Consider the following 260,058-nt stretch of genomic DNA (forward strand, 5'->3'; position numbering starts at 1 on the left):
ATTTGGGGGCATTTCAAGGTCACTTGCTGTTGATATTGGGGAATTTCAGGGTCACTTCCTGTTCATATTGGGTCGCTTCCTGTTGATTTGGGGGAATTTCAGTGTCACTTCCTGTTTACATTGGCTTACTTCCTGTTGATACCAGGTCACTTCCTATTGAGTTGGGGGAACTTCAGGGTCACTTGCTGTTGATAGTGGGTTACTTCCTGTTGATTTAGGTGAATTTCAGGGTCACTTCCTGTTGGTATTGGGTGACTTCCTGTTAATTTCGAGGAAAATCAGTGTCACTTCCTGTTGATACCAGATTACGTCCTATTGATTTTGGGGGCATTTCAGGGTCACTTCCTGTTTATATGGGGTAATTTCAGGGTCACTTCCTGTTGATATTGGGTCACTTCCAGTTGATTTGGAGGCATTTCAGGGTCACTTCCTGTTCATATTGGGTTGCTTCCTGTTGATTTAAAGGCATTTTGGGGTCGCTTCCTGTTCGTATTGTTTCACTTCCTGTTAATTTGGAGGCATTTCAGGGTCACTTCCTGTTGCTATAGGGGAATTTCAGGGTCCTTTCTTGTTCATATTGGGTCACTTTCTATTGATTTGGCGGGATTTCAGGGTCCCTTCCCGTTGATATCACGTTACTTCCTATCGATTTGGGGGTTGTTAAAGGGTCACTTGCCGTTGATATTGGGTCATTTCCTGGTGATTTCTTGGAATTTTAGGGTCACTTCCTGGTGATTTTAAGGAATTTGAGTGCGTCTTGTTTATATCCCTATTGATTTGGGAGAATTCCAGGGTCACTTCCTGTTGATATTAGTGTACTTCCTAGCTATTTGGGGGAATTTGAGGGTCACCTTCTGTTGATATCAGGTTATTTCCTATTGATTCAGGGGGAATTTGGGAAACATCTCTGCTGGATGCTGGCATACGACCTGAAATGATTTAAATTCGCATTGTGCGTGTTTGACACTTAATGTGTGTGGGAGGTGAGAGAACTGAGAGTCATTCTTCTATTGAAATCAAAAGAAAATCTGAGAAATGCATTTTTAACCTGTAAAATTGCAATCAAAAGCACACTTTTCTGAAATGGATTTTCGTGCTTTGTGCTTGCATTATTGATGGACTATCTGTTTACACTGAGGACCTGACTTTTGGACAGCGCGTCGTTTTTTTTCTCTCTCTCTTGTTGTTGTTTCATACAAAAGTCACTGGCTGATTTTGACCGCACACGACGTCAAATCCATTTTGACTCGGAGGTGGCGAATGAACGTTCGTTTGTGTGCGATCTGACTGCACTCGGCTCACTTTTGTGTACGTGGTTACATTTGCTCATTCATCCCCTCCCAGATTGACGCACAATGGCACTGAGAAAAATAGGTAGTGACCCAAAAAATTGACCCCGAATTGCCCCAAATCAACAGGAAGTGACTCAATAGGAACAGGAAGTGACCCCAAAATCAACAGAAAATGACCCAATGTGAACAGGATGTGACCCAGAAATGCCTCTAAATCAACAGGAAGTGACCCAATATGAACAGGAACTGAACCTGAAATGGCCACAATTCAACAGGAAGTGACCCAATATGAACTGGAACTGAACCTGAAATGCCCCCAATTCAACAGGAAGTGACCCCGAAATACCTCCAAATCAACAAGAAGTGATGCAATATGAACAGGAAGTGAACCCGAAATGCCTCCAAATCAAGAGGAAGTGACCCAATATGAACAGGAAGTGACCACGAAATGTTCACAATTTAAAGGAAGTGACCCCTAAATGCTTCCAAATCAACAGGAAGTGACCCAATATGAACAGGAAGCGAACCCAAAATGACCCAAAATCAACAGGAAGTGACCCAATATCAACAGGAAGTGACCCCCCATGCCCCATGTCAACAGGAAGTGACCAAATATGAAGAGGAAGTGAACCCACTGTTACCCATGTAAACAGGAAGTGACCCAATATGAACATGAACTGAACCCGAAATGCCCACAATTCAAAAGGAAGTGACCCCAAAATGCCTCCAAATCAAGAGGAAGTGACCCAATATGAACAGGAACTGACCCCCAAATGCCCACAATTCAACAGGAAGTTACCCCGAAATGCCTCAAAATCAACAGAAAACTGACCCAATATGAACAGGAAGTTACCTGGATATACCCACAATTCAACAGGAAGTGACCCCTAAATGCTTCCAAATCAACAGGAAGTGACCCAATATCAACAGGAAGTGAACCCGAAATGACCCAAAATCAACAGGAAGTGACCCAATATCAACAGGAAGTGACCCCACTATGCCCCATGTCAACAGGAAGTGACCAAATATGAAGAGGAAGTAAACCCACTATTACCCTATATAAACAGGAAGTGACCCTATATGAATAGGACTGAAGGAATTTAGTCCTCTCAGCCCAAACCCCACGGGTAGGCCGGCAACAGAACGGAAATGTGCTCCGCCGCTCGACGCCCCCGAAGAGCCAGGCCAGGAGGAAGCCAAACTCCGCGCGTTCCTGTGTTAACCCTTTGCACACTGACTCCATGTTTCAAAAGCTTGAAGAACACTCGTCGAAAACAGGTTGACAATTTATTCGTCGACAATGGTAAAAAAACAAGGCAAAAACAGACGACGGAGGGACAATTCTGGATCCAAAACAAGGCTACATGTTTCCGAGCAGAAGAAATCTGTCTTATCTCAGTGTCCAGTCTTTTTGAAGTCTTTGCTGACGCGGGTCTTGTCGAAGGCGTTTCTGGGCGTTGCTTTTGGGCCGCCCCGCTGTGGCCGGTTTTGGGCGGCTTAGGTTCGTGCGCGGATTGGGACGCCCGCTATCAACTTTGCTGCCCAGGCTGGTTGTACTTGTTTTAGGACAAAGTGCTTTGTCCTTGGAGTTTGCTGGGAGAGCAGATTACCCGAGTTGGTGCGTCACTCTTGTGATAAGACGGCATTGTGTATCTCTTCTATTTCTTCTCATTAAACTATGGTGTGCTATTTATTTTATATTAGTAGTGTAGTCCTACCGTAAATATGAAAATGATACTATTTCCTGATTAATTATATTACGTGTGTTAGACTAATGCAAACAGTTAGACGGTGCCTACGAAAACCTGTACCATATGTATGTGTTAGACTATAAATGAGTTAGACTAATGCAGACAATTATATGGTGTGTGCGATGACGATATCGTTTCTCCTTCAGGAAGTAACTCCAAAATACCTCCAAATCAACAGGAAGTAACCCAATATGAACAGGAAGTGAACCCAAAATGCCCCAAAATCAACAAAAAGTGACCCAATATGAACAGGAAGGGACCATGAAATCAACAGGAAGTGACCCAATATCAACAGGAAGTGATCCCACTATGCCCCATGTCAACAGGAAGTGACCAAATATGAAGAGGAAATGAACCAACGATAACCCCATATCAACAGGAAGTGACCCGATATGAACAGGAAGTTACCCGGAAATGCCCACATTTCATCAGGAAGTGACCCAATATGAACAGGAAGTGAACCCGAATTGACCCAAAATCAACAGGAAGTGACCCAATATCATTATGAAGTGACCCCACTATGCCTCATGCCAACAGGAAGTGACCAAATGTGAAGAGGAAGTGAACCCACTATTACCCCATATAAACAGGAAGTGACTCAATATGAATAGGAAGTAACTCCAAAATCCCTCCACATCAACAGGAAGTGACCCAATTTCAACAGTATGTGACCCCGAACTGCCCCCATCAACAGGCAGTGACCCAATATGAACAGGAAGTGACCACGAAATCAACAGGAAGTGACCAAATATGAAGAGGAAGTGAACCCACTGTTACCCCATATAAACAGGAAGTGACCCAATATGAACATGAACTGAACCCGAAATGCCCAATTCAACAGGAAGTGACCCCGAAATACCTCCAAATCAACAGGAAGTGACCCAATATGAACTGGAACTGAACCCAAAATGCCCGAATAAAAAAGTGACCCAATATGAACAGGAAGTGACCCCCAAAATGCCTCCAAATCCAGAGGAAGTGACCCAATATGAGCAGGAAGTGACCCCGAAAGGCCCACAATTCAACAGGAAGTGACCCCGAATTGCTTAAAATCAACAGAAAGTGACCCAATATGAACAGGAAGTAACCTGGAAATGCCCACAACTCAACAGGAAGTGACCCAATATCAACAGGAAGTGATCCCACTATGCCCCATGTCAACAGGAAGTGACCAAATATGAAGAGGAAGTAAACCAACGATAACCCCATATCAACAGGAAGTGACCCGATATGAAGAGGAAGTTACCCGGAAATGCCCACATTTCAACAGGAAGTGATCCAATATGAACAGGAAGTGAACCCGAATTGACCCAAAATCAACAGGAAGTGACCCAATATCATTATGAAGTGACCCCACTATGCCTCATGCCAACAGGAAGTGACCAAATGTGAAGAGGAAGTGAACCCACTATTACCCCATATAAAATGGAAGTGACTCAATATGAATAGGAAGTAACTCCAAAATCCCTCCACATCAACAGGAAGTGACCCAATTTCAACAGAATGTGACCCCGAACTGCCCCCATCAACAGGCAGTGACCCAATATGAACAGGAAGTGACCACGAAATCAACAGGAAGTGACCCCTAAATGCTTCCAAATCAACAGGAAGTGCCCCAATATGAACAGGAAGTGAACCTGAAATGACCCAAAATCAATAGGAAGGGACTCGATATCAACCAGGAAGTGACCCCACTATGCCCTATGTCAACAGGAAGTGACCAAATATGAAGAGGAAGTGAACCAACGATAACCCCATATCAACAGGAAGTGACCCGATATGAACAGGAAGTTACCCGGAAATGCCCACAATTCATCAGGAAGTGACCCAATATGAACAGGAAGTGAACCCGAATTGACCCAAAATCAACAGGAAGTGACCCAATATCATTATGAAGTGACCCCACTATGCCTCATGCCAACAGGAAGTGACCAAATGTGAAGAGGAAGTGAACCCACTATTACCCCATATAAACAGGAAGTGACTCAATATGAATAGGAAGTAACTCCAAAATCCCTCCACATCAACAGGAAGTGACCCAATTTCAACAGAATGTGACCGCGAACTGCCCCCATCAACAGGCAGTGACCCAATATGAACAGGAAGTGACCACGAAATCAACAGGAAGTGACCCCTAAATGCTTCCAAATCAACAGGAAGTGCCCCAATATGAACAGGAAGTGAACCTGAAATGACCCAAAATCAATAGGAAGGGACTCGATATCAACAGGAAGTGACCCCACTATGCCCTATGTCAACAGGAAGTGACCAAATATGAAGAGGAAGTGAACCCACAATTACCCCATATAAACAGGAAGTGACCCAATGTGAATAAGAAGTAACTCCAAAATACCTCCACATCAACAGGAAGTGACCCAATTTCAACAGAATGTGACCCCGGACTGCCCCCTAATCAACCGGCAGTGACTCAATATGAACAGGAAGTGGCCCAAAAATCAACAGGAAGTGAATGCAAAATCAACTGGAAGTGATATGATGTCATTACATTATGTGAATCTACCCAACATCTGCTCAACTGTGTAAGCCATTTCATTTTTTATGAACTTTTACCTTGGATCCGTGGCAGGCAATAATGGGAAATAATGCATTGAGCTCGCAACGGAAGGTTTTACTTCCCTGCGGATGAAAAGGTCAAAACGCATTTCGGGCGACACATCAATTTTACTTTTGGCTCTTTCTTAAATGCAATAAAAAAAACAACAACCTTCTTCTTTGCATATAATTTGTTTCTCGAAGTGGGATCAGGGGAAATAAAAACTGGAGGAAGAAAACTTTTTTCCACTCAACATTATTCCTACTGAATGGTTTCCAAAAGTGTGAGTAATGCAAAATAGGAGTGTTATGCCAGTTTTGCACACTGCAAATTTGTGGGGTGTTAAAAAAACAGAGTTCATTTCTATGGTGCAGCAGGAGTGCAAAAATGAAATAAATGAATACACAACTAGATGAAATATTAAATCGTGGTTGCCGTCTCCCGCTTATCCGAATCCGGGTCGCAGGGGGCAGCAGCCTCAGCAAAGAGGCCCAGACAGCCCTCTCCCTAGCCACTTCCACCAGCTCGGCCCCGGGGTCTCCTCCCAGTTGGACACTGAAGGAATCCGGCCTTCCAGATGAATCTGGCAAACCAAATGGTGTTCCGCTGGCACCGCTCCCGCAAGTTGGCCGGCAGGGGCCAATTCCGTGCGTTCACTCCTGTGTTAACCCTTTGTACCAGTGGTCTCCAAGCTATTCCACATAGGGCCGCAGTGGGTGCAGGATTTCACACCAACAAAACAAGACCACACTTTTTCACCAATCTGGTGTTTTATAAGTGTAATCAGTTGATTGCAGTCAGGTGCTGTTGTTTTAGTAGAAACCACATTGATTAAAAGGTCTGCGCTTGATTGGTATGAACAAAAACCAGGACCCACAGCGGCCCTCGAGTACCGATTTGGAGACCACTGCTTTGTACTGACTCCATTTTGAACGGTTTAAAGAAGGCTCACCGAAAACAGGTTGACAAGTTATCTGTCGATAATGGTCAAAAACGAGGCAACACAGACGACGGAGAGACAATGCTGGGTCCAGGGTCGGCAAAACAACGGATACATCGGAATGTTCCCGAGAAGCGACAGTTGTTATTTAAATGTTCAGTCTTTTGAAAGCTCTGGTGGGGGCAGGCCGTGGTCAGGAAGAAGGAAGAAGAAGGGTGTGTGTGGGATTATTGTCTTTTGTTGATTGGACAGGAGGATTTGGGAGTTACTGTTTTCCGGGCAACGAGGATGTGGATTCTGTGGATTCAAAGGGGGCTCTTGGAGTCTTGTCAGTTGTGTTATCAGTTGGATATCGGGCGTTCTCCAATGCTACTTGTTTTAGGACAGTACGCCCTGCTCTTTGTCCTGGAGTTCCCGGGAGAACTGTATGCGAGAGTTGGTGCGTCAATCTTGCTCATGATGCATGTTGGGCTTCTGTGATAAGATGGCGTTGTGTATCTTTTATGCCCTCTATTCTGCTTCTTTTCATTAAACTATTTTAAATAAGTGCTATTTATTTTATATTAGGTGCGTTAGAGTAATACAATACAGTAATACAGTAAATATGAAAAACCATACTATTCCGTGATTGGTTATATTACAGTGTATTTAGTATTAAATAATTATTTGCCCAACTGTACTTACGTTTGATCATGGATGGGCATGTAAAAAGCTCTCCTCATACACATAGTCATGTTAGCTGCATAACAACTGCAGCCGCCCTCCTATGAGTCTCTCGCCGTTTTGCCGCTTTGCCGTGCAGAAAAGCATTATTTTGCCATATTCGTGTTAACCATTTGGCAGCTACGCACTCCTCCGACGTCGGCCGGTTTGTCCGGCGGTCATTGTCCAGCCGCTTCCCCGAAACCGAGCCCTCTGCCCTCAGCAGGGGAACGACGAGCTCTAACTCGTTCACCGCCGGGCGAGTCGCCGATCGGCGAAGACAATCGACAACCCAGTCGTCGTGTGAAATGATCCGGGCTAGTTATGTGTGATTTTCCGCTTCGAAGACTTTGAAACATCACTCGGTTCGGGTTAGCGTGTCAGCTAGCTGTCACGCCTCTTGGTTTGTTTACATTCTCCGAAGCCGGGGAAGGGAAATGACATAAGCCCGACTTAGGTGGCATAAAATATCTTTCGGGAGGTGTGACAGTAAAGGTGAAGTCGACAGTTTTGACTTATGGAGTAATTTTGCCATGTCGTCCTGAATAAATGCATTTTTATTATTTCAAATTCCATTTAGTACAAGACTTATTTGTCATGACCATGCCATTTATTTACCTATTGGGGATAAAAATACTTGGATAAAAAGAATATGCTGTAAAAATATTGGAATAGAGAGACTGAAACGATGACATTTTGCGGCTCTCTTCGTCACGTTTTCCTCGTTCTGAATGATTCCAACCTCAATGGGCTGCATACTAAATTAGATGAAATCGTGACTCCGCTGACGTCATCCACCTGTTGGGAACCCAAAAGCCCTGCAACGGTAGGCGTGGCTAACCGGCAAATTAAAAGACACATTTTCTCATCATCTGCGCTTTGCTAAATTTTTGTATCTAGTCGAATCTGTCAGGGAGTGCGGGCGGGCAAGGTGGACCCAAGCGCAGGGAAATTGAGGCGAAGCAGATAACGGTGCAAAAATGATTTAATTAAAGCCAACTAAAAACAAAGTACAAAACAAAGGTTGTGGTAATCAAAAGATAGCACTGAGGCAAACAAAACTATCACTAACAAAAGACTGCTTTTCAAAAACTTACACGGAACACGAGGGCTTGGAATAATGCTGACCAGATCATGGACGTGGACATTGACGATGACGCAACAAGGACTGAAAAGAAACTGGGAGCTTATATACACACGCAGACAAAGGGTAACGAGACAATGAGGAACAGATGGGTGACACAGGTGGACGCAGATTGGAGGATACACAAGGAGCGGTACACCTGGTGAAATCAATGGCAATTACAAGGACACACCAGGAGGGAATCAACACAAAACCTAACAGAATCGTCTCAAAATATGATTCTAATTCACATAATATTGCTATTTAAGACTTATTTTCTCCTGTCGTACGCTCTTTAACTCCATGGATTTACACCTACTCTTTTAAGGGACTAACTCTAAGAGTGTTGAATTTAACTAAAGAAGTGTTGAACACTTTGCTGTGTAGAAAGCATTGGATACCAAACTTAACGAGCAAAGCCATTGTACGCAAGCGCTAGCTCCCGATGCACCAAAACAGGTCAATTAAACACGCTCCAACTTAAGCACAAAAAAACTCTGAGTCTCCATCAGACAGTTTCCCATCACGCCTATGTCAGCAGACCCGGCTTCGCGCAAATCCGAGCGTGTCAAAGACAGACCAAGTGTTGCGAGATCTCCAGAGAGTGGAATGAGAGAGCCACAGATTAAATATTTAAACACACACCCCAATAATGAGTGCCCTAGTTTTGGAGCTCGACTACCATTTGTCTTTTGTTATTACAGCTTGCGTCGCTGTCCGTGGTGCTTAAAAAAAAATCTACTCGGAGGTTTCGCGTAATTAGCTGATGGACAAAAAAAAAGGTGCATGACTAATATAAAATTTGTATCTGGACATCCATAGCGGCGCCGCTCGCAAATCCTGTCGGTGCTTTGGGGTGAATATGAGAAAAAAAAAGAAATCCTACATCTAAAAAATCAATGCCATGCAGACTGTGGGGGAAAGTAACAAGGACTCCAGTGCCTCAATTTGTTTTTGTTTGGGCCCGAGCACCAACTGGCACGAGAACCTTATTGTAATGCAAAGGATTAGGGCCCTATATATATATTAGGGCTGTCAAACGATTAAAATTTTTAATCGAGTTAATCACAGCTTAAAAATTAATTAATCGTAATTAATCGCAATTCAAACCATCTATAAAATATGCCATATTTTTCTGTAAATTATATATATATATTCTGTAAAATAAATTGTTGGAATGGAAAGATAAGACACAAGATGGATATATACATTCAACATACGGTACATAAGGACTGTAGTGGGCATTTCACTCTACTGTCATTTAAATCTGTCTGTGCTGTCCTCACTCCGAAGCGTCTACTTTTTCCAAAGCTAGACAGCTAGTGAACGACGCCTTAATAATTAGACTTCTTCCTTTTTCATCTGATTTATTAATAAAATGACCTCAAACCATTGTCCTCTTTAGACCGTCGTAAAACTACAAAATAAAAGTACACAATTATTGCATTAGCAACAACGTTAGCTTAGCACGCTATACAGGTTCACTAAACATAAACAAAAAGTGTCTCATACAAAAAATATAACATTTCGCTTACTAACATAATATGTACATTCTTTACAACAACCATACTTACGGACAAATCTTGTCCAAGGATCATATAAGCACAACATTATCAGCCCGAGACGTCGTGCAGCCATAATGAACTGGCAAGAAAACAATAAACCATGTCGCAAAGCAACCACAAGAGTTCGCTATTGGACAGCACAAAAAGCCTTGCTGTAAAACGTACCAAAAGGCAGAATACTTTCTGAGCGGGACATGTGCGTTAATTGCGTCAAATATTTTAACGTGATTAATTAAAAAAATTAATTACTGCGCGTTAACGCGATAATTTTGACAGCCCTAATATATATATATATATATATATATATATATATATATATATATATACACACACAGTGGGGAGAACAAGTATTTGATACACTGCCAATAAACCCATTGGCAGTGTATCAAATACTTGTTCTCCCCACTGGATGTATATATATAGTATATGTAAAGTGGGGAGAACAAGTATTTGATACAGCCCTAATATATATATATATATATATATATATATATATATATATATATATATATATATATATATATATATATATATATATATATATATATATATATATATATATATATATATATATATATATATATATATATATTAGGGCTGTCAAAATTATCGCATTAACGCACAGTAATTAATTTTTTTTTTTACACTGCCGATTTTGCTGGTTTTCCCACTTGCAAAGCATGTAGAGGTCTGTAATTTGTATCATAAATTCTCTTCTACTGTGAGGGACGGAATCTAATACAAAAAAACCCCAGAAAAATCACAGTGTATGATTTTTAAATCATAAATTTGCATTTAATTGCATGAAATAAGTATTTGATACATCACAAAAATCCAACTTAATATTTGGTACAGAAACCTTTGTTTGCTATTACAGATACCAAACGTTTCCTGTAGTCCTTGACAAGGTTTGCACACACTGCAGCTGGGATTTTGGCCCACTCTTCCATGCAGATCTTCTCCAGAGCCTTCAGATTTCGGGGCCGTTGCCGGGCAACACCGACTTTCAGCTCCCTCCATAGATTTTCTGTCGGGTTCAGATCTAGTGACTGGCTAGGCCACTCCAGGATCTTAAGATGGTTCTTACGGAGCCACTCTTTAGTTGCCTTGGCTGTGTGCTTTGGGTCATTGTCATGCTGGAAGACCCAGCTTTAGGGCTCTCACTGAAGGAAAGAGGTTGTCAGCCAAGATCTGGCGATACATAGCCCCATCCATCCTCCCCTGAATCCGGTGCAGTCGTCCTGTAACCTTGGCAGAGAAGCAGCCCCAAAAAATGATGTTTCCTCCTCCATGTTGGACCTTGCGTGCGCTGTAGGATTTTTAATCCATGACGGCGTAATGTGTTTCCGATGGTTTTCCTGGAGACTGCGGTTCCAGCTCTCTTCAGGTCATTGACCAGGTCCTGCCGTGTAGTTCTGGGCTGATCCCTCACCTTCCTCATGATCAGTGATGCCCCACGAGGTGAGATCTTGCATGGAGCCCCAGAACGAGGCTGATTGACCGTCAACTTGAACTTCTTCCATTTTCTAATAATGGCTCCAACAGTTGTTACCTTCTCACCAAGCTGCTTGTTTATTTTCCTGTAGCCCATCCCAGCCTTGTGCAGGTCTATTATTTTATCCCTGATGTCCTTACACAGCTCTTTGGTCTTGGCCATTGTGGAGAGGTTGGAGTTTGTTTGTTTGAGCATGTGAACAGGTGTCTTTTATACAGGTAACAAGTTCAAACAGGTGCAGTTACTTCCGGTAATGAGTGGAGAACAGGAGGGGTTCTTAAAAAAGAACTAAGAACCGAAATATTTACTAGTTGGTAATGTATCAAATACTTATTCATGCAGTTAAATACAAATTTACTATTCAAAAATTATACAATGTGATTTTCTGGATTTTTGTATTAGATTCCGTCCCTCACAGTTGAAGAGAACTTATGATACAAATTACAGACCTCTACATGGCTTGCAAGTGGGAAAACCAGCAAAATCGGCAGTGTATCAAATGCTTGTTCTCCCCACTGTATGTATGTATGTCTGTCTGTCTGTCTGCCTGTCTGTCTGTCTGTCTGTATATATATATATATATATATATATATATATATATATATATATATATATATATATATATATATGGACTGTATATATATTTTTTAATTATTAAATTTATTAGGATCATGGAAGCTTCCACTTGGGGAAAATAAATACATACAGTATATCCTGTATATACATAATATAATAAAAACATACAGTACTGTGCAAAAGTTATAGGCAGGTGTCCTGCTAAAACGTTTGCACAGTACTATATATATATATATATATAGATATAGATAGATAGATATATTAGAGAAAAAATATTTTTTTTAAATGATTTTTTTCTTTGATTAAAAATATATATTTTTTTGATTGAAGCAACTTTTTGGGGGATTGAATGAGTTAGACACAAATGTCCTAATCATAATATGGCCCCAACACAAAAAGGATGGCTTCAATTAAAGAAATCGTCTTCAATGAAAATTTAAATGTTCAAATGCAAATTTTTCAATCTCAGATATTTTTTTTGCAATTCAAAAACTTTTTTCTATGATTGAATTTTTTTTTTTTTTTGATTGAAGTGATTTTTCTTTTTGAAAAGGAGCAACCTTATTTTATTTTTTTGGGATTGAATAATAAAGAGAAACATGTCCTAGCCAAAATGTGGCCCAAACACAACATTACTTCGATCAAAAAGTTGCTTCAATCAAAAAAATCAAAAAATGAAAATAAAAATTAATCAAAGAAAAAAAGGCTTTCACATGTTTTTTTTTTTTTAGTTTTTTGAGTTTCAAATTTATTTCTGCATTCACTTTTTTATTTTTATTTTTTTTTTTTATTGAAGTGACTCTTTTTTGGTTGAAAATACATATTTTGATTTGAACTTTTTTTTGGATTGAATAATAAAGACACAAATCTACCTCCATATGGCTCCGCCCAGGGGATACAATTTTGGACTGGGGTAACTACATTGGCACGACACAGGCGGGCGTACCAAATTCAATGGATGACGATCTTGGCGAAAAGTATTGCCTAAGCAGCCTGATTTAGAATTCCCCTCAAGAATAATGGAAGACAAAAAAAAACAAAACGCTCTTTTTCAACTTATTATTATAAATATTCTTTTAAGTTAATTTTATTGCTGACACTGCGTTTCGGGGTCATCAACATCTTCCGCCCCCCTACCCTAAAAGTCAGACTCCGCCTATGGATGAATGGTTTTTCCTTGAACCTCGTCAATGACTTGCTACGCCCCTGCTTCACTCGACAAAGAAGAGAGGCAGCAGGAGAGAGAAAGAACGTTCGAGAGAGCGAGATGGAGAACGAGAGAGAGGAGAGGAGGCGGTGTTTAGTGACAAGAGGAGGAGAAACCTCCAGCAAGTCCGCTCATCTTGTAGCCCGCAGTGTGCCAGTCGGTCTCCGACACCAGAGTAGCTCACACTGGTCACCGGAGTGCTCGCAACTTGGACTTACTGCGGATTTAAACGCCGCCGAACGTACGTAGGTGAGTGAAGCTTCTTTTATTTATGGAGTATGTACACGCGAAAGTAAACAGTCGCAATTTGTTTGACTTTAAAGCTGAGAAATAAAAGCCGAGGGGAAAGTGTTTTTGTTTTGTTCAACTCGCAAAGATGGAATATTTCAACACCGCAACTCTCCTTTGTTTGTGATTCGATTTAAAGATACATCGCACTTCAACATAAAACAGTGCTAGCTTGATTAGCTTTAATTTTCCATTGTGCCATTTGGATCAATACCTGCTACCTTATGTGCTGGAGTTCCAATGGCGCTATTAAGGGTGGACAGAGGTGGCGACGGCCCCCCGTTTTAAATATGTTAGCTAGGGTGAACAAACGTCCTCTTTTGCCCGGACAAGTCCTACTTTCACGTAGTATACTCGCTGTCCGGGCGGGTTTTATAAATTCATAAAAATGTCCGTTTTTTAATGATTTTTTTACGGGACCAATTTGAAGAGAATCCCTCCGGCCACTGGGTGGCAGCAGTTGACATGGCTCCTACTAGAAGGGAGGGAAGGAGTAGTTCATCTTGTTTTTATTGGCAGTTTACCCCTATCATGAGGCATTACAACGCCAGAAGTTTTTTTTTTTTTTTTTTTACGATAAATACGTATATAATGGCAACTAGGGTTGTTCCGATCATGCTTTTTTTGCTCCCGATCCGATCCCGATCGTTTTAGTTTGAGTATCTGCCGATCCCGATATTTCCCGATCCGATTGCTTTTTTTTGCTCCCGATTCAATTCCAATCATTCCCAATCATTTTTCCCAATCATATACATTTTGGCAATGCATTAAGAAAAAAATGAATAAAACTCGGACGAATAAATACATTCAACATACAGTACATAAGTACTGTATTTGTTTATTATGACAATAAATCGTCAAGATGGCATTTATATTATTAACTTTCTTTCTGTGAGAGGGATCCACGGATAGAAAGACTTGTAATTCTTAAAGGATAAATGTGAATTTTTATATTGTGACTAAATATTGCCATCTAGTGTATTTGTTGAGCTTTCAGTAAATGATACTGTAGCCATGCCCAAATGCATGATGGGAAGTGCAACCATGACTGTGCATATTGGCACCAGTTGATATATCTTCTCAGCGTTGGGAAATGAAATAGGGTGTTAAGTTGGGTTGTTCCAATCAAGTTTTTTTTTTTGCTCCCGATCCGATCCCGATCGTTTTAGTTTGGGTATCTGCCGATCCCGATATTTCCCGATCCGATTGTTTTTTTTTTTTTTGCTCCCGATTCAATTCCAATCATTCCCGATAATTTCTCCCGATCATATACATTTTGGCAATGCATTAAGAAAAAAATGAATAAAATTCGGCCGAATATATATATTCAACATACAGTACATAAGCACTATATTTGTTTATTATGACAATAAATCCTCAAGATGGCATTTACATTATTAACATTCTCTCTGTGAAAGGGATCAACATATAGAAAGACATGTAATTCTTAAAGGATAAATGTGACTTTGTATATCGTGACTAAATATTGCCATCTAGTGGATTTTTATGAGCTTTCAGTAAATGATACTGCAGCCATTTAACTTCTGCCCAAATGTATGATGGGAAGTGCAACCATGACTGTGTGTAATGGTACCTATTGATATATCTTCTCAGCGTTGGGAAATAAAATAGGGTGTTAAGAAAAAGATGAACTACTACATTGCTTCTCCACATTGCTTCCCACGATATTTGTAATCGTAGCGAGAGGGATTGTAAGGCTTAAACCAATTAATAAAAGGCTTCAAAGGCTGCCAAAATTCTCTCTACTCATTTTATGTTGCTTTTAGCTCTATGTATACGTAAAACGGTGCCATTTTTGACTGAACGCGACGATGCGCGAGTGGGTAGTGTCTGCGCATGCGTTCATTGCGTTATATATTTTAATGTTATTAACGCCGTTGCGCGATAAATTTGACAGCCCTACTTTAAGCCAAAACTAAAGACTCTGGATGAGTGTAAGACATTTTGTCTGTAATGTTAAATACAATTAGAAAACGATTTCATTAAAAACATTAAAAAAAAAAAAAAAAAAAATATATATATATATATATATATATATATATATATATATATATATATATATATATATATATATATATATATATATATGTATATATATATTTATTAGGGCTGTCAAACGATAAAATTTTTTAACTGAGTTAATTACAGCTTAAAAATTAATTAATCGTAATTAATCGCAATTCAAACCGTCTATAAAATATGCCATATTTTTCTGTAAATTATTGTTGGAATGGAAAGATAAGACACAAGATGGATATATACATTCAACATACGGTACATAAGGACTGTATTTGTTTATTATAACAATAAATCAACAAGATGGCATTAACATTATTAACATTCTGTTAAAGCGATCCATGGATAGAAAGACTTGTAGTTCTTAAAAGAAAAATGTTAGTACAAGTTATAGAAATTTTATGTTAAAACCCCTCTTAATGTTTTCGTTTGAATAAAATTTGTAGAATTTTCAATCAAAAAATAAACTAGTAGCCTGCCATTGTTGATGTCAATAATTCCTTACACAATGCTCATGGGTGCTGAAGCCTATAAAATCAGTCGTACCCAAGCGCCAGCAGAGGGCGGCAAAACTCCATAAAACACAATTAACAAGTGAGCGTTTCACTGTACCGTCATTACATTGTGTCTGAGCGGGGCATCTGCGTTAATTGTGTCAAATATTTTAACGTGATTAATTAAAAAAAATAATTAACGCCCGTTAACGCGATAATTTTGACAGCCCTAATCAGAGGTTGCGCTAGACTTTTTCGTTGTCTGTCATTTTGACTGACAGGGTCATAAAAATCCGGTCATAATCTATTTTTACCCGTCACTTAAATTTTTAAAATGATGATAATAACATTGTGGGGACCCTTTGTTTGGCATAATTCACCTTCCGTACTTGTGTGTCCATTTGGCCGAGCGCGTTAGCGGCTACGACACAGTCACGTGACAATTTTCATTCATTTTAAATTAATATTCTGTCCGAACAAGCTTAACAGAGAATCCACACATCAAGCAGATGAATATGTAACTTTTTCTCCGCAGTGACAAAAACAGCTGACTGTGGCCCCAGTAGGTAGGTAGCCTACCATATGTAGCATATGGAACAATGAAATTAAAAGTTCACCTGCTGTGGCCTGAACGTAGTTTTCACACCTTCCTCCTGGTGCTAATGGACTTGAATTGCGTGCCCGCTTGGGCAGTTCCTGTTTTTTCACCTCTTTTATCAACACCATCGTCGTTTTGGGGCTTTTTGAAGAAACTTCGGACCCTCAATTGCCTTGACATTTTTCAGAGTAAGGCCAACGACGTCATGCATCAAGGGAGACAATAGCTAATTAATATGCTCACTCGCCACCCTGTGGTCTGGGGTGTGAATTGCAACCTGTCAAAATGACGGATGGACTTCAGTTTATTCCGTCACCGTTTTAAAAAATCGGTCAACGACGGAAAATATTCAGTTAACGCGACCCCTGGCCCTAATATATATATAAATATATATATATTAAAAAAAGGCATGTCCGATATTTTTTTTGCCGATTCCGATACTTTCAAAATGACGTGATCGGACCCGATCGATCGGCATCGACATCTTTAATGGCAACTGTTGACTTCTGTCGGAGCTTTGACTGTAAAATCCAGTTTGGTGTCGCATCGTTGCGCTGCCGATGAATGTAAACTTTTATAGCAAAGTTTGATTTTTGCGTCAGCTAGCTAGCATTAAGCGAAACCGCGCTAGGCATTATGGGAAACGTAGTTCTGAACTGCTACGTTTGGAAACATGCTGGTTGAATAGTTTGTCAGTTTATTTCGGTTTTTGTTTGTGTGCAAATTAGAACTTAGAATGAGAATATAATTTGAACGGGAATACCAATTTGTCAAGGACAATTTTCGTGTTAGTAATTTATAAAAATGTTTAGTTGGCACATAGCCCACTGTGTGTATGCGAATTGACTGGACTACATTTCTATGGGTCTGCATGATATATTATATATTAGGAGTGGGAACCTCTTGTTACCTCACGATACGATACGATTTTCTATACAAAGCTCACGATAACGATTATCGATACATTGCTCAGGAAATCATTCTAGGATATTCCACAAACAAAGAATAAACAGAAAAACAACTTTCTACTGTGAATTGGAATGAGTTTATCACTAGTAGACGTCCAATCCGTTTGAAGTGGGAGGGATGGCAGTGAATGAACGAATGTTTCCTCCTCCATGTTTCACAGTTGGGATGGTGTTCTTGGAGTTGTACTCATCCTTCTTTTTCCTCCAAACACGACAAGCCGAGTTTAGACCAATTTTGGTCTCATCCGACCACATGACCTTCTCCCATTGCTCCTCTGGATCATCCAGATGGTCAGTGGCAAACTTCAGACGTGTCTGGACATGCACTGGCTTCAGCAGCAGGACCTTGCGTGCGCTGTAGGATTTTAATCCATGACGGCGTAATGTGTTTCCGATGGTTTTCTTGGAGACTGTGGTTCCAGCTCTCTTCAGGTCATTGACCAGGTCCTACCATGTAGTTCTGGGCTGATCCCTCACCTTCCTCATGATCAGTGAGATCTTGCATGGAGCCCCAGAACGAGGCAGACTGACCATCAACTTGAACTTCTTCCATTTTCTAATAATCGCTCCAACAGTTGTTACCTTCTCACCGAGCTGCTTGCTTATTTTCCTGTAGCCCATCCCAGCCTTATGCAGGTCTATTATTTTATCCCTGATGTCCTTACACAGCTCTTTGGTCTTGGCCATTGTGGAGAGGTTGGAGTTTGTTTGTTTGAGCATCTGTCTTTTATACAGGTAACAAGTTCAAACAAGTGCAGTTACTTCCGGTAACGAGTGGAGAACAGGAGGGGTTCTTAAAGGGATCCTCTATTTTTAAGACAAGAAATTCTTAAAAGATAAATGTTAGTATGAGTTATAATAATTTGATATTAAAACCCCTCTTAATGTTTTTGTTTTAATAAAGTTTGTAAAATGATTTTAAGCGTGTTTCGTCGCAGTGCGTGACGTCACTGGTCCCGTTGACGAAATTCCAGCGTGTCACTCGTTAGCTTTCCCAACATGTCGTCAGTTCTACCCTTCCTGTTTGAACCAGATCTGAAAAGTGAAGAGCAAGACCGCACTGTCGGTCGTTCACAAGACGAGCTTCAGGGAAAAATGTGTGCAGCAAATACCTGATAAGACAAAAGTTGGGCAAAACTGGTGATGCGAGAGAGTCCTGTTGGGAACTCCGGTTGGGAGCGAGAGTGTATGCTGTCCGGTTTTATTAGCAGATATTCAAGGTAAGCATATTGCGTTTTCAAACTTATCCCAATATAATTATGTAGATTGTTAGCATCCAGAGCTGTCGTGTGCTTTACATACAGTGCAGGCCAAAGAGCACACCGTGCGTAATCCATGTCTTGTACATTGTAACGCGTGGTAGCTAGGATATGTGTATAAAAGTACCAGAAAGGGGAGAGGCTTCCACTTATGCACATTTATTCACAAAAAATAATATTTCCACCTTGACCACTCTTCACTCGGGAGCTCAGCCCTGACTAACTCCAACATTGTTGTAAGGTCCAGTCACTGTCGTCACTGTAGCGTGCCGTAGTGCTTTAATTATTTAGTATGATTTGGGGAAAACTCCCACGAAGAATAGTCAATAAAAAAGATAGCAATAGTAATCCAAATCCGCGTTTTTTTACTCACTGGAAGATCCAGGAATTAGACCGATCCCATGGCAATGTCGTAGCTGCGATCAGGCCGTTGTCCACGAAATAGACTGATCCGAAAAGCCGCCGTGGGACCGACGAATCAAAAAAATGGACGGATCCGAAACCAATATTGCAGACGCGGTGGGACCGTCAGATCCAGAAAATAGACGGATGCCTTACTTGACTGAGGATCCAGGAAAAATGTTCGGGCGCCAGTTGTAACGCGTGGTGGGTAGGATACGTGCATACAGGGACCAAAAAGGGGGAGAAGCTTCCACCTATGCACTTTTATTCACTAAAAATAATAATTCCACCTTTGACCACTCACTTCACTCCCCTTGTTTCCATTTGACTGGAAATTGCATCCAAAAGCAGCACATCGTGGCATTTTACTTCGCGAGTTTAGGCAGCAACAAGCAATTGTTGAACACGAAAAATACAAATGACGTCATCACTGCGAGCCCGCAAACCATGGCGCCAACTATTGGTCAAAATATGGACTAAATATTATAAAATATTGCCATTGATTTCACATTTTATGTGTTTCTAACAACATATTTTAGTACAAGAGAACAATTGTGGGTTATTAGAGCCGACATGTATTTAAGTCAGTACTTCTCAAATAGTGGGGCGCGCCCCCCTGGGGGGGCGCAGAGCGATGCCAGGGGTGGCGCGTGTGACCCCGGGGAACATGTTTTTTTTTTTTTTTTTTGCCGTACTAGAATAAAGCGTACTTGCACATCCACTCAGTTGGTGGCAGTGGCGCTCTCATTTTCAAAGTGCGCACAGTATTTTTGAAGTAAGCAAGAGCACATGGAAGAGATTCATGAAGAGTTGGAGAGCTGTGCGCCGTTTTCGAAAGCCGTTTTTCGGCCGGACTCACGCAGCGATCCACTGTCTTCTCCGGTTCTCACGTGACTGCCCGAGAAGTACCATTTTCGGCTTGGGATCGTCACGACGACCGCCCTCACCTACGGTTCTCCCTCGGCCGCCGAGAATGCGCTTTTTTCGGGCCGTTTGCCTTTTGGCTTTGAATTTTAATACAGTGGTAGACGAGGAAAGACCACTGTTTACTGTGTCTAAAAATGATTATTGCGGACAGCCGAAAGCCAAATCAAGTAAGACGCCACTTAAAGACATTAGACCCCAATCTCATTAATAAGCCGCTTGGCTGTTTTTCAGCGAAAACGTGCCGAATATTGCCAACAATCGTCCCGCTTTGTCAGTGTTATATCAGTAAACCAGTGAGCACTGTTAGCATGCTCGGTGCAATATAACCCCACATCATTGCAAACTGGAGGTGACACTGGGAGCAGCGAAAATAAAAACTGTTCTTCTGTCCAATGACACTTTTTTTCTTCTTCTTCTATTCAGCTTGTTTTTTCGGTCAAATTTTTTGGCATATTGTCCTCATGAGTTAATGTTTCTAATCAATTTGAATTTGTTATTATTTACTGATTTTATTTTTCAGTATCAAATGGTCAAAAATGTACCTTGAGTATATTTTTACAGTTTGGATGTGACTTTTTTTTTTGTTTTTTTTTTGTTTTTTTTAATTCAGGCAAATTGATGCGCGTTGTCTTTTCTGTTACAAACAAAACAATGTTAATAAAGTTATACTTTATAAGTTGATCTGTTATTTTCCCTAATAGAAAAAAAAGGATACAATGTGAGGCAGAGGCGTACTTATAATAGTAATATTATAGACAAATGATACTATTTACAGTGACGGCAGAGTTTGGGGGGGGCGCGAAACATTTACGTCTTCCTAGGGGGGGCGTAAGAGAAAATAATTCAGAAGCACTGATTTAAGTTAAAGGATCACTTTAAAAAAGAACTAAGAGCCGAAATATTTACTAGTTGGTAATGTATCAAATACTTATTTCATGCAGTTAAATACAAATTCATTATTTAAAAATTATACAGTGTGATTTTCTGGATTTTTGTATTATGGCTTGCAAGTGGGAAAACCAGCAAAATCGGCAGTGTATCAAATACTTGTTCTCCCCACTGTATATATGTATGTATATGTTTTTGTTGTTGTTGCAAACAGTGGTATCGGTATCGGCCGATACTGCACAGCCAGGTATCTGTATCGGTATCGGGCCCAAAAAATGGTATCGGTGCAACACTAGTATACAGTGTAATGTCAAGACCGCGAATATAAGACGGCCCCCTCTTTTTCAGTCTTATTTCAATGCAAAACACACCATCGGGCCAATACGGTAATACTAACATTCAACCAAAGTGTATGACTAGGTGTAGTCTTTCTGATAATTTTCCACTGGTCTGTTTACTCCAAGAATATCATTAAAACCTGAAATGAAAGCTTTGAGTTTTGGTGTGCCACCCCCAAGATTTGAAGTGGCCCACATCTGGCCAACCTTATGAAAAATTTCATGAGGCGCCACTGTTGAGCTCAGCTCGCCCCTTGTCGTCACTGAACTACTCAGTCCGTTTTATGTGCTTTTCTTTTCTTCTTTGTCTTCCAGAAGATGTTCTTCTCTCTGCTCCCTGTTGTGGCTCTAATGCTGAGCACACAGTCTGCGGCGTCTGGCACCACCGACGACAGGCGACTGACTACTGTGGGCCAGCACTCCAAGGACAGATCCTGGAACAGATACAGAGATGTGAGTTTCTTGGGAGCCACTAAATCTAACCAAAAGGGACAAGTAATTAGATTGTGTGCGCGTGAGCGCGTGTGTGTGTGTGTCTCACTATGTCCTTCATACACCCTAGATGTGTGCCAGAAGGTACCATACACCTGGTGGAGATGCGGCAGAATGCCGTTAGATAACTTGTTTGTATGACTTTGCGTTACTCTTTCAAGTACTTCACTTACCGTATGTACTTGTGTATGACTCGTCCCGGCAGATAGGCCTAGTCTGTGGTTAGAAAAGTAGCTATTTTCGGTTGAACCTGCAATATGAGAGATTTTTGGGCAAATTTTTGGACCAATTTTTTGAAAAACTATAATTCGTTTCAAGCTATACTAAAGCACCACGTTAAATTTGCTATGAGCCAATATCAACAAGAAGTGACCCCAAAATGCCTCCAAAAGGAAGTGACTCTAAAATGCAGTGAGTGACCCAAAATCAATAGGACGTGACCGCCTAAATGCCCCAAAACAACAGGAAGTGACCCCCAAAATGTCCCCATATCAAGAGGAAGTGACCCAATATCAACCGGAAGTAGGTGACACCCAAACGGCCCCCAAATCATCAGGAAGTAACCCAGTATCAACAGGAAGTGACCCGATATCAACAGGAAGTGACATCGAAGTGCCCTCAAAATAATAGGAAGTGACCCAATATCAACAGGTAGTGACATCAAAGTGCCCTCAAAATAACAGGAAGAGTGCCGATATCAACTGGAAGTTACCATCAAATCTAAGGTGACCCAATATCAACAGGAAGTGACCCGATTTCAACAGGAAGTGTTATCAAATTTCCCAAAAAATAACAGGAAGTGACCGATATCAACAGGAAGTGACATTGAAGTGCCCTCACAATAATAGGAAGTGACCAAAGATCAACAGAAAATGACATCAAAGTGCCCTCAAAATAACAGGAAGTCTTCGATATCAACAGGAAGTTGACCCCAAATATTAGGTAAGTGACCCGGAAACAACAGGAATTAACCCAAAAATGCCTTTAAATCAGCAGGAAGTGATTCCGAAATGCTCCCAAATCAACAGAAAGGGACTTAAGTTTCTTGAAAAACCGTGAGACCGAAATATGGTATTTGACATATGGCAAATAGGCTTTTGGCTATATGGCAGCTTCTTTGGAATATGGAAAGATTTCTTTTGGCATATGTCAAGTTTTTGTCATATGGCAAAATGGCTTTTGTCATATGGCAGTTTTTGGGGCATATGGCAAACTGGCTTTCAGCATATGGCAGTCTTTTTCTTAACTATGGCAGTTTGTTTGACATATGGCAAAATGGCTTTGTGCATATAGCAATTTTGTGGGCATACAACAGTTTATTTGACATATGGCAAAATGGCAGTTTTGGGGCTATATGGCAAATTGGCTCTTGGCATATGGCATGTTTTTTTTTTTTTTTGCATATGGCAGTTTTTTGACATAAGACAGTTTATTTGACATATGGCAAAATGGCTTTAGGCACATGGCAGTTTTGGGGTATATGGCAAACTGGCTTTTGGCATATGACAGTTTTTGGGGCATATGGCAAACTGGCTTTCAGCATATGGCAGTTTTTTGGCGTATGGCAGTTTTTTTCCAAACATGGTAAAATAGCTTTTGGCATATGCCAATTTTTTGGCATTGGGCAAAATGGGTTTTGGCATATGGCAGTCTTTTTCTAAACTATGGCAGTTTATTTGACACATGGCAAAATGGCTTTGTGCATATAGCAATTTTGGGGGCATATGGCAGTTTATTTGACATATGACAAAATGGCTTTAGGCACATGGCAGTTTTGGGGGTATATGGCAAATTACTTTTGGCATATGGCATTTTTTTGGCGTATGGCAGTGTATTTATTTTTTTTTTTTTACACATGGTAAAATAGGTTTTGGCATATGCCATTTTTTGGGCATTGGGCAAAATGGTTTTTGGCATATGTCAGCTTTTCTGAACTATGGCTGTTTATTTGACATATGGCAAATGGCTTTGGGCATATGGCAAAATGGTTTTTAGCATATGGCAGTTTTTGGGGCATTTGGCAGTTTATTTGAGATATGGCAAAATGGCTTTTGGCACATGGCAAAATGCTTTTCTTTTTCTTTGCAGAAGGCTGTTTTTAGGGGCATATGGCAGTTTATTTGACATATGGCAAAATGGATTTGGGCACATAGCAGTTTTTGGGGCATACGGCAGTATATTTGACATATGGCAAAATGGCTTTAGGCACATGGCAGTTTTGGGGGTATATGGCAAACTGGCGTTTGGCATATGGCATGTTTTTTGGCGTATGGCGGTTTATTATTTTATTTACACATGCTAAAATAGCTTTTGGCATATGCCATTTTTTTGGGCATTGGGCAAAATGGTTTTTGGCATATGGCAGTTTTTCTGACAATTGACAAAATGGCTTTCATGACATGGCAGTTTTGGGGTTATACGGCAAGCTAGCTTTTAGCATATGGCATTTTTTGGGCTTTATGGCAGTTTTCATTTTTTTACACATAGTAAAATAGATTTTGGCATATGCCATTTTTTTGGAATATGGCAAAATGTTTTTTGGCATATGGCAGTTTTTCCGAACTATGGCAGTTTATTTGACATATGGCAAATGGCTTTGGGCATATGTCTAAATGGTTTTTGGCATATGGCAGTTTTTGGGGTATTTGGCAGTTTATTTGACACATGGCAAAATGGTTTTTGGCAGTTTTGTGGGCCTGTGGCAAACTGGCTTTTGGTATATGCCATTTTTTTCTGGCATATGGCAGTTTTTGTTTTTTTTTGACACATAGTAAAATAGTTTTTGGCATATGGCCGTTTTTTTGACATACAACAGTTTATTTGACAAATGGCAAAATGGCTTTCATGACATGGCAGTTTTTGGTTTATATGGCAAACTGGCTTTCAGCATATGGCAGTTTTTTGGCGTATGGCAGTTTTTTTTTCCCAAACATGGTAAAATGGCTTTTGGCATATGTCATTTTTTTGGAATGGGGCAAAATGTTTTTTGGCATACGGCAGTTTTATTTATTTATTTATTTAAATATGCCAAATGATAGAAGATAGAAGCCATTCGGATTCTGGAAAAGCTGCCATATGCCTAAAGCCATTTTGTCTTATGTAAAAAAATAAAATAAAATAAACTGCCATATGTCAAATGACAATATATTCTGAAAAAAAACTGCCAAACGCCATTTTATCATTTGTCAAATACCACTTTTCGTTCTTGGCCCTGCTGAGTTTCTTTGCAGAAATCAAGCCTCTGCATCGACTGATGCTTGACTGCTACTGAGGCTTGTTAACACTCCAGCAATGGCGGCCACCGCTAGAGGATGACATCCACAAATCTCTACTTGGTTTAGTCAATAGCAGGCTAAAGTGCTTAGCAATGCGAACATTTCACAATGTTCAATATAGATTCGTTTCCTTATTTTGCATGTCTGAACTTTAATTCACTGAGAATCACCCGTACGTGGTAGCCATGAAACAAAAAAGGTCACAATGTTTCTCCTATCCTTTGTACCTTCTATCCCCTCTAATCCTACACTCCACAGACAGTTTGCAGATAATGACTTGCAGTAGACTAGGTAGACATTTAAATCCACAAACACACACTGCAGGTGAAAAGCCCCCGGCTGAAGGCGAGACAAATGCTCGTTCTCACATCACGGCTCCGCCGGATGTGTAAGGCAGGCTCTAATAAGGCCAAAGTTATCTTACGCTTTGTTGAAATCTCCCGAGAATACGCGTGCTGTTACTAGTGGAGCATCGTGCATAATAAGGCCGGTCATTACTGTGCTGACACCAATGATTGCAACAGCTGCTAAGACTGGGAAGGTTCGCAGTTGGGTAAATTAAGGAAAGTGTATTGTTCATCAACTAGTTAGAGGCTAGAACCTACAAATGACAGAATATGATTGGCTAGATTTGCTCTTATGGTTGGTAGAACAGGTCACTTCCTGTCGACTTTGAGGTCTTTCGAAGGCACTTCCTATCGTTATCGGGTCACTTCCTGTTGATTCCGGGGCATTTCGAGTCACTTCCTGTTGATTTTAAGGCAGCCAGTGAAGTGCCTGGAGCGCAGGGGTGATGTGCTCTCTTCTATTGGTTCCTGTTAAAAGTCTTGCTGCTGCGTTTTGGACTAGCTGAAGGCACTTCCTATTGTTATCGGGTCACTTCCTGTTGATTCCGGGGCATTTCGAGTCACTTCCTGTTGATTTTAAGGCATTTCTGGGTAATTTCCTGTTGATATCGGGTTGTGATTTTTGACCAAAAACTTACTATTACAGCCCATTGACATTGAAGTGGCGCCCTAGTAACTCAATGCCATTGACAGCCATGTACGTCCAAATTTCAAATTAATTTTCAAAAGCAGAAAAAACATGCGTGGTTCTGATTTTTTACCATACCCTTACCATTACAGCCCATTGACATTTAACTGGTTCTCAAGTAAGTCGATACCATTGCCAGCCATGTACGTTCAAATTTCCCATTCATTTTCAATGGCAGAAAAACATGTATGGTTCTGATTTCTTACCATACATTTACCATTACAGCCCATTGACATTTAACTGGTTCTCAAGTAAGTCGATACCATTGACAGCCATGTACGTTCAAATTTCCCATTCATTTTTAATGCCAAAAAAACATGTATGGTTTTGATTTTTGACATTACAGCCCAATGACATTGAACTGGCGCTCAAGTAAGTCGATGACATTGACAGCCATATACGTCTAAATTTCCCATTCATTATCAATGGCAGAAAAACGTGTAGTTCGATTTTTGACCAAAAACTTACCATTAAAGCCCATTGACATTGAACTGGTTCCCAAGTAAGCCGATGCCATTGACAGCCATGTACGTCCAAATTTCCCATTCATTATCAATGGCAGAAAAACACGTATGGTTCTGATTTTTGACCGTACATTTACCATTACAGCCCATTGACATTTAACTGGTTCTCAAGTCGATACCATTGACAGCCATGTACGTTTAAGTTTCCCATTCATTTTCAATGCCAGAAAAACATGTATGGTTTTGATTTTTGACATTTCAGCCCATTGACATTTAACTGGTTCCCAAGTAAGTCGATGCCATTGACAGCCATATACGTCCAAATTTCCCATTCATTTTCGATAGCAGAAAAACACGTATGGTTCTGATTTTTGACCATACACTTACCATTACAGCCCATTGACATTGAACTGGTTCCCAAGTAAGTCGATGCCATTGACAGCCATGCACGTCCAAATTTCCCATTCATTATCAATGGCAGAAAAACATATGGTTCTGATTTTTGGCCAGACACTTACAATTACAGCCCAATGACATTTAACTTGCGCCCAAGTAAGTCGATGCCATTGACAGCCATGCACGTCAAAATTTTCCATTCATTTACATTGGCAGAAAAACAAGTCTGGTTTTGATTTTTGATCATACACTTACCATTACAGCCCATTGACATTGAACTGGTTCCCAAGTAAGTTGATGCCATTGACAGCCATGCACGTCCAAATTTTCCATTCATTTACATTGGCAGAAAAACAAGTCTGGTTTTGATTTTTGATCATACACTTACTATTAAAGCCCATTGACATTGAACTGGTTCCCAAGTAAGCCGATGCCATTGACAGCCATGTACGTCCAAATTTCCCATTCATTATCAATGGCAGAAAAACACGTATGGTTCTGATTTTTGACCGTACATTTACCATTACAGCCCATCAACATTGAACTGGCGCTCAAGTAAGTCGATGACATTGACAGCCATATATGTCCAAATTTCCCATTCATTTTCAATGGCAGAAAAACATGTCTGGTTTCGATTTTTGACCATACACTTACCATTACAGCCCATTGACATTGAACTGGTTCCCAAGTAAGTCGATGCCATTGACAGCCATGCATGTCCAAATTTCCCATTGATTATCAATGGCAGAAAAACATAGGGTTCTGATTTCTGACCATACATTTACCATTACAGCCCATTGACATTGAACAAGGTCCCAAGTAAGTTGATACCATTGACAGCCATGTACGTCCAAATTTCCCATTCATTTTTAATGGCAGAAAAGATGTATGGTTCTGCATGGCAGATTCATTCAAAGAGGAGATTTAAAACGTGACTTGGAACACATTCACTCCTACTTTTTTATTTTCCATATGGGCCTTCAAGTGTGTTTGTTCCCGCTTTACAACAAAGGGGGGGAGGGACAGGGTGCGGCTGAAAGAAGCTGATTATCCGAAGCTACCAGTCACCTTCAAAAGCATGTATCCCCTCTGAGGAACTACTTCCCAGGCAGTATTTCCCACAATTAAGCCAAGACTCTGCTGAACAGCCGTCACTCTTTCTTATCGCCAAGCAGTGTTGTCCTCCATTTCTTTTTCTCCCGTTAAGCCGCCTTCATTTTTTTCTCCTCCACACGGTTTATCATCTCCACTCTCACCCAGCTCTTCCTTCCTCTCCGGTTTTATACTACACTAATTCCAAATGAAAGACCGCCCTTCAAAATAAACCCCCTCTCTCTTGTTGCTTTCGACCGCGCCCGCCCTCATCACGCGCGTCCCTCGACGAGCTATCGATCGCAAATGAGAAATTGCAGATTCAATCTTCGGCGGACGACCGGGTAAATATTGTCCCCGTTGATACCATTTTACAGGGACTGGACGGACGTGTGTTCTGCCACACGCATACAAAGCCACCCACGCTCTCGCGCGCACCCTCAGGCTCTCAACGAGATTGATCGGATAAATTATAGCGCTCGGTAATCCTGACGTGCGCAACAATGTAATCAATAAGAGTGTGAGACGCAACGACACGGAAAAAGGAATGAGGGAAAGTTGGGTCACGGGCAGTGATGTTTTTGACAGTCCTTTTGTTTGGATGTATTTATTTAGCCAGATGTATGTAGGCATTCTGGAAATGGTTTAAAAAAAAAAACAAAAAAGATGAATAATATCATGCATTTACATAATTGTTTTTACATGATAATTATCATGTAAAAATGATCACGTTTTTCATGATAATTTTCATGTAAACACTAGATACTATCATGTTTTTACATAATTATCATATTTTTACATAATTATCATGTAAACACATGATAATGATCACATTTTTACATCATATTATGACATTTTTACATGATAATTATCATGTGTTTGCATAATTTTCATGTAAAAACAAGATACTATCATGTTTTTGCATAATTGTCACATGTTTACATACTTGTTTTTACATAATTATCATGTAAACGTGATAAGTATCAGTTTTTACATGATAGTATCACACTTTTACATGATAATTATCACTTTTTTTTACATCATATTATAACTTTTATATGCCAAACACGTACATAATTTTCATGTAGAGATGCTCTCATGTTTTTACATCCTTATCACGTGTTTACATCATATTATGACATTTTTATATGATGATAATCATGTTTTTGCATGAAAATTATGTTTTTAAATGATACTATCACGTTTTACATGATAATTATTACTTTTTTACATACCTGTTCTTACATGATCATTATCATGTAATGTTTTTACATCATATTATGACATTTTTACATGATGATTATCACGTTTTTCATATTTTTCATGTAAAAACAAGATACTATCATATTTTTACATAATTACCACAATTTTACATGTTTGTTTTTACATCACGTTTACATCACGTTTTTACATTATATGAAATTTTACATGATAATTATCATGTGTTTACATAATTTTCATTTAAAAAGATACTATCATGTTTTTGCATAATTATCACATTTTTACATACTTGTTTTTACATGATAATCATCATGTAAACACATAATTATCACGTTTTTACAGCATATTATAACATTTTTACATAATTATCATGTGTACATAATTTTCATGTAAAAACAAGATACTATCATGTTTTTGCATAATTATCATTTTTACATACTTTACATACTTGTAAACATTTGATAATTATCAGTTTTTACATGATAGTATCACGTTTTTACATGATAATTTTCATGTAAAAAGATGCTATCATGTTTTTACATTATCACGTGTTAACATCATATTATGAAATTTTTATATAATTATCACGTTTTTGTTATGTTATGTAATTATGTTTTTAAATAATGCTATCACATTCTACATGATAATTATTACTTTTTTACATAACTGTTTTTACATAATTGTTTTTACATGATCGTATCATTTTTTTTACATGATAGTATCACGTTTATTTTTTTACATATCGCTTTAACATGGTAATTATCACTTTTTTAAATGACAAGTATGACGTTTTTACATGGTAATTTTCCACATAAAAACAATATACTATCATGTTTTTAAATAATCATCACATTTTTACATATTTGTTTTTACATGATAATTGTCATGTTTTTACATCATATTATGACATTTTTACATAATTATCACATTTTTACATACTTGTTTTTACATGATAATTATCATGTAAACGTGATAATTATCAGGTTTTACATGATAGTATCACGTTTTGACATGATAAGTATCATGTTTTTTTAAATTGTAACTTTTTTATATGCTAATCACCTTTTTACATAATTTTCATGTAAAAAGATGCGATTGTGTTTTTATATCATTATCACATGTTAACATCATATTATGACATTTTTATGTAATTATCACGTTTTTGCATGAAAATTATGTTTTTAAATACCAACATGTTTTACATGATAATTATTACTTTTTTACATAACTGTTTTTACATAATTATCATGTAATGTTTTTACATCATATGACATTTTTACATAATGATTATCACGTTTTTCATATTTTTCTTGTAAAAACAAGATACTATCATATTTTTACATAATTATCACAATTTTACATACTTGTTTTTCTGTGATATTTATCGTGTAAACACATGATAATTATCACGTTTTCACATCATATTATGACATTTTTTACATGATAATTATCATGTGTTTACATAATTTTCATGTAAAAAGATACGATCATGTTTTTGCATAATTATCACATTTTTACATACTTGTTTTTGCATGATAATCATCATGTAAACATCATATTTACATCATATTATGACATTTTTATGTAATTATCACGTTTTTGCATGAAAATTATGTTTTTAAATACTATCATGTTTTACATGATAATTATTACTTTTTTACATAACTATTTTTACATAATAGTTTTTACCTGATCGTATCACTTTTTTACATGATAGTATCACGTTCATTTTTTACATATTGCTTTAACATGGTAATTATTACTTTTTACATGATAATTATGACGTTTTTACATAATTTTCACATACAGAAATATACTATCATGTTTTCACATGATAATTATCACATTTATACATATTTGTTTTTACATGATAATTATCAGGTTTTTACATGATATCTGGTTTTTACTTGAAAATTGAGTTTTTACTTGGTAGTATCACGTTTTTATTATAATATCATGTTTTTACATGATAATATCTAAAAATGTGACGATTATCATAAAAATTTTATAATATGTGTAAACAGGTAAACTTCATTCTTCCAATGCCAGTGAATACTAGCAGTCCCCGAATGAGATTTTGTTTGGCGTCGACTGTGGCACAGCTAGACTTGAAACTCAAGTGCTAAAAACAGATTTGAAGGCAGCAGACCCTGAGGAAGAACCGTCTGATTGCGTATTAGAAGCCACCAGTGGTGTGACAGCTTCATTAGTGGCAAAAGAACCACTAAGAAGAAAAGCATGCCGTCTTTGACGTCTCTGGTTGTACGCTGACAGGAAACCCATGCTGATCTAAATAAGATTTGCACGTTGACGCAAAGCTAGAGTATATTTACCAACAATAGAACAAGACATCTCTGCTTGTAAATATGATCGAACGGCCATTCCCATGTGACTCATGCCACAGGCATCCACTCTGCGCGTGCTAATGGACATGCTAACCCGAACGGAGTGATGTTTCAAAGTGTAATTTCAGCTTTCGAAGTGAAAAATCACTCAAAACTACCCAGGATTATGTCACACGGCGGCCGGGTTGTCGATTGTCTTCGCCAAAAATGTTCAAATAATTTTTCATAGCACTGTACGTACACCTAGTGTGACTTACAAAAGTCTTTGTTTTAGCCTCTAAACTAGATGAATCGGCAGCACCTCTAGTTGCTGCTTTCAATCAAGCAAGTCGACTCAATTTTGTCTTTGATGCTTCGAGACACAATCAATCGTCAATCAATTCCACACAATTGTCACTCCTTAATTAGAAAGTAAGCATTTGTACCATGCTACGTTTTTTTTTTTTTTTTTAGTTGTAGCAGTACTCTCAATAAATATTTGAGTGTTTTCGCTAAAGTGCTATGTAGGAAAGCACACATGCAACACTAATGCGTGTTGCGCAACATTAAATTAAGTTGGATTACGGCGTGATTGATCAGCGCTGTTGATTCTGTTCTGCACAATAATCATTCTATTCCCACTTGGCTTCTCGCAATCAGTCTCAGCCACACATTGTCCTCCCCTCACTACCACGTAATGAGCTTTTATCTTCAGCTTTATTGCGCTCTGTATTATGTTATTGTGTGTGTCGTCTTCCGCTCGCCGTCCCGCCATCTGGACTGCTTCGCTCATTAGAAATACTGCAACCAAACAGTAGTCAATATTTAAATGGCTGAAGGAACTCAATTGCGCATTGCCAATAATAGCCATTGTACCATCTATAGTATTCCTTTTGTTTTTCCAATGGCATTTCTTCCCAGCCAAGACCGTTTAACACACCGACGTTGTTTTTTTGAAGGAAAAAGTGACATCATAAAAACACAACTTGTCCAACAGTTGTCTGAATTACATCATTTACATATAAAGAAAAAAATAGGATATTGAAACACCCATCGCTAATAATTTTCTTGTGGCAAAAATGTACAATTTCGTCAAAATTTGCCAAAAATTTTCCCAGGGCGAAGTGTCATATGTCACCACATAAAAAAGCCATCCATCCATCCATCCATCCATCCATCCATCCATCCATCCATCCATCCATCCATCCATCCATCCATCCATCCATCCATCCATCCATCCATCCATCCATCCATCCATCCATCCATCCATAACTTACAACCGACCGACCGAGCAACCAACCAAAACTTAGAACCAACCAACCAACCGACCAACCAACCAAAACTTAGAACCAACCAACCAACCAACCAACCAACCAACCAACCAACCAACCAACCAACCAACCAACCAACCAACCAACCAACCAACCAACCAACCAACCAACCAACCAACCAACCAACCAACCAACCATGAAAACCAACCATTTAAGCAAACGATCAACCAACCATGAGAACCAACCATTTAAGCAAACGATCAACCAACCATGAAAACCAACCATTTAAGCAAACGATCAACCAACCATGAGAACCAACCATTTAAGCAAACGATCAACCAACCATGAGAACCAACCATTTAAGCAAACGATCAACCAACCATGAGAACAACCATTCAAGCAAACGATCAATCAACCATGAGAACCAACCATTCAAGCAAACGATCAACCATTCAAGCAAACAATCAACCAACCATGAGAAGCAACCATTCAAGCAAACAACCAACCAACCATGAGAACCAACCATTCAAGCAAACAATCAACCAACCATGAGAACCAACCATTCAAGCAAACAATCAACTAACCATGAGAAGCAACCATTCAAGCAAACAATTAACCAACCATGACAACCAACCATTCAAGCAAACAATCAACTAACCATGAGAACCAACCATTCACGCAAACAATCAACCAACCATGAGAAGCAACCATTCAAGCAAACAATCAACCAACCACGAGAACCAACCATTCAAGCAAACAATCAACCAACCATGAGAACCAACCATTCAAGCAAACAATCAACCATTCAAGCAAACAATCAACCAACCATGAGAACCAACCATTCAAGCAAACAATTAACCAACCATGAGAACCAACCGTTCAAGCAAACAATCAACCAACCATGAGAACCAACCATTCAAGCAAACGATCGACCAACCATGAGAACCAACCATTCAAGCAAACAATCAACCAACCATGAGAACCAACCATTCAAGCAATCAACCATTCAAGCAAACAATTAACCAACCATGACAACCAACCGTTCAAGCAAACAATCAACCAACCATGAGAACCAACCATTCAAGCAAACGATCGACCAACCATGAGAACCAACCATTCAAGCAAACAATTACCAACCATGAGAACCAATCATTCAAGCAAACAATCAACCAACCATGAGAAGCAACCATTCAAGCAAACAATCAACCAACCATGAGAAGCAACCATTCAAGCAAACAATCAACCAACCATGAGAACAAACCATTCAAGCAAACAATTAACCAACCATGAGAACCAACCATTCAAGCAAACAATCAACCAACCATAAGAAGCAACCATTCAAGCAAACAATCAACCAACCATGAGAACCAACCATTCAAGCAAACAATTACCAACCATGAGAACCAATCATTCAAGCAAACAATCAACCAACCATGAGAAGCAACCATTCAAGCAAACAATTAACCAACCATGAGAACCAACCATTCAAGCAAACAATCAACCAACCATAAGAAGCAACCATTCAAGCAAACAATCAACCAACCATGAGAACCAACCATTCAAGCAAACAATCAACCAACCATGAGAACCAACCATGAGAACCAACCATTCAAGCAAACAATCAACCAACCACGAGAACCAACCATTCAAGCAAACAATCAACCAACCATGAGAACCAACCATTCAAGCAAACAATCAACCAACCATGAGAACCAACCATTCAAGCAAACAATCAACCAACCATGAGAACCAACCATGAGAACAACCATTCAAGCAAACAATCAACCAACCATGAGAACCAACCATGAGAACAACCATTCAAGCAAACAATCAACCAACCATGAGAACCACCCATTCAAGCAAACAATCAACCAACCATGAGAACCAACCATGAGAACCAACAATTCAAGCAAACAATCAACCAACCATGAGAACTCACCATTCAAGCAAACAATCAACCAACCATGAGAACCAACCATTCAAGCAAACGATCAACCAACCATGAGAACCAACCATGAGAACCAACCATTCAAGCAAACAATCAACCAACCATGAGAACCAACCATTCAAGCAAACAATCAACCAACCATGAGAACCAACCATTCAAGCAAACGATCAACCAACCATGAGAACAAAGCAACCAACCGACCGACCGACCGACAGCAATGTGACAATAACGGCTCCATACATATAAGAAACAGTGCAACTAAATATTCAGAGAGATTGAGACAGCTGTTTTTTCTCAGTGCTGTAATGTCAGACAGTCCTCCGCAACAAATCCCCAGCAAAAAAAGTGCTTCAATATCTTCCCAATTTTGTCAAATCATGCACAATTCGATCACATTAGACAACCATACTGAGCAGTTACCAAACACTAAAACATACAGTAAAAAGGTTGTCCGCCCGATTGCCTGCCTGAGCGGTCCACTGTCCGACAAAGCCAATGCAACCCTGCCCTGCAAACACTCAAGATGCTAATTGGAGCAATGTGTGGTTTTGCGAGGGTGAATGGGAATGACTCATGAGGACCTCAATGCTCCCAAAAGATATGCTGATTAGGGTCAGCTGACCCTTCTCTGGGTATAAAAGTCATTTGTATCAACTGATCCACCCTTGGTAGTTCCCCTAAAATGACCCCAACTCAAAAGGAAGTGACCTTAAAATGCCACCAAATCAACAGGAAGTGACCTGTAATCAATCAGAAACATCCTCAAATGCCCCCAAATCAACAAGGAGTGATCTGATATCAATAGGAGGCCTAAAATAGTCCCCAAATAAAAAGAAAGTGACACTGAAATGCTACAAAATCAACAGGAAGTGACCTTGAATAGTCCTCAAATCAACAGGAATTGACCCTTTATGAACCAGAAACACCCCCGACAGCCCCCAGGTCAACAGGAAGTGATCCTGAAATGCACCCAAATTAACAGGAAGTGACCCATTATCCATCAGAAACGCTCTGAGGTACCCCAAAATCAAGAGGAAGTGACACGTTATCAAACGGGAAAACCCCCAAATTTCCCCGAATCAACAGGAAATTACCTGATTTCAATAGGGCGTGACCCTGAAATGCCCCCAAAATCAACAGGAAGTGACCCGTTATCAAACGGAATCACCTCCAAATCAACAGGAAATGACCTGATTTCAATAGGAAGTGACGACAAAATGCCCCAAAATCAATTGGAAGTGACCTGATTTCAATAGGGCGTGACCCTGAAATGCCCCCCAAATCAACAGGAAGTGACCTGTTATCAAACCGAAACACCTCCAAATCAACAGGAAATGACCTGATTTCAATAGGAAGTGACGACAAGATGCCCCAAAATCAATAGGAAGTGACACGTTATCAACTGGAAACACTCTCAAATGCCCCGAAAACAACAGGGAGTGAGCCGATATCAAAAAGGAAAAGACCATGAATAGCCCCCATATCAAAAGGGCGTGACCCTGAAATGCCCCCAAATTAACCGGAAGTGACCTGATATCAACAGGAAGTGACCCTGAAATGCCCCAAAATCAACAGGACATGACGCGTTAGCAACCAGAAACACGCTCAAATGCCCTTAAAATCAGCAGGAGGTGAGCCAATATCAACAGGAAGTGACCCCAAATTGCCCCCAACAAGTGACCTGGGATCCGTGGCCTGTCATTGGCTGCCACTGACGTCTAATCTTTTGTGGGCATTTACGGGTAACTTCTTGTTGATTTTGAGTCACTTCCTATTAAATTCTTGAGTCCTTACCTTTTCAGCCAACCAAAATCAACAGGAAGTGACCCGTAAATGCCCCAAAACGAAAAGGAAGTGACTGAAATTCACCAGGAAATGAACTGAAAAGCTAAAAAAAATCAATCCATTTCATTGCATTGGCTGCCATGGACAGCTACAGACCTATAGCCTTGTATCGCCAATCATATCGTGAGCTACCCAGAAGTTCCCGCCCCTATTATTATTAATACATGAGACCAAATTAATACCTGTGGACCCAGGTCAGGTCGGGCTGAATTTTTTAGGCCCGACCTTACCTCTAGCTTAAATACAGTCTTGAAGAGCTTGAACTGGCTGCAGTTACAACGCCAGGAACGCTCCCTCTGGAACAAAACACGATTTGACCAACATTGTGACAGCCGATGCCGACCAAAAATGACGTCATGTCCGGGTTATAAAATCGAACCAGCAGCCTTCCCCGTACAGAGAGCGCCAGTGGGCAACACGGGACAAGTGTGTGAAAGTGTCAGACCCGCGTCATTGTGGGGACATCTCTACATGCGTGAAAGCAATGAAGGGAGTAAATCCCGCGTTGTCATTTTCCCAATAGTCCTTGTCGATCGCGGCGATGTGCTCGTTATATTGATTAAATCCAGTAGATTAGTTCATAATTCAGAGGTTAGTTCATTCAGTTGATCCGATCCAGAAGATCCATTCCTTACTGCATTCCGACGAACATTCATCTCCAGGTTTCACAAGTGTGTGAAAGTGTCAGACCCGCGTCTTTGTGGGGACATCTATACATGCGTGAAAGCAATGAAGGGAGTAAATCCCGAGTCGTCATTTTCCCAATTGTCCTTGTCGATCGCGGTGATGTGCTTGTTATATTGATTAGATCCAGTAGATTAGTTCATAATTCAGAGGTTAGTTCATTCAGTTGATCCGATCCAGAAGATCCATTCCTTGCTGCATTCCGACAAACATTCATCTCCAGGTTTCGCAGCTCCGTAGTAATTTTCATTACCATTCTGGTTGTGGCAGTGTCGGATGCCGCTAGGTCATTCTTCACATGTAATATGTCATCACAGGCCTCGTTGAGGTTGCCGTGCACTCCGGCGATAGCGCTGTCCACAGTAGTGGCCAATTCCACTGATCCCTTTCGGCTTTCCAACAATTTCATGACGATCCAACGAATCAAGTGGGCTCCAAGCCCCTGCAGAAGAATCGCAGCCAGCAGCGCAACAAAAAGATACACGTTCTCGATGTCTTCAACTTCGAGTGTGGTCAGATACAGCGGCCATTTTCCCCAATGGGGTGAAAGTGAAAGTCCGCAGACATTTTCCACCATTTTTTTTTCCTAGTTGGAACTTTACAACACGCTGAAATCTGGGATTTCTCCTCCAGCTAATCCACTCTAACCACACTACCCAGAGGGCAATTGGTTTACCTGCCAACACTCTCGCAGAAAACTCATGACTTTCCATGCAGTATTCATAAATAGCCCTCCGGGCTCAACAATCATTTACAGTTCGCAAACAAACCCAACAGTTTGTCTATTAAAACACAAGTGCGCATCGGGGACGCGTGTATTTTGCCGCAGACGTTCGCCAAATGACACGGTCGGGAAGGCGAGACGGCGAGAAAGAAAATCTCGGTGTCGATCTCCGTCTCTTTTCCTGCGAGCTGCGGTGGCGGCTGAATTATTGAAGGAGACAAGACATCTCGCACACACAAACAGTAAGCGTATCCATGTTCTCGGGGGAAGGGAGAGAGAGGGTTAGATAATGACCGATTCAATCTGATGCGGTTTTCCAAGACCGTACACATCAAAGATGGAGAGTGAGATACAGAGAGGAGAATTTTCCACATTGATCGAAAGGAGACGCGTGTGTGGGGGGAAAAAAAGCCAACTTGATGACCCGTGATTTATTTCATACTGACGGACTGTTGAGCCGCTTTAAAACAGGACCCGAGCTGAACGATGCTCTTGCAAAAGAAATAAAACGTTTGATTGAGAAACTGCAATTTCTGGAGAAAATACTATGGGGGCTTTGCTGTGGTCGATACAGATCTCAGACCCGCCCAGGTTGAGTTGGGGACATTTGGGGGGCGCTTCCTTTTGATATTAGGTCACTTCCTGTTGATATGGGGAGATTTTGGGGAGATTCCTGTTGATTTCAGGTCAGTTACTGTTGATTTGGAGGCCCGTAAATGCCCACTAAAAGATTGGACGTCTATGGCCGCGATGGGGAAAATATTATGTGACCCGAAGTGAATTAGCACATCCTGTTGATTTAGGTGCGTTTAGAAGGTACTTCCTGCTGATATTAGGTCACTTCCTGTTGATTGGGGGACATTTAGACAGCACTTCCTGTTGCTATCAGGTCGCTTTCTGTTGATTTGGGGACATTCCGGGGACACGCCCTAGTGATATCAGGTCACTTCCTGTTGATTTGGGGACACTTCTGTTGACATCAAGTGACTTCCTGTTGATTTGGGGACACTTCCTGTTGACATCAGGTCACTTCCTGTTGATTTGGGGACATTTATAAAGCACTTCCTATTGATATCAGGTCACTTCCTGTTGGTTTGGGGACACTTCCTGTTGACATCAGGTCACTTCCTGTTGATTTGGGGGCATTTAGAAGGCACTTGTTGATATCAGGTCACTTCCTGTCGATTTGGGGACATTTAGAAGGCACTTCCTTTTGACATCAGGTCACTTCCTGTTGATTTGGGGACATCTAGAAGGCACTTCCTTTTGATATCAGGTCACTTGCTGTTGATTTGGGGACACTTCCTGTTGACATCAGGTCACTTCCTGTTGATTTGGGGACACTTATGGGACATGTCCTGGTGATATTAGGTCACTTCCTGTTGATTTGGGGACATTTCTGGGACATATCCTGTTGATATTAGGTCACTTCTTGTTGATTTGGGGACATTTATAAAGCACTTCCTGTTGATATCATCTCACTTCCTGTTGATTTGGGGACACTTCCTGTTGACATCAAGTTACTTCCTGTTGATTTGGGGACACTTCCTGTTGACATCAGGTCACTTCCTGTTGATTTGGGGACACTTCTGGGACATGTCCTGGTGATATCAAGTCAATTCATGTTAATCTGGGGACATTTAAAAGGCACTTCCTATTGATATCGGGGGGCATTTCTGGAACATGTCCTGCTGATATTAGGTCACTTCCTGTTGATTTGGGGACATTTCTGGGACATGTCCTGTTGATATCAGGTCACTTCCTGTTGATTTGGGGACATTTATAAAGCACTTTCTATTGATATAAGGTCCCTTCCTGTGTATTTGGGGACACTTCCTGTTGACATCAGGTCACTTCTTGTTGATTTGGGGACATTTCTAAAGCACTTCCTGTTGATATCATGTCACTTCCTGTTGATTTGGGGACACTTCCTGTTGACATCAAGTTACTTCCTGTTGATTTGGGGAAACGTCCTGTTGACATCAAGTCACTTCCTGTTGATTTGGGGACATTTCAGGGACATGTCCTGGTGATATCGGGTCACCTCCTGTTGATTTGGGCACATTTCTGGGACATTTCCTTGTGATATTTGGTAATTTTCTGTTGATTTCGGGTTCATGTCCTGTTGATAGCAAGTCACTTCTTGATGATCCTGTTGTTTTGTGGGCATTTCTGTGTCACTTCCTGTTGACGCTGGCTCACTTCCTGTTGTTTTGAGGGCTTTTCTCGTTCACTTCCTGTTGATATGGGCTTACTTCCTGTCGATTTGGGGGCATTTCAGGGTGACTATGTTAGATAGCGTAACTTCCATTTGATCACAGATCACGCCCTGTTGATTTTGGGGCATTTCTGGGTCACTTCCTATTGATATTGGCTCACTTCCTATTGATTTAAGGTCATTTTGGGGCCACCTCCTGTTGATTTTGGGTCATTTCTAGGTGTTTACTGTAGATAACATCACTTCCTGGTGATCATAGATCACGTCCTGTTGTTTGATGGGCATTTCAGGGTCTGTTCCTGTTGATACTGGCTCACTTCCTGTTTTTTTGAGGGAATTTTGGGGTCACTTCCTGTTTATATCAGATCACTTCCTGTCAAGTTGGGGAGCATTTCAGGGTGTTTACGAAATACTGTATAACGGGTCTCTTTCTGTTGATCACAGGTTACGTTCTGTTGATTTGGGCCACATCTGGGTCAGTTCCTGTTGATATCAGCTCACTTCCTGTTAATTTGGAGGCAATTTGGGGTCACCTCCTGTTGATATCAGGTCACTTCCTGTTGATTTTTGGACATTTCTGGATGTTTACGGTAGATAACGTCACTTCCTGGTGATCACAGATAACATCCCGTTGATTTTGGGGGCATTTCTGGGTCACTTCCTGTTAGTGCTGGCTCACTTCCTGTTGTTTTGAGGGCATTTCATGGTCACTTTCTGTTTACATTGGCTTACTTCCTGTTGATTTGGCGGCATTTCAGGGTGATTACGATAGATAACGTAACTTCTGGTTGATCACAGATCACGTCCTGTTGATTTTGGGGCATTTCCGGGTCAATTCCAATTGATATTGTCTCACTTCCTGTTGTTTTGAAGGCATTTCTGGGGTCACTTTCTGTTGATACCAGGTCACTTTCTGTTGATTTTCGGGCATTTCTGGGTTTTTACTGTAGATAATGTGTCTTCCTGGTGATCACAGATCACTTCCTGTTGATTTAGGGGCATTTCAGGGTGTTTACGGTCAATAACTGGTCACTTCCTATTGATTCCGGATCATTTTAGAGTCACTTCCTGTTGATTTTGGGGCATTTCTGGGTGTTTACTGCCGATACCGTCACTTCCTGGTGATCACAGATCACGTCCTGTTGTTTGATGGGCATTTCTGGGTCTGTCCCTGTTGATACTGGCTCACTTCCTGTTTTTTGAGGGCATTTTGGGGTCACTTCCTGTTTATATCAGATCACTTCCTGTCAAGTTGGTGGCATTTCAGGGTGTTTATGAAATACTGTATAACGTGTCTCTGTTGATCACAGGTTACGTTCTGTTCATTTGGGCCACATCTGGGGTCAGTTGCTGTTGCTATCAACTCACTTCCTGTTAATTTGGAGGCACTTTTGGGTCACTTCCTGTTGATATCAGGTCACTTCCTGTTGATTTTGGGGCATTTCTGGGTGTTTACGGTAGATAACGTCACTTCCTGGTGATCACAGATCACTTCCTGTTGTTTTGTGGGCATTTCTGGGTCACTTCCTGTTGGTGTTGGCTCACTTCCTGTTGTTTTGAGGGCATTTCATGGTCACTTCCTGTTTATATTGGCTTACTTCCTGTTGATTTGGCGGCATTTCAGGGTGATTACGATAGATAATGCAACTTCCGGTTGATCACAGATCACATCCTGTTGATTTTGGGGCATTTCCGGGTCACTTCCTATTGATATTGTCTCACTTCCTGTTGTTTTGAGGATATTTCTGGGGTCACTTCCTGTTGATATCAGGCCAACTTCTGTTTATTTTGTGGCATTTCTGTGTGTTTACTGTAGATAACGTGTCTTCCTGGTGATCACGGATCACTTCCTGTTGATTTAGGGGCATTTCAGGGTGTTCACAGTCAATAACTGGTCACTTCCTGTTGATCACAGGTCACTTTCTGTTGCTTCGGGGGCATTTTGGGGTCACTTGGGTTGAAAATCAATAGGAGTGAATGGAAGTTTTTGCACTATTGAAATGAATGGCGAATAAGAGCCATGGGAAATCAATGGGAAATTTTGCCCATTAGAAATGAATAGTATGTTTTCTGCCAAATTTTCACCAAATTTGCAAAAACACTTATATTGCCCACTTAGTGTCGTGAATTTTTGGATGCATAAATAATGTAGTTTGGACATTGTAGGACAGGTATCAATGAACCAATGAATGTTTGTTTCTCAGCACTGACATTGGAAAAAATCGAACAGCAAACACAACTCATGTAGTTGCTGTATTAGTGCCATCCTTGAGTTTGCTCTGTCTTGTTTGCAGTGTGCAATGTAAGCAGGTGCAGAAAGTTTGTCTCACAAGGCCACAGAGAACTTAACGGTTCTTCCATGCGCAACAAAAAATAAAAAGGTAAAGACGGCGGTCAAAAGGAACACAAAGCTTACAGCTGAGCCCTGGCTGAGCAATGAAACGACTGGCAGAAAAGACTTAAAAGGACTTTAGAAAAGTAGAAAATGCCATTTCTGGAGAAATTGTAATGGTTATTGCTATATTGGGTCATTTCTTTTGGATTTTGAAGCATTTAAGGGTCCAAATTGGATTGGACGTCTCGCGCCGTCAATGGAACTGAGATTAAAGCGCACTAGGCTTTTAATGTTTCTTGCAGTAATAACGTACAGTTCTGCCAAAAATTGCCAAAAACGAAAACGCCCTCAAATGCCCTGAAATCAACAGGAATTGAGCCAATATAAACAGGAAGTGACCCTGAACAGTACCCAAATCAAAAGGAAGTGACCCATTATGAATTGGAAAAACCCTCAAATGCCCCCAAATCAACAGGAAGTGACCCTAAATAGCCCCTGATATTTGCCATTCATTTCCAATAGACCTATTCGCCATTTCATCGACAGGAAGTGACCTGTCATCAATAGGAAATGAGCCGTTCTTAAGCGGAAACAATAAGAAAAGCCGTCAAATCAACAGGAAGTGAGCCGACATCAACAGGAAATGACCCTGAATAGTCTCAAATTAAAAGGAAGTGACACTGCAATTCCCCAAAATCGAAAGGAAGTGACATAATATCAACCGAAAACACTCTCAAATGGCGCCAAATTAACAGGAAGTGACCTGATATAAAGAGGAATTGACAACAAAATTCCCTGAAATCAACAGGAAGTGAGCCAATATTAACAGGAAGTGATCCTGAAAAGTCAGTAAACCCTAACCCTGAAATTTCCTATTCATTACCAATGGCCCTGTTCGCCATTCCATCGACAGGAAGTGACCCGTTATCAACAAGAAACGCACCCAAATCTACTAGAAGTGAGCGGATAGCAACGGGAGTTTGTCCCCAAATTCAAAGAAAGTGACCTGATTTCAACAGGATATTCGAAGGCACTTCCTGTTGATATCAGGTCACTTCCTGTTGATTTGGGGACATTTGTGGGACACTTCCTGTTTATATCGGTTAACTTCCTGTTGATTTGGGGTTGTTTCGAAGGCACTTCCTGCTGATATCAGGTCATTTCCCGTTTATTTGTGGACATTTAGAGACACGCTCTATTGATATCAGGTCACTTCTTGTTGTTTCGGGACGTTGGGGGACACCTGTTGATATCACGTCACTTCCTGTTGATTTGCGAACATTTATGGGACACTTCCTATTGATATCAGGTCACTTCCTGATGATTTGGGGACATTTGTGGCACATGCCCTGTTGATATCAGGTCACTTCCTGTTGATTCAGGGACATTTAGGGACACCTGTTGATATCAGGTCATTTCCTGATGACTTGGGGACATTTTGGGGCCACGTCCTGGTGATATCAGGTCATTTCCTGATTATTTTGGGATGTTGGGGGACGCTTCCTGTTGATATCACGTCTCACACACTGTTGATTTGGGACATTTATGGGACACCTCCTATTGATATCAGGTCACTTCCTGATGATTCGGGGACATTTGTGGCACATGCCCTGTTAATATCAGGTCACTTCCTGTTAATTTGAGGACATTTGTGGGACACTTCCTGTTTATATCAGTTCACTTTCTGTTGAAATGGGGATGTTTCGAAGGCACTTCCTGTTGATATCAGGTCACTTCCTGTTGATTTGGGGACATTTGTGGGACACTTCCTGTCTGTATCGGTTAGCTTCCTGTTGATTTGGGGTTGTTTCGAAGGCACTTCCTGCTGATATCAGGTCATTTCCCGTTTATTTGTGGACATTTAGGGGACACGCCCTATTGATATCAGGTCACTTCTTGTTGTTTCGTGGACAATTTGGGGACACTTCCTATTGATATAAAATCACTTTCTGTTGTTTTGAGGACACTTCCTGTTGATATCAGGTCACAGCCTGTTGATTTGAGGACACTTCCTATTGATATTAGGTCATTTTCTGTTGATTTGGGGATACTTCTTGTGGATATCAGGTCACTTCCTGTTGATTCAGGGACATTTAGGGACACCTCCTGGTGATATCAGGTCATTTCCTGATCATTTGGGGACATTTTGGGGCCACGTCCTGGTGATATCAGGTCACTTCCTGTTGATTTTGGGACGTTGGGGGACACTTCCTGTTGATATTATATCACTTCCTGTTGATTTGGGGACATTTATGGGACACTTCCTATTGATATCAGGTCACTTCCTGTGATTTGGGGACATTTGTGGCACATGCCCTGTTGATATCAGGTCACTTCCTGTTGATTTGGGCACATTTGTGGGACATTTCCTGTTTATATCAATTCACTTCCTTTTGAAATGGGGATGTTTCGAAGGCACTTCCTGTTGATATCAGGTCACTTCCTGTTGAAATGGGGATGTTTCGAAGGCACTTCCTGTTGATTTCAGGTCACTTCCTGTTGATTTGGGGTTGTTTCGAAGGCACTTCCTGTTGATATCGGGTCACTTCCTGTTGATTTGGGGACATGTCCTGCTAGTATTAATTTGGGGACATTTTGGGGACACTTCTTGTTGATAACAGGTCGCTTCCTATTGATTTAGGGACCTTTGGGGGAAACGTCCTATTGATATCAGGTAACTTCCTGATGATTTGGGGACATTTGGGGGCATGTCCTAGTGATATCAGGTCACTGCTTGTTGATTTGGAGACATTTTGGGGACATGCCTTGTTTATATCAGGTCATTTCCTGATGATTTGAGGACATTTTGTGGAAATGTCCAGTTGATCTCAAGTCACTTCCTGTTGATTTAGGGACATTTTGGGGACAAATTCAGGTGATATCAGGTCACTTCCTTTTGATGTGGGCACATTTTGGGGGAGACATCCTATTAACATTTGACTCATCTTCTGTTGATTTGAGGACACAGCTTTTCATTTTCGCCATTGAAAATGAATGGGAAATTTGGACATACATGGTCGTCAATGGCGTCGACTTACATATGCGTCGATGGAAGCTCATTGGCATCAGTCGTGTACATGGGCGTCAATGGAATGTAAATGCTGACAAAGAGATGAAGTTGAGGAATTTTACTATCTGGGCCTTTTCAATGCAAAGCCCCATATAAATATGCCATTGATTGAAAGTTGCAGCTTATACTCCAACGCGTCTTATAGTGCGGAAAATACGTTACTTCTTTGCATTCTAAGTCAACTATTCGGCTGCCGCGTGCCAGACATTTCCTTCCTTTACCTTCATCCGTTATCTCTGACAGCAGGAATGCTCCGTGATTGAGCGGTCGGCACTTGAAGAATAACGAAGCCAAATGGCCAATCATGTCTCCGGGATGAGAAAAGGGCTATTGATTATGAGGATGTCAGTCTGGAGCAGACGGGAGAGAAAGATGAATCGAGGCGGCCGTGAAAATGAATACATTTACGCGCGTTTGAGGGTGAGGCGTGGATTGTTTGACAGTTTTAATTAAAAGGAAGCTGAGTCAGCTCCAGCCTCGATCACGTTTTAATGAACCTCAGGTGTGGGTTTGTGCCTACCTTTAGTCAGCATTTCCTCAATGAGGAGTTGAAGAACGATATGTCTCGGGTTATATTTTGTTGTTCGACCACTATGAGTGGGAGGGGTCAAGAAAGAGTTCATTCCCATGAATAGTACCGTATAGGTTTGGGTTACAGAAAAGGAAGTCGCTCAGGAATGTCCATTAAATGAATAGAAAGTGACTCAAAATCAACAGGAAGTAACCTGAGAGTTCATTTTGGGGCATTTAAAGTCATTTCCTTTAGATTTACGGGTCACTTCCTGTTAAAAAAACAAACGGAAGTGACCTGTTAATGCCTTACAATGAACAAGAAGTTATCTGCAGTTTCCTCTTTGAATGTTTTTTTTATATGGTAAATATCACATTTTTTCATAATTGTTTTTACATGATAATTAGCATTTTTTACATGACAATTGTCATGTTATTACATGATAGTATCACATTTTTACATGATTGTATCACATTTTACGTGATAATGATCACGTTGTAACATTATAGAATCACGTTATGATAATGATCGTTTTTACATGACAATTATCACGATTTGACATGACACTTGTCACGTTTTGACATGACAATTATCTCGTTTTTACATGATAGTATCACATTTTACATGACTTATTACATTTTTACATAATTATGATCACATTATTACATTATAGTATCACTTTTACATGATAGTATCACGTATTTACATAATCACATTTTCATATAATTATCACATTTATACATGACATTGATCAGGTTTTACATGATAATTATCTCGTTTTTACATGACAATGATTACGTTATTACATTATAATGTCACACTTTTACGTGACGATTATTTTTTTTACATGACAATTATCTCGTTTATGCATGGTAGTATCTACTATTTACGTGACAATTATCATGTTATTACATGATAGTATCACATTTTTACATGATTGTATCTCGTTTTTACGTGGTAATGATCACATTATTACATCATAGTATCACGTTTTTACATAATGATCGTTTTGACATGACAATTATCTCGTTTTTACATTATAGTATCACATTTTTACATGACTTTTATTCCATTTTTACGTAATTATGTTCACGTTATTATAGTATCACTTTTTTACATGATAGTATGACATATTTACATAATCACATTTTTATATATCACATTTTTACATAATTATGATCACGTTATTGCATTATAGTATCACTTTTACATGATAGTATCACGTATTTACATAATCACATTTTTATATAACTATCACATTTTTACATAACAATGATCACGTTTTTACATGATAATTATCAGGTTTTTACATGACAATGATTACGTTATTACATTATAATATCAAACTTTTACGTGACAATTATTTTTTTACATGACAATTATCTCGTTTTTGCATCGTAGTATCTACTTTTTACATGACAATTATCATGTTATTACATGGTAGTGTCACATTTTTACATGATTGTATCTCGTTTTTACGTTATAATGGTCACATTATTATATCATAGTATCATGTTTTTACATAATAATGATCGTTTTGACCTGACAATTATCTTGTTTTTACATAATATCTCGTTTTTACATGATAATCTCATTTTTTCATGACAATTATCACGTTTTTACATGATAGTATCACATTTTTACATGACTTTTATTCGATTTTTACATAATTATGATCACGTTATTATATTATAGTATCACTTTTTTACATGATAGTATGACATATTTACATAATCACATTTTTATATATCACAGTTTTACATGACAATTATCATGTTATTACATGATAGTATCACATTTTTACATGATCGTATCTCATTTTTACGTTATAATGGTCACATTATTATATCATAGTATCGCGTTTTTACATAATAATGATCGTTTTGACATGAAAATTATCTCGTTTTTACATAATATCTCGTTTTTACATGATAATGTCATCTTTACATGACAATTATCACGTTTTTACATGATAGTATCACATTTGTACACGACTTTTATTCCATTTTTACATAATTATGATCACGTTATTGTATTATAGTATCACTTTTTTACATGATAGTATGACATACTAACATACATTATAGTATCACACTTTTACGTGACAATTATGTTTTTTACATCTCGTTTACTCGTTTTTGCATGGTAGTATCTACTTTTTACACGATAGTATCACATTTTTACATAATTATCACATCTTTATCAAATTATCACATTATTACGTGATAGTATCACATTTTTACATGACTTTTATTACATTTTTACATAATTATGATCACATTATTACATTATAGTATCTCTTGTTTACTTGATAGTATCACGTTTTTACATATTCACATTTTTATATAATTATTACATTATAGTATCACTTTTTTACATGATAGTATCTTGTATTTACATGCTCACATTTTTATATAATCATCACATTTTTAGATGACAATGATCACGTTTTTACATGATAATTATCACGTTTAATCATGCTTTTACGTGACAATTATGTTTTTTACATGACAATTATCTCGTTTTTGCATGGTAGTATCTACTTTTTACATGATAATATCACGTGTTTACATAATTACATAGTATCTCATTTTTACATAATTAGCACGTGTGTATTAAATTATCACGTTAGTTTTTACACAACAATGATCACATTACATTATAGTACCACATTTGAATGAATGATCTTGTTATTACGTAATAGTATCACATTTTTACATGATAGTATCATGTTTATACATGATAATGTCTCCATTTTACATGATTATCACATTATTAAATTATAGTATCTCCTTTTTACATGATAGTAACTTGTTTTTTGCATGATAATTATCACGGTATTACATACTATCTCATTTTTACACAATTATCTCGTTATTATAGTATCTACTTTTTAACATGACAATTTATCACGTTTTTACATACCATCTCGTTTTTACATAATTATGTCGTTATTACATTATAGCATCTCGTTTTTACATGATAGCATCACATTTTTACATAATAATCTCAATTTTACATGATAGTATCATGTTTTTACATAACTGTTTTTACACGACAGTCATCACGTTTTTTTTTTTTACATGATTGTATCATGTTTTTACGTAATTATCACATTTTTACCCAATTCTCACCTTTTACATGATAATTATCAAATTTTTACATGAATGTTATTACATGGCAGTTATCACGTTTTAAATGATAATTGTTTTTTTCATGATATTATCGCACCCTTATATGTTGATTCTATTGTTTTTATATGATAATTATCAAGTTTTTGCATTATAATCACATTTTTATGTAATTGTCACGTTTTTACATGATAGTATCACATTTTTACATGACAGTGATTACGCTTTTACATGACAGTATCTCGTTTTTACATGATAGCATCACGTTTTCACATGTTAATGATCATATACTTACATAACTATCACGTTTTATATAACTCACATTTTTACATAATTGTTCTTACATGGCAGTTATCACATTATGATTATCACATTTTTACATATCACGATTTTACATGATAATGATCACATTTTTCATGATATCATGTTTTTACATAATTGTTTTTACATGACAGTAATTTTTTCATGAAAGTATCACATTTTTACATTATAGTATCTCATTTTTACATGATAATGGCAATGCTTTTACACGATAGTAGTTTGTTTATACATGATAGTATCTCGTTTTTACATGATAATTATCACATCTTTACATGACAGTTATCACTTTTTTTTTTACATAATATCACGTTTTTACATGATAATTATCACATTTTTACATGATAGTATCGCATTCTTACTTGATAATGGCAATGTTTTTTGCATGGTAGTTTATACATATCACGATTTAAATGATAATGATCACATTTTTTATGATATCATGTTTTTACAAAATTATCACATTTTTACATAATTGTTTCTACATGACAGTTATCACTGTTTTACATAAAAAATATCATTTCTTATGATAGTATTACGTTTTTACATGATAATTATCACATTTTTACATGATAGTATCACGTTTTTGCATGATAATGGCAATGTTTTTACACGATAGTAGTTTGTTTTACAAGATGTGTCACGATTTTACATGATAATGGTCAAATTTTTCATGATAGTATGTTTTTACATAATTATCAATTTTTTACATAATTGTTTTTACATGACAGTTATCAGTTTTAAATAAAATGTTTTTATGATAGTATCACGTTTTTACATGATAACTATTACGTTTTTACATGATAGTGTCACGTTTTTGCATGACAATGGCAATGTTTTTACACGAAAGTAGTTTGTTTTTTCACGATAGTATCACCTTTTTACATGATAGTATCACAATTTTACATGATAGTATTACGTTTTTACATGATAATGGCAATGTTTTACATGAAAATATCATGTTTTTTTATTATAGTATCACGTTTTTTAAAAGATAATCATCACATTTTTACATGATAGTATCACATTTTTGCATGATAATGGCAATGTTTTTACACGATAGTAGTTTGTTTTGTCACGATAGTATCACCTTTTTACATGATAGTATCACAATTTTACATGATAGTATTACGTTTTTACATGATAATGGCAATGTTTTTACATGAAAATATCATGTTTTTTATTATAGTATTACATTTTTAAAAAGATGATTATCATTTTTACATGATAGTATCACATTTTTGCATGATAATGGCAATGTTTTTACACGATAGTAGTTTGTTTTTACATGATTGATAGTATCACGTTTTTACATGAAAATGGCAATGTTTTTACATGATAGTAATTTTTTCATGATAGTATCTTTTTTACATGATAATGGCAATGCTTGTACACAATAGTAGTTTGTTTATATATGATAGTATCTCGTTTTTACATGATAATTATCACATTTTTACATGACAGTTATCACTTTTTTGACATAATATCACGTTTATACATGATAATGATCACGTTTTTACATGAAAATATCACGTTTTATGTAATAATCATGTTTTACATGATAATTATCACATTTTTACATGATAGTATCACATTCTTACTTGATAATGACAATGTTTTTGCATGATAGTAGTTTGTTTTTACATGATAGTATCACATTTTTAAATGATAATATCTCATTTATACATGATTGTATCACGTTTTTACATGAAAATTATAATACATAGCCATTTTGAATCAAAACAGGGTGCTGGTTAACCTCAGATTGACCTATGAAAGAATTGTAAATATCCGAAAAACGATAGCAGCACAAACAAAACTTTCTACAGCACAAACGATTGATATAATTTGGATATAAATTTGCGTCTGATGAAGGGCCAACTTGACGGCGGTTTGAAATACCTATCGTCTTGATTTATGAATGCGCAGTTAACACGTCAAGATAATTGGTAGCTCTGCAAATAACCCACTTTGGAAGCCCACGCAGGTCTTGCGTCGCATCCTAAACTGTCAATCTCAGTTTCTCACTGCAATACGATCAGTCTTGTAGGCAAGCTCCCTGTTCTATTCTATCACTTTCACCCTAAACAAAACATAAAATTAGATTCCAAGTTTTGCACTTTTTTTCCCCTGCCGACTTACTTATGATTTAGTGTAGCGGATAGCGGAGAGGAGAGAGAACTCACTCTCCGCAGGGTTCTCAACATCTCAATCCTCAGGAAAAGCTTTTCAGTTCAATGATCCAAAAGAGTGAACCTCGATTGGGGGAAGACGTGTGATGTGGAGTTTTACTCTGGTGCAGTGGGAGCACTCATATGAACATTTTCGTGACTAGTTTTTTTAGTATGTAACTTAGAAATTAACTGGGCATTTGTGTGTCATTTCCTGTTGATTTTTAGGCATATCCGGGTCACTGCCTCTTGATTTTGAGTTACTGAAAAGGAAGAATGTCCCGAAATGAATAGGGAGTGACTCAAAATCAACATCAAAATCAAATTTCGGGTGATGAGAATGCTTGTAAATGAGAGGCTAGAGATGAACAGGTTTGATTAGAAGGCTTTATAAACAGAATATTCTGGGTACAAATGTGATACAGACAAGGACTGTGAGCTCGCTAAAGTACGAAGGTTTCCTGTTGATTTTTGGGTGATGAGTTTGGGGGCAATTCCAGGTCACTTCCTGTTGATTTTGGAGCATTTCCAGGTGACTCCCTGTTGCTTTTGGGTCACTTTCTAATCATATTTTGTATTCCCGGATCACTTCCTACAGTTGTGGTCAAAAGTTTACATACACTTGTGAAGAACATAATGTCATGGCTCTCTTGAGTTTCCAGTTATTTCTACAACTCTGATTTTTCTCTGATAGAGTGATTGGAACAGATACTTCTTTGTCATGAAGTTTGGTTCTTTTATGACTTTATTATGGATGAACAGAAAAAAGTGATCAAATCTGCTGGGTCAAAAATATACATACAGCAGCGCTAATATTTGGTAACATGTCCCTTGGCCATTTTCACTTCAATTAGGCGCTTTTGGTAGCCATCCACAAGCTTCTGGCAAACTTCTGGTTGAATCTTTGACCACTCCTCTTGACAGAATTGGTGCAGTTCAGTGAAATTTGATGGCTTTCTGACATGGACTTGTTTCTTCAGCATTGTCCACAAGTTCTCAATGAGGTTTAAGTCAAGGCCATTCGAAAACCTTAAAGGGTATGAAAACGCAAAGGGGGTGTGAGACATCACTAGAACCGTTATGTGCCAAGATAACAAATATTGATAAAGTTAACAAAAAAATCTATCACATTAATGAGCAATTATCGAAAATAGATCGAAAATGACGAACATTTCCGAAAGTGTTCCGGAAACGGCCGAATGGGGCGGAGACGTCATAACAAGGAAAGAAAAGGTCGAGGTGGGTGCCATCGTTTATCGACGAGAGAGTTGCGTTCGTGTTTTATCAAAAAATCGCTAAAATGGTTCAAACCTGTCATGCTATGTGGTTTACAAATAGCAATTTGTCGCAATGTAGTACCCATGAGTTCCCCAACGCGAGAAAAACTACGCAGACAATGAGTAAAGTTCGTCAGTGCTAAGAGGGCTAATTTTGCAATTTTACAGGGAAACGGGAACCTGACGAGCCAGAAGATGTGCCTACTACCTCAAAGAAAACAAAATTTATGCTACTTCCCAATCACTAAAGACCCACGAACTGCGAAGGAGTGAATTTGTGACCGTATGTGAATAAATCGAGTGATTCGAGCATGTCTGTGGAACAGGAATATCAGCTTGTAGAGATCGCAAATCACGGCGACTTAAACGTACATTTGAGACAACAACTCTACCGAAGTTCTGGATTAAAGTCATTTCGGAATATCCCGACATCGCTTGGAGCGCGCTGAAAACTGTGCTACAATTTCCAACATCGCTAGCTTGATGCTAGCTTCTCTCACTCTCCCATCTCGTCTCAACGAAATTCAGCCCTCTCACTGATTCAGCGGCTGAGTTGTATTTTTTCCGGGCACTGGCACGGGGCTAAAAACAAATGCTATTTTATATTTGCTGTATTTTTCTGCCGCACATTGCCAGTGTTCTGACCAAGTTTGCATGCGCGTAACGTTAAAAAGGACCGCGAATGCAGCGATTCCTAAGTACACACTACAAACTTTCTTTAAAGAAAGGAATATTAACTTACGTTTGCCATGTTTGGCGCACACAACAACTGCACGTAGCCCTCTCACTTAACGATTTCGCCGTGTCGTTAAGCGTTAATTTGCGCCATTTCCGTGTTGCACATGTATGTTTGTGTTTTTTAGCACCATTAGATAACATTGAGAGTCCAACTGAATATAAAAGAGGGACACCGGTCCGTGAAAAAAAGACACAAATCACACCGGGGACCCCTACTCTAATCCCATTCATATTTGTGTCGGTTGGCAGAGCGAAACGGATGATAGCGTATTAAATGATAATTATTCTATACATTACTTTATTTTGCAGTCATGGTGTATCAGCTTCGCAAAAAACTGCAAAACAAACCATTCGGTTATTCTGTTTCCGCCGGTGTTTCATCAGTGTGATTGCTCCCCTCAATGATCCTTTCATTAGGCTGCATTGGCTTTCGTTTGGGCTCAAACTGATAACCCAAAACACCAAAGAAAGGTTCATAACTCTCCTCGTCACCATTAGAAGAATGTTCGTTACGTCGGATTCGTCGCTGCAACTAGAAACTGTCAGGGACGCGAGCAGGCAGGCAGGTTGTGTGGACCCAAATGCAGGGAAAACGAAAAAGGCAGCGAGGCAGGTGGCAGTGAACTCAAAAAACGTTTTAATAATAACTAACAAAAATCACTATGGATCAAAAGGCAAGGTTCAAACCAAAACTTACTTAAACAGAGGGACTGGTACACGAGGGTGTTGACCGGACTTGAAATTGACGTTCGCATAGACAGACATTGACATAGACAATGACGCAACAAGGAGTGACAAGAAACTGGGTCATTATATACGCAGACAAGGGGTAACGAGACGAGGAACAGCTGGGTAACACAGGTGGATGTAGATTGCAGGATACACTGGGAGAACACACACAGGTGAGAGCAATGGGTAATCACAGGGACAAGTCACACTAGGAGAAACCAACACAAAACCTAACAGAAACGTAATTGTCCGCCATAATCGCCGCCATTCAGTACTAAAGCACTGAGCCGGTTGTTTCCTTGTTTTGATGTCACGCCCACAATCTGCCAGATTTCCGGGATCTCGGGGGCGGGTCTTTTTAGCTTGAAATTGACCCAAATTTCTCTCATTTTCTTGGTGTTGCGATGTGTGTAATTACACGAAGTGACATGATATGAATCCAAAAGGCATTCGTTTATGGACAAATGATGGAATATTAGCATTTCCCCAGGTGTTGACATACACTTTAATTCTAGCCTGATTTAGCCATTCCATTACCACTTTTGATGTGTGTTTGTGGTCATTGTCCTGTTGGAACACCCAACTGCGCCCAAGACCCAATCTGCGGGCTGATGACATTAGGTTATCTTGAAGAATTTGAAGGTAATCCTCCTTCTTCATTATCCTATTTACTCTCTCTAAAGCACCAGTTCCATAGGCAGCAAAACAGCCCCACAGCATAATACTACTACCACCACCGTGCTTGACGGTAGGCATGGTGTACTCGGGGTTAAAGGCCTCACCTTTTCTCCTCCAAACATATTGCTGGGCATTGTGGCCAAACAGCTCGATTTTTGTTTCGTCTGACCACAGAACTTTCCTCCAGAAGGTCTTATTTTTGTCTATGTGATCAGCAGCAAACTTCAGTCGAGCCTTAAGGTGCCGCTTTTGGAGCAAGGGCTTCCTTCTTGCACGGCAGCCTTTCAGTCCTAAACACGCTTGTCTGTGGACACTGACACCTGTGTTCCAGCAGCTTCTAATTCTTGGCAGATCTGCTTTTTGGTGATTCTCGGTTGAATGTTCACCCTCCTGACCAATTTTCTCTCAGCAGCAGGTGATAGCTTGCGTTTTCTTCCTGATCGTGGCAGTGACAAAACAGTGCCATGCACTTTATACTTACAAACAATTGTTTGCACTGTTGCTCTTGGGACCTGCAGCTGCTTTGAAATGGCTCCAAGTGACTTTCCTGACTTGTTCAAGTCAATGATTCGCTTTTTCAGATCCATTTATGTATATTTTTGACCTAGCAGATTTGATCACTTTTTCTGTTAACCCATAATAAAGTCATAAAAGAACCAAATTTCAGGAATGTTTTTTGTGACAAAGAAGTATCTGTTCCAATCACTCTATCGGAGAAAAATCAGAGTTGTAGAAATAACTGGAAACTCAAGAGAGCCATGACATTATTTTCTTCACAAGTGTATGTAAACTTTTGACCACAACTGTACGTTTTTTGGCGAAAACGCTATACATCTTTTGTACCCCTTAGCTTTGTGTGAATTACATGCAAAGCTACCATCAATAAAAGAAAAATAATATTATGGATGGTACAATTACCCCCAACATACTGTTGGGACCAAAGAACTATAATAATAACAATATAGTTCTATGACCTTTAGCGCGTATGCCCTTGTTGTCGCTACATTTTTATTGCCGGTCTCAAGACTCCTCGCACTCGTACTCGTGCGAATGTGATCTCCATTAAAGTCGGACTGAAAGTCAACACCGAGCTCACGGTCATTGCGCCCTTTCAAATCCGATGTGCTCGGACCAAAGAAATATGACTTGCCTAACGCTTCCCGACCGCGCCGTACATCAAGGCTAAATCGAAGAATGGCTTTTTTATATGATCGGGGACTTTTTTGTAGCCCCTCTAAAGTGGAAAAAGAGGCTTTTCCCTGAAGGGTTCATTAAATTTGATTTGGTTTTTCTTAACTGAAAATACCACGTTCTTGCTCGTTCAGACACGGCATTAAAAAATATTTACTGGACGTCGACTGGCGTGTTGCAATCAAGGTTACTCTGGAGAAAGAAGAGCCCTCCCTCAAGTGATCAGCTGGAATCCCCTTGTGGACTTGCAGTTGTTTGCCTCTAGCAAAAGGTGAAAAATCAAGCAAAAAGGAAGGTATTTGGAGAGAACGAGAAAATGCAATTTATTGTGAAATGGCGATGGTAGATTTGCTGTGATGGTTGGGTCACTTCCTGTTGATTTTGAGACATTCCAGGGTCTCTTCATGTTGATTTGGGGGCATTTCGGGTTCATTTCCTGTACATTTTATGTCACTTCCTGTTGATTTTGAGGCATTCCAGGGTCACTTCCTGTTCATTTTGGGTCACTTCCTGTTCATATGGGGGACTTCGAGGTCACTTCCTGTTGATTTTGTGGCATTTTAAGGTGACTTCCTGTTAATCCGGGCATTTTTGGGTTCACTTCCTGTTCTTATTGGGTAACTTCCTGTTGATATCGGGTCACTTACTGTTGATTTGGGGGCATTTCAGGTTTATTTTTGATCATATTGGGTCACTTCCTGTTGATATGTGGGGACTTTGAGGTCACTTCCTATTGATTTGGGGGCGTTCGGGTTCATTTCCTGTACATTTTGTGTCACTTCCTGTTGATTTTGAGGCATTTCGGGGTCACTTCCCTTTCATAATGGGTCACTTCCTGTTTAAATGGGGGACTTCGAGGTCACTTCCTGTCGATTTGGGATCATTTCAGGTTCATTTCCTTTGCATTTTGTGTCACTTCCTGTTGATTTTAATGCATTCCGGGGTCACTTCCTGTTCATATTGGGTCACTTCCTGTTTATATGGGGGACCTCGAGGACACTTCCTGTTGATTTGGGGGCATTTTAGGTTCATTTCCTTTACATTTTGTGTCACTTCCTGTTGATTTTGAGGCATTCCGGGGTCACTTCCTGTTGCTTTGAGGGCATTTCAGGTTCATTTACTGTAGATTTTATGTCACTTCCTATTGATTTTGAGGCATTCCGGGGTCACTTCCTGTTCAAATTCGGTCACTTCCTGTTCATATGGGGGACTTTGAGGTCACTTCCTGTTGATTTGGGGGCATTTTAGGTTCATTTCTTTGACATTTTGTGTCACTTCCTGTTGATTTTGAGACATTCCAGGGTCATTTCCTGTTTATTTTGGGGCATTTTGGATTCACTTCCTGTTCATACTGGGTCACTTCCTGTTTATTTTGAGACATTCCAGGGTCACTTTCTGTTGATTCGGGGGCATTCCGGGTTCATCTACTGAACATTTTATGTCACTTCCTGTTGATTTTGAGGTATTCCGGAGTCACTTCCTGTTCATTTTGGGTCACTTCCTGTTAACATGGGGGACTTCGAGGTCACTTCCTGTTGGTTTGGGGGCATTTTAGGTTAATTTCCTTTACATTTTGTGTCACTTCCTGTTGATTTTGAGAAATTCCAGGGTCATTTCCTGTTCGTTTTGGGGCATATTGGATTCACTTCCTGTTCATACTGGGTCAGTTCCTGTTTATTTTGAGACATTCCAGGGTCACTTCCTGTTGATTCGGGGGCATTTGAGGTTCATTTCCTTTACATTTTGTGTCACTTCCTGTTGATTTTGAGACATTCCAGGGTCACTTCCTGTTGCTTTGAGGGCACTTCAGGTTCATTTACTGTCGATTTTATGTCACTTCCTGTTGATTTAGAGGCATTCCGGGGTCACTTCCTGTTCATATTGGGTCACTTCCTGTTCATATAGGGGGCTTTGAGGTCACTTCCTGTTGATTTGGGGGCATGGTAGGTTCATTTCCTTTACATTTTGTGTCACTTCCTGTTGATTTTGAGGCATTCCGGGGTCACTTCCTGTTGCTTTGAGGGCACTTCAGGTTCATTTACTGTAGACTTTATGTCACTTTGTGTTGATTTTGAGGCATTCTGGGGTCACTTCCTGTTCATATTGGGTCACTTCCTGTTCATGTGGGGGACTTTCAGGTCACTTCCTGTTGATTTTGTGGCATTTTAGGGTCACTTCCTGTTAATTGGGGCATTTTTGGGTTCACTTCCTGTTCTTATTGGGTAACTTCCTGTTGATATCGGGTCACTTACTGTTGATTTGGGGGCATTTCAGGTTTATTTCTTGTTCATATTGGGTCACTTCCTGTCGATATATGGGGACTTTGAGGTCACTTCCAATTGATTTGGGGGCGTTCGGGTTCATTTCCTATACATTTTGTGTCACTTCCTGTTAATTTTGAGGCATTTCGGGGTCACTTCCCTTTCATAATGGGTCACTTCCTGTTTATATGGGGGACCTCGAGGACACTTCCTGTTCATTTTGGGGCATTTTAGATTCATTTCCTTTACATTTTGTGTCACTTCCTGTTGATTTTGAAGCATTCCGGGGTCACTTCCTGTTCATATGGGGGCGTTCGGGTTCATTTCCTGTACATTTTGTGTCCCTTCCTGTTGATTTTGAGGCATTCCGGAGTCACTTCCTGTTCATTTTGGGTCACTTCCTGTTCATATGGGGGACTTTGAGGTCACTTCCTGTTGATTTGGGGGCATTTCATGTTCATTTTCTTTAAATTTCGTGTCACTTCTTGTTGATTTCGAGGCATTCCGGGGTCACTTCCTATTGATTTGGAGGCGTTCGGGTTCATTTCCTGTACATTTTGTGTCACTTCCAGTTGATTTTGAGGCATTCCGGGGTCACTTCCCTTTCATAAGGAATCATTTCTTGTTCATATGGGGGACTTCGAGGTCACTTCCTGTAGATTTTATTCACTTCCTGTTGATTTGGAGGCATTTTTAAATAATCTCCACTTCCTGTTAATGTGGGGCATTTCAGGGTTGCTTCCTATTCATATTGTCACTTCCTGTTGATATTGGGGCATTACAGGTTCACTTCCTGTACATTTTGTGTCACTTCCTGTTGATTTTGAGGGATTCCAGGATCACTTCCTGATGGTTTTCTGGCATTTGAAGGTCATTTCATGTTGATTTGTGGAATCTTGCCGTCACCTCCTGCTGATATCTGATCACTTCCTGTTGATGTGTAGCATCTTGTGATCACTTCCTGTTGCTATCGGGTCACTTCCTGTTGATTTCTGGCATCTTGTGATCACTTCCTGTTGCTATCGGGTCACTTCCTGTTGATTTCTGGCATCTTGTGGTCACTTCCTTTGATATTGGGTCACATCCTGTTGATTTTCGAGCATTTTAATGTCACTTTCTGTTGATTCGTGGAATCTTGCAGTCACTTCCTGTTGATATTGGGCCACTTCCTGTAGATTTGTGGCATCTTGAGTTCACTTGCTGTTGATATCGGGTCCCTTCCTGTTGATATTTGGACAGCTCCTGTTAATTTGCGGGTTTCAGGGTCACTTCCGGTTGATAACGGGTCACTTCCTGTTGATTACAGCTCACTTCCTGTCAGTGGAATGACAAATAGGCCCATTGGAAATGAGTGGGAAATTTGGGCCATCAGAAACAAAAGGGAAAGTTTTTGGCGAAAACCTGTATCGGAACATTTAGCTTCCTCATTTTTTTTTTTTTTTTTTTTTTTTTTAATTTATGAATTATGTGATTCGGATAAAAATTACTCCACTAGATTAGACACATTTAAAAAAAAAAACAAAAACAAAAAAACATTTTTTTTTTAGCAAACAGCAGTATTTTTTGGGTGTTAAACGTTAAAGCTTTACACATGTTAAACAGAATATTATAGATGGTAGCTTTTTCCTTACATTCAAAACTACCATCAATTATTAATTTTAGTGAGTTATTTTTTTCTTATAAATGCAATTACAGTGTAGCCACTTCTAATTGACTTCACTCGAGCTCCCTGGTGTTCTCCCGCTGTCACTTCTGATCCACATTTGCCTTTCCAACTCATTTACCTGATTGTTTTTTTCTCCATCAGCACCATTTCCCCCTTTTGTCTCACCGTCTCTACCACCGAGTAAGCAGTTTTAAACCCCAAAGGAGTGTTAAAATTACCTCTGGAGGTGAATGATTATGTGAGCTACTCCCTCCTAACATTAATCAGTTCCAATGCAGCATTGGATACGAAAACCGTCCTCTCATTATTCATTCTTTTTTGTTTTTTTCTACCTCATTGTAAAAGGAAAAGTTGAGATAAAAATAGTTTAGTGGTAGGAATAAAATAATATTTGCCACCCATTCACCAAGATGTAGTGCTCCTTCTGGATCACGGCCATTTTATGGGTAGGCAGTATAATTAGCTGGCCTAAGCATTTGGTCACAAAGACCATAAACAAAGCCCGACTGCCACTATTTTTTAATTCTGGCGTGCTCTTTGCTGGTAAATTACAAGCTGGAGATGAACAGTTTTCCTTTGAAGGCTTTATTTACAGAATATTCTGTACAAATGTACAAATGTGATACAGACAAAGGTTGTGATTAGGGCTGTCAAACGATTAAAATTTTTAACCGAGTTATTACAGCTTAAAAATGAATGAATCGTAATTAATCGCAATTCAAACCATCTATAAAATATGCCATATTTTTCTGTAGATTATTGTTAGAATGGAAAGATAAGACACAAGACGTATATATACATTCAACGCCTTGCAAAAGTATTCGGCCCCCTTGAACCTTGCAACCTTTCGCCACATTTCAGGCTTCAAACATAAAGATATAAAATTTTAATTTTTTGTCAAGAATCAACAACAAGTGGGACACAATCGTGAAGTGGAACAACATTTATTGGATAATTGAAACTTTTTTAACAAATAAAAAACTGAAAAGTGGGGCGTGCAATATTATTTGGCCCCCTTGCGTTAATACTTTGTAGCGCCACCTTTTGCTCCAATTACAGCTGCAAGTCGCTTGGGGTAGGTTTCTATCAGTTTTGCACATCGAGAGACTGACATTCTTGCCCATTCTTCCTTGCAAAACAGCTCGAGCTCAGTGAGGTTGGATGGAGAGTGTTTGTGAACAGCAGTCTTCAGCTCTTTCCACAGATTCTCCATTGGATTCAGGTCTGGACTTTGACTTGGCCATTCTAACACCTGGATACGTTTATTTTTGAACCATTCCATTGTAGATTTGGCTTTATGGTTTGGATCATTGTCCTGTTGGAAGATAAATCTCCGTCCCAGTCTCAGGTCTTGTGCAGATACCAACAGGTTTTCTTCCAGAATGTTCCTGTATTTGGCTGCATCCATCTTCCCGTCAATTTTAACCATCTTCCCTGTCCCTGCTGAAGAAAAGCAGGCCCAAACCATGATGCTGCAACAACCATGTTTGACAGTGGGGATGGTGTGTTCAGGGTGATGAGCTGTGTTGCTTTTACGCCAAACATATCGTTTTGCATTGTGGCCAAAAACTTCAATTTTGGTTTCATCTGACCAGAGCACCTTCTTCCACATGTTTGGTGTGTCTCCCAGGTGGCTTGTGGCAAACTTTAAATGAGACTTTTTATGGATATCTTTGAGAAATGGCCTTCTTCTTGCCACTCTTCCATAAAGGCCAGATTTGTGCAGTGTACGACTGATTGTTGTCCTATGGACAGACTCTCCCACCTCAGCTGTAGATCTCTGCAGTTCATCCAGAGTGATCATGGGCCTTTTGGCTGCATCTCTGATCAGTTTTCTCCTTGTTTGAGAAGAAAGTTTGGAAGGACGGCCGGGTCTTGGTAGATTTGCAGTGGTCTGATGCTCCTTCCATTTCAATATGATGGCTTGCACAGTGCTCCTTGAGATGTTTAAAGCTTGGGAAATCTTTTTGTATCCAAATCCGGCTTTAAACTTCTCCACAACAGTATCTCGGACCTGCCTGGTGTGTTCCTTGGTTTTCATAATGCTCTCTGCACTTTAAACAGAACCTTGAGACTATCACAGAGCAGGTGCATTTATACGGAGACGATTACACACAGGTGGATTCTATTTATCATCATCGGTCATTTAGGACAACATTGGATCATTCAGAGATCCTCACTGAACTTCTGGAGTGAGTTTGCTGCACTGAAAGTAAAGGGGCCGAATAATATTGCACGCCCCACTTTTCAGTTTTTTATTTGTTAAAAAAGTTTAAATTATCCAATAAAAGTTGTTCCACTTCACGATTGTGTCCCACTTGTTGTTGATTCTTGACAAAAAAATTAAATTTCATATCTTTATGTTTGAAGCCTGAAATGTGGCGAAAGGTTGCAAGATTCAAAGGGGCCGAATACTTTTGCAAGGCACTGTACTTACATTCGTTCATGGGCGCACAGATTAATCCTAACAGGTGGGGTGGCCGTCCTCTGCTCAAAATGCGCACCTTACGCTTACGCCTATTCTCGTTCTCAGAATATGCAGCGCTTTTGACGTAGGACAATAACAGGACTGGTTGCTATGGGAACGTACGCAGCGGCATACCCAAGTAACCTTGCTAAAAGGAGTATTAAAATTGCTAATAAAATCGTTTAGGATTATTTTAGATGCATATATGTTATATTTTTCTTATAGAGTATTGAACGAGGAATATGATAGACCCATTAATGGACTTTCTTGAAAAAAAAAAAAAAAATCACCATTTCTTTAAGTAGTCACATGAATAATGAGGTGGCCTGTGAAAAGCTGTACAGGGAATAAAAGCTGTACAGGGTATGGGGCCCGGCCTTACTTTTCCTCTGAGAGTGATTGAGACACGTCCTGCTTACTCACTCTGCAGTTGTGAGCAGCTGATCCCCCTCCTGTCTACCACTGTATTAGTCTAGAAAACTAGTGGATTTTTATTTTTTTTTTTTCTCGAGGGCGCTTGTGCGCCCCCAAATAGCCCTGGGCGGTCGCCCACATTGCCCATAGCAAAAACCGCCTGTGGTCTTTTATGTTTTCCATTTTTTAAATTGCTCCCACAGTTGATTTCTTTACACCAAGCATTTTACCTATTGCAGATTCAGTCTTCCCAGCCTGGTGCAGGTCTACAATTTTGTCTCTGCTGTCCTTGGACAGCTCTTTGGTCTTGACCATAGTGGAGTTCGGAGTGTGACTGACTGAGGTTGTGGACAGGTGTCTTTTATACCGATAATGAGTTAAAACAGGTGCCATTAATACAGGTAAAGAGTCGAGCCTCGTTAGACCTCTTTGTCAGCCAGAAATCTTGTTTGTTTGTAGGTGACGAAATACTTATTTCCCACCCTAATTTGGAAATCAGTTCTTTAAAAATCAAACAATTTGATTTTCAGTTTTATTCCCCACATTCTGTCTCTCATGGTTGGGGTTTACCCATGTTGACAATTACAGGCCTAACTAATCTTTTGAAGTAGGAGAACTTGCACAATTAGTGGTTGACTAAATACTTATTTGCCCCACTGTATATCTCTCCATTCTTCTTCTGTGATAGTAATCCCAACCCTGTTAAGTAACTTTAATCAAATTACTGTCTTTAAAATGGTAACGCGATCACAATCAAGGCAAATGAGGAATAAGTAAGTATAAAGAGAATACAAAAGGAGAAATGTGCAACTATGGCGGAGGGAAGAGGAGAATTCAACAAAGAAGACGAAGACACTCGCAGAGCAGAAAGCATATTTATCTTCTCATCCTCCTGAGCTCTTTCGTTGTTTCCCCCGCGGAGCGGTTGGATAAGAAAGTCTGTTTGATTGGCTTAACTCTTGGCCTGCGGCCATGGTGGCGAGATCACAGTGGGACGCTCGCGGGAGCCGAGGGACGCCGCCGGATAAAATTGTAAACACTTCGGAACATTAAAAAGAAATACGTGATGAATATCCGCAGATGTGTGCTGCGCTTTTTTAAAGGGAATATACAAGCACGCAATCACACAAGACTTGACTATGCGCATTATGTAATCAACTTATTGGTTGGTAGTTACAAGCTGAGAGGCTAGCAGCGTTCATTCTGGCTCATTTATCCTGCTGTGTATTTAACAACCGTGAGTCTGTATGGATCACAAACAAAAGATGTCATGTTATTACTTATTTCAGCAGGCCATAAACATTCATTCATTTCCGAGCCGCTCACGAGTGTCACGGGGGTGCTGGAGCCAATCCCAACTAACTAGGCCATCCAATGCTAATAAATTCTAAACACTAGAATATGCAATTTCTGGAGGAAGCTAGCTAGCTTTGCCGCGATGGTTGCTGTGTCAGGTCACTTTGTGACTTTGTGACCTGTTTTTAACTAATTTCGGCCGAACCATACGTTTTTAGCAAGAACTGAACTCATTTGGGGGCTTTTGGGGGCGTGGCCTTGTCATATCAGGTCATTTGGGGACATTTTGGGGGCGTGGCCTGTAACATCAGGTCATTTGGGGAAATTTTGGGGGCGTGGCCTGTCACATCAGGTTATTTGGGGACATTTGAGGGGCGTGGCCTGGTCAAATCCGGTCATTTAGGGACATTTAAGGGGCGTGGCCTGGTCATATCAGGTCATTTTGGGACATTTGGGGGCGTGTCTGATTGATATCCGGTCATTTCCTGTTGATTTGAGGACATTTTTTTTTTTTTGCCATTGAAAATAAATGGGGAAAAAAATTTGGACGTCCATTGCCATCAATGGCATCGACGTAGGCATCAAAGAAATCCGAGTACATTGGCATCAATAGCACAAACAAACATGGCCGTCAATGGCATTAAACAAAGTAAATGTCATTGGAAATGAGTGGGAAATTTGGACGTCCATGGCCATCAGTGGCATCACCCTCCATAAGCCTCACTGGAATGGGGGACATTTGGGGGGCACGTCCTATTGATATTTGGTCATTTCTTTTTGATATGGGGAAACTGAATTTTTTGCCATAGAAAACGAATGGGAAAAAATTTGGACGTCAATGGCTTCGACATCCATATACGTCAATAGAATCCAAGTTCATTGACATCAATACAAATGACATACATGTCCGTCCATGGCCGTCAATAGCATCACCCTCCATAAGCGTCAATGGAATGGGGGACATTTGGGGGGCACGTCCTATTGATATCTGGTCATTTCTTTTTGATATGGGGAAACTGAATTTTTTGCCATAGAAAACGAATGGGAAAAAAATTGGACGTCAATGGCTTCGACATCCATATACGTCAATAGAATCCAAGTTCATTGGCATCAATAGAAATGACATACATGTCCGTCCATGGACGTCAATAGCATCACCCTCCATCAGCGTCAATGGAATGGGGGACATTTGGGGGGCACGTCCTATTGATAACTGGTCATTTCTTTTTGATTTGGGGAAATTGAATTTTTTACCATTGAAAACGAATGAGAAAAAATTCGGACATCCATGGCCATCAATGGCATCGACATCCATATACGTCAATGGAATCCAAGTTCATTGGCATCAATAGAAATGACATACATGTCCGTCAATGGCATCTGTCTAAATTGGCCTCAACTGGGGAAATTTGAACATCCCATTAAAAATGAATGGGAAAGTTTTTGGCAAATTTCAGACCCAGATAATTATCTATGATAAAGTAAAGGTACATCATCTGTCAGAAACAAAAAGCTGATGTTCACTAGTAGTGAAAGGAGAGCACTACAGCTTCATTTTTCAAACAAAGTGGAGCTTATAGCGGCATAGCGAGAAGTGCCACTGCGAGCAGTGGCACAAGAAGCGGCAGAGTCTATTCATCATCTTCTGTCTTAAGGGCCGCTACTATATGCAGTCTCGGGCTGAAGAATCTCCCCTCGCAGATATGAAAATCAAGGACGCTACTCACACCCCAGCAGTTTTCAGTCCACTAGCGAAAACATATTTTTTCCGACAAGCAACCAGGCAGGTGACGGGCCTTTAGCCTTGTCAGGTTAATCCTATGACACGCTGCGTGTGTTTTTTTCAGTCCTCGCTAGCGCTGGCGGCAATTTACAGACTGACCTCCGAATTCTGGGAACAGCCAGCTACATGCGGCTACTGTATTTCTGCCTCTGGCAGAAAGCGACTTTTTGTGAGCCAGCATCCTGGAATCAAAACTAAATGGCAGCTGTTGTGACTTGTAAAGTGGCCATGACTGCAAAACGCATGTTTATTAAAAACCAGAATAACATATACAGGTATATGTTATTCTGTTTTTTTTTTTGAATGGGAATCCTTCGGCGCGCTGCGCAGCCCGAACCGCTTGGCACCGTTCAAGTATCGTCGCGTCCGGAATTTTTGCGCGACGCAGGCTTTTTTTCAAACGGCCCCGAAAAATTTTCCGTTCGCCCGTAAACGGCAATTTTCCGAAAAAAATTAAAAAAAATTTCAAAATGTATCTAGTCCTACAATTTTTTTACCAGATTACATAATTTAGGTATCAAAAATTCCGGGACGGTGAGGGGCATAAAAAATTACGGTTCCCCAAAAATTTGACAAAAACTTGCCCATTCATTTTTAATGAGAAAAAAAAAAGTTTCAAAATGTATCTAGTCCTACAATTTTTCACCAAATCACACAATTTGGGCATCAAAAATTCCAGGACAGTGAGGGGAATTTGGAAGTTACTTACACAATTTGGAAAAAATATAAGGTTCCCCGGAAATTTGCCAGAAACCTGCCCATTCCTTTTTTAAGGGGAAAAAAAGACAAGTTTCAAAATGTTACTAGTCCGCCAATTTTTGACGAAAACACACAAGATGGGCATCAAAAATTCCGGGATGGCGAGGGGCATACAAGTGACAGAGAATTTTTTTTTTGATAAAACATACAGTTTCCCGGCAATTTGCGAAAACTTGCTCATTCATTTTTAATGGGAAACAAAGAAAAGTTTCAAAATGTATCTGTGTATGTAATGTATTTGCAAATCATGGTGGAAAATTAGTATTTGGTCAATACCAAAAGTTCATCTCAATACTTTGGTTTGTACTAGGGTTGTTCTGATCATGTTTTTTTGCTCCCGATCCGATCCCGATCGTTTTAGTTTGAGTATCTGCCGATCCCGATATTTCCCGATCCGATTGCTTTTTTTTGCTCCCGATTCAATTCCAATCATTCCCAATAATTTTTCCCGATCATATACATTTTGGCAATGCATTAAGAAAAAAATGAATAAAACTCGGACGTACATAAGTACTGTATTTGTTTATCATGACAATAAATACTCAAGATAACATTTACATTATTAACATTCTTTCTGTGAGAGGGATCAACGGATAGAAAGACTTGTGACTTTGTATATTGTGACTAAATATTGCCATCTAGTGTATGTGTTGAGCTTTCAGTAAATGATACTGTAGACATGCCCAAATGCATGATTGGAAGTGGAACCATGACTGTGCGTAGTGCTACCAATTCATATATCTTCTCTGCGTTGGGAAATAACATAAGGTGTTAAGAAAAAGATGAATTGCGACCTTGCTTCCCCACATTGCTTCCCATGATTTTACTAATCGTAGGGAGAGGGATTGTAAGGCTTTAGCCAATTAAAAGAAGGCTCCAAAGGCTGCCAAAATTCACTCTACTCATTATACACTGCCTTTTATCTCTCTGTATAGGTAAAACGGCGCCATTACAGATTGAGCGCGACAATGCGTGAGTGGGTCGTGCAGCGCATGCATTAATTGCGTTAAATATTTTAACGTGATACATTTTTAAAAAAAATTAATTAACGCCGTTATCTGTATAAATTTGATAACCCTACCTTAAGCCTAAACTAAAGACTCTGGATGAGTGTAACATATTATGTCTGTTACGTTAAATACAATTAGAAATGATTTAATTAAAAAATATTTATATATTAAAAAAAGGCATGGCCGATATTTTTTTGCCGATTCCGATACTTTGAAAATGACGTGATCGGACCCGATCGATCGGGACATCTCTCGTATGTACCCTTTGTTGGCAATAACGGAGGCCAAACATTTTCTGTAACTCTTCACAAGCTTTTCACACACTGTTGCTGGTACTTCCCATTCCTCCATGCAGATCTCCTCTAGAGCAGTGATGTTTTGGAGTTGTCGTCGGGCAACACGGACTTCCAACTCCCTCCGCAGATTTTCTATGGGGTTGAGATCTGGAGACTGGCTAGGCCACTCCAGGACCTTCAAATGCTTCTTACGAAGCCAACTCCTTTGTTGCCCTGGCTGTGTGTTTCGGATCATTGTCATACTGACATAGGCGGATCTACTATTCAGGTGAAGTAGTCGATCGCCTTAGGCCCCCAACCAGTAGGGGCTTGGGCCACCGGAACAAGCAGCACCCCCAAGTACTCGCCAGGTATAATTATGTCAGCATACGAAGCAAACAAATAACAAAACAAAAAAGAAATTTGGTTGACTAATCATGAGAAAATTTGCCGTTTAGGACAGCCCTAGTGTATTTCCTCCACACCCTTTTCCCCTTGTTAACCCCTGACCCATGCAGAGGGCCCCTGGATATGTTCGCCTTAGGCCCCAAAATTGCCAAGTCCGCCACTGCATGCTGAAAGACCCAGCCGCGTCTCATCTTCAATGTCCTTGCCAATGGAAGGAGATTTTCACTCAAAATCTCTCGATACATGGCCCCATTCATTCTTTCCCTTACACAGATCAGTCATCCTGGTCCCTTTGCAGAAAAAACAGCCCCAAAGCAGGATGTTTCCACCCCCATGCTTCACAGTGGGTATGGTGTTCTTTGGATGGAATTCCGTATTCTTTCAACTCCAAACACGAGAACCTGTGTTTCTGACCATAACACGTTCTCCCAGTCCTCTTCTGGATCATCCAAATGCTCTCTAGCGAACCGTAGACGGGCCTGGACGTGTAGTGGCTTCATTAGGGGGACACACCTGCCAGTGCTGGATTTGAGTCCCTGGCGGCGCATTGTGTTACTGATGGTAGACTTTGTTACTGTGGTCCCAGCTCTCTGTAGGTCATTCACTAGGTCCCCCCGTGTGTTTCTGGGATTTTTGCTTACCGTTCTTGTTATCATTTTGACGGGGTGAGATCTTGCATGGAGCCCCAGATTGAGCGAGATTATCAGTGGTCTTGTATGTCTTCCATTTTCTAATAATTGCTCCCACAGTTGATTTCTTTACACCAAGCGTTTTACCTATTGCAAATTCAGTCTTCCCAGCTGGGTGCAAGTCTACAATTTGTCTCTGGTGTCCTTCGACAGCTCTTTGGTCTTGGCTATAGTTGAGTTTGAAATGTGACTGACTAAGGTTGTTGATAGGTGTCTTGTATACCGATAATGAGTTAAAACAGGTGCCATTAATACAGGTAATGAGTGGAGCCTCGTTAGAAGACGTTAGACCTCTTTGACAGCCAGAAATACTTATTTTCCACTCTAATTTGGAAATAAATTCTTTAAAAATCAAACAATGTGATTTTCTGTTTTTTTTTTCTACATTCTGTCTCTCATGGTTGAGGTTTACCCATGTTGACAATTAGAGGCCTCTCTAATCTTTTCAAGTAGGAGAACTTGCACAATTGGTGGTTGACTAAATACTTATTTTTCCCACTGTATGTCTATATGCTGCCATAGCAGATTCATGGCCCATGAAGCCCCCAAACTATTTTTAATGTCTGTTTTACCCTGAAAACCCCCGTTTACAGATGTTGCGCAAGCGCTTTTGTTTTAACCCAGCCAAAAAACTAAGGTAATTAATTACCTGGTCTTTCCTTTGGAAAGATCAGGTAGTGTGATTCTACAACTTTAGCCTCCCTATATGTTATTCTGTTTTTTTGGAAAGACCAGGTAGTGTGATTCTACAACTTTAGCCTCCCTGTATGTTATTGGTTTTTTTTTTTGAATGGGAATCCTTCGGCGCGCTGCGCAGCCCGAACCGCTTGACCGATCGGCACCATTCAAGTACCGACACGTCCGGAATTTTTGCGCGACACCCGAAAAATTTTCCGTTTGCCCGTAAATGGCAATTTTCCGAAAAAAAAAAAAAGCAATTTTCAAAATGTATCTAGTCCTACAATTTTTTTACCAAATTACATAATTTAGGTATCAAAAATTCCAGGACGGTGAGGGGCATAAAAGTTGTATACAGAATTTGGAAAAAATTTACGGTTCCCCAGAAATTTGACAAAAACTTGCCCATTCATTTTTAATGAGAAAAAAAAAGTTTCAAAATGTATCTAGTCCTACAATTTTTCACTAAATCACACAATTTGGGCATCAAAAATTCCAGGACGGGGAGGGGAATAAAGGTTATTAACACAATTTGGAAAAAATATACGGTTCCCCAGAAATTTGCCAAAAACCTGCCCATTCATTTTTAATAGGAAAAAAAGACAAGTTTCAAATTGTTACTAGTCCATCAATTTTTGACGAAAACACACAAGATGGGCGTCAAAAATTCCGGGATGGCGAGGGGCATAAAAGTGACAGAGAAATTTTTTTTGATCAAATGTACGGTTTCACGGCAATTTGCCAAAAACTGGACCATTCATTTTTAATGGGAAACAAAGAAAAGTTTCAAAATGTATCTAGTTATATTTACTATTCAAAATGTCTGTCATTTTTAGCTTAAAATCATTAATTGATGTCTAATGTTTCGTTTAAAAAAAAAAAAAAAAAAACACTTAAAAGAATTATTCACTCGCATATTTTAAACTTTTAAACAAATGATGTCACAATGACATCCTCTTTCAATCATGACATGTGCAAAAACTCTTTACAAGACTTATAAAAGCTTGTGTTGGAGGTGACAGGATTCAAAAACGGTTTATAAGATCAGACCGCACATAACAATCATCTTTAATAAGGAGTGTTTAATGTGCAAACTCATTAATTCTTGTCAGATTACTTTGTTCGGCCATTTAATAGTGTGACTTTGAAGGCTTTGCCCATCATAACAGCCGGCACTCAAACTCATAGCATGAGGTTATGTGCGGTATTCTTTGTTTTTTATGTCTTTTTGTGGCAAAGATTAAAGTCTGAATTGAACCCGTTTTTCTTGGCCAAGATTATATAGCATCAAAATAGTACTTCATGTTCCTGCGGGAGATACTGGCTAAATTACTCGATGCAAGCATTCTCAAGGACATTTTCACATGCAGCAACAAATACAAAATACTGTGCTGGCCAAAAGTATTGGCACATCTGCAATTCTGTCAGATAATGCTCAATTTCTCCCAGAAAATAATTGCAATTACAAATGCTTTGGTAGTAATATCCTCATTGATTTTGCTTGCAATAAAAAAAACACACAAAAGAGAATGGAAAAAAAAAACATTAAATCATTATCATTTTCAACAAAACTTGGGCTGGCAAAAATGGGCTGGACAAAAGTATCGGCACCCTTTGAAAAATCATGTGATGTTTCTCTATTTTGTGTAATTAACAGCACCTGTTACTTACCCGTGGCACATAACAAGTGGTGGCAGTAACTAAATCACACTTGCAGCCAGTTAAAATGGATTAAATGTGACTCAACCTCTGTCCCGTGTCCTTGTGTGTACCACATTCAGCATGGAGAAAAGAAAGGAGACCAAAGAACTGTCTGAGGACTTGAGAAGCAAAATTGTGAGGAAGCATGGACAATCTCAAGGCTACAAGTCCATCTCCAAAGACCTGAATGTTCCGTTGTCTACCGTGCGCAGTAGAGGTGTGCAAAATTTCCGATTCTTAGATTATTCGCGATTCGGCCGTGGAAGATTCGAGAACGATTCACAAACATCCAAATTCTGATTATTGAAATATGCCAAGTAAAGCAGAAGTACGACACACTCAGCGCGCCGCGCGGTCTTCGGTACGCAATTAGGGACGGAGCGAGAGTAGCTAAACATCATGCTTCTCATTACCCGGCCCCTTGGGTAACGCCAATGCTCAACTCACGGCTCTAGCTCAACTCATGCCACGAGATAAAAAAAAAAACAACAATATACCTGACTGCTGCCGAAAAGCTGCTACAAGCCACATTATGTTACGGTAGATATCATTTATATAGGACTAGATGCATTATAGCTTCGGTATCGTTACCAGCACATCTACAAAAAACTAGATGCGGGCGTTAGTAACGGCCGCCATCTTAAAGCAGTACACTTCCCTGCAAGGCTGTTGTTGCGAACCTTCCAAGCACACCTAATTAACTTTTTATCTAAAATACTCCTAAATCGGTAAAATATTGACTTGAATCTATCTTTAAAATAGTTTTAAAACTTTTACATGTTGAAAGTAGACAAAAGAGAAATTATGGAATAACAGGAGCAATTTTAACAACTTTAACGGTTGATTCACAACATTAAATTAATTGAAAGTAGTTTCTAGCTGCTGATATAGAATGGGGACTGGAGTTTTTTATTTACTGTTATTTTTGTATATTTGTTTACTGCTATATGTTAATTTGATACTGAAATAGTAGTTTGGTTTAGCCTGAGAGGATTTTTGAACAATTTTGGAACTAATGTACAAAACAAATTAAAAAAAAAAAAAAAAAAAAAAAAAAAAAAAAAAAAAAAAAGGAGTGGGGTGCATCAATAATCGTTTTATAATCGAATCGGAACCTCTGAATCGTAATCGTAATCGAATCGTTAGGTGCCCAAAGATTCCCAGCTCTAGTGCGCAGTGTCATCAATAAGTGGAAAGCCCTTGGCCACTCATCAGTGATTGGGCACACGCCTAAATTCAATTCTTTGGTAAAAATTGGTTTCAATTGCTCTTTAAAGTGGGTATGACACCAAAAAGCATGTTCATTTCACATTTCACGCGATGTTTTATGCTCCTGAATGAAATGGACCGCTTGGATGTGTGTGGAAGCGATCGTTTTATATGTTCAATTTTTGAATCCCGCGCCATGAAAATGAGTGACTTCCGGCTCCAGTCTCGAGTTGAGAAAGAGGGCGCTGTGACGTGTACGGTAGAAGGAGTCCTCCACTATCCAGCTGTATTGTTTTATGAGAATGACTAAGGATTCAGCTGATTTTGCGGATTAATTTGTTTATTTTTCGCATCACGGCATGCCAAACGGCTGCAGAAAAATGTTGCTGCACCAGGAAGAGGCGTCTGAACCTTTTTGGGGTTTCAAAAGGTTCCCATTCACCGATGGATATTGGCCAAAACAAACCCTACTACTGTGGGACCATGGGACTTACGAGGAAGGGAGTAAACATAGTGTTTTGTATTATGTCAAATACTCGGATCATTTTAATATGTAGGTGGCTTGCATTTTGTGGCCTAAACACTCCTTGTCCCCTCGGCAGGCGACTGGCAGCTTGTCGCACATCCCACCGCCGGGAGAGCACTATACTCTTCTTATTGCTCTCTTCATGTGCCCGGTGTTCTGTCAAATTTTCCGACCGATCAGAAAATGCAACATTGTGTTAAAAATAGCCACAAATAAACACTACAAACTGTCTTTAAATAAAGGACTACTTACGTTTGATCATGGATGGGCATGTAAAAAGCTCTCCTCATACACATTAGCTGCACATGTTAGCTGCACAACAACTGCAGCCGCCCTCCTATGAGTCTCTCGCCATTTACGACTCCGCTGTGTAGTAAAGCATTATTTTGCCATATTCGTGTTAACCATTTGGCAGCTACACGCTCCTCCGACGTCGGCCGGTTTGTCCGGCAGTCATTGTCCAGCCGCTTCCCCGTAAACGAGCCCTCTGCCCTCAGCGGGGGAATGACGAGCTCTAACTCATTCGCCGTCAGGCGGGTCGCCGATCGGCGAAGACAATCGACAACCCGGTCGTCATGTGAAATGATCTGGGCTAGTTATGTGTGATTTTCTGCTTCGAAGAGTTTGAAACATCACCCGGTTCAGGTTAGCATGTCGGCTAGCTGTCACGCCACTTGGTTTGTTTACATTCCCCGAAGCCAGGGAAGGGAAATGACATAAGCCTGACTTAGGCGGCATAAAATATTGTTTGGACGATTGAGGTGCGACAATAAAGGTGAAGTCGACAGTTTTGACCATTCTGGAGTCATTTTGCCATGTTGTCCTAAATAAATGCATTTTTATTAGGGCTGTCATCAAACGATTAAAATTTTTAATCGAGTTAATCACAGCTTAAAAATTAATTAATCGTAATTAATTGCAATTCAAACCATCTATAAAATATGCCATATTTTTCTGGAAATTATTGTTGGAATGGAAAGATACTGATATACGGATATTACATGGATATATACATTCAACATACGGTACATAAGTACTGTATTTGTTTATTAAGACAATAAATCAACAAGATGGCATTAACATTTTTAACATTCTGTTAAAGCGATCCATGGATAGAAAGACTTGTAGTTCTTAAAAGATGAATGTTAGTACACGTTATAGAAATTTTATATTAAAACCCCTCTTAATGTTTTTGTTTTAATAAAATTTGTAAAATTTTCAATCAAAAAATAAACTAGTAGCTCGCCATTGTTGAAGTCAATAATTACACAATGCTCATGGTGCCTAAACCCATAAAATCAGTCGCACCCAAGCGCCAGCAGAGGGCGACAAAACACCAAAAAACACAAGTAACAACTGGACGTGACACTGTGCTGTCATTTGAATCTGTTTGAGCGGGGCATGTGCGTCAAATGCGTCAAATATTTTAACGTGATTAATTTAGATAAATTAATTACCGCCCGTTAACGCGATAATTTTGACAGCCCTAATTTTTATTATTTCATATTCCATTTAACACTAGACTGTTATTTATCGTGACCATGCCATTTATTTAGTTATTAGGGAAAAGTGCTTGAGTCACTTGATTCATATTTTCATCTTCCAAATGGATGGTCGACCGCATATTGTGAATCCGCAGATGGTCTTTTTTTTCTGTGCAAGTGAATGGTAACAGTCCAGGGGCAGGAGAAGAGTGTGAAGGTAGTGGACAGAGTTCAGCATCCTGTCAGCATGATTTATGAAGCTGTTTGTTGTGGAATGGGCCCGGAGGCTCAGTACCTTCATCCCGAAGAGAAGGTTGACGTGGGAATATGAGGGGTGGTAGGTGTCACCAGAAAAGCTGACGGCTCTGCGGATGTTGGAAATGTCCGTGAGGGAGGGCTCCCGATGATCTACCTGCCTGCAATTGCCAAGTATTTGGGCAGAAGTCAGTACTCTGGGTGGATTTTTTTCCTTATTTTTTAGAGGAAGGAAAGGAGTGTTCTTACCCGGTAAGATTTGCAAACAAGCGTGGATAAACACAGTTAAAGTTAAGGTTAGAAAATGAATTTTACGTTTCGTGCCATCAATGGCACTGAAGGCAGGGCATTCATAGCCAGTTTTCTCTGGTTTTACAGGCATTGACAGGTCAGTTCCTATTCATTTTGGGTCACTTCCTGTTCAGTGACCCAAAATCAACAGGAAGTGACCGGTCTATGCCTCAAAAATGAACAGGAAATGACCTGAAATGACCAAAAATGAACCCCTTGGCTACCATTGATGACCATAGACATCCAAACTGTTTAAAGTGGGAGGGATGGCAACGGATGAACAGATCTTAGCATTGACATTACTTCCTTTTCCTTTTGGAGCATTTACAAGTCGCACCCTGTTGATTTTGGGACATTGACAGGTCACTTCCTGTTCAGTAAACCAAAATCAACCGGAAGTGACCTGCTAATGTAACCCAAAAATCAACAGAATCTGACCTGAAATGCCCCAAAATGAACTCATTGTCAGTCAATGCCAACATTTGTTCATCTGTCCAACTTTAAACGAGTTGGTGTTAGGGTGTGCGACGAGAGGGGATCCAAATGCAGACAAGCAGGGGTTGTGGCGAATAATATTTTATTGGCGAGCACAAACAATAACGTGGCGGGCGTGAGTTGTTCTGCTCGGTGTAGCTGAGCCGACGCGGGGTGTGGGAGCTCAGAAGGAAGGCAGGCGTGGGATCCGATAGGGGCGCGCAAAGTCAGGACCTGGGGCGAGAAGAGAAAAGTCGTGAGCCGGGGATCAGATAAATAATTAAGTACGCGAGACGCAACTGACGTGGTAAACAGACTAGTTGATCGTGCGACGACGTGGTGGCGTCCACTGGCTTATGAAGATGGCTGATTGTCATTGCCAGCAGCTGTGGCTGCTCCACCCTTGTGGCGTCCAACCTGCAAATCAAAAACACTCACACCTGCCCAAGGTGGGCCAGGGTTCAGGAGGGAGGGGCCGAGGCCCTAACAGTTGGTCATTTCCGGTTGATTTTTGCTCACTTCCTTTTCCTTTTGGGGTACTTACAGGTCACTTCCTGCTGATTTTGGCGGCATTTACGGGTGAATTCCTGTTGATTTTGGTGGCATTTACGGGTCGATTCCTGTTGATTTTGGCGGCATTTATGGGTCAATTTTTGTTGATTTTGCCGGCATTTATGGGCCACCACCTGTTGATTTTGGCGACATTTATGGGTCCCCACCTTGTTGATTTTGGCGGCATTTATGGGTCACCACCTTGTTGATTTTGGCGGCATTTGCGGGTCAATTCCTGTTGATTTTGGCGGCATTTACAGGTCGATTCCTGTTGATTTTGCCGGCATTTATGGGTCACCTTTTGTAGATTTTGGCGGCATTTATGGGTCACCACCTGTTGATTTTGGCGGCATGGATGGGTCAATTCCTGTTGATTTTGGCGGCATTTGCGGGTGAATTCTTGTTGCTTTTAGCGGCATTTGCGGGTCACTTCCTGTTGATTTTGGCGGCATGTGCGGGGCACTTCCTGTTGATTTTGGCGGCATGTATGGGTCACTTCCTGTTGATTTTGGCAGCATGTACGGGTCACTTCCTGTTGATTTTAGCGGCATGTACGGGTCACTTCCTGTTGATTTTAGCGGGATATACAGGTCAATTCCTGTTGATTTTGGTGGCATCTACATGTCAATTCCTCTTGATTTTGGCAAAAAAAAGGCCACATGGCAAAAACAATTTTGCAACATGGCAAAAATTTTGCAACATGGCAAAAAAAAATGCCAGATGGCAAAAAAAAAAGGCCAAATGGCAAAAAGAATGACATTGCAAAAAAATGCCTCATGGGAAAATCCATTTTGCCACATGGCAAATAAAATGGCACATGGCAAAATCCATTTTGCCGCAATGGCAAAAAAATGCCACATGGTAAAATCCATTTTGCAACATGGCAAAAAAATAAAGGCAAATAGCAAAAAGAAGGACACATGGCAAAAAAATGCCTCATGGGAAAAACCATTTTGCCACATGGCAAATACCACTTTGGGTTCTCGGCCCTGCTGCACAAAAGACTGGCTGTGAATGTTTCAGTGCCATTGACGGTGAAAAGAAAATGCACATGGCAAAATCCATTTTGCCACATGGCAAAAAAAATGCCACATGGCAAAATCCATTTTGCCACATGGGTAAAAGAATGACACAAGGCAAAAAAAAAAGCCACATGGCAAAATCCATTTTGCCACATGGCAAAAAGAATGACACATGGCAAAATCCATTTCGCAACATGGCAAAAATTTGCAACATGAAAAAAAAAGCCAAATGGCAAAATCCATTTTGCCACCTGGCAAGTACCACGTTCTAGGCCCTGCTGCACAAAAGACTAGCCGTGAATGTTTCAAATAAAATGGCACATGGCAAAATCCATTTTGCCACATGGCAAAAAAAATGCCACATGGTAAAATCCATTTTGCAACATGGCAAAAAAAAAGGCACATGGCAAAAAGAAGGACACATGGCAAAAAAATGCCTCATGGGAAAAACCATTTTGCCACATGGCAAATACCACTTTGGGTTCTCGGCCCTGCTGCACAAAAGACTGGCTGTGAATGTTTCGGTGCTATTGACGGTGAAAAGAAAATGCCACATGGCAAAATCCATTTTGCCACATGGCAAAAAAAAAATGCCACATGGCAAAATCCATTTTGCCACATGGGTAAAAGAATGACACAAGGCAAAAAAAAATGCCACATGGCAAAATCCATTTTTGCCACATGGCAAAAAGAATGACACATGGCAAAAAAAAATGCCTTATGGCAAAATCCATTTTGCAACATGGCAAAAATTTGCAACATGAAAAAAAAGACAAATGGCAAAATCCATTTTGCCACATGGCAAAAAGAATGACACATGGCAAAAAAAAATGCCTTATGCCAAAATCCATTTTGCAACATGGCAAAAATTTTTAACATGAAAAAAAAGACAAATGGCAAAATCCATTTTGCCACATGGCAAAAAGAATAACACATGGCAAAAAAAAAATGCCATATGGCAAAATCCATTATGCAACATGGCAAAAATTTGCAACATGAAAAAAAAAGCCAAATGGCAAAATCCATTTTGCCACATGGCAAGTACCACTTTGGGTTCTCGGCCCTGCTGCACAAAAGACTGGCTGTGAATGTTTCAGTGCCATTGACGGTGAAAAGAAAATGCCACATGGCAAAATCAATTTTGCCACATGGCCAAAAAAAATGCCACATGGCAAAATCCATTTTGCCACATGGGTAAAAGAATGACAAAGGGCAGAAAAAAATGCCACATGGCAAAATCCATTTTGCCACATGGCAAAAAGAATGACACGTGGCAAAAAAAAATGCCATATGGCAAAATCCATTTTGCAACATGGCAAAAATTTGCAACATGAAAAAAAAAGCCAAATGGCAAAATCCATTTTGCCACATGGCAAGTACCACTTTTGGTTCTAGGCCCTGCTGCACAAAAGACTAGCCGTGAATGTTTCAGTGCCATTGACGGCGGTTGACGTCCAATCCATTTTGACCGGGAGAGGCAAATGAACGTTTATTCGCGCCCCCGTCCCAGTGAAAATTAATTCGACATCTCGCGCCAACTTTGCCAACTGTGCTTTATATTCCAAAATGTGCTCACAACTTGTACTTTTTCTAAATCTCAAGGGACTACAATCAAATGGAACGGCACACCGTGTCAAAAAGGGGCTTGGACTCAACCATGCAGCCAATTAGTCATAATTACGAGAGAGGCGCCGCAAAATAAAATCAACCGCGTCGAGTTTTACAATGAAGGGGTTCTAATTTCAGACAACAGATGCTGTACAGCATGTTAAATAGAAATTCTAATTGAAGCACAGGGATGCATAAATTGAGTCCCGGTCGTACATTTACCAAAATCGTCCAACAGATGAATTGAAAGTGAACATTTGTCAAAGGAGCTCCAATATCGAGGATGTTTTCCAAATTCAAGCAAGTTTAATAACCGTCATTTCCAAGGGTTTGCATGACATTGAGGTTGTGCGAGAACACCATTGAATGTTTTTTAGATGGGCACGTTGAAATATTAATAAGGGTCACGGGAAAGGAAAGGCCATCCTTGAGACTGAATATTTCGGGGAGAATTTACAACTGCTGCAGTGGAGACTGCTGCAAAAAATAGTGTAAAGGGAATTTGGGAGACTTTTTCTTATTGATTCACATACTAAATGATATTCAAATCAATTATAAGAAGAAAATGTGTTGGTGTGAGGTCACTTCCTGTTGATTTGGGGATATTTAGGGGTCACTTCCTGTTCATATCAGGTCACTTTCTGTTGATATGGAGGTATTTCGGGTGATTTGTTGGTATGAGGTAGGCCTGAACGATATTGGAAAAAACTATTGCTGCAGAAATTTTCACTAGATGACTTGAATAGCTTTTTGGAAAGATTTTGGATGACTCACAATGACCACAGTGTACAGTGATCCCTCGTTTTTCGCGGTTAATGGGGACCAGAACCCGCCGCGATAAGTGAAAAACCGCGAAGTTGCGCACCCCGCCCCCCAAATATTTTAAAAAATGTATATATTATATATATTAAAAAATGGTTTTAAGCACTTCAAATGTAACTAGAAACTGCAATTTCGGGAGAAATTACTTCTGGTCTTTGCCATGTGGAGATACAGATCTTAGCCCCAGCCTAGTTTGGTTTGGGGAAAATTCAGGGACAATATTAGGTCACTTCCTGTCTATTTGGGGACATTTATGGGGCCTGCGATAATGATATCAGGTCATTTGGGAACATTTGGGAGGCGTGGCCTATTCATATCAGGCCATTTGGGAGCATTTGGGGCGTGGGCTAGTCATATCAGGTCATTTGGGAACAGTTAGGGGGCGTGGCCTGATCATATCAGGTCATTTGGGAATATTTAGGGGGCGTGGCCTGATCATATAAGGTCATTTGGGAACATTTGGGGGGCGTGGCCTGATCATATCAGGTCATTTGGGGGCGTGTCCTGTTGATATCTCGTTATTTCCTTTTGATTTGGGGACATTGTTTTTCATTGAAAATGAATGGGAAGAAATTTGGATGTTCATAGCTGTCAATGGCATCCAAGTATATTGGCATCTATAGAATGGACAAATATGCCCGTCAATGGCATTAAACAGAGGAAATGCCATTGGAAATGAATGGAAAATTTGGACGTCCATGTCTGTCAATGGAAGCGGGGAAGTTTGGGGGACACGTCCTGTTGCCAAAAAGCAAAGACCAGATAATAATTTTGATCAGTTTTAAACATAACTGTCCAACCAAATCATTTTTGAACAAGAATAAAGTACTGTAGTAGAAAAATGATTGGCTTTATTAAATACTTCTGTTTATCTACCTTAGCTGTGACTCTTGGTGGACATGTAGAAATTACAAACTCGCACACATTGCGATGGCGATGTTTAAACGATATATCGTTCAGGCTTAGTATGAGGTCACTTCCTGTTGATTTTGGAGCATTTGTATGTCACTTCCTGTTGATATTAGGTCAGATTCTGTTGATATGGAGGGATTTGGGGGTCATTTGTTGTTTATTATTGTTTATTGTCGTCATCATCGGTATCATTGACAGTTACAAGATAGCGTTGTGATAAGATTAACCGGAAGAAAACCGAAGAAAAGACAGGGGCTGACGAGAGAAGCCTGGGCTTATTAAATCCCGTCCCCATTAGACCAAGGACGCACATCATTACATGATCGAGTAGGCATTTCACATTGTAGTACAGTGGGGCAAATAAGTATTTAGTCAACCACTAATTGTGTAAGTTCTCCCACTTGAAAAAATTAGAGAGGCCTGTAATTGTCAACATTGGTAAACCTCAACTATGAGAGACAGAATGTGAAAAAAAAAAGAAAATCACATTGTTTGATTTTTAAAGAATTTATTTGCAAATCATGGTGGAAAATAAGTATTTGGTCAATACCAAAAGTTCATCTCGATACTTTGTTATGTACCCTTTGTTGGCAATAACGGAGGCCAAACGGTTTCTGTAACTCTTCACAAGCTTTTCACACACTGTTGCTGGTATTTTGGCCCATTCCTCCATGCAGTTCTCCTCTAGAGCAGTGATGTTTTTGGGCTGCCGTTGGGCAACACGGACTTTCAGATTTTCTATGGGGTTGAGATCAGGAGACTGGCGAGGCCACTCCAGGACCTTGAAATTCCTCTTACGAAGCCACTATTTTTTTGCCCTGGCTGTGTGTTTGGGATCATTGTCATGTTGAAAGACCCGGCCACGTCTCATCTTCAATGCCCTTGCTGATGGAAGGAGATTTTCACTCTAAACCTCTCGATACATGGCCCCATTCACTCTTTCCTTTACACAGATCAGTCGTCCTGGTCCCTTTGCAGAAAAACCGCCCCAAAGCATGATGTTTCCAACCCCATGCTTCACAGTGGGTATGGTGTTCTTTGGATGCAATTCAGTATTCTTTCTCCTCCAAACACGAGAACCTGTGTTTCTACCAAAAAGTTCTAGTTTGTTATATCTGATCATAACACATTCTCCCAGTTCTCTTCTGGATCATCCAAATGCTCTCTAGCGAACCGCAGACGAGCCTGGACCTGTACTGGCTTCAGCAGTGGGACACGTCTGGCATTGCAGGATTTGAGTCCCTGACGGGGCATTGTGTTACTGATAGTAACGTTTGTTACTGTGGTCTCAGCTCTCTGTAGGTCAGTGGTGTCCAAACTATTTCACCTAGGGGCGCAGTGGGTGCTGGATTTCATTCCTACAAAACAAGATGACATCTTTTCACCAATCTGGCGTCTCACAAGTGTAATCAGTTGATTGCAGTCAGGTGCTGCTTGTTTTAGCACAAACTTCATTGGTTAAACTGTCTGTGCTCGATTGGTAGGAACAAAAACCAGGACCCACAGCGGCCCTTGCGGACAGGTTTGGACACCCATGCTGTAGGTCATTCATTAGGTCTCACCGTGTGGTTCTGGGATCTTTGCTCACCGTTCTTGTTATCATTTTGATGCCACGGGTAGAGATCTTGCATGGAGCCCCAGATGGAGGGAGATTATCAGTGGTCTTGTATGTCTTCCATTTTCTAATAATTGCTCCCAAAGTTGATTTCTTTACACCACTGGTGTCAAACTGACACCATAAAGGGCCAAGTGGGTGCAGGTTTTCTTACCAACCAATGAAGAGGACACCTTTTGACCAATCTGATCTCTTACATGGGTAATCAGTTAAACTTTGTCAGGTGCTGCTTGTTTCAACAGCAATTTAATTGGTTGAACTGTTTGCGCCGGATCGGTTGGAACAAAATCCAGCACCCACTTAGCCCTTTGTGGAATTGGTTTGACACCTATGCTTTACACCAAGCGTCTTCCCAGACTGGTGCAGGTCTACAGTTTTGTCTCTGGTGTCCTTTGACAGGTCTTTGGTCTTGGCCATATTGGAGTTTAGAGTGTGACTGACTGAGATTGTGGACAGGTGTCTTTTATACCGATAATGAGTTCAAACAGGTGCCATTAATACAGGTAACGAGTGGAGCCTCGTTAGACCTTGTTAGAAGAAGTTAGACCTCTTTGACAGCCAGAAATCTTGCTTGTTTGTAGGTGACCAAATACGTATTTTCCACTCTAATTTGGAAATAATTTTTTTCATTTTTTTTTCTTCCACATTCTGTCTCTCATGGTTGAGGTTTACCGATGTTGACAATTACAGGCCTCTCTAATCTTTTAAAGTAGGAGAACTTGCACAATTGGTGGTTGACTAAATACTTATTTGCCCCACTGTATAGGCATTTTGGGTTCACTACCAGTAGATTTGGGGGCAATTTGGGGCCACTTGCTGTTGATTATGTCCTTTTTTGAGGATGCTTCCTGGTCATATTGGGTCACTTCCCGTTTCTATAGACATTTTGGAGTCGCTTCCTGTTGATTTAGACATTTTGCATTCACTGCCCGTTGATTTTGTGACATTTCGGGGACACTTCCCATTTGTATTTGGTCACTTCCTGTTGATGTCAGGTAAATTTCTGTCGATTTTGTGGCATTTCAGGGACACTTCCTGTTCATCCTGATCCTTAGGTCGCTGGTTCGGATCTGGCTCGAAGGACCAAATAAATGTCAAGTTCAAATAGAGACCCTTAGGTAGACATTTGTAAAATTACCCAAAAATAAGGAGAAAAGACACTCAGTTTTCTTGGCCAAGGAGAGCAAAAGAGTGACCAGACAGAAAAATGCTAGATTACGCTGTATGGTCACCAAAATTGATCTAAAGAAAAACCCTCCTTGCTATTTTTATTTAGGGGTTTGTCCTAACACAAAAGGGTGCCGCCCTGAGGGAGGGGGGGAGCAAGCTGGAGACACCCATGTGATTTTGGTTGGATATGTGTGAGCATGTAGGTGGAACTAAGTAAGTACACGTATGTAAGCAAAGGCACATGTAAAAATGGTCAAAATGACCCAGATACTTCAGTTATGCAACGCTGCGGCCATGGAAGATGTCCTCGAATGGAAAATTGTCCTCGAAGGTCTAGACGAAAGTCCAGACGCCAGGTGCTGAAGATGTCTCGGAAGGTCTAGTTACGCAATGATGCGGCCATGAAGCAAGGCAGTTGTCATCCCGACCCTCTTTACTCTTTGTAACACTTAAGCATTATACTACAACCTAGTATAGCAAGCAATAATCATTTACTGGTTATATCAATAAGAAAAATATGGCAATATGTATTATTTATGATATATATGAGCACAAGCAATCAATCAACCCTCGATAATTACCTCAACATTTACCTTCCCTGTTCAAACAAGTTGGATGTCTACGAGTTATAATCATTTTTTTTAGCCTTGTATCGAGTGTCCCTACTCAGAGGTTCCCACCCCTATAACTGTTTTTCAAGGGGGGGTGGACAAAACCCTGTAGCCCTAACAATACCATTAACATACCAGATCGATAAGCAGTACCATCAAGGGGAGTCGTATCGTTAAAACTTTAACGATACCCATCCCTAGCAATAACTCACATCCATATCTGTGAAACCATTTCGCATAGAAACCTTTCCGTCTTCTCTTTCTCTTCTCTTTTTATTGACGCTGCTCTTCCCTTTTAGCAATGGCAATTCCTATTGCCTGCCACATAAAATAAAGGCTGCGATTGCAAGCGTGTCTTTGTCCGAGTCCACTTCGTGTTAAATGAATCTCTCGTCGAATGTAATATTCAGAATGAGTGGCCGAGGGGTTGTTCTATCAGATGGGCGGCAGACATTATGACTGACCTTTCTTTTTCTTTTCCTCTGCAATCATTTCTAAGGAAGCGGAGGTAAGTCAGTCCATTGTGTTTCTAATATTGTCATGCAGTGTTAAAACACCACTGTTCTATTTCCATTTTTATGTTTTTAGAGTCTGCAAGGTGCTAGTTATTTGAGTGCAAAACAGTTATGCTCTAGCCGTGAAGGGAAATAGTAGAAAAGATAATCGTTAAAAAATGTGATGGTAGCTTTGCTGTGATGGTTGGTATATCTGGTCACTTCCTTTCCTGTTGATCTGGGGCATTTAGGGTCACTTTCACTTCATGGCAGGTCACTTTCTGTTGATATGGGGGTATTTAGATGTCACTTCCTGTTGATAACGGGTCATTTTCTGTTGATTTTGGGGCATTTAGGGGTCAGTACTGTTGAAATTAGGTCATTTGTTGTTGATATGGGGGCACTTTGGGGTCATTTGTTGGTATTAGGTAACTTCCTGTTGATGTTGGGGCATTTGTATGTCACTTCCTGTTGATATCGGGTCACTTCCTCTTGATCTAGGGGCATTTAGGGGTCACTTCCTACTTATATCAGGTCACTTTGCCGTTGAAATGGGGACATTTTTGAGTCAGTTGTTGGTATTAAGTCGATTCCTGTTGATTTGGGGGCATTTGCATGTCACTTCCTGTTGATCTAAGGGCATTTCTGAGTCATTTGTTGGTATTAGGTCACTTCCTGTTGATGTAGGGGCATTTAGGGGTCACTTCCTGTTCATATCAGGTCACTTTCCATTGAAATGGGGGCATTTTTGAGGCAGTTGTTGGTATTAGGTCGATTCCTGTTGATTTGGAGGCATTTTCATATCACTTCCTGTTGATAACAGTTGACTTCTTGTTGATCTGGGCGCATTTAGGGGCCACCTTCCGCTCATATCCGGTCACTTTCTGTTGAAATGGGAGCATTTTGGGGTCACTTCCCGCTCTTATCAGGGTCATTTTCTTTGAACGGGGGGCATTTTGGGGTCACTTCCCGCTCATATCAGGTCATCTTCCTTGAATGGGAGCATTTTGGGGTCGCTTGTTGGTTTGAGGTCACTTCCTGTTGATTTGGGGGAATTTACATATCACTTCCTGTTGATAACGGGTCATTTTCTGTTGATTTTAGGCATTTATGGGTCAATTCCTGTTGAAATTAGGTCATTTGTTGTTGATATGGGGGCATTTTGGGGTCTTTATATGGTATTAGGTAACTTCCTGTTGATGTTGGGGCATTTGTATGTCACTTCCTGTTGATATCGGGTCACTTCCTGTTGATGTAGGGGCATTTAGGGGTCACTTCCTACTTATATCAGGTCACTTTGCCGTTAAAATGGGGACATTTTTGAGTAAGTTGTTGGTATTAGGTCGATTCCTGTTGATTTGGGGGCATTTGCATGTCACTTCCTGTTGATATCTGTCACTTCCTGTTGATATAAGGGAATTTTTGAGTCATTTGTTGGTATTAGGTCACTTCCTGTTGATGTAGGAGAATTTAGGGGTCACTTCCTGTTCATATCAGGTCACTTTCCATTGAAATGGGGGCATTTTTGAGGCAGTTGTTGGTATTAGGTCGATTCTTGTTGATTTGGAGGCATTTTCATGTCACTTCCTGTTGATAACAGTTGACTTCTTGTTGATCTGGGCACATTTAGGGGTCACTTCCTGCTCATATCCGGTCACTTTCTGTTGAAATGGGTGCATTTAGAGGTCAATTCCTGCTATTATCAGGTCAATTTTTCTGTTGAAATGGGAGCATTTTGGGGTCACTTCCCGCTCATATCAGGTCATCTTCCTTGAATGGGTGCATTTTGGGGTCGCTTGTTGGTTTGAGGCCACTTCCTGTAGATTTTGGGGCATTTGCATGTCACTTCCGGATGATATTAGGTCATATCCTTTTGATATGGAGAGATTTTGAGGTCATTTGTTGGTATGAGGTCCCTTCCTGTTGATTTTGGGTCATTTCGGGGTCACTTCCTGTTCATATCAGGTCACTTTCTGTTGATATGGAGGAATTTCAAGGTCATCTGCTGGTTTGAGGTCGCTTCCTGTTGATTTTGCATCACTTCCTTTTGATATCGGGTCACTTCCTGTTCATCTGGGGGCATTTAGGGGTCACTTCCTGCTCATATTGAGTCACTGTCCTTTGAAATGGGGGCAATTTTGGGTCACTTGTTGGTCTCAGGTCACTTCCTTTGATTTTGGGGCATTTTCATGTCACTTGCTGTTGATATCAAATCACTTCCTGTTGATGTAGGGGCATTTAGGGGTCAATTTATGCTATTATCAGGTCATTTTCTGTTGAAATGGGAGCATTTTGGGGTAACTTCCCGCTCATATCAGGTCATTTTCCGTGAAATGAGAGCATTTTGGGGTCACTTGTTGGTATGAGTTCACTTCCTGTTGATGTTGGGGCATTTGAATGTCACTTCCTGTTGATATCAAATCACTTCCTGTTGATGTAGGGGCATTTAGGGGTCACTTCCTACTCACATCAGGTCACTTTCCGTTGAAATGGGGGCATTTCGGGGTCATGTGTTGGTGTTAGGTTACTTGCTGTTGATGTTAGGGCATTTGCATGTCACTTCCTGTTGATAATGGGTCACTTCCTGTTGATATGGGGGCATTTAGGAGTCATTTCCTGCTCGTATCGGGTCATTTTCTGTTGAAATGGGAGCATTTTGGGGTCACTTCCCGCTCTTATCAGGGTCATTTTCCTTGAAATGGGGGCATTTTGGGGTCACTTGTTTAGTTGAGGTCACTTCCTGTTGATGTTGGGGTATTTGCATGTCACATCCTGTTGATAATGGGTCACTTCATGTTAATCTGGGGTTATATAGGGGTGACGTCCTGCTCATATTGGGTCACTTTCTGTTGAAATGGGGGCAGTTTGGGGTCACTTGTTGGTATTAGGTCACTTCCTGTTGATTTTGGGGCGTTTGCATGTCACTTCCTGTTCATATCGAGCCACTTCTTGTTGATGTAGGGGCATTTAGTGGTCTATTCTTGCTCATATCAGGTCACTTTCCATTGAAATTGGAGCATTTCGGGGTCACTTGTTGGTATTAGGTCACTTTCTGTTAATGTTAGGGCATTTGCATGTCACTTCCTGTTGATATCAGGTCACTTCCTGTTGATCTGGAGGCATTTAGGGGTCACTTCCTGCTCATATCTGGTATTTCAAGGTTCTTTTTGTTGGTATTAGGTCATTTCCTATTGATTTTGGGGCATTTCAGGGTCGCTTCCTGTTGATAGTGAGTCACCTCCTGTTGATTTGGGGGCACTTAGAGGACACTTCCTGCTCATATCAGGTCACTTCCCATCGAAGTGGAGGCATTTCAGGGCTCCTTTTGTTGATATTAGGTCTGTTAATTTTGCAGAATTTCAGGGTCACCACCTGTTGATCTGGGGGTATTTCGAGGTCGCTACCTTTGACAAGGCATAATGAGGCATTTTGGAGCCACCTTCTGTTGATTTAGGGTATTTCAGGGTCCTCTCCTGTTGATTTGGGGGTGTTTAGGGGTCACTTCTTGCTCATATTGGGTCACTTTCCATTGAAATGGGGGCTTTCAGGGGTCTTTTTGTTGGTATTAGGTCACTTTCTGTTGATTTTGGGACATTTCAGGGTCACTTCCTGTTGATAATGGCTCACTTGGTGTTAATCTGGAGGCACTTCCTGATGTTATCAGGTCGCATTCCGTTGATAGGGGGCATTATAACGTCACTTCCTTTAATGAGGCATAATAAGGCATTTTGTTATCACTTCCTGCTCATATCAGGTCACTTTCAGTTGAATGGGGGCATTTAAGGGTCACTTGTTGGTATTGGGGCACTTCCTGTGGGTTTTGGGTATTTCCCTTGTCACTTTCTGTTGATTACAGGCCACGTCCCGTCAATGGAACAGCGATTAAAGCCAATTTTGTTCATTGGAAATGAATGGGCAAGTTTTTGGGCAAATCCTGGCGGACCCTTACATTTTAGCCGCAAGAAAAATTATAGCCTGGCGCACCTCAAAATAAGTGCCATTGACGGCGCATCATGTCCAATCAATTTTGGGCTCTGGAATGCTTCAAAATGAACAGGAAGAGACCCTAAATGCCAACTATCATAGTAAAGCTACCAAGGGAGTTTCTCCAGAAATAGCATTTTCGAGTTGTTATTATTCCTTTTTAACTTGAAATACACAAACAAACAAAGCATAAACAATTATGAAATGCTTCTCATGTATTATCTAAATGACAAAGGCTTCAACTTCAACAAACTCATCAAAATGGCTTCTAACATCCTATTTGATAGGCATGAATTTGTCTGATCTAAAAGGAAGAAAAGAGAAACGAGACTACCACTGAAGCAGGGAAACCCAACCTCATTTCCACTCCTCTTGATATCTTTCTTCTCATTGTATGGAGATGAAGGCAGAGGTCTTTCTTTTAATATTCCGTGGGTTTTCTCTGTCCGATGCACTTTGTATCACCAACGCAGACCTGACACACACCTCTGCTTTAGCTTCTACTTTAGATGCAGACAACATCATAGGAGCGTGAATGAGCTGGCAAAGCTGTCTGCAACGTCTTCAGACTACTTCCAGGGCAAAATATGTACTTGGAACAGGAAAAAAAAGAGTTGCTCTGCCCTATGGAGGACCAAAGGGAATGGATTAAAATAAGTGCTGTCAAATTTATCGCGTTAACTGGCGGTAATTAATTATTTTAGGGATGTCCCGATCCAGGTTTTTGCACTTCCGATCCGATACCAATATTGTTTTGCACTTCCAATCCAATACTGATACTGGCCGATACCGGCCTATCTGAGCATGTGTTAAAGTTTAAAGTTATTTAGCCTCCTTACTTAGTTGTCAGACTCATGTTGAAAAAGGTTTTGGTACTCTTGATAACAACTAGCCAGCTGAATTAGGTGAGTTTGAATAACACACAACGGTTGGTAACAAGAAACTGACCTGTTTATTCAGTGACAAACACAAAACATTCAAAATAACAAACAGAAATGGCATAGTCAGTCAGTAAAACGTGCAAATAGTATTGTAAACTGTCTTAAAAAAGCAAAACACACCAACAACCTCAGTGGAAAATCCCACAAACCCCCCAAGCTATTACATGCTTTTAATGTTTCGTGCATTAGTTAGAAAAATTGTATAAAAAGCCTCTCAGGTTTAAATAAACGACTATTTCAGTCTCAAGTTAACATTTTAAAACAGTAAATAAAATACTCAAGTCCCTATTCTGTATCAGCAGCTTTAAACTACATTCATTTCATTTAATTTTGCGAATCAACTGTTGTTAAAATTGCTCCCGTTATTCCATAATTTCCCTTCTGTCTACTTTCGACATGTGAAAGTTTTAAATTTGTTTCGAAGATAGATTCAAGTCAAGATTTTGCCGATTTAGGAGATAAAAAGTGAATTAGGTTCTTTTGGAAGGTTCACAACAGCCTACTAGGCAAGTCTCCTGCTTTAAGATGGCGGCTGTTTACTAACGCAACTAGTTTTCAATACTTCAATGTTGCTAACGCCGTCGAGTCTGTCGTTAGCATCTAGCTCTATATACATATGATATCTATTATCTACAGTAAAACGATGTTGACGTAGTTTGTAGCGGCTGTCAGCAGCAGTCAGGTATTCTTGTGTTTTTTATCCAGCGGCAAGAGTTGAGCTAAAGGCGTGAGTTGAGCATTGGAATTACCCGGGTCTATGACAAGCATGATGTTTACTCTCGGGACGCAATGCGGTCCGTTTCTCATTGCGTCCCGAAGACCGCGCTGTGTATTAGTTCCGCTTTACTCGACATATTTCAATAATCGGAATTTGGATGTTTGTGAATCATTCTCGAATCTTCCACGGCCGAATCGCTCAAGGATGTAATGACGGCTGGGCATGTTGTACCGTGGTTCTAAGTGTCGGATGGTGCGTCTTTACTCACGAGAGATAATGGCTCGTCATCCAGAATGAATTCTTCGGCAATGACTCTTGATATTCCCTGGGCTTTGGGACTGTCGAGTGCCAGTTTGTCACGCATAGCAAAAATTTCTGCCAGTGTTAGTCGCGTAGGACCATTCTTTTTGTCTTCGGTTTTCTTAACATACTTATATTGTTTGTGGCGGTATTTCGCTAAATGCTTGATTAGGTTGGTTGTATTAAAACTTACTATAGCTTTACCACCACGCTTGACTTTATTGTGGCATATGTTGCACTCTGCTTCTTTGTCGTCCTTTAAGGTGAAATGATCCCACACAGCTGACATTTTTACCGATAAAGTCTCTCGGTAAATTGGGAGACGGTAATGTAAATGTAGTGTGTTGAAGGTGTGCCGTAAAATGCGGACCGGATTTTAAGGACCCCGAAGCAAAAATTGGAATGGATTATGTAAATCGGTGTGCTGGAAAACCCGGATCGGAGTTGAAAAACCGGATCGGAGGTCTGGATCGGAATTTTTCCGTGTTGGCCGATCCCATGCACATTTTTTTGGCCATATCGGCGTCCGATCCGATCCAAATATCGGATCGGGACATCTCTCATTTTAATTCATCACGTTAAAATATTTGACGCATCGCATCAAACATAACTATTATGGCGAGCGACGTGGGGAAGAATGACAGGAGATTATCATTTTCTTCTTGAGCGCAACGCAGAACATATACCATTTGCAGCCACCGCTGACAGTCATGGTTGCCCGACTTCCCATCGTGTATTTGGGCGGAACAGTTAAGTCGCTACGGTATCATTTAGTGAAAGCACAACAAAAATAATATTCCTATCCTTCAAAAAAATGTTTGCAAAAAGAAAGGCGCTCATTGCAAAGAAAACTGTCAGGAAATAAAACATGCATATAGTATTGAGTATTCTATTCAAATGACAGTCACAACGAGAGAAACCTCCCACCTTATCGGGGATGAAACCATTTGCAGTCAGAAACCACTCGAGTCTCAAGGTTTAACACGGGGTTCAGCAGATGTGAAGCCTAGTGTCGCAAAAGTCTTCCCACCTGTCGAAGCCTTTTTATTTTATAAAGTCACACGGTCAGAATAGTGGGTGTGTGGTGCGCGATAATTGGTTAGTTCAGAGTGAGTCAGTTCTAATTGCTTCTCCTTATTAGGGCCCGAGCACCAACCGGTGCTTCATTAGCGGAGGTTTCAAAACGACTGAAGGTAGAGGAGGATAGGCAGCTTATATAGTGCCTAGGTGACTGGTGATTGGTTAATTGGCATAATAAGACTTACAGTGGGGCAAATAAGTATTTCGTCAACCATTAATTGTGAAAGTTCTCCCACATGAAAAGATTAGATTGTCAACATGAGTAAACCTCAACCATGAGAGACAGAAAAAACCCCAGAAAAATTACATTTTTTGATTTTTAAAGAATTTATTTGCAAATCATGGTGGAAAATAAGTATTTGGTCAATACCAAAAGTTCATTTCAATACTTTGTCATGTACCTTTGGTTGGCAATAACGGAGGCCAAACATTTTCTGTAACTCTTCACAAGCTTTTCACACACTGTTGCTGGTATTTTGGCCCATTCCTCCATGCAGATCTCCTCTAGAGCAGTAATGTTTTGGGGCTGTCGTTGGGCAACATTGACCGTCAACTCCCTCCAGAGATTTTCTATGGGGTTGAGATCTGGAGACTGGCTTGAGCACTCCAGGACCTTGAAATGCTTCTTACGAAGCCACTCCTTTTTTTGCCCTGGCTGTGCGTTTGGGATAATTTTCAAGCTGAAAGACCCAGCCACGTCTCATCTTCAATGCCCTAGCTGACGGAAGGAGATTTTCACTCAAAATCTCTCGATACATGGCCCCGTTCATTCTTTCCTTTACACGGATCAGTCGTCCTGGTCCTTTTGCAGAAAACAGCCCCAAAGCATGATCTTTCCACCCCCATGCTTCACAGTGGGTATGGTGTTCTTCGGATGCAATTCAGTATTCTTTCTCCTTTCTACCAGAAAGTTCTATTTTGGTTTCATCTGACCATAACACATTCTCCCAGTCTTCTTCTGGATCATCCAAATGCTCTCTAGCGAACCGCAGACGGGCCTGGACGTGTACTTTCTTCAGCAGGGGGACACGTCTGGCAGTGCAGGATTTGAGTCCCTGGCGGCGCATTGTGTTACTGATAAGTAGCCTTTGTTACTGTGGTCCCAGCTCTGTCTTCCCAGCCTGGTCCAGGTCTACAATTTTGTCTCTGGTGTCCTTTGACAGCTCTTTGGTCTTAACCATAGTGGAGTTCGGAGTGTGACTGACTGAGGTTGTGGATAGGTGTCTTTTATACCGATAATGAGTTCAAACAGGTGCCATTAATACAGATAACGAGTGGAGCCTCGTTAGACCTCGTTAGAAGAAGTTAGACCTCTTTGACAGCCAGAAATCTTGCTGGTTTGTAGGTGTTTTCCGAAATTTCTGGGTTCGCGGTGAGTCAGTAACAAGCACACTTTTGCTCAATAGACGATGTTTATTGATTAGAAAATGCAGAATAAATTAGATTTATTGATTACAATCCCACAAGAGCAAGCAAACATGCATAACAAGCACTAACGATTACGCTAGATTTGAGTTTGTCAATCCCAGAATCCTCGCGTTACTGTTAAAGCACAACAAGATGTCCCTTAGCAATGAAAATTGCTTACCGTGACAAATGAGCGGGAAGCCAACACTCCGGTAAAGCGGCAAAAGGACAAAGCTGGGCGATCTCTACGTCTAATCCACCAGTGGACTTCGAGGGTCGCCCGGAAATGTCCGGTTTTCGTAGGGACGCGCCCCGCGGAGGCGGAGAGGCCAACCTCCGTCCCCGAGCGGTGCGGCCCTGCCCAATGACAAACATTAAAGCTACTTTTGGTTCAGCCCCTTGAAAATGGGCTTTTCACATGGGACAAATGAGCTGTGCTGCAACAGATGCAACAAATGGTAAATATTATGGGTGAAAAACAAGTTATCTTGTGAGATTCCCTTCTAGCTATGGGACCCAGGCGTATAACTATGGGATCCAGGCGTGTACTATGGTGCAAAACAAGTTATCTCGTGAGATTCCCTTCTAGCTATGGGACCCAGGCGTGTAACTATGGGACCAAGGCGTGTAATAAAACAATACTATGGTAAAAAAAACAAGTTATCCCGTGAGATTCCCTTCTAACTATGGGACCCAAACGAGTTATCTCGTGAGATTCCCTTCTAACTATGGGACCCAGGGTGAATTTGCTAATGTTAGGGCATCTAGGTCACAGAGGCAATCATACATAATGTGCTAATGTTAAGGCACGTAATATTTTTCCCCATCAGTAGGTGACCAAATACTTATTTTCCACTCTAATTTGGAAGTAAATTCTTTAAAAATCAAACAATGTGATTTTCTGTTTTTTTTTCCCCCACATTCTGTCTCTCATGGTTGAGGTTTAACCATGTTGACAATTACAGGCCTCTGTAATCTTTTCAAGTAGGAGAACTTGCACAATGGGCGGTTGACTAAATACTTATTTGCCCCACTGTAAAATGTGACCTGGTGCATTCAGGGTGTGTAGGAACAACCAGCTCTGGGCCAGGTTACACAAGTACATTGGACTTTTACTTGAGTTTTTTTTTCTAGACACTTGTGCTTTTCTTCAGTCAAAAAAGTGAGTACTTCGTCCAACACTGGTCATGTTAATGCAGTGGTGTCCCAACTATTCCACATAGGGCAGCAGTGGGTGCTGGATTTCGTTCCTACACAACAAGACGACATCTTTTCACCAATCTGGTGCCTCACAAGTGTAATCAGTTGATTGCAGTCAGGTGCTGCCTGTTTTAGAACAAACTTCATCTGTGCTGGATTGGTAGAAACAAAAACCAGGACCCACAGCGGCCCTTGAGGACAGGTTTGGACACCCATGTGTTGAAACACGAAAAAAATCGAATTTGTGCATCAACATCTGCGGTGTGAACCTAGCTAAAAAATTTACTGGCAGAAAATGCCGTATCCTGGTTTGTAAAATTTGAAGGGCATGTTAACTCATTTTCTCATGTTACGCTTCTTGCTTTCAGGATGACTACTTCAAAAGCTGGGTGCCTGCCAGATCTCTAGACCAAGGTGAGTCTTTAATAAAAATCCATCCATCCATCATCTAATGCTCAATCAGGGGTCGGGGGGCAGTAGCTTTAGCAGGTGAAGGAATCTGAGCTTTTAGCCAGCCGAACGACCCGGGCCGGCGAGACCCGACAACAGGCCAAAAGGCCAAAGTAAGGCATTCACCTTAGTAGGTCTGCAGCTATCAAATATTTTAGTAGTCGATTAATCGATGGACTATTTAGTTTGAATAATCGAGTAATCGGATAAGTAACATGAAAAATTAAAATACCAGAGCTGAGCCTCAAACAGTATTTTTTTTTAATGAGGATCTATGTACAACAAAAGAACAATCAGCCAACCTGCATAGAAAAAGGTCCGCTAGCTTAAATGCTATAAAATGCTTTAATGTTTTTTTTTTTTACAATGCTCTTAACAAATGGGTCAGACACATATTCCCACAGAAAATGGCTAAATATACCAATAAACTAAATTTTGAACGCATTAAAAAACATACATTCAAACAAAAACTTAGCTAATGTTGGTCTTAACAGGGAGCAGCTGTATTCAGCCATGTTAAATGAGTTATGTCATATTCACTCTTTCCACTAAAGCGCAGTGTATCCACTCAAATCAATCAAACTAAATGCAAACATTTTCAAAACAGACCATCACAACGCCACTACTTAAACGAATACTCGAAGCAGCAAAATAGATTAATGTAATCTAAGTACAACAAAAAAACAATTGTCTAACTTGCATAGCAAAGTCCGCTAGCTTAAATGCTACAAAATGCTAACTTTTTTTAGAGTGCTCTTAAAAAATCTTTCTACCACATATTCCCACAAAAAACAGCTAATTATACCTAGAAACCGAATTACGAAGGCATTAAAAAACATTAGCTTAAACAAAACTTACCTTATGTCGGTCTTAACAGGGAGCAGTTGGATTCAACCATGTGAAAAGAAGCAGACCAGAGGGCAGTGTATCCACCCTAATCAATAAAATGAAATGCAAACACTTTCAAAATAAACGATTACAACGCCACTTTAATTAAACGAATACTCGAAGCAGCAAAATTTAATTAGAATATTTTTTTCTAATTGAATACTCGAGTTAATCGATTAATCGTTGCGGCACTACACCTTAGTCTTAGCCCCTTTTACTGACTCGATTTTGACAGCTGGAAAAAGGTTTCGAAGCACAAGTTGACAATTTATTCAGGTCGACAGCGATCATACAGCACAGAGGGACCCACGCAAGGATTCGGGGTCACCACATCACAAGTCAACAAAAGGTTCCCGAGAAAAAAATGACAACGATTCAGTTTTTTTGAAGGCTTTCTCTTCTGTGGGCAGAAGAAGGGTGTGTTTGGGCGTTGTTATCTGGGTCTTTGTGCAAAGATCCATTGGCGCGCCGCACAGCCTGAACCGTTTGACCAATCGGCACCGTTTGGATATCGAAACGACCGGAATTTTCATGCGACGCAGGGAATTTTTCCAACGACCCTGAAAAATTTTCCGTTCGCCCGTAAATGCACTGATTTTTTTAGAGACCAAAAAAAAAAACGTTTTTCAAAATTATTCTAGCCCTACAATTTTTGACCAAATCACATAATTTGGACATTTTGGACAAATTCATGGACGGTGAGGGACATGAAAGTTGTATACAAAATTTGGAAAAAATTGACTGTTCACTGGAACTTTGCTAAAAACTTTCCCATTCATTTTTAATGGGATGCAACGTTCAAATTTCCCATTCACCTTCAATGAAATTTCCAATGGAATTTACATTGCATTGATGCCATTGATGGCCGTGTATGTCAAATCGGTTGATGCCAATGTACTTGGATTCCATTGACGCATATGTACAGTAAGTCGATGCCATTGACGGCCATGGACGTCCAAATTTCCCATTCATTTTCAATGTCATTCGCATTGTATTGACGCACAAGTACACAATTGCAAATGAGCGCTATGCACGTCCTTGCCTTTGATGGCCATGTATGTCGATTCTATTGATGACAATGTACTTGGACTCCATTGACGCATATGTAAGTCGATGCCATTGACGGCCACGGACGTCCAAATTTCCCATTCATTTCCAATTGCATTTACATTGCATTGAAGCCAATTTAACAGATGCCATTGACGGCCATGGATGTCAATTTATTTGATGCAAATGTACTTGGATTCCATTGACACATATGTAAGTCGATGCCATTGACGGCCATGGACGTCCAAATTTTTTTAATGGCAAAAAACCAAATCTCCTCAAATCAAATGGAAATGAACAGATATCAATAGGACGTGTCCCCCAAATGTCCCCGATTCCATTGACGCATATGGAAGTCGATGCCATTGACGCCCACGGATATTGAAATTTCCCCATTCATTTTCAATGGCAAAAAAACAACTAATGTCCCCAAATCAACAGGAAATAACCAGATATGACCAGGGCACGCCCCGCACATCTCCCCAAATGACCTGATATGACCAGGACACGCCCCCCAAGTGTCCCAAAATGACCAGATATGACCTGGACACGCCTCCAAATGTCACCAAATGACCGGATATGACAGGACAGGCCCCCCAAATGTCCCCAAATGACCTGATATGACTACGACACCCTCCATAAATCCCCAAATGACCTGATATGACCAGGAAACGCCCCCTAAATGTCTAGTTTAGGGTTAATGTTTGTTTGTGGATTGGACAGGCGGATTCGGGAGTTACTGTTGTCAGGGCAACGAGGGTTGTGGATTTTGCCGCCTCAGCCTCAAAGGGGCTCATGGAGTCTTATCAGTCCTGTTATCAGTTGGATATGGGGCATTTTCCAGTGTTCCTTGTGTTCGTACTCAACAACAAATGACCAGATATGACCAGGACACTCCCCCCACATGACCTGATATGACCAGGACACGCCCCCAAAATGACCTTATACGACCAGGACACGCCCCCCAAATGTTTCCAAATGACCTGATATGACTAGTACACGCCCCCCAGATATCCCCAAAGTTTAGTTTAGGGTTATTATCTGTTTGTGGATTGGACAGGAGGATTCGGGTGTTGCTGTTATCAGGACAATGAGGGTTGTGGATTTTGCCACCTCAGCATCAAAGGGGCTCTTGGAGTTTTATCAGTTATCAGTTGGATATTAGGCGTTATCCGGTGTTCCTTGTGTCGGGACAGGGCGTCCCGCCATTTGTTCTGGACGGTCCAAGAGAACTGCGAGAGTTGCATGACGCACACGTTGGGCTTCCGTGATAAGAAGGCGTCATGTATCTCTGATGTATCTCTTAGGTTCGCCTTCTGAAAAGGGGGACCACCACCCCGGTCTGCCCATAGGCACAGTCCCCGATGTCCACACGATGTTATAGTGTATCGCCATATCGTGAGATGTAAACATAGTTATGCCTTTACTATAAACGGCAGTCAATAATTAAAACCAATTTTTTTTTTTTTTTTTCAAATTTCAGTCATTCTAGTGCAGTTTATATGCAGTTTTCAATAGTAAACTGATGCCAAAGTATGTGTGCTTCCACCAAAAGCTGATTCGGTTACGTGGTGCTTACAGGCTTAGAATTGCAACACAGTCAAGTCTGCTATATCAATCACACTGAAGTGTGTAATGCTCTTAGACCTGGAGTAACTCTCGGCTAAACGCACTTATTTCAAACACTTGCTTATTCTCCGTGACACACCCACACACGACAGTGCTGATTGGAGTGCAGCCTAACAGAACTCGCACGGTTAACACAATCAAAGAAAGAAACGTTCATATTTATCCGGGCCTCCTTTTTTCGGATTACCGTGCATACTCGCGTATAGGTAGGTAGGTAGGTTGCAATTTTTTAACTAAAATTTTTGGGCAAAAACACAGGTGTGACACCTCTGTGAAGTTGGCACCCCATCAGACGCAAGTTTATAGGAAAAGGATGTCATTCATTAAGTCAATCTGAGGTCAAGCAGCCCTTTCAAAAACTTTGTTTGGGATATATCAGGGGTCACTTCCTGTTGATTGCAGGTCACTTCCTGTTGATATCTGGTCTCTTCCTGTCGTTTTGGGGGCATTTCAGGGTCACTTCCTGTTGATAGCAATTCACTTCCTATTGATGTGGGGGCATTTGAGGTCACTTCCTTGCTGATATCAGTTCACTTCCTGTTGATATCGGGTCACTTCCTGTTGATTTGGGGACATTTCTGGATCACCTCCTGTTGATTTCAGGTCACTACCTATTGATATCGGGTCACTTCCTGTTGATATTGGGTTACTTCCTGTTGTTTTGGGAGCATTTCGAGGTCACGTTCTGTTGATGTTGGGTCACTTCCTGTTAATGTGAATTCACTTCCTTTTCATATCGGGTCACTTCCTGTTGTTTTAGGGGCATTTCAGGATCCCTTCCAGTTGAAATCGTGTCGCTCCCTGTTGACGTCGGGTCACTTCCTGTTGATACTGGGTTACTTCCTGTTGTTTTGGGGGCATTTCGAGGTCACTTCCTGTTGATGTTGGGTCACTTCCTGTTGATATCAATTCACTTCCTTTTGATATCGGGTCACTTCCTGTTGATATTAGGTTACTTCCTGTTGTTTGGGGGCATTTCAAGGTCACTTCCTATTGATGTTGGTTCACTTCCTGTTGATATCGCTTCACTTCCTGTGTTTTTGGGGCAATTCAGGGTCACTTCCTGTTAATAGTAGGTCACTTCCTGTTGACATCGGGTCACTTCCTGTTTTGGGGGCATTTCAGGATCCCTTCCAGTTGAAATCGTGTAGCTCCCTGTTGACGTCGGGTCACTTCCTGTTGATATTGGGTTACTTCCTGTTGTTTTGGGGGCATTTCGAGGTCACTTCCTGTTGATATCAATTCACTTCCTATTGATATTGGGTTACTTCCTGTTGTATGGGGGCATTTCAAGGTCACTTCCTATTGATGTTGGTTCACTTCTTGTTGATATCGCATCACTTCCTGTGTTTTTGGGGCAATTCAGGGTCACTTCCTGTTAATAGTAGGTCACTTTCTGTTGACATCGTGTCACTTCCTGTAGTTTTGGGGGCATTTCAGGATCCCTTCCAGTTGAAATCGTGTCGCTCCCTGTTGACGTCGGGTCACTTCCTGTTGATATTGGGTTACTTCCTGTTGTTTGGGGGCATTTCAAGGTCACTTCCTGTTGATGTTCGGTCACTTCCTTTTGATATCGGGTCACTTCCTGTTGATATTGGGTTACTTCCTGTTGTTTGGGGGCATTTCAAGGTCACTTCCTATTGATGGTGGTTCACTTCCTGTTGATATCGCATCACTTCGGCAATTCAGGGTCACTTCCTGTTAATAGTAGGTCACTTCCTGTTGACATCGGGCCACTTCCTGTTGATATTGGGTTACTTCCTGTTGTTTTGGGGGCATTTCTAGGTCACTCCCTATTGATGTTGGGTCACTTCCTGTTGATATCAATTCACTTCCTGTTGACATCGGGTCACTTCCTGTTGTTTTGGGGGCATTTTAAGGTCACTTCCTATCGAAGTTGGGTCACTTCCTGTTGATATCGCGTCACTTCCTGTGTTTTTGGGGCAATTCAGGGTCACTTCCTGTTAATAGCAGGTCACTTCCTATTGATGTGGGGGCATTTGAGGTCACTTCCTTGTTGATATCGGGTCACTTCCTTTTGATTTGGGGGCATTTCTGGATCACCTCCTGTTGATTTCAGGTCACTTCCAGTTGATATTGGGTCACTTCCTATTGATATCGGGTCACTTCCTGTTGTTTTGGGGGCATTTCAGGATCACTTCCAGTTGAAATCGTGTCACTCCCTGTTGAAATGGGGTCACTTCCTATTCTTTTGGGGGCATTTCGAGGCCACTTCCTATTGATATTGGGTCACTTCTTGTTGACATCGAGTCACTTCCTGTTGTTTTTCGGCATTTCAAGGTCACTCACTGTTAATAGCAGGTTCACTTCAATTTCCTGTTGATATTCGGTTACTTCCCCTTGTTTTGGGGGCATTTTGAGGTCGCTTCCTGTTGATGTCGCGTCACCTCCTGTTGTTTTGGGGCATTTCAGGGTCACTTCCTGTTAACAGCAGGTCACTCCCTATTGATCTGGGGGCTTTTCGAGGTCACTTCCTGTTGATATCGTGTCACTTCCTGTTGTTTTGGGGGCATTTCGGGATCACTTCCTGTTGATATCGGGTAACTTCCAGTTGATATCGGGTCACCTCCTATTCTTTTGGGGGCATTTCGAGGTCACTTCCTATTGATATTGGGTCACTTCTTGTTGACATCGAGTCACTTCCTGTTGTTTTCCGGCATTTCAAGGTCACTCACTGTTAATAGCAGGTCACTTCCTATTGATCTGGGGGCATTTTGAGGTCACTTCCTGTTGATATTGGGTCACTTCATATTTTGGGGGTATTTCAGGGTCACTTCCAGTTGATCGGGGTCTCTTTCTGTTGATATTGCCCCACTTCCTGTTGATTTGGGGGCGTTTTGGGATAACTTCCTATTGATATCGGGTCAATTCCAGTTGATATCGTGTCACGTCCTGTTGATAGCAGGTCACTTCCTGTTATTCTGGGGGCATTTCGAGGTCACTTGCTGTTGATATCGCATCACTTCCCGTTGATATTGGGTCACTTCCTGTTGATAGCAGGTCACTTCCTATTGATCTGGGGGAGTATTCAAGGTCACTTCCTGTTGATATTGAGTCACTTCCAATTTATATTGGGTCACTTCCAGTTGATTTTGTGTCACTTCCCGTTGATATTGGGTCACTTCCTATTTCTGGGGTATTTCAGGGTCACTTCCTGTTGATAGCAGGTCACTTCCTATTGATCTGGGGGCATTTCAAGGTCACTTCCTATTGATGTTGGTTCACTTCTTGTTGATATCGCATCACTTCCTGTGTTTTTGGGGCAATTCAGGGTCACTTCCTGTTAATAGTAGGTCACTTTCTGTTGACATCGTGTCACTTCCTGTAGTTTTGGGGGCATTTCAGGATCCCTTCCAGTTGAAATCGTGTCGCTCCCTGTTGACGTCGGGTCACTTCCTGTTGATATTGGGTTACTTCCTGTTGTTTGGGGGCATTTCAAGGTCACTTCCTGTTGATGTTCGGTCACTTCCTGTTGATATCAATTCACTTCCTTTTGATATCGGGTCACTTCCTGTTGATATTGGGTTACTTCCTGTTGTTTGGGGGCATTTCAAGGTCACTTCCTATTGATGTTGGTTCACTTCCTGTTGATATCGCATCACTTCGGCAATTCAGGGTCACTTCCTGTTAATAGTAGGTCACTTCCTGTTGACATCGGGCCACTTCCTGTTGATATTGGGTTACTTCCTGTTGTTTTGGGGGCATTTCTAGGTCACTCCCTATTGATGTTGGGTCACTTCCTGTTGATATCAATTCACTTCCTGTTGACATCGGGTCACTTCCTGTTGTTTTGGGGGCATTTTAAGGTCACTTCCTATCGAAGTTGGGTCACTTCCTGTTGATATCGCGTCACTTCCTGTGTTTTTGGGGCAATTCAGGGTCACTTCCTGTTAATAGCAGGTCACTTCCTATTGATGTGGGGGCATTTGAGGTCACTTCCTTGTTGATATCGGGTCACTTCCTTTTGATTTGGGGGCATTTCTGGATCACCTCCTGTTGATTTCAGGTCACTTCCAGTTGATATTGGGTCACTTCCTATTGATATCGGGTCACTTCCTGTTGTTTTGGGGGCATTTCAGGATCACTTCCAGTTGAAATCGTGTCACTCCCTGTTGAAATGGGGTCACTTCCTATTCTTTTGGGGGCATTTCGAGGCCACTTCCTATTGATATTGGGTCACTTCTTGTTGACATCGAGTCACTTCCTGTTGTTTTTCGGCATTTCAAGGTCACTCACTGTTAATAGCAGGTTCACTTCAATTTCCTGTTGATATTCGGTTACTTCCCCTTGTTTTGGGGGCATTTTGAGGTCGCTTCCTGTTGATGTCGCGTCACCTCCTGTTGTTTTGGGGCATTTCAGGGTCACTTCCTGTTAACAGCAGGTCACTCCCTATTGATCTGGGGGCTTTTCGAGGTCACTTCCTGTTGATATCGTGTCACTTCCTGTTGTTTTGGGGGCATTTCGGGATCACTTCCTGTTGATATCGGGTAACTTCCAGTTGATATCGGGTCACCTCCTATTCTTTTGGGGGCATTTCGAGGTCACTTCCTATTGATATTGGGTCACTTCTTGTTGACATCGAGTCACTTCCTGTTGTTTTCCGGCATTTCAAGGTCACTCACTGTTAATAGCAGGTCACTTCCTATTGATCTGGGGGCATTTTGAGGTCACTTCCTGTTGATATTGGGTCACTTCATATTTTGGGGGTATTTCAGGGTCACTTCCAGTTGATCGGGGTCTCTTTCTGTTGATATTGCCCCACTTCCTGTTGATTTGGGGGCGTTTTGGGATAACTTCCTATTGATATCGGGTCAATTCCAGTTGATATCGTGTCACGTCCTGTTGATAGCAGGTCACTTCCTGTTATTCTGGGGGCATTTCGAGGTCACTTGCTGTTGATATTGCATCACTTCCCGTTGATATTGGGTCACTTCCTGTTGATAGCAGGTCACTTCCTATTGATCTGGGGGAGTATTCAAGGTCACTTCCTGTTGATATTGAGTCACTTCCAATTTATATTGGGTCACTTCCAGTTGATTTTGTGTCACTTCCCGTTGATATTGGGTCACTTCCTATTTCTGGGGTATTTCAGGGTCACTTCCTGTTGATAGCAGGTCACTTCCTATTGATCTGGGGGCAATTCAAGGTCACTTCCTGTTGAGATCACGTCACTTCCATTTTGTATTGGGTCACTTCCAGTTGATATCGGGGCACTTCCTGTTGTTTGGGGGGCATTTCGGGATCACTTCCTGTTGATATCGAGTCACTTTCAAATGATATCGGGTCACCTCCAGTTGATATCGGGTCACTTCCTGTTGATATAGGGTCACTTGCTGTTGTTTTGGGGGCATTTCGGGGTCACTTCCTGTTGATATCGGGTCACCTCCTTTTTATAGCATGTCACTTCCTGTTGTTTTGGGGGCATTTCCGGATCACATTGATATTGGGTCACTTCCAGTTGATATCGCATCACTTTTGCTTGATATCGGGTCACTTCTACTTGATATCAGGTCACTTTTTGTTGTTTTGAGGGCATATCAGGATCACTTCCTGTTGATAGCAGGTCACTTCCTGTTGATATGGCGTCACTACCTGTTGATTTGGAGGCATTTTGGGGACACTTCCTGTTGATTTGGGGGCATTGTGGGGCTACTTCTTGTTGATTTGGTGGCTTTTCGAGGACGCTTGTTCATATTGGGTCACATCCTGTTAATACAGACATTTTGGAGTGAGTCACTTCCTGTTTATATTGGTCACCCTCTCTTCATTTGGGGGCATTTTGGAGACACTTCCTGTTGTTACCTGATCACTTCCTGTCAATAGAATGCTGAATAAGGCTGTTGGAAGCGAAAGGGAAATTTTCTTCATTGTAAATGAATGGGAAAGTTTTTGGCAAATTTGGGCATTTTTAAACTCACTTCCTGTTCATTTGGGGGCATTTCTGGGACACTTCTTGTTGATATCAGGTCACTTCTTGTTGATTTTGCGCCACTTCCTTGTTTTAATGTGTCCATTTCCCCCTACTTTCTACTATCTAGTTGAACATCAAAAAGATGAGAGTACCACGTTCTTGTAGCTTGAGACGTGGCATCTACAATTTCATTTTACGCATTGGAATTACAAAGTAGCTTTTTTCCCCTAGAGGATGACAAAATCCAGTTCCAACGCGCAGGCAAAACATAGTAACGATCCTCAGTCTGGTTTGATATATTTTTTTCCATTCGTACCAATGGCTCCCTTGCTAGCATGACCGCTCCCATTCCGGCACGCCCGCAATTCCACCGTGCCGTTACTGTCTCGCAGACTGACCTCTGGAGAATAATGGACAGGAGAACTATTAGACGGAGAGTGAATAAAGGAAATCAATCTGACAATTTGGGAACAGTTGGCGCAATTGTGGCCCTGCATTGCTTTTCATGACGTTGATTTTCACCCAGCTGGTGCGGGACAATTTTCCCTCCAAAGCTAACAGCCGTCGAGAGCATAAAACGTCTTTGTGATACAAGGCGCGATTTGGAAAATGGGCAAGTATTCATCCCTGACAAAGCTTTTCAAAATTGGCAGTTGGAGGGAAAATCTGAAAATTATGGGCCAATTTTCAAAATCAATCGACAACATCTTTAATTATGAGAAAATGCCATTTCTGAAGGGATCGGGATGCTAGCTTTGCTGTGATGGTTGCTCTCTTCTCACTTCCTGTTGATTTGGAGGCATTTTGGGGTCACCTCTTGTTCTGTTTGGGTCACTTCCTGTCGATAGACATTTTGGAGTCACTTCATGTTGATATCTGTTTACTTCCTGTTGATTTAGGGGCATTTTGGTGTCACTTCCTGTTGATTATTTGGCATTTCGGAGACGCTTCCTGTTGAATTTGTGGTATTTCAGGGACAGTTCCTGTTCATATTGGGTCACTTCCTGTGGATAGACATTTTTGGGTCACTTCCTGTTGATTTTGTGGCATTTCGGAGACACGTCCTGTTGAATTTGTGGTATTTCAGCGATACTTCCTGTTCATATTGGGTAACTTCCTGTTGATAGATATTTTGGGGACACTACTTGTTCATATTGGGTCACTTCCTGTTGATTTTGGGGCATTTTAGGGTCACTTCCTGTTCATATTGGGTCACTTCCTGTTGATTTAGGGGCATTTTGGGGCCACTTCCTGTTAATTTTTTGGCATTTCGGAGGCACTTCCTGTTGAATTTGTGGTATTTCAGGGACACTTCCTTTTCATATTGGGGCACTTCCTGTGGATAGACATTTTGGAGTCACTTCCTGTTGGAATTGGGTCACTTCCTGTTGATTTAGAGACATTTTTGGGTCACTTCCTGTTGATGTTTTGGGCATTTCGGAGACACTTCCTTTTGAATTTGTGGTATTTCAGGGACACTTCCTGTTCATATTGGGTCATTTCCTGTTCATATTGGGTCACTTCCTGTTGATTTGGGGCATTTCAGGGTCATTTCCTGTTCATATTGGGTCACTTCCTGTTGATCTGGGGCATTTCAGGGTCACTTCCTGTTCATATTGGGTCACTTTCTGTTGGTTTTGGGGCATTTTAGGGTCACGTCCTGTTCACATTGGGTCATTTCCTGTTGATTTACGGGCATTTTCGGGGTCACTTCCTGTTGATTTTTTGGGCATTTCGGAGACACTTCCTGTTGAATTTAGGGTATTTCAGGGACACGTCCTGTTCATATTGTGTCACTTACTGTGGATAGACATTTTGGAGTCACTTCCTGTTGATATTGGGTCACTTCCTGTTAATTTAGAGACATTTTTGGGTCACTTCCTGTTGATTTGGTGGCATTTTGGAGACACTTCCTATTGAATTTGTGGTATTTCAGGGATACTTCCTGTTCATATTGGGTAATTTCCTTTTAATTTTGTGGTGGTGTCCTGTGCATTTCGGGGACACTACTTGTTCATATTGGGTCACTTCTTGTTAATTTTGGGGCATATTAGGGTGACTTCCTGTGCATATTGGTTCACTTCCTGTTGATTTAGGGGCATTTTGGGGTCACTTCCTGTTGAGTTTTTTGGCATTTCGGAGACACTTCCTGTTGAATTTGTGGTATTTCAGGGACACTTCCTGTTCATATTGGGTCACTTCCTGTGGATAGACATTTTGGAGTCACTTCCTGTTGGTATTGGGTCACTTCCTGTTGATTTAGAGACATTTTTGGGTCACTTCCTGTTGATTTTGTGGCATTCGGAGACACTTCCTGTCGAATTTGTGGTATTTCAGGGATACTTCCTGTTCATATTGGGTCACTTCCTGTTGATAGATATTTTGGAGTCACTTCCTGTTGATATTGGGTCACTTCCTGTTAATTTTGGGGTGGTTCCCTGTGCATTTTGTGGCATTTTGGGGACACTACTTGTTCATATTGGGTCATTTCCTGTTCATATTGGGTCACTTCCTGTTTGTTTTGGGGCATTCAGGCTCACTTCCTGTTCATATTGGGTCACTTCCTGTTGATTATGGGGCATTTTAGGGTCACTTCCTGTTCATATTGGGTCACTTCCTGTTGATTTAGGGGCATTTGTGGTCACTCCCTGTTGATTTTGTGGCATTTCGGGGACACTTCTTGTTCATATTGGATCACTTCCTGTTGATATAGAAATTTTGAAGTTACTTTCTGTTGGTATCGGGTCACTTCCTGTTAATTTGGGGGCATTTTAGGGTCACTTCCAGTTGATTTTTTGGCATTTTGGGGTCACCTCTTGTTCTGTTTGGGTCACTTCCTGTTTATATAGGTTTACTTCCTGTTGATTTAGGGGCATTTTGGAGACACTTCCTTTTGAATTTGTGGTATTTCAGGGACACTTCCTGTTGATATTGGGTCACTTCCTGTGGATAGACATTTTGGAGTCACTTCCTGTTGATTTAGAGACATTTTTGGGTCACTTCCTTTTGATTTTGTGGTATTTCGGAGACACTTCCTGTTGAATTTGTGGTATTTCAGGGATACTTCCTGTTCATATTGGGTCACTTCCTGTCAATAGACATTTTGGAGTCATTTCCTGTTGATATTGGATCACTTCCTGTTAATTTTGGGGTCACTTCCTATGCATTTTGTTGCATTTTGGGGACACTACTTGTTCATATTGGGTCATTTCCTGTTCATATTGGGTCACTTCCTATTGATTTTGGGGCATTTCAGGGTCACTTCCTGTTCATATTTGGTAACGTCCTGTTGAAATAGGCATTTTGGTGTCACTTCCTGTTATCGAGTAACTTCTTGTTGATTTGGGGGGATTTTGGGGTCACTTCCTTTTGTTTTTGGGGCATTTTGGGGTCACTTCCTCTTCATATTGTGTCAATTCCTGTTAATATAGACATTTTTGAGTCACTTCCTGTTACCGATTCACTTCCGGTTGATTTCTGGGTATTTTGGGGCCTCTTCCTGTGGATTTTGTGACATTTCGGGGACAGTTTGGACCGATGCATTCAAATCCACTAGTTTGATTTCATCACTGAGAGGAGTCGTGCTTGTGTTTGAGGGTATATAACTCCAATTAAAATGTCAATTGTGACCACAACACTTGGCTGCGGGTCAATACACCTGAAAGGATACCGGTATCAGTCACCGCCTGCTGATCTGAGTTTGGCTCATGAATCACTTGTCGCCCTTGGGGACTAATCAGTAGTTGCAAGGTTGATGGAGGAAAATCCAGTCTCTTGATGAATCACTCGGTGATTAATGCATCTCTCGGTAAAATCTAATGAATGAAATCAGTTGACTTGTTAGTGGTACTGAATTGCAAGCAGGTGGAAGCATCCTGTGTTGCTTCATAGTGTTTCCTTAAAATTGCTTTACTTATGATCGCAAATTAACTGTGTCCTCAAAGTCGTAGTGTTATTGTTTTTTTTGTTGAATGGTATTTCTTCGGCGCGCCGCACAGCCCGAACCGTTTGACCGATCGGCACCGTTAAAATATCGAAACAACCGGAATTTTCACGCGACGCAGGGAATTTCTCGAACGACCCCGAAAAATTTTCCGTTCGCCCGTAAACGCCGATTTTTCACAAATTTTTCAGAAAAAAAAAACAAATTTTCAAAATGTATCTAGTCCTACAATTTTTGACCAAATCACATAATTTGGACATCAAAAATTCCGGGATGGTTAGGGGCATAAAATTTGTATACAGAATTTGGAAAAAAGAAAAATTTACGGTTTCCCGGAAATTTGCCAAAAACTTTCCCATTCATTTTTAATGGGGTGCAACGTTGGTTCAAATTTCCCATTCATTTCCAATTGACTTTCCAATGGAATGTACAGTGCATTGATGCCATTGAAGGCCATGTATCTATTGATGCCAATGTACTTGGATTCCATTGACAGATAATATAAGTAGATGCCATTGACGGCCGTGGACATCCAAATTTCCCATTCATTTCCAATGGCATTTACTTTGTTTAATGCCATTGACGGCCATGTTTGTCGATTGTATTGATGCCAATGTACTTGGATTCCATTGGCGCAACTGTAAGTCGATGCCATTGACGACCATGGACGTCCAAATTACCCATTCATTTTCAATGGCAAAAAACAAAATGTCCCCACATCAACAGGAAATAACCAGATATGACTAAGACAAGCCCCCTAAATGTCCCCAAATGACCTGATATGACCAGGACACCCCCCTCAAATGTCACCAAATGACCCGATATGACTAGGACACGACCCCCAAATGTCCCCAAATGACCTGATGTGACTAGGACACGCCCCCCAAATATCCCCATATGGCCTGTTATGACCAGGACACGCCCCCTAAATGATCTGATATGACCAGGACACGCCCCCAAATGTCCCCAAATGACCTGATATGACCAGGACAAGCCCCCAAATGTCCCCAAATAACCTGATATGACTAGGACACGCCCCCCTAAATGTCCCCAAGTGACCTGATATGACCAGGATGTATCTGCCAAATATCCCCAAATCAGAAGGAAGTGACCTGATATTGTCCCCGAAATGTCCCCAAATGACCTGATATGACTAGGACACGCCCCCCAAATATCCCCAGATGGCCTGTAATGACCAGGACACTCCCCCTAAATGACCTGATATGACCAGGACACGCCCCCCAAATGTCCCCAAATGACCTGATATGACCAGGACAAGTCCCCAAATGTCCCCAAATGACCTGATATGACCAGGACACGCCCCCCTAAATGTCCCCAAGTGACCTGATATGACCAGGATGTATCTCCCAAATATCCCCAAATCAGAAGGAAGCGACCTGTTATTGTCCCCGAAATGTCCCCAAACCAACCTGGGCGGGGCTAAAATCAATCCCCACACAGCAAAGACCCAGAATAATTTATCCAGAAATTACAGTTTCAGGTTACTCAGTCCAGTTTCTGCACTTCTCAGGTTTGGAGGGTAAAACACTTTACAAGTGGAGGGAGATAGTGAACCGCAGTGGCGGTTCTAGGATTTTTCTGAAACGGGCCAAGAAGAGATCACATCTGGGGCCAATTGTTGCTGCCATCTTTGTTCAGTGTTTCTTTTGGTCAACAATATGGCAGTAAAACATCTTGATGTATTAAAGTTTGTAACAATTCGTATTCAATCATACTAGTGCTGCAACGATTATTTGATTTAAAAAAGAAAAGCTTTGAATCAAATTTTGCCGCTTCGAAGATTTGTTTAGAGTACGTTGTAATGGTTTGTTTTGAAAGTGTTGCATTTAGTTTTGCTAAACTAAAAAACTTGAGGTCGACCGATATATCGGCTTCGTCGGATGAAAACAGGCATTTGTCTTGTTTAGTTTTAGTCTCCTAAATCACGTATTTAGCTTGTTATTGTCTCGTCATTGTCATGAAAAAAAGTGTTTGTTGAGGAAATATTTTCGTTCGCGTCATCGTTGACGAAAACAACACCGGTCTTGGACAATCTGGTTGGTCGATGACATGGTCTTGAATTCAAAACAGCGAGAACCAGAAGTGGTTTTTGCCATGTGGCAAAATGGACCTTGCCATGTGGCTTTTTTTTTTTTTAACCATGTGGCATTGTTTTTGCCATGTGGCAAAATGGATTTTGCCATGTGGCATTTTTTTTTTTTTTGGTATACGACAGAATGAATTTTGCCATGTGGCAATTTTTTTGGTATATGGCTAAATTGATTTTGCCATTTGGCATTTTTTTGCCATGTGGCAAAATGGAATTTGCATTGTGGCCTTTTTTTGTTTGTTTTTGCCATGTGGCAAAATGGATTTTGCCATGTAGCATTTTTTTTTTTTTTTGCCAAGTGGCAAAATGGATTTTGTCATGTGGCTTATTTTTTGTATGTGGCAAAATCGATTTTGTCATGTGGCATTGTTTATGCTATGTGGCAGAATTGATTTTGCAATGAGGCATTTTAATGCCATGTGGCAACATGGATTTTTCCATGTAGCAAAATGGATTTTGCCATGTGGCATATTTTTGCCATGTGGTAAAATGGATTTTGTCTCGTGGCATTTTTTTTCTCTGCCATGTGGCAAAATTGATTTTGTCATGTGGCATTGTTTATACCATGTGGCAAAATGGATTTTGACATGGGCCTTGTTTTTTTTTTTGCCGTGTGGCATTTTGTTTTTTGGTATGTGGGATAATGGATTTTGATATGTGGCTTTTTTTGTATGTGCCAAAATTGATTTTGGTATGTGGCTTTATTTATTTTTGTATATGGCATTTTTAGCAGGCGATGCACGTCCAAATTTTCCATTCATTTTAAATGGCAGAAAAACATGAGTGGCTGTGATTTTTGAATAGACCCTTACCATGACAGCCATTACCACATGGCAAAAATTGCCACATGGCAAAATCAGTTTTGCCACATACCAAATACCACTTTTCGTTCTCGGCCCTGCTGCCTTTTTGTAGAGAGGCAGACGTCTGTGTCAGAGCGTAATATTTACAGGGAAGCAATCTAGTGCCAGCAAATAGGTCACTGATCTGTCACCATGGAAACATCAGAAAAGTTGTGAACGTGTTTGTGAAGACTCATCCACAGGTTGAAAAAGACAGTTTATTGTGCTAAATATGATTTTCACACCACACCACAAATCAAGGCTAGTGGTTACAGTACTTGGCTTCCATTGTTTTGCATTCATGAACAGAGTAGCAGAGCATCATGTTGAACCTAAAACAAAACCAAACATGGAGTGACGACCGAACGCAGTTTGGCACAACTCGGACAGCACATAGCTCAGGGTGGTGGCAGATCATCCCCCTCTCATTATCTCATGAGAAACTAACATGCTCAGAACTGGCCTCTTTTTTTGGTAACTGGAAATACATTCTCACACCAAGGTGGAAAGACCCCAATTGGAGAGAGTACTACAAAAAGGAGGCGCTACTGAGCTGTGCAACCACGCCCTTATCGAAAACCAAAATTAATCTTCTAATTGAGACAATTCGACCAAGTGTGCCAAATTTTGTGGTTCTATAAGCTGCCTAAGTCCCTGAAGAAATCTACTTCCTCTTCATGGCGGACAAGGGGTTGTCATGGCAATAGACAGAGACATCTGGACATGGGCTTTAAAATGTAGTATTAGAAAAGGACTTGTAAGTAAAATGACCAACCTGAAAAGAACTGGCCATGTATAAGTAAAATGAGTGACTTTATGTTGCCACTAGTTGGTGCTACAGAGTTGATGCAAATGACCCCTACAGGACCCTTCAGGGTACGACTCTCACCAAGCACAGGATGTTTGGTGCAGATGTGTTGTACTTTTGCCAAGTTATGACTGTTCAAAATTTGTGGTGAGACAAAATGGCGATGGTCATTTTCACTTTCCTGTTTGAACCCTTCTGCTTCAACGAAGCCTCAATATTTTTCATCAGGCACCTGAACACATTTCTTAACGCTCATCTGAAACAGGTTTGAGGTCAATTTTTTTTTTCCTTGGAGGAGGAGCAGTTTCCTGTTCCAAGCAATGTAGTCGTGGTCAGGCTAGGATACCTCACATACATGCCAGATATGAAAAAGATTAAACCTTGGATCAGGGAGTTATTAGTCATATACAGAAGTTGGTGTTTTTGGCACCCCGTCCAGGTCAGGCCCCTGGAATGGAAACCCACCATTTTCATAACTTTAAATTTGATTTGTCTCATGAACAGTCTCACCAATTTTGAGGAGGATCCAACTAACTCCCTGGGTGCCGTTGTCTCAAATGTGCACCCTGTAACTCGACATAAATTTCACATTCAATCCAAAAAACCCGATTTCCTGTTGGGTTTGGAATATGGGTGCAGTTTTTGGAATTTGGAGCAGTTTTGCACAAGGTATCGACTCCTCAAATTCCATTGCACGGGTACTTGGCGGCGGGTAGAGCTGATCATTTCGTTGTCTTTCCAAAGAAGGTGTACATGTATGCGGGGCTCAATTCGCACCTTCTCAGGCTCTTGGAACCATCGTGCGCATTAGTGACTTGAAAGATGCCCGAGGTGCTCGTCACAAGAGCCCTACTGCCTGTGGTTCCCGCCGAAGATGGCGGCACTTCCAACACGGTTCCTCGCAGTCTTACTTCCGTCCCAGTGCGTGTGCCTTCACAGTTCGCGTTGGCGCTTCCCGATGTTCTCGTCTTGCCTCCAGCGCCACTCCTGCTCGCCTCTGCTCTGGCGATTCTTGACGAAGCCACCGCGTCCGCGTTTCTTGTCAACGCCACGTCCGGTCTTGGTCATCCTGACAAAGTCAAACCTGTGCCTGCGTCTCTGTCTGCCGCTGATGTCGCTTCTGTGCCAGCTTCTCTGGGCTCCACTGTGCCTGCGCCTCCGGAAGTCTCCGGTGTCGCTCCCCTGCCAGGGCCTGCTAATGCTACTGCTGACGTCTCTCCTGGTTCGCCGCTTCTAGGCGACGAGGATGTTGCTTCGACTCCGGTTTTGGCGGTTCTTTCACTTCTGCTACGTCTGGTTGACGGGGTTTGTTCCGCCAGTCGCCCCTGGACACAGCTGGGCAACTCTGACCGCCACGCCTGTTGCCCTTGTCTCTGAACTCGACTGGGTGTCCCTGTGCCTCCGGAAATCTCCGGTGTAGTTCCTCTGCCAGCGCTTGCTAATGCCGCTGCTGACGTCTTACCTAGCTCGCTGCTTCTAGACAACGAGGACGTCGCTTCGACCCCAGTTTCGACGCTTCCTTCGCTACGTCTGGTCGACGGGTTTTTTCTGCCCGTCGCCCCTGGCCACAGCTGGGCAACTCTGACCGCTGCGCCTGTTGCCCTTGTAGCTGGACTCAACTTGGTGGCACTGCACCTCGCGCTCCTTGGCCTGGCCGTCCACGCTCGGTCATCCCTCGAGACTTGAATGGCCGACACACGACATTCTCCAGCTGCGTCCCTTGCAACGAGCACCCCTGCCCGCAGCAGGGGAACGACATGCCGAAACTTGCTCGCGGCACGAGGATGGCCGATCGGTGAAGGCTGTCACCCTCACCGCCGTGTGTGACATGAGTCTGGGTAGTTTTGTGTGATTTTTCATTTTCGAAAGGCGAGAAAGACTTGGAAAAGCCGCTCGGTTCGGGTTAGCACGTCAGCTAGATGTCACGCCTCCTGTTATGTTTACGCTCTTTCCTGTGTCTCCCAAGCCGGGGGCAGGGAAATGACAAAAGCTGGACTGTCTCCGGTGGCATAAAATACCGTTCGCGAGGTTAAGAAATCGGCAGTTTTGACCATTATGCAGTAATTTTGCCTTGTCGTGCTGAATAAATGCATTTTTAATATTTCATATTCCATTGAGCACAAGGCTGTTATTTGTCATGACCATACTATTTATTTAGCAAATGGGTAAAATACTTGGACAAAAATAATATCCTGTTAAAACATTGGAGTAGAGACATTGAAACAATAATTTTTGCTGCTCTTTGTCGTATTTTCCTCGTTCTGAATCTTCCTCCTCAATGGGCTGAATTCTAAATAGGCTGAAATCGTTACCCTGCCGACGTCATCCTCCAGCTGGGGACGCTAAAGCGCTCTAATGACAGGTAGGGCTGAACAGCACATTAAAAGACTAATTTCTTGTCATCTGGCTTTGCCAAATCGTTGTAAATAGTCGAATTGTCTCAAAATATGATTGTAATTAACATAATAATGCTGTTTAAGAATGTTTTTTTATGCTGTCTCCAGCACTTTAAATGGACAGAAGTGATGTGACCTCGGATGAACTTTTATCGAATCTTTAAAGTTAACTCCTCTCCTGTTTGTCTCTATTGTCGCCTCAAGAAGTCTCTCAGTGCCAGTTTGACTCTCCTTTGCCTTTCTGCACCGGCTGTGATAATGGCTCGCCGCTATTTGCAATCCTCCCTTTGACTCCCATTCCCGGATAATACGTTGCAATCACAACCTCGCAAATCTGTTGGGCAAGCTGATATGAAAGAATCCAGAACGCAATAGCCTAGAATACTGATTTTGGTATTTGTCTTGTTCGCAGCGCAATTGTTATCTTCTGCCAAGGACCCCTCCAAACCTCTTGTCCGTGCATCCGGCTCAAAGCTGTTTTCAGGGCAAGTCTCCAAAGATTGCAGATGGGATGGAGTAGAAAACAAAGAGAGAAACGCTGTTAAATGAAAATGTAGTCATTGATGATAAAGCCGTGTAGTCTGTGTGCGCAGGTATGAGCTGATCAAAAGAATAGGTTTATTTTCTTTTTCTTGAGCGCTAACACTCGCCATTAGGGGTGGGAACCTTTGTGTAGCTGTGTACAAGGCTGACGATAATCATAATCTCAAGATATGGCTAAATGATTATTATAAACAATTCCCATTATTTACGTTTAATGTATTTGAGGGGATACACAATGAATATTATATAGTTCATTTAACATGGCTGGGCTGAATCCAGCTGCTCCCTGTTAAGACGGACGTAAATTATAGTTTGAGCAAAAAATTTTTTATGCATTCGTAATTTACAGTATGGCGTCCCAGTGCCACAGGGCTCGCCACAGTAGTTCAGCACCATAGACAGCGACACCCCTGGGAGGTGACCACCCCACCTGCCAGAATGGATGAAAATAGCATCATCGGGTTTTACCTGATGAGGCTATTATCATCAAGGCGCTCTCCCTATTATATAAAAGGGGAGAGGTGCAAGAAACTAGGAGAAGAGTGTGAGAGACGTTAGAAGCGTGGCCGTGATCCCCCCAGATCAGAGGTGGGCAAGCTATTCCACAAAGGGCCGCAGTCGGTGCGGGTTTTTGTTCATACCCATCATGAGGACAGCCTTTCACAATCTGGTTTCTTACTAGCGCAATCAGTTGATTCCAGTCAAGTGCTTCTTGTTTCCACGGAAACCTCATTGGTTAAACTGTCTGTGCTGAATCAGTTGGAACAAAGACCAGGACCCACTGCGGCCCTCGAGGACCGGTTAGCCCACCCCTGCCCCAGATGGACGTTTTGTTTCGTTTTTTTGCTTATTGATTTTGCACTTCGGATTTTATTTAAAAATGGGCCACAATGACCCAACGTGGTCGAAAGCCTGCCTCTTCTTACTTCCAACCCCGCCATTTACAATGGTGGAAAAGGCGGGTACACTCGTCCCCTGCTGCCCAAAGACCCGAGCCGAAGGAGGACGGGGGATGGAGGTAGGCAGAAGCCGCCGTGAAAGCAGAGAGTGGCTTCGAAAATAACCGCCACTGAGGTAGAGAGCGACTCCAGAAGACGACGCAATGGAAGCAGAGAGCGACTCCGGAGGAGGCCGTCGCAGAAGCAGGGAGCGGCATGAAGATAACCTCCACCGAGGTAGAGGGTGGCTCCGGAGGACCCCGGCGTGGAAGCAGAGAGCGGCTTGGGAGATGGCAATCGAGGAAGCTGAGTGGCATGAAGATAACCGCCACCGAGGTAAAGGGTGGCTCCGGAGGGCTCCGGAGGACGCCGTCGTAGGGGAGGCCGTCGTGGAAGCAGGGAGCGGCTATGGAGGAGGCTGTCGCAGAAGCAGAGAGAGGCCAGAAGATAACCGCCACCGAGGTAGAAGGCGGCTCCGGAGGACCCTGTCATGGGGGAGGCCGTCATGGAAGCAGACAATGGCCTGGAGATAACCGCCAGTGAGGTAGAGGGCACCTCCGGAGGACCCCGCCATGGAAGCAGAGAGCGGGTCCGGAGGAAACCGTTGCGGAAGCAGAGAGCGGCCCAGAGATAACTGCCACCTAGGTAGATGGCGGCTCCGGAGGACCCCGGCGTGGAAGCAGAGAGCGGCTCGGGAGATGGCAATCGAGAAAGCAGAGTGGCATGAAGATAACCGACACTCAGGTAGACGGTGGCTCTAGAGGATGCCGCTATTGGGAAGGTCGTCGCGGAAGCAGTGAGCAGTCTGAAAGAATACCGCCACCAAGGTAGACGGCGGCTCCGGAGGAGGCAGTGCAGAAACAGAGCGTCCTGAAGATAACGGCCAGTGAGGTAGAGGGTGGCTCCAGAGGATGCTGTCATGAGGGAGGCCATGGCTCAGTGGTAGAGTAGTTGTCCCCCAACCCAGAGGTTGTGGGTTCAATTCTCCACCCATGAACTCATCTAAGTGTCCTTGAGCAAGACACTGAACCCCACGTTGTTCCTGGTGCTGCGTCACCAGTAGGTGGATGGCGAGATAGTGTAAAGCGCTTTGAGCGCCTTGAAAGGTGGAAAAGCGCTATATAAGTATAACACCACCATTTACCACAGCAGCAGAGAACGGCCCGGAGATAACCGCCACTGAGGTATAGGTCGGGTCTGGAGGACCCTGGCGTGGAAGCAGTGAGCGGCTTGGTAGGAGGCCGTCGCGAAAGCAGAGAGCGGCTCAGAGATAGCTGCCACCGAGGTAGATGGCGGCTCCGGAGGACCCTGGCATGGAAGCAAAGAGCGGCTCCAAGGGAGGTTGTTGCGGAAGCAGAGAGCGGTCCGGAGATAACTGCCTCCGAAGTAGAAGGTGGCTCCAGAGGACGCCGCCGCGAAGGAGGGTGGCGAACGGCCCTGGAAAAAGCCGCTGCCGCCGCGAGAGAATGAAGAACAGTCCTTGAAGAAGCCGCCGCCACGAGAGAGAGCGGAGAACGGCCCTGGAAATGTCACCACTGCGAGAGAGAGCGGCTCGGGCGGAGCATAGAGTGACCCTGGTATAAGGCTGATTTGTGCTTCTGCGTTCCGGTGACTGTGTAGACCTTATGTTGTCATTGCGCATTCGAAGTTCTACGTCAAGGGAACGTGTTACTCTAATTCACTGCCATGCCATTAGAGGGGTGTGGCTTTGTCTTTGTACGGTGGTCGAATTCCTTTAGTTTTCCTCCAGTCATTGACAGCAATAGCAACGGATATGGAACGCGTTTAATTGGGTGCTGCATTTAATCAATATTTAACAACAAATGCTGTTAATACAAATGTTGAAGCGTAGGCAACACAGAAGACGTTTGCGAATGTTTGAAAACGACAGTGTTGTTGCGCTGAACCAGAAACAACGTTCTGAGCGAACCAATCATGTCCTTCGACATTCACGTCACGCGCGCTGATGTCATTAACTCATTCACTCCCAGCCATTTTCACCGGAGCAACCCCCTTCGCTCCTGGCCGTTTTACTGGATTTTGACTGATTTTGCAAGGCCCACAGAAAATTCTGTTCTCTTGCTATATAAACATGGAACCCACCAAAAGAAAGATTAGACTCTCTTCTTTCGGCAGGAAATAAAAGTAAGTTCATATCTTTTTCTGGTCTTTAGAAATCAGCATTAGAAAATAGCTTAGTTTGAGCAATTTTCCCATTTCTGATGAAAAAACCGAGAAATTGAGCTTTTTGTGAAAGTATACATTTCAGACATAACTTTGACTTTAACACAGCTATTTTATGCTTTAGTTACATCCCAAACATCTAAATAATGTTTTCCTTTTAGAAAATAACATAGACACCTAGACAAATAGAGCTTTTGATAGCAAAGTCACAATTTATTTACACATAACTAACTGAGAGATGAAAAACTTTTCCCTCATCGCGGTCTGTCTCACAAAGATGGATTTTTTTGAGTCTCTGCGGGGTCTGCTCGGCGAGCAGCACGGACTCAACGGCATCGTCCGCTGCACTGGTGGTCCCTGTCATTCTGCTCGGTCGTCCAGCGCCTAGCATCCCGGTCGTCTTCCGCCGGCGCCCCGGCCGTTCGTTGCTGTTGAATCGGGTTGCGATCTCACCAAATGCGCTACTGCCCTCCAGTGGCCAGTTTTATTGCTTTAAAATGGATTTTCAGCTTTGTGCTTTGGAGCTAAATTGAATCAGAATCCAGAGATGTCGCTTGTAAAAAATACACTGACACAATTTAAAATAGAATGTATTTATACGTTTTTGGGAGCGAATGAGTTAATCGACAGCTGCATCCCTAATGTCGAGTGCCGTCAGTGGCACTGTAGGATGAGCATTCATAGTACAATTATAAATAACTGTAATGTACAAAACGTGATACTGGACTTGGCAGCGATACGCTTCCGTACATCATAACCATTTTGCCACCTAATAAATATTTTGTATCAGCCCACAATTTGGCGCAAACGACTGTGAAAACAAAGCACTGTCGCTTCCAAATTACCATTCAGCCTGATTGCATTTGACATTTTCCTTTCCCGCCATTCTTGTTTTCGATTTCGTCAGCTATCTCTCTGATTCATTAACCTACTGTCTCTCTGAATATATTCTATCTGTCTGCTCCCATTTCTAATCAGTCCTCCTCGCCTCAGTCGACCTGCTCCCGCTCTCTATCTGCTTCATAATACAATCCATTCTTAGTATAACCATCTTTGATCTGCAGCACACGGCGCTAAAAGAATTAGCAAGAGAGGCGCTGATAAGAGAAGACCGATAGGATAACAAACAGTAAGCTTATCGTGTTTCTGTATGAAGCGGAACAAGAACAAATATTTCAGTTTCATGCGTCGGTATATGCTCAAATTGTAATGGCTTCTCATCCAAGTTATATATTGTATATTTTAAAAAATAAAAGACTTCATACGTATCCAAGACGCTCTCCTGCAGGGTCGAGAACAAAAAGTGGTATTTGCCATGTGGCAGAATGGATTTTGCCATTCGGCATTTTTTTGCCATGTGGAATTCTTTTTTAGCCATGTGGCAAAATGGATTTTGCCATGTGGCATTTTTGTAGCCATGGGGAAAATGCCATATGCCAAAATCCATTTTGCCACATGGCAAAAAAATGCCATATGCCAAAATCCATTTTGCCACATGGCAAACGCTAAATGGCAAAAAAAAAAAAAAAAAAAAAGCCACATGGCAAAATCCATTTTGCCACATGGCAAAAAAAAAAAAAAAAGCCATATACCAAATCCATTTTGCCACATGGCAAAAAAAATGCCATATGCCAAAATCCATTTTGCCATATGGCAAATGCTAAATGGCAAAAAAAGAAAAAAAAAGAACACATGGCAAAACTGATTTTGCCATATGCCAAAATCCATTTTGCCACATTGCAAAAAAGTGCCATATTCCATTTTGCCATATGGCAAAAAAAATGCCATATGCCAAAATCTATTTTCCCACATGGCAAACGCTAAATGGCAAAAAAAAAAAAAAAAAAAAAAAAGCCACATGGCAAAATCCATTTTGCCATATGCCAAAATCCATTTTGCCACATGGCAAAAAAAAAAAAGCCAAATGGCAAATTCCATTTTGCCATATGCCAAAATCCATTTTGCCACATGGCAAAAAAAAAAAAAAAGCCACACGGCAAATTCCATTTTGCCACATGGCCCAAAAAATGCCACATGCCAAAATATTTTGTAATCCTGTTTAATGAAGGAATCAGACCTTTTCACCAGATTGCTGGAATCAAGCCAGCCAAACCGCCGGAACTGTGCTAGCGTAATTCCAAAGACCTGGGCTGACGGAATGCAGACAACCCAGCCAAAAGGCCAAATCTCTTGAGTTATGCTCCTGCGTTGCGGTGACTGTGAAGTGACTATGGCGTCAATGAAGATTCGATAGTTCTGCGGTGAGGAAATGCGTTGCTCTGTAATTCACTGCCAAACCACTAGAGGGGTGTGGCGTTATGTTTGTATGGTTTTGGGGCATGCTTGTTGACTTCCACTAGAGTAGTTTAACGGAGAAAAACAATGCAAGATGGAACGCTTCAATGTAAATCTTCAGCTCATCAACATTGAATAAATGTTGATCATACAAATGTTGAGGCTTAGGCGACGCAGAAGACTGTTTCAAGGCAGTCTGGCCCATGCCGCACAGAGAGTTCTAGACTCGGGTGGAGACCAGCTAGCTGTGGCGGCTAGCTTCAAACTGGCGTCGAGCACTGCGTCCAAGGTCTGCAAAGCCCTCTAGCCCGATGTTATTGCCGTGTCCTACAACCAGCCAGTGGGAAGGGAAGCCATAGCAGATTTCTGCGTTGGAAGCCTTGATGTCAACGTTATCATAAAAGCACCGAGGCACTCTCAATCAGTGATGATGTATCGAGTGTGAACTGTCTGTTGGAAAATTAAACATCAAAACAACTCTTTTGACACCAAAATTGGGCTTTATTCTTCATATACTTGAAGTGTGACACGAAAACAAGTCACAGACTCACAGCAAACATATGTACACAATAAATGATGAAGTGCACCAGCCAAAAATACGAAAAATAGAGTGATAAAAAGCTGGCAGTTTTTGGCCGACTGGGTCACCGCTTCGTGTGGCCTTTCCATTCCGAACACACACATACTTGTGTGGTCCTTCCATTCTTTTATTCAATCGCTGGCTCACCTCCAGCCCGGTATTTTCAGCACTCCCACGAATTGCTTGCCATTTGGCAATCTTGACGAGCCATTGTAGAAGTTGTCGTACTTGCTCTTCGATTATACTCTCGTCGGCTTGGTCCATTTTTGCGTGTGTCAAAATCATGTTTGATAATGCCTGTGCTGTGCAGAGGATAGCCTAAATAATTGTAAATTGTTGTCATAACTTTTATACCATGGATATTATCTGAAATTGAGGCTTGTAAGTCCCACAGCATGGCAAGTGGGCATTCTATTCCATTCATTTTCTGCATATGTTCCGGGACCTGTGCCCGTCTCGCCATCCCTGCTCTGTCATATGTACTCTGCGTTCCGGCACCTTATGATTTACAAATTAAGCACTGATTAAAAGTCCAAGCCAAAATATTTGAAAATGAACTCATTACCTGGCGTCGGCTGCCACTGACAATCCGTTTGATGTGGGAGGGATGGCTTCTACTAGTGATAAACTCATTCCAATTCACAGCAGAAGCTTGTTTTTATGTTTATTAGTTGTTTTGTAGAATATCCTAGAATGATTTCCCGATCCTTTCTTGTGTTTTTGGTCATGAGCATGTGTATGTAGATTTGCCTGTGTGGCCCACAGCCAAGAGACTCCAGTGATCATTGTAATTGAGGCTAAATAAACTTCAGATAGAGGAGCGTTATTGCCTGCCGTCGTAGCGGCGGCCCCTCAGGCTGAATACCAGCATGTGGCAGTGACAGTAGCAACGACTAAGAAGTTCACAGTGGGGAAAATATGCAACAAAGTCAACAGGAAAGACCCTAGAGCTTTCCTGTAGTGATGAGAACTCATAAAAAAGTCATTCAAGGCCTGGCAAAAAAGTAAAGAACTGGGAAAATGGAGCTGAATAATTGGATCACTCACACCAAAAATTGTACAAACATCCTTCATCCTTCTTAACATTTGTCCATTTTATATCATTTTTCTGTTCCAGGTCAGAGAAGCTAGAACGAGAGTTGGCTGACAATGACTTTTTAACCCGATGTTGTCCAAAATCCGATACCGATATCAAATCGATAGTGATATATGCGGTCGTGAACGTATTATTGCTAATTGTATGGTGACAGCCCATTGGATGCTTTAATAATTAAGAATGTGCAAGTTCTCCTACTTGAAAAGATTAGAGAGGCCTGTAATTGTCAACATGGGTAAACCTCAACCATGAGAGACAGAATGTGGAAAAAAACATCTGAAAATCACATTGTTTGATTTTTAAAGAATTTATTTCCAAATTAGAGTGGAAAATAAGTATTTGGTCACCTACAAACAAAGATTTCTGGCTGTCAAAGAGGTCTAACTTCTTCTAACGAGGTCTAACAAGGCTCTACTCGTTACCTGTATTAATGGCACCTGTTTTAACTCATTATTAGTATAAAAGACACCTGTCCACAACTTCAGTCAGTCAGTCACACTCCAAACTTCACTATGGCCAAGACCAAAGAGCTGTTGAAGGACACCAGAGACAAAATTGTAGACCTGCACCAGATGGGAAGACTGAATTTGCAATAGGTAAAAAACTCTTGGTGTAAAGAAATGAATTGTGAGGGCAATTATTAGAAAATGGAAGACATACAAGACCACTGATAATCTCCCTCGATCTGGGGCTCCATGCAAGAGCTCACCTCGTGGCGTCAAAATGATAACAAGAACGGTGAGCAAAAATCCCAGAACCACACGGGGGGACCTAGTGAATGACCTACAGAGATCTGGGACCACAGTAAAAAAGGCTACTATCAGTAGCAATGTGCCGCCAGGGACTCGAATCCTGCACTGCCAGTACACGTCCAGGCCCGTCTGCGGTTCGCTAGAGAGCATTTGGATGATCCAGAAGAGGACTGGGAGAATGTGTTATGGTCAGATGAAACCAAAATAGAACTTATGGGTAGAAACACAGGTTCTCGTGTTTGGAGGTGAAAGAATACTGAATTGCATCCAAAGAACACCATACCCACTGTGAAGCGTAGGGGTGGAAACATCATTCTTTGGGGCTGTTTTTCTGCAAAGCGACCAGGACGACTGATGTGTGTAAAGGAAAGAATGAATGGGGTCATTTATCGAGAGATTTTGAATGAAAATCTCCTTCCGTCAGCAAGGGCATTGAAGATGAGACGTGGGGGGTCTTTCAGCATGACAATGATCCCAAACGCACAGCCGGGGCAACAAAGGAGTGGCTTCGTAAGAAGCATTTCAAGGTCCTGGAGTGGCCTAGCCAGTCTCCGGATCTCAGCCCCATAGAAAATCTGTGGAGGGAGTTGAAAGTCCGTGTTCCCCGACGACGGCCCCAAAACATCACTGCTCTAGAGGAGATCTGCATGGAGGAATGGGCCAAAATACCAGCAACAGTGTGTGAAAAGCTTGTGAAGAGTTACAGAAAACGTTTGGCCTCCGTTATTGCCAACAAAGGGTACATAACAAAGTATTGAGATGAACTTTTGGTATTGACCAAATACTTATTTTCCGTTATGATTTTCAAATAAATTCTTTAAAAATCGAACTCATTTTATGGGAGGGGTTTTCACATTCTGTCTCTCATGGTTGAGGTTTACCCATGTTGACAATTACAGGCCTCTCTAATATTTTCAAGTGGGAGAACTTGCACAATTAGTGGTTGACTAAATACTTATTTTCCCCACTGTATGTATTACATATATATATATATATATACAGTATATATATATATATATATATATATATATATATATATATATATATATATATATGTATATATAATATATATAGGGTGACCCAAAAAAAAGTTTACTCTGCCATAAAACAACTTAAATGCCATGTTTATTCAGTTTAGAATTAGAATTTAATCACAAATTATACATTATTGTAAAGAACATGTACAGTACACTCTATTTTTCAATGTGTCCTCCCTTAAGTGTCACAACAGCCTCCAGGTGCCTGCAGAACGCTTGGCAGGTCTTCTTTATGTAGGATGCTATCATCTTTTCCCAAGATCTAACAATGGACCTCTCCAAGGCTGCCACAGAAGGGTGTGGCTTCTTACAGGCACTGTCCTCCACAGTTGCCCAAATGCTATAATCCAGGGGATTGAGATCTGGACTCTGGGGTGGCCACATATCACCTTTTCAATCAACTTTTTGGTCCGCACAGATCGGCACATCCAGACCCAGGTTTTCGTGAGGCTGTTCCAGTATCTTTCAGCTTCTTTGTAACTTTGTAGACTGCACACCTGGATATTCTCAGATTTGCTGCAATCTCAGTAGGTGTCAGACCGGCACGCAGCAATTCAGGTACAGCTAAAGTTTTCTTCATTTTCAGCAGAAGCACAGGAATTGTAGAGACGAGAGATTACCAGCTGCATTGAGTGACCTTAACGAATCACTTAAGCATGACAACCTATTTAGATATGTTTCAATGGCTTTTAAACAAGCAGTCAACTGAGTGTAAACTTTTTTTTGGGTCACCCTGTATATATATACAGTGCCTTGCAAAAGTATTCAGCCCCCTTGAATCTTGCAACCTTTCGCCACATTTCAGGCTTCAAACATAAAGATATGAAATTTAATTTTTTTGTCAAGAATCAACAACAAGTGGGACACAATCGTGAAGTGGAACAACATTTATTGGATAATTTAAACTTTTTTAACAAATAAAAAACTGAAAAGTGGGGCATGCAATATTATTCGGCCCCTTTACTTTCAGTGCAGCAAACTCACTCCAGAAGTTCAGTGAGGATCTCTGAATGATCCAATGTTGTCCTAAACGACCGATGATGATAAATAGAATCCACCTGTGTGTAATCAAGTCTCCGTATAAATGCACCTGCTCTGTGATAGTCTCAGGGTTCTGTTTAAAGTGCAGAGAGCATTATGAAAACCAAGGAACACACCAGGCAGGTCCGAGATACTGTTGTGGAGAAGTTTAAAGCCGGATTTGGATACAAAAAGATTTCCCAAGCTTTAAACATCTCAAGGAGCACTGTGCAAGCCATCATATTGAAATGGAAGGAGCAACAGACCACTGCAAATCTACCAAGACCCGGCCGTCCTTCCAAACTTTCTTCTCAAACCAGGAGAAAACTGATCAGAGATGCAGCCAAGAGGCCCATGATCACTCTCGATGAACTGCAGAGATCTACAGCTGAGGTGGGAGAGTCTGTCCATAGGATAACACTGCATTGTACACTGCACAAATCTGGCCTTTATGGAAGAGTGGCAAGAAGAAAGCCATTTCTCAAAGATATCCATAAAAAGTCTCGTTTAAAGTTTGCCACAAGCCACCTGGGAGACACACCAAACATGTGGAAGAAGGTGCTCTGGTCAGATGAAACCAAAATTGAACTTTTTGGCCACAATGCAAAACTATATGTTTGGCGTAAAAGCAACACAGCTCATCACCCTGAACACACCATCCCCACTGTCAAACATGGTGGTGGCAGCATCATGGTTTGGGCCTGCTTTTCTTCAGCAGGGACAGGGAAGATGGTTAAAATTGACGGGAAGATGGATGCAGCCAAATACAGGAACATTCTGTAAGAAAACCTGTTGGCATCTGCACAAGACCTGAGACTGGGACGGAGATTTATCTTCCAACAGGACAATGATCCAAAACATAAAGCCAAATCTACAATGGAATGGTTAAAAAATAAACGTATCCAGGTGTTAGAATGGCCAAATCAAAGTCCAGACCTGAATCCAATCGAGAATCTGTAGAAAGAGCTGAAGACTGCTGTTCACAAACACTCTCCATCCAACCTCACTGAGCTCGAGCTGTTTTGCAAGGAAGAATGGGCAAGAATGTTAGTCTCTCGATGTGCAAAACTGATAGAAACGTACCCCAAGCGACTTGCAGCTGTAATTGGAGCAAAAGGTGGCGATACAAAGTATTAACGCAAGGGGGCCTAATAATATTGCACGCCCCACTTTTCAGTTTTTTATTTCTTAAAAAAGTTTAAATTATCCAATCAATTTTGTTCCACTTCACGATTGTGTCCCACTTGTTGTTGATTCTTGACAAAAAATTAAAATTTTATATCCTTATGTTTGAAGCCTGAAATGTGGCGAAAGGTTGCAAGGTTCAAGGGGGCCGAATACTTTTGCAAGGCACTGTATATATATATATATATATATATATATATATATATATATACATATATATATATATATTTTTTTTTTGTGTTGTCCCTATCTGATCACTTGATCAGAAATCAGGCCGATCGCACGATTTTTCAGATGATCGTAATCGGAGAAAAAGGCTCGTGTTTTTAACTTCTAATAGAATATTTTTCTGCGAATGGTCGTAAAGTGCCACGCCCCTCACCCTCCCTCCTGTTAAGCAATGAGGCAAAACTGTCCATCTTATGTTTGGTACTTCAACTTAACGACGATTGACAGGTTTGTCCCTTTGATCTTGCCAGAGAAGTGTGGTAGCTCTACGATCAAAGGCTCAAATCTGTCAGTCATCGTTAAACTTTCATCAGTGTGCTGCGGCAATGCAGCGTGAGTGGACTCACTCAATGAAGCATTTAATTAAGACAAGCATTTTTCGACATTATTCTTGTTTAAATATAATTCACATTATGAAGGCGGTACAGTGGGACAGTAACATATTTGGAACTTGTGTTCTTTTTTTTTTTCGGTATCGGATCGGGACTGGAAATCGGCAGATTCTCAAAATCAGGTGACGGGTGCAAAAAATATGCAATGGGGACAACCCTAGTGTATGTGTGTGTATATATGTATATGGATTTGCATCTTGAAATTAAAAAAAGCTGTTGGAAATAGCAGTTTCCTGAATTTTATGCTAGTCGCAATGATTGCCCAAATGTTGTGTTGCCTTTAGAAACACCTTCTGGCGCAGATGCTGTTTAATTGACCTTGTTACAGCAGACATTTTCTATTATTTATGACCATCTGAAACCATCTGGATGCTTTTTGTTGGAAGTAGAAATGTGCTTTTGGATTGTGGTCACTGACCAAAGACCCCCAAAAATGATCTGATGAAGAAAATTAATCAATGTGAAAGTACAGTATATTTTAAACCAGTTATAACAGTGGGGCAAATAAGTATTTAGTCAACCACTAATTGTGCAAGTTCTCCCCCACCCATATTAGAGAGGCCTATAATTGCCAACATGGTTAAACCTCAACCATGAGAGACAGAATTTGGAAAAAAAAAACAGAAAATCACATTGTTTGATTTTTAAATAATTTATTTGCAAATTATGGTGGAAAATAAGTATTTGTTCAATACCAAAAGTTCATCTCAATACTTTGTTATGTACCCTTTGTTGGCAATAACGGAGTCCAAACGTTTTCTGTAACTCTTCACAAGCTTTTCACACCGGTTGCTGGTATTTTGGCCCATTCCTCTACGCAGATCTCCTCTAGATCAGTGATGTTCTGGGGCTGTCGTTGGGCAACACGGACTTTCAACTCCCTCCTCTATGGGGTTGAGACCTGGAGACTGGCTAGGCCACCCCAGGACCTTGAAATGCTTCTTACGAAGCCACTCCTTTGTTGCCCCGGCTGTGTGTTTGGGATCATTGTCATGCTGAAAGACCCAGCCATGTCTCATCTTCAATGCTCTTGCTGATGGAAGGAGATTTTCACTCAAAATCTCTCGATACATGGCCCCATTCATTCTTTCCTTTACACAGATCAGAAAAACAGCCCCAAAACATGATGTTTCCACCCCCATGCTTCACAGTGGGTATGGTGCAATTCAGTATTCTTTTTCCTCCAAACAAGAGAACCTGTGTTTCTACCAAAAAGTTCTGTTTTGGTTTCATCTGACCATAACACATTCTCCCAGTCCTCTTCTGGATCATCCAAATGCTTTTTAGCCAACCGCAGATGGGCGGACGTGTACTGGCTTCAGCAGGGGGACACGTCTGGCAGTGCAGGATTAGAGTCCCTGGCAGCGCATTGTGTTACTGATAGTAGCCTTTGTTACTGTGGTCCCAGCTCTCTGTAGATCATTCACTAGGTCCCCCCCTTGTGGTACTGGGATTTTTGCTCCCCGTTCTTGTTATCATTTTGACACCACGGGATGAGGAGGGAGTTGAAAGTCCGTGTTGCCCAACGACAGCCCCAAAACATCGCTGCTCTAGAGGAGATCTGCATGGAGGAATGGGCCAAAATACCAGCAACTGTGTGAAAAGCTTGTAAAGAGTTACAGAAAACGTTTGGCCTCCGTTATTGCCAACACAGAGTACATAACAAAGTATTGAGATTAACTTTTGGTATAGACCAAACACTTATTTTCAACCATGATTTGCAAATAAATTCTTTAAAAATCAAACAATATGATTTTCTGTTTTTTTTTTTTTTTCCACATTCTGTCTCTCACGGTTGAGGTTTACCCATGTTGATAATTACAGGCCTCTCTAATATTTTCAAGTGGGAGAACTTGCACAATTTGTGGTTGACTAAATACTTATTTGCCCCTCTGTATTTAGCTAATTTTGATAACTTGAACTAATTGAACATATTTGATTGCTGTTATATTGTTTTGAATATGTGTTTTTAGAGCGAGATACTAAGCCTGGAAGATACGGACATGTAGGGACCAAAACCCACATCAGTTCTGGCAAGAAGGTGGTACAAGATGGTGAGTTTGAGAAATTGCTTGTTCTTTCCTTACATACCATTTGTGTTGCATAGCAGCTTTATTATTCATTCAGCCCACTGTGTGGTATACTGCATACAGTTTTACCAATAAAAACTATTAACTACCATTAAATTCCTTCATTATTTTTAGGATGAGATTTTCATGGAAATGTTGTACCACAGCTGGGTATAATACTTTATTTACAATGATCTGCAGTTTCAGTCCCCATAAAACTGTGGGTGTTACCCATGCAATTGCTTTCTGCTTTCTGTCTCAGGTAGCGTGCAGTTATGTCAGTATGGAATGGCGAGATAACCTAGCTCACAGTTTGTCGTCTGCTGCAGATAGAAGCATGGCTAATGCGCGCAGAATTATCAAAGCCATTCCCTTCAGGAACACGGAGCTATTTCCAGGGTTAGCGTCACCGCTAACATCATTAGCGTCGGAAAACATTAAATGTCTCGTATGAAATTAAGAGGTAAAGGCAGTAGTGCATCAGGGTAAATTTCCCCAGTGGACCACTTGTCAGTTTTGATGTTTATGATTTTGCAAAGGTTGATAAGATAACAGGCCTTGATAGACAATGAGTACATGAAATGAAGGTCAAACTGTAAACAGGAGATGGTGCACCTTCACACGGCTGATGTGATGTCATCCAAAAAATGGAGAAGATGGATAAAACTGAAGGAGGAGCTAGGGAAAATGTTTCTTCTAATCACCTTGAAGTATTATTGATACTTGTGATAACAGCTTTTTAATAGTGGTAATAGCTACCGGATATTGATGTATAAGTTGCTCCTGCAGATGCAATGTATTATTTATGCAAGAATCTTGCTTCAAGGGGGTGAAGGAATTCGGCCCCCCCGGCCAAGCCGCCGGAACAGCGACATCCGAACCAGTAGGCGTCCCGCCGGCGCAGCCCCAGCAAGTCGGCCGGAAAGGCCAAACTCCACGCGTTCACTCCAGCGTTAACCCTTTGTACAGACTCCATTTTGAACAGTTTAAAGCAAGCTCACCGGGAACAAGTTGACAATTTATTCGTCGACAGTGATAAAAACGCAAGGCAAAAACAGACGAAGGAAAGGCAGTGCTGGATCCAGGGTCAGCAAAACAACGGATACATCGAAATGTCCCCGAGAAGCGACAGTTGTTAGCTTAATGTTTAGTCTTTTGAAAGCTGCGGTGGAGTGGGCGGGGCGGAGGGTGTGCCTGGGTGTTGTCTTGGGATCATCCTTCTGTGGCAGGTTTGGGCGGTCAAGTTCGTGTGTCATCTTTCGTGGCTGGGCCGTGGTTGCCACAGCAACTGATGCATGTCTTGACGTCTAAGGCGCCGCGCTATTATCTTGGTTGGGCGAGGGTGTTCTGACCCCACCGAAGAGTTGCTGACGTCTTCTCCTTAGCTTATCAGGCGAGGGCTGATAAGCTGGGCCACTTTACCGTGTCAAAACAGCATGGAGTACGTCTTCTTAAACTATGGTTAAATGCTTTATTATGCAAACAGTTATACAGTGCCTGCGAGAAAAGTAACTATCTCCTTCATTACACACAACTGCTTTTGCATCCATTCAAAAGGGAGATGATTTGACATAAAATGACATCTGTCGTAAGCATTCATTAATAATCATGGCAGTGTCATGTTGTAATTATGATGGTCTAATGACAGTTTTATGGCACCACTGTCAGATAAAGTATCACCAAATACCATAACTAACAATGAATGAAACAACTGGAACAGTAACTAAAGAAGTAATTAGCACAGAACATGAATTTTGATTGTTATTTACATCTGTTGCGCTGCAATGCATACAAGGAGGCATGTTGGACTACAACAGTGTTGACAGCAGGTGGCAGCAAAGATTGACTGTCTCCCCCAAGGGAGCAGTGATAGCCAAATGAAGCTTCTTGAAGCAATGACGCTTTGCAGCCAATTGGTTCAAAGCTTTATGGTGGTTCATTTGGTCTTATGAGAGTTGTAAGATGCTGCTTTTAAATAAAGTGTTTCCAGTTAATGTCTTTTGGCGTAAATATCCCATAATACAGTGAAAAAAACATGTCCCCTCTTTCTGGGGGCTCATTTTCAGACTCGGCATAATTCACTGTTTCTACTCGCCTGCTTCTACCCCTACCTTGTCATTTTGATGCCATTTCGTCGATGTAGCTGTGAGAAAATTTTAATTATTCCAGCAAAGATGTGATATGAAGCATCGCGGATGCAAAATGGCGGCCAATGACGCGAACTTCAACTCACTAACTTTAAGTCAGCCCAGGAATACTCATTTAGCTACCATGCGACAGTCTCGCAGAGCTGCCATCTGGTCGTTACAACCAATACAGCAAGACATTAGGGCCCACAGAAATCAGGGGGACACCGGCGTCCCCGATTGTACAGTACGAAGTGTAAAGGGTTAACTGTCTTACGGTAAATCTTCCACATCATCTTGGATGGAAGCCCTCGAATTCCTCTTGAAAGGTGGAAAAGCGCTATACAAGTATAACACCATTTAGCATTCATCACCCCTTTTCACTATCGTTTTTTTGCTCCTAGAGCACCCTCTTGAGGTCGATTGGTAACATTCTTTGTTGTGAAAGCCAAAATGGCCGCAAGGACATACACGGTTCCAGCTTTGGCCATGATGCAAGTAAATGTAACTGAGTAAATGTAAGTACTACCCACCTTTGTCGTTAGCATGCATAGCTAATGCTAATTTTTATGACTTTTCAGTTGTACGACGATCTAAATTGGGCATTGGTCAACATATCGGCATATGGGTCACAACTAGGGTTGTTCCGATCATGTTTTTTTTATCCCAATCCGATCCCGATCATTTTAGTTTGAGTATCTGCCGATCCCGATATTTCCCGATCCGATTGCTTTTTTTTTTGCTCCCGATTCAATTCCAATCATTCCCGATAATTTTTCCCAATCATATACATTTTGGCAATGCATTAAGAAAAAGATGAATAAAACTCGGACGAATATATACATTCCACATACAGTATATAAGTACTGTATTTGTTTATTATGACGATAAATCCTCAAGATGGCATTTACATTATTAACATTCTTTCTGTGAGAGGGATCCACGGATAGAAAGACTTGTGACTTTGTATATTGTGACTAAATATTGCCATCTAGTGTATTTGTTGAGCTTTCAGTAAATGATACTGCAGCCATTCGACCCAAATGCATGATGGGAAGTGAAACCATGACTGTGCATAGTGCTACCATTTGATATATCTTCTCTGCGTTGGGAAATAACATAAGGTGTTAAGACAAAAATCAATTGCTACCTTGCTTCCCCACATTGTTTCCCATGATATTTCTAATCGTAGGGAGAGGGATTGTAAGGCTTCAGCCTAGTAATAATAGGCTCCAAAGGCTACCAAAATTCACTCTACTCATTTTACGCTGCCTTTTATCCCTCTATATAGGTAAAACGGCGCCATTACAGATTAAGTGCGACAATGCGTGAGTGGAAAGTGCAACGCGTGCATTAATTAACGTGATACATTTTCCCAAAAAATTAATTACCGCCGTTACCGGGATAAATTTGATAACCCTACCTTAACCCTAAACTAAAGACTCTGGATGAGTGTAACATATTATGTCTGTAACGTTAAATACAATTAAAAAATGATTTAATTAAAAAAAAAAATATATATATATATATATATATTAAAAATGGCATGGCCGATATTTTTTCGCCGATTCCGATACTTTAAAAATGACGTGATCGGACCATCCCGATCGATCAGGACAACTCTAGTCACAACCTTATTTTTAGGCGAAATTTTCGTCCCAAAAACAAAAAAAATGTCACCTATATGCTGGTATATATGGCATTTTGAGCGAAATTCATTCACCTCATGGTTCTCATTGTTTGTTTTTCATAATGGGCTTAGGTTTCTTCGAACTGATATCCAATGAGACATGCAGTATTTCAATGCAACACTAGCTTTACTGCAAAACTCCAGAAGGATGCTTCACTCACAAAAGACTCAAACAGCAAACTGAACACGAAACAAATCAAAATGCAAATTGAAATCACAACTTAATTGTACGCATTGTATTCAGCTGAATGGGTAATTAGAATAAAAAGCAATTACGTGTTTTGATATAATTTAGCATGCGATAAGCTGCGTGTCAACACAGTGTAATCTTAGTATCAAGAGCTTATAGAAATGATAAATCCACAAGAGAGTGTAGCAACACGGCGCTGCCTTGACTAAATAATATGATTTCATCTGCATATTAACAAGTACTAATTGATGTTAGCTTTGCATGCAATGGAAAAGCTACCATGTGTGTTATTGTGTTTTTTTTTTTAAGGGCCTGAGCAGCTAGTGACGCGAGAGCCCCTATTGTAATGCAAAGGATTTTTTTTTGTTGGCAAATCAAAACGGCCAATTTGGAGGCCTTAACATGCTTGAAAATACACCAAAATTTGCACATACATGCGGATTGGCGTAAATTTGAATAATTTTGCGACCTTGAGAAAAAACGTAACAAAATGGTTTGATGGCACTCCCTTGAAATTTTCAAAAAGGCCTCTCCTATTAGGTTTTTTAAACGTCAAGTGATGAAATTTTGGGAGTCGATATATTGTGCAAAACCGCTCCAAAAAGTCTCTTGCGCCCATATTCCAAACCCAACAGGAAATCGGGTATTTTGGATTGAGTTAGTTGGATCCTCCTCAAAATCGGTGAAACTGTTCATGAGACATATGATATCTTAAGTTAACTTATCTGCGCCAAACTTTCCGTGCTTGTTGAGAGTAATACCCTCAACCATACAGCGCCAACTAGTGGCGACAAAAAGGATTTTTTAAAAAGGCCTCTCCTATTTGGTTTTCTCAATGTAGAGCGATGAAATTTGGGGAGTCAATACCTTGTAAAAAACTGCTCCAAAAAGTCTCTGCACCCATATTCCAAAACCAACAGGAAATTGGGTATTTTTCATTGAATGTGAATTTTTATTGATTTACAGGGTGCATATCTGAGACATTGGCGCCTAGGGAATGTGTCTGATCCTCCTCAAAATTGGTAAGACTGTCCATTAGACATAGGAGAGATTCATTCACGGGCCTGACCTGGACGGGTTGCCAAAGTCGGCCATTTTGTTGCAACACGCCAAATTCAGTAAATGACGAATAACTCCCTGATTGAAGGTGCAGTGTTTTTCATATATGGCTTGTGTGAGAGGTATCCCAGCCTGAACACGACTGCATAGAAATATTGCCCATTAGACCTGTCACCCCCTGCTGGGAACAAATTTTGGCACATATCTGCGCCAAACTTCCCATACTTGTTGAGAGTCATACCCTGAAGGGTCCTGTAGGGGTCATTTTCATCAACTCTGCAGCGCCAACTGGTGGAAACAGAAAGTCACTCATTTTACTTATACATGACCAGGTCTTTTTCAGACATTTTAAGGCCCATGTCCAGGCCTCTGTCTGTTTCCGTGACGACCCTTTGTTCACCATTAAAAGGAAGTAGATTTCTTCCAACACTTAAGCAGCTTATAGAGCCACGAAATTTGGCTCACTTGGTCGAAATGGCCCAATTAATAGATTCATTTTGGTTTTGAATAAGGGCCTGGCTGCACAGCTCGGTAGAGCCTTATTTCTTGTATGACCCTCATCAAAAGGGGTTTTTCCTTCTAGGTGTGTGAATGTTTTTCTAATCCCCAAAAAAAGGGGCGAGTTTCAAACATGTTAGGTTCGCATGAGATGATGAGAGGGTGTCGATCTGCCACCACCCTGACCTGCATGTTGTCCGAGTTGCGCCAAACTGCGAGGACTCATTTTTCCAACATTTTTCCATTTTTGAAAGTGTCATAACCAGCTAAAGTTGCTGCCCTACTTGATCACCTACCAATTCATTATACTCTTCCATCCTTCTTTGTAAAACCTTTTTCTCTATTTCCCTCCAAAAAAGCCAATCAATGGAATATAATATTTATTTCTCATATATTTAATTTGAGTGAAAAACATTTTGTTAAGTGTACTTAAACCGTGACAATAACAACTTGTACCTGAGACGAATCCTCCGCACTATTCCACTTTGAAGCTACCTTCAAAGACTTGAATTTGCTTCTAAAAAAAAAAATAAAATACATTGCTGCTAGCAACAAATTCACACCCCCACTTTCACTAGATTGCATATGGTTATTTACGTTTATGTCTGTAGCGTTGTGACGATGAATATTCCGAGTAAATCATCTTTTCCCGGTAGCCGAGCCCAAGCCCTCCGTGTCATTTTTCCAGTGATATTTTAACCGAAGCAGGCTGTTTATCTCCTCCGTTCCCTCACTAACATCCACAATGATATGGTTTGCCTGTGTTTTCAATAATTAATTTTCTGCATGGTGAAGCTGTTCTGTCACTGCTTCCTCCCAGAGGCCCCCTCTCTGTGTTTTCATCTCTCCATCATCCTTTGCTTGACTGCTTTTCACAGGCCAAATGGTGAAACCCTGAGGAGTATTGACAATACAGAGAGTGGAGGCAATTATATCTCCTCATCATCTGTTTGTCTTGTTTCCCCTCAGTAACACTCCCACCCATCGGGTGGAAAAAAAGAAAGACCTTTTTAATTAGTCAAGGCTTAAATGTAAAGTTGTTTGAATATATCGGCCACCCGATAATATCGGTATTGGTTTTGTGCCAGTGTTTATGCTGGGTTATTAATCAATGTTCAAGCCGGAAACCTTTGTGCTTGGGCTGGTTACAGTTTGGCACAGCAACATTGACGGTTATTTACCGTAATTGTTGGACTGTAAGCTCCCAATGTCAGATAAAGTGTTACCAAATGCCATAACTAGCAATTAATGAAACAACTGGAGCAGTAACTGAAAAAATAATTAGCACAGAACATGAATTTTGATGGTTATTTACATCTGTAGTGCTAAAATGCATGCTAGGAGGCATGTTGGACGACAACAGTGTTGACAGCAGGTGTCAGCAGAGGTTGACTGTCTCCCCCAAGGGAGCAGTGATGACCAAATGAAGCTTCTTGAAGCAATGAAGCTTTACAACCAATCGGTTCAAAGTAGGGCTGCAGCTATGGATTATTTTAGAAGTCGATTAATCGATGAACTAGTTAGTTCGAAACCCAAGTACAACAAAAGAACAATTAGCTAACTTACATAGCAAAAGTCTGCTACCTTAAATGCTATAAAATGCTAACTTTTTTTTTTTTTTTTTTTTTTACAATGCTCTAAACAAATGGTTCATGCAGTATTCCAACAAAAATGGCTAAATATACCTATAAACTAAATTACAAAAGCATTAAAAAAAAAAAATAGCTCGAACAAAAATTTTTTTTATGTTGGTCTTAACAGGCCCTGCGATTGGCTGGCAACCAATTCAGGGTGTCCCCTGCCTACTGCCCGAAGTTAGCTGGGATAGGCTCCAGCACCTCCGCGACCCTCGTGAGGAATAAGCGGCATGGAAAATGAATGAATGAATGAATGGTCTTAACAGGGAGCAGCTGCATTCAGCCATGTAAAATGAGTTGTTTCATATTCACTGTTGCCACTAAAGGGCAGTGTATCCAAGGATTTATGTCCAACAAAAGAACAGTTGGCTAACTTACATATTAAAAGTCTGCTAGCTTAAATGCTATAAAACGCTAATGTCTTTTTTTACAATGCTCTAATAAATGGTTCCCACAAATTATATTACACATATTCCCACAAAAATCGGCTAAATATACCTATAAACCAAATTACAAATGCATTAAAAAAAACGTTAGCTCAAACACAAACTGGATTCAGCCATGTAAAATGTGGCAGGCTAGAGGGCAGTGTATCCACCCTAATCAATAAAACTAAATGCAAACACTTACAAAACAAACCATTACAATGCCACTTTAATTCAACGAATACTCGAAGCAGCAAAATTTAATTCAAATCTTTTTTTTTTCAAATTGAATACTCAAGTTAATCGATTAATCGTTGCAGCACTAGTTCAAAGCTTCATGGTGGTTCATTTGGTCTTATGACCGTCGTATGATGCCGCTGTCAAAGAAAGTGTTACCAGTTAATATCTTTTGGTGTAAATATCCCATAATACAGTTAGGACAGCTGTGGCTCATCTATGAACAAATGCTGTTTTCATGCCAAATTTAGTGGGTGGCGGCTTATAGTCAGGTGCACCTTATAGTGCGAAGATTATATTTGTCAGGGCCGCAGTTATTGATAGAGTTCAAATGGTCAAGTAATCGGATGATGAACATTTAAAGCTGTAATGTGAAGTAATTTCATAACATGCCAAATAGGGTCACAATTAAAGTAATTAAACATTGTCCAACAAATAAAGCATGAAAAAATAATTTATATGTTGTAGGGCTGTCCCAAACGACTAATTTTCTCCCGATTAGTCAGCCGACTATTTTTACGATTAGTCGACTAATCTAATAATTAAAAAAAAAATAATAATAATTTTGTTTTTGTTTACTAATTTAGCAATGAAATTTTTGTTGACGCTTATCAATTCACAAAAAACATATTGGAACACTTAAATTATTTATTAAAGTACAAATAAACACATAAATAATAATAAATCACAAATAAACAATTAGTTCAAATGCTGATAGAATTTACTAGTGTAGCATCCCTGATTGAAAAAGTGGTCTCTTACAACTTTTATTCCATCCTTGATGTAATCACACTGTAAGAGCTATGGTGCACACAAATAAAACAACACAATTAGAAATTAACAAAAACTTTTCACCTTTTTCCTTTGAAACCTTATTTATATATCAGTGAATTGCCTTTACCTTAATTTATTACCTTATCATTGACAATCTCTCCCTTGAGTGCAATCACTGTATATACTGTATATATTTATGACCTTTTAACCTTATATAATTTCCTATACCATAAAATAAACCATAACATGAAATAAACCTTTCAGTTAGCATTAAGGACAATACTAATAGCACTATGGGCCCATTGTCAATGAAACGTTATTATTCAGTAAGGCGACAGCACCCTCTGGTGTACAGGAAAATGAAAAAAAAAAGAGAAAAAAATTACAAACGGTGACGGCGCTTGAGGTGTTTATTCACGGCTGACGTGCAGCCAAGCTTGGCATTTAACAGACAGGACAGAAGAGTGTACCCTCCGTTGTTTCTTTGAAATAAGTCAATGTTTTGGACACTCTGGTGCGCTTTTTTTTGGGTTTGTGCCGCTTTCCCCGCTTGCATACAGAGCATCCGACATTCTGAACTTTCCACGCATGTATTTTTTTTTTTAACCCTTCATTAACCGTCGACGGGATGTTGTGCTCGTCGACGGATTTACGTCATCGATGAAGTCGACTATGTCGACTAGTCGGGACAGCTCTAATATGTTGTATATTTGACAAAATAATCGCGTTTCCGAACCCTAACCTAACATGTATTAGCCAGACGCTGATCAGGATGCAAACAATGTGCCTAGACTACCTGACATGGAATGGAGACAAGACCCATCGAGATTACAAGATTGGTAAAATATAGGCTGTTATTATTTTCATGATTTGAAGATGCAGGCATTTGCACATAATTTTATGTTTTTGTCTATCTGATGACATTGTTTAAAAAAATAATAATCAGACTGCATGTTCATTTTGGCAGATCCGGCAACGCTCATGCATATAAAATAATAATATACAAACGTTGGGGGGGGGGGGGGAGATGAGTCGTTGATGGCTTTCTCCACTTTATTGTGGCAACAATAAGAAAACAAAATAATAGCGGACTGCCACCACATTCGACCGCGATGTTTTGCTTGTCGCTCATCTCCGCCTCGCCTCGTACTACCAGCTACTACTACTTCCTGGGGCTATCGGCAGGAAGTGGCGTCTAATGGCGTGAGGAAATGTAGTTTTTTCACACAAGCGAACAGATTACAAAGCACCACTTCAGTGTTGTCCCGAGACTACATTTCCCATGATTCACTGCGGGACTTGAGCTGTCAACGTTCACATTTGACAGCATTCTGCCGCGGTCCTCCTCGCCAGCTGTTAGCTCGCCATTCATGCTCGTTTGCATTTGATCGCTAGTCTGATACACTCCCGCTTTTTCGGTGAGGTCTTTTGTGTTTATTTGTTATTGGATCGTTTTTGTTCACCACTGTAAATAAGAGCACTGAAGCAAGAAGGGGTAAGTCGCCATTTCTGTTCAACCCGTTTTCTCCAGTTTTTTTTAGCGTAAGAAGCTAAGATAGTGGCTGTCTTTTCTTCGTTCTTTTTCATGTTCAGGGTTTAGTTAGCGGTTGGGGTTCAAGTGTAGATTCCTTTTGTTTGTTGTTTTGAGCGCCTTGAAAGGTGGAAAAGCGCTATATAAGTATAACACCATTTACCATTTGGCCTGGGCTTACCCTGAAGCCGCGCTTCATCTACATTTTGTACATATTGCCTTGAAAGGTGGAAAAGCGCTATATAAGTATAACACCATTTACCATATTCATTGCGAGTTTGTTGTGTAAATTCTGTGCCACTTGTGAAATTGTGTGGCTCGTTTTATGTTACGCCCTTCGCGAGCCGTCCTTGGGACGTAACACTAGCGAACACAACAACAACTATGCCACGACTATTGCCACGAGTTGGCTTTCGGCTAACGTCGCTAGCTTCTACTGTACATTCCACAACAGTTGGCAGCTCTGCTTTGACAAAGTCATCAGTCATCTATCCAAAAATCACACTTACTTTTTGGCAAATCCTTGATCATAAGCAGACCGATTAAGGAAGCAGGCATCTTCGAAGTGTTTGCAGCAGAGAACACTACTCGGTGATGGCGTGAAATTCATTCGCTTCGTGCGAACGAAAGATGTCCATTTACGTGCCCTGCTATCCTTTGGCCACTCACACAACTTTTCGTTTGAGTGAGAACAAAACATCGCCACACACCGCCGTGGCATCTTACCGAGAAGCAATGCAACAAACAATACTGTTCTATGGCGGACTTCCCTCGCAATTCCCGGTGTGACGTAATTTCCGAAGATTTCCGAAGAAAAGCATTTTTGTTGTCAGAGGCGTTGCTATGGGTTAAACAAACAATCTGGAAGAGTTGTGTTAAAAAAAAAATGAAAATATGCTTATAATTGTTTAGCCATTGATATTATTCAAAAACATGGTTGGCCAACCTTAGTTCACATTTCCCCTTTAATGCATTGCAGAATACATTTTAGAAGATGTAAATGTAGCGCCTCTGCTGTTAGGCAGAGGGTGATGTGGGCTCCTGGACCAGTTCTAGGTTCGGGGAGTGGTAAGGAAAAAAGAAGGAATCAGAGACAGATACTACTTGAACAAAGCCGCAACAAACAAGTAATAATTGTGTACATAAATTACCAGACGTACTAAAAGAATATGATTTTTGCTATATTATACCTTAATTTTGTGTTAAGGATTATAACAAATTTGAAGCTTCAATCTGTTTTTTTTTCTTTTCTTCTGTTTTATGTTCAATTTTCTGACCGGTCAGATTAGCTAATTATAGTGATGAGGGATGGGAATCGAAATCCGATTCCAATTCGGAACCTGTTTCGAGGCCTCGACATCACAATGAAAAAGCCTTAACGATCCCATTAACGATTCCTAAAGACGCGTATTGCGTCGTGACGTGTCTTGTTGTCCAGACGCATCAAACTAGCATGGCGCCAAGAACCACTCGCTCCAAAGTTTGACTACACTTCACCAGGAAAGAGTGTGAAAATGAAAGGTTACGACGGGTAAGCACGAGCATTGCAGCCATAAACATAACAATGACAGCACGTAGGTTCAAACGCTGGAAAGTGTGTCTTCACTTCACGAGGAAAAATGACAACAAAGCGACTTGCAGTCATTGCAAGGTGGAGATAACTGCATCAGGAGGGAATACGACTGCGCTGTCCTCACAGAGAGGCTAAGGCTCAGTCCTGGCTATACAGCTAGCTAAACTCCCAAATGACGATGCAGAAGACGTTGGTATAATTTGCTGACTTTATTCAACCATCACTTGAAGAGTGAAACTAAGAATAGAAATGAAACAAATCAATTTCGTCCCCAATAACAAACAGGTTTGCATCAACGTAAATCAGCGATGATTAGCTGCTAATAACAGTATGGTTAGCATTCGTTCGCTAGCATTAGCACATCGTTCAAACCACTACACAACTGGATTTAAGTGTCCGATCGCGAGTGGAAACACAACAACAACAACACAAAAGATGATACATACAGGCGTTGCCTCTGTAGATATTAACATTAACAAAGAACGTAGGCTCGTAGAAGTGTTTCCCTCTCTCATTAACTCGCTTGGATGCGGCATTTCTTCTTCGGGTGGAAGCGCGCTCTTCTTCACGTGAGCGCGTTCTTCGCGTGAGGAAGCGCAAGGGCGCTCCCATTTGAGCGTGTAAGCGCCACAAAAACTAAAAGGCATGCATTTCAATGTAATGGTAAATAATACACGTTAACCTAGTAGTCCCCAAACTGCGGCCCGCGGCCCAAATACGGCCCGCCTCCACATTTGGTCCGGCCATTTTTATTTATTTATTTTTTTTCCTCAATCGTGTTATTTATTTCCTGGCCTTTTCCTTGAAGAATTCAGAGAGGGTTATTTGGTTATTATCCATTTAATTAATAGTGTTTTTATTATTAATCATTATTATTATATTATATTATTATTTTTATTTTATTTACTTTCATTCCGTGAAGAATCCAGAAGGGGTTATTTGATTGTGGCTTTCTGAAAAACAATATTTTTTTGCATTTATGCACTTCTGCAATCGTCACACTTTTTCTGTTACAAACTGACCCCGGCCCCTCATCAGAGAAGGGAAAAGTTATGTGGCCCTCACAGGAAAAAGTTTGGGGACCTCTGCTTTAACACATATTGCCAAAGGCAGGACAACAACCTATCTGCCAATATATACCAGTATTTTTTATTTCTATTAGATAAATGTTTCAGTAAAATGTTACACATTCTTGTGTATTTGCCACTTATTGCCACAGTTAACATTGAGGCTTTGGGCCTCTTTTGATCTCGTTGTGAGTTTGTAAGGTTGTGACTTCTGATTAAATCTGCAAACATTTTTTGACATCACTCTCTTGCTCCGTCACTACAGCAGGAGAGGACTGTCATTAGCGAACTTGACACATGAACACAACTCTTCTCATCCTGTCTTTCCTGTTCATTTTGCTATTGCTATGGTTTTCTGAAATATCAACAGGGCTGTCTTGCTCATTAATCATAAGTGGATTTTAAGGGGGGGGGGGGGTCCAGGCCCCCCTGGTGGCCGAAAGTGTCATTGCATGTAATTGACTTTCCTATATACAGTATATATAAAAGCTGTAAAACCTTAAACCTGCAACAAAAATGAATGAAATGAACAAAAAAAAACATTTTTATAATGGGTCAAAATTATCTTTGGAGCACCTTAGACAGTCATTTGCTTTGCATATAATTAAAAATATATATATATATATATATATATATATATATATATATATATATATATATATATATAGGTTTTCCCATTTGATACACTGCCAATGGGTTTTGGCAATCTATCAAATACTTGTTCTCCCCAATGTATATATATATTAGGGGTATTAAGCGATTAAATTTTTTAATCGAGTTAATTACATCTTAAAAATTAATTAATCGGAATTAATCGCAATTCAAACCATCTATAAAATATGCCATATTTTTCTGTAAATTATTGTTGAAATGGAAAGATAAGACACAAGATGGATATATACATTCAATATACGGTACATAAGTACTGTATTTCTTTATTATAACAATAAATCAACAAGATGGCAATACCATTATTAACATTCTGTTAAAGCGATCCATGGATAGAAAGACTTGCAGTTCTTAAAAGATACATTTTAGTACAAGATATAGAAATTTTATATTAAAACCCCTCTTCATGTTTTCGTTTAATAAAATTTGTAAATTTTCAATCAAAAAATAAACTAGTAGCCCGCCATTGTTGATGTGAATAATTACTTACACAATGCTCATGGGTGCTGAAGCCTATAAAATCAGTCGCACCCAAGCGCCAGCAGAGGGTGGCAAAACTACGAAAAACACAACAAGTACAGCTTTCACTGTGCGGTCATTGTAATCTGTTTGAGCAGGGCATTTGTGCGTTAATTGCGTCAAATATTTTAACGGGATTAATTTAAAAAATTAATTACCGCTCGTTAACGCGATAATTTTGACAGCCCTTATAAATATTTATATATTACAGAAAGAAATATGTTTTAAAAAGATTTTTTTCTTTGATTGAAAATATATATATATATATATTTTTTTTTTTTGATTGAAGCAACTTTTTGGGGGATTGAATGATTTAGACACAAATAATATCCTAACCATAATATGGCCCAAACACTAAAAGGATTGGTTCAGTCAAAGAAATCTTCTTCAATGAAAATTTAAGTGTTCAAATGCAAATTTTTCAGTCTCAAATATTTTTTCGCATTCAAAAACTTTTTTTCTATGATTGAATTTTTTTTCTTTTGACTGAAGTGATTTTTCTTTTTGGAAAATCTGTATTTTTTGAAGCAACTTATTTTTTGATTGAATAATAAAGAGAAAAATGTCCTAGCCAAAATGTGGCCCAAACACAAATCAACATTACTTGAATCAAAGAGTTGCTTCAAAAATAAATAAATTAAATAAATGAATAAATAAAAATTAATCAAAGAAAAAAAGGGTTTCACATGCTTTTTTTTTTTTTTTTTTTTTTTAGTTTTTTGAGTTTCAAATTTATTTTGGCATTCACATTTTATTTTTTGAAGCGACTTTTTTTGGTTGAAAATATATATTTTGATTGAAGCAACTTTTTTTAAAATGAATAATAAAGACACAAATCTACCTCCGTATGGCTCCGCCCAGGGGATACAATCTTTGACTGGGGTAACTACATTGGCACGACACTGGCGGGCGTACCAAATTCAATGAATGACGATCTTGGCGAAAAGTATTGCCTAAGCAGCCTGTTTTCGAATTCCCCTCAAGAATGATGGGAAACAAAAAACGCTCGTTGTCAACTTATTATTTTAAATATTCTTGAAAGTTAATTTTATTGCTGACAATGCGTTTTGGGGTCATCAACATGTTGTGCCTCCCCTCTGCCCCAAAAGTCAAACTCCGCCTATGTCATTAATGTACTGCTCGGGTTCAAATTCATTTTGCCACGTGGCAAAAAAATGCCACAAGACAAAAAAAATGCCACATTGCAAAATCCATTTTGCTACATGGGAAAAAAAAATCCCATATGGCAAAATCAGTTTTGCCACCCAGCAAAAAATAGGCCACATGGCAAAAAAAAAAATGCTACATGGCAAAATCCATTTTTTCCACATGGCAAAATCCATTAATTAATTTTGCCACATAGCAAAACAATGCCATGTGGCAAAATTAGTTTTACCAAATTCAATGGATGGCACATGCAAAATGGTTGCCATATGGCTAAAAATGACACATGGCAAAATTAATTTTGCCACATAGCAAAAAAAAAAATGCCACATGACAAAATCAGTTTTACCAAATTCAATGGATGACGATCTTGGCGAAAAGTATTGCCTAAGCAGCCTGATTTCAAATTCTCCTCAAGAATGATGGGAAACAAAAACGCTCGTTGTCAACTTATTATTTTAAATATTCTTTTAAGTTAATTTTATTGCTGACAATGCGTTTTGGGGTCATCAACATGTTGTGCCCCCCCTGCCTCAGAAGTCATACTACGCCTATGTCATTAATGTATTGCTCGGGTTCAAATTGGAAGGGCAGAAGGGCATGTTTATGTAGCTAAAGAGTGACACTGTGGAAGCCCGGTAGCGCCACCCAGCGGCGTCACCGCTCAGAGTGCATTGCGTCGTCAACAACGATGGCGACTAATTTTACAAATATTATCAAAACGAAAAAAATTAAGAGGGGTTTGAAATTAAAACTCATACTAACATTTATCTTTTAAGAACTACATGTCTTTCTATCCATGGTTCCCTTTTTAAAGCTCTTGTTTGGTACTAAAAGGGACAGTAGCCAACACTGGATTGCAAGGTGGAACACACAAATATACACAGGTCCAAAAATACATTGTTGACCCAAGTCCAACTCTGTGGCAATTAATCTGAGGTCACCCTCCAGTGTCTGACAGGTCTTGTCAGCAATGTGGCCTCTTATATTAGACCGTACGTTCCAATCAATAGTCTCCATTCGGCCCTCTGAAAGGACATGGCCATGTTTTATCAAGCCTGACACGCGCTGCTTTTCTTTCTGCCTCTTAAGGAACTGAAGCACGTTAGCCGAGTGACTAATGTTTCAGTAGAATTAACTGCCAGTTGTAATTGTTGTAAAATTTGACATTTTTTCTTCCATTTTCAAAGTCGTGTTTGAAGTGTTGCTGCAGTTTAACGATGCTGTGTATTAGTGCTGCAACGATTAATTGATTAACTTGAGTAATTTGATTAGAAAAAAGTTTGGAATTTTCGCTTCGAGGAGAGAGACAGCGAGAGTCAAAAGTGGTATTTGCCATGTGGCAAAATGGATTTTGCCATGTGGTGCTTTTTCTTTGTCATGTGTCCATCGAATGTCAATGCGCTGGAATGGTAAGTGGATGGCCAAAAATCACAGCCACACATGTTTTTCTGCCATTTAAAATGAATGGAAAATTTGGACGTGCATGGCCAACAATGGCATGGACGTGCATGGCCTGCAAAACGACCATAAATCCCCCCAAAATGCCACAAACCAAAATCCATATTGCCACATGGCAAAAAAAAAAATGCCACATGGCAAAATCCATTTTGCGACATGGCAAAACAAAATGCCACATGGCAAAATCAATTTTGCCACACAGCAAAAAATAGGCCACATGGAAAAATACATGCCACATGGCAAAATCCATTTTGCCACATGGCAGAAAATGACACATGGAAAAATCCATTTTGCCACATAGCAAAAAAAAAAGCCACATGCCAAAATTAATTTTGCCACAGAGCAAAACAGAATGCCACGTGGCAAAATCAGTTTTGCCACACAGCAAAAAATATGCCTCATGGCAAAAAAAAAAATGCCACAGGGCAAAATCCATTTTGCTGCATGTCAAAAAAAATGCCACATGGCAAAATCCATTTTGCCACATGGCAAAACAAAATGCCACAGGGCAAAATCCATTTTGCCGCATGGCAAAAAATGCCACATGGCAAAAAAAAAAAGCCACGTGGCAAAATCAATTTTGCCACATGGCAAACAAAATGCCACATGGCAAAACAAAATGCCACATGGCAAAAAATGCCACATGGCAAAATCCATTTTGCCACATGGAAAAAAAATGCCACATGGTAACATCCATTTTGCCACATGGCACAAAATGCCACGTGGCAAAATCCATTTTGCCACTTAGCAAAAAAAAATGCCACATGGCAAAATCATTTTTGCCACTTGGCAAAGCAAAATATGCCACTTGGCAAAAAAAAAAAAAGCCACATGGCAAAATCCATTTTGCCACATGGAAAAAAAAATGCCACATGGTATCATCCATTTTTCCACATGGCACAAAATGCCACGTGGAAAATCCATTTTGCCACTTGGCAAAAAAAATGCCACATGGCAAAATCAGTTTTGCCACTTGGCAAAGCAAAATATGCCACTTGGCAAAAAACAAAAAAATGCCACATGGCAAAATCCATTTTGCCACATGGCAAAAAAATGCCACATAGCAAAATCAGTTTTGCCACATGGCAAAAAAAATGCCACATGACAAAATCCATTTTGCCACAAGGCAAATACCAACTTTGGTTCTCGGCCCTGCTGTTCTAGGATCCGTATAATGGTTTGTTTTGAAAGTGCTTGCATTTAGTTATCTGTTTGGGTGGAAATAATGCCCTCTAGTGGAAACAGTGACTATGATCAACTCATCTAACGTGGCTGAATCCAGCTGCTCCCTGTTAAGATCAACATAAGGTCATAAGTTTTTGTTTGAGCTAATATGATTTTTTTTTTTTTTTTTTGCATTCGTAATTTAGTTCAGTGGTATATCTAACAATTGTAGATTTTCTGTCACCTCCTTTTCCTTTTGGAGCATTTCAGGTCATTTTTTGTCACTTCCTGTCGATTTAGGGGCATTTCGAAGTCACAAACTTGATTTTGGGGCATTTATTGGTCACTTCCAGTGATTTTGGGTGACGGAACAGGAATGAACTGAAATGAACTCACTGGCTGCCTTTGACCTCAATAGACATCCAATCGGTTTGAAGTGGGAAGGTGGCCAATTCCGCTGTTAATTTTGTAATTTTCCTGTTAATTATTAGGGGCATTTACAGGTCACTTTCTGTTCATCTTAGGGCATTTACAGGTCACTTCCTGTTGAATTTGCGTCACTGTCTATTAATTTTCGGGTCATTTTCTGTTCTGTAACCCAAAATCAACCGGAAGTGGCCAATAAATGCCCTAAAATCAACAGGAAGTGACTCAGAAATGCTCCAAAATCAACTGGAGGTGACAAAAAAATCACTAGCGAAAGACCTTCAATGCCCCAAAATGAGCTCATTGCCTGGCATTGGTTGCCACGGACGGCCATGGACGTCCAATTTATTTGAAGTGGGAGGGTGGCAGTTTAAGGAGACGTACTCCATGCCCTTTGACACAGTAAAGTGGACTAGCTTATCAGCCCTCGCCTGATAAGGTAAGGGGAAGACGTCAGCGACTCTTCGGTGGGGTCAGAACACCTTCGCCCTACTAAGATAACAAGTTGATAGCTCGGCGCCTGAGACGTCAAGACATGCGTCGATTGCCACGGCATATGTCATATCGCCATATCGTGACGTCATCGTTATCGTGAGCTACCCGGAGGTTCCCGCCCCTTCGTCATCCCACATGTTGCATTCGAGATTCTTTCCCTTAATCTGTAAAACACACACACCGACGAAAAAACACATTTGGAAAGCCGCTGGCCCTCTCGAATTCTGCGGCGTGATGATGCCACGCCAAACCTCCCTCATGATAGGCCGCCATATCGCGATGCCTTTCCATCACTCGGGTTATTTGAAAATGTCCTCACCTCCATCTATCAGTGGCGGGGAAAAGCCATCTTATTTCACTTCACTTCAAAATGACTTTATCACCACAGGGGAGTGACAGACGAGTGTAGCAAAGAGGGCGAGGAGTTAAGAGGATGAGAAGGCAGAGAGAAACCGAGCTCGTACCCGGCGAGCAGACGACTGGAGGACAATTAGGGATTAGTCTGTGACCTCTGCTTGCTGATGAATTGGAAATATAGACAAAGCCACCCAAATGAGGGATTTTATCTCACTCGTATTAAACATTACAGTATATAGACAATGACTCAGACGCAGCTTTTCTCCAGACATTAAAACCTGGAGTTAATTAAGTTTTTGCATCTATTTTGGGTTTTGGGGTGTATGCTTGATGAGTTGGGATGCAACATACAACAACGATGTAAGAGCAACACGCATCGTGTTCATTGCGGGGCATGAACAGGTTACTTCATGTTGATTTTAAGTCATTTCCTATTCATTTAATAGGCATTCTTAACTCATTCACTCCCAGCCATTTTCACCGGTGCAACTCCCGGCCGTTTTACTGGATTTTGACTGATTTTGCAAGGCCCACAGAAAATTCTGTTCTATTGCTATATAAACATGGAACCCACCAAAAGAAATATTAGACTCTCTTCTTTCAGCAGGGAAAAAAGGTTCATATCTTTTTCCATTCTTTAGAAATCAGTGTTAGAAAACCACTTAGTTTGAGCAATTTTCCCATTTCTGATGAAAAAAACAGAGAAATTGAGCTTTTTGTGAAAGCGTACATTTCAAACATAACTTTAACACAGCTATTTTTTGCTTTAGTTACATCCCATACATCTGAATAATATTTTCGTTTTACAAAATAGCATAAACAACAAGACAAATAGAGCTTTTGATAGCAAAGTAACAATTTATTTACACATAACTAACTGAGAGATGACGCTGTTGTGGCCGTGACAGCAGGGATAAACTTTTCCCTCATCGGCGCCTGTCTGTGCTCGGCGAGCAGCATGGACTCAACGGCATTGTCCGCTACACTGGTGGTCCCAGTCGTTCTGCCCGGTCGTCCAGCGCCTAGCATCCCGGGCGTCCTCCTGGTTGTTCTGCTCGGTCGTAAGCCACCTGGCATCCTGGACGTCCTCCTGGTCGTCCTGCTCGGACTTTCCACGCCTGGCGACGTGGATGTCCTCCTGGTCGTCCATTCAAATGGCAAAATGGATTTTGTTATGTGGCAAAACAAATTTTGCCATGTGGCATTTTTGCCATGCGGTAAAATGGATTTTACCATGGGGCATTTTTTTTGCAATGTGGCAAAATGGATTTTGCCATGTGGCATTTTTTTTTTTTTGTCATGTGGCAAAATGGATTTTGCCATGTGGCATTTTTTTGCCATGTGGCAAAATGAATTTTGCCATCTAGTACTTTTTTTTTGCCATGAAGCATTTTTTGGCACACAAAAGAAAGCCACTTGGCAAAATACATTTTGCCACATGGCATAATCCATTTTGCCACATGGCAAAAAAATGCCGCATGGCAAATCCATTTTGCCACATGGCAAAAAAAAATGCCACATGGGAAAAAAATGCCACATGGCAAAATCCATTTTGTCACATGGCAAAATCCATTTTGCCACATGGCAAAAAAATGCCACATGACAAACAAAAAAAACCGACACATGGCTAAATCCATTTTGCCACATGGCAAAAATGCCACATGGCTAAATCCATTTTGCCACATGACAAAAAGAATAACATGGCAAAATCCATTTTGTCACATGGCAAAAAAATGACACATGACAAAAAAAATGACACATGGCAAAATCCATTTTACCACATGGCATAATCCATTTTGCCACATGGCAAAAAAAAAAAAAAAAAAAAAGCCACATGGCAAAACCCATTTTGCTACTTGGCAAAAAATAAAATGCCACATGACCAAAAGAATGACATGGCAACATCCATTTGCCACATGGCGAAAAAAAATACTACATAACAAAAAGAATGACCAATGGCGAAATCCATTTTGCCACATGGCAAATACCACTTTTCGTTCTCAGCCCTGCTGCATTTCCTTATGATTTTCGGTCACTTCCTTTTCAGCCATTTACCGGTCACTTCCTGTTGATTTTTTGGACAATTCCAGGTCACATCCTGTTGATGCTGGGTTACTGAAAAGCCAGTGAATCCAGAATGTCCCTAAATGAATAGGAAATGACTCAGAATCAACAGGAAGTAAGTTTTTCAGTCATCGTCACTAGCGTGTGGGCTTATTATTTCCAGTCGTTATCGAGGACAAGCGCCCATCGACATAAAAAATGGATGCTAAATGCATTTCTATGACGACATCCTATCCACTTTTATTCATATATCTAAAGAGAAGACAGGCTCATTGGTGTGTCAAGAGGCAAAGGCCAGAATGCCTAAGAAATGATCTATTATTTCTGTGCGCCCTGGTGCAAATGTGCCCTGGTCCAGGACCGGTTCCCATGCCGGCGGTTAGCTATCCCTGATGTAAAGCACTGTGAATTACCTTGTCTTAAATTGTGCTGTACAAATAAATTTGCTTTGCTCATAACAATACAGAATATCATCAAATACACTCTGACAATCATCGGTACTTGGCGATTTTGCATTGCTATTTTACTGAGAATCAAAACATCATCATCACATCAGTGTCTTTGGCAGTAATGTGGATAAAGTGGCTTATAAACAGTAGTGCATTGTGGGATCAGGTCGGTAAATAGTTTGATCTCATCACTTGCCAGATGGGGCTGAAATGCAAGCCATTATCCACCTAATGACGACAAGGACATTCGTTTTTATATGATGCGAGCACTGATGTGAAGGACTTGCACAGGCTGAGCTGAGCTCAAATGGACCGCTGTTTAGGGAAAATACATCTTTTCATAAAGCTGGAATGAATTGATTTCACTTTGTCTGGTACAGTCTCTGTCAACGTACTGTAAATAGAAATCCATTCCGCACGGATGAACATATTTTGAACAACTCTAGCCAGACTGCCGGAATCACGCCAGCCGAACCGCCGGAACCGCGCTCGCGCAATTTCAACAACCCGGCCAAAAGGCCAAACTCCGCGCTTTCACCTTAGTTTTAACACCTTGGACTGACTCCATTTTATTTTATTCTTTTTTTTTAAACCTGTCCTGTTCAGCTGTTTGACAGAGAGAATGGAAGTTTGAGTGCCCGGTTGGTCTGAACAGTTTTAATGTTTCACATTGAGAGTATGACATACTCCCATTGTGATCATTCAACATACCTCGTTTATTATGACAAAGCAGCGAACAAAAAGGGGTTATAGGTGAACAGAAGAAAAGAAACACAAGAGAAGATAGAAAAGAGACACAAACAACAACAAGAAATACATTGAACGTCTACACTAACTACAAATATGTTGGTGCTATCGTCAGCTAGATGTATTTCCGGTTGACACCATGTGGGGGGCCTGTTGACCAGGGAAAGAGGGGGACGGGGGTGGGGGAGTCTATAAGCTAAGTGATTGAAAGGGGTAGAGTGGACACAAATCAGCTATGTGATCCAGAACCCAGTAATCGTGTGAATCCCTTGTGAGTGTAAGCCCGTTGGCGACCGACCCCTACGCCACTCCATCACCAATCCTGGCACCGGGACCCCCCACCCGAGCGCGCCCTATCACATCCGGCCGCACGCGAGCCCCACCAAGCACGTGATAGCCACACAGACGAGCGGAGACGCCATGCGGGATCCAGGGTGGTTACCCAGACCACCCGCGCCCCCATCAACCGGCCTTCAGGGATGGCAAGAGGGGACGCACCACCAACCACACACCAAGCCCCACCCACGTCCGCCCACCCAGCCCACAAGCCGCAGCCCCCCAACCAGCACGGCACGCCACGGGACCCCCAGCGGCGCCCAGCTAGCGACCCGTGACGAAGCACTGACTCCGTTTTAAAAGCTGTAAAAAGGCTTCGAAACACAAGTTGACAATTTATTCCAAGTCGACAGCGATCAGACAGCAAAGAGACCCAGGCGAGGAGGCAAACTGGATCCAGGGTCAACAAACAACAAGTAGACAAAAATCTGTTAGCTAAGCATTCAGTCTTTTTGAAGGCTATGGCGGGGTGGGCTGTGGGCCGGAAGAAAGGTGTGTTTGGGTGTTGTTTAGGGTAAGTGTCTTTTTGCAGATTGGGCTGCAAGGTTCCTGTGTCACTGTTGCCAAGGGAACCAGAGTTGGAGATTTTGTCAACCTCAGCGCCGAGTGTTCAAATTCTCAGCTGTGGAGTCTTGAGATCAGGCGTTCCTTATGGCAAGACAGGATGTACCACCATTTGTTCTGGACTGTCCGTTGTTGGCCCCCAGAAGAGCTGATTGCGGGATTTGGTGGTCCAGACTTGGGCTTGTATATGTCTTGGCCATCACGTTCTTGTCTCGCTCCATCAGCTGCATGACGCGCGCATTGGGCTTCCGTAGTCAGCAAGCATCCTGTAGTTGTTATGCCCTTATCTGCCCAGTGTCTTGGCACTGCAAGTTCTAAATATGGGAAACGATAATATTCCATTCAATGCTCAAGGCAAGGCAAGGCAAGGCAAATTTATTTATATAGCACAATTCAACACAAGGCAATTCAAAGTGCTTTACATCACATGAAGATCATAAGAATCACATTTATATCGATACAACGTAAAAACCAGGACAATCAAAATAGGAAATAAAATTATACATAAAAATCACATATAATCACAAAAAGAATAAAAATAAATAAAAACAAAAACTACTAAATAATAATTGAAATCAGCAATGGAGAGAAGCACAAGAGGAATAGAAAGCAAGTAGATTGAGATATATAGACCTTTATGGATATGCAGTGCTAAACAAAAGCGTTTTTAGCCCTGGTTTGAAGGAGCTAACAGTTTGAGCGTACTTCAGACGTTCAGGTAACTTGTTCCAGAGGTGAGGAGCATAATAACTAAATGCTGCCTCACCCTGCTTGGTTCTTGTTCATGGAACATGCAGGAGACCGGTTCCGATCTTAGGGGTCTAGATGTCTAAGAGGAATCTAACAAATCAAGCATGTATTTTGGTCCAAGGCCATTAAGTGTTTTGTAGTATTTTATAGTCTATCCTTTGACTCACTGGAAGCCAGTGTAGCGATTTCAAAACCGGTGTAATGTGGTCCAGCTTCCTTGTATTTGTGAGGACTCTGGCTGCAGCATTCTGTACTAGCTGCAGCTTCCTGACTGATTTTTTTTATAAAGACCCGTAAATATATCGTTGCAATAGTCCAATCTGCTGAAAATGAATGCATGCATAAGTTTTTCCATGTCTTGTTGAGTCAGAATCCCCTTAATTCTGGCTATATTTTTTAGGTGGTAATAAGCAGATTTAGTGACGGACTTTAGATGGCTATCAAATTTTAGGTCCAAGTCAATAATTACGCCAAGGTTTCTGACTTGATTTGTAGCTGTAAGTGACATTGTGCTAAGGTACCTGCTTATCTTTGACCTTTCCTTTTTTTTTGGCCCAAAAATGATCACTTCTATCTTCTCCACATTTAACTGGAGAAAATTCTGGCACATCCATTCATTGATTTGATGAATGCATTTACTCAGGGAGACTAAGGCACTATAATCATGTGGGGACACAGAAATGTACAGTTGTGTGTCATCTGCATAGGTGTGATAGGAGATGTCATACTGTTCCATAATCTGAGCTAAGGGAAGCATATAGATGTTAAATAAGAGTGGTCCAAGAATTGACCCTTGAGGGACTCCACACGTGAATTTGGTTCGTTCTGACTGATGGTTTCCGATTGAAACAAAGAAATCCCTATCATGTAAATAGGATGTGAACCACTGAAGAATAGTGTCAGTAAACCCTACCCACTGTTCCAATCTACTGAGTAGTATGTTGTGATCAACCGTGTCGAATGCGGCGCTGAGATCCAATAGTAGCAGAACAGATGATTTGCCTGCATTGGTATTCCGACGAATATCATTTTATAAAGCTAAATAGCAATGTTTGAAGTAGGCTTTCTTTACAATTGCTCCAAAGAATTCAGGTTTGGTTCTTAAAAATGGTTTCTTCACAATCATCCGCTGTTTTGTTTTGAGCCACTCGCGGGTGCTTTCAGCTGTGTCTTTTTCTTTTAATCCTGATAGAGGACACCTGACCCGCAGCTGAGACAAAGCTTTCATACTGCACGAGTAGCACATTTCGCTCCAGAATGTGAATAAACAGTCTGGAGATTTCATCGTACTGTGCCAAACGCCCAGAGCACAGTGCCACCATGGACGAAAAGAAGTACGAAACAAGAAAACAATACGAGCAAACGATGTTGCATTTTAGAGGATTTGCCTTTGGGATTTTAACTTGGGGGAAAAAAATTGCCAGGTATGCCTGTAACGCGTCAGCATTGCAAACCGAGACCCACGATTTTTGAGCGGTTTGCTTGTTTGGTCCAAACTAGAGTTCTGATGTGCGTTCACATTTACAAATCGAAGCGGACCATCTGAGAAAAAGAACTCTGGTCCGTTTAACTCATTCACTCCCAGCCATTTTCACCGGTGCAACCCCCTTTGCTCGTTTTACTTGATTTTGACTGGTTTTGCAAGGCCCACAGAAAATTCTGTTCTATTGCTATATAAACACGGAACCCACCATAAGAAAGATTAGACTCGTCTTTCAGCAGGAAAAAAAAAAGTTTGAAAATAGCTTAGTTTGAGCAATTTTCCAATTTCTGATGAAAAAAACTGAGAAATTGAGCTTTTTGTGAAAGCATACATTTCAAACATAACTTTGACTTTGACACAGATATTTTTTGCTTTAGTTACCGTAATTTTCGCACTATAAGGCGCACCTGACTATAAGCTGCCACCCACCAAATTTGACATGAAAACGACATTTGTTCATAGATAAGCCCCACTGGACCAGAAGCCACTGCTGTCATGACTGTATTATGGGATATTTACACCAAAAGATATCAAACGGTAACACTCTATTTGACAGTGGCATCATGAGACCGTAATAAAACTAAATGAACCAGAATGAAGCTTTGAACCAAATGGCTCCAAAACCTCATCGCTTCAAGAAGCTTCATTGGGCCATCACTGTTCTCTTGGGGAGACCGTCAACCTCTGCTGCCACCTGCTGTCAACACTGTTGTCATCCAACATGCCTCCTTGCATGCATTGCAGCGGTACAGATGTAAATAACAAATCAAAGTTCATGTTCTGTGCTAATTGTTTATTCAATTACTGTTCTAATTGTTTCATCAATTGCTGGTTATGGAATTTGGTAACACTTTATTTGAAGCTGGCACCATCAGACTGTCATAAGACCATCATAAGCATGAATGAATGCTTATGACAGATTTAATTTTGTATCATCCGGCAAATTATCTCCCTTTTGAATGGATGTAAAAGATCCGAGCTGGACATAAATGGACTTAGTGACATGACTTGCCGGATGATACTTAATGACATCTGTCATAAGCATTCATTAATGGACATGATAAGGTCATCTCATAATCATGACTGTCTTATGGCAGTCTTATGACGCCACTGTCAAGTAAAGTGTTACCTATTAACCCAAATAAATCAACAAATAAGCCGCACTGGACTATAAGACGCAGATTCAAAATGAGGGAAAAAAGTAGCGGCTTATAGTCCGGAAATTACGGTACATCCCAAACATCTGAATAATGTTTTCCTTATACAGAACAACATATACAATAAGACAAATAGTGCTTTTGATAGCCAGGTAGCAATTTATTTACACATAACTAACTGAGATGACGCTGTTGTGGCCGTGACAGCCGAGTAAACTTTTCCCTCATTGCCGCTTGTCTCATAAAGATGGATTTTTTTGAGTCTTCCTTTTGTGATGACCACTGCCTCGTGGCAGAGTTCTTCTGGAGAACTTGTGTACCTGGGAGGGAACTGGTTTGGCCATGCGCGTTTCCGTGCGGGACACTGGAGGGTGCGGGGGACGCGAGCGGCTGAGCACGGCCAACTCAACGGCATCATCCGTTGCACCGGTGGTTCCGGTCGTTCTGCTCGGTCGTCCAGCGCCTGGGATCCTGGACGTCCATTCGGTCGTCTTCCGCCGGCGCCCCAGCCGTTCGGCCCAGCCATTCATTCTGTTGAATCGGGTTGCGGGTCTTACCAAATGCGCTACTGCCCTCCAGTGGCCAGTTTTATTGCTTTGAAATAGATTTTCAGCATTGTGCTTAAGAGCTAAGGTGAAACAACCCAGAAATGTCTCTTGAGAAAAAAAAACGTAAAAGACATATAAATACGTCTTTGGGACACTGAAACAATTAAAAATAGAACGTATTGATACGTTTTTGGGAGAAAATTAGTTAAAAAGGACCAAACAGTGCTATTGTAAAATCGCCTAGAAAAAACAAAGCATTGTGTTGTGCCTTAAATTGGAGTCTCCCTCAAAGATTCTCTCACTTTGCAGTCCCTCACAATCTCTCTCTATTTCATAGGTTCTGACACCACCAAGGACCCCTGCCTTAAAGTCCGCTGCCCTCCTCATAAGGTGTGCGTCAGCCATGACTACCAAACAGCCATTTGCACCAATCGCAAGCAGCCAACTCATAGGTAAGGAACTATTAACTGGCTTTTTACGCTAGTGACGGGCAAATGAAGACTCATGAATCATTCAAACCATAGACTTTATGATATATTGACATGACCGGGGCACAGGGCCAATCTGCAGGGGGCCTGTTTTCAAAAAACCTCAAGTTCAAATATTTTCAAAACCAAAGCTGCGACCGACTTAAAACCAAAACAGGCACCTACCTTAGCCATATATGAGTCCCCATGAGCAGCGGCATAAAAAAATTCAAAGTCATTCCCTCATAAAATCCCGATTAATTATTTTTTATATTGGTATAACAACTATAAAATGGCTATAAAATTCTCAGATTTTACACTAGATACACAAAAATCGCCAAATGCAGAAATAATCACCTATATTTCAGGATCAATAGGGTACGGAGCCCCCGGGTGCCAGGGTTGAAAAAAATAAATAAATAAATCATAGCTAATCTGTACCCTCAGTTTACTAATCTGTGGGTACAGTTTAGTAATCTGTACCCACTGATTACTAATATGTACCCACAGTTTACTAAACTGTACCCACAGTTTAGTAATCTGTACCCACAGATTATTGAACTGTAGTTTAGTAATCTGTACCCACAGATTATTAAACTGTACCCACAGTTTAGCAATCTGTACCCACAGATTACTAATCTGTACCCACAGTTTATAAATCTGTACCCACAGTTTAGCAATCTGTGGGTACATTTTAGTAATCTGTACCCACAGTTGAGCAATCTGTGGGTACATTTTAGTAATCTGTACCCACAGTTTAGCAATGACCCGAAAACAGTAGTCACCAATGATTGGGTTGAGAAAAAAAAAAAAAATCATAGCTAATCTGTACCCTCAATTTAGTAATCTGTGGGTACAGTTTAGTAATCTGTACCCACAGTTTACTAAACAGTACCCACAGTTTAGTAATCTGTACCCACATATTATTAAACTGTACCCACAGTTTAGCAATCTGTACCCACAGTTTATAAATCTGTACCCTCAATTTACTAATCTGTGGGTACAGTTTAGTAATCTGTCCCACATATTACTAATCTGTACCCACCGTTTACTATATTGTACCCACAGTTTAGCAATCTGTACCCACAGATTACTAATCTGTACCCACAGTTTATAAATCTGTACCCACAGTTTAAAAATCTGTGGATACATTTTAGTAATCTGTACCCACAGATTACTAAACTGTACCCACAGTTTAGCAATGACCCGGAAACAGTAGTCACCAATGAGTGGCGGGGACTCCAAACGCAGAGGGACCGACCGAGCAAGATCCTGCATGTTTTGCCTCGGCGAACAAAGGGTTTTTAAAAGTTAACTATTGCACGTTTTCTTTGGTAGCCATCTAAAATTTCACTATCAGGTGTCATCAATCAATATGGCATGTTGAGTTTGCACATTTTCTGTGCTGCTGTCGTGTCCGTGCGTGCTTAATTCAACTAGTGTTAGACGGCTACCAAAGAAAACATGCAATAGTATCGAATCGTTTTGACTCTGTATCGAACCGTATTGTTCTTAAAAAGTATCGAATCGCTCGGCCTTAAAAATGTATCGTTTTTTTAATCGAATCGTAAGCTGTGCAGCTAGATACCTATCGAATCGGCTTCATGCCAGAGATTCCTAACCCTATATTTGACATAATACAAAACACGATGTTTGCTCACTTCCTCGTAAGTCCAATGGTCCCACAGTTGTCGTACACTTGTTTTGGCCGACTTCGGGGCGAACGGGAACTTTCTGAAACCCAAAAAGGCTCACACACCTCTCCCTGGTGCAGCTACAAAAGCCTGCAGCCATTTGTGGCTGGCGTGATGCGCAAAACAAACGAATTAACCCGCAAAATCAGCTGAATCCGCAATCCATCTGCATGCTATAAAGCAATGCTGTATTGTGAGACGCTGACCCGGGTGACATCACATTCACATTCGTCTTAAACCCGAGGCTGGAGCCGGAAGTCACTCATTTTAATGGCGCGGTATTCAAAAATTGACGATCGGTTCCACACATATGCTAGCGGTCCGTTTCATTCAGGAGCATAAAACACCGTGTGAAATATGAAACAAACACGCTTTTTGGTGTCATACACACTTTAAATCCGAGGTTCCCTTTAAGGCTTTTTAAACAGACTCAAAACTTTAACCACAGCCATCCAATGTGAGGCAAGTTCAATTCAATTCAATTTTATTTGTATAGCCCTAAATCACAACAACAATGTCTCAAAGGGCTTTACAGAAATGAAGCAACAAAAATGTTGGCGAAGTACTTAGTATTCCCTTAGCAAGTCCTGAACAGTGAGGAAATCAGGCAGATAGAATGACATTTTGGTGGCGGCGCGGATAAATTAGTATGCGTTAAAAACGCCGAGGACGTTTGTTATTGCTTTGGTTCAGCCTGAAGAGGTTGTTACAATGCCGTTCAAAAGTTAGCTTCGCTGCTCATCTCTTAAAGTAGTCAGCCAATTGCACGAGTCACAAGTAAGTCCTGAGTCTCAGGGTTTGGGTTAGTTCGAAGAGAACGTCTAATAAAATCCTCAATCGGACTCACAAAATGACAAAGTTATCGAACCGGAAACGATGATTATAAGAAGCTCATGAAAACAATTTAAACCGAGCTGAAATGATTTAACGGTCTGTGGCTTAAGCGAGTGATGCGTTGGCAAAATACAGATTGCATTGGAATCATTTGACGCATTAAGCGGTAAATTGGATGCGTTATTAACTCAATATGAGGGTGGAAGAATCTAAATAAATTGATTTAGAAGCTAACGACTTCAAAGTTAATGAGATATCAATTAAAGCCAATGACAAAAATTTGCTTTCGGACGCCGTTCGGTATCGGGACTGCTTAAGATGAAACATTTTGGAGGGAAAAATTGGGAATCGTGGCAAGGTTGAAAGCACAAACAAATTAGAGCTGATTGAGCCTTGACTGAGTGTGCGGTCTACAAATAAGTGCATTGTTTGACAAGAATTAATTGGTTTTGAAGCATTTCAGTGAAGCAGAGAAAAGTCATTTTGTTGTCTTATGTTTTCCTGGAATAGTTACTTGTAACCAGCTTTATTAACCCAACCGTGCGTAGTATAGGAATGGGTCTTAGCAGTGGCGTCGTTAGGCCAATTTTAGAGAGACAGCGAGAACCAAAAGTGGTATTTGCCATGTGGCAAAATGGATTTTGCCATGTGGCGTTTTTTTTTGCCATGTGGCAAAATGGATTTGCCATGTGGCATTTTATTTCCATGTGGCAAAATGGATTTTGCCATGTGACATTTTTTCTGCCATATGGCAAAATTGATTTTACCATGAGGCATTTTTTTTGTCATTTGGCAAAAATGATTTTGCCATGTGATATTTTTTTGCCATGTGGCATCTTTTTTCTATATGGCAAAATTGATTTTTCCATGTGACATTTTTTTCCATGTGGCAAAATGGATTTTGCCATGTGAAATTTTTTATGCCATGTTGTGAAATGGATTTTTCCATGTGGCATTTTTTTTTTTTTTTGCCATTTGGCAAAATGGATTTTGCCATGTGATATTTTTTTGCCATATGGCGAAATGGATTTTGCCATATTGCATTTTTTTTCCATGTGGCAAAATGGATTTTGCCATGTGGCATTTTTTTTTGCCATTTGGCAAAAATGATTTTGCCATGTGATATTTTTTTGCCATGTGGCGAAATGGATTTGCCATGTGGCATCTTTTTTCTATATGGCAAAATTGATTTTTCCATGTGACATTTTTTTCCATGTGGCAAAATGGATTTTGCCATGTGACATTTTTTATGCCATGTGGTGAAATGGATTTTTCCATCTGGCATTTTTTTTTTTTTTTGCCATTTGGCAAAATGGATTTTGCCATGTGATATTTTTTTGCCATATGGCGAAATGGATTTTGCCATGTTGCATTTTTTTTTCCATGTGGCAAAATGGATTTTGCCATGTGACATTTTTTTTTGCCATTTGGTGAAATGGATATTGCCGTGTGGCATTTTTTTTTTTTTTGCCATGTGGCGAAATGGATTTTGCCATGTGGCATTTTTTTTACCATGTGGCAAAATGGATTTGGATTTTGGAAAATTTGGACGTGCATAGCAGTCAATGGCATAGCCTGACTTGATTGCCAGTTGAATGTCAATGCACTGTAATGTTAAGTGTAGGGTCAAAAATCACAGCCACACATTTTTCTGCAATTTCATATAAATGGAAAATTTGGACGTGCATAGCCGTTAATGGCATAGGCTGACTTGGGTGCCAGTTGAATGTCAATGTACTTTAATGCTAAGTGGGTGGCTTAAAATCACAGCCACATGTTTTTCTGCCATTTAATATGAAAGAAAAATTTGGATGTGAATGGCCATCAAAGGCGTGGACGTGCATGGCCTTCAAAACCGCCATATACCCCCAAAAAATGCCACATACCCCCACCTCCAAAAAAATGCGACAAACCAAAATCTATTTTGCCACATACCAAAAAAATACCACATTTCAAAATCCATTTTGCCAAATGGCAAAATCCATTTTGCCACGTGGCAAAAAAAAACAAAGCCACATGGCATAATCCATTTTGTCACATGGCAAAAAGAATGCCGCATTTGGCAAAAAAAACATTTTGCCATATGGCGAAAAAAAAATGCATGTATCCAGTACGACGGCAAAATTACTGCATTACGGTCAAAACTGCCGAACTGTATTTTATGCCACCGGAGTTAGTCTGGCTTTTGTCATTTCCCTGCCCCGGCTTTGGTGACGGAGGAAAGAGCGTAAACAAATCAGAAGCCGTGACAGCTCGGTGACATGCTAACCCGAACCGTATGGCTTTTAAAGTCTTATTCTCGCCTTTAACATTGCTGACTTTCTTTGTTTCGTAGTGTGAAAGCCCGGAAAGGCAGCTTGGGCCACAAGCATAAGCTTGAAGCAGCCGCCCATGGCAACTGCAAAGTGTGTTCACCGCTCCATTCCGATCCAGTGTGTGGCTCCGATGGACACACCTACTCATCTAAGGTAAAATTCCCTGGCGTGTCACTTTTTGAGTTCAACATCTTCTTCTTTTACTTCATGCATAAATTAATGTCTTTATCTTCTTTCGGTAATTTATCATTACAAAACAGTAAAGTCGGATTTGATAGGTTACGAAGCCCTAAAATTTGTTCTTGCGGCACAGTAGGGAAATTCCAAAATTTCCGGGTTCGCGGTGAGTCAGTAACAAGCACACTTTTGCTCAATAGACGATGTTTATTGATTAGAAAATGCAGAATAAATTTATTGATTACAATCCCACAAGAGCAAGCAAACAAGCATAACAAACGCTAACGGTGACGCTAGATTTGAGTTTGTCAATACCAGAATCCCCGTGTTACTGTTACAGCACAACAAGATGTCCCTTAGCAATGAAAATCACTTACCGTGACAAATGAGCGGTAAGCCAACACTCCGGTAAAGCAGCAAAAGGGCAAAGCTGGGCGATCCGTACGTCTAATCCACCAGCGAACTTCACGGGTCGCCCGGAAATGTCCGGTTTTTGTAGGGACGCGCCCCGCGGAGGCGGAGAGGCCAACCTCCGTCCCCGTGCGGCGCGGCCCTGCCCAATGACAAACATTAAAGCTACTTTTGGTTCAGCCCCCTTGAAAAAGGGCTTTTCACATGGGACAAATGAGCTGTGCTGCAACAGATGCAACAAATGGTAAATATTATGGGCGCAAAACAAGTAATCTCGTGAGATCCCCTTCTAGCTATGGGACCCAGGCGTATAACTATGGGACTCAGGCGTGTAATAATGGAATGGAATTTTATTGTCATCATCATCGGTATCATTGACAATCGTTGACAATAACAAAATGTGATATGATTTGCCCGAAGGAACCGAAGAAGATGACAAAGGCGGACGGGATGAAGCATATGCTTATCAGTTTCACGTCCCCCATACAACTAAAGACACACATTCAGGCATGGAACATACATCAAAACTGTACAATAACACAATCAACAATCTGGGTTTAGTAACTTAGCGTCCAGTCAAGCAGCTTGATTAATTTCAGGGCGTACAAGGTTATGGCCTTGTCATGTCCCTGAAATTTTTGCATCTGTTTGCTGTGGAACATTTTGTTTTGGCTATGTGTGTGACATGTTATCACAGCTGGTGTGAGTAGCGACTCAAAATGCTTTTCTTATAAGTCTCTTAGATACATTGCAAGGTGTACATGGTGGCAACAATTGGCGCACACAAAAGTCACTGTAACAGTTTCATCAGACATGAATGTATGAAATCAAACAACATGCTGTACATATTTTATCCCAAGATTAATGTCTCCACAACGAAAACATGCGCGTCGGCACTGGTCGAGATCGTCAGCCAAAATTTCCAGCCTGTTGATGCGAACATCTCTCTCCTCGACCGCCTGCTTGAGTTTCTCGTTTTCAGCGCGAATTAACTGGAGCTCTCTGACAATTTCTTGATTATGGTTTTGAATCAAGCCAGTCAAGGAGACCTCCAACCTCTGTACGGAGGATTTTATTTCATCCAAGTCTCCAGGTTTCAAATTCTTTGGAGCCAAGAATTTGGAGCCATACTGGGAGTCCAGCTTGCTGGCCCTGAGCGCTTATCGGTTAAGATAAGAGAGTGCTTCAGGAGCTCAGAGAGTGCGTCTGTACACGGTGAAGACTGAGCAGCGAGTAATAAAACAATACTATGGTGCAAAACAAGTTATCTCGTGAGATTCCCTTCTAACTATGGGACCCAGGGTGAATGTGCTAATGTTAGGGCATATAGGTCACAGAGGCAGTCATACATAATGTGCTAATGTTAAGGCACGTAATATTTTCCCCCATCAAGTGGTATGAAAAAGTATCTGAACTTTTTGGTATTTCTCAGATTTCTCACATTTCTGTATAAAATCACCATCACCAAAAATTTTCAATCAGTCTTTAAGTGTCCTTAGACAGAGAGTTGACTTACTTATTTTTCCCCCTTCTATCATTGTACTCATCAAAATATGAAAACTAGGGTTGTTCCGATCATGTTTTTTTGCTCCCGATCCGATCCCGATCGTTTTAGTTTGAGTATCTGCCGATCCCGATATTTCCCGATCCGATTGCTTTTTTTTTTTTTTTTTTTTCTCCCGATTCAATTCCAATCATTTCCGATAATTTTTCCCGATCATATATATTTTGGCAATGCATTAAGAAAAAAATGATTAAAACTCGGACGAATATTTACATTCAACATACAGTACATAAGTACTGTATTTGTTTATTATGACAATAAATCCTCAAGATGGCATTTACATTATTAACATTCTTTCTGTGAGAGGGATCCACGGATAGAAAGACTTGTAATTCTTAAAGGATAAATGTGACTTTGTATATTGTGACTAAACATTGCCATCTAGTGTATTTGTTGAGCTTTCAGTAAATGATACTGTAGCCATGCCCAAATGCATGATGGGAAGTGCAACCATGACTGTGCGTATTGGCACCAGTTGAAATATATTCTCTGTGTTGGGAAATAACATAGGGTGTTAAGAAAAAGATCAACTACTACCTTCCTTCCCCACATTGCTTTCCCACGATATTTCTAAATGGTGAGGGAGGGATTTTAAGTCTTAAGCCAATTAAAAAAGGCTCCAAAGACTGCCAAAATTCACTTTACTCATTTTACGCTGCCTTTTAGCTCTATATTAAGGTAAAATCGGCGCCATTACCGATTGAACGCGACAATGCGTGAGTGGGTCGTGCAGCGCATGCGTTAATTGCGTTAAATATTTTAACGTGATTAATTTTTAAAAAATTAATTACCGCCGTTAACGCGATAAAAATGATAGCCCTACTTTAAGCCAAAACTAAAGACTCTGGATGAGTGTAAGACATTTTGTCTGTAATGTTAAATACAATTTATTAAAAAAATATACTGTACAGTGGTACCTCTACATATAAAATTAATTCGTTCCAGGACCTTGTTTGTAAGTCGAAATGGTCGTATGTCGAGCAGGATTTTCCCATAGGAATACATTATAAGTCCATTAATTCGTTCCACAGCCCAAAAACCTACAGTAAATCCTTAATAAATACTGCTGGTACTATTAAAAATGGCAAATAGCAAAACAAGTAAGTTATGAATAAAAATCGGAATAATATAATAATAATAATAACAATAATAATTAATAATCATTCCTGTAAATAATGTAACGAATCGGATTCTAATGTGGCGTACACTTTTTGCTGTACCTGAACGCACCGCGGGGCTGACATCACAGTGAGATAGGTCAGTGCGGTAGAGATAATACTTTCGTTTTCTCAAGAGCACAGTCAACCGCGGAGGGAAATGGACGTTTTGTGTTGAATAAGTTCTTAAATAAATGATAAAAACGTGACAGAGCTGGCGATTTCCTTGGCGACATTACCACAATAATATTGTCACCTTAACTTAGAAAGACTGGCGAACGGTGGTCGGAAGAGGACCGTGGAGCTGTATTGTTGAGCCAGCTCATGGATGCGCACCCCAGCGCTCATATTTTTATATAATTTGCATTTTCATTTCAAAGGTAAGCATCACTTTTTTCCTTGTTCGACCAACTGTACCAACGTTTTGAAAATCTGTGTTGATTTCTCACACATGAAAATCTGCCATGCGTTCGTTTGCGGTGCTGTCATGTCGTCGTATTTGGAGCATGTCGTCGGATGTAGAAACAAATGGCGAGTCAAATTTTACGTCGGATGTCGAAAAGATCGGGTGTCGAAGCGATCGTATGTAGAGGTACCACTGTATATATATTAAAAAAAGGCATGTATGATATTTTTTTGCCGATTCCGATACTTTGAAAATGACGTGATCGGACCCAACATCTTTAATGAAAACCTATAAATGTTTGGGTGGTTTTAGTTAAAGCAGAGACTGTTTTTTCATCTGTGTGATTTTGACAAAGATCAGATCACATTTGATGGCGATTTTATGCAGAAATGTGAGAAATTCCAAAAATATTCTAGAATGATTTTCTGACAATTGTTGCATCGCCATCGCGTGAGATCAACGTTTTTGTATCGCAAGTTGTTTTCTCAGATATCTTGTACGTTTCCCCGCCCTCTTTCCTTGCAAAATGTCAACAAGAATCATACCGGGAGCGTGAGAGCTCTTCGGAATAGCTCTTCTGAACCTCTCTGATCCTCTAGCGAGTTGTGAGCAGCTCTCTTGAGTCTATTCTCACCTTCGTATGATTGGATGGGGCTGAAAGCTAACATGACCGAGGTTACAGGGGAATAGAAATGTGATATGATATCATATGAGCAGGTTTGGTGAGTGGGAAGAATGAATACTTGTATGTAATTACAGTTCCTTTCAGGTTTCCGGCAGTCTGCTGACGTCCGTCCGCGCTTATAAATAATTGTATCCAATTTGGTTGCCTATAGTAACATGCAATGTGCAAAACCTCTCGGGTTTTATTTTTTTAATGAAATCGAGCCGCGTACTGTGAATTACTTTTCATAAGTCAAGGGAGGTCAGCTTAGATGTTCTTGTTTCAACCCATTAATGCATGAATGATGGTTTTAGTTGAAATGTATTCACAGTGGATCCAGCGCCGTTCATATGCCAAAACAGCCAAAATTTTCATGCCGCAAATTAAGTTTGAAAAATGACTGTTCGCCCAACAAGGCAGGTTTTTATCTGACAAAAAAGTGAAATTTCAAAATGGTACTTGTCCTCCAATTTTTGTCCAAATTACATCATTTATACATATAAAAAAATTGAGGGGCTCAAAAGTTGTGTTCAGTTTTGCTCAAAACGTACGGTTTGGCCAAAATCCAACCCCAAATACCCATTCATTTCTAATGGCCGAAATTTCCCATTGATTTCAAATATTGTATTTGCCATTCATTTCAATGGCACAAAATGGTCCATTCACTCCTATTACTTTTAAGTTACCCCTAACTGTCCCATAACCAACAGGGAATGACCCAATAGCAAAAAGTGACCCTGAAGTGCCGCCGAATCAATAGGAAGTGACCTCGAAATTCCTCCAAACGAACAGGAAGTGAACAAATTTTGCCAAAAAAGTACCCATTCATTTCTAATGGCCAAAATCTCCCTTTGATTTCAAATGGTCGTATTCGCCATTCATTTCAATGGCGCAAAAACGTCCATTCACTCCTATTGATTTCCAACTAAAGTGACTCAATATCAACACGAAGTTACACCTAACTATCCCAAAACCAACAGGAAGTGGCCCTGAAATGCCACCAAATAAATAGGAAGTGAACCAATATGAACAGATATACCCCAAATCAACAGGAAGTGATGCAATATTGATGCAATTTCAACATGAAGTGACCCCGAAATGCCTCCAAACGAACAGGAAGTGACCAAAATTTGCCCAAAAAATACCCATTCATTTTTAACGGACAAAATTTCCCCATTGATTTCAAATGGTCATACTCGCCATTCATTTCGATGGCACAAAAACTTCTATTCATTCCTTTTATTATTAAGTTTCTCCTAACTGTCCCAAAACCAACAGGACCAAAATTTGCCAAAACAAATCCATTCATTTCTAATGGGCAACATTTGCCATTGATTTCAAAGGTCGTATTTGCCATTCTTTTATTGGCACAAAAACCCACTCCTATTGGTTTCCAACTCAAGTCACCCGATGTCAACAGGAAGTGATTCGATATCAACAGGAGGTGACCCTGAAACGCCTACAAATCAACAGGAAGTGACCAAAATTTGCCCCCCAAAAAAACAAAAAAACATTCATTTCTAATGGGCAGAACTTGCCATTGATTTCAAATGGCTGTATTCTTCATTATTTTAGTGGCACAAAAACCCACTCCTATTGGTTTCCAACCCAAGTCACCCGACGTCAACAGGAAGTGATTCGATATCAACAGGAAGTTACCACGAAACGCCCCCAAATCAACAGGAAGTGACCAAAATTTGCCAAAAACAAAACCATTCATTTCTAATGGGCAGAATTTGCCATTGATTTCAAATGGTTGTATTCTCCATTATTTTATTTGCACAAAAACCCACTCCTAATGGTTTCCATCCCAAGTCACTCGACGTCAACAAGAAGTGATTCAATATCAACAGGAAGTGACCCTGAAACGCACCCCACATCAACAGGAAGTGACCAAAATTTGCCAAAAACAAAACCATTCATTTATAATGGGCAAAATTTGCCATTGATTTCAATGGTCGTATTTGCCATTCAATTTATTGGCACAAAAACTCACTCCTATTGGTTTCCAACCTAAGTCACCCGACATCAACAGGAAGTGATTCGATATCAACAGGATGTGACCCCAAAATGCCCCCAAATCAACAGGAAGTGACCCAAATTTGCCCAAAATCAAAACCATTCATTTATAATGGGCAAAATTTGCCATTGATTTCAATGGTCGTATTTGCCATTCGATTTATTGGCACAAAAACTCACTCCTATTGGTTTCCAACCTAAGTCACCCGACATCAACAGGAAGTGATTCGATATCAACAGGATGTGACCCCGAAACGCCCCCAAATCAACAGGAAGTGACCCAAATTTGCCCAAAATCAAAACCATTCATTTCTAATGGGCAAAATTTGCCATTGATTTCAAATGGTCGTATTCGCTACTCATTTTATTGGCACAAAAACTCGCTCCTATTGGTTTCCAACCTAAGTCACCTGACGTCATAGGAAGTGATTCGATATCAACAGGAAGTGACCACGAAACGCCCCCAAATCAACAGGATGTGACCAAAATTTTGCCAAAACAACACCATTAGTTTCTAATGGGCAAAATTTGCCATTGATTTCAAATGGTCGTATTTGCCATTCAATTTATTGGCACAAAAACCCACTCCCATTGGTTTCCAACCCAAGTCACCCGACGTCAACAGGAAGTGAATCAATATCAACAGGAAGTGACCCCAAAACGCCCCCAAAAACGAAACCATTCATTTCCAATGGGCAAAATTTGTCACTGAGTTCAATGGTTGTATTCGCCATTCATGTTATTGGTACAAAAACTCACTCCTGTTGGTTTCCATCCCAAGTCACCTGACATCAACAGGAAGTGATTCAATATCAACTGGACGTGACCATGAAACGCCCCCAATCAACAGGAAGTGACCCCCAACCGACCCAAAGCAAAGCTACCATTGCAATTTCTCCAGATATTGCATAATTGTAGTTCTAATTTTCACAGCATTTGTGACCAAATTCAAGTGCTTCCCAATTCCCTAACCTTTACTTTTGGCTCTTTTCCTGTCTTATCAGTAAGTAGCAAAAAGTAAAAAAGGATGGCTAGGGAACACCTGTGCTCTCCGCAGCAATTCTACTCGATTGATTCAATTGCAAATCAGGCCGACTGATGGGTCCTCGTGGTCTGATGTGCAGTTTTCTTGCCAGAGAGCTGCCTTGTCACAGCCTAATCCATGCTGTATTATTACATTACCTGCTCCGCACTCATTATAACTCACACGCTCTCTGCATCATATTAAGAAGACAGTGCTCGGGTCTCCCGAGGGGCTACAGTCATCTTAGTGAAGTCCATTACTCCTCTGCTCTTTTTTAGTCCTCTGACTCAGGTGTTAAAACACAGTTTCATTAAAACCACATTAACCTCTGGAGAGTGACAACTATAAAGATTCATGGGGTGTCTCTGTGTGCAGACTGTGACTGAGGGAGGTCATCCATCCATTTCCCGGACTACCTCGCTTACTGTCTCCCTCTGCAGACAGCTAATTCAATATGTTGACAGTAGTGCAGCCAGTTGGAGGTTTTTTTTCTAAATCAACAAATGTCGTTAAAGTTGGGCCAAAGAAGAAAGAGGAGGGCCGAGAAAAAAAAGTGGTATTTGGTACATGGCAAAATAGTTTTTGGCAGATGGCTTTTTTTCTTTTTGGTGTATGGCAAAATGGAATTTTGTATGTGGCATGTTTTTGGTATATGGCAAAATGGCTTTTCATGTATGGCATTCTTTTTTGGGATGTGGCATTTTTTTGTATATGGCAAAATGGCTTTTGGTGTATGGCATTTTTTGGTATGTAGCTTTTTTTTTTTGTATATGACAAAATTGCTTTTGTTATGTGTGTTTTTTTTTTTTAGTACGTAGCATTTTTTTGTGTATGTCAAAAATAGCTTTTGGTATATGGCATTATTTTTTGATATATGGCTTTTTTGGGGTATGTGGTAAATGGCTTTTGGTATATGGCCTTTTTTTGGTATATGGCGAAATGGCTTTTTGGTATGTGTCTTTTTTTTTTTCGGTATATGTCGAAATTGACCTTTGGTATAAGGCTTTTTTGGTATATAGCAATTTTTTTCGTAGGCTATATGGCATTTTTTGGTACATTGCAAATTGGCTTTTATATATATGGATTGGTTCTTTGTATGTGGCTTTTGTGGTATATGGCAAAATTGCTTTTGGTATGTGGCTTTTTTGTATATGGCATTTTTTTTACATATGGCGAAATGGTTTTAGGTATATGGCAATTTTTTGGTTTGTGGCTTTTTTGTTATATGGCAAAATGGCTTTTGGTATATGACATTTTTTTGGATTGTGGCTTTTTTTTTGTTATATGGCAAAATGACTTTTGGTATATGGCATATTTTTTTCTATATGGCTTTTGGTATGAGTTTTTTTTTATATGATGCATTTTTTGTAAATGGCAAAATGGCTTTTTGTATAAGGCATTTTTGGGGGTATTTGGCAAAATGGGTTTTGGTATATGGTATTTTTTGGGAATGCGGCAAAATGGCTTTTGGCATATGACATTTTTTGGTATATGGCAAAATGGGTTTTGGTATATGGATTTTTATGTATGAGGCTTTTTTTGTATATGGCAAAATGGCTTTTTGTGTATGGCATTTTTTTTTATATGTGGCATTTTCTTGTATATGGCAAAATGGCTTTTCATGTATAGCATTCTTTTTTTGTATGTGGCATTTTTTGTATATGGCAAAATGGCTTTTCGTGTATGGCATTCTTTTTTTTTTTGTCTATGGCATTTTTTTGGTATGTGGCAAAATGGCTTTTCGTGTATGGCATTCTTATTTTGTATGTGGCATTTCTTTGTATATTGCAAAATAACTTGGTATATGGCTTTTTGTGGTATGTGGCAAAATGACTTTTGGTATATGGCCTTTTTTTGGTATATGGCAAAATGGCTTTTGCTATATGGCTTTTTTTTTTTTTTGATATGTGGTGAAATGGCTTTTGGTATAAGGCTTTTTTGATATATAGCATTTTTTTTGGTATATGGCCAAATGGCTTTTGGTATATGGATTGTTTTTGTATGTGTTTTTTTTTTTTTTTTTTTTTTTTTGGATACGGCAAAATTGCTTTTAGTATGTGGCTTTTTTAGTATATGGCATTTTTTGGTTTTGGTAAGTGGTGAAATGGCTTTTGGTATAAGGCTTTTTTTGTAAGTAGCATTTTTATGGTATATGGCAAAATGGCGTTTGGTATATGGATTTTTGTTTGTATGTGGCTTTTTTTTATATGGCAAAATTGTTTTTGGTATGTGGCTTTTTTTGTATATGGCATTTTTTGGTATATGGCAAAATGACTTTTGTTATATTGTATTTTTTGGGGGGGGTATGTTGTGTGTCAAAATGGTTTTTGGTATGTGGGTTTTTTTCTTTTTGGTATGCGGCATTTTTTGCATATGGCAAAATGGCTTTTGGTATGTGTTTTTTTTTATATGTTGCATTTTTTTATGGCAATATGGCTTTTGGTCTATGGCATTTTTTTTGTCTGTGGCTTTTTTTGGGGGGGGGGATATTTTTTTTGGTATGTGGCATTTTTGTATAAGGATTTTGGTATGTGGCTTTTTTTTGATTATGTGACAAAATGGCTTTTGGTATATGCCTTTTTTTTTTTGGTATGTTGCGAAAGGGCTTTCGGTAAATGGCTTTTTTATCTTTTTTTGGTATACAGCAGGGGGGGATTATATGGCATTTTTTACACGCTATACACATCCATGCCATTGACGGCTATGCACTTGTATACAGAATTTGGCAAAAACGTCCGGTTGCCCCAAAATTTGCCCGAAGCTGTCCCATTAATTTCTAACGAGATGCCATTGACAGCCATCTACATCCAAATTTCCCCTTCACGTTCAATGGCGGGAAAACATAGTTCCTTGTGCATTTTGACCATTTAACATGACAGCCCATTGACATTCAAATAGCGCCCAAGTAAGTCAATGCCATTGATAGCCATGCACGTCCATGCCATTGACGGCCATTTTCCATTCATTTTCAATGGAAGGAAAACCTTTGTGGTTGGGATTTTTTTTTTTTTACCAAAAACTTACCATTACAGCCCATTGACCTTCAAATGGCGCCCAAGTATTTTGATGCTTTTGACAGCCATGCAATTAGACGTGTCCCCTAAATGCCCCCAAATCAACAGGAAGTGCTTGATTTCCATCTTTTGATTCTTTTACAGTGTAAGATGGAGTTCCAGAGCTGCCTTGCCGGAAAGATGATCTCTGTGAAATGTGAAGGACAATGTCCGTGTTTGCCTGGACAAGTGCATCGCAAAACGCCATTGAAAACTGACAAGACCGGTGAGTGAAGTTTATATTTCTCTGTTCATACTTCAAACCACTTCTTTTGATTGTGATTGCACGGTAAACTTCATGAATAGGTTGATGTGGAGCTATACTTGAGTCCACTTGAGAGTTTATCCATTCTTTCAACAATTTTGCAGCTCGAGCTGACTTTTCTACCTCACCAAAAAGCACCCTTTGTGGCGCTCCCTCAAAAATATCCAGCAAGTCGCATGCTTTCCACTCAAGCCTTCTCTTATTTATAAAATTTTTCCCCTTACACTATTTCCCTGACAGCGAGCGGTGATGGAGTGAGTCCGTGTGTCTTGTTGTTTGTCACCAAAATGGGATTTTCTTTCTGATAGATGGAGAGATTTTGAAAGAGAAATGAAATCAAAAGTAGTGCGGGACAAAAGAGGGATGGATTGTTGTTGGAAATATTCCTCCCTTTCCTTTGTGGGAGTAGTGGGATGATGAAAAGGAGAAGGATTCTTCTTTCTACATCCATTCATCTATCATCTTACCTCCCTCGCTGAGGTTCGCCGTGCCTCTGCCTTAGCAGGGTTTTTCCCCGACTTAATCCACATGCTATCCACTACTGTCACTTTTCTATAATGGAAAGCATCAATACTACAAAAATGCAATATAAAAGCAAGACTACTCATCTGGAGGAGTTCAGAATTGACATTTACTGTATCTAATGAGATTAAAAAACATACAGTTTAAGGTCTTGTTCAGACTGGCAGCCAAAGTCTGATTTTCAGCCCATCCAGTTTAAAACCAGAGCCGCCGGGTTTCAATCTGGATGGGCTAAAAATCAGATTTTGTAGTCTGAATAGTCAAAAAAAAAGGACAGAAATCTGTGAAATCGGTTTGGCTGCATTCAGACTGCAGGCAAATCCGATTCCAATTTAGATTTCTCCTTAAAATCTGATTTTATAGGGCTGAGAAGCATCTTGTCCATATCTGATATGAAACTACATCGCGTATGTTGAACAGTGTGAACAATCAGCCCTAAAAATAAAGATTTGAGGAGGAATTCAATTGGAATCAGATATGCCTGCAGTCTGAACGCAGTCAGTCACTCTCGCAAAAATCGGATTTCAAATCTCTTTTGTGCTCAAATCCGATTTTTGGGGCTGCCTGTTCACATTTTTTTAGCGTGTGTCCATTTTGGAATTGAGCCTGTTCAGACTGGTGACAAAAATACCATCTTTAGCGAATCCAGACTGAAACTGGGTAGCTCCTTTGTAGTCTGAACAATCACAAAGCAAAGAAATCCAATTTCTGCAAGATTGATTTAAACTATATTGGCTGCGTTCAGACTGCAAGCATATCTGATTCCAATGTTTTTTGTCCTCAAATCCGATTTTTAGGACTGGCTGTTCACATTTTTTCAGCATGTGTCCAAATTGGAATTGAGCCTGTTCAGACTGGTGACGAAAATATCATTTTAGCTGATCCAGTTTAAAACTGGATAGCTCTTTTGTAGTCTGAACAGTCAATAAAGCACAGAAATCCAATTTATTGTAAGACGGTTTGAAACCACATTGGCCGCATTCAGAGTGCAAACATATCTGATTCCAATCTCTTTCGTCCTCAGATCCGCTTTTTAGGCCTGGCTGTTGCCGTGTCTGGTGGCCAAAATCCCATTTTTTAGCCAATACAGAATAAAACTGGATTGCTCTTTTGAAGTCTGAACATTCACAAAGCACAGGAATCCGATCTGTTGCCCGTCTAGATTGAAACTGGATAACTCTTTTGTAGTCTGAACCTTAACAAAGCACAGAAATCAATTTTTTGCGAGACAGATTGAAACCACATTGGCTGCATTCAGACTGCAAGCATATCTGATTAAAATCTCTTTTGTCCTTAATCTGATTTTTAGGCCTGGTTGTTGGCCTGTGTAGACTGGTGGCCAAAACTCATTTTTAGCTGACCCAGATTGAAACTGGATAGCTCTTTTGTAGTCTGAACAGTCACAAAGCACAGAAATACAATTTTTGCTTGACAGATTGAAACCACATTAGCTGCATTCAGACTGAAAGCATATCTGATCCCAATCTGTTTTTCCCTCAAATCCGATTTTTAGGCCTGGCTGTTGGCCTGTTCAGACTGGTGGCCAAAATCCCATTTTTTGCCAATCCAGATTGAAACTGGATCGCTCTTTTCTAGTCTGAACACTCACAAAAACAGGAATCCGATCATTTTCCCATCTAGATTGAAACTTGATAGGTCTTTTGTGGTCCGAAAAGTCACAAAGCACAGAAATCCAATTTTTACGAGACTGATTGAAACCACATCGGCTGTGTTCAGACTGCATGCATATCTGATTCCAATCTATTTTGTCTTCAAATCCAATTTTTAGGAGTGGCTGTTCACATTTTTTAGCATGTGTCCGAATTGGAATTGAGCCTATACAGACTAGTGACAAAAAAAAAAAAAAAATAGCCAATTCAGATTGAAACTGGATAGCTCTTTTCTCGTCTGAACAGTCACAAAGCACAGGAATCCGATCTTTTGGCCATCTCGATCGAAACTGGATAGCTCTTTTGTAGTCTGAACAGTCACAAAGCACAGACATCCATGTTTTTGTGCGACTGATTGAGACCACATTGGCTGATTCAGACTGCAAGCATATCTGATTCAAATCTCTTTAGTCCTCAAATCCGCTTTTTAGGCCTGGCTGTTGCCCTTTTCAGACTAGTGGCAAAAATCCCATTTTTTAGCCAATCCAGATTGAAACTGGATTGCTCTTTTGTAGTCTGAACAGTCACAAAGCACAGGAATCCTATGTTTAGCCCATCTAGATTGAAACCGGATCACTCTTTTGTAGTCTCAACAGCCAGAGAGCAAAAATCCAATTTTTTGCGAGACAGATTGAAACCACATTGGCTGATTCAGACTGCAAGCATATCTAATTCAAATCTCTTTAGTCCTCAAATCTGCTTTTTAGGCCTGGTTGTTGCCTTGTTCAGACTGTTGGCCAAAATCCAATCTTTAGCCCATCTAAATCAAAACTGGATAGCTCTTTTGTAGACTGAACAGTCACAAAGCACAGAAATCCAATTTTTTTCGAGACTGATTGAGAACACATTGGCTGCATTCAGACGGCAAGCATAACTGATTCCAATCTCATTCGTCCCCAAATCCAATTTTCAGGCCTGACCACATTTTTTAGCATGTGTCCAAATTGGAATTGAGGCTGTTCAAACTGGTGGCCAAAATCCCATTTTTAGCCGATCCTGATTGGAACTGGTTGGCTCTTTTCTAGTCTGAATGGTCACAAAGCACAGAAATCCAATTTTTCGCAAGACGGATTGAAACCACATTGGCTGCGTTCAGACCGCTAGCTTATCTGATTCCAATCTATTTTGTCCTGAAATCTGATTTTTAGGCCTGGTTGTTGGCCTGTTCAGACCGGTGGCCAAAATCCCAATTTTAGCCAAAACAGATGGTAACTGGAATGCTCTTTTGTAGTCTGAACAGTCACAAAGCACAGAAATCCCAATTTTTTTCGAGACTGATTGAAACCACATTGGCAGTGTTCAGACTGCAAGCATATCTGATTCCAATCACTTTTGTCCCCAAATCCAATCTTCAGGACTGACTGATCACATTTTTAGCGTGTGTCCAAATTGGAATTGAGATTATTCAAACTGGTGGCCAAAATCCCATTTTTAGCAGTTCCAGATTGAAACTGGACAGCTCTTTTCTAGTCTGAACGGTCACAAAGCACAGAAATCAAATTTTTTGCGAGACTGATTGAAACCACATTGGCTGCATCCAGACTACAAGCATATCTGATTCCAATCTCTTTTCTCCTCAAATCTGATTTTTAGGCCTGACTGTTGGCCTGTTCAGACTGGTGGCCAAAATCCCAGTTTTAGCTGATGAGAAGTAAAAAAGCACAGACATCTGATTTTTGTGAGACACATTGAAACCACACAGGCTGCATTCAGACTGCAAGCATGTCTCCAATCACTTTTGTCCTCAAATCCGATGTTTAGGATGCGCGCTGTTGTGACGTTACACGTCGACCGATAAATTTCAGATTTTTAGCGCGTCTGGTCTGCGCGGTCCGGCCCGGACCAATGCATAACCCTTTATTTGGAGTGTCAGATTGATGATTCTGGCACACTGAGGCGTTCAGCGGTTGTGATTGCTATGTGGATCTGGCGAGCTGACGCCGGATCCGACGCACAGTCACCTGCTATCGGGTTTGGACTGTCAGATTGATGATCCCTGCCGCATTTGGTGCATTAGTGTTCAGCGGCCGTGATTGCTATGTGGATCTGGCGAGCTGACGCCGGATACGGCACACAGTCACCTGCTATCGGGGTAATGTCCACTCCAGTAATATTTGCTATTTGGGAATCTGGAATACGTCAGGCCCAGATTGTTTGCCATATCTGGGACAGGCATTCATGTGATTTCCGCTACTTTGGACCAGTTCTGGCCCATTTGCTGATCTGGCATGTGAGTCCATACTGAGTTTGGGGTAGAAACTAAATGGGGACAAAAATTGCATTATACAGTGCCCTCCATAATTATTGGCACCCGTGGTTAAGATTTGTGTTTTTTAGCTTCTAATAATTTCTTTTTAATTCAAATAATATGGGACCTTAATGGAAAAAAAGAGAAAAATCCTGTCAGGGAATCGCGGGAAGGCAGGTGGTGTGGGCCCAATTGCAGGGAAACAAAAAGCAGCAAGGCAGGTGGCGGTGAACTCGAAAAACGTTTTAATAATAACTAACCAAAAGCACAAAGTGATACCAAAAGGACTGGTGATCAAAAAGGCAATTTTCAAACCAAAACTTACTTAATTGGAGGGACTGGTACACGAGGGCTTGGACAAGACTTGAAATTGACATTGACATAGACAATGACTCAACAAGGAGTGAAAAGAAACTGGGAGCTTATATATACACAAACACACACACACACAGACAAGGGGTAACGACACAACAAGGAACAGGTGAGCACAGAAGGATGCAGGTTGGAGGATGCACTAGGAGGTACAACAGGTGAAATCAATGGGCAATCACTGGGACAAGTCACACTAGGAGAAAACTAACACAAAACCTAACAAATCCAACCTTCAATACAAGTGCGTTTTTTCAGTGGGGAAAAAAACCCACATAAAGAAATAATTATTTGACATCAAATAATGTGTGTCACAATTATTAGCACCCCTGGTGTTAATACTTTGTACAACCTCCTTTTGCCAACAAAACAAGGTCTGGGGACTGAGATGGCCATGGGAGGAGCTAGATTTTGTGTCTGGTGAACCATTTCTGTGTAGATTTGGCCATATATTTATGACTGCCTCCCAGTCTTGCAGAAAGACCCAGTGACGACCCATCTCCAGCTTTCGGGCAGAGGGCAACAGATTTTGATTTAAAATGTCCTGGTATTTCAAAGCATTCATGATGCGATGCACCCTAACAAGGTTCCCAGGGTCTTTGGAAGCGAAACAGCCCCCAAGCATCACTGACCCACCCCCATACTTCACAGTAGGTATGAGGTGCTTTTCAGCATGCGCATCTTTCATGGCACGCCAGACCCACTTAGAGTGTTTGGTTCCAAAAAGCTCAATCTTGGTCTCATCTGACCAAGGCACACGGTCCCAGTTGAAGCCCCAATACCGCTTGGCGAACTCCAGACGTTGGCGTTTATGATTGTGAGTGAGAAAAGGTTTTCTCCGTTCATGCCTCCCAAACAGCTTGTTGGCGTGTAGACAGCACCTCATACCCACTGTGAAGTATGGGGTTGGGTCAGTGATGCTTGGGGGCTGTTTCGCTTCCAAAGGCCCTGGGAACCTTGTTAGGGTGCATGGCATCATGAATGCTTTGAAACAACAGGACATTTTAAATTAAAATCTGTTGCCCGAAAGCTGAAGATGGGTCATCACTGGGTCTTTCAGCAAGACAATGACCCTAAACATGTGGCCAAATCTACACAGAAATGGTTCACCAGACACAAAATCAAGCTCCTCCCATGGCCATCTCAGTCCCCAGACCTTGTTTTGTTGGCAAAAGGGGGTTGTACAAAGTATTAACACCAGGGGTGCTAATAATTGAGACGCGCATAATTTGATGTCAAATAATTATTTCTTTATGTGGAATTTTTTCCCCCACTGAATGAATGCACTTGTATTGAAGGTTGGATTTTTCTCTTTTTTTCAATTAAGGTTCCATATTATTTGAATTAAAAAAAAAAATATTAGAAGCTAAAAAACACATCTTAACCAGGGGTGCCAATATTTATGGAGGGAACTATATCTGGCCTATCTCCCCTCCAGTAATATTTTGCTCTCTGGCCCAGTGCTGGCCTAGATTGGGTAACACGTGTGCCATATCCGTGCCATATATTAATGTCGTGATTGCCACTTCGAACCAGTCCTGGGCTAAACTTCCTGTAGCTGTTCATTGACCATCTTCTCCCGCTTCCAAGGTCTAAAGACCTCCCTCTCCCCAGCCACTTCATGCTTTTTTACACCGTGGAAAATATTGCTTCAGTTTTCACTCCGTTTGAGTCCTAATTTTGAGGAAAGCATTAATCACATAAGGCAAGCTCAGTACAGCTGTATATACGTGTACGGTTTGCAGAGTACAGCTGTGCGAACAGAATCTATTAACTCGTCTGGGCCTCTTCCTTTCACCCACGCAATAAGTTGGCTTTTTAAATGCAGTCCTCTCTAATGCCTCCCATTCCAGTGGCACATTTTTTATTTCTTGCTGACTCTGGCAGTATAAATGTCGTGCTCGTGTGTGTCTTGTGTCTCCCAGCCCGATAGAATCTCACATCAGATCAGTAGCTCAGAACAGTAAACAGATGGAGTTGGCACTAAAGGTGTGCGCGTTGGTGTGTGTGTGTGCCAGATTCCGTCCCGATGATAAGACTCAGCATTTTTAAGTTCGGTATCCGTAAACATAGAGATCGCATAAATCAAATTCTGTATTCACATCAGGGAAAAAAATGTTGCAAAGCTGTATTTATATTCAGAAATGTAGTGCATTTTTCAGACTACAGGTAATCCCCGTGTTACGAACGAGTTCCGTTCCCATGATGGCGACGTAACCCGAATTTACGCGCAAGTCCGAATTAACACTCTACTTACCCGAAATAACTAACCAAAAATTCCAAAAGTATTGTATTTTATTTAATGATGGAGGATACACTGCCCTCTGGTGGCAGCGTTGGGTCTGGCTGGACTGTCGTATTGTATGATTGAGAAGCAGACTCAGACGTCTAACATGGATAAAACACAGCCGCGCTCTGGTTTGGCCCACATTAGGCTGTAAGTTGTTTCGGCTAATATATGTTTGTGTTTCTGTATGCATTTGTAGTTAAGTTTAGAGCTACAGTTTGCGGAGTTGTGTGTGAGCGATTTGCTATGAGAATTGTAAATACGTTAGCATTCATACAGTGTATCACAAAAGTGAGTACACCCCTCGCAATTCTGCAGATATTTAACTCATTTGCTCCCAAAAACATATAAGTACGTTCTTTTTTTAATTGTTTCAGTGTCCCAAAAACGTATTTATGCGTCTTTTACGTTTTTTTTTTCCACAAGAGACATCTCTAGGTTCTGATGCAACTTCGCTCCAAAGCACAATGCTGCAAATGCATTTTAACGCAATAAAAATGGCCACTGGAGGGCAGTAGCGCATTTGGTAAGACCCCGCAACCCGATTCAAAGGAACGAACGCCCGGGCCGCCGACGGAAAACGACCGAATGGATGACCAGGAGGACTTCCAGGACGCCAGGCGTGGGAAGTCCGAGCAGGACGACCAGGAGGACGTCCAGGACGCCAGATGACAAACGACCAAGTGCGACGACCAGGAGGACGTCCAGGATGCCAGGCGGCGGACGACCGAGCAGAACGACCGGGACCACTGGTACAGGGACAATGCCATTGAGTCCATGCTGCTCGCCGAGCAGAGCCCATGCCACTGTGCTCTGCCGCTCGCGTCCCCCGCGACCCTCCAGTGTGCCACAACTCAGCCGGAAAGGCGCACGGCCAAACCAGTTCCTCCCCAGGAACACAACATGCCCCACACAAGTTCCCCAGGCAAACTCCGCCACGAGGCAGTGGTCACCACTAAAGAAAGACAAAAAATCCATCTTGATGAGACAGGCGGCGATGAGGGAAAGTTTACCCTGGCTGTCGCGGCCACAACAGCGTCATCTCTCAGTTCAATAGTTATGTGTAAATAAATTGTTACTTTGCTATCAGAAGCTCTATTTGTCTTGTTGTTTATGTTATTTTGTAGAAGGAAAACATTATTCAGATATTTGGGATGTCACAAAAGCAAAAAATAGCCTAAAGTCAAAGTTATGTTTGAAATGTTTTTACAAAAAGCTCAATTTCTCATCAGATATTGGAATATTGCTCAAACTAAGCTATTTTCTAATGCTGATTTCTAAAGAATGGAAAAAGATATGAACTAACATTTTTTTCCTGCTGAAAGAAGAGAGTCTAATCTTTCTTTTGGTGGGTTCCATGTTTATATAGCAATAGAACAGATTTTTTTGTGGGCCTTGCAAAATCAGTCAAAATCCAGTTAAATGGCCGGGAGCGAAGGACCTTCTTCCGGCGAAAATGGCTGGAAGTGAATGAGTCAAACACAAATTTTGAGCGCGCCCAGTCTGGACGGTCCGCCCCAGAAAAGTGCTGCACTACCCACTCACGCATTGTCGCTGTCAATCTATAATGGCACCGTTTTACGTATACATAGAGTTAAAAGGCAACGTTAAATGAGTAGAGAGAATTTTGGCAGCCTTTGAAGCTTTTTTATAATTGGCTAAAGCCTTACAATCCCTCTCTAAACAATTGGAAGTATCGTGGGAAACAATGTGGGGAAGAAAGGTAGTAGTTGATCTTTTTCTTAACACCCTATTTTATTTCTCAACGCTGAGAAGATATATCAATTGGTACCACTACGCAGAGTCATGGTTGCACTTCCAATCATGCATTTGGGCAGAAGTTAAATTGCTACAGTATAATTTACTGGATTTACTAAAAGCTCAACAAATACACTAGATGGCAATATTTAGTCACAATATACAAGGTCACATTTACCCTTTAAGAATTACAAGTCTTTCTATCCGTGGATCCCTCTCACAGAAAGAATGTTAATAATGTAAGTGCCATCTTGAGGATTTATTGTCATAATAAACAAATACAGTACTTATGTACTGTATGTTGAATGTATATATTCATCCGAGTTTCATTCATTTTTTTCTTAATGCATTGCCAAAATGTATATGATCGGGAAAAATTATCGGGAATGATTGAAATTGAATCAGGAGCAAAAAAAAAAAAGCAAACGGATCGGGAAATATCGGGATCGGCAGATACTCAAACTAAAAGGATCGGGATCGGATCGGGAGCAAAAAAACATGATCGGAACAACCCTACTCGTAGCTCTCCATTTTTGATGTCAATGTTCATGGTGCTGAAACCCATAAAATCATTCGCACCCAAACGCCAGCAGAGGGCGACAAAACACAAAAAAACACAAGTAACAAATGGACATGACACTGCTGTCATTTTAATCTGTTTGAGCTGGGCATGTGCGTTAAATGCGTCAAATATTTTAACGCGATTAATTTTAAAAATTCATTACCGCCCGTTAACGCAATAATTTTGACAGCCCTAATAATAAGGTACCCAGAGGTTCCTACCCTTACTCTATAAGGTTCTAAAACACTGCATCTCTCTTGTCGACTCTGAAAGCTCAAGCTTTGTATTACATGAAATGGTTTGTAGTCTCTCAGAAGCAATTTAGATCATACCAAGAGAAAGTGAAAACCGGGACCATCAACACTTGGGTTGTAGTGCAAAGTTCAGGAGACTGGAGAGCACGAGAGCTGCATTTAAATCAAAAGATGGAGAAAAAAAAGTGAAGAGGAGGTGGAGGAGGACAGGCTGAGTGGATATCAAAGCGAGACACAGAAGCACTTATCTTTGGAGTTTATAAGGGGATGTGTTAGGGGAGAGATGGGAAATGAAGCACTCCAAGCAATTTTGGTGAGCAAAAGAAACAGGAGACAGGAATATCAAAGTGCTCCTCTAAGTCAGGGTGGGGAGTCGGTCATGTGATGAAACTCGCATGAATGTATGAAGCTCTGAAAATCTATAGAGAGCGGTCGAACGGAAAGGATGAGAAATGAACATGTCCGTCACGGCGATGCCAAAAGTTTTACTGTAAGAATGGAAAAATGTCAAAAAGCAAAGAGACGCCATCTCTGTATGGAGGTAGATTTGTCTTTATTACTCAATCAAAAAATAAAAAGTTGCTTCAATCAAATAAAAAGTTGCTTCAATCAAAATATATATTTTCAATCGAAGAAAAAGTCACTTCAATCAAAGAAAAATGTGTTTGAATGAAAAAATAAATTTGAAACTAGCACTGCAGCTATCGATTATTTTAGTAGTCGATTAATCGATGAACTAGTTAGCTCGAATAATCGGAAAAGGAACATGAAAAATTAAAATACCTGAGCTGAGCCTCAAACGGTATTAAAAATAAATAAATGAGGATCTATGTACAAAAAAAGAACAATTGGCTAACTTACATGGCAAAAGTCCGCTAGCTTAAATGCTATAAAACGCTAACGTTTTTTTTTCCAATGCTCTTAACAAATGGTTCAGACTCATATTACCACAACAAAACGGCTAGATATTAGGGCTGTCAAAATTATCGCGTTAACGGGCGGTAATTAATTTTTAAAATTAATCACGTTAAAATATTTGACGCAATTTACGCACATGCCCCGCTCAGACAGATTTAAATGAAGTGAAATGCCCACATGTTAATTGTGTTTTATGGAGTTTGGGTGCGACTGATTTTATAGGTTTCAGCACCCATGAGCATTGCGTAGGTAATTATTGACATCAACAATGGCGGGCTACTAGTTTATTTTTTGATTGAAATTTTTACAAATTTTATTAAAACAAAAACATTAAAAGGGTTTTAATATAAAATTCCTATAACTTGTACTAACATTTATCTTTTAAGAACTACAAGTCTTTCAATCCATGGATCGCTTTAACAGAATGTTAATAATGTTAATGCAATCTTGTTGATTTATTGTAATAATAAACAAATACAGTCCCTATGTACCGTATGTTGAATGTATATATCCATCTTATGTCTTATCTTTCCATTCAAACAATAATTTACAGAAAAATATGGCATATTTTAGAGATGGTTTGAATTGCGATTAATTGCGATTAATTACGATGAATTAATTTTTAAGCTGTAATTAGCTCAATTAAAAATTTTAATCGTTTGATAGCCCTACTAAATATACATATAAACTAAATTACGAATGCATTAAAAAACAGCCCAAAGAAAAACTTAGCTTACGTTGGTCTTAACAGGGAGCAGTTGGATTCAGCCATGTGAAATGAGGCAGATCAGAGGGCAATGTATCCACCCTAATCAATTACTAAATGTAAACACTTTCAAAATAAAACATTAAAATGCCACTTTAATTAAACGAATACTCGAGGCAACAAAATTTAATTCGATTATTTTTTTCCTAATCGAATACTCGAGTTAATTGATTAATCATTGCAGCACTATTTGAAACCCAAAAAAATATATTTGAAAACTATTTTTCTTTGATTGAAAATTTTTTGGGGGATTTAAGTCAAGTTTTTATTTATTTTTTTGATTGAAACAACATTTTTGACTGAAGTCATGTAATTTTGCGTTTGGACCACATTTTGGCTAGGACATTTGTGTCTTATTTTTCAATCAAAAAATAAGTTGCTTCAAACAAAAAAATATATATTTTCAAAAGAAAAATCACTTCAATCAAAAATTTTAAAAAAAATTCAATTGTAGAAAAAAAGGTTTGAATGTGAAAAAATATTTGAGACTCAGAAATTCGCATTTGAACTCTTTATTTTTCGTTCAAACTGTTTTCTTGGATTGAAGCAATCCTTTTTGTGTTTGAGCCATATTAGGGGTAGGACATTTGTGTCTAAATCATTCAATGGCAATAAAAGTTGCTTTAATCAAAATACTATTTTTAGTCAAAGAAAAAAATCATTTGCAAAAATATTTTTTTTTGAAAGCATTTTTTTTCTTTGAAATATATATATATATATATATATATATATATATATATATATATATATATATATATATATATATATATATATATATATATATATATATATATATATATATATATATATATATTAGGGCTGTCAAAATTATCGCGTTAACGGGCGGTAATTAATTTTTAAATTAATCACGTTAAAATATTTGACGCAATTAACGCACATGCCCCGCTCAGATTAAAATGACAGCAGTGTAATGTCCGCTTGTTACCTGTTACTTGGTTTTTGTTGTTTGGCGCCCTCTGCTGGCGCTTGGGTCCAAATGATTTTATGGGTTTGGGGAGTGAGCATGGTGTAATGACATCAACAATGGCGAGCTACGGGTTTATTTTTTGATTGAAAATTTGACAAATTTTAATAAAACGAAAACATTAATAGGGGTTTTAATATAAAATTTCTATAACTTGTACAAACATTTATCTTTTAAGAACTACAAGTTTTTCTATCCATGGATCGCTTTAAGAGAATGTTAATAATGTTAATGCCATCTTGTTGATTTATTGTTATAATAAACAAATACAGTACTTACGTACTGTATATTGAATATATATATCCGTCTTGTGTCTTATCTTTTCATTCCAACAATAATTTACAGAAAAATATGGCATATTTTATAGATGGTTTGAGTTGCGATTAATTACGATTAATTCATTTTTAAGCTGTAATTAACTCGATTAAAAATTTTAATCGTTTGACAGCCCTAATATATATTTTATTGAAGTGTCACTTTTTTTGAAAAGCAAAAAGTTTAAAACTTTTTTTTTTTTTTTTTTTGTGAAAAAAGTTTTAAACGCACTTTTTTTTTTAAGTCGAAAAAGTTTTGAAGGCACTTTTTTTCTCTCGATTGAATCATTTTGACATAAAGATTCAACTTCAACGCTACTTCCGGCATGTTTTGAGTGGCAGGTGACTACGCCAATGGCATAAAAGTATGACGCAAGAATAATGGCCACCAGGGCTCCATCCAGCCATCGGACTCTGCTGGAGTCCAAGCCAAATATATGGCACCGGTGAATTGTCAACCTCTCTTGCTGCTTCGCTACTGTGCAGACGTCTCTCTGCTTTGCTCCTGCTTCTCAAGCTTCAATCATCTTTTTAATCATTTTTAAACACCTCTAAATTACTCAGGAGGTCTTGGAATTATCTTTTAATCATGTTTATATTCAAACAAAGGCTTTTTGAGCATTTTTGAGCCTTTTAAAGTGCTTTTTTGTCGTTACTGGAACACAAGTCTGCCTTATCGGAGCTGAGGAATTCGGCTAACGAAAGCTAAGTAGCAGCAACATGCCTCCCCTGTCAATGGATGATTACCACAAACTGCTCCAGAAGATAGCAGTACTGGAAACAAAAATCTACCGGCTTGAAGTGAATATGGAGGTAAACGGACAGCTCGGGAATGAAACCACTCTGCCGATCTCCCAAAACAGCGAGTGGGAGCGGACCCACAGAATGCAAACAAACACCATTGAGACTCAACGGGACCCTGGCAGAACCCAGCACTGGCAGATTTACGATGAAAAGGAATGGCCACCTCTGCAGAAGAATGCGTCATCTACTCCGGCACCAGAAGGAAAATTATCACAGATCAAGGCAACAACAAAGGCTCAAAGCAAAGTGCCTCAAGCTGCTGGAATTTTACTGGAAAATAGATTTACGCCACTCTCCGAGACTCCTGACCCAGGGAAAGTTGGAACACCCAGCTCGAAAGAGAGGTACGATGCTAATGCATGTGCTAGCAGGCTACAGAGAAAGCGACCCAATGGGCCCCGCACTCTGATAGTGGGCGACTTTGCTGTGAATGGGATGAAACACTTTTGTAGCAACAATACCAGAGTATGTTGTTTAAACAAAGCTACGGTGTCTGTTATCTCTGAACATATCTTGAGCATTGCTGCTCAGCATCCAACAGCCACTAGTCTGATAATACACACAGGAGCCCTCGATATTGCGAAGCAAAAATCAGAGCTTTTAAAGCAAGACTTCACTGAACTGATAAACAAAGTCAGAACTTTAAATACTGAGGTGTTTTTCAGTGGACCCATACCCGCGCCCAGGCTGGGGGATGAAAGTTTCAGCAGAGTGATGATGCTTAACAAATGGCTCAAAGCAACATGCGCTGGACAATCGATGTACTTCATTGACAATTTCAACATATTTTCAGGGCGCAGGCACCTCTTTAAGAACGATGGCCTTCACCTAAATAAGTCAGGAGTGCGGTTACTAAGCAGCAGCATGTTTTATCTCTTGAGGCACAGACAGTCTGCTTATCTCGAGGAAAGGAGGCAAGCTGTCCCAAAACATCGGATAAACATGGTGGCTGGGATGAGTGCTGAATCAGACAGTGTGCACGCAGGATCAATCTCTCCTCCAAAAATGGAGCCGATAGTCGCTGAAGGGGAAGTGACTAAGCTAGCCCCGCCAGGCTGTGACCAACCCTCATCTGCTGAGGCTCCACTGCTTCAACGGAAGGAGACCCTGGTAGCAGGTGATCGACCCCCTTCAGACGAGACTCAAGAAGTGGCTCCATCAGCTCAACAGGAGGAGAACGACCCGACCGTGCAATCCTCTGCTGTCGAGGCCCCATCCAGCACCAAATCCTCGCACTCCAAGACGCCACCATGCCGCCGACTCCAGGCTAAGGCCCCATCCAGCCCCAAATCCTCACACTCCAAGACGCCACCACGCCGCCGACTCCAGGATAAGGCCCCATCCAGCACCAAATCCTCACACTCCAAGACGCCACCACTCCGCCGACTCAGTCAGGCTAAGGCCTCATCAAGGCCTAAATCCCCACAGTCCCGGAAGCCACCCCGCCGACGACTTAGTTTGGATGGAATAATGAGTCAACCTGATTGGGACTCCATGGGTCTAGATAGCAAGGTTAACCAGTCTCTTGATCTCCTCAAGTTCATGTCTTCGCTTCCACCCTGTACCTGCCACACCCGACAGGTGCCAGGGGAAGATGGCAACAAACCAACCAGCCTCCACTGGAATTCTCTCGGGGCAAAGCCAAAGCACTACAACTCTGGAACTACACGGTATTATCCTTCTATGGAGGAAGCCATGTTTGCGACACCAATATGATGTGCACCGGGTCCAGGCTGTGACAACATTACAAAGACTTTTCTGTCCCAGCAAAAGCCGGGGCCTTATGGAGTACAGTATGTATGCTCAACAATCCCAGTGGTGATAAACAACAAAAAAAGGGCTAGACTGGTGAGAAATAAAAAACGTTCAATAAATTCTGCCAACCTGTTAACCATAGTATGTCATTCCCAAAGCTCACCAGTGAATCCAGTCTGGCATCTCCAATTGGCTCTGCTAAATATTAGATCTTTAGCTGGCAAATCTTTCTTAATTAATGATTTTATCTGCAAACATAACCTTGACATGTTGTTCCTAACAGAAACTTGGTTAGATCAAGATAAGAGTTCGACAGTTCTGATCGAGGCAACCCCCGCAAACTTCAATTTCTTTAGTGCGCCAAGAACCCATAAGAAAGGAGGTGGGGTTGCCAGTCTGATCAGGGACAGTTTTCAATGCACGAATATTTCATGTGGTCAGTTTGATTCCTTTGAGTATATTGTCATTCAGCTAAAAAGCCCTTGCAGAGCTGCCTTGGTAACAATTTACAGACCACCGAAGTATAACACAATGTTTTTTGATGAGTTTACCAAAATACTGTCTTCTGTGTGCATGGACTTTGATTGTGTTGTTTTAGTGGGTGACTTTAACATTCATGTTGATAATCCTGAAGAAAGATGTGCTAGAGAGCTTTTAAATATTTTGGATACATTTGGTTTATCTCAGCATGTCACAGTTCCAACACATAACAGAGGGCACATACTGGACTTAATAATATCCAAAGGTCTTAACATCTCTGAGGTCACAGTGAATGATGTTGCTCTGTCTGATCACTACAGCATTATGTTTAAAATGACCACCCCTGTCCATCCTCTGAAAAGGGAAACAGAGTTTATTAGGAAGCGTTACATAAGTGATAACACATGTGCGTTATTCACACAGGCCTATGCCTCATTATTAACCCCTACAATAGCTCCAGTGGAAGAACTTGTAAATAGTTTCAGTTCCGGTGTGATGACTGTAATGGACACTATTGCCCCGATTAAGACAAAAACTTTGTCAAGAAAGAAGAGGTCACCCTGGAGAAATGCCATACTAGCTATAAAACAAAAGCAAGTTTGTAGACGAGCAGAACGCAGATGGCGAAAAAACAAACTCCTAGTTTTTTATGATATCTACAAAGAGAGTCTTCGCAAATACAACCAGGAACTGAAAAATGCTAGACAATCATATTTTTCAGAGATCATTAGTAGAAACACCAACAATACTCGCACACTATTTTCTGTTGTTGACAAACTGACAAACCCACAAGCATCAATACCTCAGGAATTGGCATCTGAGGTGTCCTGTAATAATTTCGCAGCATTTTTTACACACAAAGTACTAATGATTAGACAGACTGTGTGCAACTCCGGATTAACAAATGTTACACTAAATGCCTCCCAACATGTCCCCCACGTCAATCTTAGACAGTTTAGCCTCTTGGACTATGCCACTTTAACAGAAATTGTGTCGAAACTAAAGCCCACAACATGCTGCCTTGACATCCTTCCTTCAAACTTTTTCAAAACTGTTTTTCATTGCATAGCCCCAGACATACTTCAGATTATAAATACTTCCCTCCAAACAGGAGAGTTTCCTCAGACTTTAAAAACTTCAGTAATAAAACCTCTCCTAAAAAAACCTAATCTGGATGCCTCAACCATTAGTAATTACAGGCCAATATCAAATCTGACATTCCTGGGGAAAATTATCGAAAGGGTTGTGTTTGAACAGATCCAGACTTTTATGATCCAAAACAATCTTTTTGACTCATTTCAGTCTGGATTTCGGCCACAACACAGCACCGAGACCGTGCTTATCAAAGTCCTAAATGATATTCGTCAGAATACCGATGCAGGCAAATCATCTGTTCTGCTACTATTGGATCTCAGCGCCGCATTTGACACGGTTGATCACAACATACTACTCAGCAGATTGGAACAGTGGGTAGGGCTTACTGACACTATTCTTCAGTGGTTCACATCCTATTTACATGATAGGGATTTCTTTGTGTCAATCGGAAATTATCAGTCAGAACGAACCAAATTCACGTGTGGAGTCCCTCAAGGGTCAATTCTTGGACCACTCTTATTTAACATCTATATGCTTCCGTTAGCTCAGATAATGGAACAGTATGACATCTCCTATCACGCCTATGCAGATGACACACAACTGTACATTTCTGTGTCCCCACATGATTATAGTCCCTTAGTCTCCCTGAGTAAATGCATTCATCAAATCAATGAATGGATGTGCCAGAATTTTCTCCAGTTAAATGTGGAGAAAACAGAGGTGATCATTTTTGGGCCAAAAAAGGAAAGGTCAAAGATAAGCAGTCAACTTAGCACAATGTCACTTACAGCTACAAATCAAGTCAGAAACCTTGGCGTAATTATTGACTCAGACCTAAAATTTGATAGCCATCTAAAATCCGTCACTAAATCCGCTTATTACCACCTAAAAAATATAACCAGAATTAAGGGGCTTCTGACTCAACAAGACATGGAAAAACTTATGCATGCATTCGTTTTCAGCAGATTGGACTACTGCAACGGTATATTTACAGGTCTTGATAAAAAATCAGTCAGGAAGCTGCAGCTAGTACAGAATGCTGCAGCCAGAGTCCTCACAAATACAAGGAAGCTGGACCACATTACACCGGTTTTGAAATCGCTACACTGGCTTCCAGTGAGTCAAAGGATAGACTATAAAATACTACTGCTCGTCTACAAAACACTTAATGGCCTTGGACCAAAATACATGCTTGACTTGTTAGATTCCTATGAGACATCTAGACCCCTAAGGTCGTCTGGAACGGGTCTTCTGCATGTTCCAAGAACCAGAACCAAGCAGGGTGAGGCAGCATTTAGTTATTATGCTCCTCACCTCTGGAACAAGTTACCCGAACGTCTGAAGTATGCTCAAACCGTTAGCTCCTTTAAATCAGGGCTAAAAACGCTTTTGTTTAGCACTGCATATCCATAACTGTCTATATATTTCAATCTACCTGCCTTCTATTCCTCTTGTGCATATCTCCATTGCTGATTTCAATGATTATTATTAGTAGTAGTTTTGGCTTTATTTCTATTTTTGTTTTATTTTCATTTATTTATTTTTATTCTGTGATTAAATGCGATCTTTTGTCTTGGTTTTTACGTTGTGTTGATTTAAATGTGATTTTTATGGTTTTCATGTGATGTAAAGCACTTTGAATTGCCTTGTGTTGAATTGTGCTATATAAATAAATTTGCCTTGCCTTGCCTTGCCTGTGTTTCGAAGCCTTGTTCCAGCTTTTAAAATGGAGACAGTAAGAGGTGTTAAAACTATTATGTTAAATAAAGTGTTGCCGTTGCCACTGTCCTGGAAAGAGTTCAAGAACGCAAACACACCAAAAGTTGAAGGGGAAAAACTCTGATGCAAAACTGACAATCTTCACTAAGCCGTGAATTAAAGCGTACGTTGTATTAATCCTCGCGTACGTATCTATGTTTGTGCAGTGTGCACCGATACGCAACTGCATAGCCTGGCCGCAAGACTCAAAGACTGGTTCGGAGTTCTCCACCTCGATGCCAACAGAGATCTCAAATCCACCGACAGCTCCGACTCAGCCACCGGACGTGAGTACATCGGCGTAAAGTGTGCGAGTGTAAGCGTACAGCAGCTTTTTGATCCTCGTGAGAGATGGTAGTGATGTTGACAGTGACCCCGCTCTGTTCTCTGTACTGTCAACATGTCTCAACTCAGCCAGGCCGCACTCGTACAAAGACAGGCATTACACACTCTTGTGTGCTATTCAAAGACCAAAAAAGACTAGAAAATGTCATGAAATGAGAAATTGCGATGGTAGATTTACTGTGATGGTGTGTCGGGTCAATTTTTGTTGGTTTGAGGCATTTCGGGGTCAATTCTTATCGGTAGCGGGTCACTTGCTGTTGATTAGGGGGCATTCCGGGGACACTCCTTGTCGATTTGTGGTTATTTCGGGGACAAGTCCTGTTGATTACAGATCACCTCATGTTGATTTAGAGGCATTTTGGGGTCACCTCCTGTTGATTTTGGGACTTTATGGGGACACATGTTGATATCAGACCACTTCTTGTTGAGTTGGGGGCATTTCAGGGTCACTTCCTTGTTGATTTGTGGCTGTTTCAGGGACACCTGTTGATTACACATCACTTCCTGTTGTTTTGTAGGCTTTACTGGGACACTTGTTGATATCAGGTCACTTCTTGTTGATTTGGGGACACATCCTGTTGATTTGGGGCCATTTCAGGGATACCTGTTGATTACAGGTATTACAAGGGGCATTTGGAGGTCACTTTCCGTTGACGTTAGGTCACTTGCAGTTGATTTTGTGGCATTTCAGGGACACTTCCTTGTTGATTTGTGGGCGTTTCAGGGACACCTGTTGATTACACATCACTTCCTGTTGTTTTGTAGGCTTTACTAGGACACGTGTTGATATCAGGTCACTTCTTGTTGATTTGGGGACACAGCCTGTTGATTACAGGTCACTTCCTGTTGATTTGGGGCCATTTCAGGGATACCTGTTGATTACAAGTATAACAAGGGGCATTTGGAGGTCACTTTCCGGTGACGTTAGGTCACTTGCAGTTGATTTTGTGACATTTCAGGGACACTTCCTTGTTGATTTGTGGGCGTTTCAGTGACACCTGTTGATTACACATCACTTCCTGTTGTTTTGTAGGCTTTACTAGGACACGTGTTGATATCAGGTCACTTCTTGTTGATTTGGGGACACAGCCTGTTAATTACAGGTCACTTCCTGTAGATTTGGGGCCATTTCAGGGATACCTGTTGATTACAGGTATTACAAGGGGCATTTGGAGGTCACTTTCCGGTGACGTTAGGTCACTTGCAGTTGATTTTGTGGCATTTCAGGGACACCTGTTCATGTTAGCTCACTTCCTGTTGATTTGGAGGCATTTCAGGGTCACTCCTTGTTGATTTGTGGGCATTTCGGGGACACCTCCTGTTGATTACAGATCACTTCATTTTGATTTTGAGGCATTTTGGGGTCACTTCTTGTTGATTTTGGAACTTTATGGGGACATGTGTTGATATCAGGTCACTTCTTGTTGTTTTGGGGACACATACTGTTGATTCCAGGTCACATCCTTTTGATTCGGGGGCATTTTAGGGACACTTATTGATTACAGGTCACTTACCGTTGATTTGTGGGCATTACAGGGTCACTTCCTGTTGATCATAAGTCATGTCTTGTTGATTTGGGGGCATTTTGGGGACACCTGCTGAAGTCAGGTCATTTCTTGTTTATTTGGGGACACATCCTGTTGATTACAGGTCACTCCCCGTAAATTTGTGGGCATGTCATGGTCACATCCTGTTAATTTGGAGTCATTTCAGGTTCACTGCCTGTTGATTTGGGTGCATTTCGGGGACACATCCTGTTGATTCTAGGTCACTTCCATTTGATTTGGGGGCATTTTGGGGACACCTGTTGATAACTTGTTGGTAATTTCCCGTCTATTTGTGGGCATGTCAGGATCACTTCCCGTCGATTTGGGGGCATGTCAGGGTCAGTTTCTGTTCATTTGGGGGAATTTTGGGGTCACTTCTTGTTGATTATAAGTCATTTCGTGTTGATTTGGGGGCATGTCATGGTCACTTCCTGTTAATGATAAGTCACTTCCTGTTGATTTGGAGGCATTTTGGGGACACCTGTTGATATTAGGGCACTTCTTGTTGATCAGAAGTTAACATCCTGTTGATTCCAGGTCACTTCCTTTTGATTTGGGGGCATTTTGAGTACACCTGTTGATTACAGTTCACTTCCCGTCGATTTGTGGGCATGTCAGGATCACTTACTGTTAATTTGGGGGCATTTCGGGGCCACGTCCTGTTGATTTGGCGGCATTTCGGGGACACCTGTCAGGTCACTTCCCGTCGATTTGGGGCCCTTTTGGGGACACCTGTTGATTGCAGGTCATTTCCTGTTGATTTGGGGGCATTTCTGTGTCACTTCCTTTTGACGTTAGGTCACTTTCTGTTGATTTGGCGGCATTTTGGGGCCACTTCCTGGTGATTACAGGTCATTTCCTGCTGGTAGAATTGACGTTAATGGCCGTCAATTGAATTGACGTAAAAGGTCGTCATTGGTATGGACATTTTTGGCCGTCATTGGAATGGTTATACATTGGCATGGCCAGTTCAATGTTAATGGTCTTCAATGGGGAATTTTTTGTCAAAAACCACAACCCAACACAATTTTGAGGGGAGTGTGCCAATGTAGATTTTCGCAGGTCTTTTTTTTTCCATTGGAGATCAATGGGGGTGAATGGAAATGTTTTTGTGCCATTGAAAATGAATTGGAAATTTTGACCATTGTAAACGAATTGTTAAGTTTTGTGCAAATTCTGACAGAACTTTGAAAGAAAATAGCTTGGTGCACCCCAATATCCTGAAATTTTTGGGAGTTTGAACGGTGTCGGTGGGTCAAACTGTATTATAGAATATTGGTATAATGGAATATTATATAATATTATAGATGCTAGCTTTAGCATTACTTGCAACGCTACAATGAAATACAAAATACTTGACCCTTGTTCACTGTCCTCAGATGTTCACTCGAGTCCTGTCAATGCTGTGACTTTCTAGACTTTGATACCAGCATCTTGCCCATCTGCAAAGACTCCCTGGGATGGATGTTCAACAAACTAGACATGAACTTTGACCTTCTGCTGGACGAGTCCGAGCTGAGCGCCATCTACATCGACAAGTACGAGCTGTGCATGAAGCCCCTCTTTAACTCTTGCGACTCCTTCAAGGACGGCAAGCTCTCCAACAACGAGTGGTGTTACTGCTTTCAGAAGCCCGAAGGTGAGTCCGGACGGATGAGATTGAAAATCTTTTTTTTTTGAAAGGACGATTGCAAATAACTTAAAGGCAACTGCACACTCGTCAATTCTCACACAATGATCACATGAGTGAAAGTAGTAAAACGCTCACTCTGCATTTCGCTTCACATCAATGCCGGCTCTCTTGTGATTTTGCCCGGGGATTGTTATTGCACAGCCAGCAAAAAATATTGGAGCAATTTTTCTTTTGGAATGCAGAAGGAGAAAAGACATTTACATCCTTACCTTTAAAATAGTGAAATCATGCTGAACTCTGTGAAGTTGGTTCCCCCCCATCGGAAGCAAATTTAGATAAAAATGATGTCAATCATTTGTGGTTGGTTGTGCTGTAAAAAAAAAATCATTTCTGCTGTTTACGTCACTCGCATATTTTCCATATCCAACTCCTGCGGCTGACGGAGCAGACCCGTTGTTGGCTGGATGAGGGATATCAAAATGAACATTCAGACTAGGATGTTTTGCCTTCAATGGCTCAAAAGAGAATTGTGCGTCTGTCCATTATCTGCCACTTAATCCGGGATTGGGTCACGGGGGCAGTAGCCTTAGACTTTCCTCTCCCTAGCCACTTCAACCAACTCCTCCGGTGGGATTCAGAAGCGTTCCCAGGCCAGCCTCTCCAGCATGTCCTGGGTCGTCCCTGGATTCTCCCGCCAGCGGCACATGCCCTGAACATCTCTCCAAGGAGGTGTCTGGGAGGCATCCTAACCAGGTGCCTGAGCCACCTCAGCTGGCTTCTGTCAACGCGGAGGAGTAGCTGCTCGACCCGAGTCCCTTACCGATGATTGAGCTTCTCACCCTGTCTCTAAGAGAAAGCTTACTACCCAGCAGAGGAAACTAATTTTGGCCGCTTGTATTCCGCATCTTGTTCTTTCGGTCACAACCCAAAGCTCTTGACCATAGGTGAGGGTAGGAACGTAGATTGACTGGTAAATCGAGAGCTTCGCCTTTTGGTTGAGCTCCTTCTTTACCACTACGGACTGGTGCAGAGTGCGCATCACTTCAGACACTGCACCGATCCGTCTATCGATCTCCTGCTCTTTCCTACTCCCACTGGTGAACAAGACCCCAAGATACTTAAACTCCTCCACTTCAGGCAGGATCTCATCCCCAACCCGGAAAGGGCACGCCACCCTTTTCTGACTGAGGACCACGGTCATGGATTTGGAGGTGCTGATCTGCATTCCCACTGCTTCACACTCGGGCTGCGAACTGCTCCAGTGAGAGTTGGAGATCACGGCTAGATGAAGCTAACAGCACCACATCATCTGCAAAAAGAAGAGATGCAATGTGAGGCCACCAAATCGGACCTCTCAATGCTAGGGCTGCACATAGAAATTCTGTCCATAAAGGTTATGAACAGAATTGGTTACAAATGGCAACCATGGTGGAGTCTAACCCTTACTGGGGATGAATCCAACTTACTGCCGTCAATGCGGACAAAACTCTTGACACCGGTAGTACAGGGTCCAACCCTGCTCAGGGGGGCTTGGAACCCCGTACTCCCGCAGCACCCCCTGCAGGGCTCCCCGAGCGACACGGTCGAACGCCTTCTCCAAATCTACAAAACACATGTAGACCAGTTGGACGAACTCCCATGCACCCTCGTATCCGGGATCTTGTTCTTTCGGTCCCGACCCACAGCTCATTACCATAGCTGAGGGTAGGAATGTACATCGACTGGTAAATCGAGAGCTTCACCTTTTGGGTCAGCTCCTTCTTCACCACAGTGGACCGGTGTAGAGTCTGCATCACTTTAGACACTGCACCGATCCGCCTATTGATCTCCCGCTCCCTCCTACCCTCACTCATGAACAAGACCCCAAGATACCTGAACTCAGGGTCTCATCCCCAACCCAGCGAGGGCACAGATTTGGAGGTGCTGATCTTCATCCCCACCACTTCACATTCGAATGCGAACTGCTCCAGTGAGAGTTGGAGATCACAGCTCGATGTAGCCAAACGCACCACATCATCTGCAAAAAACAGAGATGCAATGCTGAGGCCACCAAACCGGACCCCCTCAGCGCCTCTGCTGCACCTAGAAATTCTGTCCATAAAGGTTCTGAACAGAGTGACAAAGGGAAACCTTGTTGGAGTCTAACCCTCACTGGGAACGAATCCGACTTACAGCCGGCCATGCGGACCAAACTCTTGACACCGGTTCTACAGGGACCGAACAGCCCTTATCAGGGGCTTCGGAACCCTGTACTCCCGAAGCACCCCCACACAGGACTCTCCGAGGGACACGGTCGAACAAAACACATGGAGACCGGTCGGGCTAACTCCCATGCACCCTCGAGGACTCTGCCGAGGGTGCAGATCTGGTCCACTGCTCCACGGCCGGGACGAAAACCACACTGCTCCTGCTGAATCCGAGATTCGACTTCTTGACGGACCTTCCTCTCCAGCACCCTTGAATAGGCTTTACCAGGGACGCTGAGGAGTGTGAGCCGTCTATATAACTGGAACACACCCTTCTTAGAAAGGGGGACCACCACCCCGGTCTGCCAGTCCAGAGGCAATGTCCCAGATGTCCTCGCGATATTGTCGAGGCGTGTCAGCCACGACAGCCCCTCAACATCCAGAGCCTTTAAGACCTCCAGGTGGAACTCATCCAACCACCTCAGTGACTTCTACCCCAGAGATAGGAGAGCCCACCATCAGCCCAAAGTCAGACAGTCAAAGAAAATTATAGTAACGCACCCCTTCACATCCTCAGTAACGGTGTTGCAAAGATCGTGAAAAGTAATTCATTAAATTAATCACTACTGACAAAAAATAACGCTGCGGTTTGTATGTTCTCTTCATGCAGGTTTGCCTTGCCAAGCTGAGAAGAGCAGGATCCAGAATCCCAGTCGAAGAAAGAGCCTCATAGGTCAGTTTGACGGACAACCATCACTGCATACTTGATAGTTCTTTACTTCTCGTTTATTGTGGGGCATTTCGGTGTCACTTCCTGTTCATATTGGTTAACTTCCTGTTCATTTGAGGGCATTTTGGGTTCACTTCCTGTACATATCGGGTCATTTCCTGTTGATTATAGTCATTCCAGGATCACTTCCTGGTTTATTTTCAGGTATTTCAGACTTCCTGTACATATTGTGTTACTTCTCGTTTATTTTGAGGCATTTCGGCTTCACTTCCTGTACATATCGGGTCATTTCCTGTTGATTTTCCGGCATTCCAGAGTAACTCCCTGTTTATTCTCAGGCGTCTCCAACTTCCTGAACATATCGGGTTACTTCTCGTTCATTATGGGGTATTTCGGGGTCACTTCGTGTTCATGTTGAGTCACCTCCTATTGATTTGGGGGCATTTTGTGTTTACTTCCTGTACATAAAGGGTCATTTCCTGTTGCTTTTAGGCATTCCAGGGTCACCTTATGTTCCTTTTCAGGCGTCTCAAACTTCCTGTATATATATCGGGTTACTTCCTGTTGATTTGGGGGCATTTGGGGTTCACCTCCGGAACATATTGGGTCGTTTCCTGTTGACTTTGAGGCAGTCCGGGTCACTTCCTGTTTATTTTCAGGCGTCTCAAACTCCCTGTAGATTTGTGTGCATAAATAAAAGTGTCCTTCGTAATGAACTCTCAGTTGACAGAAAAAAAAAAGTTTTCTTAATGTCTAAATAGGCTACATATTTTTATGATCCTGATAAAAGCATTTACGCAACGAAATAACGCTGGGAAAGTTTCATATAAAAAAAAAAAAAAAAATTTTTTAACATGCGATTTTGCAGACACACAGAGGAGAAGATTAAAAAGGATCACATTTGTGTTGCTTTTGTGTGCATGAATAAAAGTGTCTTTCGTAACGAATCGCAAGCGCCACAACGGAGGAGAAGAAGAAAAAGCGGGCGGCGCCACTCCGTTCATGTGGGTCCACAAGCAAATGCACAATACAGAGAGCCTGCTCTTGGTTTTATCCCATTTTTTAAAAATAATGTATTAGTCCGGCGCGGTGGCCAGGACCCGACCCGACCCAACCCGAACGTGAATGCTTAACATTTTGGGCCCGACCCGACCCGTTCGGGTTCGGGCACAAGATCTAACCTCTATGAGATCGGACATAACATAACAATGGCTGAAGCGGAGATAGAGGGAGCGAGAAAGATTATTGATGCACCTAAGACATTGAAAGCAGACATCTGGAGACATTTTGGCTTCTACAAGGTTGGTGGGAAACTTGACTAGAGTTATGCAATGTGTAAAAAATGAAACATGAAAATAATAATACAAATGGGGAAACCAAATATGTTGCATCACCGGAATTACGCAGGGAAGATTTTTGAACGTACTTATATTTTTTAAAATGCGCTGAATCGATTTGGCTTGTTGCCGGCATCGAATCGAATCATCCATGCCCCGTGTTGAGTTAATTATCGAGGGTTGATTGAATATTTGCTTGATTGATTGAATATTTGCTTGTGCTCATATATACCTAATACATACATAATACAAATTGCCATATTTCTTCTTATTTGATATAACCAGTAAATGATTATTGCTTGCTATACTAGGCTGTTTAAGTTAATGTTTAAGTGTTACAAAGTGTTAAAGAGGGTCGGGGTGACAACAGCCATGCTTCATGGCCGCAACATTGCGTAACTAGACCTTCTAGGACATCTTCAGCATCTTACGTCGAGACTTTCGTCTAGACTTTCGAGGACATCTTCCATTCGGGGGCATCTTCCATGGCCGCAGCGTTGCATAACTGAAGTGTCTGAGTCATTCTGACCACTTTACCTAAGTGCCTTTGCTTACACACGTGTATTTAGTTAGTTCCACTTACATGCTCACACATAGCCAACCAAAATCACATGGGTGTCTCCAGCTTGCTTTCCCCCTTCCCTTTAGGGCGGCACCTTTCTGTGTTAGGACAAACCCCTAATAAAAGAAAGAGCAAGGAGGTTTTTTTTGGATCAATTTTGGTGACTATACAGCGTAATCTAGCATTTCACTGTCTAGTCCCTCCTTGCTCTCCTTGGCCAAGAAAACTGAGTGTCTTCTCTCCTTATTTTTGGGTAATTTTACAAATGTCTACCTAAGGGTCTATTTTTGAACTTGACACCCTGCATCGGTATGCCTCGCCGCATCGATTATTGTTGACACCACTAGTCGCTTCCTGTTCATTTTGAGGCATTTCAGGGACACCTTTTTATTTTGGGGCATTTAGGGTTCACCTGTTCATATCATGTCACTTCCTGTTGATTTGGGTGGATTTGTGGGTCACTTCCTGTTGATTTGGGGGCATTTCAGGTTCATTTCTTGTAGATATTAGGTCACTTCTTGTTGATTTCGGGGCATTTCAGGCTCATTTACTGTTCATGTCGGCTCACTTACTGCTAGTTTTGATGACACTAATATGGATGACACTGGCGTTACATGAAAACAGATGCGCTCGACTGCAGTACAGGGTAAAGCTCCCATTTCTGTTGAGTTTCCCACTAAATTCCCCTGTGAACAGGTTTCATTTCGTACCATCTGTCCCAGCTGCACACATCGCTAACAACACACTTTGAAAAATGAGTCCGGCCTGGTGTTTGTTTTCTGTGTTTGTGCTCCTACGTGCAGCGTGTGTGTTACAGAACGTGACCGCTTGCCTGCCTTTAAGCAGGATGTATGACTATTGTCCCGCGAGCCTCTCGGCGGTAATTGCTCGGCGATCTCCCTCTGTGAATAAAAGAGCTTTGACATCTATCAGGTGCTTTCTTTCTGTTCTCTTTCATGGTGTGACCCTGACGCCCGTCCTATGTATTCTGCGGTCCACTTGCAGGTTCTTATATTCCTCGCTGTTCCGAGGAGGGCTACTTCAAACCCACGCAGTGTCACGGCAGCACCGGACAGTGCTGGTGTGTGGATAAGTACGGTAATGAGATCGCCGGCTCCAGAAAACAAGGCAACCCAAATTGCGGTAAGACGATGACATGAGCAGTTTTGCACGTAAGCATGTTAGTTGATTTTGGCGTCGTGTTCCACTTCCCAATTGGTCTCTTGCTGTAAGCGCTTTTCTTCCAGAAGGACTTCTGCTGTGTTTATGTTCGTCTAATACAGTTTTTTCCATCCTTTTCTGAGTCATGGGGCGTTTTTACATTGGAAAAAAAAAATCTCCCGGCACTCCACAAACTAAAAATGTTTCAAAATGACTTTCTCCACGGTATATTTAATTCGAGAATAATTTCTCAATATTTCTACTTACTCAGTGTGAAATTTTAGACTTAGATGAACACAAAGCCGATATCCTGGCATAAATCTTCTTCAACTCATTCACTGCCAGCCATTTTCACCATTGCAACCCCCTTTGGGGTTTGAAGAAAGACTTTTTGAACACCAAATTAATTTTTATACAGAAAATAATTACAGTACATCTGAAAAAAATGATTATAACTAGGCCAGAACGATATCGGAAAAAACTATTGTTGCGATTTTTTGGGGGTTTGGGATATTTACACCAAAAGATATTAACTGGTAACACTTCATTTGACAATGGCATCATAAGACTGTCATGAAACCAAATGAACCACCATTAAGCTTTGAACCAATTGGGTGCAAAGCCTTATTGTTTCTAAAAGCTTCATTTGGCCATCACTGCTCCCTTGGGGGAGACAGTCAACCTCTGCTCCCACCTGCTTTCAACACTGTTGTCTTCCAACATTCCTCCTAGCATGCATTGCGGCGCTACAGATGTAAATAACATGTTCTGTGCTAATTATTTCTTCAGTTACTGTTCCAGTTGTGTCATTAATTGCTAGTTATGGTATTTGGTAACATTTTCTTGGATAGTGGTGCCATAATACTGTCATATGACAGTCATAATTATTACATGACAATGTCATAAGCATTAATGAATGCTTATAACAGAGGTCGGTTAGTGTCATCCAGCAAATTATCTCACTTTTGAATGGCCGTAAAAGATCTGAGCTGGACATAAATGGAGTTAGTGAAATAATATGCCACATGACACATATTGACATCTGTCATAAGCATTCAGTAATGCCCATGACAGTGTCATGTCATAATTATGATGTTCTTATGACAGTCTTATGATGCCGCTGTCAAATAAAGTGTTACCTATTAACCCAAATAAATCAACAAATAAGCCGCACTGGACTATAAACCGCAGGATTCAAAATGAGGGGAAAAAAGTAGCGGCTTATAGTCCGAAAATTAGGGTATTCAGATTTAGCATTGGAAAGAGATACATATAAGACATGTTTTTTTTTCTCACTTTTTCCCCCAAAGTGATTTTAAAAAATATATAAATAAATGGTTTTTAAGCACTTCAAATGTCATAATTATGATCAGTTTAAACATAACTGTCCAACCAAATCATTTTTCAGCAAGAATAAAGTACTGTTGTAGAAAAATGCTTGGCTTTATTAAATGCTTCTGTTTATCTACCTTAGCTGTCACTCTTGAAGTGACATGAAATTTCAAACTCCTCATGATCACTTCTGGGATTTATTTTATATGTCTCCAACGTCTCCACACACACACACACACACACACACACACACACACACACACACACACACACACACACATTAATTCCAGCGCGGCTTCCTTGCAGAAACTGTTTAACAATTTAAACGATGATTGACACATTGCTCCGCTTTGATATCCGCTTCTTTGGCAAGATCAAAGACAACGAGCATCGTTAACTTTAAGTGTTGCAATGACTGTGGGAACAAAGGGCTGGGAGAGGGAGGGTGTGAGGCTGTGCGCAGAGCAGAAAACAAGGCGAATGTCGATTAAAAAAAGATTTAAAACTATCGCACGTGCTTGCGATGGGACTATCGCGCCCGTGCACATCGCGATGGCGATGTTTAAACAATATATTTGAGAGAAAAAGCATGTTATTTTGCCTCATTCAAATATATCTGAACATTTAAATATGTAAACTAAAGTGCAATTACATTTGTAAATAAATGGCTTCTGGTTTTTGAAATGTAAATAAACCAATCTATTGTGATAAAACAACAAAATTGCAATAACTGCATTAACCATCAAAGTGAAGTCTAACTGTAACTGTAGTCTTGAAACAAATCTGAATAAGGAAAAACATTACAATAAAATGCAAACTGGTTAAACCTGAGAGTAGCTGAGATCTGTCATGACAGAACATCGCTTCAATGATATCTGGCCCCATCTAGCGTCGTAAATGGGTATAATGTCTAAACCGCGAATAAAAGACGACCCCCACTTTTTCAGTCTTATTTCAATGCAAAAAACACCATCTTATATTCGGGCCAATACAGTAAATGAACTGTATTATATAAGCTGCACACAGACTACTTTTCATTGTGTCAGTGTCATTTTGTCAGTGTTGTCCCATGAAAAGATATTCTTAAATATCTGCAGAAATGCGAGGGGTGTACTCACTTTTGTGATACACTTTAAAAAGCGATACCATCACAAATGAAACTTTTTATAGCACAAAGTAATAAACCAATGGCAGTGTTCCGCTGTAGATGGGCGGGCTGCGTGACATCATTACTACAAATTAAAAGTATAATATATACAAAATTGTTGCAGCACAAACAAAACTTTTTACAGTACAAACTAGGGCTGCAGCTATCGATTATTTTAGTCGTTGATTAACCGATGAACTAGTTTTTCGAATAATCGAGTAATCGGATAAGGAACATGAAAAATTGAAATACCTGAGCTGAGCCTCAAACGGTATTAAAAAAAATTATAATAATTAAATAAGGATCTATGTATGTACTACAAAGAACAATTGGCTAACTTACACAGCAAAAGTCCACTAGCTCAAATGCTATAAAACGCTTGTTTTTATATATTTTTTTACAATGCTCTTAACAAATGGTTCAGACACATATTTCCACAAAAAACGGCTAAATAAATAATATATAATATAATTAGGGCTGTCAAAATTATCGCGTTAACGGGCGTTAATTTTTTTTTTAATTAATCACGTTAAAATATTTGACGCAATTAACACAGATGCCCCGCTCAGACAGATTTAAATGACAGTACAGTGAAACGCTCACTTGTTGTGTTTTATGGAGTTTTGCTGCCCTCTGCTGGCGCTTGGGTGCGACTGATTTTATAGGCTTTAGTACCCATGAGCATTGTGTAAGTAATTATTGACATCAACAATGGCGGGCTACTAGTTTATTTTTTGATTGAAAATTTTACAAATTTTATTAAAACGAAAATATTAAGAGGGGTTTTAATATAAAATTTCTATAACTTGTACTAACATTTTTCTTTTAAGAACTACAAGTCTTTCTATCCATGAATCACTTTAACAGAATGTTAATAATGTTAATGCCATCTTGTTGATTTATTGTTATGATAAACAAATACAGTCCTTATGTACCGTATGTTGAATATATATATCCATCTTGTGTCTTATCTTTCCATTCCAACAATAATTTACAGAAAAATATGGCATATTTTATAGATGGTTTGAATTGCGATTAATTACGATTAATTAATTTTTAAGCTGTAATTAACTTGATTAAAAATTTTAATCGTTTGACAGCCTTAAATATGATATACCCATAAACTAAATAATGAATGCATTGAAAAAAACATTAGCTCAAACAAAAACTTAGCTTATGTTGTTTTTAACATGGAGCAGCTGGATTCAGCCGTGTGAAATGAGGCAGACTAGAGGGCAGTGTATCCACTCAAATCAATAAAACTGAATGCAAACACTTTCAAAATAAACCATTACAACACCACAATAATTGAATGAATGAATGAATGAATGAATTTATTGTCATTGTCATCATCATCATAATCATTGACAGTTTCAGAGTGTGGAATTTGCCCGAAAGAAAAGACGATGACAGACAAAGGAAAGACGGGAAAAGCAAGTTCTTATCGATACCCGTCCCCCAACAGCCAGGGACGCACAGACAGCATATTTGTGTTACAGTCCAGTTATCATCTTTGTTTTTTTTTTTTTTTTACTCACATATCATTCAAAAGTCATTGATTGCCATGGAATTTCACATATTGTCAATTTGAGTGGCTTCATTGTATCAGTTGATGTCCAAGTAGGTGTAGGGAGGGATGGCCGGGGGTATCATGGAGGCCCACGTCTGCTGTATCCGCTTCAGAAGATTAGTCATCATCCTCCCTTGCCCAGTTTCCTCGAGCGAGCCTTTCGTGATCCCGGAGTTCCGTGATGATTTTTGTGACCATTTGAGCGGTGGCATCACTTAACGCTGCTTGTTCCTTCGTCACCTGGGACAATTTGTCGCCGTTGTTACGAGCAACCTCCATTGCCTCGTTGAGTTGACTCTTCATTCTCATCGAGAATCGCTGTGCCCAGAGGGCACCAAGAAGCAACAGGAAGGCGAGCGCCATCAGATAAAGAGGTCCTCGACGTCCTCAATATGGAGAGATGTTAAGCATATTGGCCTCCATTTTCCCCAGGCATCCTCCACATAACCAGACGTGAAGGTGTTGGCCGGACATGGCCGTTGGCTTGGTGTAGGTCTCATTGTAGAAAATATTTTGTCCAGAGAGCTGAGTGTCCAGTCCACAAACTCCATCTTACAGCAGGTCAGACACGGCACTCGCGTTGCAGTGGCAGATCAGTAATCTAATTTTACTGGAGGGCATATCTTTAGAGCATTGTTATGTCTTATTCTCTGTCCCTGACATTCAATCATCCTTTGCTGTGAGAACAACACATCTGTGATGTGTGTGTGCAGTGCAGTTATGACTCATTTCGGTCAATGTAATGTTTTATTATGTTTTCTTTGTGCATCTTTTTGAAGTAACTCAATGAATTTATATTCGTAAGCGCTGCATCACATGTATTCCATAGGCGAGCCCCAGTGTTCGTAATCGAGAACGATTTCAATGTTGTCCTAGTAGTCTGATAGGAAAACAATGTTTCCTCTCAGGTCATAGGAGGATTCCCTTAGTTGGAACAATGCTTGTAGGTTAGTCGGGAGACTGTTTGCGTGGGCCTTGTACATCATTTGAGCAGTTTTGAAGTTAACCAAGTCATGAAGTTTTAATAGCTTGGACTTGATGAAAAGTTCGTTTGTGCGCGCTCTGAACGGTGCTTTATGAATAATTCTAATGGCTTTTTTTTGAAGGATAAAGAGTGGACAAAGATGTGTTGCGTATGTGTGTCCCCAGATCTCCAAGCAGTAGCTGAGGTGCGGCAAGACAAGGGCGCAGTAAAGGGTTTGCAGAGCCCTCGTATCTAGCATATTTTGAGCTCTAAAGAGAATGGAGATGCTCCTAGCGAGCTTGTTGCGCAACTGCTCCACAATTAAACAAATACTCGAAGCAGCAAAATTTAATTCGAATCTTTTTTTCTAATCGAATACTCGAGTTAATCGATTATTCATTGCAGCACTAGTACAAACGCAGCACAAATGATTGACATCATTTTTATATAAATTTGCATCCGGCAACTTCACGGACGTCATCAATCATTGTGTCGTGATTTGTTTGTTTGTTTTAGACGAAGACCAGGAGACATCGGGCGATTACGGCAGCGGCGGCGCGGTCATCCTCCTCGACGACCAAGAGGAAGAAGCCTCGCAGGGTCGGCAGAAGAAGAGACGGGGCCGAATGCACCCCCGCGAAATCGCCGAAGACGACGACGACGAGGAAGACGACAAGGATGACGAGATGGGCTACGTTTGGTAGCTCCGCCCCTTTGTATTCTTTCCAGTCCAGCACAGATTTGAAGCCATTCCAGCGTCTCCTCGATTGCCCGTGACAGCATTTCTCTCACCAGTGGACCTCATACTTTCTTTTTTCAAAATGTTGTTCTGAAAACGGAGAGGAGACAGAAACGCAAGGCTCAATCTGAAGCCTCCTTCTTTTTTAACATCTTCTAACATGGACTGAACCAGGGGTGTCAAACTCATTTTGGTTGGCGGGTCTCATTTAGGGTCATTACAGCTCATGTGTGGGCCAGACTAGTTTATTTTTTGATGAAATAAGTTATCTCACTCGCTTCTATTGACAGTGCTAGATGTCCAATCCATTTTAAATTGAGAGGGGACGCCCCTCCCAGTCAAAACAGATTGGACGTCGAGCGCTGTCAGTGTCACTGGAAGATGAGAATTTACAGCCAGTTCTTCCACTGTAAGTGAATTGGACGTCTAGCATTGTCAATGACAGGGATTGAGTTCATTTTGTGTCACTTCCTGTCAATTTCACATCATTAGGCCTGAGCACCAAGTAGTGCGAGAGCCAACTGATATTTATTATTATTATTTATTTTATTATGTTTTTCAGGGCAGATGAAAATAGACAATTTGGAGGCCTTAACGTCCCCAAATTCAACAAATTTCGCACTACATGCAGCTTCGCGTAAATTTCGATAATTTTGCGACCTTGCGAGAAAAAAAACGTAACAAAATGGCTCAATGAAGCCCCCCTGAATTTTATAAAAAGGCCTGTCCTATTATTATTATTATTATTATTTTTTTTTTTTTAACGTAGAGCACTGATATTTAGGGAGTCGATACCTTGTGCAAAACTGCTCCCAAAAGTCTCTTGCACCCATGTTCGAAACCCAACAGGAAATCGGGTATTTTGGATTGAGTTAGTTGGAGCCTCCTCCAAATTGAGAGACTGTTCATGAGACACGAGATCTTAAGGTTTCAAAATGGTGAGTTTCAATTCACGGGCCTGACCTGGGTGGGTTACCAAAGTCAGCCATTTTTTGGCAAAATTCAGTAAATGACTAATAACCCTCTAATACAACATTCAATCTTTTTCATACAGTATCTGAATTGTGTGAGAGGTATCCCAGTCTGAACATGGCTGGATTGAAATATTACCCATTAGGCCAGGTGCACCTAGCTAGGAACAGGAAACGCCCTTTTTCAGGTGCCTGAACAAAAAATTTAACAAAATGGCTCAATGCCACCCCCTTGAATTTTTCCAAAAGGCCTCTCCTATTAGGTTTTTTCAATGTAGAGCCATGATATTTGGGGAGTTGATACCGTGTACAAAACTGCACCAAAAAGTATGTTGCACCCATGTTCCAAACCCAACAGGAAATCGGGCATTTTGGATTGAGTTAGTTGGATCCTCCTCAAAATTGGTGAGACTGTTCATGAGACATATGAGATCTTAAGGTTTCAAAATGGTGAGTTTTCATTCATGGGCCTGACCTGGGTGGGGTACGAACGTCGGCCATTTTTTGGGCAAAATTCAGTAAATGACTCATAAATACAATGTTCAATCTTTTTCATATCTAGCATGTATGAGAGGTATCCCAGCCTGAATACGACTGCATTGAAATATTACCCATTAGGCCTGACGCCCCCCTCCTGGGGACAGGAAACACCCTTTTTCACGAGATAGGCTCGTCCTTCAAGGGAAAAAAATCAATTCACCTCAAACCTGCATCAGGGGAGCCTTAAGACATGTGTTCAGGTGCCTGAACAAAAAAATTAACAAAATGGCTCAATGCCACCCCCTTGAATCTTTCAAAAAGGCCTCTTCTATTAGGTTTTTTCAATGTAGAGCGATGATATTTGGGGAGTCGATACCTTGTGGAAAACTGCACCAAAAAGTCTCTTGGACCCATACACCAAACCTAAGAGGAAATCTGGTATTTTGGATTTTAAATTGTAGTCAATTTCCTAGGGAGTTAGTTGGATCCTCCTCAAAATTGGTGAGACTGTTCATGAGACATATGAGATCTTAAGGTTTCAAAATGGTGAGTTTTCATTCACGGGCCTGACCTGGGCAGGGTACCAAAGTCAGCTATTTTTTGGGCAAAATTCAGTAAATGACTAATAACTCCCTAATACAACGTTCAATCTTTTTCATATCTGGCATGTATGAGAGGTATCCCAGCCTGAATACGACTGCATTGAAATATTACCCATTAGGCCTGACGCCCCCCTGCTGGGAACAGGAAACACCTTTTTTTTTTTTTTTTTTACGAGAAACGCTCCTCCTTCAAGGGAAAAAAAATCAATTCACCTCAAACCTGCATCAAGGGAGCCTTAAGACGCCCCCCTGCTGGGAACAGGAAACACCTTTTTTTTTTACTAGAAACGCTCCTCCTTCAAGAGAAAAAAAATCAATTCACCTCAAACCTGCATCAGGGGAGCCTTAAGACATGTGTTCAGGTGCCTGAACAAAAAAATTAACAAAATGGCTCAATGCCACCCCCTTGAATCTTTCAAAAAGGCCTCTTCTATTAGGTTTTTTCAATGTAGAGCAATGATATTTGGGGAGTCGATACCTTGTGGAAAACTGCACCAAAAAGTCTCTTGGACCCATACACCAAACCTAAGAGGAAATCTGGTATTTTGGATTTAAAATTGTAGTCAATTTCCTAGGGAGTTAGTTGGATCCTCCTCAAAATTGGTGAGACTGTTCATGAGACATATGAGATCTTAAGGTTTCAAAATGGTGAGTTTTCATTTACGGGCCTGACCTGGGCAGGGTACCAAAGTCAGCTATTTTTTGGGCAAAATTCAGTAAATGACTAATAACTCCCTAATACAACGTTCAATCTTTTTCATATCTGGCATATATGAGAGGTATCCCAGCCTGAATATGACAGCATTGAAATATTACCCATTAGACCTGACGCCCCCCTGCTGGGAACAGGAAACACCCTTTTTTACTAGATAGGATCATCCTTCAAGGGGAAAAAAATCAATTCACCTCAAACCTGCATCAAGGGAGCTTTAAGACATGTGTTCAGGTGCCTGAACAAAAAAAATTGACAAAATGGCTCAATGCCACCCCCTTGAATTTTTCAAAAAGGCTTCTCCTATTAGGTTTTTTTCAATGTCGAGCGATGATATTTGGGGAGTCAATACCTTGTGGAAAACTGCACCAAAAAGTCTCTTGGACCCATACGCCAAACCTAACAGGAAATCTGGTATTTTGGATTCAAAATTGTAGTCAATTTCCTAGGGAGTTAGTTGGATCCTCCTCAAAATTGGTGAGACTGTTCATGAGACATATGAGATCTTAAGGTTTCAAAATGGTGAGTTTTCATTCACGGGCCTGACCTGGGCAGGGTACCAAAGTCAGCTATTTTTTGGGCAAAATTCAGTAAATGACCAATAACTCCCTAATACAACGTTCAATCTTTTTCATATCTGGCATGTATGAGAGGTATCCCAGCCTGAATACGATTGCATTGAAATATTACCCATTAGGCCTGACGCCCCCCTGCTGGGAACAGGAAACACCTTTTTTTTTTTTTACTAGAAACGCTCCTCCTTCAAGGGAAAAAAAATCAATTCACCTCAAACCTGCATCAAGGGAGCCTTAAGACATGTGTTCAGGTGCCTGAACAAAAATATTAACAAAATGGCTCAATGCCACCCCCTTGAATTTTTCAAAAAGGCCTCTCCTATTAGGTTTTTTCAATGTAGAGCGATGATATTTGGGGAGTCACTACCTTGTGGAAAACTGCACCAAAAAGTCTCTTGGACCCATACGCCAAACCTAACAGGAAATCTGGTATTTTGGATTTAAAATTGTAGTCAATTTCCTAGGGAGTTAGTTGGATCCTCCTCAAAATTGGTAAGACTGTTCATGAGACATATGAAATCTAAAGTTATCTAAACGTCGGTGTCACTTCTGCCTGCTTTTTGGGACATTTTGGTGTCACTTCCTTGTTAACTCTTTGCATACCATTGACTGTGCTAGATGTCCAATCCATTTTGACTAGGAGGAGCAAGTGAACATTCATTTTTGTTGGTACAAATAGAAGATGATCATTCACAGCCAGTGAATTGGACGTCTATCAATATCATTGGCAAGTTATGAGTTCATTTTGCATCATTTGCATGTCATTTTAAGATTGAGTACTTACGGCTCACTTCGTGTAAATTTTGGATCATTTCCTGTTTATTTCTCAGGCTACTTCCTTTTGATTTTTCGGGCATATGCAGGCTACTTCCTTTTGATTTGGTGTCACTTCCTGTTTATTTTGGGAGCAATGACAGTGCTAAACGTCCATTCATTTTGAGCGGGAAGGGGCGAATGAAGGATTGTAACCGCGGGCAGGTGTAGTCACACAGATCCACCGTTTTACGGCGTCGTTGTCAAAGTAAAAGCATGTAATTTTTTTCTTATGTGCAATATGAACAAGCATTTTGACACCCCTGATTACATGATTCCTCCATTCCGTGTTCAAGAACGTTCCTTGTAAATCCGCGCATTCCAAAACGGCTCCCTCTCTTTGTTATTTTGCGGAAGATTGTAAATGATTTAACTGTTGATCTTGAATGTCCCAGAAAGACCAGGTAGCAATGAGATTTAATGATGTGTCGTCATTGTTGTTGCATGTTTCTCATCGTGTTCCTGTAAAAGAGAGATTTACCTGGCCTGGGTCAAGCTCTATGCATCTCAAAACAGAACGTGATGCCAATTTGGCTGCTATAATACTATGTTGCTATGTTGATGCTGTCTAGTGTCTTTTATTTTTTCAGTTGTTGTTCTTCTACTCCCAATCTCAGGAGGTAGGAAGTTGCATTGCAAAAGCGATAGAAGTGCACGAGTGTCCTGACAGATATTTGTTCTTTGGCTAATGGGCGGAGCTAAGGCTCCTGAGACATGGACACTCAGGAAGGCGCCGCCTCTGAGCTGGGAGGACTTTGGTGGGAATTGTTCCGCCTCCCGATGCCATGTCAAGCAAGTGAACTTTTCTTTGTTCGTTTGAAAATTTGGAGTAAAGTTGCACTTTGGGTCTCTTTTCAACCTCAGTCTGTGTTTCTGTGTGTGTCGCACAAACATTACATACCGTATATAGTTGGGGTGATATGATGAGTGATATGATCCGACATTAAAATGGTGGTATCAGCGAGTATCAAAAATAGGGCGCTGATACAGTGGGGAGAACAAGTATTTGATACACTGCCGATTTTGCTGGTTTTCCCACTTGCAAAGCATGTAGAGGTCTGGAATTTGTATCATAAGTTCTCTTCAACTGTGAGGGACGGAATCTAATACAAAAAAAACAGAACATCACGTTGTATGATTTTTAAATAATAAATTTGCATTTAATTGTATGAAATCGAACTTAACATTTGGTACAGAAACCTTTGTTTGCTATTACAGATACCAAACGTTTCCTGTAGTCCTTGACAAGGTTTGCACACACTGCAGCAGGGATTTTGGCCCACTCCTCCATGCAGATCTTCTCCAGAGCCTTCAGGTTTCGGGGCTGCTGCCGGGCAACACGGACTTTCAGCTCCGTCCATAGATTTTCTATCGGGTACAGATCTGGTGACTGGCTAGGCCACTCCAGGACCTTAAGATGCTTTTTACGGAGCCACTCTTTAGTTGCCTTGGCTGTGTGCTTTGGGTCGTTGTCATGCTGGAAGACCCAGCCACGACCCATCTTCAGGGCTCTTACTGTAGGAAGGAGGTTGTCAGCCAAGATCTGGCGATACATAGCCCATAGCTCAATAATTGTCAATAATTGCACAATGCTCATGGTGCTGAAACCCATTAAATCAGTCGCACCCAAGCGCCAGCAGAGGATGACAAAACACCAAAAAACACAAGAAACAAGTGGACATGACACTGTGCTGTCATATTAATCTGTTTGAGCGGGGTATGTGTGTTAATTGCGTCAAATATTTTAACGTGATTAATTGAACAAATTAATTACCGCCCGTTAACGCGATAATTTTGAGAGCCCTAAATTAATTTATAAAAAAATAATAATAAAGCAAATGTGACACACAGCTAAAATTTGCTTAAATATATTGTTCTACGTAAAGGACGTCAGCCAAGGTCAGCCCTCCACATTTTTACCACACCAAATCTGGCCCCCTTTGCAAAAAGTTTGGACACCCCCGATCTAAGTGGTACCATAGCCCATCAGAAAAAAATTGAAGTGGATAATAAATAAATTATAGCTTAATTACCGATTTCTAATAAATTACCAAAAAAGCTACTGTGGGAAAGTAAAGGAATGACTCTATACCTGTGTCTATTTTGGGATTATCCGAAACTTCATTCTCATGATTGGCCCAATAATGCTTCAGCATTATCCAGCATTCAGCATTGAGGAGGTGGCTACTGTTTGTATTAGAGATGTCGATCGGGTCCGATCACGTCATTTTCAAAGTATCGGAATCGGCAAAAAAATATCGGACATGCCTTTTTTTAATATATATATATGTTTTAATTAAATAGTTTTCTAATTGTATTTAACGTTATAGACGTAATATGTTACAATCATCCAGAGTCTTTAGTTTAGGCTTAAGGTAGGGTTATCAAATTTATCCCGTTAACGGCGGTAATTAATTTTTATTAAAATTTATCACGTTAAAATATTTAACGCAGTTAACGCATGCGCTGCACGACCCACATTGTCGCGTTCAACCTTTAATGGCGCCGTTATACCTATATATAAAGCTAAAAGGCAGCGTAAAATCAGTAGAGTGAATTTTGGCAGCCTTTGGAGACTTTTTTTAATTGGCTAACGCTTTACAATCCCTCTCCCAACAATTAGAAATTTCGTGGGACGCAATGTGGGGAAGAAAGGTAGTAGTCGATCTTTTCTTAACACCCTATGTTATTTCCCAACGCAGAGAAGATATATCAATTGGTGCCACTACGCACAGTCATGGTTGCACTTCCCATCATGCATTTGGGCAGAACAGTTAAATGGCTACAGTATCATTTAATGAAAGCTCAACAAATACACTAGATGGCAATATTTTGTCACAATATACAAAGTCACATTTATCCTTTAAGAATTACAAGGCTTTCTATCCGTGGATCCCTCTCACAGAAAGACGCAATTCGTTCAGCACATCCAGACCAGGACTCATACCCACGCGTGCTACGTATTGCGGGTGAAAGGTGAGAGCTCTGACCACCAAGCCAGCAGGTCAAATAGATGCTTTACTTCTTATAGGCATCAAATGGGATATTTCCACGCACCGCAAACGACGGATCCGCATGTACCCGTCAGACTAATAAACTAAGAGTTACCTTAAAATTAATTGTATTTTGAATGGAAGATGACAAGTGCGTTTTCCCTGTGTTACGTCCATTTCCATAGCATGTAGACAACGAGGAAGTAACCGTGAGATGTGGATTGTTTCAGCAGCTCCATCGCGTTGACAGACGCGCTTCCTTTTGAACCCGTTTGCCAAGTCTTGACTGTGTCGACACAGTTCAATGAGTTCATGCATCGATCACGTGATTTTCTTGTAGCGATACGCGATATGACCACTGAAAATAAGTATTTGGTCAATACCAAAAGTTCATCTCAATACTTTGTTATGTACCCTTTGTTGGATATAACGGAGGCCAAACGTTTTCTGTAACTCTTTACAAGCTTTTCACACACTGTTGCTGGTATTTTGGCTCATTCCTCCATGCAGATCTCCTCTAGAGCAGTGATGTTTTGGGGCTGTCGTTGGGCAACACGGACTTTCAACTCCTTCCACAGATATTCTATGGGGTAGAGATCTGGAGACTGGCTAGGACACTCCAGGACCTTGAAATGCTTCTTACCAAGCCACTCCTTTATCGCCCTGGCTGTGTGTTTGGGATCATTGTCATGCTGAAAGACCCAGCCATGTCTCATCTTCAATGCCCTTGCAGACGGAAGGAGATTTTCACTCAAACTCTCTCGATACATGGCCCCATTCATTATTTCCTTTATACAGATCAGTCATCCTGGTCCCATTGCAGAAAAACAGCCCAAAAGCATGATGTTTCCACCCCCACGCTTCGCAGGGGGTATGGTGTTCTTCAGATGCATTTCAGTATTCTTTCTCCTCCAAACACGAGAACCTGTGTTTCTACCAAAAAGTTCTATTTTGGTTTCATCTGACCATAACACATTCTCCCAGTCCTCTTCTGGATCATCCAAATGCTCTCTCTCTGGACGTGTACTTTCTTTAGCGGTGTGACACGTCTGGCAGTGCAGGATTTGAGTCCCCATTGTGTTACTGATAGTAGCCTTTGTTACTATGGTCCCAGCTCTCTGTAGGCCATTCACTAGGTGCCCCCGTGTGGTTCTGGGATTTCTGCTCACCGTTCTTGTTATTATTTTGACGCCACGGGGTGAGATCTTGCATAGAGCCAAAGATCGAGGGAGATTATCAGTGGTCTTGTATGTCTTCCATTTTCTAATAATTGCTCCCACAGTTGATTTCTTTACACCAAGCGTTTTACCTATTGCAGATTCAGTCTTCACAGCCTGGTGCAGGTCTACAATTTGGTCTCTGGTGTCCTTCAACACTTCTTTGGTCTTGGTCATAGTGGGGTTTTGAGTGTGACTGACTGACATTGTGGACAGGTGTTTTTTATACCGATAATGAGTTAAAACAGGTGCAACTAATACAGGTAATGAGTGGAGCCTCGTTAGACCTCGTTAGAAGAAGTTAGACCTCTTTGACAGCACGAAATCTTGCTTGTTTGTACAGTGGGGAGAACAAGTATTTGATACACTTCCAATGGGAAAACCCATTGACAGTGTATCAAATACTTGTTCTCCCCACTGTAGGTGACCAAATGCTTATTTTGCACTCTAATTTGGAAATAAATTCTTTAAAAATCAGACAATGTGTTTTTCTTTTTTTTCCCCCACATTCAGTCTCTCATGGTTGAGGTTTACCCATGTTGACAATTACAGGCCTCTCTAATATTTTCAAGTGGGAGAACTAGCACAGTTAGTGGTTGACGAAATACTTATTTGCCCCACTGTATATAAAAGTTGTAAAGCAATAAAACAAACAACAAAAATGATTGAAATGAACAAAAAAATGATATTTTTATAATGGGTCAAAATGATTTTTCGAACAGATCATGTGACGAGCACCTTAGATGTTCATTTGCTTTGCATATTATTCAAAACAAAACAAAAAATTAGGGGAGGGCAGTTTTTATTTTCAAATGATTTTTTACTTTGTTTGAAAATATTTTTTTGGATTGAAGCAACTTTTTGGGGGTTGAATGATTTAGACACAAATGTCACACAAAAAGGATTGCTAAAATCAAAGAAAACTTTTTTAATGAAAATTTAAGTGTTCAAATGTAAATATTTGAGTCTCAAATATTTTTTAGCATTCAAAAACTTTTTTTTCTTTGAATTTTTTTTTTTTTTTTTTTTTGATTGAAGTGATTTTTCTTTTGAAAATATATATTTTTTGTTTGAAGCAACTTATTTTTTGATTGAATAATAAAGACACAAGTGTCCTAGCCAAAATGTGGCCCAAACGCAAAAACATTACTTCAATCAAAAAAGTTGCTTCAACCAAAAAAAAAAATTGACTTAACCATTTAATTCCAGCAATATGAAGCAATTATCAGAGAATCCCAAAATTTGAAAAATAAGGTCCTAATGAAACCTTTTTTTCAAATTTCTGAAAAGTCAAAGTGAATATGTGTAATAAGCGCTCTGATATCTAGTACCCTTGCTAAATCCTGTTTGTTTGTTTTCATGGAACCTGCAGATGCATGTGTTGACTTGCATCCATCATTGTTTTTTTTTCACATAGAAATATCAAAATTCTGAATTAGTCTCAAAATCATGAAATTTCAGTGTATCAAATGTGATACATTTGGCAATATAGGATTAAATTTAAAAAAAAAAAAAAAATCTAAGCATTTTTTTAGTTTCAAATTTATTTTTGCATTCAAGGCTATCAAACGATTAAAATTTTTAATCGAGTTAATTACAGCTTAAAAATTAATTAATCGAAATTAATCACAATTCAAACCATCTATAAAATATGCCATATTTTTCTGTAAATTATTGTTGGAATGGAAAGATAAGACAAAAGATGGATATATACATTCAACATATGGTACATATGTACTGTATTTGTTTATTATAACAATAAATCAACAAGATGGCATTAAAAGATAAATGTTAGTACAAGTTATAGAAATTATATATTTAAACCCCTCTTAATGTTTTCGTTTGAATAAAATTTGTAAATTTTTCGATCAAAAAATAAACCAGTAGCCCGCCATTGTTGATGTCAATAATTACTTACACAATGCTCATGGGTGCTGAAGCCTATAAAATCAGTCGCACCCAAGCGCCAGCAGAGGGGAGCAAATCTCCACAAAACACAATTAGCAAGTGGGCATTTCACTGTACTGTCATTTAAATCTGTCTGAGCGGGGCATGTGCGTTAATTGCGTCAAATATTTTAACGTGATTAATTTAAAAACTTAATTACCGCCCGTTAACGCGAAAATTTTGACAGCCCTAATTCCAACACATTTTTTTTTTGATTGACGTGACTTTTTTGATCGAATAATGAAGACACAAATCTACCTCCATATGGCTCCGCCCAGGGATGCAATTTTTGACTGGGGTACTACATTGGCACGACACCTCAAGAATGACTGGAAACAAAAAACGCTCATTTTCAACATATTATTATAAATATTCTTGTATGTTAATTTTATTGCTGACACTGCGTTTTGGGGTCATCAATATGTTGTGCCCCCCCCGCACCCAAAGTCAAACTCCGCCTATATCAGGAACTAGTCTATGTTCTTCTCCTCACACTGAAACAAATGTTTATGAGGTAAAGTAACAGAATTTGTTTAAAAGGGAAGAGGAAAGAAGATCTCACTGTTTTGAAGAATCCCCACTCCGTCAGAGAATGCCTAAAGAAAAAGAAAGAATTCAAGGATGAGTTTATTTTTCTACGCAACGTGTCATTTCAGCTCTAAAAGAGGTGTTCATTAAACACTGGGTGCTCACGTTCCACTATTATCTGCTCATTATGTCCTTCTGCTCTCCTACTCGCTTTAATCAGTTAGTTATCCTCGAGGGAACTATTTCCCCCTGTTCTTCCTCCCTTATTCGTTAGAACACTCCCTGATCAAGACCGGTGATTGGTTACAAGTGTAAGTACAGTGCCCTCCATAATTATTGGCACCCATGGTTAAAATGTGTTTTTTAGCTTCGAATAATTTTTTTCTTATTCAAATAATATGGGACCTTAATGGAAAAAAAGAGAAAAATCCAACCTTCAATACAAGTGCATTCATTCAGTGGGGAAAAAAATCCCACATAAAGAAAAAAATTATTTGACATCAAATAATGTGTGTCACAATTATTAGCACCCCTGGTGTTAATACTTAGTACAACCCCCTTTTGCCAACAAAACAAGGTCTGGGGACTGAGATGGCCATGGGAGGACCTTGATTTTGTGTCTGGTAAACCATTTCTGTGTAGATTTGGCCATATGTTTAGGGTCATTGTCTTGCTGAAAGACCCAGTGACGACCCATCTTCAGCTTTCGGGCAGAGGGCAACAGATTTTGATTTAAAATGTCCTGGTATTTCAAAGCATTCATGATGCCATGCACCCTAACAAGGTTCCCAGGGCCTTTGGAGGCGAAACAGCCCCACAGCATCACTGACCCACCCCCATACTTCACAGTTTTGGTCACCTACAAAGAAGCAAGATTTCTGGCTGTCAAAGAGGTCTAACGTCTTCTAAAAAGGCTCCATTCGTTACCTGTATTAATGGCACCTGTTTTAACTCATTATCGGTATAAAAGACACCTGTCCACAACCTCAGTCAGTCACACTCCTAACTCTACTATGGCCAAGACCAAAGAGCTGTTGAAGGACACCAGAGACAAAATTGTAGACGTGCACCTGGCTGGGAAGACTGAATCTGCAATAGGTAAAACGCATGGTGTAAAGAAATCAACTGTGGGAGCAATTATTCGAAAATGGAAGACATACAAGACCACTCTCGATCTGGTCTCCATGCAAGATCTCACCCCGTGGCGTCAAAATGATAACAAGAACGGTGAGCAAAAATCACAGAACCACACGGGGGACCTAGTGAATGACTTACAGAGAGCTGGGACCACAGTAACAAAGGCTACTATCAGTAACACAACGCGCCGCCAAGGACTCAAATCCTGCACTGCCAGACGTGTCCCCCTGCTAAATCCAGTACACGTCCAGGCCCGTCTGCGGTTCGCTAACGAGCATTTGGATGATCCAGAAGAGGACTGGGAGAATGTGTTATGGTCAGATGAAACCAAAATGGAACATTTTGGTAGAAACACAGGTTGTCGTGTTTGGAGGAGAAAGAATACTGAATTGCATGCAAAGAACACCATACCCACTGTGAAGCATGGGTGTGGAAACATCATGCTTTGGGGCTGTTTTTCTGCAAAGGGACCAGGACGAATGATCTGTGTAAAGGAAAGAATGAATGGGGCCACGTATCGAGAGATTTTGAGTGAAAATCTCCTTCCATCAGCAAGGGCATTGAAGATGAGACGTGGCTGGGTCTTTCAGCATGACAATGATACCAAACACACAGCCAGGGCAACAAAGGAGTGGCTTCGTAAGAAGCATTTCAAGGTCTTGGAGTGGCCTTGCCGGTCTCCAGATCTCAACCCCATAGAAAATCTGTGGAGGGATTTGAAAGTCTGTGTTGCCCAACAACAGCCGCAAAACATCAATGCTCTAGAGGAGATCTGCATGGAGGAATGGGTCTAAATACCAGCAACAGTCTGTGAAAAGCTTACAGAAAACGTTTGGCCTCTGTTATTGCCAACAAAGGGTACATAACAAAGTATTGAGATGAACTTTTGGTATTGACCAAATACTTATCTGCCACCATGATTTGCAAATAAATTCTTTAAAAATCAAACAATGTGATTTTCTGATTTTTTTCCCCACATTCTGTCTCTCATGGTTGAGGTTTACCCATGTTGACAATTACAGGCCTCTCTAATATTTTCAAGTGGTAGAACTTGCACAATTAATGGTTGACTTAATACTTATTTGCCCCACTGTAAAAAGGTTGTCCGCCCGACTGCCTGCTTGAGCGGTCCACTGTCCAACAAAGCCAAGGCAGCCCTGTCCTGCAAACACTCAAGATACTAATTGGAGCAATCCAACCCTGTGGTTTTGCGAGTGTGAATGGGAATGACTAATGAGGACCTAAGTGCTCACAAAAGATATGCTGAGTTGGGTCAGATGACCCTTGTCTGGTTACAAAAGTGATTTGTATCAGCTGATCCACCCTTTGTAGTTCTAGTTATATGTGATCTATCAAGGGCATATATGATGTCTCGGCCTTACATGTAATTAGATTAAGGAAGTACAAAACAAACAGGAAGTGACCTGATATCTACAGGAAGTCCAATATGCCTCAAAACAAACAGGAAGTATAGCAACCATCACAGCATAGCTACCATTGCAACTTCTCCAGAAATAGCATTTTGTATTTCCTTCATTCATTTCCAATTAATTGCATTTAATCCCTGGGCCATTAACTGGCTCTATTTTGAATAACACAAATCCCACTGTGTTCTCCATGAAATTGCTTACTTTTATTTCAGCCACCCTGCAGGTCACGTTTATTGTCTTTTATTATATATATTTTTTTTAATCCACTTTTCTTCAAACTACTGCCTGCTGTTTCTGGAAATGATGCAAAGGAAAACAGCATTGTGATCGCTAACGGAAAATTCCATTCATATTCCTTTCTTGTCATCGTACTGACTAACGACTGGAGGTGTCTCTGGAGAAGCCGCCAAAATGTCAGGATTCCTTTTACGGGCGCTCGTCATTGTGTCTTTTTGTTGTTATGACGCTTAGATGTGGCATCTGTCGGTACTTTGTGTAGGGACACGTTTATGACTCACTTTAATAATGTCAATCTGGAATTCGCTGCATCACCGTCATGAGAAAACAAGGCGATTGCTTCTAGCACCTTTCACTTAAAATGGATTGGACATCTATTGCCGTCCATGGCAGCCAAAGAGTGAAGAGATGTGAGGGAACGGTGAAATATTATTTTTATTATTGTCCTTCAATTCTTTGTCCAAATCACATCATTTAAAGTACATCCAAAAATTAACTCAAAGTTTTACAGTTTTGGTGAGGCCAAAATTTGTTAGGTTTTGTGTTGATTCCCTCCTAGTGCGTCCTTGTAATTGCCATTGATTTCACCTGGTGTACCGCTCCTTGTGTATCCTCCAATCTGCGTCCACCTGTGTCACCCATCTGTTCTTCATTGTCTCGTTACCCTTTGTCTGCGTGTGTATATAAGCTCACAGTTTCTTTTCAGTCCTTGTTGCGTCATTGTCAATGTCCACGTCCATGGTCTGGTCAGCATTATTCCAAGCCCTTGTGTTCCGTGTAAGTTTTTGAAATGCAGTCTTTTGTTAGTGATAGTTTTGTTTGCCTCAGTGCTATCTTTTGATTACCACAGCCTTTGTTTTGTACTTTGTTTTTAGTTGGCTTTAATTAAATCATTTTTGCACCGTTATCTGCTTCGCCTCAATTTCCCTGCGCTTGGGTCCACCTTGCCCGCCCGCACTCCCTGACAAAAATATACCCATTCATTTCTAAAGGCCCAAAGTTCCCATTCATTTCAATAGCACAAAAACTTCCATTCAGATCCATTGATTTCCAAACCAAGTGATCAGATATCAACAGGAAGTGACCCTGAAATGCCTCGAAATCCACAGGAAGTGTCCCCAAAATGCTTCAAAATAAACAGGAAGTCCAAGATAACACAAAATTAACAGGAAGTGACCCTGAAATGCCTCAAAAATCAACAGGAAGTGACCCAATAGCTACAGGAAGTCCGAGATGAAGTGACAAAATATGTACTGTAAATAAAGCCAAAATGCCCCCCCATATCAACAGGGGTGACACAATATGAACAGGAAATGAACCCGATATGCCCCTAAATAAACAGGAAGAGATCTGGAAATTCTCCAAAATAAAACGGAAGCGACCAGATATCTACAGGAAGTCCAAGATGCCTCAAAACCAACAGTACGTGGCCCTGAAATGCCCAAAAATCAACAGGAAGTCACCTGATATCAACAGGAAGTGACACAAAAATTCCCCCAAATAAAACGGGAAGTGGCCCGATATCGACAGGAAGTGACCTGGAAATGCATTAAAATAATCAACAAGCCCGATATACCAATGTTCACAGCAAAGCTACCATTTTTCTAGCAACTGCATTTTCTAGTAACATTAGCATTTTGCTAATCTTCTGGCAAGAAGTTGTCCATATGCTACAGAGCCCTTGATTACTCTTGTGTTAATTAAAGCTCACTTAATCCTAATGAGATGAAACAACTTCAAGTCGACACTTTTATTGAAGCGGCCTTTTTGTTGGCTAAATCTCAGAAGCAAGCGGGAATAGAACTAGTTCAAATAAGGTCCACGGTGGTGAGCTTTGCTGTTTTCATGCTAATTCAAACATGCAGAGCGAGGATGAGTGTAATTAGTGACTTTATAATTACAGTGATTTTAAAGAGCACAAAAGCTCCATGTTGGGGAAAAAAGAGGCAATTTCACTGGAATTATCCCATTTTTTTTTCTTTTGCTCAGTTCCCAGGTCAGTTTCTTGGTTGGTATGGTTGAGGTCTGCTAGAGAGAGGACGTTATTGGCTATTACATTAAAAGTGAGAATGAGAACATACTAGAAAATACAATTCCTGGAGAAATTGCGAAGGTAGCTTTGCTGTGATGGTTGGTATATTGAGTCACTTCCTGTGGATCTTGAGGCATTCCAGGGTCACTTCCTGTTGATATGAGGTCATTTCCTGTTTATTTGGGGGAATTTTGGGTTCACTTTCTGGTTATATCAGGTCACTGTTGATATGTGGGGATTTCAGGGTCACTTCCTATTAAATTTAGGGGCATTTCGAGATCACTTCCTGTTGATATTGGGTTACTACCTGTTTATTTTGGGGAATTCTGGAACGCTACAAAATCATATGCCTCAAAAACAACAGGATGTGGCCTTATATCAATCAGAAGTGACCCAGGAATGCTTCAAAATCAACAGAAAGTGACCCAATATGTGTAGAAAGGGAACTCGAAATGCCCACAAATCAACAGGAAGTGACCCTGAAATCCTCCCACATCAACAGGAAGTGACCCTGATGCCCCAAATCAACAGGAAGTGACTTGACATCAAAAGAAAACGAGCCTGAAATGCCTCCAAATCAACAGGAACTGACCCTAAATTAAAAGGAAGGGGCTCAATATCAATAGTATGTGACACCAGAATGATGCCAGATAAACAAGTGACTCTGGAATGCCACAAAATCTACAGGAAGTGACCCTGACATTCCCCCAAATCAATAGGAAGTCCCCTGTATCAACAGGAAGGGACCCTGAATTGCCTCCAAATCAACAGGAAGTGACCTGATATCAACAGGAAGTGACCATGAAATGTCCAAACATCAACAGGAAGTCACCTGATATCAACCGGAAACGTCCCCGAAATGCCTCCAAATCAACACGAGGTCACCTGATATCAACAGTAAATTACCCCGAAATGCCCCCAAATCAACAGGAAGTGACCCGATATCAACAGGAAGTGACCCTGAAATGCCGAAAAATCAACAGGAAGTCACCTGATATCAACAGGAAGTGTCCCCGGAATGCCCCCAAACCTACAGGAAGTGACCTGATATCAGCAGGAAGTGACCCTGAAATATAAAAAAATCAACAGGACGTCACTTGATATCAACGAGGAGTGACCTGAAATGCCCGAAGATCAACAGGAAGTCACCTGATGTCAACAGGAAATTACCCTCAAATGCCCCCAAATATATAGGAAGTGACCCGATATCAACAGGAAGTGACCCTGAAATGCCGAAAAATCAACAGGAAGTCACTTGACATCCATAGGAAGTCACCCCGAAATGCCGAAAAATCATCAGAAAGTCACCTGATATCAACAGGAAATGACCCCCGAAATGCCCCCAAATCAGCAGGAAGTGACCCGATATCAACAGGAAGTGACCCTGAAGTGTCAAAAAATCAACAGGAAGTCACCTGATATCAACAGGAAGTGACCCTGGAATGTCGAAAAATCAACAGGAAGTCACCTGATATCAACAGGGAGTGACCTGAAATGCCCGAAGATCAACAGGAAGTCACCTGATGTCAACAGGAAATTACCCTCAAATGCCCCCAAATATATAGGAAGTGACCCGATATCAACAGGAAGTGACCCTGAAATGCCGAAAAATCAACAGGAAGTCACTTGACATCCATAGGAAGTCACCCCGAAATGCCGAAAAATCATCAGAAAGTCACCTGATATCAACAGGAAATGACCCCCGAAATGCCCCCAAATCAGCAGGAAGTGACCCGATATCAACAGGAAGTGACCCTGAAGTGTCAAAAAATCAACAGGAAGTCACCTGATATCAACAGGAAGTGACCCTGGAATGTCGAAAAATCAACAGGAAGTCACCTGATATCAACAGGGAGTGACCTGAAATGCCCGAAGATCAACAGGAAGTCACCTGATATCAACAGGAAATGACCCTCAAATGCCCCCACATCAACAGGAAGTGACCTGATATCAGCCGAAAGTGACCCTGAAACGCCCAAAAATCAACAGGAAGCCACCTGATATCAATGGGAAGTGACCCCAAAATGCCACCAAATCAACAGGAAGTGACCCGATAACAGGAAGTGACCCTGAAATGCCGAAGAATCAATAGGAAGTGACCCAATATCAACAGGAAGTGACCCTGAAATGTCGAAAAATCAACAGGAAGTCACCTGATATCAACAGGGAGTGACCTGAAATGCCCGAAGATCAACAGGAAGTCACCTGATATCAACAGGAAATGACCCTCAAATGCCCCCACATCAACAGGAAGTGACCTGATATCAGCCGGAAGTGACCCTGAAACGCCCAAAAATCAACAGGAAGCCACCTGATATCAATGGGAAGTGACCCCAAAATGCCACCAAATCAACAGGAAGTGACCCGATAACAGGAAGTGACCCTGAAATGTCAAAAAATCAACAGGACCTGATATCAACAGGAAGTGTCCCCGAAATGCCCAAATACCAACAGGAAATGACCCTCAAATGCCCCCACATCAACAGGAAGTGACCCGATATCAGCAGGAAGTGACCCTGAAATGCCCGAAAATCAACAGGAAGTCACCTGATATCAATAGGAAGTGACCCCAAAATGCCACCAAATCAACAGGAAGTCACCCAATATCAACAGCAAGTGACTCTGAAATGCCTAAAAATCAACAGGAAGTCACCTGATATTAACAGTGAATGACCCTGAAATGCCACCAAATCATCAGGAAGTGACCCGATATCAACAGGAAGTGACCCTGAAATGCGCCAAAATCAACAGGAAGTCACCTGATATTGACAGGAAGTGTCTCTGAAATGCCCCCAAATCAACAGGAAGTGACCTAATATTAGTAGGAAGTGACCCTGAAATCCCCCAAAATCAACAGGAGGTGACCCAATATCAGCAGGAAGTGACCCTGAAATGCTTCCAAACCAACAGAAAGTCACCTGTGTAAAAAGGAAGTAACCTCGAAATGCCTCAGAATCAACAGGAAGTGACACGATATACTGTACCAACCATCACAGCAACGCTACCATCTCAAATCCCTCCAGAAATGTCATTTTCTAGTTGCCAAAAACTTTTACATATATCCAATGTCTAAGTGCTACCGTAACGATTACGTCACGATGCAGCTGTTTTTATCTTCAACCCAATTCATCAATTACCACTCACTGTGCATTCTGGCACCCCCTGGAGGACAAAGTCTAATTATTAACAAAATATACCAGTAAGAGGAAGAGGTTATCCATGTCTGGGGTGTTCTCATTCTTTTTTTCCCCCATGCGCTAATTCGCTTTGCTCAAGGCTGTTCCTCTGCGCAATTTTACCGAGCAAGATTAGCGGAGGTGACAGGAAGGGAAGTGATTTGTAATCAAATGTGAGAAATGAATCTCAACGGCAAACGACAGGCGAGAGGGCGTTTGCCCCGCGGGATATTTTACGGTATTTGTTAACACGATTGTAATCCCGTTCATGAATGAAAAGACCAATCGGATTAGATTTGGGAAGGGGGGTTGTATACCAAACAATCTTACAACATGTCGTTTGAGTGGGGAGCTATAAAATTGCAATTTGCAGTCGTTCAATTTGCTTGGTTGCACATTCGCGGAAACAATGGCACACAGTGTTGGTTTAAGTGCTGTTGGAAGTTGTTAGCGACACTGGCTAAGCGCCACTTGCACTGAAAATAACTAAGAGAGGCATTTTGATTGGATTCTTTGGGAACATTGCAGCAAATTGAAAGCACCTGGCATCAGGAGAATGCTAAGGAATAGGAAAAGAAGCACTCCACAGGACAAATAAAGGTTTTTGTTTTTTTTGGACTAGCCCTGTGGTGGGCCTGATACATACATATATACTGTATATATATGGCGGAAAACACTCTGGTGACTTGAAGTTCCGCTCTGAGACCCCCAATTTAGCCAACTTTCAAAATAGTCCGATATGCATGTGTGATACATCATTGGAAAGCTTAAAATCTCAATTTTCTGGGGGAAGAAAAATTTTGAGCAGGAGGACATTTAAAAAATAATAATAATAATTTTAAACCGCAAAACCCTATCTGGAGGTGATAGCACGTGAGAATAGAATTACAGACGCCATGACTTTAACGAGATATTATTGCGTACCTGCTTTGTTTCGATCCAAAAATTCCATGTGGCATGTATCACTGAGGCCATGTCCACACGTAGCAGGTTTTAAAAACAAAAAAACAAAACGAGGAAATATATATACCTACTGATGGGAGAAATATAGTATGACCCGGAATGAATCAGCATATTGCGTTGATTCCCTTTTATGACTGTACCCTTGTTATCTTCGCCACTTTGGCTTCCTTGTGATGTAGGATTCCCTTTAGCTTGTTTTCCTCGCCACTTTGACATCTTTGTGATGTGTGATTACAAAACATGTGTCAAACCACGTGTAACGAAACCAGTGGATCTCAAAACCTGTGTAACGATACCATTGGGCAAGTGGCTCGTCACCTGAGGGAAGAGGCTGACCATCTCTTTTCTCACGTGATGCACCACTATAAGAGCTGGGGACTTTTCCCTCTTCGGTTAGAGTCTGCCGAGGATGTCGTACGGATCTCTCGGCCTGTATTCCTCTGCAGCTCTACCGGGGTGTCGGCTCTCCGCCCGCTTGTCAACGGTAAGAGTTTTGATTGCTCAAAGGAATATCTTGTGTGCTTTAACAGTAGCGCGGGGATGTTAGAAGTGACAATCTATATCTAGCGTTGTTCTTGTTTGTTTTCCTCTTTCTACAATAAACATCGTATATTTCACAAAAGTGTGTGTGTGTCTGACTCACTGCGGATACGGAAATTTCGGAAAACACCTACAAACATACTGTGTATATATATATATATATATATATATATATACACACACATATAAAGTATATATATATTTACATACATACAGTATACTGTACCTGTATATATACATGACACCACCACATGGTGTCCAACAGAAATACAATTAGCTAACGACAGCACTACTATATTCATCATTAGTGTAGGCCAGGGGTCCCCAAACTACGGCCCGCCTCCACATTTGGTCCGGCCCCTTGAACAAAAAAAACAACAAAAAAAAACAAATTATTTTTTTTTTTTCCTCAATAGTGTTATTTATTTCCTGGCTTTTTTTCTGTGAAGAACCCAGAGAGGGTTATTTGGTTATTATCGATTTAATTAATAGTGTTATTATTATATTATATCATATTATCAATAGTGTTATTATTATATTATATTATATTTAGGGCTGTCAAAATTATCGCGTTAACGGGCGGTAATTAATTTTTTAAATTAATCACGCGCTTGGGTGCGACTGATTTTATAGGCTTCAGCACCCATGAGCATTGTGTAGTAATTATTGACATCAACAATGGCGGGCTACTAGTTTATTTTTTGATTGAAAATTTTACAAATTTTATTAAAACGAAAACATGAAGAGGGGTTTTAATATAAAATTTCTATAACGTGTACTAACATTTATCTTTTAAGAACTTCAAGTCTTTCTATCCATGGATCGCTTTAAGAGAATGTTAATAACGTTAATGCCATCTTGTCAATTTATTGTTATAATAAACAAATACAGTACTTATGTACCGTATGTTGAATGTATATATCCATCTTGTGTCTTATCTCTCCATTCCAACAATAATTTACAGAAAAATATAGCATATTTTATAGATGGTTTGAATTGCGATTAATTGCGATGAATTACGATTAATTAATTTTTAAGCTGTAATTAACTCGATTAAAAATTTTAATCTTTTGACAACCCTAATTATAATGTATTATTAGGGCTGTCAAACGATTAAAAATTTTAATCGAGTTAATCATAGCTTAAAAATAAATTAATCGTAATTAATCGCAATTCAAACCATCTCTAAAAAAGGCAATATTTTCCTGTAAATTATTGTCGGAATGGAAAGACAGAAGACGGATATATATATTCAACATACAGTACATAAGTACTGTATTTGTTTATTATAACAATAAATCAACAAGATAGCAATAACATTATTAACTGTTAAAGCGATCCATGGATAGAAAGACTTGTAGTTCTTAAAAGATAAATGTTAGTACAAGTTATAGAAATTGTATATTAAAACTCCTCTTATTGTTTTCGTTTTAATAAAATTTGTAAAACTTTCAATCAAAAAAATAAACTAGTAGCTCGCCATTGTTGATGTCAATAATTACACAATGGTGCTGAAACCCATAAAATCAGTCGCACCCAAGCGCCAGCAGAGGGCGACAAAACACCCAAAAACACAAGTAACAAGTGCACATGACACTGTGCTGTCATTGCAATCTGTTTGAGCGGGGCATGTGCGTTAAATGCGTCAAATATTTTAACGTGATTCATTAAAAAAAAATAATAATAATTATAACCGCCCGTTAACGCGATAATTTTGACAGCCCTATTATATTGTTATTATTATTTTTTTAAATTTTATTTACTTTTGTTCCGTGAAGAATCCAGAAAAGGTTATTTGATTGTGGCTTTCTGAAAAACAATACATTTTTACATTTCGGCACTCCTGCAATTGTCACACCTTTTCTGTAGAAAACCGACCCCGGCCCCTCATCAGAGAAGGCAAAAGTTTGGGGACCCCTGGTGTAGGCGTTTCATGTATGTTAGGAAAAAAAAAAAAAAAAACAGTGAACATGTTTTTTTTGTGTGTTTTTTTATAACTATTCTTCACACCGCAGCAGGTGACAAACACTCCTCAATGACGCAAGCAACACCCACAGCAATGTGACACATCTGGATTCGATCCACATTTGGTGGGGGAAAAAAAAAGTTTTTCATCACTTTCATCACAGAAAGCTGATAATTGTCTAGTTGTATAAATTAATTTATCAACTGTTGTCTTCCTGATAATACAAACACTGCAATGCTAATCAAATTCTCTTTTGTTGTTTGTTTGTTTTTAAATCCAGTCCAATTAAAAATGCGGGTTGCCCACCTAACTATAAAATGCATATGAAAAACTGCAGTGGAAGTCTGGAAGTAACATCATCTCGCTGCCCAGACAGGTTGACATTTCTACTGAGACACGGCGTTTTTTGTGTGTGCGCAACAGCCCCCGTGGCGAGCGTGGACGGATAACATTTGAAAGCCTTCTTCATTTCTGACTCACAGAAAAAGAGCAGCTTCCTACCAACGGAATATTATCTTCTTTTACATTCCGAATGTGATATGTACCCCAGGCTGAAATGGCTCTTTGCCTTGTTTGGCCTTTTAAATGTTTAAACCTGAGTAAATTTGGCTGCTTCCTCCGTTTAGCTCATGTACTGCTTCTACAATTTTATGCTAATTTATAATAGCTTTGTATGTAATTTAAAAGCGACCATTAATAATATTCCTTTTTTTCTGAAATGCTGTTTCTTCCCAGCCTACACCGTTTGACATCATTCAAACACCAAAACGAACAGAATTCTCACGCAACACAGGGGAACTTTGTGTGTCACCAAAACATTGCTTGGCTAAAAATGTGGGGTTTAAAAAAAAAAAAAAGTATACCTACCATTGTTATCCAAATCACATAATTAATATTGGAAAATTTTCAAAAGGGGCATAAAAGTTGTAAACAGATTTTGAAATAAGCGTACAGTTCTGCCAAAAATGTTCCCATTTATTTCCAATGAAGAAAATTTCCCATTCATTTCCAATGAGAAAATTTCCCATTCATTTCCAATGGCCCTATTCGCCATTCAATTGACCGGAACTGACCTGTGATCCACAGAAGGTGACCCGTTATCAATCGGAAACACCCTGATATGCCCACAAATCAACAGGAAGTAATGCAATATCAACTGAGTGTGTCCTTTAAATAGGAATATCAACAGGAAGTGACCCAGAAATGCCTCGAACTCAACAGCAAGTGACCCTATATCTACAAGAAGTGACCCTGATATGCCCCTAAATCAACAGGAAGTGACAATGAAATGCCTCTCAATCAACAGGGAGTGACCCTGAAATGCTAAATGAAATCAACAGGAATGTCAACAGGAAGTGACCCAGAAATGCCCCGAACTCAACAGGAAGTGACCCTATATCTAAAGGATGTGACCCGCAAATGCCCCTAATTCAACTGGAAGTGACTCTGAAATGTCCAAATATCTGCAGGAAGTCACCTGACATTAAAAGGAAGTGACCCTGAAATTCTCCCAAATCAACAGATCAAGAGGACGTGACTCTGAAATGTCCAAAAATCAACAGGAAGTGACACTGTAAAGCCCAAAAATCAACAGGAAGTCACCTTATATCAACAAGACGTGACACTGGAATGCCTCTAAATCAACAGGAAGTGACCCAGAAATGCCCTGAACTCAACAGGAAGTGAGCCTGAAATGCCCAAAAATTGAGAGGATGTGACTCTGAAATGTCCAAAAATCAACAGGAAGTGGCCCTATATCTAAAGGATGTGACCCGCAAATTCCCCTAATTCAACAGGAAGTGACTCTGAAATGTCCAAATATCAACAGGAAGTGACACGATATCAACAGGAATTGACCATGAATCGCCCCTGAACCAACAGGAAGTGACCCAATATCAACAGGAAGTGGCTCTAAAATTTCCCCCAATCAACAGGAAGTGACACAATATCAACAGGAATTGACCCTGAAACGCCCCTGAATCAACAGGAAGTGACCCAATATCAACAGGAAATGGCTCTAAAATTCCCCACAAACCAACAGGAAGTCACTTGATATCAACAGCAAATAACCCAGAAATGCCCAAATATCAACAGAAAGTGACAGAATATCAACCGGAAGTGACCCCAAAATGCCCCCAAATCAACAGGAAGTGACCTGATGTCAGCAGGAGTAACCCTGGAACCCGTGAAAATCAACAGGAAGTGACACGATATCAACAGGAATTGACCATGAATCGCCCCTGAATCAACAGGAAGTGACCCAATATTAACAGAGAGTGAACCTGAAACGCCCTGAATCAACAGGAAGTGACCCAATATTAACAGGAAATGAACCTGAAATGCCCCCAAATCAACATGAATTTACGCTGAAACGCCCCTGAATCAACAGGAAGTGACCCAATATCAACAGGAAGTGTCTCTAAAATGCACCCCAAATCAACAGGAAGTCACTTGATATCAACAGCAAATGACCCCGAAATGCCCAAACGTCAACAGAAAGTGACAGAATATCAACCGGAAGTGACCCCAAAATGCCCCCCAATCAACAGGAAGTGACCTGATGTCAGCAGGAGTAACCCTGGAACCCGTGAGAATCAACAGGAAGTGACACGATATCAACAGGAAGTGAGCCAATATCAACAGGAAATGAACCTGAAATGCCCCCAAATCAATAGGAATTTACCCTGAAATCCCCCTGAATCAACAGGAAGTGACCCAATATCAACAGGAAGTGGCTTTAAAATTCCCCCCAAATCAACAGGAAGTCACCTGATACCAACAGCAAATGACCCCGAAATGCCCAAATATCAACAGAAAGTGACAGGATATCAACAGCAAGGGACCCCACAATTCCTCAAACCAGACAGCAACGCTACCATCACAATTTCTCCACAAATATAATTTTCTAGTTCATCTTTGTCATTCCGCTGCTGCCTCAAAAATGATTCACTCCTCCGCATATTGTTTATCCAATCTCAATCTCTCTCCTCTGACTTGTCAATCTGATTCCAGTCAATAATGATAGACCATTACACTCCATCTTATGTTTTCTGTCAACGTATCCCTCCCTGCGTCCTCTATGTGATTATCTCTGTCACTACAATCCAATTCCTCTTCTCACAGCTTCTACCAATCACTCTTTTTTGACTGCTAAAGGGAGAAAATAGATCAAGCCTGCCTGAAAATGTTCACTCCTTTTCAAATTCCTGCTCAGTCAAAATAACGGTGTCCTCACAATGCCACGCCTGCTCTCGACAAACCGTTTCAACACCTTTCCCGCCCTTGCAGTCACCGGACACTTTTGCAATTAACACCCCCGCAATGTGATCTCACTCGTTACGACCTCACTCACTGTGGATCATCTCCGCTTGCAATAACAATGCGCTAATATAAAGATTAGCTATTAGCCTATAGCTATAGCACCTATTAGCCTAGGAGTTGACCAATAAACAAGAGGTAAGTAATCTTAATTGATGGTAGCCCAAAAGACCCCTTATGATGATAAATATGAATGGATCAGTTTTCCCAAACCCCCAGATGTGGGTTACTGGGGGCCCTCTTCTGGAGCCAGGCCTGGAGGCGGGGCTTAAAGGCGAGCATCTGGTGGTCAGGCCAGTATCCATGGCGCAGGGCTGGGCAGAGCCAGAAAATACAACATGGATCCCCCTTCCCATGGGCTCACTACCTGTGGGAGGGTCCAAAGTGGTCGGGTGCATAGTAAGTTGGGCGGCAGCCATAGGCGGAGACCTTGGCAGTCTGACCCAAAGCCAGTCCCAGACTCGGGATGTCATGAGTCGTTGGGGAGAATACTTCTGAGACCTCCTCAATTCCATTGGTGCGTCTTCGCATGCGAGGAAACAGAGTCTGGAGACTCCAAGGTGGGTTATCCTATCTCCGTGGTTGAAGTCAATGAGGTGGTTGGAAAGCTCCTTGGTGGCAGGGCCCCGGGGGTGGATGAGATCCTGAATTCCTAAGGGCTCAGGGCTAATGTTGTGGGGCTGTTGTGGCTGACACGCCTCTACAACATCCTGTGGACATTGGGGACAGTGCCTCTGGTTGGCAGACCGGGGTGGTGGTCCCCCTTTTTAAGAAGGGAGACGGGAGGGTATGTTCCAACTATAGTCTATTCAGGGGTGCTGGAGAGGAGGGTCTGTCAGGAAGTTGAATTTCGGTGTGGTTTTCGCCACGGCCGTGGCACAGTAAGCCAGCGCTACACCTACAGCAGGTTCCTCGTGGGTGCATTGGAGTTCGCCCAACTGGTCAACATCCCTCAGGGAGTCCTGTGGTGGGTGCTTTGGGAGTCCGGGATGCCGAGCCCCTTGGTAAGGGCTGTTCGGTCCCTGTGCGACCGGTGTTAAAGTTTGGTCAGCATGGTCACAGTAAGTCGAATCCGTTTCCAGTGAGGGTTGGACTCCACCAGGGTTGCCCTTTGTCACTGTTGGAACTGGACCTTTTAGCCAGATTGCCGCAAGCCAAACCACTGGAACAGCACTCGCGCAATTCCAACGACCCAGGCCAGAGGACGACAACCTAGCCAAAAGGCCGAACTCCACACGTTCAGGTTAGTTTTAATTTTAACTCCTTGTACTGACTCAATTTTAAAAGCTGGAAAAAGGCTTTAAAGCACAAGTTGACAGTTTATTCCAAGTTGACAGCAATCAGACAGCAAGGCAAAAGCAGCAAACAGACCCAGACGAAGAGGAAGGCTAGATCCAGGGTCACCATATCACAGGTCAACAAAAGATTCCCGAGAAAAAATGCCATATACCAAAAAATAAAATGCCACAAACCAAAATCCATTTTGCCACATACCAAAATCCATTTTGCCACATGGCAAAAAAATGCCACATGGCAAAAAAAAAAAAAAAATGCAAATGCCAAAATCAATTTTGCTACATGGCACAAAAATGCCATAAGTCAAAATCCATTTTGCCACATGCCAAAAAAAATGCCACATGTCAAAAACCATTTTGCCACATGTTAAAAAGAATTTTGCCACATGGCAAAAAAATGCTACATGGCAAAATCGATTTTGCCACATGGCAAATGAATGCCTCATGTCAAAATCAATTTTGCCACGTGGCAAAAAAAAAATGCCACATGGCAGAATCAATTTTGTCGTATGGCAAAAAATGTCACATTGCAAAATCTATTTTGCCACTTGGCAAAAAATGCCACATGGCAAAATCAATTTTGCTAAATGGAAAAAGAAAATGCCAAATGGCAAAAGAAAATGCCACATGGCAAAAAAAATGCCACATGTCAAAATCCATTTTGCCACATGGCAAAAAAAATGCCACATGGCAGAATCAATTTTGTCGTATGGCAAAAAAAAAAATGTCACATGTCAAAATCCATTTTGCCACTTGGCAAAAAAATGCAACGTGGCAAAGTCAATTTTGCCACGTGGCAAAAAATGCCACATGTCAAAATCAGTTTTACCACTTGGCAAAAACAAGGCCACATGGCAAAATCAATTTTGCCATATGGCAAAAAATGCCACATGCCAAAATCAATTTTGCTACATGGCAAAAGAAAATGCCACATGGCAAAAAAAAGGCCACATGGCAAAATCCCTTTTGCCACATGATAAATACCACTTTTCGTTCTCAGCCCTGTTGAAAAAATAACCGAGTCATCATAGCATTCTGCTATTTTAGGGTAGCTTAGACTTTCGTCATCCAATACGTTTATTGTTTCCAATTTCATTGAAAGAATGCTAATGCTCGTCAAAAGAAATCATCTCCCTAATAGTGAAGCGAGGTTATACTTTTGCTGTGATTGTTAGAGCATATTTCCTTTAAATGTTTGTTTTAATATACCCCTACTTCTCCGTAATATGACATGTTTTTAGACAATATTTTACTGTAAATCAAATATTAGGGAGCTCAAACTGTTGATAAAAAAATAACTGAATCATTGTAGCATTCTGCTATTGTAAGGTAGCATTGGTAATGTTACTGTATTACCATAACGCGTAGCGTTCATGAGAATCAGCCAACTACCGTACATTCTCGACTCACCAATTCAGTCTCCAACACGTCATTCAGTTCTTTTGTAGGGGAGAATTTGGGACAAACAGAGTGTGTCGCTCCTAGCGCGTGCTATCCATCCCCTTGTCATGTCAAGTTGAAGGTCAGCTAGTTAACCAAGTGGGTGGGAGCGTCACTGTCACTCCGCTTTCCATTGGACAGACAGCCAAGCGGCTTGATTGATGGACAGTCGCGCTCTAAGTTGCTCGCTGTCATATTGATGAATGGTTTATTTTTGACAAGGACACGCGCATACGACATTTCGTCGCGTAGTCGGAAGGGCGGTCGTTTCTCATTTCGTTAAGTATTTACGGTAACACACGCCACTGTTTTCATTTGAAAGACCACAAACTGAAATCTTATTAGAGTTTTGTAATTCAGCCACGCGAAGTAAGGCTGCGACTCGACAAGCATTTTAACATTTTGCAATTTATGTACACCCAAAGTCAGCTGAGACCGGCTATATCTTCCCCCGACCCTGAACAAGCGGACGTGGAATGGAAAATAGATGAGATGGATCATTTTTTGACTTAGCCGCTCTCAACGTTGCAGCTGTTGCGCTGCCGGTTTGATTTTAAATGGAGCAATATTTTCTTCCCTTCTCCTGATGTCATACAGACCTGATTTCAATAGGAAGTTATCCCAAAATGTGGTCAAATGTACAGGAAGTGCCCTGATACCAACAGGGAGTGAACTGATATCGACAGGATGCGACCCAAAAATGCCCCCAAGTCAACCGGAAGTGAAATGATATCAAAAGGAAGTGACCCAAAAATGTCCCCGAATCTACAGAAAGTGACCTGTTATCAACAGGGAGTGACTCCCAAAATGCCCCCAGATCTAGAGGAAGTGCCCCGATATCAACAGGAAGTGATCTAATATCAACAGGAAGTAGATTTTAATCTTTTAATACTGCTTATTGCGATATAGGAAGGGACCTAAAATTCCCCGAATTCAATAGCATGTGATGATATCAACAGGGTCTGAACTGATATCAACAGGAAGTGACCCCAAAATGCCCCCAACTCAATAGGAAGTGACATCATATCAAAATAAAGAACCCAAAATGCCCCAAACTCAACAGGAAGTGACCCCAAAGTGCCCTCAACTCAACAGGAAATGACCAGATATCAACAGGAAGTGACGTAATATCAATAGGAAGGGACCCAAATTTCCCCAAATTCAACAGGAGGTGCCCTAATATCAATAGAAAGTTCCCGGATATCAACAGGAAGTGACACCAAAATGCCCCCAACTCAACAGGAAGTGACCTGATATCAACACGAAGTGATCTTATATTAAAAGGAAGTGAACTGCTATCAACTGGAAGTGACCCCAAAATGCCCCCAACTCAACAGGAAGTGACCTGATATCAATGCGAAGTGACCCCAAGTCCCCGAATTCAACAGGAAGTGACCACATATAAAAAGGAAGTAACCTGATATCAATAGGAAGTGACCCAAATTTCCCCGAATTCAACAGGAAGTGACCTGATATCAATGCGAAGTGACCCTAGGTCCCCGAATTCAACAGGAAGTGACCAGATAAAAAAAAGGAAGTAACCTGATATCAATAGGAAGTGACCCAAATTTCCCCGAATTCAACAGGAAGTGACATGATATCAAAAGGAAATATACCCAAAATGCCCCCGGCTCAACAGGAAGTGACGTGATATCAATAGGACGGGACCTAAAATTCCCCGAATTCAACAGCATGTGATCTGATATAAACAGGAAGTAACCTTATATCAATAGGAAGTGACCCAAATTTCCCCAAATTCAACAGGAAATGACATGATATCAAAAGAAAAAACCCAAAAACTCAACAGGAAGTGACCTGATATCAACAGGAAGTGATCTGATATTAGTAGGCAGTGAACTCATATCAAAAGGAAGTGAACCGATATCAACAGGAAATGACCCCGAAATGCCCCCAACGCAACAGAAAGTGATTTCTTATCAATATGAAGTGACCCCAAAATCCTCAATTTCAACAGGAAGTGACCTGATATCACCAGGAAGTGATCAAATATCAACAGGAAGTAAATTTTAACTTTAATCTATTAATAATCCTTTTTCCTATATAGAAAGGGACCTAAAATTCCCTGAATTCAACAGCATGTGACCTGATATCAATAGGAAGTGAACTGATATCATCAGAAAGTGACCCAAAATGCCTCGATTACAACAGGAAGTGACCTGATATCAAAAGGAAGTGACCCAAACATGTCCCCAAATCTACAGAAAGTGTCTGGATATCAACAAGAAGTGACCCCAAAACGACTCCAAATCAACAGGAAGTCACCTGATATCACCAGGAAGTGATCTGATATTAACAGGATATCAATAAGATGTGAACTGATATCATCAGGAAGTGACCCCAAAATGGGGTTGGTGATGCGTCCCCTTCTGCCATCCCTGAAGGCCGGTTGATGGGTGCGCGGGTGGCCCGGGGGACCACCCTGGATCCCGGGGGTGGCGGGGGGGGCTCCTTTGCTGGGCTGCGGGAGGAGGGATGGGCTGCGCTGAACCCCATACACACACACACCAACCGCCCTCCCTCCCCGGGTTGGCTAGGTGGGAGCCGTGGCCCTGGGCTGGCGCCCGCTTTGCATCTCCACTCATGTGCGTGGCTATCGCGCGCCTGGTGGGGCTCGCGTGCGGCTGGATGTGATAGGGCGTGCTCTGGTAGGGGGTCCCAGTGCCGGGATTGGCGAATAGCCGGCTTAGGGTCGGTCACCAACGGGCTTACACTTACAAGGGATTCACACGATTACTGGGTTCCAGATCACAGAGCTGAATTGTGTACACTCTACCCCTTTCAATCATTTAGCTTATAGACTCCCCCACCCCCGTCCCCACTTTCCCTGGTCAACAGCCCCCCCACATGGTGTCAACCGGAAATACATCAAGCTGACGATAGCACCAACATATTAGTAGTTAGTCTAGACGTTCGATGTATTTCTTCTTGTAGTTTGTGTTTCTTTTCTTTCTTGTGTTTCTTTTCTTCTGTTCCCCCATAACCCCTTCCTTTTCGCTTCTTGGTCATAATAAACGAGGTACGTTGAATGATCACAATGGGAGTATGTCAGACTCTCAATGTGAAACATTAAAACTGTTCCGACCATCCGGGCACTTAGACTTCGATTCTCCGTGTCAAACAGCTGAACAGGACCTCCCACCTCAGTTGCCTCATTAACCATGACCCAGCAACGGTGACACACGAACTTAAACGCCCAAATCTGCAACAGAAAAAAGACTCAAACACACCCTTCTTCCTATCCACGGCCCGCCCCCCGCGAGAGCCTTCAAAAAGACTGAATGTTTAACTAATCCCTGTCATTTTTTCTGGGAACCTTCTGTTGACTTGTGATATGGTGACTCTGGAACGAGCCTGCCTCCTCGCTGTTGCTGTTTCGCCTTGCCGTTTGATCACTGTCGACCTGAATAATGTCAGGGTTTGCGGGCAGGCAGGTGTGTGTGGACCCAAACGCTAATTAAAGCCAACAAAAAACAAAGTACCAACAAAATGACCGGGGAATACAAAAAGTCTTAACAAAAGTCAGGCTAACAAATCCGTTTACTTCCAAAGCAGGACGAGGAACTGGGGAAAAAAACGCTGACATGAACGTGGAGATTGCATTGACAGAGACTCTGACATTTACAATGACGCAACAAGGAGTGAAAAGAAACTGGGTGCTTATATACACACATGCAGACAAGGGGTAACGCGACAATGAGGAACAGCTGGGTAATACAGGAGCACTCACTAGGAGCAGGCACAACAGGTGAAATCAATGGGTAATCACAGGGACAAGTCACACTAGGAAAAAACCAACACAAAATTTCAATTTTCAATTCAGTTCAATTTAATTTATTTGTGTAGCCCTGGATCACAACAGGTTGTCTCAAAGGGCTTTGCAGAGGCAATATGATACACAATCAGAAACAGCAAATGAAGCAACAAAGATGAGTAAATAAAGTTCAAGTCCTGGGTATCCCCCATCCTTAGACCCTCCATGTCGGCAAGGAAAAACTCCCAAAACTCCAGAGTCTTTGGGAAAAATGAGAAACCTTGGGGAGTACCACAGTCAGGAGAGATCCACTCCAAGGACAGATACACAGGAAGCCCCAGGACTGCTAAAGGGAATTAGCAGGCGAAGTTACAGTCCGTAAAGATGCAGTGGAGTAAAGGAACAAGAAGAGATCCATCTAGCCAGATGAGACGGGGGTAGCAACGAGGACGTCCATCCAGCCAGGGGTCCGAACAGTCAGGAGGCTGCGGCTGAAAAATAGCCCCTCCCCAGAGGGGAAAGGGGACACCGGGTGACTAGTGATGAAGGGACTAGACAACTAGATATTAACATTGGAAAATAGAAATAAAGTCAGACAAGTGGTAGGTAGAGTGAGAAAAAGGAGATAGAACTCAGTGGCTGTACTTCACCCAGCATTGTAGCTTCTAGTGCAGCTTAGACTAAACTGTGAGTCTACTCCGACTTCAACTAGCCTGACCATAAGCTTTGTCAAATAGGAACGTTTTTAATCTAATCTTAAATGTGCAGACTGTCTCAGCTTCTTTAATATTAGCTGGAAGCGGACTCCATAAAACAGGGGCTTGGTGGCTAAAGGCTCTAGCGCCGACAGTACTTTTAGAAACCCTGGGAACTACCAGTAGACCTGCATTCTGAGAGCGGAGTGTTCTGTTGGGGTAGTATGGAACCAGAGCATCGGTGAGATAAGATGGCCCCAACCCATTAATGGTCTTAAATGTAAGAAGGAGGATTTTAAATTTAATTCTAAACTCGACTGGAAGCCAGTGAAGGGCCTGGAGCACAGGGGTGATGTGCTCTCTTCTATTGGTTCCTGTTAAAAGTCTTGCTGCTGCGTTTTGGACTAGCTGAAGACCTTTTAGAGAACTTTTAGGACAAGCTGCAAGTAGGGAGTTACAGTAATCCAATCTCGATGTAACGAACGCGTGAATTAATTTTTCTGCATCGCTTTTCGATAAAATATTTCTAATTTTGGCTATGTTGCACAGGTGAAAGAAGGCCGTTCTGCAGGTTTGTTTAATGTGAGCTTTAAACGATTTAAAACCTGACAAATAAATCGCCAACTTGTGTTTCGAAGCCTTTTTCCAGCTTTCAAAATGGAGTCAGTACAAGGGGTTAAGACTAAGATGAACGGGCGGAGTTTGGCCTTTTGGCCAGATTTTCGCCGGCCTGGGTCATTGGAGCCGCGCCAGCGCGGGTCTGGCGATTCGGCTGGTGTGATTCCGTCAATCTTGCTAAAAGGATTCCTGATATCAACAGGAGGTGACCCCAAAATGCCCCCAGAACTACAAGAAATGCCCTGATATCAACAGGAAGTGACCCCAAAATACCCCCAAATCTACAGGAAGTGATCTAATATCAACAGGAAGTAGATTTTAACTTTAATCTATTAATTATCCTTATTGCTGAAGACTGTGGCTTTGACTTTAAATGGGATAATATTTTTCTTGCCTCTGGTTATTCAAAGTACTAATTCAATGCCTTTAATTAAGTCAAAGAAATTCTGAAAGGCACTCGCGTAAAATTGCTTTATGGAAATGATATACAATACCCATTTGGATGACTTGGCACAACAACACACACTAAGTAGTTCTATGAACGTCTCCTCGCACTGAAAAGAAGGAAAAAATAACAACTGGACATAGCTTTGCTGCAAGCTAAATTCTGACAGGATAATGCATTCAATACAACTCGGCAAACTCAAACCAAACTGACATTTTTTAAATGCGAGAAAAACTTTCCAAGCAAAACAAAATGTTATAGGTCACAGTGAGTGTCATCGCATTTACAAGTAATGCAATATACAATCATACAGTATGCAAAGTCTCTATTAGGAGTGTGAAAATATATTGAAAAGGTGATGTATCGTGATACTTTGTATCCCAAAAGGTTATTGACATATTGTTTTGAAAAGGTGTCACTCCTTTAGCCGAACCCGCGCTAGTGCAGCTCCAAGGACCCAGGCAGGCGAAAATCCGACAACTCAGCCAAAAGGCCAAACACCGCGCGTACACCTTAGTCTTAACTAGGGTTGTTCCAATCATGTTTTTTTTGCTCCCGATCCGATCCCGATCGTTTTAGTTTGAGTATCTGCCGATCCCGATTTTTCCCGATCCGATTGCTGTTTTTTTTTTTTTTTGCTCCCAATTCAATTCCAATCATTCCCGATAATTTTTCCCGATCATATACATTTTGGCAATGCATTAAGAAAAAAATGAATAAAACTCGGAAGAATGTATACATTTAACATACAGTACATAAGTACTGTATTTGTTTATTATGACGATAAATCCTCAAGATGGCATTTACATTATTAACATTCTTTCTGTGAGAGGGATCCACGGATAGAAAGACTTGTGACTTTGTATATTGTGACTAAATATTGCCATCTAGTGTATTTGTTGAGCTTTCAGTAAATGATACTGTAGTCATGTCCAAATGCATGATGGGAAGTGGAACCATGACTGTGCATAGTGCTACCAATTGATATATCTTCTCTGCGTTGGGAAATGACAAAAGGTGTTAAGAAAAAGATCACTTGCTACCTTGCTTCCCCATATTGCTTCCCATGAGATTTCTAATTGTGGGAAGAGGGATTGTAAGGCTATAGCCAATTAAAAAAAGGCTCCAAAGGCTGCCAAAATTCACTCTACTCATTTTACGCTGCCTTTTATCGCTCTATATGGGTAAAACGGCGCCATTACAGATTGAGCGCGACAATGTGTGAGTGGGTCGTGCAGCGCATGCATTAATTGCGTTAAATATTTTAACGTGATTTTTTTTTTTTTTTTAATTAATTACCGCCATTATCGGGATAAATTTGATAACCCTACCTGTAGCCTAAACTAAAGACTCTGGATGAGTGTAACATTTTATGTCTGTAACATTAAATACAATTAGAAAACGATGTAATTAAAATATATATATATATATTTAAAAAAGGCATGGCCGATATTTTTTTGCCGATTCCGATACTTTGAAAATGATGTGATCAGACCCGATCGATCGGCCGATCGGGACATCTCTAGTCTTAACCCCTTGCACTGACTCAATTTTGAAAGCTGGAAAAAAGGCTTCGAAACACAAATTGACAATTTATTCAGGTCGAGAGCGATCAAACGGCAAGGCGAAACAGCAACAGACCCAGGGGAGGAGGCAGGCTCGTTCCAGGGTCACCATACAACAAGTCAACAAAAGGTTCCCGAGAAAAAATGACAACGATTAGTTAAACATTCAGTCTTTCTGAAGGCTCTCGCGGGGCAGGCCGTGGGCAGGAAGAGGGGTGCGTTTGGTTCTTCTTCTCTTGCAGATTTGGACGGTCAAGTTCGTGTGTCACAGTTCATTGCTGGGTCATGGTTACTGAGGCAACTGAGGTGGGAAGACTGGCCTGCCTTGACATCTGAGAGGCACCAAGCTATCAAACTTAGAGTTGTTTTTGTTATCGGGTGTTGTGGTAATACAGGACATCCCGCCATTTGTTCTGGACTGTCCTGAACAGCTGATTACAGGAGTTGGTGTTGCAGACATATGCTTGTAGATGTCTTGCCTATCACCTGGTAGTCAGCGTCCATCTTGCTCAGTCAGCTACATGAAGCACGTGTTGGGCTTCCATGGTCAGAAGGTGTCATGTATCTCTTATGCCCTATGTCAAATATATTCTGCTTGTTTTCCTTTGCAAACTGACACTTGAGGAGGAAGGGTGCATTTCTGAGCTCTCTCACCCGAGTAACTTATCAAAGCTGATAAGTGCTTAGGGCCAGACTGGAATCTCGACTCAACTGCTGACATACGTGAATGCTGTCGACCTTCGATTAGAACTGTAACAATTGTGTACAACGGAGTTGCTAAACTGGTCACTGAGTTCACTGGACAGGATTTTTTAAACAATGCCTACTCTACCATGTATTGATTGTGCGTCCTTGGTCTAAGGGGACGGGACTTGATAAGCATTGCTTCTCCCATCAGCCCTGGTCTTTTCTTCGTTTTTTTTCTTCGGGTTAATCAGATCACAAAACCATCTTGTAACTGTCAATGATACCGATGATGATGACAATAAATAAACTATGATATAAATGTTATTTTTAGGGCTGTCAAACGATTAAAATTTTTAATCGAGTTAATTACAGCTTAAAAATTAATTAATCGTAATTCATCGCAATGAATCGCAATTCAAACCATCTATAAAACAGCCATATTTTTCTGTAAATTATTGTTGGAATGGAAAGATAAGACACAAGAGGGATATATACATTCAACATACTGTACATAAGTACTGTATTTGTTTATTATAACAAGAAATCAACAAGATGGCATTAACATCATTAACATTCTGTTAAAGCGATCCATGGATAGAAAGACTTGTAGTTCTTAAAAGAAAAATGTTAGTACAAGTTATAGAAATTTTATATTAAAACCCCTCTTAATGTTTTCGTTTTAATAAAATTTGTAAAATTTTCAGTCAAAAAATAAACTAGTAGCCCGCCATTGTTGATGTCAATAATTACTTACACAATGCTCATGGGTACTGAAGCCTATAAAATCAGTCGCACCCAAGCGCCAGCAGAGGGCGGCAAAACTCCATAAAACACAACAAGTGAGCGTTTCACTGTACTGTCTTTTAAATCTGTCTGAGCGGGACATCTGCGTTAATTGCGTCAAATATTGTAACGTGATTAATTTAAAAAATTAATTAACGCCCGTTAACGCGATAATTTTGACAGCCCTAATATATATATATATATATATATATATATATATATATATATATATATATATATATATATATATATATATATATATATATATAATAGGGTGACCATATTTTGATTTCTAAAAAAGAAGACCCTCAGCCCGGCCTCAAGATACTTGAATTTTACTCGAATTCACTCAAAGATGCCTATATCACTTTAATATATTTAAAGTGTGCCCCCTCACTCTGGATGGAAAAATGCAGTTCGAAAAAAAAAAAAAAGATTAAATTTTTTATATATATATATATATATATATATATATATATATATATATATATATATTAGGGCTGACAAACTATTAAAATTTTTAATCGAGTTAATTACAGCTTAAAAATTAATCGTAATTAATCGCAATTAATCGCAATTCAAACCATCTATAAAATATGCCATATTTTTCTGTAAATTATTGTTGAAATGGAAAGATAAGACACAAGATGGATATATACATTCAACATACGGTACATAAGGACTGTATTTGTTTATTATAACAATAAATCAACAAGATGGCATTAACATTATTAACATTCTGTTAAAGCGATCCATGGATAGAGGGACTTGTAGTTCTTAAAAGTTCCTGACACAACATACAAAGCAAGACCGCATTGAGCGGTGCTTCGCGCATTCTGAAGCTTTGGCCTCCTCCTCACTACTTCTACTTCATGCAGATAAACTAGGGAAGCCTCCACAACGTTGCCACTCTATGGCGCTTATGGGAATGAACAAGCAGACATATATGGATAATTAAATTTAAAACAAATTAACTTTTGAACTTTTAAACATTACATTAAATTATATTACATTGGAATGCAGATTGGCTGCATATACTAACTGTTATACGTCAAACGGTAAATATGAGAAAAGATACTATTCGCTTCAAAAGGAACCGACAGGTTACTCCCAAAATCTTCCAGTACAATAGCGTCCACGTTAGCTCATTAGCCGCCATTGACGGCACTAGACGTCCAATTCATTTTGACTGGATTGGACTCCTAGCACCGCCAATGGCACTGAAACACTACCATCAAATACACACAAGGTCCCATTAAAATCTTATGAATTGTAATGTAAAGATCCATATCTTGAACACAAGTCATGCTGGAGAAGCATCTGCTAGTTGCAGATTTGAGTGGAAATGCTCCTTAAATGAACTAAATGAGCTAAGTAAAATGCTTTTGGGAGCCAGATGGGGGGGAAAGACAGCTGTAGATGTGGTGAACATTATTGAAAGATTATGGAAGCATTGCAACAAATGAACTAAACAAGTTGAAAACCTGCTCACAGAGCAGAGTGGGGTTGCTAACAACATCATTCTCTTCTCGCTATTGATTCAATAAAGTGGTTGTGATGTGGCATTAGAGGCAGAGGTGGGTAGCGTAGACAAAAATTTGACTCAAGTAAGACTAGCATTACTTCAAAATAATATTACTCAAGTAAAAGCAAAAGTAGTCATCCAAAAATGCACTATAGGGACATTTGGGGGACACCTCCTGTTGATATCAGGTCACTTCCTGTTGATTTGGAGACATTTCTGGGACATATACTGTTGATATCAGGTAACTGCAATGAAAATGCCGCTAGAAATGAATGGGAAATTTGGACGTACATGGCCGTCAATGGCATCGACTTACATATGCATCAATTGAATCCAAGTACATTGGCATCAATAGAACTGACATACATGGCCGTCAATGGCATGGACTTGCATCGCCCTCATTGGCATCTGTGAACATGGCCGTCAATGCAATGTAAATGCCATCGGAAATGAATGGGAAATGTGGACGTACATGGCCGTCAACATTGGCATCAATAGAATCAACATACATGGCCGTCAATGGCATGGATGTGCATAGCCCTCAGAGGCATCTGTGAACATGGGCGTCAATGTAATGCAAATGCCACTGGTAATGAATGGGAAATTTGGACGTACATAGCCGTGAATGGTATCGACTTATATATGCGTCAATGGAATCCAAGTACATTGGCATCAATGCAATTGACATACATGCCCGTCAATGGCATCTGTGTACATGGCCTCAATGCAATGTAAATGCCATTGGAAATGAATGGGGAATTTGGACGTACACGGCCGTCAACGGCATCATCTTACATATGTGTCAATGGAATCCAAGTACATTGGCATCAATAGAATTGACATACATGCCCGTCAATGGCATCTGTGTACATGGGCGTCAATGCAATGTAAATGCCACTGGTAATGAATGGGAAATTTGGACGTACATACAGTGGGGCAAATAAGTATTTAGTCAACCACTAATTGTGGAAGTTCTCCCACTTGAAAATATTAGAGAGGCCTGTAATTGTCAACATGGGTGAACCTCAACCATGACAGACAGAATGTGGAAAAAAACCCAGAAGATCCCAATGTTTGATTTTTAAAGAATTTATTTGCAAATCATGGTGGAAAATAAGTATTTGGTCAATACCAAAAGTTCATCTCAATACTTTGTTACGTACCCTTTGTTGGCAATAACAGAGGCCAAACATTTTCTGTAACTCTTCACAAGCTTTTCACACACCGTTGCTGGTATGTTGGCCCATTCCTCAATGCAGATCTCCTCTAGAGCAGTGATGTTTTGGGGCTGTTGCTGGGCAACACGGACTTTCAACTGCCTCCACAGATTTTCTATGGGGTTGAGATTTAGAGACTGGCTAGGCCACTCCAGGACCTTGAAATGCTTCTTACGAAGCCACTCCTTTGTTGCCCCGGCTGTGTGTTTGGGATCATTGTCACGCTGAAAGACCCGGCCACGTCTCATCTTCAGTGCCCTTGCCGATGGAAGGAGATTTTCACTCAAAATCTCTCGATACATGGCCCCATTCATTCTTTCCTTTAAACAGATCAGTCGTCCTGGTCCCTTTGCAGAAAAACAGCCCCAAAGCTTGATGTTTCCACCCCCATGCTTCACAGTGGGTATGGTGTTCTTCGGATGCGGTTCAGTATTCTTTCTCCTCCAAACACAAGAACCTGTGTTTCTACCAAAAAAGTTCTATTTTGGTTTCATCTGACCATAACACATTCTCCCAGTCCTCCTCTGAATCATCCAAATGCTCTCTAGTGAACCGCAGACGGGCCTGGATGTGTACTTTCTTCAGTATGGGGACATGTCTGGCAGTGCAGGATTTGAGTCCCTGGCGGCGCATTGTGTTACTGACAGTAGCCTTTGTTACTGTGATCCCAGCTCTTTGTAGGTTATTCACTAGGTCCCCCCCGTGTGGTTCTGGGATTTTTGCTCAGCGTTCTTGTTATCATTTTGACGGGGTGAGATCTTGCATGGAGCCCCAGATCGAGGGAGATTATCAGTGGTCTTGCATGTCTTCCATTTTCTAATAGTTGCTCCCACAGTTGATTTCTTTACACCAAGCGTTTTACCTATTGCAGATTCAGTCTTCCCAGCCTGGTGCAGGTCTACAATTTTGTCTCTGGTGTCCTTCGACAGCTCTTCGGTCTTGGCCGTTGTGGAGTTTGGAGTGTGACTGTCTGAGGTTGTGGACAGGTGTCTTTTATACCGATGAGTTAAAACAGGTGCCATTAATACAGGTAATGAGTGGAGCCTGGTTAGACCTGGTTAGAAGAAGTTCGACCTCTTGACAGCGAGAAATCTTGCTTGTTTGTAGGTGACCAAATACTTATTTTCCACTCTAATTTGGAAATAAATTCTTTAAAAATCTGACAATGTGATTTTCTGTTTGTTTTTTCACATTCTGTCTCTCGTGGTTGAGGTTTACCCATGTTGACAATTACAGGCCTCTCTAATCTTTTCAAGTAGGAGAACTAGCACAATTGGTGGTTGACTAAATACTTATTTGCCCCACTGTACATGGCTTCCAGTGGCATCTGTGCACATGGGCGTTAATGCAATGTAAATGGCATTGGTAAATTAATGGGAAATTTTGACTTCTCACCCTCACCGTCCTGGAAGTTTTTTGTCCAACATTATGTGATTTAGTCAAAAATTGAAGGAAAAGGAGCGTTTTGAAAAAAAAAAAAATTTTTTTTAATCTGCATTTACGGGTGAATGGATAATTTCTCGGGGTTGTTTGAAAAAGTCCCTGCATTGGCGCGAAAATTCCGGTCATTTCGATATTCGAACGGTCCCGATCGGTGAAACGATTACCATTTAATGATGAAAATTGTTTATGCTATAGAACTGAAGCATCATTTGTCCCAAAAGCATGAGTGCCCTCTAGTGAAAAAAATTGTTCCTAGTTTGACTCGAGAATAGTTCCTTCATAGTTCCTATTATGAAATTAAAACGATCATATCTCCGGTTTTCCGCGGTCAATCGGTGCCAAATAAAAAATAGGAGAGGGGTTAAAATCCACGCTTTTGAGTGATGTCGAGAACAGCACTTGATGTCAAATACTTAACTTTTTACGATGCTTTAAACACGCCACGTGATTGAACATCATAGAATGGTAAGCTCAAATCCGATTGGTGTAACTGGAGTCATGTGATTATTGTTGCGATGTCTCATTGATGAAACTGGTAGGGCTACTGTTAGCATCGTAGCCAAAAATAGCGTTTCTTCTTGACAAAACTACTGACTTGTAAAACTACTCTTAAAGTTACTCGAGTAAATGTAACAGAGTAAACGTAACGCGTTACTCCCCACCTCTGCTGCTATGTATTTCAAACTTTGCCGCCAAAATTTAATTTCCCAATAGATGCTTTTGTTTTCATTTGGCAGTTGTATCAATTGCTAGACCTGTATAAATATTCTCTCCACTTCAGTCATATTTGAAATTCTCCAGCTATAGTTTTCCTTCTAACTTTTGCCTTGATACTTAACTGAAAAATACATAAAAACAAGAAATACCTTCAGCCTTCAACTCTTGACATTATGGAGCTGACAGGAAAGTGGAGGAGAATATAGATTAGACTCACAGCCAGAGAGAGAAACACTACTGTTACCGTCTCAGTCTTACTGTTGATATGCAACTTATTTTATTTTATAATGTTTATTTATTTATTTATTTTTTTCTGTCAACAGCAGGCCAAGATTTCAGCAGGGCCGAGAACCAAAATTGATTTTGCCACGTGGCAAAATGGATTTTGAGGAGTGGCAATTTTTTTTTGCCATGTGGCAAAATGGATTTTGCCATGTGGCATTTTTTTCACCATGTAGCAAAATTGATTTTGATATATGGCAATTTTTTTGCCATGTGGCAAGATAGATTTTGGTTTGTCACATTTTTTTGGGGGGTGGGGGGGTTATGTGGCATTTTTGGGGCAGTATATGGCAGCCACACATGTTTTTCTGCCATATAATATGAATGGAAAATTGGACGTGCATAGCCGTCAATGGCATAGCCTGACTTGGGTGCCAGTTGAATGTCAATGCGCTCTAATGTAAAGTGTATGGTTAAAAATCACAGCCACACGTTTTTCTGCCATTTAAAATGAATGGAAAATTTGGACGTGATTAGCCGTCAATGGCATGGACGTGCATGGCCTGCAAAACTGCCATATCCCCCCCCCCCAAAAAAATGCCACTTAGCCCCCCCAAAAATCCCACAAACCAAAATCCATTTTGCCCCATGGCAAAAAAAATGCCACATGGCAAAATCCATTCTGCCACATGGCAAATACCACTTAGATTCTCGCTGTCTCTCCAGCAGGGCCAAGAACCAAAAGTGGTAATTGCAATGTGGCAAAATGGATTTTGCCAGTTGGCTTTTTTTTTTTTGTCATGTGGCAAAATTGATTTTGCGATGTGGCATTTTTTTATAATTTTTTTTTTCCCCTTCGGCATTTTTTTTTTTTTTTGCCATTTCTTTTTTGCCAAATGGCATTTTTTGCCATGTGGCATTTTTTTTTTGGGGGGGGCATTTTTTTGCCATGTGGCAAGATAGATTTTGGTTTGTCACATTTTTTGGGGGGGGTGGGGGGGTTATGTGGCATTTTTTGGGCAGTATATGGCAGCCACACATGTTTTTCTGCCATATAATATGAATGGAAAATTTGGACGTGCATAGCCGTCAATGGCATAGCCTGACTTGGGTGCCAGTTGAATGTCAATGCGCTCTAATGTAAAGTGTATGGTTAAAAATCACAGCCACACGTTTTTCTGCCATTTAAAATGAATGGAAAATTTGGACATGATTAGCCGTCAATGGCATGGACGTGCATGGCCTGCAAAACTGCCATATCCCCCCCCCCAAAAAAATGCCACTTAGCCCCCCCAAAAATCCCACAAACCAAAATCCATTTTGCCACATGGCAAAAAAAATGCCACATGGCAAAATCCATTCTGCCACATGGCAAATACCACTTAGATTCTCGCTGTCTCTCCAGCAGGGCCAAGAACCAAAAGTGGTAATTGCAATGTGGCAAAATGGATTTTGCCAGTTGGCTTTTTTTTTTTTTGTCATGTGGCAAAATTGATTTTGCGATGTGGCATTTTTTTATAATTTTTTTTTTTCCCCTTCGGCATTTTTTTTTTTTTTTTGCCGTTTCTTTTTTGCCAAATGGCATTTTTTGCCATGTGGCATTTTTTGGGGGGGGGGGGGGGCATTTTTTTGCCATGTGGCAAAATGGATTTCAATATATGGCGTTTTTTTCGCCATTTGACAAAATGGATTTCGACATATGGCATTTTTTTCGCCATTTGACAAAATGGATTTCGACATATGGCATTTTTTTGCCATGTGGAAAAATGGATTTTAACATACGGCAGTTTTTTTTTTTTTTTGCAATGTGGAAAAATGGATTTTGGTTTGTCGCCTTTTTTGGGGGGTATTTTGGATGTGCATGGCCTGCAAAACTGCCATATTCCTCCCCAAAATGCCACATAGCTCCCCAAAAATGCCACAAACCAAAATCAATTTTCCCAAATGGCAAAAAAGTCACATGGCAAAAAAAAATGCCACATGGCAAAAAAAATGTCACATGTCAAAATCCATTTTGCCACATGGCAAAAAAATGCCACATGGCAAAATCAATTTTGTCACATGGCAAAAAAATGCCACATGTCAAAATCCATTTTGCCACATGGCATAAAAAAATGCCACATGTCAAAGGCTATTTTGCCACATGGCAAAAAAAAAATGCCACATAGCAAAATCCATTTTGCCACACGGCATAAAAAATGCCACATGTCAAAATCCATGTTGCCACATGGCAAAAAAAATTGCCATTTGTTAAAATCCATTCTGCTACATGGCAAAAAAATGCCACATAGTGAAATAAATTCTGCCACATGGCAAAAAACTGCCACATGGCAAAATCCATTTTGCCACATGGCAAAAAAAAAAATGCCACGTGTCAAAATCCATTTTGCCTCATGGCAAAAAAAAAAAATGCCACATGGCAAAAAATGTCATATGGCAAAATCCATTTTGCCACATGGGGAAAAAAAAAATGCCATATGTTTAAATCCTTTCTGCTACATGGCTAAAAAATGTCACATGGCAAAATCCATTTTGCCACATGGCAAATACCACTTTTGGTTCTCGCTGTCTCTCCCAAGATTTAGTCGTGTTCGTAATTTTTTTTTTTGGGGGGGGGGGGGGGGTCACTACCTTCATTGCGCTCGTATCGGCGGATGTCAAATGCATCATTCATTTTGACGACATCCTAAAATGTAATCCTAAATTACAAGCCTTCCTGTTGCGGGATGAAATATAGATAAAACTGGGTAATTTATTTGTTGTTAGAGGGGAAACAGCAAGCGCCAATAAAACAAGGATATGATAAAAGAAAAAGCCTGACAGTTTTATTTCCTCGTAATGACGACGAATGATTGTGCCCGAGTCTTGGAAATGTTTTGGAGATGAGCACACTTAAATATTGATGGGGCTTTAGTGAAGGAAAGGTCACTTCTTAGATTGCCTGAAGAAGAACATTGTATAGATGTGATCAAAATCTCCACGCTTTTGATTGAAGATTTGATCAAATTAGGAAAAGTTCGGCCCAGAAGTATTGTCTGATGATTTCAATTTGTGCCTTTGTACACCACTGTAATAGAGTTTAAAAAAAGATTTTCTTCTGTACATATCGCCATTGCAGCTCTTTTACAATACTGGTAGTCCCCAGGTTACGAACGAGTTCTGTTCCTACGCTGGCGACGTAACCCGAATTTCCGCGAAAGTCTGAATTAACCCTTTAACTACCCCTACTTAATAACTGTCCAAAAAGTCAGAAAGTATTGTGTTTTGTTTAATGATGGAGGATACACTGCCCTCTGGTGGCAGCGTTGGGTCTGGCTGGACTGTTGCCTTGTTGCCTAACACACCAGGCACGTCAACGGCGCATCAACGATGCTGCCGCGATAACGCAGTGAAACGCGGCCGTTAAAGTCATTCAGCCAATGCACACCAGTCACACTGCAGCCATTTAAAATGAATGGAAAATTTGGACGTGTATAGCCGTCTATGGCATGGACATGCATGGCCAGCAAAACTGCCATATTCCCTCCAAAAATGCCACATAGCACCCCCCCCCAAAAACGTCACAAACCGAAATCCATTTTGCCACATGGCAAAAAAATGCCACATAGCAAAAATTGCCACATGGCAAAATCCAATTTGCCATATGGCAAAAAAAAATGCCACATGGCAAAATGCATTTTACCACATGGCAAAAAACTGCAGTATGGCAATATCAATTTTGCCACATGGCCCAAAAATACCACATGGCAAAATCCATTTTGCCACATGGCAAAAAAAAAATGCCCAATGGCAAAAAAATCCCGTATGTCAAAATCAATTTTGCAACATGGCAAAAAAATGCCACATGGCAAAAAATGCCACATGGCAAAATCCATTTTGCCACATGGCAAAAAAAATGCCACATGGCAAAATCCATTTTACCACATGGCAAAAAACTGCTGAATGGCAAAATCAATTTTGCCACATGGCCAAAAAAACACCACATGGCAAAATCCATTTTGCCACATGGCAAAAAAAATGCCCAATGGCAAAAAAAATCCCATATGTCAAAATCAATTTTGCAACATGGCAAAAAATGCCACATGGCAAAAAATGCCACATGGCAAAATCCATTTTGCCACATGGCAAATACCACTTTTGATTCTCGCTGTCTCTCCAGCAGGGCCGAGAACCAAAAGTGGTAATTGCAATGTGGCAAAATGGATTTTGCCACGTAGCTTTTTTTTTTTTTTTTTTTGCAATGTGGCAAAATTGATTTTGTGATGTGGCATTTTTTTAAAAAAAATTCGCAATGTGGCATTTTTTTGCCATGTGACAAAAGTGATTTTGCCATCTGCCATTTTTTTGCCATGTGGCAAAATGGATTTTGCCATGTGGCTTTTTTTTTTTTTTTTTTTTTTTGCAATGTGGCAAAATTGATTTTGTGATGTGGCATTTTTTTTTTTTTAAATTCGCCATGTGGCATTTTTTTGCCATGTGACAAAAGTGATTTTGCCATCTGCCATTTTTTTGCCATGTGGCAAAATGGATTTTGCCATGTGGCATTTTTTCTGACATGTGCCAAAATTGATTTTCCCATGTAGCATTTTTTTGCCATGTGGTAAAATGGATTTTGACATATGGCTTTTTTTTTTTTTTTTTTTTTTTGCCATGTGGCAAAATGGATTTTGGTTTGTCGCATTTTTTAGGGGGTAATGTGGCATTTTCTTCGGCTATAAATGGGTAAAAAGGAACGGAAAATTTGGACGTGCATAGCCGTCAATGGAATGGACATGCATGGCCTGCAAAACTGCCATATTCCCCCCAAAAATGCCACAAAAAATGCCACAAACCACAATCCATTTTGCCACATGGCAAAAGAAATGCCATATGTCAAAATCCATTGTGCCACATGGCAAAAAAATGCCATATGTCAACTCCATTTCGCCACATGGCAAAAAAAATGCCACATGGCAAAAACAATTTTTTTCAGTCACAGTGCGGCCTCGTGTTAGGCGCACCCCAGAAGCAGCTCAACGCGTCGCACGCGAAAAGAACGGCAGAGTTTATAAATTGACGCGAGACGCGGCCCTCCTGCAGACCGGAAGTCACTTGTGGAAAAATACGGTGGATCCGGTCGATTTTCAAAATAATATGCAATTGTTACTTACTTTTTGAGTCCATCAGATCTCTTGAGGCTGCGAGTAGTTCAGGTTTATCACAGTTTACTTGTTGATTTACTGTTGTCTTCTCTGCTATAATAATAACCAACACGGTAGGACAGTATGGCCATCTGTTCGGCTCTCTCCTGGAGAAGAGAGGGGTGGAAGGGTATTCGGGAAAAGGGAAAGTAAAATTATAATCGAATTAAGCCGAATAAGTAAAATTTAATATGTCCAAATACAGTTGGTCTTCAGTCAGATTCGCGCTCCTCAGGGAGTAGGTGAGAACTCAGGTCCCTTGAGTCATTGCCAACAGTCGAGGTCTGCCTCGACAGTTCTGTCACCTAGTGCCAGGTTGCATCCGCTTTTCTCCATCCTTCCTCGGACCGAACCGTGAGTCCATGGAGCCAGTTCTCGATCCGAGCCTCGACGCGGTCCTCCAACGCCTTGAATTGCACCGTTTGATCCGTTGTCAATTTGTTTGTCAGAGCAGGCTTCCTCCTAAGCCAAGCAGAAGGAACCCCACGACTGTCGCGCCAAACAGCCAAATATCCTCGATATCTTCCACAGATAGGACAGTAAGACACGCTGGCTTCCAGTGATCCCATGAATCTCTCACGTATCCCGCAGTGAAGGTGCCATCTGGGCAAGACGGCTTGCCTGGTGGTCTTGTTAAAAAAAATCTTGTCAATTGCGCTTAAGACACCAACTAATCAGATCCATTTTCGTATGAGAGAACACTAACAGTTGATCCACAGAGGAAATACAAAAAAAGCAGACAGACTAGACTGACCAGGATAGCAGCGGCAGGAGCAGGGAGGAAACACGTCCGCCCCCGTCAAAAGCAGGAAGAAGAAGTAAGAAGGCAAATGGTTGTTGTATTATTATCTTTAAATGCCCGCTACTCTCACGCGATCTTGAAATCCTCTCATGAACCGATCGAGCCGCTCCACAGACGCGCTGCTCGTAAAACGCGTCCTATGGAAATTGACACATCCTTCTTCCTGCCCACGGCCCGCCTCGCGAGAGCGTTCAAAAGACTGAATGTTTAACTAATCGTTGTCATATTTTCTCGGGAACCTTTTGTGGACTTCTGATATGGTGACCTTGGAAAGAGTTTGCCTCCTCGCCTGAGTCTGTGCCTGTCTTGCCTTTCTGTTTGATCACTGTCGATCCTAATAAATTGTTAACTTGTTCTCTGGGAGCCTTCTTTAAACCTTTCAAAATGGAGTCAGTACAAAGGGTTGAGACTAAGGCGCGGAGTTTGGCCTTCTGGCTGGATTGCCGGAAGCCTGGTGGCCCAGGCTGTTGGAGCTGCGCCAGCAGCGCAGGTCCGGCGGTTCGACTGGCGCGATTCCAGCGGTCTGGCTAGAAGATCAGATTCCTTCAGTGTGATCACAGGGTAAATAACAAAAACTTTTACTTCATAATGTTCCGATGTTATCGCCTCTATTTTTCACAACATGTAACACATAAACTACATATGTCTGACATACATGGCTGCCCTTGCTCTATAACTGACGGCAGCAATTTGTGCTCCGAGCGCCTGCCGTCGCTGCTGTGAAAATGTCAGTCGTGTATCAATATTTACTTCTTTTTCTATTAGCAGCAAGGTGAAAAACTGACTTGCCCTTAAACAATGTCACATGCAAGGACTTTTTTTCAGCAGATGGGATTTCAACTGTTATATGTCCCTCTAATGCATGAAACATCACTTTGCTCGACATAACTTTCCTTCTATGGACTCTTTTCAACTAGCAGATGTAGGTACTACCAGGCAATTGGACTCGAGTCGAATCGAGTGGCAAATTTGATGACTCGTAACTAAAGATGCACCGATACCAGTATTGGCAGGGGGGCCCGATCCGGCCCGAAATGGTGGTATCGGCATCGGCAAGTACCAACAAAGAGTGTGCCAATACCATTTACCGGTCCAGTATTATACACTTGACCGCATCCTTTTTTTCTCCTGACGCTCACTACACTCTCCGTTGTGTGATGACACGTGATCACTTGGCATCCCAAGCAGCTATCGCTATTGGCCTGCTCCAGAACAATGAGAGCAGGCCAATAGCCGCTCTTAACCAATGCCCGTGCAGCTTTTTCATATGGAGGAAAAACAGACTACGAAAGGAAAATGTCGGAGGTCTGGACATATTTCAGTTTATAATCTCTGTCGAGTACAATAACTGCATGTAAGATTTGCGGCCAGAAAGTTTTGAGAGGTGGAGTTAAATTGGGCAGTTTTAATACATCGAACCTGATAAAACATTTGAAGACGAAACGTGAACGAACACAGAGTTTGAGGCTACAACAGTAGCAACTGTTACCAAGTGAAAGGTCAGCTCACTTTGTCTACTTTACTTTTATTGTAGTGAAAGAAATGCCGCAGTAATTTAAGACCTGTTTCAAAAGTAGGGCTGCCACCTTTCAGAAATAGAAATAAGGGACGCCCCCCCTCGCGCCCAAAGCCGTACAGGCGACGAAAAAAAAGGGACATCCCCAAAACTCCTAAAATGCATAGAAATGTATCTATTTATACTGTATATATTCTGTATTGGTTCAACACGGAACGCAACTTTTAATTCCCAATTCGGAACGATTCCTTATTTCAAAGGACGGGTGGCAAGCCTCTTCAAAAGTGCTGTAGAAGTAAGCAAAATTAGCTAAGCGGCTAAGTGCGTGTTGCCGATGGTGCACAGAGAGGGAGACTAATAGAGAGACAGGATGCTGTGGTCAATTATTATTATAATTTCATGAAAGTTGCACTGTTTGGCCTTTGAGAGCCAAAAATCGGGGTTTAAAAAAGTTTATTCATTATTTATTTATTTTATTTTCACTTTCTTACAGGTGGGCTAGTATTATACGTGTTTTAATTTCACGAATTTAGCACTATTTTGGCCTTTAAGGGCCAAAAGTTTATTTAACTATTGTCACCTATACCAGGTATGCAACAAAAAGTTCTACTGGATTCACTTTGTATACATATACAGTATATATTTCAATCAAAGTTATGGAATCGGTATCGGCCTGGGCCTATACTGCACAGCAGGGTATCGGTATCTGGGCCAAAAAATGGTATCGGTGCAATACTACTCGTAACTCAACTGAAACTCGACTCGTAACACAATGACTCGAGACTCGACAAGGTGACTCAAAAAACTTGCATGGTAGATTGGTTCACACCTGCCAGTGATCCAGTTGGTCGCCTTGGTCGCTCTCGCCATGCCCTCACGGAACATCATCGTAATCAATCGAATTCGGACTGAGACAGCTGATGCATCATGGCAAGTTCAGCAGTGCCGGTTTTCAAGGTGATTGATTTGGCCTGCAAAAACTTCTATTCCGATGGAAAACAACGAAAGGCAACAGGCAAGACCTGCGACGTAAATATTTGCAACAAAGAAGGCAAAACTTCGTGAGTCGACTGGACTTGACTTGCCCACAACAGGTAAGACTCGGGACTTACTTGTGACTCGGATCATAATGACTCATCTTTACAACCTTTGAGTTGACACGACTCGTCTATAGAACTGTGTGACTCAGCTTGACTCGATATGACCACAAGACTTGACTCAACTTGACTCAGCATAACCTTGTGACTCGACTAGACTTGACTCGCCCACAACAGATCAGACTCGGAACTTACTTGTGACTCGGATCATAATGACTCGTCTTTACAATTTTTGACTTGACACGACTCGTCCATAGAACCATGTGACTCGGCTTGACATGACCTCAAGACTCGACTCAACTTGAGTCAACATAACCTTGTGACTCGACTGGACTTGAATCGCCCACAACAGGTAAGACTCGGGACTTACTTGTGACTCGGATCACAATGACTCGTCTTTACAACCTTTGACTTGACACAACTCATCTTTAGAACTGTATGACTCGGCTTGACTCGACATGACCGCGAGACTCAACTTGACTAAACATAACCGCGTGACTCGACTGGACTTGGCTTGCCAACAACGGGTAAGACTCAGGATTTACTAGTGACTCGGCTCATTGTGACTCATATTTACAACCTTTGACTTGACATGACTCGTCTTTACAACCATGTGACTCGGCTCAACATGACCTCGAGACTCATATTGACTCGACATAACCTTATGACTGGATTCGACACAACCTTGTGACGAGACTGGACTTGACTTGCCCACAACAGGTAAGACTTGGAACTTACTTTTGACTCGGATCATAATGACTCATCTTTACAACCATGTGACTCTGCTCGACTCGACATGACCTCGAGACTCGACTCGATTTGACTCGACATAACCTTATGACTCGACTCGATTTACCCGACTCAGGATTTACTTGCGACTCTGGTCATAATGACTCGTCTTTACAACCATGTGACTTGGTTCAACATGAATTCAAGACTCGACTTGACTCGACTGGACTAGACTTGCCCACAACAGGTAAGACTCAGGACTCACCAGTGACTCGAATCATAGTGATTTATCTTTACAACCTTTGCTTTGACATGACTTATCAACAGAACCTGTGACTTGGCTCAACTCGACATGGACTCCAGACTCATATTGACTCGACATAACCTTATGACTGGATTCGACACAACCTTGTGACGCGACTGGACTTGACTTACCCACAACAGATAAGACTTGGGACTTACTAGTTACTGGGATCATATTGACTCGTATTTACAACCTTTGACTTCACACGATTCATCTTTACAAACATGTGACTCGGCTCAACTCAACATGACCTCGAGACTTGACTGGACATAACTTTGTGAATCGACTGGACTGGACATGCCCTCAACAGGTAAGACTCAGGACTTACCAGTGACTCGGATCATAGTGATTTGTCTTTACAACCTTTGACTTGACATGACTCATCTACAGAACCATGTGACTTGGCTCGGCTTGACATGAACTCGAGACTCATCTTGATATGACATAATCTTATGACTGGATTCGACACAACCTCGTGACGAGACTGGACTTGCCCACAACAGGTAAGACTTGGAACTTACTTGTGACCCGGATCGTAATGACTCATCTGTACAACCATGTGACTCTGCTCGACTCGACATGACCTCGAGACTCGACTCGATTTGACTCTACATAACCTTATGGCTCGACTCGATTTGCCCGACTCAGGATTTACTTGTGACTCTGGTCATAATGACTCGCCTTTACAAATATGTGACTCGGTTTGACTCAACATACCCTCGAGACTCGACTTGACATAACCTCGTGACTCGACTGGACTTGCCCACAACGAGTAAGACTGGGGACTTACTTGTGACTTGGATAATAGTGACTCGTGAAATTGTCTGGGTAGTACCTGGGGGGAACGTGGGCCGCAACGGTCATTTACTCCGGAGCGGTCAAAGATCAGGAGCCGGAACCATCCGGCACAGTGCTTCGATCCAAAAAAAAAAATATGACAGCAACTGTCAAAACCTAATGTTAAATAAACTGGCCCGTGAAGTATTTGTTGTGATTAAGTGTAGTATAAATAAATGTGACGTGACTCAGTTTGTGTTCCGTCATCTGTATTATTTCTTGGTTGGCCTTAAAGAGGCCTAACAATGTCCTGAGGAGCAGATAACACTCCAGCTCTCAACATGGAAAATTTTAGCATGCGCGCTTTTCTGCCCTGCAGATTTATGGCGAAAAGATTTCAACGCATTATCTGAAAAAGACAGGCACTTTCCCACTATCTCGGCCAGTCCAGATGAGCAAACTGGCACAGACTTCTAATCAACGGAAGGGAAAGCTTCTCTAAATGGTGTAATTGTATGTCATTGGTAAATGCTGTGTTGACTGGGGTCATCAATCAGCCAAGGGTTTGTATTGCAGTCAGGTAAAATTGTTTTTTTGTTGACTCTTGGCATCAGGTTTTATCACCTGTTGGTTTGGCTAAGAGCAGAGGGGGCACCAAATGTTAAAGGCTTATGGCAAATCAATGTAGTGGCATTTGCTCCCAAAGAAATTGGTCTTTATTGGTTTGTTCATGTGTTTGCAGTTAGAGTACCTCAGAAAAATAAATTACGTTTGCGCAGTCGCGTGCACAGATAATCCCCCCTAGTAAGGGTGTATCTGTTTTTTTTTCAATAAGATATATAAATAGTATATATGTAAAAAAAAAAAAAATACATATATATAAGTCCCGAGTCTTACCTGTTGTGGCCAAGGTAGGTCCAGTCAAGTCACGAGTTAATGTAAAGTCGAGTCGAGTCTCGAGGTCGAGTCGAGCCAAGTCACATGGTTGTAAAGACGAGTCGTGTCAAGTCGAAGCTTGTAAAGACGAGTCATTTTGATCTGAGTCACAAGTAAGTCCTGAGTCTTACCTGTTGTGGGCAAGTCCAGTCCAGTCGAGTCATGGGGTAATGTAAAGTCGAGTCGACTCATAAGGTTATGTCAAGTCGAGTCAAGTCAAGTCTTGAGGTCATGTCGAGTCGAGCCGAGTCACATGGTTCTAAACATGAGTCGTGTCAAGTCAAAGGTTGTCATTATGATCCCAGTCACAAGTAAGTCCTGAGTCTTACCTGTTGTGGGCAAGGTAAGTCCAGTCTAGTCACGAGGTTATGTCGAGCCAAGTTGAGTCATAAGTTTATGTCGAGTCTCGAGGTCATGTCGAGTCGAGCCACATGGTTGTAAAGACGAGTCATGTCAAGTCAAAGCTTGTAAAGACGAGTCATTATGACCCGAGTCACAAGTAAGTCCTGAGTCTTACCTGTTGTGGGCAAGTCCAGTCCAGTCGAGTCATGTGGTAATGTAAAGTCGAGTCGACTCATAAGGTTATGTCAAGTCGAGTCAAGTCAAGTCTTGAGGTCATGTCAAGTCGAGCCGAGTCACATGGTTCTATGGACGAGTCGT

General features: G+C 40.9%; 1 protein-coding gene across 3 annotated transcripts; it reads left to right on the forward strand.

Annotated features, from left to right (window-relative positions):
* Positions 1-13,294: 13,294 nt before the first annotated feature.
* Positions 13,295-211,000, forward strand: spock1 (SPARC (osteonectin), cwcv and kazal like domains proteoglycan 1). 3 transcript variants are annotated; one of them, XM_057849465.1, is made up of 12 exons: positions 13,295-13,454; positions 21,720-21,857; positions 94,993-95,038; positions 128,893-128,973; positions 156,486-156,600; positions 161,479-161,611; positions 172,039-172,159; positions 190,911-191,030; positions 194,053-194,274; positions 197,125-197,187; positions 200,089-200,226; positions 205,774-211,000. In XM_057849465.1, the coding sequence occupies exons 2-12, from the start codon at positions 21,723-21,725 to the stop codon at positions 205,959-205,961; spliced, it is 1,362 nt and encodes a 453-aa protein (XP_057705448.1). In that variant the 5' UTR covers positions 13,295-13,454; positions 21,720-21,722; the 3' UTR covers positions 205,962-211,000. The 3 variants fall into 3 exon arrangements, with proteins under 3 accessions (XP_057705448.1, XP_057705449.1, XP_057705450.1); XM_057849466.1 differs by having other exon boundaries at positions 13,298-13,454; positions 21,723-21,857; XM_057849467.1 differs by having other exon boundaries at positions 13,307-13,446.
* The last annotated feature ends 49,058 nt before the right edge of the window (positions 211,001-260,058 follow it).

This window comes from Corythoichthys intestinalis, chromosome 11, assembly GCF_030265065.1.
Source record: "Corythoichthys intestinalis isolate RoL2023-P3 chromosome 11, ASM3026506v1, whole genome shotgun sequence".
In the NCBI taxonomy this organism is placed as follows: Eukaryota; Metazoa; Chordata; class Actinopteri; order Syngnathiformes; family Syngnathidae; genus Corythoichthys; species Corythoichthys intestinalis.

Bases quoted from the DNA above. Each gene is read 5' to 3' on its own strand.
- spock1 (XM_057849465.1), top strand. From the start codon at position 21,723: ATGTTCTTCTCTCTGCTCCCTGTTGTGGCTCTAATGCTGAGCACACAG. The intron at 172,160-190,910 runs GTGAGTGAAGTT...ATGTTTGTGCAG, and splicing joins ATTGAAAACTGACAAGACCG to TGTGCACCGATACGCAACTG. The intron at 200,227-205,773 runs GTAAGACGATGA...TGTTTGTTTTAG, and splicing joins ACAAGGCAACCCAAATTGCG to ACGAAGACCAGGAGACATCG.